Source organism: Chionomys nivalis, chromosome 12 (assembly GCF_950005125.1).
Source record: "Chionomys nivalis chromosome 12, mChiNiv1.1, whole genome shotgun sequence".
NCBI classification, from domain to species: domain Eukaryota; kingdom Metazoa; phylum Chordata; class Mammalia; order Rodentia; family Cricetidae; genus Chionomys; species Chionomys nivalis.
In genome coordinates this window covers 40,390,017-40,594,708 of record NC_080097.1, presented here as the reverse complement: position 1 = coordinate 40,594,708, position 204,692 = coordinate 40,390,017, and the positions used below count along the sequence as shown (strand labels likewise).

The window sequence follows — 204,692 nt, the reverse complement described above, 5'->3', positions numbered from 1 at the left end:
AGTAGGAGGCTGAGACAGAAGGATTCCAAATTCAAGGCCTGAAGGGCTCAAAGTGAGTTTACAATCAACCCAAACAACTTGGTGAGACCCTGTCTCAAAATAAAAAAAGTAAAAAAGGATGAGGCCAGGCTGGGGGTGCAACTCAGATCACTCCCTAGGGTGTGTGAGGGTCAGGTTCAATCCCCAATACTGCAAAATAAAATACAGCCAGTCTCTTACTTGTTCCTAGCTTGTTCCTCTTGGCAATCACAATAAAGCCATCAAACTTGAGTAACAATTATGTATCTAAAATACGAAGATATTGGTTATGAATTTGATTAACCATTTTGAATATTTACTTTCTACCAAAATAAGCTTCACACACAAAAATGCATGAATCCAAAATGGCTGGACTTCAAACTCAGAGATCCAATGCCTCAGAGTTTTGAGTGTTGAGATTTAAGCTGAGTACCACCAGGCCCAGTCAGAATCCATTTCTTTCACTGAAAAACAACTGGAATGTAGCTTTAATTCTGTGAGCCAGTTTTGGAAACAGGATGTCAATAAAAGATTAAAGATAAATTTTAAAAATAAAGCATTGCTTCCTTCCTTGTGAATAAAAGGGGCTGGTGAGAGTATTAAGAGCATTGGTGCCCTTGCCAAGGACCCAGTTTCAAGTCCCAGCACCCATGTTGTGGCTCCCAACCATCTATAACTCCAGTTCTAGGGATCCAGTGTCCTTGGCTGGCCTCTGCAGGCACCAGGCATGCACATGGTACATACATAAACATACATGCAGACAAAACACTCATAGACTTATATATAGTTTATTGTCTGAAATGTCTTCTTTGATTCCCTTCAAACCTTTGAAATATTTCTGTAGTATTGATAGCATTATTAAAATAAAATATAGAAACAATTTAGCGATGCACTGTCTTTCAAGCACCTAAATGTAGCTAAAGATTCTCATTTGACAAGCAAGGAGTACAGTTCATTTCTCATATAATTTGCATTTATCTGTTAGATATATTAAATAATGTTGTTTTTGCCATTCTTTTCTTCCCATTGTATGTTTGCCCCAGTTATATTTATTGAAATGTAATTTTATTTCTGGTTAATCTGAGAAAAAAAATCTAAGTTTATATTTAGTGTGTCTTTATTGTTTGTTTTCATTTGATTTTCCTGGCAATTCTTTGCGGTTTTCTGAGACAAGATCTCATGCTGTAGCCAGAGCTGTCCTGGAATTCACTATGTAGCCCAGTCTGGTCTCAAATTCCTGGCAATCCTCCTGCCTCAGCCTCCCAAGTGCTAGAATTATGCCCAGCTTAACAATTTGCTTTTATTTCGCTTTCTAAAAGTACCAGTTCATAACAATTGGGAGATTTAAAAGAATGAACAGTCCATTTGCAGAGAGTCTGGGAAACAACTGACCTTTGAAGGACTTAAGCTCTCGGATGGTGGATTCAAGCCCATGAGTCACTTCCCTTATTATGTGTGCTGCTGAGATACTTTCAGGTTTCAAACAGAGACCTGCCAGGTTTATCTCCGTCACTAGAGGTTAATGGTGTGCCGGGATAGGGCAAAGTGATGGGAATAAAACAAAACAAAAACCAAGCAAGAAGAACCCTTGCTGCATAGTCATGTATTCTGCGATGGCAGAGGATGCTCAGCCAATGAGACCCCTGCCCATCACCATCGAATGGTGGTCTTCGTCTCGTCAAAGTCATGCCCCTTCTTCGACTTCCCCTCTCCTGCCACCAATTCACACACTTCAGAAGAGAGAATATGATTGATTCTCCTTCAAAAGTGCAATTTCTGCTAGCTGTACCAATTATGTCATCTCCAGGGCTCCAGAGAAAATGAAAAGGCAGAACCCCATCTAAGGGGTGTCAATCTAAGGATTTCAAGATGTGACATCAGAGCATTAAATAATGCTATGATCTTTGTAGCCTGAGGTGCCATGTAACTTCATAACTCAAATGTGCACAGAGTCAGCCAATTGATGAGGGTAGATCCGCAGCTATGCTGAACAGACAGATAGTGTATTCCCATGCCTGCTCTGGCCTTGACACATGGCATAGAATTTTAAAATATGGAAATGAATGACCTCGTTTTAACTTCATTAAAGGCTTTATCCCCAAATGCAATCACATTCTGAGGTACAAAAGAAGTTGGGATGCCAGCGTTATGAATTTGGAGGAAATATAGCTCAGCTCATAACATTTGGGGAAGTAATGTTGGCAGGACTCTAAGCTCTCTAATAAAGAGGGTAAATATTTCTCAAAGCTTATGAGGGAAGAAATTAAACATCCAAACATATCTAGTTGTCACATAGGCGCTAACTCATATCTCAAGGGCACAGAGGGATAAAGCTGACAGGCAGGCTTAAAAAAAGAAAGTCTTTATTATAATGTTTGTATTGGCCTCACGTTGTAACACCCTCATTGCGTGCTCAGCTCTTCTCTGCCAGTGGCAAGGGCCAGGAAGGGTGACCAAAGCAGCAAGTTGCTGGATCACTACAATTCAAGCAGACGAAGTTACTAACTACAGAAAGAAACGGCTCCACTTCCAAGTTGTGTCTTATGAAGAAAAACGGTTGCTGTCGTTTAAGTGCAGCCCTCAAAGTTCATATGCTGGAAACTTTATCCCCCATATTAGTGCTGAGGTGACACTTCGATATTTGTCCTAACATTATGACAGACCACGACAACAGCTGAGTGGGTCGATTGACAGTTTCTATAACCAAGTCATGAGTTACACGTTCATGCAGCCCCTGGGAAGCGCCGGGACTGAAGACATCCCTTTTCTCACCGACTTTTAACAGCAGCCATCCTTGAGTGCACAAAACCTCCCCCAGTTCTCCCCACAGCACCACCAGCACCACCACGAAGAATGGGAGACAGCCGTCTCATTTACCTGTGGTTTTCCTCACCGTTTCCAGTGTGAGGTGGGCCCTGACCCAGACAACTAGAAGTAGGGTTTACGGATGGGTCACACTGAGAGCTTTTCTGGCTTAGAAAAACATCCTTATTGTTTTAGATCCATCCTTTTGTGTTATAGGAAGAAAATGTTCTGTAGTTTCCTCTATGTTACAGTCTTAATAATTTGATCATCTATACATTTCTTTTAATTCCATTATTTCAGTTCACAGAACAGTTGCCAGTTAAAACCGGTATATTCCCCTTTTCTAATGAATATGAGCTTTTAGAATCTCTTCAAGATCCCATTGTTGAACATTGTCATAGGAAGGGTAATATTTCCAACGTATGAAATTTGGGAGACACATTCAAGCTACAGATTTACTTTTTTTTTCTTTTGAGTGGAAATCCTCATAATTAGAAATAGTTTCTTCTTGTGGTTCAGAGGCTTTGTTCATTGACTTGGGTTGTAATTCAGGAGCTTGCTTCTTTGGTCTGTTCCAGGCAAGGTGAATGGAAAGAAAAAAATAATATACTGGGAAGGCACATGGGTAATGTATTTCAATAGTGGAGAAATTAACCACAATGATGTTAGCTGACGGTAACAGAACCTAAAATGTCAATGTATTAAAAGGCCACTTTTGCTTCAAGTGAATGTCTAGAGGAAGGAATGCTAGAAGTAAGTGAAGGTTTTGTTCAGCAAAGCCCTCAGGGACACAGGCACCTTGAACTCACAACTTTGCCATCTCTAGACAGTGCCCAAGGTCCAACATGACAGTAAAATATAATAAATGTAAATTTTACTTATATATTTTATGTATATGGGTATTTTGCCTACAAGTAGTATATCTATGTACCATTTGCACATCTGGTGGCCACAGAAGGCATTAGATCCCAAGGAACTGGAGGTTAGACATTATGATCTGCCGCGTGGGTGCTGGCAATTGAACACAGGTCTTCTGGAAAAGCAACCAGAGCTCCGGGTGCTGGTGGCACACTCCTTTAATCCCAGTACTTGGGAGGCAGAGGCAAGTAGATCTCTGTGAGTTCGAGGCCAGCCTGGTTTACAAGAGCTAATTCCAGAACAGGCTCCCAAACCACAGAGAAATGGTGTGGGAGGTACTTCTGTCTGTGTGTTGCTTCTCTTGATTAGTGAATAAACGGCCTTGGCCTATTGATAGGGCAGAACTTAGGTAGCCAGGGAAGATGGAACTGATGCTGGGAGGAAGAGGGGCGGGGTCAGAGAGAGACACCATGGAGCTGCCAGAGACAGATGCTGGGCCACTACTATGTGGCGAAACACAGATTAATAAAAATGGGTTAAATTAAGATGTAAGAGTTAGCCAATAAGAAGTTAGAGCTAATGGACCAAGCAGTGTTTTAATTAATACAGTTTCTATGTGATTATTTCGGGGCTAAGCTAGCTGGGCAGCCTGGATGAACAAGCAGGTCCTTCTCCTACAGAGAAATTCTGTCTCAAAAAAACCAAAAAAAAAGAAAAAGAAAAAAAGGGAAAAAAAAGCAACCAGAGTTCTTAACTGTCAAGCTATCTCTCTATCCCCTCAAACTCTAGTTTTTAGAGAATGCAAGCCAAGATACTTGGCTCAAGGAGAGTCCCACTAACCCTTAGGATGCTCAGTGATGCCTGCATGGTGACAAGATTGCCCAGTGATTTGTTTTGAGAACCAGGATGGGATACTGGAGCTGAGTTACTCAGCAATCCTACAACAATAAAGGCCTATGCACACTGAGTAGTAAGCAGAACTCACAGTAATATCGTGACCACTAAGGCTTCCCACTGCAGCCAATTGGGATGCAGTGTAAGGAGAAGGTGGTCTAGGTGGTGGCCATGATGCTGGAATAGGACAGGAACAAGCAGAAGGATTGTGGAGTGGGCTGAAGTCTGTTGATGGGGTTGTACACTTTCCAGGAGAAAGTGGCGTCTCAGAGCAACAGCTTGTCACTGTAAAACACACTGTGAAAGCATTTATTTACCAATACTGGCCCCTTTTAATCAGTCTCTGATTTCCTGTAGCCTAAAGCTATACAACAGGCAAACTCTGTCTTGGGAAGTGAAACTCCAACCAAGTCATCATGTGGCTTAGAAAGCTTCCAGGTGCAAATGGATACCAGAGTCAGAGACGTCTCTTGATCAGGTTCAGGCGGCTGTGTAAGCTGCCCAGACACTTGATCTATATAACCCAGAAGCTCTGAGGATGTCAGAGGTAACTGCTGTGGATAAGTGGCTGTGGTAAAGTCTTTGGTAAAATCTTATAGGAGATACACCCCTGAGGCTTAGGAACAAAGCAATTGTTTTACAACACTGACTTTCCTTTTGAATTTATTATTATTATTGCATGTATGTGGGTGTGCATGTGTGTGTGTGTGTGTGTGTGTGTGTGTGCGCGGCGAACTCCCTGACCAGCAAGAAAGGACGATCACCAGACGAGGATTCTTCCCAAATCACGCTTTATTGGAGCCTCTTGGTTGAAGGGAGAGTGGAAGCGAGGGGCCCCGAGCGCCAAACGGCAGCTGCTTATATAGGGGGTAAGGGAACGAGTTGTGCCTGGATTGGCCGATGCGCGCCTGCCGATGCTCCTGGCCACGGGATTGGCCCTAAGCACATCATCGTCACTGCACATACGAGAGGCACGGTTCCACTGCATTGCCTAATATGGAGCTGTCCAGCAAGCGAGGCCGGGGCCAAGCGCCATCTTGTAATGGCAGCCACTCAATCGGCTCCCAGCATGTGTGTACACCAAGGCATGTGTGGTGGTCAGAGGACAACTCTTAGTAATTGGTTCTCTCTTTCCATCTTGGTTCTGCAGATCAAAGTCAGGACTCTGCTTGTGCAGTAGGAGCAATACCTGCAGAGACATCTCACAGGTCCCTCACAAATTACTTATTTGAGTTACAAGCAGCTTCTAGGAACAGGGGTCAAACTCTCCTGACATCCAGCACGAAATTGAAGCCCTGGGTCATATGACCTCAGAATATGAATTCTGCCAACTGCCTGAGTTTGGAAGTGGGGCCTTGCCCCAGCAGAGCTGCCACGTGAGAACTCAATCTAAACTATTGCCTTTATTGGAGCCTTGAAAGGGATCCAGACCCATAAAAATTGTGAGGTCTAAGAAAAAGTGTTGTTTAGTCTGTTTTGAAGTAGTGGTGGTGGTGGTCGTGGCGGTAGTAAGATTTGTACCTAGTGAAATGGTATAATCACTCTAGAAAATGGTTTGATTTTTTTTTTTCCGAGACAGGGTTTCTTGGCTGTCCTAGAACAAGCTCTGTAGATCAAGCTGGCTTCAAACTCACAGAGATCCGCCTGCCTCTGCCTCCCTAGTGCTGGGATTAAAGGCGTGCGCCACCACCACCCAGCTGATTTTTAATAACATGAAGCACAATCTAATAATATGACCTTACAACCCCAAAGAAAGGAAAGCAGTCAAAAAGACTTCTATGGGTGTATTCAGAACAACTTCATTCACAAGTCCTTTTAAAAATCACATTTCAATATAAGAATGGATGACGCCACTTCCACACCCAAGGTGGAACAGAGGAGCCCTGCAAAGTCCAGACACAGAAGCACAGGCTCCCTGTGGTGGTGCAAGGGGATGCAAAATGTTCTCTCAAGAAATGGAGCCGGTTATAGACCTGGGACTTGGGGTGTAATAAATGTGCCACCTGATTCAGGTGACGAATGCCTGTCTTAGGTGTCAAGCTGAAAACCAACAGAGGGGTTGTGTTGTGGTCTGGGGAAAATGCAATCCTTCCTTCCACAGTTCCTGCATGTCTCTGCAAGTGAAACAACCATCTCCATCCTCTGCCAGCAGGACTGTGCTCACAAAAAATCTGCAGATAAGAAGTGGAAGTAGGGGCTTCCCGGCGCAGTGGCTTGCAATGCTGGTGGGTCCTGAGGTGGAGAACTGGACAGAGGTTAAAAGACTCCGGTGGATAGAGTCTTCAGATTGAAAGGAAGGTCTGTGGTCCTCTGGGACTTACCAAAGGCATGGTTTGCACCAGTGTCAGTTTACTTTTTAGAAACTCTCTACAATTCAGACAGTTTATTAAAGATGGTCTTTCCTGCCGGGTGGTGGTGGCGCACGCCTTTACTTCCAGCACTCGGGAGGCAGAGGCAGGCGGATTTCTGTGAGTTCGAGGCCAGCCTGGTCTACAAGAGCTAGTTCCAGGACAGGAACCAAAAGCTACGGAGAAACCCTGTCTCGAAAATCCAAAAAAAAAAAAAAAAGATGGTCTTTCCTGCTTCTTAGAAATGCCATTTAAAAATAAAAAATGAGGGAATGCCAACAAACTGCATGACCTTTATAATTTCCCTCCCAGTGCACAGGGCCTGTGAGAGCAGTTGCATTCACAGAACATTTGCATATTTGTTTTTCATTGGTTTTAAAAAAGAATGTTACTGTAACAAATAGAACTCAGTTTAATGCCTTCCTAAGAGGGAATGGATAAAGAAATTCTGACATTTAATAAAATACAAAGAAAACTGCTTTAAATGGAATGAACTCTTGGAATGCCCCAAGCATGAATAAATCTAAATAACTTGCTAAAGCAAGGAAAAAACACAAAAGGAGTATTTATTATCTATGTGGACCCATTCATATGAAGCTTCAGGACAGACCAACATGGTCATGCCTATGGTGAAAGAAACTGGACCAGTGGATGAGCTGAGCAGTGAGAGCAGGCATTACTTTGAAAGGGCAATGATAGACACGTTCCATCTTTGAGGCGTTGGTCATACAGGCATATGTGTTTGCCCAAACTTTTTAAAGATTTATTTTTATTTTTTAATTTGTGTGTGCACGTGTGTGTGTGTGTACACGTGTGCAGACACCTCAGAGATCAGAGGCATCAGATCCACTTAGAGCTGTAGGTGGTTATAAGCCCCTGATGAGGCTTGCTGGAACTCAAATTCTAGAAAGGCAAATACTCTTACCACTGAACCATCTCTTCTGCTCCCTGTCCAAACCTTCAAAGTATCAGATCTTGCTTCCTGCATCCTCACCAAGCTCTTGCTTGGGACTCCTAGGAATCTCCAGCATGTCTCAGGCTGAGTTTTGACAGAGATGCTGAAGAAGTTCCAGCCAGCTGATCAATGAGGTGCTGCTCATATAAGCTGCTGCAAGCAAGCAGTTGTAGAGACATAAACACAGAATGTCCTGAAGTGCCAGGCCTCGAGGTCAAGGCCAAGATGCCTGGAATCGGCTCAAAGAGAATTAGCATGAAGGGTGAGGGAGGAGGGCACACTGCCTGGCCAGCAGACTCAAACCACCAATGAATTGTGACTCTTTTTTGCCACAATATAGAAAGTTCATGAAACATGTTGAAGCATGTCACTGGCCATGGTCAGTCATATCTGGCTCCAGGATAAACTGTCTCTTATCCCCTTTTTGGTGTACGTAGCATGAATAATAAAAACCCAGAGACAGATTTTGGGGTTCAAACTGAAGATGAGAAAAGCTAAGCAGCCAGCCACTGGCTCTTACCTCTACCTCAGACCGAAATGGCGATTCTGCCTCCACGAATCCTCAGACCAGGACTGAGACCTGTCTCCTCCCATCTTATACTCATCTCTAGTGCTGGGATTAAAGGCATGCACCACCGCCCAGCCTCTATGGCTAACTAGTGTGGATGCTGGGATTAAAGGTGTGTGCCACCACTGCCTGGTCTGCACGGCTGACCAGTGTGACTATTTTACTCTCTGATCTTCAGGCGAGCTTTATTTAAAACACAAATATAATACCACTATAGGTGAGAGTTGTGCTTCTGTGTGGACAAAGATGAGAGACTATTTCAGGTGTCCTTCCTCGCCTCGCCTTCCTCCTTGTTTGAGATAGAGTCCCAGCTCTTTTCTACACTGCACACCCAGGACTAGCTGGCTCTCACGTTCCTGTGGCTTCTCCTGTCTCCGTTTCCTATTTCCCTGTAGGAGCACTTGGGTGACAGATGCTTGTCCTATGCACATGTGGCTTAATATGTGAGTCTGGGGATGCAATTCACCTCATTAATTCATGGCAAGCCCTTCTTTCCACTGAGCTGTCTCACCAGGCTTTTCGCAAACTCCTTTTCTTTTCAGTAAGACACCCATATTCTCCCAGTAGGCCACTGAGACCCATGTATATTTACCATTAAGAATTGTTTTGCCAGGACTAGAGAGATAGCACAGTGGTTAAGGGCACTCATTGCTCGTGTAGAGGACTTGGGTTTCATTCCCAGCACCCATCTGGAAGCTTACAACTGTCTGTAACTCTATTCCATGGGATCCAACTTCCTCTTCTGACTCTTTAGGCACACATATATATGTGCAGACAAGAGCTACACACATGCACACACACACAAACACACACACAAAAAGAAAGAAATTCTTTAAAAAGTGCTTTTTAATATCAGCGCAACCAGACTAGGGATTTAATTGATAAAATGCATACTCTGAGTGTATACTACATGTTAATGACACATATTAATGAAGGAAATTAATATTCTGAAATAATTATTTAATGACTTCAAACTTCAGCCCTCAAATCAGCCTATGTAAAAAAAAATCACTGTTTTTCTTTCTATATACAGACTCTATCGCCCTAACTGGCAACAAGTTAAATTACTTAATATATATCAAAGAGATATATTCAATTTGTGTGATAGCAATATTGAAAGATGAAGCATCTGGTCCCCAAGGATTTGTTGTCCCCTCCTCTGTCATCTAGTTACCATCTTCCTACTTAGTCCCTGTTTACTGACTTGCCCAAGAATCCAATCCACTGCTATCGTGAGTCAGGGAAATTGTGGGGTGCTACCTAAGACCCATGTGACCCCAATTGGTCACAGAACCATTTATGTGTTTTTATGCCACACCGTGGCACACAGGACCCAGATGCATATATACCACAAAACCTTTCTCTTTGAGGTCTATGAAGGGTCTCAGGCTTAGGGATCAATAGAGATACTGAGGCAGACTGTCCTCACAGATTTATTAGATGATTTATTAACTCCATGGACAACCAGAAAACACAGCACGATAGGGACTCTGATGAGAGTTGAAACCCATGTGCAGAGTGAGGGCCCCTTCTTGAAGTCTGGGAGGAAAGGTGACGCTTGCATGAGCTCAGACCGTGTCTGACTCCTGGGCAGCAGAGACGAGGGAATTCTGGGGTAGGAACCTGTAACTCTGAGGAGGGGGCGCGCATTTAGTTAAAGTGTGCCTATGACGTGGGTGGGAGCAGAGAAGCCACCAGTACTCCTCTGACGCGGCTGGCTGGAGTATGACAGCCTGGTCTGTAACTTCCATAGCGGGAAATGTGATTGGCACCTGCCATTCTCCTAGACGCCAGGCACCTGGGGAATCTATTTACAGATGCCTAGCAGGGTGTCTCTCCCTGTAGCAGCAAGGATCCCAGAATTAGCTATGAGGATGAGGATAGAGATGGCTGCAGGTGGGCAAATTAAACGGCATCTTGCGGGACTTAACCTTTCCTTCCAGCGGGCCTGGTGCCCGGGAGTCTGCTGCAGATTCACAGACAAGCTCTTGCTATGATGTGCCAGTAACTGGGAGGCTAGAGAGAAAGGGAGCATTGGCTTCAGGGAAATGTGACACGATTAAGCCCTATCTCAGAATCCAACCGTTTGGGAACCCCTTGAGTCCCGGCTTGAGAACACTGTAGAATCTAAATGGTCTCTCCACCTAGTTCTGTAAGTGGAGTTTTTTTTGTCCTGACTGCCTGGTCCCAAATAAATCACACAGAGGCTTAATTTTATTTACAAATGCTTGGCTGATAGCTCAGACTTATTACTAGCTAACTCTTACACTTACTTAAATTAACCTGTAATACTTACCTATGTTTAGCCACGTGGCTCCGTACCTTTTCTCAGTACAGCGTTCTCCTCTTGCTTCTCTGCATCAGCTGGCAACTCTGGCTCCACCCTTCCTCACCCCTTCATTCTCAGTTTGGCTTTCCCACCTAACCTTACCTTGTTCAGCTAATGGTCAGTCACAGTCACAGCAACAAATCTTCACAGTGCACAAAAGGATTTTCCACAGACAGTTTACAAACAGCTGGTCTTTCTGTCATCTTCCCTTCCCCATGGGACACACTGAGTGGCCCTCTCAGCAGCCTGTAAGTTTCTTGTCACTTCTGTTGACCACTTTCTTTTCCTCTAAAAAGCACAGGATCTTTTTAGAAAACAAATTCTGGGGACTGAGATAGCTCAGTGGGTAAGAACACTGTTCCAGAGGACATGGATTTGATTTCCAGCACCCACAGAGGATCCAATGGCCTCTCTGCCCTTTGCAGGCAATATGCATAAATGGTGTACATACATACATACATACAGGGGAAATGTCCATATACACATAAATAAAAAAATTAAAAAGAAAACAAACTCTAGATGTAAGTGAAAAGTTAAGTAGTAATATATGGATGTGGTTGGAGACCTGCTCCAAGAGATGGGTAATGTTCATAATCAGCGCATCCCCTTTTTATTCTCCCTCCATTCTCTGCAGTCCCGGTGAGCAAATCCAAGTTTATATACTTGCTGGGTAAATGCTCCATCACTGACCTCTACTCCTCAGCCTGATAGGGAATTTTAGGTACTTTAGGGTCCTAAGCATGGTGGCACTGCCTATAGTCCTGGTACTCAGGAGGCAGAGGCAAGAGAATGGCTAGCTGGAGGCCAGCCTGGACTAGACAGTGAGACTGTCTCAAAAACAACAATAACTGCCGGGCGGTGGTGGCGCACGCCTTTAATCCCAGCACTTGGGAGGCAGAGGCAGGCGGATCTCTGTGAGTTCGAGACCAGCCTGGTCTACAAGAGCTAGTGCCAGGACAGGCTCCAAAACCACAGAGAAACCCTGTCTCGAAAAACCAAAAAAAAAAAAAAAAAAAAAAAAAAAAACACAATTAAATTTCAAGGAGTATGTAAATCTTAAAGAAGACTTCTTTTGTTATTTTCTTTTAAAACAGAATGAGGCAAATTAACAGATCTAACTAAAAGACTTGAGATTTGCAGGGCAGGGGTCAGGGGAGTCAAGAAGACAGAGTACCAAACCCACTTTTGCCCTTTACATTATTATATGTACAAGCTGTGATGGTGGGTGGGTATCTGTCTCTGTCCCCTCCCTCCATCCCTTCCTTCTTTCTTCCCTCCTCTCCCTCTCCTCTCCTGTGTGTGTGTGTGTGTGTGTGTGTGTGTGTGTGTGTGTGTGTGTGTATGTATGTATGTATGTATGTCAATCTCCAGGTCCTTGCCCAGCTCACAGACCATATCATAGCACGTAGAGCAGGCATTGCGCTACACACACACACACACACACACACACAGAGAGAGAGAGAGAGAGAGCACTCTTGAAACAAGGACACCAAGAATGCTCCCTTGAATCAAGAATGCTAACTTTATTGTGTTCCAGGGCAGCTTATATAGGGTCTCCTTGACTAAATGGCCATGCCTCAACTCTCAGGGGTTTTCAGCAGCAAGCCCACCAGAAACCACTCCCCTGTCTCGTGCTCAGAGCAGCTACAAGCACAGGAAAACAAGTTGTTTACAGGAAATTCAGGGTCAGGGGGTCCACAGTCCCCAACATGTGTGCATGTGTGTGTGTGTGTGTGCATGTGTGCACGTGCATGTGTTTTGCCGGTGTATCTATTTTGGGTGGGTCACAGGGAAGGAGAGACTGAGGTAAGGAACTAGATAGCTAGCCACCTACTCCTGCAGCAGTCTCATATCTGCATGTCACACAGAAGGGGAAAAGTGTCTAGCTGTCACAAATGTGATACAGTTATTGAAAGTGCATGGCATTATAAAACTACATCTGCAGTCACCAGCTGGCACAGCCTGCGCTAATAACTCTCCCGGATTTATTCTTGTTGATTTATTCATCTAATAAATATTTATCAAATCCCTATTGTGTGAGTACTCGGGATCCAGAAGTAGTGTGTGTGTCTGTGTGTATGTGTGTGTGTGTGTGTGTGTCTATGTTGCCAAGAATCAAACCTAGGTGTGAGCTGCTAGGCAATGGTTAATCACTGAGCCCCCAAGGGAACCTGAATTCATGAAGTCTAGAAGGGCAAACAGGGCAGGCAGGCACTATAATTACTCAAACTCATCATTATAAGCAGTGAAGGAATGGCTAGAGAGGCAGGAAAGGCATAATCTGCGAGTGCTCTGTTCCGGGAGCTCAGCAGAAAAAGTCACTTAGCCGCCAAGCCTGACAACTTGTTCAATCCCTGGGGCCCACATAATGGAAGGAAAGGAACAGCTTCCATAAATCACCCCCCCCCCCGACCTCTGCATGGATGCCCTGGAACACATGAGCCCATGGGCATGCGCGCGCGCACACACACACACACACAGTAAGAGATGGGGACCTCTTCAGGCTTGGAATCAAGGCCATCCAGCAGAGACGAGGACTCCTCTGGACCACAGTGCTAGGCTACACTGATTCCAGGATGGGGGATAGAATCCTTGGCTCTGCGGTGTCAGTCTTGAATACTGGAGAGATATGGATAAAGGAAACTTGAATTGGTGTCAAATGTCCACTCTGGCAGTTTCTATTACCATGTAAGTAGGGAGTCACTACTGCTGCTGGAAGAGGGTCAGTGAGTGACTTGGAAAACCAGTCACACAGCAAAACGTGTACAGCCCTCTAGCTGAATCTACTGAATTCTAATGCATGAAATTCCTCTAGCTGACTCTAGATGAGGACTATTGAATTCTAATGCATGAAATTCCTCTAGCTGAATCTAGATGAGGGCTACAAAATTCTAATGCATGAAAATATTGATGGCTAACCAGCTCTGGAAGATCACCAAACTCCTCCAAGAAGTAGGCAAGGCTCCATTGGGGGATCCGCCCACATTCATAAGGAGATAACCATCTTCCCCTTGGCCCAGGAGAGGATTGATTGATGGGATGTGTGACCTGGGCCACAGATAAGTGACAGAATCTGGGGATAGCAAATAACCCCCGGCCCCACATAGGGCTGTCGGCAGTTTATGCAGTAAGTCTTTTGTCAGAAGTACAGGACCTACAGATAAGTCTTTTCTTGTGCCGACACAGAACGTCTGTGTGTATGTAGTTCAGATACGCTAGTAGATCCTCCGTAGTTTTACCCACGTCAGCCTCTGAAGTTGGAAGGTAACTCAAGTCTTTGACAGAAGAGGGAGCTGATATCACAAAAGCAGATATAAATAGAGGCAAGCAACAAGGGCAGTCTGCTGGCCAAGAAGCAGAAGAAATGGGTCCTCAGAATGTTTCTGTACCAGGACAGAAACTGACCTAATAGGATTGCAATTCTCTTGGGAGAGTGAGGCAGAAGAATAACTAGTTTAATACCAGGACAGGCTTCCAAGTGACTTCGAGGCCAGGTTGTGGCTACACAGTGAGACCATTTCAAAAAAAAAAAAAAGAAAGAAAGAAAGAAAAGACTCTTATTTTACACAACCCATTCATTAGGTTCTATCGAATTAAGCTCATTAACACTGGACGTTTAGAAAAGAAATCTGTTTGGTGGGCATTTGGATCAAACCCGATATCGAGAAAAGAGAAAAGAGATGGCTGTCCTTTGAACCTCTCCTGGCAGCAGACCTACAACACGACCTTCCATCGGCACCTGCTGTTAGGCAGGCCTTGCAAGAAGTAAGAACGGGTTTCAAGGGTTTCAAGGTGTCGTACCTGCAGACTAGATAGAAATCGCCACAGTCCCATTCTTGCTGTAGTCCTGGGTGTGGTCACCATGACAAAACAGCTTCCTTTGATTCTACTACCCTACGGTCACCTCGTTCTGTGTGTGTGTGTATGTGTGTGTGTGGCGGGGGAGTATTCAATTTAGGGAAGCAAGGTTTGACTATAAACTAGGAGAAGTCAACACACTTCACTGGCATGCTCAAGGGACCAAGACGAAAAGATCTCTTATCTACTGCACCTTTAAGGCAAACATGAACTAAGCTTTAGGGCATCTCTTTTTCAAAGAAGTTAAATAAGCTAATATTCACTTTACTTTTTCAATTTTATGATTAGGTCATTGTAAAAAGAAAGTTCATCTATGTGGATAATATTTAATGTGTAGGTTCTCTTTTAATCCTCATGGTTTTATTTCTTTGAGGGTATTTTTGCACCAGAGTCTCACTGTGTAGTCCAGGATGGCCTTGAGCTCACGATGCTCCTGTTTCAGCCTCCCAAGTACTGGAATCACAAGCAGGTATCACCACTGTCATACACTTAAGGATAATCATTACCAGATAGCCTTTTTATCGATGTGATATCTGAGATATTTAAGTGGCAAAAGATGTTGCTTAGGGTCACGAACATAGTTACTGTTCAAGAAGAAATTTAAGCTGTTTGGTAACTAATTCTCAGCCCCCTCACACTGCTGTTTCTGATAGTGAGGATGGTCAACAAGAGGAAGTAAACACAGGATATTGTGGAGAGCTGAATATGAAGGTTGGCTTTGCTTGTTAACCTGATACAACCCAGAACCACTAGTCTACAGTGGGTTGGCCTGAGGGCATGTCTTTGGGAGGCAGCACCATTCCCTAGGACAGGTGTCCTGCACTATAGAGAACTGGAGAAACTGAGATGAGTAAGTAAATGGAAATGCATGTGTGGGTTTCTGCTTGCTCTTGACCGTGGATGTGGCGTGGCCAGTTTTCCCCAGCTCATGATTTCCCAGTGGGAAAGAACAACAACCTGGAACCGTGAGTTAAAATTCATCTTTCTCCCCAGATGATTTTTTTTTTTTTTTTGGTGAGGGGGGGAGGTTGGCCAGGGTATTTTATTTATCACAGCAACAGAAATGAAATGAGAACACAGGATGGTTGGCTTTGAGGTAATTTGCATGTATTTCAGCAAGTCTCAAACAATCCTGGGTTGGCATTCCTCAAATACTTTAGTGTCAGAATCCTTTTATGTTAATCTTCAACATTATGGAGGGCTCCATAAATTTTTTGTAAGTTACAGTTATAAAATTTAGTTTCTTAAAAATTAAAATTAAGAAAAATTAAAATTTGTATTTATTGGTTTTATTCAAAATACATGCTTATTTACACATGAACAAAAGCAGTCCAGTTTTATGATTGATTTAAAAAATAAAACAATTTAGTAAGGAGACTGGCATTACAGTTTAGGAAGTTTCTGGACAGAATGCGGCTGGATTGTCCTATCTGCTTTCACATTCAATGAGTCACAGTTCTACCAGTCATGTCTCTGGAAAATTCCACTGTGTATTCAAGAGAATAAAAAGGAGGCAGGGAAGTAGCGGAGAGTAGTATTTGTTGTGTAAAATGATACCTGCCTTTGATCAGCACTTGAGGCAAGAAGATGAGGAGTTCAACATCATCCTCAGCGACACAGAAAGTTTGAAGTCGAAATAAATCGGAAAAAAAAAAAGAAAGAAAGAAAGTTTGAAGTTAGCCTGGGCTACATGAGATCCTATACCAAAAAAAAAAAAAAAAAAAAAAAATCCAAACATGAAACTATTTTTACTTCATTGATTTCCTGAAAAATCCCAGAAGAGTTCAAGAGACCTCTGCTCACACACTGAGGACCACTGCCCTGGCTTGCAATGGCCATGGCAGAAAACAATGATCTTCATAAGACCGTTGAGTGTATGGGGGACATAAGGAGTCTGTTAGCACTGGAAATGCTGCCTAACCCTGACAATGGAAGAGTGGAAAACGAAGAGCCAATCTCGCTGGTTCTCTTCAGCACAATCTGGAACCCAGGCTACTGGGGACTCAAGTGATGGGAGTCAAGATTTCGGGGTCGACAGTGGTGATGAACTTAAGGGGGAACCTAATGTCAGATCAGTGGGATATAAACTAAGAAGAGGACGAAGGTGAGACATAGGCCCCTTGCAATCTGTCTCCTTGTGGCTCCTCTTCAGGGCTTAGTGTCTTCTTATGTGACCAACCACTGGAATCAACTTACATTTATATGTTACTTAAATGACATTTAATCCAGCTTCCTACCTAGTAAGTCAATCTAGTTGGTTTTGGCGGGGGGGGGGGGGGGCAAGTATTTAGTATGCAAAAATTGAATTAGAAGTCAAAGGGAGGTAAAGAACATTATTGTTTTTCCTTCCAAGAAGAAACATTATTTCTTCTTGATTTTAATGGTTGCCTAATGAAGACATCTATAACAGGAACAAATCAATTTTATAATTCTGTGTTTGCTTTTTATATTACAGATACGTTCAATACACTCAAGATGGCCTAGCTTTAGACTGCTTTCTGTATCACAGATCTGTCATTTAAAATAAATCTTAATAGAATAAAGATGATATTATGTACTAAACTGGCTTTTAATCTGAACAAAGCTTGCTATGTTTTCCCAAATCTTCAAGTCTAAATGATAGTCATAAAAAATATGTGTATTATAGGTATTTTGTCTGAATGTATGTCTGTGTACCTTGTGAGTGCCTGAGGCCTCAGAAACCAGCAGAGGATGTTGGTTTCCCTGGAACTGGAGTTATGGATGCTTGTGGTCTGCCACTTAGGAGCTGGGAATCAAACCTGAGTCCTCTCAAAGAGTAGCCAGTGTTCTTAATGGCTGAGGCATCTCTCCAGCTCTTCTGACAACCCTCCTTTTTGTTTTTTATTTGTTTGTTTGTTTGTTTTTTGAGATAGAGTCTCACTGTATAGCACCAGCTAGCTTCTAGATCAGTGGTTTTCCATCTTACTAATGCTGTGACCCTTTAATACAGTTCCTCATGTCATGGTAACCTCCAACCATAAAATTATTTCACTGCTACTTCATAACTGTAATTTTGCTACTGTCATGAATCATAACAGAAATGAGTTTTCGATGGCCTTAGCTGACTCCTGTGAAGGGTATTTTGGCCACCAAAGGGGTTGTAACGCACACATGGAGAACCACTGATTTAGATCAACCCTGCTTCTACCTCCCAAGTACACAATGAAAGGAATGCTCCTCAGCTCCCTCAAAATCATTCCTAAAATATAGTCTCAGACCAGAAAAGGCAGGAAATGCTAGGAACATTAGAAATGCAAATTCACAAAAGATCCGTGGTGATGCACGCTCCAGAAGCAGCATCAAGGGGACAGCTGTGAGTTTGAGGCTAGCCTGGTCTACACAGGGGGTCCAGGCTTTCCAGGGCTGCACAATGAGACACTGTCTCAGAAAAGCAAAGCAAGCAAACAAACAAAAACCCCAAACAAAAACACATTGCATATCGGTTGTGGGGATTAGTGATTGGGGAGGGTCTTACATGTCCTACTCCTGGCTGCTGAGCTAACAGCAGTTGATAACTTCCAGGGAAGAGTCATTTGGGGGCTGGGGTAGGTGGGTAGCCACTGGTACGCTGCCTATGCCCCAGTGGGTAGCTCCATACCCATGAACATACAGATGGTACCAACTTGAATCGGTGGGTTATTGTAATTCTCTTTCATTTAAAAAGAAGGGGACACTAAGTTGGAGAAGGGACATGCAATGGAGGGGTACATATGTAAAGCTGGTGTAGATATAATCGAGATACATTGTATACATGCATGGAATACTCCAAGGGGGCTGCAGAGATGGCTGCTTTTCCAGAGGACTGGGGTTTGATTGTCAGCACATACGGTAGCTCACAACAGTCTATAACTCTAGTTCCGATAATTAGGTACACAAGTGGTGCCCAGACATATATGTAAGCAAAACACCCATACACGGAGATAAAAAAAATCTAAAAAGAAATGCTCAAATAATTAAAACTATTTTGCTTTATACATACATACATACGTGTATGTACATATGGACACACACACAGTGAGCGAGAGAGAGGGAGGATGAATTAGAAACTTCAGGCATGCTAGAGAGTTTTTGTCCACACAGTCAGGGTTATTGACAAGAGAACTTCAACTGAGAAGTGCCTCCATCATACTGTAGGCAAATCTGTGGGACATTTTCTTGATTAATAATTAATGTATGTGGGGCCTTACACTGGGGATGGTGCCACCTGGGACAGGTGGTCCTGTGGCATATGTACCTACATGCCTACACACAAAAAAAATAAACCAAGTTAAAAAAGAAAAGGAAGTGGTTACCAATGTCTGAGGAAAGCAGAGGCTAGAGAAACATTAAATGGATGTGGACACTCAGTTTTGCAAGAGAAAAGGGTTTCTAGAGATGGCGCGCTCAATACGAGTGCATTTAACAGCACCAAAATAAACACTGAGAAGCTGCAAATGGTCAGTTTGAAGTTTTGTATAGTCTACAATTATTCTTTTAATTTTAACTTAAACATTATCAGTAAATTTTAGTGAATGGGTCTTATTTGGATACTGATCCAAATATACAAATTTTAAAACTTTAAAAAGGGCCAAGCAGTGGTGGCACACACCTTTAACCCCAGCACTCGGGAGGCAGAGGCAGGCAGATCTCTGTGAGTTCGAGGCCAGCCTGGTCTACAAGAGCTAGTTCCAGGCCAGGCTCTAAAGCTACAGAGGAACCCTGTCTCAAAAAACAAAACAACAAAACTAATTGTATATTTAGTGATATTATTATTGTCTGGCTTTTAGTTTTTAAGATTTGTTTTATTATCATCTTAGGTATATATGTGTCTCTCTGTGTGTGGTTGCTCACCCAGGCCGGAGGCAGGTGTTAGATCCTATGGAGTTGGGGTACTGACATCTGAACTTTGATCCTCTGAAAGAGCAGCCAGTGCTCTTAACCACCAAGTCACCTCTCCAGCCCTTGTCTAGGTTTTCGGTGTAATGTAGTATTGTTTTATTTAAAATCTTAGCATTTATGGATAAATACAAGTATAAAAGAGCTTAAAGAGTAGAGTTTGGTTTGATGTACTCAGTGGATGGGGACATAGATAAAACTGATTGAGTTGATAGTCATTGAAGTTGGTGGATTTTCTTTTTCCTCAACCCACCCAATACAGTATATATGTGTGTGTGTGTGTGTGTGTGTGTATTATATACACCTTACTAAATGTATTACAGAGTCTAATATATATATATATGTGTGTGTGTGTGTGTATTATATACACCTTACTAAATGTATTACAGAGTCTACATAATAAAATAAATAGATAAAACTTGACATCATTATGCTGGGCTTACAAGCAGGAATGACAGAGAACCATGTGTGTATGTGTGTGTGTGATTAGATATATAATACTGTTTCTCTATATTTCAGATATGGGTGGTATCTGATCCCTAAAATATTTTTATGCATGTAGATGTTTTACCTGCATGCATGTATGTGTACCACATGCATGCTTGATGCCAGCAGAAGTCAGAAGAGGATGTTTGGCCCCTTGGGACTGGAGTTAAGGACAGCTGTGAGCTGCCAGATGGGTGCTGGGATTCGAACCTGGGTTCTCTGGAAGGGCAGCCAGTGCTCTTAATCACTGAGCCACCTTTCCAGCTCCTGACCTTTATGTTTACTGTTAGATACACAGACAGCAAAGACAGTTCTTGGACGTCTGTGTACTTTCCGCTCACAGGGACATGCCTGCTGGGTGGTAGTTGGTATTTATCTGTAATACGAGATACGCAAACAGCAAAGACACTACATGTACATCAATTTATTCTCAACTCAACGGCTGCTTCTTTTCAACCTTGTCTCGCAGTTCTGTTTCTGTCTGCCAAACACCACGGAAATAAGTGGCTCCATGCACTTTTATTGCTCAGAAGCCAGAATAAAGAGCCGTGTACCCCATGGCACCATCAGTTCCTGTAATGTCCAGAAATAACACTGGGAAACGGGTCATTAATGCACATGTCTGTCTGCCGAGAGATATCCTGTAAGTCACAAGGTGTCAAAAACCTGTGTCTGATGATTGCTCTGCAAACAGGACAGCACTGGAAACACAGAGGCTGAGTGTAAGGTTAAATTTATCCACGAAGGAAACAGACAGGCAATGTTTATGAGCTGGTAGGAAGCTAAAGAGTGCGCCCATCCTCACACTGCTTCAAACCATTGTCCGAGAGTTCTTGCTGAAGAACAAATTAGCTGTTTCCTGCCATTGATCCCTAACCTTCACGCGCACAGTTTGAAGTACAACATGGTGAGGAATCGCGCTTCAGTTTTTCCTAAGTATTTTGTATTTGTACTTTTTTAGATTCAAATATTTTTATGAAAACAAAAAGAATATAGTCAGTTGCGTCACAAAGAAGACTATTTCTTTTCTTTTGGGAACCAAAAGACTGAATTATTCTTAAAATGTATATTTGTTTAAACTTATTCATGTAGATGACTATGTTTAAAAACAAAGACAAAAACAAAAACAAAAAATTGGGCCGAGGACGTAGCTCAGTTAGTTGGTAGAGTGCTTGCCTACCAAACTTGAAGCCCTGGGTTCGATCCCAACACCATATAAACTTGGTATGGTGGCTCTCACCTGTGATTCTAGCACCAAGGAGAGTCAAGGTCATCCTCACATATATGGTTGAGCTTGAGGGCCAAATGGGTCTAAATGAGATTCTCAAAAGGAATAAGTAAATAAAATAAACTCATGAAAATATAACCATAGCCCTACTTAAAATGTTTTCTGCTTGGGGAGATGGCTCAGGTTAATAGCATGTCAACTCTTACAAAAGATCCAGAAGATGGGAGCTCAGTACCCAGCACTCAAGTCAAAGCTCACAACCACTTGTGACTCCAGATCTAGGGAATCCAATGCCTCCAGCTGTCTAAGCCTCTTACAGGCTCCCTTCCTTTCTCCCTCTCTATCTCCCTCCCTCTCTCTCTCTCCCTTTCCCTTCCCTCTCTCTCTCTCTCTCTCTCTCTCTCTCTCTCTCTCTCTCTCTCTCTCTCGGTCTCTCGGTCTCTCTGTCTCTTCATAATAAAAACAATACTTAAAATTAATTTTTTTTCTCCCTCTCAAATATCCATCTTTGGCCTGGCCCTTAGTTTCTGCTAGGAAATCATTCCTGGCCTGTGTCTTACAGCAGTACAATAGAGTTTTGCATCCACTAAATTCAGTATTCACCTTAAACATCACAAACAGATGATGTAAGCATTCCCTTCCGCTTCTTCAGGGGAAAGGCCTGCTACAGGTGAAGCCACACAATGGCAGTACATAAATGAAGGACCACGGTGCTGAGTTCAAGTCCCAAACTGAGTGGCCAGCGAACAGTCACTTAACCACTCGGGCTCTTTATTATGAGTGGAGGCTCTTCTGGCAGGTGATCTTTAGGGCAGTTTCCAATGCTAGTATCTTTCAATTAGCTCATGTGTGTAAGAACTGGTATGACTTGAGATATACAGATATTCCAGAAGCCAATGTCCTTCAGCACAGATTTATTTTTTTCTCTTTTTACTTACTATAAACTTAAAAAAAAAAACCCACTACGAGGCAGCACAAGACATGATCAGGAGTAAGAAACAGGACACGAAAATCATGACAAATTTCTTTTTCATGCGCGAAAAGGGAGAGCGTTCTATAATTTCTTTGTACATGCCTAAACGAATTCGCCTGGTTAAATGTCAACTAAAATCTCCCAAGAACTTTGGGCGGCTGAGCTTGTTTATGCCCATCAAGTTTTTCTTCACTGAACACAGAGAACGGTCTTAGCTGATGCTGACACCATGACACCCAGGGGATAAGTCAGTCTTAGGACTTTGAACTTGCAGTCAGACAACTCCAACACTCTTTTTGATGAGGCAGGATTATGGGCCTCTCCAACAAGGTTATTGTGAAGATGAGCAAAGCAATGTAAACAGACAACAAAACACAATGAAACCACACGCACAAAAAAAAACCTACTACACAGCAGGCAAGCCAACATCTTCCTAAGTAAGCAGTGATGAGAGCCGCTAATACGAAGCCTGAGGCAGAAGGACCAAGAGTTTCAAAGCCACCACCAGCTACTTAACAGTTTGAGGCCAGCCTTGGGCTATATAAGACTCTGTCTTTTTTTTTTTTTCGGTTTTTCGAGACAGGGTTTCTCTGTGGTTTTGGAGCCTGTCCTGGAACTAGCTCTTGTAGACCAGGCTGGTCTCAAACTCACAGAGATCCGCCTGCCTCTGCCTCCCAAGTGCCGGAAAACAGATAAATAAATGGCTGGGGGGTGGTGAAGGAAAGAACTCAGGCTTGAGTAGAGAGCAGCCTAAGTGGGAAAACATGAGGACCAGGCTCGAATCCCAGGCACCACCAGTCAACCATGAAAAGTCAATTTTTAAGCCTAATGGAGATTATTGAATAAAGATTTAAGTGTGAATTAGCTCATTTTTATTGCTTATCTTTTGAAGATAGGAATAATAACATTGTGATTTTGTTTAAAAAGGAAAAAAGCTTAGGTGTGTCAGTATTTATGGGTGAAATGAAGCAGATGTGAACGTAAGTATATATACAATGAGAAAGACCAGAGTATCTATCCATAAAGCTAAGTGGAAGGCTTACGAGAATTATACTTCTGTTTGTTCTCTCATGTCTGTGTGAAGGCTTTTCCAAGGAAAAGAAACAAAGATCTTTAACTTTTAAAAACAAAGAGGTGGTTAGTGGGTAAAGAGTCTCTTCTGTTTCTAGGCTGTCCCTGCTGTGTGTCCCCTGCCTTGTCATGAATTCAGATGACAGAACACGGTACAATCAGAACCCATCACCTGCACGTCTAGCAATGACGGTGTGGATCAGTAATGCTGAACACTGGGTTTCAAAACCATTGCCAAGAGATTAGGAACTTGTCACAGTCTTTCCAGGAACTGCAGACTTCTGTAGAATACTCCCTGGAGAAACGACTTCCTGTTTTTGTATTGATACTTTGAGAGATAACAGGCTGTTAGGTCCTAACCGTCTCAGCTCCTGTTTCCAGTGGAACGTGCTGATAAAAATGACTATCACGGAGCTGGGGACGTTTTTGCTTGTTATTGAGGATCTTTATGTGAACTTGGTCGCTATTCCTCATCTGACCTCTAGCTATCATTTTCCATTCTTGTTTAAATTCTCTTTGTTTGCAATGCTTTCCCCATGAGGATTTGTGATCAACCAAAGCTGGCACGCCCCATCCTTGGCCAAACTCCTTTCACCTAGAGTTGATATGAATAAGACTTCTTTAGTTTAGCAAAGGTCTTCAAAGGTGTGTGTGTGTGTGTGTGTGTGTGTGTGTGTGTGTGTGTGTGTAGAGAGAGAGGGTCTCCTATGTCTAAGAATGTAGCTAAGGATGATTGATCTTCAACTTCTGATCCTCCCGCTTCCTGACAGGACTACAGGTATATATCACCACACCCGGTTTACACAAGTTCTCTACCAAGGGAGCTCCCTCCTCCGCCCTTCCAGGTGAACCGGTGACTTTGTAGATGCAGTTCTGTCTGGGTGTACCTGTCACCATTTAAAAAGAATGTAAAAGGACAATTCTCTGTTCCTCTGCTCTTCCTTTTAACCAGGATTTAGTGCGTGGACACTCTTGTGCTTGCAAGAGTCATCATAACCACCTTTCGTTCCAAGCACTGGAGCAGGATGAACCACACACATGGGATTCCCAGCCTGCCCCGCTGTGAGTTAATTCTAAACTGAGCAGACATAGTATCAAATTCTGTAGTAGGTCAGTCTGCCAACACCAAACATATAACATAATAAATGCTGCTTCCAACTTACAAAAAGAGATGAACTCTCGAAGTCTCAATAGTAGGTAATCTTTCAATTAACCACAGACAGCCAAGCTTATTATTCTTGTTTTAAGACCACGGGAAGAGAGAATTCGTAAACTCCTTCAGGGCAGAGCTGAGTGCTTATGATCTGCATGCATGGGTGCTCACAGCATGTTACTTATTGACCACCAAAAGCCTCGATTTTCTGGGTCACTTAGTAGAAAATATTTTACAATAGTAAGATTTGGCTTTAAAAGGTTAGTATCTGGGCTGGAGAGAGGCTCCGTGGTTTCTAGCTCTTGCCACTCTTGCAGAGGATCCAGGTTCAGTTCTTCACACCCAGGTGGTAGCTCACATCCAGCAATAGCTCCGGCTCCTGGGGATCCAACACTTTCTTCTGCATTTCACAGGCACATGTGGTGCATAGACATACACACGGGCAAACATGCATACAAAATAGTATCTGGTACCCTGGATGCTATAAAATTATTTCTCAGGATGAGTAAGTGAGAAAAGGCTCTCAGTAGCTACATGGACTCTGCACCACTCCATACATTCAGCCTGCTACATGTGTAGGCTTTCAAGCCAGCAGGATCTCTCAGAACGGCATCTCCATGGGGACTTTACACATGAATCAGTCTGAACTTCAATGCACTCTGTGCCATCTTTTTCCCCTCCAAGGTGATTCTAAGAACCACATTCAAGAAATCCCACATAAGAAGGAACTTAAACTTCAAACGTTAAAATTAGTAGCAGATCTCTTCTGTGCCCGCTAAAGGCAGGATGTTGGCTTTGCCTGACATAACAACATACACAGTGCCAAGTCTGAGGTGCATGTGGCTGCTCCAACCCCTAAATAAATTCTAAGACTAAAAGGAAAGGAAAGAAGGCCAAAAAGAAGGTTTAATTGCAACAGCCTCTGAAGTCTACACAATGAAGCCAGTCTCCTGACTCCCCAGCCCTCAAGACAGGGGTATCACGTTGCCCAGATTGGCTTCAAACTTTCTAGGTAGCCGAAAATGACCTTAAACTTCTGACCCTTCTACTCCACCTCCTGAGTGCTGATATTAAGGTGTGACACCACACTCGGTTTATGAGGTGCTGGGGATTGAACCCAGGGCTTCCTGGATGCTAGGCAAGGACTCTATCCACTGCCCCCTCCATCCCATGAAGCCAATTTCTTACAAAGAAACTACGTAGAACCATGCTAACAAACTGATCAAAACTCATTAGGTAAATATTGCACACTTACTTACCATGTGCCAGGTGTTAGTCTCAGAGATGAGGACAAGAAAAAAGTCTCAGGTCTTAGGAAAATTGATATATTTCAGGTGGTATCTTGGTTAGGGTTCACTATTGCTGTGAAGAGACACCATGACCATGGCAACTCTTATAAATGAAAACATTTAATTGAGGGTGGCTCGCTTAGTTTCAGAGGTTCCATGCATTAGCATCATGGTGGGGAGTATGGTGGTGTGCAGGAAGACACGGTGCTGAGCTACATTTTGTAGGCAACAGGAAGTCGACTGACTGTCATACTGAGTGATGCTTGAGAAAAGAGATCTCAAACCCTGCCCCTACAGTGACATACTTCCGACAACAAGACCACACCTCCTAATAGGGCCACTCCCTTTAGGGGCCATTTGCTTTGAAATCACCACAGGTGGTAATAGTACCACAGAGAAAGAGGAAGCATCATGGTTGTGACTAGGAAGGCCTCAGAGAGGCCAGACTTAAAGAAACCAAGAACACTAAGTCAGGCTCATAGAGAGGTAAAATACCTTGGTTTGTGTTGTTGAGTGGCCCATACGGAGAGGGGAAGAAATCAAGAGTTTTATGTCCTTTGCTCTGGTGGGCAGATTACTCCATGTAAGCTGTGGTGAGCCCAAAGTTCTAGAACCTTCTGTGAGAAATAAAGGGACCCAGGATGAAGCTGGTCTCCACTCTCTTCATTAGTCTTGTCCCTGAATTTTGTATTACATATTTCAGAAATTTGGGGGATGAATAAGTGAATACATTCTGCATTGTGAACTGAACCTAGGGTCTTCCTTGCTAAGCACGTATTCTACTGCAGAGCCGTACCCCTAAGCCTGTCCTAGCCATCTTGAGTCAAGGCCAAATTCTGGTGCTCTTTCTTGCACAGCCTCTAACTTGAAGATGTCCTCATGGTCTGGCCCAGTTCAGGAAAAGAAGGAACATTATGCCAGAAGAAGTGTGACCTGTTTTAAAAAGGTGGTCAGAGGCTGGGCATGGTGGCACACGCCTATAATCTCAAAATAAGGGAGGCAGAGGCAGGACGATTGCTGAGAGTTCTGGGCTAGCCTGAGTTATGTATAAAACCCAGTCTCACAATAACAATAGCAGAAGAGTAAAGAAAAGAGTTTATCAGGTGAGGATTATCAACTGAAGTGACATATGAGCCGAGGATGGGGCGAAGCAAGGTAGCAGGATGTGGAGTGTACAGGAGAGGAGCGGCTGTGGTGTTCCTGGCCCACACTCTTCTAGCACAGAGGCCCTGGGGCAGGAATGGTCTTGGTACGTTCAAGAGAAGCGAGGCAGCCCTGTGATGGGGCAAATGGTGGTAGACGGTGCAGGAGAGACTGCAGGAGATGCCAGGTTAAACACTGCCCGATCTCAGATGCTGTAAGGACTTTGGCCTTTGATCAAAGGAGTGACATGACATCGTTTAGAAAGGATCGCTAGTGGGATCCTGCACTAATCTTAGCCAGCGACAATTGGTGGTGGCATTGGCGTGATAGCAGAAGAGTGTAAGTCTTGGACAGCGGTCTGAAGGTAGAGTACACTAGACTTGGTAACAGGGCAGATGTAAGGCCTATGAAAACCACCAATGATGGCACATAATTTTAGCAAGACCAACGGAAAGAAGGAGTTAAGATGAGGAAATCCCAGGAAAGCTGGGAGGGGGTGGGGAACGGGATGAGAATAAATCTGGCTTTAAATAATGCTGAGCCTGATAATGCCTACTAGACAAACAAGAGGAGACTGGAAGAGATGGTAACCTATATTCCATGGGGAGCTAAATGAGAAGATATTCCTGTTCCAGCTACCCGAAGGCACACGTTGCATATATGATTAGACCTTAACTCCAAGGTAATGGGAACACATTTAAACATTGGCCTTAGAGTTTATGACTGTGAACCTAATACTACTGAGGGACAGCTATAGTGTCTTGTATTATTCCTACCATACCAACCCCTCCAAACTAATAAGGCTTATGATAAAGATGGTTTCACAGTGGAATTATTACAGATTTTTCCACTTTTATTCAGTTCTCGCTGGCCTGGAACTCATCGTATAGGCCAGCTAGGCTTGAACTCACAAAGATCTACCTGTCTCTGTCACTTGAGTGCCAGGATTCTTTAAAGGAACTTGTTACTGTGCCTGAGTCAAATTACAGAGTTTTAGAAGCAAACTATCTGTTAAGTGCTATGTTGTCGTTCCCCCTGCTCAAAACAATATTGTTTCTTAACTATACCTGTCTGCTATACACTCAGTAGCAGCCAAGGACGCTTGGTCTCATACACGAAAAAAAAAAAAAAATAGAAGCAAACTATCTCCAAAGACTTACATGTGAATCTTCACAGCAGCTTTTTCATTTGAGGTTGTTCCAAATGGGAACAGCCAAATGACTCTACAGAAAATTCATGACAAAGAGTGGGACGTACCATGACAGAATGCACAGCACCAGAGAAGGTACCACTCCATGTGACTGTGAAAAGCATCGGGCAAAAGGGGGCCAGGCAAAAAGACCACACAGGGCCTCCTGTATGATTCCAGGCTAACGAAACTCAGCAACAGCCTGCCATGTCCTACAGCTATGGAAGCCAGAGTAGCTGCAGCAGAGCTGAAGTACAGTAGAAATGGGAACAAGGGATTCTCTGGAGTGATGACAATCTTCTGATAATAACGTGGAAGTCTGAGATTGCCAAATCTTATCCAACACTTATGGTGCACCTTTACTGTATATGCTATACCAAAACCACACAAAATATGTAAACCCTGGTGAAATTTATATTGAAAGGCTAGGCTAAAAAATAACTTGTCTAAAGGAGGAACAAACTCGGTGTTGAGCTTCCCACCAACCAAAGCAAAGGGGACGGGAATAATGTAGTTATGTAAACTGTTAACCTATCCTAAACTGTTACTCCAGCATGTATCCGAGGGGGAGCAGGCTGTCGGTTCCGCTAAGATTGCAGCTCAGAGTATTAGGGAGGAAACACAAAGTGTCACACACCAACACATTTGCAACAGTTGAAGGGACATCTTTGGCTCAGTGCTGGATCTCTCTCTCTCGGTCTTCCACACAACAGCAGAATACCACACCATCGATCAATGAAGGCCTCCCTTTGAGGAGGAAAGGCATGGATTTAAGAAGGGCGTTTTCTAGCGTACAGCTGGCTGCATCCACGTGAGCTAGGAGACTCGGATTTCACAGGTTCCCTGCCCTCTGGAGGCCTTAGGGTTTGGGGTGGGAGTTGGGGATTTGGTAATTAAGGGTTCAAGTGTGCTGTTCTCTGGAGTTGATTAAAGCTTGAGATCTGGGTTTTAGTTACTGGATTGCACTTTGCTAATTACGGGTGTCTTCTAAAAGCTTGGCATATTTATAACCATGGGGAAACATTCCTCCCTCTGCTTACTGGACTTAATGGATACCTTTCTCCCTGGCATTCTGCAAGTTTTTCTCTGTCTCTTTCAGGCTCTGTAGCAGACACATACTCGGTTCTAAGGTGGGGCTGACACTGTGCTACATTAACTCCCCAGTGCTCAAGGTCCGGATAACTGGGCTTTGCAGAGTCAATACCATTTTGATCACAGAACATGACTCTATATGCCAGTCTTGTGGAGCACGGAGACATCACTTTGAAACATCTGCAGACAGGCAGTATTAGCCCTCCACGGCTATAGCCACAAAACGTTAACAGGTCCCCGCAGAACACTGTGGTTTAGACCACGATTTAGTCGCCGTTTCCCCGTACCTGAAGGGCAGACAAGAGAAACTCTTGCCAGCTTAGCTGATGCACAAGATGGAGTTTGTTTATTCATTTGACAAACACTGAATTTTTTCACAGCAGGGTTATAATTGGCACTCTGGGAAGGGCCTGAGTCTCCTTTTCCATGACCTTGAAGATTGCTGTCCAGGGTCAGCAGGCAGGCTCTGTGAGTAGAGGCGCATGCTGCCAGGCCTGATGACCAGAGTGTGACATCCAGAAACTGCATGGCTGAAGGAGAGAAGTAACTCCTTCAAAACACAAATAACCTAAAAAATCCTTTTAGCTGCCTAAAGATACTTTTAGTGTCAATGACGTCCGTGGCAAACTTTCCCACTGAACAGGATATTACATCTTCATTCAATGTCAAGATCTACTGTGGTGGTTTGAATGTAATTGGCCCCCATAAACTCATTGGGAGTGGCGCTATTAGGAGGTGTGGCCTTGTTGAAGGAAGTGTGTCACACTTGGGGTGAGCTTTGAGATCTTCTATGCTCAACCACACCCAGTGTGGACACAGACTCCTGCTGCTGCCTGCCGTTCAAGATGCAGAACTCTCAGCTTCTTCTCGAGCACCATGTCTGCCTGCGTGCTCCCATGTGCCACTATGGTGATAATGGGCTACATCTCTGAAACTGTGAGTCACCCAGATAAATGCTTTCCTTTATAAAGAGCTGTCATGCTTAAAAAAAAAAAAGCCAGTTAATCCCAGCACTTGGGAGGCAGAGCAAGCGGATCTCTGAGAGTTCGAGGTTATCCTGGTCTACAGAGCGAGTTCTAGCACAGCCAGGGCTACATAGAAAAACCTTGTCTTGAAACCCCTCTCCCCCCAAAATTGCTGTGTTCATGGAGTCTCTTCACAGCAAAAGAAACCCTGAGACACCTACTGTGTACCAAATACTGGGGCCACTGTGGGCAGAAAGCTTTGCTTATGGTCTACTGGAGCATCAGATGGACACAGGACACAGAAGTAGTAAGTTAGAAGCAGCTTCTCTGAGAAATGTATCCGGAGGATAAGGACTTGCCTTTAGTTTCATTTCCACAGTGCAAGGGATGGAGCAGACTGAAAAGAGAGTCTCAGGCTGGGCTGTAGCAGCTCTCATTAGCATCAAGTCCTAAAGATATTAGGGGACAGAAAACAGGAAATGGTGGAAAACTCTAGCAAGGTCAGAACTTCACAACTCAGGAGAATGGATTTTCCTACATGCTGTAAAACAAATACCAGAACATTATAGAAGACAATAGATTTATATTTAAAGAAAATTCAGACCCAGGGTGAATAAATTTGAAGGGTCAGCCTGTAAAAAATGAACTCTGTATATATATGTATGTATATATATGTGTGTGTGTGTGTGTGTGTGTGTGTGTGCGTGTGTGTGCGCGCTGTGCTAAAAAGACTAGGGTAGCCCAGAAAAGAATAATTCATTCAATAGGTAAGAATTATGTGTGACTTTCCTGGAAGCATGAGGCTGGGGGAGGAGCGCCATGATACAGCACCTGCCTACCACACGAGCCTCAGCACCAACAAAACAGAGAAGATCCTGGTGTCTTAGTGTTGGAAATACATTAAACAGTGTATCATACACTAAACACCACAAAGGAAAAACACGTGGTGCTAATGACACTAAAAGACAGAGGAACATTTACTACTGGCCCATCAAGGACGCATACACATGAATAAATCTTGAAGGTCGGAAGAGCAGCATCCTACCTTAAGAGCATGGTTTCATGCACCACTTCTCTAAGATGAAACCATCCATCTTGGATCGAAGTTCCTTAAGAGGCCGGATGGTAACAACAAAGCCAAACATCAGGGATGTGAAACCTTCCAACTTGTAGGGAAGCATCTCTAAACTCAGGAGTAAACAGCTAAATAGCTCCAGGAGTCCCTATTCACTAGGCTCCTCCCTCCCCAAGCAAAAGTAAGCATTTAGGACTACCAAGAGATACACACAGACCAGCCACACCACCTTAAAGGGGCAGAGACCAGTTGTGTGGCCATGAAGAGGCTCTGATCAACTGAGTCACCTGGAAAGGACACGTTCCAATCTGTAAGGTATTGGCAAGCTATGTAGTCTGTTCCAGGTCCCCATCTTTTGTGAGCAGCCACCCAGGCCAGGCAGAATGGGCTTTGGTAACACAGATGTCTTTTCTGCTCCTGTAAATAATCCCTCACCCGTATTCTTATAAGCAACCCCAGTAAAACTTACTGGTTCACCAAGGAGGACTTTGGTGGTAACCTTCTTTTGGTCTACTGTCAGATTCCTATCTGCAATGAGTAGACATCTGTTCCTTCCCAGCTTCCCCAGAAGGGTGCCACACAACAGGAGGGGAACAGATGGGGAAAGGTTTCAGGGAGAATATTTACCAAGGAACCATAAGGTGCCTTGTAGCAGGAGGTGCGGATGTGGCTAGAGTGTGGGTGGGGACTGGACAGCAGTGTCTTTTCGTTTTCACGTGAAGAACTAAACAATGTTTTAATCAGGGCAGGTATGATGTTAGGAATGTTAAATTCACATTTTGAGACTGTTTGCAAAAAAAAAAGAAGGGGGGGTTGTAATAGCACAGGTGTGAAGTGGGTTGGGCGAGCTGCAGGAGATGGGAAACTGGAGATGGAGGATTTGGTGACTACCCAAAGATGAAATTTCTGGCTTGGCCATTTTAAGATTCATTTTATGTCCATGATCGTTTTGCCTACATGTATGTCTGTGTTGCATGTATGTGCAGTGCTCAAGAAGAGGACGCTGGATCCCTTGGACTGGAGTCACAGAACATGTTGATCTACTATGTAGGTGCTGAGGACTGACATCAGGACCTCTACAAGAGCTCAAGCACCCTCAGCTGCTGAACCAGCCCTCCAGGCCCTGGCTTGGCGGCCTTAAACATTATTTCCAGTTTGATGATAGGAGGATGTCATCAAGGCATCTTAAAGTTACATCGTATGTTAAACTTTTAACAGTCTCCTTTGAGGACTAGGAAGGACTGAGACTGGGGAGCAAGACCTGGTAAAAGCAGGGTAGCATTCAGTTTTAGTATTTCTGAACTGTTTTTTTTCCTAGTGGAAACTGCATATACAAGTAAAAGTTTAAGTAATAAAGAAACCTATGAAATTATGTGCGTAATTGAGTGGAGAAAGCCAGGGACTGTCTAGATTTGTCCACTGTTCTGGAGAACCCACTCCTCTCCCTTACAACCATCTGCAACACAAAGTCAACAGGACAAGAACGTGGGCGCTAACATTCCTTCAATGGACACACAGATGGCAACAGAAAACATTTTAATTCTTGGGGTCAGAGTTCAATAAATAGCTCAGAAGTCTGAAGTGGTTCTTACTGATGTTTTCAACATGACAAAAGCCTGAAATGATTAATAGGCAGCAGAGACTGAATCATGCCTTATTCGAATAAGCATTAACTACAAAGACCAAGACAGAAAAACAATGACTTTGGATAATACAGGATGAAGGGCTGTCCTTTTTCTAAACAGACATGCTGAAGTCCTTGTTTAGAAAATAAAGCCTCAAATATGCCAGAGTCAGTGTCCAACACAGAATAACTTACAGACACCTGGGCAACATCCCTGCTCAGTGGAGGAGTCTTTAATATACTGAACTATTAAAGAATCCTAAATTCAGCCAGCCTTAGCTCATAAGCATATTCAAAAGTACAACCCGCACTGTCTCCTTCCAATAATCCATCTGATTTTTGGTTGCACTATTAGACTGTCTGAATTTTAGCTCCACACTCCTACTTCTGGCATTTGAGATGAATATCGCTCAGATCACTGTGTACTCTCCCCCCCCATCCCGTTTACTAAAACCTGGTATGAGAATATAAAGGAGTCAGGAAATGCAACAAAAAAAAATTACATACTTAAAAGAAAGTTTGGCGTTTACTAGTTCATCGTCAGCAATACTGGGTTCAAAAACAGCATGAACTGCCAACAATTGTACCGCGTTAATACAAATCATTTTTAGCCATCAGCTACCTCTTGAGCCAGAGCGTCCCTCGTTCCTCTGTCACAGATGATAAATCAGAGTCCCAACCATTTGTTTTCTGACTTCTGGGCTCTTTGTTACACAGAAGCAACAGAATGTGCCAACTAGGCCCACCCTGGGTTTTCAAAGCCATTTAGAGTTCCTGTAGTCGGAACTCTACCATCCTGACCCAGCCACACACACAACATTTATGTTGAAATTCTAATCTCCAAGGTGGCATGGCACTAAGGGATGGGAGCCTTTGGGTGGTCGTAAGGGTGGAGCCCACAGGAATGGAACCAGTGTCCTTACAGCAGAGGACTCAGAGAGAACACAGGTGTCTATTGTTGATGACAAAGCAGGCCCTCACCAGAAGTACCTTGATTTTGGCCTTCCAGCCTACAGTTGTAAGAATCAAATACCTGTTGGTAAGTCACTAGCCTGTATTTCACACAGCATCCCACCTGCAAAGAGAACTCAAGGTCAGCAGTCCCCTAGGAAACTGTGAACCTAGTCCTATGGGTTTGCTTGTTCAATGTCCTTTCAGATCCTTTACTCTCTAGCTTCTCCAAGGCTCTGCCACAGCACTTGAGATCAAATGGCTCCTCCTAGAATCTCACCCAGTAATTCTGATTCCTGGGAGGGGAGACAGCTGACCACGTATGGATGAGAGCAGCTTTTTCTTCTCTTCTTTCTTCCAAGATCTTGCCAGGCAGTTGAATGTCACAGTAACCCTCACGTTGTTCATGTTGCTTTGAACTCGTTCAGAACAGGCACACACCGCCACTCCTGACTGGGGCACTCTACTCTATTGATGTATTAGTAATGGAAATAAAGGCATAGATAATCCCGCTACCCCAATCCAGCTGAACCAATGGTTGCGGTTGTAAATGTTCAGCACAATCAAGTGTTTTAACTAGCGCTATATGAAGTTCTTACACGGTTCTAATGAAACATTTTGCTGGAGCCCACGATACTGACTGTCAGCAAACTCATACACACTGTGTGAAGTCAGTGAGACACTCTGGATGTTGCCACAGCTTCCTACCCTATTGCTTCACTATCTTAAATGGAAGAACAAACTAGCATACTGCTTTAAATCACAGACCTTAATGCCCGTGAACTACCAAACAACAGCCTGAACAGACTACACAGAGAACGGGGCAAGAGCAGCGATAGGGCATTTGTACAGCACCTACAAGGCCCCAGCTCTGAGTCACAGATTACAGAAATATTTAAATGAGGGTCTTTCAGTAATTATTATAACGAACTGTAGCTGGCCGACTTCTCATTAGTCACAATGGACTATAAAGAGCCACGTATGTGAAACTTTTTTCCTTTGAGGAATTTATCTCCCCACATAAGTACGTGCTGGTGCAATATAGGACGCTCACAGGCCCCTTTTAAAATCCGGAAAATACAGTTCTCATCTAGTGAAAGCTTGCTTCTAAAGGAAAATTCTCCCTCCCTACTATCCACTTGGCTGTGCTCACGCTCTGACGGTTTTATCAAAACAAAACCAAAAAGGCCAGAGTCACAACACATCCTTCTGACCTCAGAGCAGGTTCCAGACCAAAACCTTTATAGACTTCTGAAGTTTCAAAATTTCTGACCTAAAGTCAGGATTGAAAAGTTTTATCTCAGGAATCTGTAGCAAAACCACTCTCAGGTTTTTTTAAAATTCTTATTCGTGTGTATGCTGCATCATGTGCAGGTACCAGTGGGAGTGGGAAGAGGGCATTAGATCCCCAAAACACATGCAGTTGTGAGCCATTCAACATGGGTGCTGGGAACTGAACCTGGGTCCTCTAGAACAGCAGGAAGCACTCCTAACTTCCGAACCTCACCTGGGTCCTACTCAGGTATCTTACATTCCTTGGATTATGAATTACTTCAGGTAAGAAGCAACCTCAGAGATAAAAGTCAGGGGTGGTGCTCACGCCTGTAATCCTAACACCCTGGAAGCAGAGGCAGGAAAATCACCAAGAGTTCAAAACTAGCCTGATTAGATACAATTTTCAGGTCAGCCTAGTTTTCAGAGTGAAACTGCTTCAAAGCCCGAAATAACGACTAATCCCTGCCGTAACTTGTCAGGTACTGTGGTTCGTGTCTATCTTCCTACTATTAGAGGCAAACACAGAGCCCAGAGAGACATTGTCCCAACTACTCAGACCCACATCTTGTGCTTCTCAAAGGGCATGGCCTCGAGAATAACCTTCCATTAGAGGAAAAGGGAGCATCATTCAAGTTTGATAATAAGAGTGACTTTAACAACATCCACAAAGAATCTGTTTTAGTTATTAATGGCTTATTTTATTTAAAAAAAAACTGACTTTTTAACTGTATGTAGAGAACCAGGTTTTATAAAATAGCTTCATTCTCTATGTACGTGGATTACCTTAAAATATGGAGAACCAAATGCTTCTTTGGTTTTTCTCTTGTGGGAATAACAACACACAGCCTCATCACATGGCTTTGCGATATTTATATTCCATTGCACAGATGTGGGCTATACAAATTAGTAACGTAAGTTGTTTCTTAAATTCCAAACATTTCTCTAAAATCTTAGTACAGCAGAGGGCTAGGATATTAAAACATCAGGCTGACATAATCCTCTAAAGTAGTTAAATGCAACACCAAAAATACTGCACATTTTAACTAAAGGAATATGTATTAGAGGGTGGGCTCCAGGCTAACAACTAGGGAGCAGGGCTGGTAGCATCTACAAGTAAAGTCACTGTGGTCATCTTAACATATGCAAATGACTATTTTTTTTAGGTAACCCTTCCTCTTGGAAGTATAGAAGTAACACATGAAAATCCAGATAAATGAAATTATTCTTAGAATGTAAGCTCTATGGAGAAGCAAATCTTACCTAGGACCCCGCACATTCGCTAACTCAAATGTCAAAGACACCACGCTAACAAAAAAAGGTTTGGTTTTGTTTGTTTGTTTTTTAAAGATAATGGTTTTAATTGAATTAAATGAGATGAAAAGACAGTGAAGCCCTGTTTGCTACTTACACGAAAAGAAGATTTTAAAAAATAATCACTGCACAAAATACAAGGGAGGGCTATACTGTGGCATTAAATGTCTCCCCACGCTTTTCTTGACTGCTCAAGAACAAATTGAAGTTTCCACAACAAATTTGTTCTCGAAATGCCGAATGTTGAAACAGTCACTGGCTTCGCGCTTCTGAATACCTGTTTGGGAAGGCAAAGGGTTTTATTGGTCAAGGTTCTGGTCCTTCAGTGCTAACTATTCACAATAATCCTCAGTCACTCTTTAGACACGAAGAAGTATGCCACTCTCTATCCATCCCATAATTTCTGTACTGTATGTAAGTTGTTCTTCCCTGCATCTTTTCATACATCATAGCAGCCAGTAACGGAGCTTTACAAACTGCTTACTGGTGTATGAGCTCGAAGATTTGAGAGATGTTCTAGCTATGTATGGTGCGCTTACACGTCCGTGTGTGCCTGCTGAACTGCACAGCAGGACGTTCAAACATCCTTCTATCAAATTGGCTTTAGAAAATGATAAACCAGGATAGTAACTTGCATGTAAGAATGAAGGGGTGGGTTTCAGATGACTGATCTGCCTGAGGTGAGAACACTGTCATTCCAAGTAAGAGAAATGGCCAGAGAAGCTTGTTACCGGGGGACACCTTCCCTGGGACATCAGACTGCGGTGTCCCTGATGTCTTCGTACCGTCACACAAACTTTAGTTCTGCACTGGTAATGGGCACACGCTGCTACTCTCACGCTCAGGGGAAAAACAAGGTTAAGGGACTGGGCGAAGCCGCACGGTGGCTGTCAGTGCTCTCGAATCCGCACCCACGTTCTTCCTAAGTCACCTGGCTACGGCTGTCCTCAGTATGATCCCAAAGGTGAATGGCCCAGGGAGAATATAAATCCCTGAGAAGCCAAGTGAAAGGCTGAAGAGAGACCTCTGGATACTGAGACCTCCTCTTTCCAGTGCCTGGGCCATGGTGGGAATGCAGGGTCAAATGTGACTTTTCTACATTCAAGTGGAGGGGCGGGCATCTCCAGGTAATGACATTCATGTAGACTAACTATCTGAAGAAGTGGTTCTGGGATTAGGATGATTCTAAGTCATGGAAATACTAACCAAATGAGACACAGTATCCTACGGCAGAACGTCACCCACAATGCTACGTGCCATAGGAACCACCGGATCATCCTTACCTCTAATACTTTCTCGGCGCTGCAGCTTGTAGGTTTCCTTGTCGTGACACAGTCGATAGATGAAGAAGCCCAGGTGCTCCACGTTTTCGATGCGGTCGGTAATCACCATGTGCTCGTGAATAAGGTACGACTGGGGCAAGTAGGTTCCAGCCTACAGCGGGAAAATGGGACACAAAACCTTCAAGACACACACTGAGCGAATGGCAAAGGCAGGCTCAGATGACAGCGTGTCAGGGGACTGCTTTCTGGAGTTGCTTCTTTCCTTCCACTACAGGGTTTATGGATTGCCCTCACACTGTCAGGCTCGTATAGCAAGCACTCTTACCTGTTGAGCCTTCTCCAGTCCAGTTTTCAATGTTTTCCAAATGCCCCCCCCCCCCCGTTTTTTCAGGACAGGGTTACTTTGTGTAGCCCTGGCTGTCTTAGAATTCACTCTGTAGATCAGGCTGGCCTCAAATATACAGAGATAAGCGTGCCTCTGCCTCCTGAGTGCTGAGATTAAAGGTATGCGCCACCACCACCCAGCTGAAAATATTGTTTTTAACTTAAACTTTGAAGCATTAGACAGAAGAGGAAATAATGCACACACGCGTGTCAGCACTTTGTTAGAAACCCTTGGCTACATCCCCGAAGAGTGCGCTCCAGGAAGGCTAACTTTCCCAAGAGGAATTCTGAGACACTGTAGCCACATCATACCTTGATGTTAATGAGCAGCTCCAGCAGGTTTCTGGGCGGCATAACGATGGATGTGTTCAGAGGGATCACGTAGCACTTGTCCAGGTTAAGGTCCAGGTAAGCAGTGAGTTTCTGGAGAAGAGACAAGTATCACTCAGATCAGTGTGCCTGAGAGACACAGCAACTGGGCTCCAGCAAGATGGGCTAGCTGTAGAACTGCATTTCAGTAAATCAAGAACTGAGTGGGATCAACAGGCAAGCCAGAGGCAGCGAGGTATAAGAAGGCCAGGGCTCAGAGGGAAAGGAACCCAAGTCTATTCTTGTCTATCTCATTTGAGACAATGCTTCACTGTGTGGACCAGGCTGGCCTCGAACTTACGATCCTTCTGTCTCAGCCTCCCCAGTGCTGGGATAAAATGCATGCTTTGAGTCACCAACTCCCTCCCTCCTCCCTTTCATCCCCTTCTTAAGTAACAATCCCTAAATAGCAGAATTTAGCAGGTATTAAAAAATGAAAACTGCAAATATCCCAGCGAACCTGTCCTCTTTCCACAACCCCGGGCATCAGCTCACCTTGTTAAAGTCGTGCACGATGTTGGCGGGGTCGCTGTCTGCAAACTCTGGCACAGGCACGCTGATGAATTCCACCTCGTCCTCCTCAAAGATCTTAATATTCTCTTCAACTGTCTGGTAGCGAGCAGCTGGGGCTTCTGCAGAAGGCTCGTTCAAGATGACGTCATCTTTGATGTACTTGAGCCCGCAGTAGTACACATCATCCGGCTATGGGGTTGAGAACACGGCGTTTGAGCAATTCCGCAGGAGACAGGTCTTTAAACGTGAGCCTCACTTTAAGCTGCCACCTCCATCTAAATAGTATTTTGCTTACAAACTCCTACTTTTCAGACGACAAGTCAGACAGTTTAATTACAGAGTTAACACATTCTTTATCAGATTCTGAAGTCGTCTTTTTTTTTTTTTTTTTTTTAAGGCCTTTCAGAGGAAGAAAAGTAGCTGATTTCCTCTGATTTTCTCTTTACTCTTTGTGGTAGATAAAAACAGTAAGAAAGCTTTCTGGTGTCAAGTAAATCTGAAAAAACGTACAGACCTTCTTCTATTTGTAGGCAGTTTCTCAGAAAACACATTCAGAAGCAAGTCACGTTTTTCTTTCTTTTGTAATAGGATCTCAGGTAGCCCAGACTGCCCTGTACCTTGCTGTATAGCCAAGGATAACCTTAAACTTTTGATCCTCTAGCTTCTACTATGACTAGCTTACGTGGAGGTGGTGGGATTGCACCCACTCACATAGATAAATGTATGTTATAAAAATATTTTTAAAGTATACGTATATAAAGTCTGAGTATGTAACAAAACATTTTGATACCAAAAATTCTCTCTTCACAGAGGAATTGCAGATTATCCTTTTTTGTACCTTATGCTTCTATGCTTCATATTAAAACGAAACGCTACATTTAAGGAGATGTAGCCAGGAGTGGTGGTGGTGCAAGCCTATGATCGCAGCACATGCGGTGAAGGCGGAAGGGACAAAAGTTCAATGCCAGACTTGTCTATTTCAAAAATAACAGAAAAAATAAAACCCCTATAAATTCAATCACATTTATCAATATGTCCTTGAATAAGATGATAAGAATTCCTATAACTTTTGGAAGAAGACTTCAAAATTTATTTAAAAATCTCATTGGCAAATGTTTCTCCCTAGTTTTGAAACTTAAAGGTTTGAAGTAGCCATAAAAGTTTTAAAGTAAATTTCTCCCAAGATTCCTTAAGGCCGAGGATTGGGCAGATAATATTATAAACCATCATTAAGTGGAATCAGGGTCTTGACACATTGAGAGTCCTATGAACACTGAGTTACAGACAACTTTCCTAAAACTTACGTCAGCATCATCTCTGCAAAGTTACCCAACTCTTCAATAATCACGCACTGACCCAAACTGGCTATCCAGTGATGGGTTTGTCAATACTGTAGCTTCTATGTTCATCAAGTGGAAATTCACCATACATCTCTTTGATATCAACTATGGTAGGAAAACCAAAGTCTATTTTGAAAAAAAAAAATTCAACAACTTAAACTCATGTGCAGTACCCGGTCATCACTATTCTGCTTTCAATGATTATGTGTCTCATTTTCTGGTAAACACATGAGCAATTAAAGGATCCAGACAGACAGTGCATGCTTAGAGCAAGGTAAAGACCATGTTCTGATTCACATTGGAAAGGGTAAAAAAATCCAGACCAAAAAATAATTCTCCTGGAGCTGGCGAGACTGCATATTGGGTAAAGGTACTTTGCCACCAAACCTAACAATTTGAATTCAATCCCTGGGACACAAACGGTAAAAGAGAACTGACTCCCCAAACCATCTCTAAGCGTGCCCCTCCCCCATACACAAATGTAGCAAAAAGAAGTCTAACTATCTTTTTATGATACCTGAAGTGCAAAATACTTGTACAGGTAGGCGCCTCCAAGGATGACACCAGCAAGCATGAAGGCCAGTCCGAAGCACATGCACCAACACCACGCTCTTCTCTGCCCAACTGGGACCACGTCCTCCGGGTCCTAGACCAGGAAAAAAAACAGCCAATTAATACACAATCACAGAAGGCCTGGCATTATCAATGACGATAAAGACCAAAAGAATTAAGGCTCTGATCAAACTCAACCACGGAATGAGGAAGAGGGGCACCAAGACATGGTGGACACTGGTACCCTGGGGGACTTCTAGGCGGAAGTGGTCTCTGTCTTTCTCTTTCAATTCCATCTAGTAACAATGTCTTGAGCAGTAATAAAAACAAACCACTATTTCTATTTTCCATACAACTTTTAGTGCTATCTTCTAACATTTGAAATTCAGGAAAGGTAACAACACACAATCTTGTCTTATATTATTAGAAAGTATTATAGTATTGTAAAGGTTACATTACACAGCTCAGATAGTTCCTAATTGGCTCATTTATAAAATTGCTACCTTTACAAGTAGTTTATTGATTCCATTCCAGATATGAAACCATTCCTAAAGATCTACAGGAAAAGCAAACGGAACACTAGCAAGAGTGATGGGACACCGAAATTCTCTGCATTAGCAGGACAAAGTTACTTCTCTAGAATTAATTCTGTAATTCCACCCCTACCTTGATCTCACTTTGATAATGGTTTTCATTTTCTTTTTAAGAATTAGCCTTAAAACCCAACATGGACTACCTCATCATAAAATGGTAGACTCAACCTAGGTCTCTCTCACAGCACATCAGCAAGGGAGACAGAAAACTGTATGAGTAATGAGTAAGAACACAGTGCGTCTACCGGCTCAAGGGAGGAGATACGGCTAACATGATGAGCTACTCAGGAATGAAAACTGCAGTTCTATATTTCTGATTATAAGGTAAGAGATCACATCTGGGCAAAGTCCAGTTCCAGGTTCTGCAGCCAACAGAACAGTGGGAGGCTAGATAGACGCACACCTTTGTGTTGTTGGGAGAGGGTCTCCCCATGGAGCCCAAGCTGACCTCAAAGCTGTAGCAATCCTCCTGCCTCTGCCTCTACATTCACAGAGTAGAGAGCTTTATTTGTAAACACAGAACCTTACAGAATAACAAATAATATTCCATGTCAGGTTCAGACCAAAAGCCGTGGAGGGGACTACATTTTAGGCAGTTCTCATCGATGATCCTGCGTGGGTATTTAGATCCACGAGTCTACTAAAGTAACATGGGAGTGACCCTGGGAAAAATTTATATCCTACCAGTGAAAAGTTCTAAGAACTCCAGATAAACAAGGCTTTAGAGACTCGAATAAGAAAGCACATAAAGTCTTCCTGAGCCTGCCCGACAATGTTGCAGGAGACTAAAGTATTCCCAGCATAATTTCTCTCAGGGTGGGGCAAGTGTGGGGGTTGGAATGACAGAGGAAAACGGTCACTCTTGGCATTTGGCACCAGCTGCTCAGGCAGCCAAGTATACGCATACCTAAGCCTATCTGCCAGGCTCCCTCCTACGAGGACATAAATGAAGAGCACAGGACCACGGGTGGATGCCGAGAGGGAGTATGCAGTCTTGCTGGCACACGGACACTGAGCGCTCGGGCTTTCTGGTTTATCATTTTAACTACGCAACCAACAATAATTCTGAAAAGAAATTATACATGTCTAATACGTTTAGACAGCAGTTGTATTAGACACCAGGAAAACAGACTCTGCCAAGAAAAAGATGGGCTGGACCATTATGGAAAATATGCAAAAAGAGCCAAACAGGATGTGTATAACTAGAATCCTAGCACTTGGGGGTCTTGGCCACTGACTGTCATGAGTTGGAGATCAGCCTAGACTACACAGTCAACTCTAGGCCAGCCTGATCCATCATGTAAAAGCCAGTCTCCTGTCTAATCAAGATACAAAATAACATAAATATGAGATCCAATAGGAAAAATTCACAGAGCATGAGACAGGATGAGTTAAGAAGGAGACTTCCAAGGGAGAAATCATGGCATGGAAGGTCACAGGACAAACACACATTGCCAGGCAGATGATGTTCCCGGGAAGGAAATAAAAGGTAAAGAATGAAGACAATCACAAGGACACTGTGATACAATACACACAGGACACTGTGAAACACACAATACACACAGGACACTATGATACACACAATACACACAGGACAATGTGATACACAATACACACAGGACACTGATACACAATACACACAGGACACTGTGATACACAATACACACAGGACACTGCCAGGGACCCTAGGATGAAGAGAAGTAGCTGGGGTAGGCCACAGAGGGCCTAGGGATGGAGCTGGTCCTAAGTTATTTTAAAAAAATCATTCTAGGACAACAGAAGAGACTGATTTGTTCAAGAATGCCACCTTAAAACACTTAAAAAACAAACAAACAAACAAACAAACAGTTACTCAGCACCTGAAACACGGCTTGAGAACAAAGCAGCAACAAGAGTCAGTTTCAGTAGCTACATTACAGACCCAAGTCCATACACCACCGGAACCTCCTAACAGCTCCGCCATCTTCAAAGCCTGATCTGTTTCCTCTGCATTGCTTAGTCACTTGCTTTCCTGCGTTAGAAATTCACGTAGACATCTAATCTTGCTCCTAGGCGAGACAGTTCCTGTGTTTATGCGTGTTCATTTTGCATTCCTGGAACCTCTAAGCCACGCTTGGCACTCAGTTAATAACATGCAGATAACTGATGACTGGATGAAGAAAGAGCTTGGCTGTTTAACTTTTCATGATTCACAGAAGTTGTATCAGCAGCCAGAAAGATAAGGGAGGGGACAACACCATCATCTATGATGCACAGCAAACTGGCTATCCGGTGGAGGCAGCGGCCGCACTTAGCCCAACATCGGTTAAGGCCGGCCACGTGGAGCATACTGGGAGAGATCCCGTAAGAAATGTGATGTTTCATACGGTCAGCCATTTATGAATTAAAACAGGTATGGAAGACATGATGGCCTACCCACATTACAGTCTGTGTTATAGAGCAGGCGGAAAGCACTTTCAAGATTAAAGTTATTAAATTGGGTCTGGTGGCTGAGGCTGGAGATCTGCCACAAACTCAAGGCCAACCTGGGCTACATAATGTGTTCCAGGTCAGCCAGAACTACAGTGTCAAAAAATAAAATTAAAAATACAGGAAAAAACAACAACAATAAAACCTCAGAGAGAAAACCCCGTACCTGTTGGTTCACTAAAATTCACACGATAGCCTTCCTAGTCAGGAGTACAAAGATGCTCATTATTAAAGCTGAGCTACTCAGTGCAGTACCTGACATCCCGGCCAGTACACAGATGACAATACACACAGGGTGATAAAAAAGGAAATTTAAAAAAAAAAAATTAAAAAAATCAAATTACTAAAGATCAATTATAAAACATCACCTGTTAAGCCTATAATCCTGGCACCCGGGAAGCAGAAGCGAAAGGATGGAGAGTTCAAGATACAGCTGTGCAAGACGGCTGGGTGCTTAAGAGTCGCACTGTCCTTGCCAGGGAGACAGCTGGGTGCTGAGGAGCTGTCCTGCTTTTGCAAGGGAGCCCAGGCTCAGTTCCCAGCACCCACATCACATCAGGTGGCTTGCAAGCATCTTGTAACTCTAGCTCCCAGGATCCACCACTTCTTACAAACTGGAGAGCCACATTGGTACATGTGCCTTCACAGGCGCGTGCATGCGCAAAATTAAAAAATATTTGAAAAAATAACAAGTAAATACATGTGCCTTCACAGGCACATGCATGCAACAAAATTAAAAAACATTTGAAAAATAACAAGCAAATTCAAGTATTTTCCCAATTTTAAGAATGCCTAGGTTTCATGAGAACCTGCTTCCAAATACCAATAAGAAAATAAATCACCTGTTAAATACCTATTTATAACATCATTATTCAAACTTGTCCCAAACTAAAGCCAACCCAAATATTCATTAGCCGGTAAGTAAATTTCCATTTATCACATCCACATTAGGAAACTGAACAGCAGAGGTCCTGTATTTTGTGTGCATTTCAACATTTTATAATTTAAAAAAGAGAAGCCCATCCCCACATTCTCGGGAGTGTTCGTCTTTCTCTTAACCCTAGCGCTTAAAACCTGCACTAGAAATCTCTTCAAAACCTCCCAAGTCTGCTTCAAACAAGAAAAAGAAGAAAGCTCACTAACAAGCAAGCTGTTCACGGGGGTACGGCACGCAACTCCACTTGGCCTGATTTAACTGAAGTCACAGATTCCCTCCCTCCACGGCACTGTAACTGGTGCACCTCAACTATGCTGAGAACTCCCGCAGGTCCTACATAATTACCACCTCCTTAGTCCTCCTCAATGTCAGGACTGTAGCCCAGTTTACAGAGGAAGAAAGCAAAGCACAGTCGGGCCTACTCCCATCCTCAGCGACCGAAAGAAATAGCCACGGCTTTCAACTCAGCTACTCAGGAGGCTGAGGGACACAGGCTGCGGTCAGAGGGCAGCCTGGACAACTTAAATTACACACATACACACACACACACACACAAAGACTGGGTCGCAGTGTGGCATAGGGTTTGACTGACCCACGAAGACCCAGGTTCACTCTCCAATACACAGACATGGCTCTCTTAGGTACCACAATATTTTCTGGTTGGAATAAATCATACCAGACAATAAGGCAAGATTACTTAACTATATCTTAAGCGAAATGAAGGCTAAATTGTGTTTTACTTCTATTAGTTATGAATTAGGTCACCTCAATCAGTTCCCTAAGAGGCTTCAATAAAAGGGCTTCTATCAGAAACGTAGTGCTTAATTTTTTTTAAAATTCTGTTTCAAAGTAACAAGCACTTCACATTCTTCGATGCTTCCATTTGAGCCTTATTTACATAATGAATGGAGCACAGAGCTTTAAACAATGTTTTCCAAAGCCCTTCAAATGTAGCATCTTGCGGCAGTGCTGAGAACGACAAGGCCAGGCTAGGATGTGGGTGAGTGGGGAGGATGCTTGTCCAGCACAGTGACTCCCTCGGGCTTGAGCTCCAGCACCACTTGCCTGAAACCAGGGGTGGTGGGTACCAGCGACTACGCCCTGAGGATGCAGAGGCAGCAGCAGAACTTCAAGGTCATCTTTAGCTACAGAGGGAGCTAACACAGTAGACCCTGTCTCAGTAAATAGATAAATAAAATGTTCCAGAGACAGCCTGAGGGTGGGGAGACTGCAGCATAAAAATACAAAGTATAAAAATAAGACAGACTAGAGGAAAGAAAAAATAGAGAAAAGAATGAATATACTTAGTTCAAAAGAGTATGAGCTACTGAACATCATATAGATTACTGGAGTTTTAAATATGCTGGGCTAATATATTGACAGGGTATTTTATAATGCAGCAATCCAAAGGAACCGCTTGGAGAAGATCTGGGGGGTCGGGGTTTCTTCTTTGGAGTTCCTCCTGGTCTTGGGAATTCTTTCCCCACTTTTCCAGAAAAAAATCTACATTTGCTCTGCTTGAAAGAAAATAAAAAGATTTTTGACATTTCTTTGCATGCAAAGCAAAAAGAGAACTAGAAACTGGGTGTGTGGCTCAGCTCTCCGCACCTGCCTGCTCTGTTCAAGGCGTGGGCTCACCCCACCCCTTCACTAATTCCAGGCCAAGCTCAGGCTCGGGCTCTGCACCTGGAGATTACCACAGCCGAGATTTTCCCCTTTACAGGTGGCATCACGACTCATCAAGTCAGCCCCCTCGATCCCGGAAAGTTACACTGTGAGATATTTACTGTATACATTTTAACCTGGCTCATAAAACTCCTATGGAAACTTGATTGTTGTGTCATTACTATCTTCTTCCCAGATTCATTGTAATTGAAAATACTTTCTACAATAAATAGTAGTTTTAAGTACGGAAAAAAAACGAGTTTTGAACTGTTTTTCTTTTTTCCCCTTGGTATTAGGAACTGTACCTAGAGTCATCACTCCAGAGAAGCGCTCTGTGTCTCCAGCTCATTTTTCTTTACTTATAAAATTTTTGATTTTGAGGGACGCTCTCACTGAGCTGTCCAGGCAACCCTTGAGCCTGTTACGGTCACAACCAGGATTACTGGCATGTGCCACCAGGCCTGCAGCGCTCTGGGATTTAGAGGATGGGAGATGCTCTGCTTACCTGCCTCCATGTTAGCTACTCTTCTCAGTAGAGAAGCGTCACAAAGACACACCTCGTGATCTGCCCACCATCAATAACACTACCAAGGGCATCTGAGGAAAGGGAGGCCGAACCTCAGGCTGAGCGCTAACGTCTGTGAAGGGCAACACATGTTTGCCTGCCTTCTCTCTTCTGCATTGCCATCTGTACATGTTTCCCAATTTGTTTTTCCTACAGGACTGTCATTGTCTCCATTACTGACAAAGTCCACACAGGAGTGTTTATTACCTTTGACACATAAACAGGAAGCAGCTTCCCCAGGGCTGGGCATGCGCTGAGAGGAACAGAGAGAGAGAGGGGGGGGGGGGAGCTGCTTTTCGCATTCAAGGGCCATAGTTCACAGTGGCCTCAGGCAAGTTAATTAGTATTGAGCTGAAATTAGGAGACACAGCTCCGTGTTGGTCGGGAGTTATCGAATTGGTCTATATTTAGAACGGGGGAGGGTAGAAGAAAGGAGCACTTTGAGTGGCAGTGCTGACGTCGACAGTACTGCTGCTCACAGAAAGAGAAACAACCATTTAAGCTATTGCGTAACTACCTAGAGAAATATATAAAATCCGAACCAAATTATAAAATGAATTAAGCAAGCAGGTCAGAATTAAGAGAAAAAACTCAGTAAGGTTGTAAAATTACTGCCTTTGGTGCAGGAGCATTTTCAGTCAATTTTGTATCATTAGGGCAAAGCAGGGTATCTGAAGAGAAGTAAAATACTATTGAGTATTAATGTATGAGTAACCTAAAATCTATCCTTTTCTCATGCTTTTGCCATCGCTTAAAAGATGACCATCATTTCTCTAGTATTTATTCTTTCTGCTTTCTGAACTTTACCACGGATAGCTTATGAAGCAAATTTTCGTCGCCTTTCCAGCTCATATGCTTAGTTAGAAAGTAAGGAGTAACAACTGGCAGGTGTTTTGTAAGCAATGTCACATGCAAGTTTTATCTGTTGTTAGTGAGAAAGCCTCTACTGGGGACGATCAGCTGGCAGAGACAGGCTTCTCCCTCCCACCAGAATCTGACTGTTCGGAATGACAGCCATCCTCCTAACACCCTCACGCAGTCACAGATGGTCCACAACTATCTAATCCATCACCATGAAACCCAGAGTCAAGACTGGAAAAAAGGAACCAAGCCTGCCCCCGACTCACATTTTATATGAAGATTGGATTTTAATGAAACACAGTAATTTTATATATTTATATTAAAAGGTAAGCAATTCTATTTGATAGGCAGAACCTTTGGTAATTCTAAGTGTACCCTTTCAAAAAATATAAAATTAATTTTATTCCTACTTATTGTATTACTGCAAGACTGTGACTAAAAACCCAGGGCCTGGTCCTCTACCACTGGCCTACATCACAGATCCACACGAAACAACTTAAATGTGAACATTTACAGACATCCTCCATCCGAGTATGAACACATGAACGCTAACACGATGACTAGCAGCTGGGCACAAGGTACATCTCTACATCTACAGGAACACCAGCCCCCGGGAGCCTGAGAGCAAGAGGACCTTGAGTCTGAAGAGAGCCTGCCACACACGGCAAGGTAAAAATATGTCCTGTGTCCTGTGAGCAGACACACTGCCCTCTCCACGGTGGTCATGTAAGAAATACTTTGACTCAATGGCTCAGCTGTCTGTACTAAGCGCAGACATCACTGGTAACGGTGGAGGTGCTGTGTGTCACCTTGGGACTGTGATCACAGCCCTCAGGAAGATCGCAAATTCAAGAGAATCCTCCACTACACAGCTGGTTTAGAGGTCTGTCTGGGCCTTGACCAGAAACCCAAAAATAGATCAATCAATTCAAAATAAAGTGAAAATTCAGTGCCAAGTATTTGATCTTGGCTCCTTATTCTACCATGCTTCTGGCTCTGGGACCCAGGGATCTCATTTCCCTGTGAAAGCAGGACTGGCAGTTTTGAACACGCTGTCAAATCCATAGGATTTTACTGATCATCAGGTTATACAGGCTAGTTTATGTATGACCACTAAAAGTATACACACACGGGGGAAAACAATAAAGGACAATATTTAGGTTGCCACACTTGAAAACAAATCATAAAAAGCCAAGATATAAATGAAAGGCCAGGAGTGGTGATGAAAACCTGTAGTTATCAGACTCAGGAAGAAGAGGCAGAAGGATCACTACAAGTTCAGGGCCAGTCTTGAGCTACATAGCAAGTTCTAGTCAAGCCGGGGCTACACTTTTAGACACAAAAGAAAACAAGAAAAAAAAAAGTGGAAAGTATTCACTGCAAAGGGCGTATGCCCATCACAGTCAGGGCAGTAAAGGTGTAACACAAAATCCCGTCGGTAGCGAGCCGTCTCAAAATTACTCCTGAGGTCAGCAGTCTTGGCTCTTTGGAGAGGCCATCAGAGAATGAGGGTTCATTTTTCTAGGTCATCTTGTCAGGTCTTAAATTAGTGCCAATAATCCAGACAGTTTCCATTATTATCCATTATTAATTATCATTAGGCCTATTGTTAGTGCAAAGGGAATATTCTAATTAAACTTTCAAAAGCAGAGTTGAAAGTCCTAATATTGATTTTCAGCTAATGTTTATCTTCTGAAAACTCAAAGGGGCGATGATAAAGGCAAAGGGAGCGAGCGAGCGACCTTTCAGCTGCACAGAAGGGAAGCGCTGGAAGCAGAGGGAACATACCAAAGCCTGAGCAAAAGAGCCTGGGGCATCTGCAGAGGGGACACAAGCAGCCCAGAAGGAAACGCATGGAGAAGCAGACACCAGAGCGCCAGCAGACCAGGAGACATGGCCAGTGTTCCCCAGCACTTAGGAACCACAGCTGATGTAGAATTTGATACTAGATGATACCGGATACCAAAGTACCGATGGAATGAGAGGGTCAGGCGGGAATGTGCATGCCTGCAATCCCAGCACTCAAGAAACTAAGACAGAAAGATCGAAGTTGAGTGTAAGGATAAGGCAAGTGTTGACGATCCATCATTCTGGGCCAGCCTAAGCTATAGAAAGAGATAACCTCAAAGAAAAGAAGGAAGGAAGAGAGGCAGAGAGGGAGAGGAAGAAAGATGGGCAAACTCAAATATGCAAGGCTTTACAAGTTTTCTATCAGATTTAAAAAAAAAAAAAAAAAAAAAAAACAAATCCAATGCATAGAAGCAAAGTCAACCCAGAATGACTGACTCTCCAGTGGGCCAGAAGATACAGAAAGCAATTAGACTACTGTCAGAGATGAACTACCAAACACTACATAGAAAATTAAGCCACGTTCTCTCCAGTTTCAAGGAACAATGATCAAATCTTGACAGAGGGAAAAGATTTTAGGACTGAAAAGATGGCCTGATGGTTAGGAGCACTGACTGTTCTTCCAAAGGTCCCAGGTTCGATTCCCAGCACCCACATGGTAGCTCACAACTGTCTGTAACTCATCCATGAGATACACAGACATAAGCAGGCAAAATACCAACACACATAGAAGTTTCTTTTAAAAAAGGAAAAACTTTTTTTACAGGAAAGGAAGTACAATGGAAGCGAACACACTACTCTGGCAGTGTACCAGACAGTGCTTGTCAAGAACAAGAGCACTGGCTACCAACTTAGCAAGAAGTTACTATGTATACCAAGACAACAGATTTCCCATAGAGTGGAAACACACACACACACACACACACACACACACAAACTATATCCACCTTTCATTTGGATACTGCCAGTGAGTGCGTATTAAAACCAGAAAAACTAATAATAAACTTTTGGAAATAACATGAGAGAGCAGAATAAGCAAGTGTTTGTAGTCACTGTTACCCAAATGTGGTCCAGAACCCCCCCTCAGAGAGCCACAGCCCTACCATTAAACTGTGATGTCGTTTTCACTTTCACTTCGCAGTGGGCAGCAGTTTTCCACAAGCGGAACGTGACATCGTAGCCAACAGCACGGACGTGCAGATTCCCGCCATCTCGTGTCAAATCGCTCACCGCCCACTGCACAACTCCGGGGGTCTACTCTTAAACTGTTAAGAGTTGTTTAGAAACGTTGGTGACTTACAAATGGCTCTTTATGCTGACGTAAGGGGACCAAACATTCTGCCTTCTTTCTGATAAGAGTAAATTTTAATCTCTTTATATACAGCCTGTAGAATGCAAAAATTCCTTGGGTTAAGGAATAATTTTTAACTCTTACTCAAGAGGCTCTGAGACTAAAATGTTGGAGAATCCCTGACTCAGAGAAATGTGGGGCTCAGACCACCATGGAGAGCTGGGCAGTGTTGCAGCATGAAGTTACCAGAGTGTGCTCTGCTCGGTGAAGCCACAAAGAGTGGTCTCGTGGCCAAACTGTAATGCGAGACCAGAAGTGGCTAAGAAGGGAACATAATTGCTTCTGATTAATTTAAGGACTCTGACATTACAGGAGTGATTGTCTCTAAGGGGAGAAGGCATAGTGTAAAAGAAAATATTTTTTCCAGTTGGTGGCAAAATTCTTTCCACACCTAGGGTGTTAGTTCAGGTGCATACATTTAAAACAATCTGTCACTCAAGAGCATAAATTCTGCTACGCGTACCTGCACCACAGCCTCTAGAATGCGTTCCTGTAAGCTACTGCAGGCCTATTGACATTTTAAAACTAAATTCTAATGCACCAATTATGTACTAGATTAATACACATTTTTAATCCTAATGGTTTTTATGCTGAAGGAATCTAGACCAACAGAAACGTCAGTACTGTCCTACAAAACTGGCATGAGGTGGGAGATCCAGAACAGCATCACAGAAGTAACATTGCCAAGTAGGACTGGCTGCCAGGGCGGGGGCGTGACTTCTGAGTCCAATACTCACCGTGCTGCTGATGGAAACAGATGCAGAAACCTGAGGTGATGCAGTCGATACAGCACATGAGACATCAAGGCGAAGTTCAGACCTGACCACAGCACTAGAGTTCCCACCGCTGAACTGAACTGATGTCCGAACTGCATCCCTAGCCCCATTTACTGAGGGAGGAATGTCATTTTTTAATTCTTTTTCCTAATCATTAGAAAATGTGGGATTCAGTCTATTTCCCACGCCACACCTGAACACAAGAGCCGGACTTTGCTAGCTTTGCCTTCCACATGAAAAGAGATTATAAAACGGTGCCCATTTCAACCCATTAGCGTTTCTAGCCAAATTATCGTATGAATTTATATGAAAATGCTCATTTGCCTTTAAAAACTATGGTATTACAGGGTATTAGGGAGTAGCTCAGGGGTACAAGTATGGGCTTACTCTACGGGTCCTATAACCAAGAAACAATGGTATTACAGGGTATTATGAGGAGCAGCTCAGGGCTGGAGTGTGGGTTTACTCTGCGGGTCCTGTAACCAAGAGGTGACTACCACCACCAGCAGGAGCAGCAACAGTCGACCTGACATTTAAAAATGAAAACCAAAGACGGTCTAACTTGCTTACTATGCAAAACCTTCAGCTTCATCAGTTCACCTTCCTGGGCGGTAAGAGGCGCTGCGTCTGCCCGCTCTTTAGCGTGCCTAGCCCTGCTCTAGCTAAAACTGGTGGGACTGGGGACTTTCCCATACCACCCAAAAAGTAAGCTCCAAGAAAAACTAAGCAAGGAACAATGACCATCTCTCAATGCCACCTTCCCTAGTCTAACGGGAGCTTTTGGATACTGTGGTGATCTAAGCAATTTAATTAACAATGAGAATTGCCTAGGCATGGCTAGGCATGGTGGTGCATGCCTGTAATCCTAGAACCTAGAGACGGAGGCAGGAAGAAAGACACGGGTTTGGGGCCAGTCTGGTCTACACAGTACATTTCAAGCTAGCCTGCGTTACTGAGCAAGATCCAATCTCAGAAAACATAGGGAGGGAGAAAGTGAGAGAGAGAAAGAGTAAGAAATATAGCTATTTGGGGTTTTTATGGTAATTAATTTTAACCTGGTACAATCGCTCAAGCCTGATGTCAAGGTGCCCAGGAGGCCAAGGCAGCAAGAGAGGAGTGAGTTCCGAGTCAGGCTGGGTTATAGTCCTGATCAGCCTATGTTACAGGGTAAGGTTTATCTCTAAAACCTTTAAATATTGCTATCACATTTAAGAAAAAATTAAGATTTAAGCTTTATACTCACTATGAAAACTTAAATTTCTTAAATCTTAAATTCTAAAAATAATTTGGCACTAAAAGTAAATGATTCGGAGCCAGGTGTAATAGCACGCGCCTTTAATTTCCACATTCGGGGTACAGAGTCAGGTAGACAGCTGTGAGTTTTGAGTTCAGCCTGGTCTACATAATGAGTTCCAAGGGAGCCAAAGCTTCCATAGTGTGGTCTTGTTCCCCCCACACCCCCAAAAAAGAAGTAGAAAAAAGTTTGAATATTTGAGTATTAAAAATCCACCAAAGCCTATTCCCGAAGATACAGAATTCAACTACCTTGTTGAATACCTGTGTAAACAAAAATGTTCATATGAATATTTCAAATTCGCACCGGAATCTCTTAGCACTTTTCAGCCTGAGGCAGGAGGGTAACTATAGGTTCTGGGCCAGCCTGGGTAACAACAGTGAAGTTGTATTTCAAAAGACAAAAACAAAAAACAAAAACAAAACCGAGGTTCTAATACCATGCATACTGTCTCCAATAAACTTGAGATGTAACTTAAAATTGCTAGCATTAATAAACCAGACTATAAATTTATTTCAACATTAACCTCTCTTCAGTCATATTTATAATTAGATCAAAGTTATGAATCCCTTCAGGCACCCTGTGAGCATCCGTGACCGAGACAGTGAGCGCAGAGTCAGGCGACTCCTGCCAGCCCTACAGGGGTCATTCCCGTAACTCAATTCAACCTTTCCTGTTTAGGATTTAGGACTTCTATTCAGTCGACTTTGTCCTAGAACAGGACGACTATTGCAACACTTCACAGCGCTTTTTTTCCTCCTGAACTCAAAGTACAAACTTTAAAAAAAAAAAAAACAGCAATCCTTTCAATGTTCACTCAATGACTGGTAGCACACCATGAGCTTAAGGCTTGTGAGACTACGGATCCACATACAGGAGGACGTGGGAATCACAATGAAGTAATGGCTTTTTTCCTCAGTGCTGTTTCGGTGATTTTTAAAGGCAACACACCAAGTAATGAAATTCATTCTGTTAAATGGAAAGTTTTAAAATGATGTCCTTAGGATGACTTCTGCCACACCACCTTAAGCCTTGACCTTTCTGCTGTCTTGTAAAGGACTATCACTTGAGGCTCCCCGCAGTGCAGTCGGGAGCCTGGGACAGCTTTACGGGGGCAAGTTAACTATTTTCTAAGACATTCAGATAATCATCACCTTGAGACTGAGAGGCGTGAAGTCCCTTATCTTAACAGGTAGTGGCTGTGGCCTGAATCCTTCAGTGGGAAAAGTCCTTAACTCCTCCTTCAGTCGCCAGGCTCTAATTAAAGTGACACATTTAGGGCTGGAGAAATAGCTCAGGGCGGGGGTGTAAAGCCCTTGTCAAGCTCGTCCAAGGCTCTAAGTTCAATTCCCAGGGCCGCACAAGTGGAACTCTTGCCAAACAGTTAAAGAGAGCACATTTACTTTGACCCATTTCTTTCTCCAGGAAGATCTTTACTAGCACGGTGTCATACAAAGCGATCCAAGAGGCTTTAGTCAAAACACGAATTCAGAAAGCATCTCCTTTTTGAGAAAACAATGCAGCTTTTGAAGTCGCTTCAAATATTTGGGTTATGGTTTGATGAAACCGCAATGTCTCAGATTACCGCCCGTACATTCCTCTCTGGGCATTAACACACAGGTCGGGCTTCTGCGGCACACAATCGACACTTGGGAGATGAACGATGAACACGTTAAACATACCTGTATCATAAATGTGTTTGAGATTTTTCTGGTTTAAAAGAAATACTGCTGTTGACATAAAACTCTTAGGTGGTAGAGTTGAATTTCGTGAGTTCTTAGAGGTTTGTGATTATGCCAAGGACAACATCCGGCCTTCTCCAGCAGGAAACCCTTATCCTGGCAGCTAACTTGTCCTTCAACCGTAAAATAACGACAATGTGCAACCTCACCCACTCTCAAAAGCCAGGGTGCCCCCAGCAGAGATGGACAGAGTAACTGATGTCACCTAATATAAAACTCTTCCCTTTAGATCTCCATCACGGAGGCCAAGACCTAAAGAACGGAAGCGTTTTACTGGCTCTAGCCAGGCATGATGGCACACGCTCGTCTCAGTACTAAGAGCACCTTTCAAGCCAGCCTGACCTACGGTGAGTTCTAGGACAGCCAAGCCTACTCTGCAATAAACTTACACAAAATTACGTTCCTAGGTAATGAGAATCACTCTGGCTACAGAGAGCCAAGTTCCCAACCCCTCTACAGATCAACGCCTCTTACTGCTGTCTTGCATTTTATGTCCTTCCTCTACTCCCTCAAGCCACAAAAGTACCAAAACCATTACCACAAACTGAAACCTAAATTATTAAATTGTTCAGTCCTGATTGTGAAAATAGAGAAAAATTAGAAAGCATAAACTAGGGCCCACTCGGCCATTTGTGACAGCTCAGTCTGCTCTTCACCCCGACACCCATGATGTCCATTTTTTTTTTTTTGGCTCTGCAAACAATTTACCTCTTACCATCTATCACAAGCAGCTTGTGAGGCCATCTAATGAAGCAAACGAGTTTTTTTTTTTTTTTTTTTTTTTTTTTTTTTTTTTTGAGGGCTGCTACTGAGCAAAGGCTTCATGATTAGGAACTGCAGCAAGAACTCCTGCTTACTCCCCTGCTCCACATCGAGGCAAGCAAAAGTGAGAACCTGCTTTATTACATAATCCTCCCTTCTATTTAGTTCCTTTTGCTTTAGCCACTGCCTCTCAGGACTCAAGGGAGGAATGAAACAAATTCATCATGGAAAGGAAGACAGGAAACTGTCTTGTGAGGGAGAGGGGGGTACTTGTTTTCTTCTCCCACAATGAAAACAATTGAACTGTAAAAGCAGGGCGGGGAGGGACAGAGGTGCAATCTCAACACTCCAGAAGTGGAGACCAGAGGATCGGGAGTCATCATCAGGTACTTACCAAGTTCAAGACCAGCCTGGGCCATGTGAGACCCTGACTCAAACCAAAACCCCAAACAGCAATTTTAATTATTGCAAAAAATGCAATTATGTAACCTTAGCATCTTCACATAATTATTTTAAAACTCAAAGAGTCCTTGTGGGCCATCTGGTTCTACCCTCTCATCTTACACAAAGGAAAAGTAAAATTTACACCTTAAAAAAAATTCCAACAGTTATTCTGGGACATATTTGGGACTTCTGATATAGGAACAGTATTTTCTTGGTATTTGCACACATACACAAGTTTTCCAAGGTTCAAAGAAAGCGCTGAGCACAAAAATCAAGGACTGTTGTCTGTATCATAATGTATGCAAATCATTTCAAAATGATCTTGTCACACAAATCATGATACTGTGATTCTTGCTCTGCCTGTGCCTCTAAGAGCTTTGTGTCTATGAGAACAGGTCCGGGAAGAAGACAACACTGTCAACAGGAAAATGTGGAAGAAACAGAATGCCAACTGGTTGGGATAGTGTAATCAAAAAACAAACAAAACAGCTGCTGGAATCACAGCTACTGCGAGGACAGCAGCCACACTGGAGCAGTAGAACTTCTTCCAGAAGGTTCTCTGCAGAGAAAGATACAGCAGCAGAAGCTGAGAGCAGCATAAAGTACAGACAGATAAATTACATAAGCCAGTGAGGGGCAAGAGTGATCAGAATCCTTATGGCACCGAGCGGGGGATCCCAGAGGGGCAAGCCTCAAGCACAATTAAAAACAAAACAAAACAAAACAAAACAAAACCTGGTCCATTTTTACTGTGGTCCCTGAGAGTTAAAAGTCTTAAAAACGCTTTTCTTTTGGAGTTCTGAACCCCAACTAGCCTAGCGTGGTCCCCTTGACTGAAGGAAATGCCCCAGGCTAATCACACTAAGGCTAATTTTGTTTCCAGCCCAGGCGGTCAGACAAGGTGGTTGCCACACAGTCCAGCCCAAAGGAGCCCCAGAACATTATGTAATCACTCTGCAGCCCCGAAAGGATATCAGAAGTTCTCTCACAGAGGTCTGTCCTTAAGTAGGCTTTTGCTTTATCCTTCCTACTTTCAGCGTGGATAAATACTGTGCCCCCACCCCACACTGAGAAAAGGCTTCCAGGTTTTAGAATACAGAATGGAGAAAGAATTAGTTATATCTTTTGGATTAATCAATTTGGCTGTGGTTTCTGTGTGGCTGTAAAGGAACATGAACCCTCACTACTTAATTGCAGGATTTTCCTGTGGACACAGAGATCAGAGAAATTAAGGAATAAAAGCAAAGTACAGAACTAGTTACCCTGGAATAAAACGTAAATTGTGGTAGGCATATGAGTACGCCTAAAAGCCTGAAAATAGGACCACTTCTTCATAAAGGACAAGATTTGTCACCAGTCTGGTTCAAACCTGCTCAGCAAAGTGAATTCTGATGTCTGTTGTTCAGAGTTTCAAACCTTCAGACCCGTGGAATAAAGGACAGAGAAATGACATCACTGAGACTTTAGAGTGGGAAGCATTGTATCTTCAAAACTTAAACATGTACCTATACAATAACATTAAGAGTACGTATTTGAAGCTGGGCATGGTTGTGCACACCGGTAATCCCAGCTCTTGGGAGGAAGATGGAGGATCAGAAGTTCAAGCCCAGTTTGAGCCAGATGAGACTCGAGGCTCTACAAACAAGGATACTGCCGGGAGGCTGCTGTCACTGGGTTCTTGACTACAGACCTAGTATAGAGCACATGCGCACCCCCAAGGAGATATAAGGTACCATGGCAATTTTCACCTGTGAATTCTTCTATCCAAGACTGTTTGCACTGGGTTCAGGAAAACAATACTAAACCCAAAACCTTTAATCCTTTAAGGGAACCAGCTCCCTCTTCCTATCTCAGGGGAAGGCAGTCATTTAAAAATCAACCCGATGTTTGCTTTTAGCTGGAACATTTCCAGAAAACAAGTACAAGCCGCCCAGATTACCATTATGTTCTCAAAAATTTTATAGGGCGTTAGTGGCCTGTTTCTTAACAGTAATTTTCATTACATCATAAAAAAGAAAAAAAAACCTTAATGATTGTACCAGAGACACAAATGATTGTTTTTAAGTCAAAACTATAACTTCCCAAGTGATAATAGGTATTGAAAAGTATTTATGAAAAATTAAGCAACAACTACTGTTAGTATCTGTTAAGTATCAAATGTCTGCAGTCTGAAGACTAAGCAGAAGAGAAAAACTTAAGAGACAATTACATTTATATTTAAAAGAACACTGTAAGTCACTTTAAAAGCTAGAATCCAGTGACGGCTTCGCTCACGCTTATTCAGTGTTAACAGAGGATTTGGAAATGAGGGTGCATTTGTAGGGACAGGAGCCCTACCTTTAGGTTGCAGGTTTCACTTATCGGTAGTTCCCACAAAGACGCTGATAACGTTAAAAAATCAACTGTTGGTTACACGGGAACAGTCACAATAGCAATTACTTTTACCTGGAATATCTGTTACACTAATAAAATCAACACCCAGAAACTACTCCCAGTATACGGTTGTCCTCTCTCCCTCCAGACCCCAAGGTGAGGTTCACCTGCCCACACTGAAGGCCGTTTGTAGGCAAGGGGGTTTGTAAAAGAAAAAGCTTTTATAAGATGCTTACAGTAACTGGACTTAGTCCAAGGGCTGTTCAGCCTAGAAACGAAAGTATGAAACAACAGAGGTTTAGGCTTGTTATGATGTCAGCCATTTTAGGCACAGTATTTATACTGGAACAAAGTGCCAAACTCCGTGGTGGCGGTGCCAGTCGCTGTAGATCCCCAGGCGACCAAACCAGGTGCAAAGCGGCGGGCGCTTGCACACCTGCGCAACTGTCCCCACGGGGGTCTCCACGGCCGAGACCCCGCCCGCTGCACACGCACTACGGTACCCCCGAGCGGAGGGCTGCCCGGGCACCCGTCCCCTCCGTGGGGACCCCGCCCGCGACCCCAGCCCAGACCTTGCAATCCACAGCCACGGCATCCGGAGGGATGATGAGCGCCTCCTCACTGCTCTTGGGCTCGTCCTTCTTGGACTCCTTCTGGGCCAGCGCCGAGTTGAACGTCACCTTCACCATGGTGCGGCCTGGGGCGCCCTACGGGCGGCGGCGACGAAGGCTGGGGTCGCGGGTGGCGGGATCCCGGCTGCGAGTGCAGCCTCGTCGGCCGAGCTCAGGACGCGACGCTGCGGCAGAGGAGCGGACTGCGCGAAAGCAGCAGCTCAGAGCAGCCCGGTTCCCGGCCTCGCAGCTGGGGCACGGGCGCGGGGAGGGGCCCGGCGGGGCGTGGTGCTCGGGGGCGGGGCCTGGCGCGGGGCGGGGCCTGGCTCCCTGCCAGACTCTCCCTGGGCTCCCCACCCCCCTCAAGCTCAGCGGGAATCTGGCCAGGTTTTGTGGAGGGCGCGCCTGGCTGAGCTAGAACTTGATGCCCCTCCGGGCTGCCTGGATTTTCCGGTTCTGAATTCCCTTCCAGCTAGTTGACCTCCGGGGGCCCAGTGTTGCAGGTTGATAAGAAAATGAAATGAACTCTGCTGGTCGGCTGCAATAGGGTAAGTTAACCTCTGAAAGCCCCAGAGTGTCTTCAATTGTGAGCCCCAAAGGCTGTGGAATTTTTGTGTGAGAAAATAAACTAAAAACTCCCATTTACTTATTACTTACCAAGCGATTCAGTAGAGCATAGGAATATTTGAAGTGCTGTGTCCCGGTAATCTAACTTATCTCTCACAGACCTCACCCTAAGGCGTAGCCTGACTGACTAAGCTGGTCTTCCTCCAGAGGTCAGTGCCAGCCCTGACCAAGTCCTGCCAACCTGGTCCCAATCTAATGACAAGGAGCCCTCTTGGGCAATTTGTATTCCCCGAAATCCCACACGAGTCAAACAAAATATAGCAACCATGCTCATTTTTCAAAACAAAAGAAAAATTAATTAAATTAAAACGAAATAATATGTGCACCAGGCCAATCTGTGATTTGTGACAGTGTATTGAGGTTAAGTTCTTATTTTACTTCAAAATAAAAAGTCTTCGTTGAAGTGGTTTCTCTTAAGCTGACAGAAGGCACTGGTCCATACTCTTCCTGGGTGTTCAGCTGTTTCAGCAGATGGTCCTTTAGTCAAATGGTTGATCCTCTACCCTTCTGAACACTGTCATCCTTGTTCACCAAGAGATGTGCCTGTCGACCAGAAAGTCCCTACTGTGTCACTCCTAGCCTAGGTAAACTGCGCTGCCAGGGCAGCCTGGATGCCGAGACTGGCGGGGGTGCCGGATCGAGACAAGAGGCTTCTTTTCAGGTAGAAAAATAGCAACCTTTATTTTGCCCCGAGCTAAAGCCTTTTATACCTCTACTGCTTCTGTGGACAAACACCGGCCAGAAAGATCACAAACATCCTTGTCAATTACAGACCACAAGGAAATTCCGCTGTTGGTCAGGGGGAGTGAGGGCGGCTGAATCGCAACAGTAAACCTTGAAGAAAGCAGTTGAGCCGGGGCACTTGGCTCTGTTCAAGGAGGGAACTATGTTTTCAAATCTCCATAGAATTCTGGATCACAAATATCTGAGAAAACTGCTCTTGAGAGGTAAATCGAGGGTGAGGAAGAAATCCAGTCTAGCCCTTGAGTTTTCTTCGATATTTTGAGATTCCAGGCAAAATAAAATAAGCATGGGAAAGAGGTGTGTTTCAGCTCTGACCATCTTCACAGTAGCCGTCTGCATGATTTTTGCTGCAGCTTATTGAAATGCCTTCAAGGGGAGTCACGTGTGCGTAGGGCAACCCTGTGCTGTTCAAAATGCCAGCTGGCTTTTGAAAACTGGAATGTAGCTGGGCGTGATATCAAACATCTTTAGTCCCAGTGCTTTGAAGGCAGACGCAGGTAGGTCTCTGGGAGTTTGAAGCCGGCCTGGTCTACGTTGCAAGTCAAGGCCAGCCAAGGCCGCCAAGAAAGACAAAACAGCAACAGCAAAAATGAAAAATAGAATCTAATACCACAGAGCTACTACTCCTGATTCTCTAATTTCTTAGGTTTCCCAGAACATTAAAATCGAAGATCAGAGAATTCTGAAAGGAAGGCATATAGGACAAAATTACAAGTTACCTGAGACATCTTAACCTCCATTTTTTTTTATTTTTAAAGATGTATTTATTTTGCGCACATGAATGTTTTGCTTCCATGTGTTTATGTGTGTCACGTACGTGTCTGTGCCCGAGGAAGTCAGAAAAGTGAGTGAGATCTCCTAACACTGGAGTGACAAATGGTGGTGAGCCACTACATGGGTGCTGGGAACCAACCTCGGGTCCTCTGGAAGAGTAGCAAGTGCTTTTAACCACTGAGTCATCTCTCCAGCCCCGTATCTTTACTTCTAATTCTAGAACTGAGCAGAACTCCGTTCCATGAAAGAGGAGGTGAGGGGGTGGTTGGTTTTATAAATAGAAAAAAAAAATAAGCTGAAGAAAGCAGTTTCAAAAAATAAAAAACAAACTGTCATTTCAAAGTCACATTCAAGGCAGAGTCAGGGAAGCAGAAGGACAGAAACTCAGCTAATGATTGATATCAAGTCACAAGGGGTCAAATACACTAATGATAATGATAGAAACTACACCTGAATTAGTCAATCCTGAGAAAGGACACATAATTCCCTTTAGAAGTGAGTTTTATTAGACACCAAATAGTACAGTGTATTTTAAAAAACAAAACAGGGCCTTACAGGGAGGAGACTTCCCTTTCAGACCTGAGAGGCCCATCCTGGAGAAGGGAGAGCTGGCATGGGAGGGATGGTAGGGAGGGGCCAGAGAAGCCTCCTCAGAGAGGAGCCTGAGGAGGACTTTGAGAAACCCCAAGAACAAAGGGAACAGCAGACTCTTCTATGTGTGGGGGCTGGTGAGAAGTTTTGCATCATGTGATTGAGCTCAACATTTGGGACAGGACAAGGAGCAAGGAGGACTCAGCACTGGTTAGGATCACAGGATCCTACCTAGGGGGCTCCTGCTAGGTATGAGAGTTTCTTGAATCGGTGGCTTGGCCTGTTCTATTTAGGCTGTGCAATCTTGCCTGGTAAGAGTAATCTCTGTCTTTTAAAGTTTTTTTCCCCTTTTTATTTATTTGTTTTTTTTAAGAAAAAGAGGAAAAAGGAAAAAAAGTTTATTACCATGCCTGTTTGGAATAGGCCAGTGGGAAAAATTGAGACTGTTGTATCCTCAACTTTAATTCCTCAAAGTCAAATAACATCCAGGGTGACATAGAACTTCCCTGTAAACTGACTTCATTTTGGTTTTCAGTACTTTTTGCGAGAGCTTATTCTAAAATAAAATTTTTGTATAACTTTTGAAAAGAAATGCTTACTTGTATGTGGGTTCCAGACACATCCACGTACCACAGTGCATGTGTGGAGGTCAGAGGACAACTTGCAGAAATTTGTTCTCTCCTACCATGTAGGACCTAGGATTGAACATCAGGGCTGGTAGCAAGAGCCTCTACCTCGAGCCATCTCACCAGCCCTCCAAATTTTTGTTAAAGCCTTCTGTTCTGGTTAGTTTTGACTGTTAACTTGACTCAACTTAGGGAGTTATCTAGATTAGGTTTGATTGTAGGGGATGGTCTTACTTATTAATTGATTCAAAAGGACCCAGCCTGTGTGGGTGGCACCATTCCCTGGGCAGTTTCCTGAACTGTAGAGGAACTGCAGAAGGCTTGCTGCTCAGTAAAAACAAGCAGGCAGCATGCACGCATTTGTTTCTCTCTGCGCCTGACTGTGTCACGTGACTAGAAGTTTTGAGCTTCTCCCTTGACTTGATGAATGGTCACCTGGAATCGTAAGCCATGGGAACCCTATCTTCTGTAAGTTGCTTTTGGTCAGGGTATTTATCAACAGACATGAAACTAGAACACATTCATAGTTCTTTCTATGTTAGGATGAAGCGACAGAAAAGTCTCCAAAGCATTTGACAGTAGATGGAACTGGAGAAGAAAGAACGTTCTTCCTGAACAAAACCATTTATTACATCTCTTAGGAAACCGAGGCAAAGGGAGAGTCAGTGTGGTTGACAGAAGCAGAAATCCTCCTCCGCCCCAGGACTTTTATTTTAAAGGGGCTTGTGAATAAAAGGCCATTATTTTGTGTGGTGGTAGTGAGCAACAGGGTAGAGATCAGTTGGCCGACCCTCTGGGAATAATCTCTGGGCTTTGCTTCTCCAGTTTAATCTGGTGTGTCTACAGAGCTGTGTAGTGCATAACAACACAGATAATAAAGAAGCTGGCTTGAGACCAAATATAGCAAAGCCAGTCCCGTGATTTAGAAAGTTGGCTTGTTGACCCTATAAACTGAGGGGTGGAGGAGGAGGAGAGGGGATGACTCAACAGAAAGCTAAAAACATAGACCTAAGTTGCCATTAACTACCGCATGGAAAGGGCTAGTCTCAGAAAGACTTTGTTTTCCTTTTTGGTGGGAATCTGCTTTTAAAGAGATCCCCACTTTCCATTTCACCAGGATCCAAACTTGCTTTTCCTGGCTAACCGGGAAGAAAGGCTAATGTAGGGAAACTAGATTCTAGAATCCTAATGCACTCAGCTGTGTGCGATTCGCTTGGGCTGTTTTGTTTGTTGCTGCTCCTTTTAGATGTTCTTTTCATTTCCTTTCCCTCTGTTCTTTCTCAAGACGGCAATTCCCTCTTCTGAGACACTTTGAAGTTGAGCAAGAAGATTAGAAAGCATCTTTTGCAAACCTAGGGCCCTTTCTGAAACAACCTCACTGAATATGCCCTTTGAAATGTGTTCTTGGCACCTGCCCTCCTGCCCCAAGTGTGGCTTTAGCTAGGCAGCTTGTGGCCCTGTCTCACCTTTCATGGGGAAGTGCCTCTTCTAGGTTACAAGAACTCTTCAACTCGCCTCCACAGAGACGCCAACATTGCTCTTGTCTCTGTAACGCTGGCTGTCCTTTCTGCTTATAAATTTCTTACCTCCTAAAGTTCTATCTATTACTACTCCTTGAATGCTTTTTAAAATTTCTATGATAGCAGTTTTTTGTTATCATTGTTTGGTTGTTTTGTTAAGTTACTTTTGGCTGTCCTGAAGCTCAATACAGCCCAGGCTCACCTCAAACCAACCACGGTTCTTCTGCCTCAGACTTCCAAGTACTGGAATTACAGGCATGAGCCACCATGCCTAATTAGTGTATCTTGTTTATTTTTTTTTTTCTTGAGACAATTTCTCTTTATATAGTCCTGGTTGTCCTGGAACTCTCTATGTAGACTAGCCTGACCTCAAACTCACAGAGATCCATTTACCTCTGCCTCCTGAGTGTTGGTATTAAGGGCATGCATTACACCTGGCATATATCTTTGGTTTCCTTTTTTGTGACAGTCTATGTAGCCCAGACTGGCCTTGAACTTGATTCTCCTGCCTTCACCTTCATGGTGGCATCATATCCATCTTACAGTTGTTTCAACTTAAAAATAGTTCATTGTGGGGGATGAAGAGAGGCTCAACAGTTAAGAGCTCTTGCTGCTCTTACAGAGGACCTGAGTTCAGTTCCCAGCACTGGCATCAGGTGGCTCCCAACTACCTGTAACTCTAGCTCCACGGAATCAGACACCATCTTCTGGCACCTGCACTCTTGTGTAAACATACCCCCACTCCCCACCCCACACACAATTAAAAATCGAATGACTAAAAATAAAATTATATTCTATAATAAGCTCACTAAATGACTTCCCCCCTTAAGATTGTTTAATTAAATTTTGGAATGAAAAGATAGAGTTTTAGCCAGCTCCACAGCTGGAATTAAAGGTGTATGCACTCAGGAAGCAGAAGCAGATGGATCTCTGAGTTTGAGGACAGCCTGGTCTACAGAGTGAGTTACAGGACAGCCTGGGCTACACAGAGAAACACTGTCTCAGAAAGAGCGAGAGGAAGGGAGGGAGGGAGAGAGGCAGGGAGGGAGGGGAGGAGGCAGGGAGGGAGGCAGGGAGGGAGGGAGGGAGAGAAAGGCAGGCAGGAAGGAAGGAAAAGAAAATATAAAAAAACCAAAAAGATAACGGTTTTAGGATCTCCCAAAGACAAAGCTCACCATCCCAATAAACCAATTACAGACATGAAGAAGGACTCATAAAAAGCAGAAGGAGGAAAGCTTATCTGTGTGGCCACACTGCAGCCAGGAGCAGATAAATACATCAAGTGATCTCTGTGTTAATCTTTGGGGTGCTGATATGAACTTTAGTTTTAAATAGAGGAGGAATTGGGGTGAGGGATATGAGGGGCACATAACTGAGCAGGGCTGGTGACCAAGCTGTGGTCGTGAGCATCACTGCCTTGGCTCCAGCTCTGCAAGGTGGTCCAGAGGGGTGCTTGAGAGGGAAGGAGGCGGCTCTCAGGAGACCTTTAATTCTATTATAGGGTGCAACCTCTCCCTCATGGGTAATTGCCTTCATCTTTGGGGGGCACGTCTGTGTCTCTACGGTTCAGTTTGTGAGGTTTTGCTCTTCCTGGAAATGAAGGTAAGCTCAGGACAGTGGCTTACCTCTGTGCCTTAACTCTTAGAGGGTGAGGTGGGGAGGTGGGCGGAGTCAAGTGGGAATGTGAGCCAGAGTGAAAGAAACAGACACAAAACCAAAGCCAAGAAGGCCAGGCGTTTATTTTCACCCTCCCTTTTCCTTTTTCTTCTTTAAAGACATGGCCTAGCATAACCCAGACTAGCCTTAAACTTGCTATCTAGCCAAGGATAAGTTTTGAACTTCCTGATCCTCTTGCCTTGCCGGGAACTGTGAGCTGAAAGTAAACCCTTCTCCCCTAGGTGGCCTTGGTCAGAGTATTTTACCACAGCAGCAGGGAAAGGAAAAAGCTAAAATAATCCCAAACCCTGTTCTGCATTTGTCCTAATAATCAATGAAGATCTCTTTCTATTCATGTGGTTATAGATTTGGGAGTTTTTAAATTTGTTTTGTTTTGTTTGATTATGAAGATTGGATTTCATGTTGAGTACTTTAGTCTTTGGTTGTCAACTCATCACTTCCCCTCATCCAATATGAGGTTTCCCTGTTTAGAATATGTTCATGTTTAGAATATTTTTCCTTGCCATTACAAGAGAAGGAGAGAAAGAATGTGGAGAAAAGAGATAAAAAGAAACAAAACCAAAAGAATAAGGAGACAAAGTCAGATAGTCATGCACAGTTCCCAGCCCTTGGGGTGTAGAGGCCGGAGGATCAGGAGTTGAAAGCCAACCTCAGCTACCAAGCGAGTTTGAAGCCTTGTGAGACTCCGCCTCAAAAAACAATAGCGACAAAATCGTAAAAGTGGGATATCACAAAGGTGGCGGTCCAAGGAACAGAGTCTACTCAAGAGACCCAGGGCTTCCTCTGCTTTATTTAAATGTCCACAGACTTCCTATTTTCACTGGCTGGTTATCTTTGTATGCACAGGAGACTGATTCCTGGACCCTCCCTCCTGCGGGATATATAAGTCCTTAGATGTTCAAATCCCTTAGATTGGCATGCTATTTGCATATAACCTTTGCATATCTTCCAGTACTCAGCTAAGCAGCAAGCTTCAGCTATCCCTAGATTATCCAATGTCTGTCGGTGGAGTATAAATGGCACCACCATATTGTTAAGGAATAGTATAAGAAAAGGTGTGCAGGATCTGTAGAGATGCAGCTTTAAAGAAATATGTCATTGATTGACTTTACAGACAGGGATAGTGTTGAGAGCCGTGCAGCCTAATTTTGGTGCAGTTTATGAGTGCTTGTCCAACGGGTCTCCAAACGAGGCAAACCCCCATGGGGACAGTCTCACTGGGCTAGGATCAGTGGACTTTGGGACAGTGCAGAATACTACTGGAACTGGGTGACCTGCACACCCTCTTCTCTCTCGTAATACTGATGATTCTCTTGGTGGTTTTAGTGCCCTTTTGTCAATCATGAAGGGGACAGATGGGATCACTCCTGGAAACCCCATTTTTTTCTTGAATTATTTTCCCTTAAAATTCTTGGGAGCTGATACTTCTCGGGTTTCCTGTTTGGGGATGCCAGCTGTCACTTCAGACCTGGAAGCTGTTCTGATTCGGTGCTGACTGGATCCGGGTTAGATCACCCCTGTTTCTGTAAATTTGTTTCGAATGAGATTGTTGTTCTTGAAAACATGTGCCTATGTCAATTACTCTTTTGTTTTGTAAAGACAGGATGGACCTGGCTCTATACTTGGCTAAGCAAACAAAATGGTAAGTGTTGTTTTGGTTTAAAGATGTTTTGATGTAAAAACTGGGAGAAAACAGATTTGGCATATTTGTTTTCGCCGGAGGGTAATGTTGGGGGATGGGAAAAACTTGTTTGTTAGTATGGAAAAACATGCTTGTTTTTGATGTATAAAGATGGCTGGCCACTTGGGTGAAACTCAGTTGGTGGTCGGACAATTAATTTTTTTTTTTTTTTTTGGTTTTTCGAGACAGGGTTTCTCTGTGGTTTTTGGAGCCTGTCCTGGAACTAGCTCTTGTAGACCAGGCTGGTCTCGAACTCACAGAGATCCGCCTGCCTCTGCCTCCCGAGTGCTGGCATTAAAGGCGTGCGCCACCACCGCCCGGCTCGACAATTAATTTCTTTGCCCCTTTCCTGGTTGTCTCTTTCCAGGTTGGTCGCCTCTTCCCCGCCTCAGGACCCAAACACAGGGTGAGTCATGAGGGGGGGAGGGGTTGCAAAATACTTAAGGGTGTGGGAAAATGGCTTGGAGCAGCCCCTTCGGGCGAAACCAACAAAGGAACACTTGCTACCAGTGTCTGCTGTGCTATACCAGGTCCCAGACACTAAATTCGAATTCCAACAGGCGATCCTTTTCCCCCTTTTCAATCCCAGCTCTCTGGACAGTTTTACTTACTCATCTCTATAACTGTGAGTCTGGGTCTCAGTATAAAACTTAGGGCACAGGGAATGGCATTTTCCATCATATAGAAAGTTACTAAGAACCAAATCATAAATATCCCAGTGCACACTCGGGGAAACTGAGGCAGGATTGTTATGGGAACTCACGCAGACAGCTGCCGGTGGTGAGGGTGTGGTAACAGATTAGCCAGAATAGCGACCCAGGAACCCCCGGCTAGTTAGCCCATTAGGAGGCCCGCTAGGAGGCCCGGAGATCGAGATGGAGGCCTGTTCTGCCTTAGTGGGTGTAAGGGAAGGTCTGGAGCCCTCTCTGGGGCCAGAAGCAGGGATGCCCCCAAATGGATCGGCTTGACTCTCCTTCAGCTGTATCAAACACAGTTTCGGCTTGCACCTAACATGGGACTTGGGCTCTGCTAATAGCAACTGTCCCAGCTGTCCCAGAGGGACGCTGGGCTTGGAGATGACCTGGTAGTGGAGGCTGAGGGAGAGACAGAGACTGTGCTATAGGGCCACCAGTGACCCAGATACTCACAGTGAGACCCCAAACCCATTGGCGTACGTGGATTATGTGCAGACTGGGTGACTGGCTAATCTCAGACCAAAAGACAGCATGACGCAGGTGATGGGTCTGAGATTCTTTGCAAGTAGGGCCCTTTTAAGTGTGTCCTGCTGAAGACTTATGAATGTGAATGATTTTCTCAGAATTCCAACACCCCTTCCCTGTCTTGTGGTCCTGGACTGCAGTAGGATCTGGAGGGCTGATTATACTGTATGTGGTGGTTTGAATAGGAATGGCCCCTAGAAACTCATGTATTTGAATGCTTGGTCCCTAGGGAGTGGCACTCTTAGGAGGGGTGGCCTGGTTGGAGAAGTGTGTCACTGTGGAGGCAGGCTTTGAGATCTCAAGCTGGGCCTAGAGTGGCACACAGTCTCTCCAGATGCCTGCAAACCATGTAGATCTCTCAGTTCCTCTCCAGCATGGTGTCTGCCTCCATGCTTCTCGCTGTGATAATGGACTAAACCTCTGAACAGTAAACCAGGGCCAGTTAAATGTTTTCCTCTGTAAGAGTTGCCATGGTCTCTTCACAGCAATAGAAACCCTAAGACACTATACAAACCAATTGTCAATGGTATGGCGTTAGACTCTAGAACACATGACGGTTGGTTTCTTTAGAAAGATAGACTATAGTTGAAGTAATGGAAAAGGGTTTGGATAAAGACAGGAAGAAGACAACCTGAGTTGAATGAGAAAGGACTGAGCCAGGAGGAGGGGAGCCTCAGCAGGCAGACGGTGTCTGCTAGTATTTACAGGAAACATGGCTAGCAGGGACCGTTGGTCTGCATGTTGTGTGTTAGGTTTTCATTACTGTAACAAAACCCCTGAGATAATCAGCTCAGAGAGGGAAAAGTTGATTTTGGAGATTTCAGTCCATAGTTAGTTGGCCCTGTTGCATTTTGGGCCTGTGTCAGGCAGCCTAACACACTGGGAATATATGGTCCAGAAAACTGCTGGGAAGCTAAGAATGATAAGAGAGATCAGGTCCCATAATTCTTTCAAGGATATTCAAGGACATATTCCCTATGACTTGAAATCCCCCTCTAGCTCTGTCTCTTAAAGGCTCCCCCACTTCTCAGGTGGCACTTTTAAAAAGAAGAATGTAAGTGATATATGTTGTTTCCTGGCAATATTTTCAATGATCTAACTGCTAATAACTTAAAGTTAATATGTCTTGAGCCATTTTGAGAGTGACTTAATATAGTCTCACCCTGGTTTGATGTGCTACACACAGTCCTCTATATTTTTATATATTTTGTCCGTGTCTTATATTTTGTATATTCCGACAAACGGCACACAAAGTATGTATGTAATTTAAATCTAAATCAAAATAGAAAAATGTTCTAACCAGAAGATTAAATAACAACAGCAGAAAAAATAATGGCTGGCTTGCAAAACAGAAATTTCTGGAAACCGTAAATTTGAAGTCTTGTGTTTTCAGACTTAACTGCCAGAGGATTTTGTTTTGTGTTCAGTGTTCCAGCTAATAGAATCAAAACGCCGGAAAACAACTCAGAGAGGCCTCTCGTACGTCTTTGCTACCTAGTCCAAAACAGGTTACTCTGTAAGGCAATCAAAGGCCGTGAATTTTGAGGGAGGTTTTTTGTTTTTATTTTTTGAGTCACAGGAAAATTACTTTTGACATTATCATTTAACAGAATGTTTCAAAACTCAAAGGAAGAACCAAAACTACTTTGGTTACCTACAGAGCTGTAGACAGTGGCAGGGATACACGGACTAGAAGCTAAGAGATCTTTCCAGCACAGGACATACACAAGACATTGCATCTGGTAATAGTTACTGGGTAATGTCCTGGTTTGAGTGAGATGTCCCCAACAGTTTTGGGCATCTGCGTACTTGATCCCGTTGGTGGTACTGTTTGGGTAGGTTTAGGAGATGTGGCCTTGCTGGAAGAAGGATGTAGCCTGGGGAATTTAAGTTTAAATAATTTAAAGAACCACTCTGGTTCACTCTTTTCTTACATTGGTGGTTGAGAACAAAGTAAGCCCTCAGCTCCCTACTCCTGTTGCCATGCCTTCGCCCTGCTAGTATGGACTCTCAAATACATGCTTTCTTCTATAAGTTGCCTTGTAAATGATACAGGTAAGAAACATACATATAAAGCAGTGTATGTAGTTCTTTTTTTGTTTTTAGTTTTTGTTTTTCGAGACTGGGTTTCTCTGTAGCTTTGGAGCCTTGAACTCACAGAGATCTACCTGCCTCTTCCTTCCGAGTGCTGGGATTAAAGGCGTGTGCCACCCGCCGCCACCACCACCACCCGTCCATGTATATAGTGCTTGAGATAAAAATAGTAAGAGAAGTGGGCAGGAGCTGGGAGGAGTTGTGGGAGGAGACGCATAACCAGAATATATTATATAAAAGAAACCTATTTTCAATTGAAAAGAAAAACAAGCAAGAGCTTTATTCTATTCTTAGTTTTTATAGCTACAGGGTGGTAATATAAGCTATGCACGGACACTCTGGAGGCTGCTTTCTATCTGGGACCATTTACTAGATCAGCATAAATGTCTGTGTCTAAGCTGTCTCTTGTATTCCCAGCCACTAGATGACTAGATGCCAATCCTTAGAATCATTTCCTGGACCATTGGAGTTCTTTTCAAAAAGTTCTTGTCTATGCTTACAATGTTTCTTATCTATTATTTTCCTGTGGCAGATTCAGAGCTTTGTATATTAAAGTCTTTTATGTACTGTATTGTATCGGCTGTGTTTGTGCAGGGCAAACGATGACAATCTAGTTTTATCCGACATATGGAAATCCAGTTCTCCCAGCACCATTTGTTATAGAGGTGGCCTTTTTACCAGCGGATACTTCACAGCTTTTGTGAGAAAAAAAAAATGAGATTGACTAAAGCTATAGGCTCATTTCTGGGACCTCTGTTTTATTCCGTTAGTCTACATGTTGGTTCTTGTGAGAGCACCATGCTGCTTTTCCTATCGCTGTGCTGTTATATATCATGAAATCAAGTATTGTGATGCTGCCAGCACTGTTCTTTTTTGTTTTGCTTGTTTGTTTTCGAGAGAACAAGCCACTGGGCCCAGCTTGAGCTTTTGGGACCCCAAAGCTCACCTCCAGTGACACACTTCTTCCAACAAAGCCAGGCCTCTTAATCTCTCTTGAGTAGTGCTACTCCCTGGAGACCAAACACTCAAATATATGAGCCTATGGGGGCCATTCTTATGCAAGACACCACATCTGTGTTTAGAACTTACTCCTCGATTTCCCAGATTTGAGGAATATCAGCTTTCAAAGTATTCCTTAAGGGTGCTCTGGATTTCACTGGCGTCTGTGGCAGCCTCCTCTTTTCAAATCCGCTTTCATCGGTTCGAGCGTTCGCTCTTGGCTTGCCTAGGAGCTTAACAAGCTCTTTCGTTTTTCTAAAACTAACTCATTTGATAAGTTGTTCTATGTATTATTCGTTTAGTATCCATTTCATTAAATTTTTGGTCTTTATAATATGTTTGTTATTTATTGTTGTATGCTACTTTTGAGGTTGGGTTTTCTCTTTTAAAAACATTTTCATTATGTCTTATTTTAACTTAGGGTGTTTGTGTGTGCAGGCATGCTCCTTGGCCTGCCATGACAACCATTTCGAGATCAGAGACCCACCTACAGGAGTCAGTTCTCTTGACCACCATGTGTGTCCTGGGGATCAAACTTAGGTTGCCACACTTGGTCGCAGGCGCCTTTTCCCCACTGAGTCATATCACTAGCCCCTGCTTGACCTGAGTCTGATGCTCAGAATCCACGTTGTGAAACGAGAACACTGGCAAGTTGTCCTCTGATTTCCACGCGTGTGCTTTGTCTTGCCAGTGCACGTACACACACACACTCACACTGACACACATGTGCATGCATGCGCACACACTTAAAAAAATTAAAAAGAAAAAGAAATAACCTCATTTCCTCACCCATTTAAAATAGATAATGTCACTAGAATATAGCCATTTGGGTTGGCAGTTGTTCCTTTCAGGTCTTTGGATGCATCATGCCTTGCTTTCCAGGATCTCAGCATCTGACAAGAGACCTGATATTTTTCTGCTATGCGTCCTTTGTGGATGAGTGCAGGTTTTTCCTTTACAGCTTTCAGTAGTTTTCTTTGCTATATTGTTTTAGAAATTTAACTACTTAGTTACCTCATGGGGAGGGAGGGCGTACCTGTCACGGGTGTGTGCAGAGGTTGGAAGACAACTGTGTGGGTTCTCCTCTACCTTTGTGTGGTTTCTGGGGATTGAACTCAGGTTGTCGGACTAGCCTACCAAGTGCTCCACCTGGGAAGCCATCTCACTGACCCTTGTTTCTTTGCTTTGCATTTTGCCTACTTGACTACAGTGTGTCATGGGGAGGTTCTTCTCTGGCCATGTAGATTTGAGATTCTAAATGCATCTTGTGTCTGTTTCTTCTGCACTTGATTTTTTTTTTTTGCTATAATTTTATTGAACAGGTTCTCTGCTTTTAGTTTTTATCTCAGATTCTTCTTTAATCACATTTGATTCATTCTTGAGTTTCTTCTCTTGCTTGTATCCAGAGTTGCCTGATTATGTAGTCATACTTACTTGGTTTTTTTGTTTGTTTTCTTTTCCTGATATTTGAACGTGGCACTTCATCTTCCTTGCCTTCCACTTCTGGCCGTCTTTCTCTCACTTGGTTGATTCTCTTGATAATGCTTTCCAGTGTGTCATTCGATTCATTAAGTTTTAAGCTTTTCTTTGGCAACATTTCTAAACTTTTCCTCGAAATATTTCCTCCCCAAGTTCCAGAATTCTCCCCCCCAACCATCCTGGTCGGGTCCATCACACAACAGCACAGACTCTGGCACTAATTTCTATCCTAGTTTTCAATCTGCTGTGATGAACACCATGGCCAAAAGCAACTTGGGGAGCAAGGACTGACTTCATCTTACTACTCTCAGATAGCAATCTGTCACTGAGGAAAGTCAGGGCGAGATGTCAAGGCAGGAACCGAAGCAGAAACCATGGAAGAATACTGTCTCCTGGCTTCCTCTGCATGGCGTCCTCGCCATGTCTGTCTGTTGGCTTGCTCCACACCACACGGCTTGCTCAGCCTGCTTTCTTTTTTTTTTGGTTTTTCGAGACAGGGTTTCTCTGTAGCTTTGGTGCCTGTCCCGGAACTAGCTCTTGTAGACCAGGCTGGCCTCGAACTCACAGAGATCCGCCTGCCTCTGCCTCCCGAGTGCTGGGATTAAAGGCGTGCGCCACCACCGCCCAGCTCTCAGCCTGCTTTCTTATGACACCCAGGACCGCCTGCCCTGGGGCAGCACTGCTCACGGTGAGCAGGGCCCTCTCATATCAATTATCAATCAAGAAAACGTACCACAGGGTGGGTGCATTTCCTCCGCTGAGGTTCCCTCTTTGAAAATGACGTTAGCCTGTGTCAAGTCGACAGAAAACTGGCCAGCACGGTCCTGGCTTACATTTGTCTGTCTGTGCAGCCTCTTTCAGGTTAGCCACCACTTTTTACTAGTAAACTTTAAAATAGTTTTGCTCATTTTTAACATCTGTGACTTTAGTACTTGAAGGGTCCCTTGCCGTTTCAGCTTTCTTGCATTTTTTTCTTTTCCTATTAAAATAACTCTATTATGTAGGATCTCATACCTGAGTGTTATCTTAAATGTGTAATCCGCCATCTCCCAAGCGTTAGGATTACAGACCTGCAGCACCATATTCAGTTTTAGGAGGTGCTGTTTAGGCCTCTGTGCATGCGAGGCCAGCGCTCTGCCAAAATGCATCCCCAGCCCCACATTCTGTTTTCAAACATTTTTAAACCTAAATTAAAGATTTTCCACTACATTTACTTCTCTCTCTCTCTCTCTCTCTCTTTCTCTCTCTCTCTGTGTGTGTGTGTGTGTGTGTGTTCCACAGCCCACGTGGAAGTAAGAGAGAGAGCAGCTTGTGGGGAGTTAGTTCTCTCTTTCCATCAAAGCTCACATCTCCAGTCTTAGCAACAAGATCCTGCTGAGCTTTTTTGCTGGCCCTATATTTGTAGGATACCAAAGTAATGGGTTTCATAATGGCATTTTAATACTTACTTTATTCAACCCCTTCCCCACTGCCCTGTCCTCGCTTGCTCTGCTGTGTGCTCATGCTGGTCCCCTTTTCCTAAGAACTGTTTTTCTGCTTTTATTTCATGTATTCCATCACCTGTCCCTCCTCCTTCCCTTTCTATCTCTTCTTCCCCTCTAATCTTCCCTTTTCTAACTTCATCAGTGTCATATACATATATATATGCCACACATGTATGTGTGCGTACATATGTGTGTATATATGTAGACATATAGATTTTAATTATACGTTCTGCATATGAGAGAGAACATAGACTATATCCTCTCTTTAATGCATATGTGTATGTATATATGCCATATGTATGTGTGTAGACATATGTGTATATACAGAGAGACATATAGAGATTTAATTCTTCATCCTGCATATGAGAAAGAACATAGACTATATGCTCTCTTTAATGGATATGTGTATGTATATATATATGCCACCCACATGTATGTTCTATATGTATACATACACAGATTTAATTCGACATTCTGCATCTGAGAGAGCATGGACCATGTGGTGTCTTTAATGAAATGACACCGACAAGGCAAACTGGGGATTTGTCACTGAAGCTGGAACGGAAGTGTAGAGGCGACCTGTGTCGTGGGATGTGTGCCAGGAAGCAAAGGACGCCTTAAGCAAAAATGTTTGAACTGGGTGCAGTGGTTCTACGCCTGCTGCCTGCAACCCCAGCCCTCAGGAGGCCGAGGCAGGAGGCATGCCATGAGTTCCAGGTTAGCTCATACCACAACGTGAGAATCAGTCTCAAGAAACAAAGTAATTTTCCTGCCCTTCCTGTTAGAGATTGCTTCCTGCTGTGCACTCAGATACTGGGATGCTGTTTCATTTCTAAATACACACACACCCCACCCAGTCCATCCCAACTGCAAAAGGGAGTCCTCCAGCACAAGAGAAACCTGCACGGTTTACCTTGAACACAGCTGTAATAATGAGCTTTCCTCTGCTTTGAATCATTGAATACTGATGAAGCCTCACAGCCGAGCATAAAACAGCCTGCACCGTGACCCAGCAAGTATCCGAAGAACCTGGTTCCATACGCTCTTCGTCCAGCCTCCCTCCGGCTTATTTTAAGAAAGGGAGCGGGGAGAAGAAGGTTTCATTTATTAAACTTCCAAGGAGCTAAGATAAAAATATTTATATAAAAATCCCTCTAAGTTAAAAAAAAAAAAACCTTTAAAGGGTGTTTCAGGCAGATAAAATAAATGCCGAGTCAGGATGTACTTACTGAAGGTGAGAGGAAATTCATGCCTATTAAATGTGCTAAACACACAGTTTCTCCTTAAGATAGTCATGATTTGAATGATCACGCTGCATAAAAAGGCCCGTTAATTTCATGTTTTAAAAAAAAGTGTGTGGCCTAAATGGGCAATCTTCTGATAAACTGTCCTTGCTTTGAGAGGCCACAGGGAAAGGATAACAGGGAGACGTGAAGCCAGCGTGCTAGTCCAGGCCCGAAAGCCCCGGACTTAGGCAGCTCCACCAGGAGGATGGCTGTGAGTTCTAGTCCAGTGTGAGCCGCGCAGTGACAGCCTTGAAGTTTCCCGAGGAAAGCAGCGAAGGACAAAGAACCAGTCAGGGTCAACACCATTGTCCTCCCTCTCCTGAGGTATCAGTCAGGATTATTTTCTTTCAAGGCACAGGAAGATTCCAACTGGGCAGTGTGGTGTACATAGTAAGTTCGAGGCCAGCCTAGGCTTCATTTTATGGGGAGGGGAGATGGCTCAGTGATTAGCATGAGTTGCTCCTCCAGAAGACGTGAGTTCAATTCCCAGCACCCACATTAGGTGGCTCATAACCACCTGTAATTTTAACTCCAGAGGGATCCCATACCTCTGTCACACATCCACACATACATATACATGATCAACAAGTAAACCGTAAATCTTAAAAAATAAAAACAAAACAGAAAAGATTAAAGGAGCAAACACAATTAAGACAGTCCCTGAAATAAAATTGCATAGAAAGCACCCTCCGCTCTCCGTAAAGGAAACAAAAACTGTTGTTAATGAAACAACATACTTTCAGGCTATTTCCCAACACAGTTTAGTCTCAGTTAAAGCCACATCCGATACTAAACGGGAGGCAGTACCCACAGTGACTCTTCACTAAGAGCCGGAAGAAGGTGGTTCTGTTTGAGCCTTTCGGGGTCACTGAGGGCCATGCTGTTGATGGAGCGTGCTGCTGCATCTCCTAGGTTTCCCTCGTACACCTCAACTAGCTTTTCCTCCCTTTTAAAACTTTGTATACTTTGACACCCTGGTGGGATGTCGCTCAATTGGTGCAGGACTTGTCTAGTATGCATGAAGTCCCGCATCCCAGAGCAGGTGTGGTGATGTATGCGTACTTTCAGGACATGGGAGGTGGAGACGTAAGGATCAGAAGCCTCAGACTGTTCTCAGTTACACAGTCATTTCCTTCGGAGAGTGGGATCATTGTATTTTGCAGGGAGATAGATGGTTCTCTGGAAGCAAAATAAAAATCTTGTGTTGTAGCCATTACTAATAAATACTGTGGCTATCTTACTGTGGTGCTAGCATTAGCTTCGTGAGGAACAGGGGAGGTTACAAAATAAAGATGCATATTGCATACAAGGGGAACTTTATTTTTTTAAGGGTCTCCCTGTGAGTCCTGTATGGCCTGGAACTCACGGTGTTGAATGGTCATGAGCTTGTGTTGGTTCTGCCTCTGCCTTTTACATGTTTTATAAAAGTCAGATGCATCACAGCAGGGATGAACAAAATCCCCTTAAAAATTATGTGTGTGTGTGCGTATGTGTATGCATGTGTGCATGTGTGCACGTGGCTGTGAAGTTGGGACAATTTATAGGATTTGGTTCTCTCTCTCCACCTTGTGGTCCTGGGGATTGAACTCAGATCAGGCTCCCCGGTAGGAGCTCTTACTTGCTGCATCATCCCACCAGCCCTGAAAGATCACTTTATAATGCCAAATCGGTAGGTGGTTGCACACAAGTGTGCAAAAATCCTGATTAAAAGGAGATACTGGAGGCCGGGCGGTGGTGGTGCACACCTTTAATCCCAGCACTCAGGAGGCAGAGGCAGGCGGATCTCTGTGAGTTTGAGGCCAGCCTGGTCTATAAGAGCTAGTTCCAGGACAGGCACCAAAAACTACAGAGAAACCCTGTCTCGAAAATAAAAAAAAAAAAAAAAGGAGATACTGGGTAGAGAAATGGACAAGGGGTAAGAAGTGAGAGAGAGGATGTGTCTGTGGCATTAACACCAAGTAGCTTTGCAGGACAGGAAGTTAAATTAATAAATCCCGTGCTGTGGTAGACTGCATCTCAAAGCAAAAATGAAGCCCTTGGCGGGCTAAAGATAAAATTTTCAGGAAATTTTTTTTACAGAGTTCCCGAGTGAGTTCAATATTTTAGAAGCTCCACTCTCTATGATCAAATGGTATTTTCACACAGCTGAGGGGAGAAGCCAAGAAAAGCGCAAAGTCGTAAAGTAAGGCAGAGCGAGCCTTTGAAGACTCAGGGCCAAACTGCAGTTAACCCTGTAGCGACAATCTGAGCAGACTGTTCCTATGGTTCCTCTGTGCTGCGGCTCACCTGAGGGGACTTTTCTCAGCCAGCCGAGGACCACGACAGCAGGCCCAGGGCAGGAGGGAGCTGCGGAAACCCAACAGACACAGAGCCTCAACAGTGGTTACAAGCACACACATCCTGTGCTTTTTATTTTTTTTTAAGCTGCTATTTTAGAAACTAAGCATTACTTGCGGTTGCGTTCTTTTCCAGGTTCAAGAAAAGAAAACAATATGCTCATGAAAAGAGGATCGCTGAGGTGGAGTCAGGGACCTTGCACGTGTGGGCTCTTTTTTTTTTCCTGGTTTTAAAAACAAACAGAAAAAAAAAAAAGTGGTTAAAGAGCAAGGGAAGTCCTTTGTCTGTCTAGTGTCCTGAGCTGGGCCCAGAGGGAGCCAAACAAAAGACCTCACCTCACAGGAAGTCCGAGAGCAGAGAAATGGCTGGGGAATCGCGCTTTGTGGTTTCAGTTCATTGGTATCCTAATAGGTGATTTTGCTCAATCTTAACTTCTATATAACTAGGCTATTTTCATATGCTTAATTTTTAAAAAGCCATTTTAAGCCCGGCAGTGATGGCGCATGCTTTTAACCCCAGGATTAGGGAGGCAGAGGCAGGCAGATCTCTGTGAGTTTGAGGCTAGCCTGGTCTACAAGAGCTAGTTCCAGGACAGGCTCCAAAGCTACAGAGAAACCCTGTCTCAAACAAAAAGGCCGTTTTAATTTGGGAAATGTTCTAGTCTGTTTTATGTGACTGTAACAGAATACATCAAGTCAAGTAATTTATAAAGAGAAGAAATCTGGCAGGCAGGGTGGCACGGGCCTGCCCACCCAGTTCTTGGGCAAGGGGATCGGGAGTTCAGGCCATCCTGGGTTACATGAGACCCTGTCTTAAAAAAAGAAAAAGAAATGAGCTGTAATTGCTTAGGCTTTGGGAGCTGAGGGATTGCATCTGTGCGGGTTTTGGGCTGTGTCATAGTGTGATGGGCACATGTAGGTGAAAGCTAAGTGAATTCCTTTCTAATCTTACAATACTATTCTCTCTATCCTGAGAAGCCTATTTCCATGGCCTTGTCTAGCCTGTTACCTTCCTGCCTCTCAGTACTGTGAACACACGAAGCTGAAGATTAAGTATCCAACACCGGAGCATTGGGGAGACACGTCCCAACCACAGCGCAAAGCCAACGGTTTTCTTTTGGCTTTGAAGTCAGTCTCGCTCCACTGCTGGGTTACTCCACGGAATACTTCGGTTTCGTGGTAGATACCACGGTAACCCCTTTTCTCATCCCGAGCCCTGCTGTCACCACACAGTACGTTGCTAAAGGCTCCTGCTTCCTGACAGCCGAAGAGGGTGAAGAGCAACCAGAACAGAGGGGCACCTGGTAAACTAAATTAGATTCTTGAACTGCATTAAGAAATTCTTAAGATAGCCAGGTACAGTGCCTGCAATCTTAGATCTCGGGATGTTGGGAAAGTCAGCCTGGGCTACATAGTGAGACTGTCTCAAGAACAAAATAAAACATTTACTTCGGGTGGTACTTAACAGGCAGTAAGAGGTCTTGCCTCCTTCGCCAGCAGCACTGTGACTGACAGGTAGTGGTGTCCTTTGGCAGAGCTGGAAGAGAGGGACGTTGGCGACATCATAAGCCAGTGTGGTAGCGTACCATGACAGTTTCCTATGGCTGCTCTGACAGATCATCATGAACGTGGCTGGAAAAACAACAGAAAGATGTTCTTACATAGCTCTGGGGGGTCAAAACTCGCAACACTGTATCTCCTCTGCAATCAAGGTCTGGGTGGAACTTTTTTCCCTACAAATACTTGAGAAGTGAAACAGTTGCTTGCTGCTTTCAGTTTCAGATAGCTGCTGACACACTCTGGTGTGTGGCCGTTTATTTATTTATTGAAGCGAGTGTAGCCAGGCTGGTCTTAAACTCCCGATCCTCCTACCTCTGCTTCTCAAGCGCTGGGATAGCGACGGTGCACCTCCACACCCGGCTGACGTTTCCCTCTATAAAAAGGCAAACGATGGCTCAGAGAATAAAAATGCTCACTGTGCTAGTGTGAGGACCTAAGTTCAGATCCCCAGCTAAGGTGTGGTTAGCTGAGCATTCGTATAATTCTTGCGCTGAAGGAGATGGGGTGCAGGGGTCAGCCAGAATAGCCATAAAGTAAGCACCAGGTTCAGTGAATAACCCTATCAGGGGGATAAGATGGGAAGATGGTCGAGCAGGATACCTGCTCCCTCCGGTGGCCCCCAAAGACACGCACCCCTATGCATACGTGTGTACATACACATGTAACACACACAAGAGCCAGTGATAACAGCAGCAACAAAAACAGTGCTGGATTTTCAGCCTTACTGGAAAGATAATAAGCTGTATGCTTTGATGAAATTAAAAAGAGGAAAGCAGGCTAGAGCGATGGGTCAGCACTAGAGTTCTTGTTGCTCCTGAGGAGGACCTGGGTTCGATTCCCAGCACCCACAAGGTATCTCACAACCATCTGTAACTCCAGTTTCAGGGGACCCTATGCCCTCTTCTGACTTCTGCAGGTACCAGGCATGTGCATGGTGCACAGACATGTGTAGGCAAAGCATTCGTACACATAAAATCAGTAAAAAGAAAAAAAGGAGAAAGCAACAAAATAAAGAATATGTATAAAATATGTAACTGTTCAAAGGGCTAGCTCTAGCTTCTTAGATTTTTAAAATGATGTCTATACTGGCCGGGAGTAGTACATGCACATCACCATGGGTGCCCAAGGAGGCCAGAAGAGAATGTCGAGTCCCCTGGAATCAGAGATAAAGGTGGCTGTGAGCTGCTGCTGTGGATGCTGTAAACCAAACTCGGGTCCTCTGCAAGAGCAGGGGTGCTCTCAGCTGCCGACCGTCCCATCTCTCCAGAGCCAGAACAAACAATTCTTACGCAGGTTTTTGTTTGTTTGTTTGTTGTTGTTGGTTTAAGTAGCGAGCATTGACTGAAATACTTTAGATAATGTGTATTGATTACTTTTCTCGTGGCAATGACAAAAATCGTCCGACACACAGAACCTAAGGAAGGAAGAGTTTAGGTGGCTCAGTCTCAGGACTGGGAGGCAGCTCCTGAACAGACAGACAGGAAGCAGAGAGTAATGAAGGCCAATGCTAAGCTTCCCCCTTTATTCAGCCCAAACCCCCAGCAATGGAATGGTGCCACCATGTTTAGGGTGGGGCGGTCCACCTCACTGAACCCAGCCAAGAGTCTCCCTCACAGACAGACCGAGGTGAGTCTTCTAGGTGATTCTCCATCCTGTCAAGCTGCCATTCAATATCAACTATCGCAATAGATTACTTCATTGAATTTTCATAGGACTTCAGGTGAATTAGGTACGGTTATCATTTCCATGCAACAGATAACCAACTACTTATTAATAATTTCCTGGCGATTGGCAGAGCCCAGCAGACCGATTAGAGAATGCCCTTATATATTATGCTAGGTTACCTCCTGGTTCTGTTTATTTCTTTTTCATTAAAAATAAGTGGCTGGTCAAAATGAAGAATGAAACAAATATTGATTCTCTCTTGCTGGGTGAAACTCGCTCCAGATTTTGTAGTTTAAAACAACAGTTGCTTTTGTTCTTCACACTTAACCAAGGCAAAGCTCAGCAGAGAGGCTTCATCTCTGCTTCCCTCCCCCGCAACACAGCAACCCTGGCAGGTGTAGGCAGGGAAGAAGGCAGTGATGAGTGAGTTGGTCCTGGCCGCCTTCTGGGCTCAGCCAGAGAGGCCTTCCTCACAGTGTGATGGAGGGCTCATTTCCAAGAGGCCGCCTTGGAGAACACATAGTGTCCCCTCTGCCATAAACCCACAATCAGCCAAACTGAAGTGGCAAACGGTTGTTGCCTCTCGATGAGGAGTGTGTGTGCTGGCTTGGCTGTTGCGGATTGAGAATGTATGCTGTGTCACAGACGCCTTCATGCATGCAAGAATTTGACAGGAAGTAGGAAAATGCAATCACAAGGTTAAGGGGGGGAAGGCTATTACTGCCAATGTAGTCAGTGATGGAATGTCTGTGTTCACATATACGAGACCCCCAGGGCCACTCTCCAGCACCTACCCCGACCCCAGAAAGCTAATTTTAAACTTTCAAAAGAATTTAAAATTTAGAACATAGTATTTGGCCTGGCTGAAGGTGCGTAATAAATTAGGTTAAGATTTTGGAACATTATGACCCTTTGAAACAACACAAAAAGTGGAGTTGTTGAATGAGAGGGCAGTAAACACAATGATTTTGTGTGGTTTAATAATTATAGAGAAGCCGGGCGATGGTGGCGCACGCCTTTAATCCCAGCACTCGGGAGGCAGAGGCAGGCGGATCTCTGTGAGTTCGAGACCATCCTGGTCTACAGAGCTAGTTCCAGGACAGGCTCCAAAGCCACAGAGAAACCCTGTCTCGAAAAACCAAAAAAAAAAAAAAAAAAAAAATAATAATAATAAAATAAAATAAAAAATAATTATAGAGATAAGAAAAATGTCAGCCGGGCATGTGCACACCTTTAGTTTCAGCAACGGGGAGGCAGAGGCAGGAGCATCTCTATGTTCCAGGCCAGCAAAGGCTACACAGGATGTCAGAACTATTCCTTATGCACACATGTGCACCCATTGGAAGTTAGCATTGTTTTCTGAGAGAAAGTCTTTCTATGTAGTCTTACCTGGCTTAGTACTTGCTATGTGGCCTAGGGTAGCCTTGAACTTGTGGCAGTCCAAAGCTCCCTAAGTACAGAAATTACAAACATGTACCATCATACCTGGCTTTGTGTGTTCCTTTGATGTACTTGCTTCAGTGTGTAGTATTGTGCTAATTAATAATTTTAACTAATTAATATTACATGATTTAAATATACCACAAGTTCCAATAATCATAAATGCAATCCATTAAAAAGGACTAATAAGACATAGGATTAATCTGCTTTATCACAGTTAAGCTACTATGTAATATTTATAAAGGATGTTGAGAGTTGGCATGTTGGCACACACCGGCAGCCCCAGCACTTCAGAGCTGTAGGGAGGAGTTCGGGAGTCCAAGGTCCCTCCTAGTTGCAAAGAGGGTTCAAGGCCAGTCTGAGTTACACACGACCCTGTCTCAAAAACAAAATAAAACTCACTGAAATAAACACAAAAGTTGAATAATATTTAGTTAAGAATAGTCGTATTTAGATTTATCAGGCTTCAGAGGAGAACCTGTACTATTACTTGAAAAAAAAAAACCGACTAGGCAATCAGCAGACACAAATGTTAAAAAAAAAAATCGAGATTCAAAGCATATATAAATAGATTGCGAACCCCAACGTAAAGTCTATTATAAAATGATCTGCCACCTGACACAAACTCTTGGCGGGTGCCCTTGCGCATTCAGGAGGCAGCTCACTTTTGTACTGTTCCGGTGTTACAAGTTGCCGGTACTGGAAAAAGCATCCGGAGAGAATTCTGTGGTCTGTCGATTTCTAAAGAGAGGGAAACCCACATTTACCTGGACACACGTGCAGAGGTACGGGGACATTCTCTGTGTGAAGACTATCAGCTCGGGCATCAGCACTCCGTCCTTGGCAAAAATTGGCTCAAGGGTGGGATGTTGAGAGAAAAGGATGCAAGGAAGCTTAAATGTCATTAGACCCTGTACCTCCCCCAGGGGTCACTGCAGGTAAATGCGTGGCATGAAGGTGTCCTGTCGGCAGGAGGTGAGGATTGAGAGGGAATGTTCCATCTCACCCCAAGTCAGAATTCAGGTGATCCGGCAGCCAGGCGAGAACAGACGCTGAGCGCGCGTGGAGAAAGGCAGGCCCTATACACCGTGGCAGGAGCGTCAATTAGAGCAGCCGCTCTGGAAATCAGTCTGGAAGTTTCTCCAAAACCTAGAACTAGAACTGACGTGTGCTCCAGGTGTCTCACTCCTGCCAGAAGGACCACAGAGACACTTGGACCTCCACAGACAGCCTGGACTTCCATCCACAGATGAACGGATAAGGACAATGTATTACGTACACATTCGACTGTGAGGAAAAATGAAATCACGAAATGTGCAGATAACTGGTCAGAGCTGAGAAAATACACTGAATATATTTTAATCTGAGTTTCGGACACCTGGAAAGCACATTTTCTCTTGTATGTGGACTCTAGCTTTGAATTTTTTGGTTTTGTATGTTTAACCTTGCGGGTACATTTAGAAGCCAGGAGCTTAGAAACAGGTCACTGGGAGTGGCTGCTTTAAGGGCTAGGAGGTATAGTAAAACAAAAGTAGGAAAAGGGATACTGGGGTGGAAAGATTTCAAGGATGGAGTGAGGTGGATGATGGAGGGGAAATAAGAGGTGGCAGAGGACGGGCAAATGAGGGGTCCGAGAGGGCTTAACCAAAGCCGAGGGTGCATGATAAAGCTATGTGTCAGCGTATCATCTTCCAACCCAAGGAGGGCAGGAGATGTGATTAGAGGGGATATCACAGGTGACATGGAAGCAGAAGGGGAGTCAGAGTTAGAGGTTTAAGTGGGAATGGGAGATTAGGGTAGGGGGTAGGCTAGCCCAAACTAAGGATATATGGAGAAACCTAATTGAAATCTACCAGTTTATAGGATGCTTTAAAAAATTGTGTGTGTGTGTGTGTATGTGTGTGTTTTCTGCATGCACAATGCTCCCTAGAAGACATGGGTAATTAAGTGAAAATCTCAGTGCCAGGCACTGGATTTTTTTAAATATATAAATTTCCAGTCAGGGAGGCCCCAGAGGTCATTGCTCTTGGTTGCCCACCATATCTAGATGGTAAGAGCCTATTGCTGAAGACATCACACACTTTTGATGCAGAACATAGAGAAGCCAATCTTAAACTGACCATGGCACTCCCTTCCTGTTGGCTAGTTATAGTGCCAGAAAGTCCTCTGCAGGGTGCTGGGGGAGAAAAGAAAAGAAAAGACAGCTCTAGACCCTACATGTTGCAATACTAACATTCCTGCCCAGATGTGCCCATGATGCAATATTAGCATGGCAGTTATAGCAGTAGCCAACTGCTTTCTGATTGATTATGAGAACAGTTCCGCAGGAGGGATTTATGCTTGGTACTGTAAACATGGCCAAAATTCATTCTCTCTCTCTCTCTCTCTCTCTCTCTCTCTCTCTCTCTCTCATCTCCAGCCCCTTGCCCAACTTGTAAACTGTACCATAGCGGGTAGTGTGTAGAGCAGGCATTACACTACAGTCCTAAAGCTGGAATTCAGGTCACCAGGCTTGTTGGCAAGTACCTTCACTTACTAAGCAATATCACCAGCCCCAAACTGCCTGCCTTCTAAATACTTGTATTTATGCCCATAGATTCATATTTCTTTGGACTTTAATTGGAGAAGCTTCTTTTTGCAGTGTGTGCTGGTTAACGTAGAGACTCATAAACTGGTCAAAGCACTGGGTCTATGTAACTGTGATGCTCAGCTGCTGATGGGTCATCTGTATCAACCTCTGTTCCAGAGTCAGGAAGCACCTCATGAGAGGAGACAGAAAGGAGGGACAGTGACTGGGTGGCCAGGAGAGATGTGAAATGCTGACTTCATGGCTTTTGACAAATACACTTACAGCAGCTGTTGTTACTTGCACAAGATCAAGCTGGTCAAAATTCCAGCAAGGGGGCTGGAGAGATGGCTCAGTGGTTAAGAGCATTGCCTGCTCTTCCAAAGGTCCTGAGTTCAATTCCCGGCAACCACATGGTGGCTCACAACCATCTGTAATGATGTCTGGTGCCCTCTTCTGGCCTGCAGACATACAGACAGAATATTGTATACATAATAAATAAATTAATTAAAAAAACATTCCAGCAAGGATGGGGAACCCTCTCCCTAGAAGAGGAGGAGGAGGAACTCTCTGTAGTTGTTGGCTGCTGAAGGGGGGAAAGCCAGTCTCCTTTGGGGAAGTGGTAGGTTGCACCTGCCCTAGTAGATGGCCCATCCCCTGTGCATATGGACAGCTAATTAGAATCAGAGTAATTTTTATTCTATTTTTATTAATTGGGAGTTATATTTAGAATGGGGGAAAAGGCATGCAGTTGGGAGGGAGACAGGTTGGGGGGACTGTGAGAAGTTGGAGGGAGCTAGTGGTGGATGGGTATGATCCAAATATACTGTATAATGAATAAATTTAGATAATAAAAGCTATTTCTTAGGAGGATAATATTGAAAAATTGTAACTGGGCTGGTAGCATGTTTTGCAGCTGCTTTGGAATCTACAGCAGGAAAATTGCAAGTTAAAAGCCTGCTTGGGCTAGAAAAGAAAGATGGTGAACTATAGTTCTGGGGGTGTTGAGCTGCATAAGGGAGAGGAACAACGGCTGCTCTTCTGGACATCTCTGCTGTGGTCCTGTCACAGTGGCCCTAGATGAGATCTGGGCATCACAGAGCTGCTCAGTCACAAAGCCACAAAGCCACAGGCTTTGAAGGACCCCATCACCCAATCAATGTAAGACTCAGCACCCCAGGAGACTGTAAACCAAACCGAGCAAGTGAAAGTCACAGCTCACTACCATTAAACTCAGAAAGAGAAGAGGGTACTGCAGTCATAATTACAGGCAGTTTTGAAAGAATTGCATTGAATATAAAAACCAGTTTGTGATCACCCAAATAAAAGGCCCTTTAGTCAATGCAGATAGCAAAGTCAGAGGATAACTAGCCTCTGTGGGAAATGACCCTGAGAGTCAGCTAGAGTCGAGCGTGGTGGCTGCAGGTGGAAAGGGAACACTTTGTTTTTCTGCATAAGTTCTAATGTAGCATAGGTTGACTTCCAACTCACTCTGTAACCATGATTAACCTGGAACTCTTGCTCCACTAGTTCGTACATCCAGAATGCTGGGATCACAGATGTGTGCCCTTGTGCCTGGTGGTGGTTTTGTTTGGAAAGAATACGCATTTACATGCGCATGCGCTAGGTTTCTAACACAGCTCCTAGGGATGGGAGCTTGTAAAGTGAGTTTTGTTGCTCTGATTTAGTTTTGTTTTCTTTAGGCTCAGCTCTAACTGGCAGCCCAGCCCCAACTCGGTCTCAGCCTCCTATAGGACAGGCGCTCAGCTCTCCGTGTAGCTTCGTCTTCCTTTACTTCTCTCTTCTCCGTGAGGGGAGCTTAAAGACAACTTTGTGGAATTCTTGATTTATATAATCGAGGGACTTATTATCATAAAGCACTCCCCAGTTCCGTGGTTTTCCAAGTAAGACATTCTTCTCAAACACGCCGCCATCGCCTTTCTGCGTGACTAAGATCTTTTGTCTGCGGTTGCGCAATCGGTCTTGGCATCAATAAGGCAGTTTGGGATGATTCAGCAACTTTCTCCCACCTCTTGCACAACAGCAGTGGGGAGCGGGCTGAGTCAGTTGGACAAAAAGCAACAGGTCTTAAGCGAACTACTGTAATACTAGCGGCCCTCACACTACATACTTAGGGTACCATACAATTAGTAGATAGCTATAAAGGGAAACTAATTGTCTGTGTGTCAGAGTTCAGGGAAATGGGGAAGCAAAGCTTGCACCATTTTCCACAGCTGTCGTACGTACCATAGCAAAACTGGAGTATCCTACAATTCCTAACTTTCAGGTGTTGCCCTAGACGTCTACAGTGGACCTCTGGCTCCCATGGGCCTAGCTGGTTTTGTTTAATGCTGGTAGGTCACTCACTGTTCTATTGCAAAGAGCTTTCCATGTATTAACCAAGGTCATCCATCTGCAAGATGCTCACTCTAAGTACTGGTCTGATTCGCAGGTGGGAAAACAAGGCCTAGCGATACTCGGAAGATGTGAAGGGAGCGCGTGGTTGTAGAGATGCATGGGGGTGCAGGGGTGCATATGGGTGCAGTTTACAGAGATCCAAGCAGTGTGGCTCTGGTCCCCGCTCTAATTTCTCTGTAGACTGGTGGGGGTTATGGATCAGCATGCTGGAGAGTGGGATGGAAATCAACACATGAACCATACAATTGCTGTTTCAAAAAACCTCGGGGGAAAAATACCAGTCCTGCTTGCAATGATTCGTCACTCTTTCTCTTGCGTTCTTTGCTTCCTTTACCCCCTGTGGACTGATAACTGAAGAGTGGTGGCCCCTGACACAGAGCTGAAGGTCTCTTGTGCCGAACAGTGTGTTCATGTGCAGGAGGAACTTAGAAGGTCCAGAGAGAGGCACACATATAATGAACTTTCAGTTCTTAAAGTAAAATATGGGAAGCACAATTTCTTTCTTCTAACATATTGACAGTTTTCCCGTTCCATCTGTTCTTGGTTTTGCTTTTGTCAAGACTTTAAAAGAAAGACGCTTCTACACTGTGTTAGCTACTGACTGCATTTTTACTAAAAGTCAAAGAGATACTTGCTTATTATAACAAAAGCTAGACGTGGGGGCTAGAGGGATGGCTTGGGGCTTGTTAATGCCTGCTGCTCTTGCTGAAGACCCGAGGGTAGTTCTTAGTACCCATGCTGTGCAGCTCATAACCTCCTGTAACTAACAACACCTCCAGGGCATCCAGCGCTTCTGGCCTCCACAGACATTTACACACACGTGCATACAGGCACACAGACACAAGGACATAAAATAATCTTTAAAATAAACAGAAAAGCCGGGCGGTGGTGGCGCACACCTTTAATCCAGCACTCGGGAGGCAGAGACAGGCAGATCTCTGTGATCTGTGAGTTCGAGTCCACCCTGGGCTACAAGAGCTAGTTCCAGGACAGCTAGGGCTGTTACATAGAGAAACTCTGTCTCAAAACAATAAACAGAAGAATACAAATTTACGTATGTCGATAGCATTTTATTTGGGTCAGAAATTTAAATGTAAATAGGAATCCACAAATGACTGAAGGGAAACATTGGTCAATTCAAGCAAAAATCTCAGGAGTCCAAAAAGGACTCAAGGCATAAAATACTATCTAGCATGACAAAAGAAAATCTCATGCACTAAACCATATAGAAATCTTTATTATAAAAGTGGGCCACAAAAAAGCTAGCAGGACTTAATAGCAGAGGGGAAAAAACATAACAGTCATAAGAAATAGCTCCTTAAAATACTTTGCAAAGGTCTAATTCAAGTCAATAAGAAAGTTGGACTAAATAGACTCTTGGCAAAGGACATGAATACCAAAAAGCACATTCAAATGTTTTTAATTTAATAAAAATACTGGTTTAGAGAGACTGCAGAGTGGTTAAGAGAAATTATTGCACAGCCATTAGGCCCTGAGTTCAGATGCCAGCACCGTGGAGCTATGTGGAGCTGTGTGTTTGTGTGTATGTGTGGAGCTGTAGGTGTGTGTGTGTGTGTGTGCAGCTGTGTGCAGCTGGTGGTGTGCTTTGCAGCACTCTTGAGACTCCTTGTGGTGTGGGAGCAGACAGGAGGCTCTCTGGGGCTGCCGTCTGTCAGTCTACTGAAAATCTTAAAAAAGTACATACTCCAGCTTCAGCGAGAGACTGCCTCACAGAAAGCAAGTCAGGTCTCCAGATTAGGATGTTCCCACCAGTCTTAAACACAAATGGCCTCTCTACGACCAAAAATATCCTAACCAATACATCTAACCCACATTTACCCAAGTGCAATCTCGCCGTGTGTGTGTGTGTGTGTGTGTGTGTGTGCGTGTGTACACATACCCCTTCAGACTGCTTTCCTCATTAAATAGGATATAAATATCTTTCTTAAGTAAGCGCTGCTTGGGTTTGGATTTTGTTTTGCTTTTAATACGGGGCCTCTCTATTCTGCTCAGGCTGGCTTTGAACTCCTGAACCTCAGTGTTCTTCCTGACTCAGCCACTATACCACAGGCATATGCCTCCAAGCCCAGCTAAGCAAACATGTTAGCTCTGGGTAGTATGTTGTAGAAGGGAAACTTCAAAGTCATCTCTTTCCCGTGCAGGTTGCTTGCCGTTTTCCCTGTTACAAAGAGCAGCAGTAGCATAAATATTTGTGTGTCTGTATTAATGTATGTGTAGGACTCATTCCGAGTGGGATTTCTCGGTTAAAAAGTCTGAATAGCAGAGTGTAGTGGTACACGCCGATAGATCTAGCATCTAAGAAGCAGAGGCAGCTCCTTTGGATCGTGAGACTTCAGTCCAGTGCTCCAATGTTGGTCTCTGTCTCTGTCTTCTTTCATCGCCTGATGAAGGTTAATATTCAGGAAGATGCTTATATGTTTTTCTTTGGGTTCACCTTCTTATTTAGCTTCTCTAGAATCACAAATTATAGTCTCAAGGCAATGGGGATGTTCTATCGGGAACTCACCAAGGCCAGCTGGCCTGGGTCTGAAAAACCATGGGACAAAACCGGACTCGCTGAACATAGCGGACAATGAGGACTACTGAGAACTGAAGAACAATGGCAATGGGTTTTTGATCCTATTGCACGTAATGGCTTTGTGGGAGCCTAGGCAGTTTGGATGCTCACCTTACTAGACCTGGATGGAGGTGGGTGGTCCTTGGACCTCCCACAGGGCAGGGAAACCTGCTTGCTCTTTGGGCTGAGGAGGGAGGAAGACTTGATTGGGGGGGCGGGATGGGAGGTGGTGGTGGGGAAGAGGCAGAAATCTTTAATAATTAAATAAATTAATTAATTAAAAAAAAAAGAAGCAGAGGCAGGAGCAGAGAAGGGCGGGCTGGCCTCTAGAATGAATTTCTGGCTAGCCTGTGGTGGAGAATATTCTGGGTAAAGTGCTCACCTTCCTTGTGACTGGGGAGCAACAGAGGGAGACCAAGGAGCTGGTGTCCAAATGTCCCTTTCAAGGTTACTCCTCCAATGACCTAACTTCCTCCCAGAAGTTCCCCTTTTGGCAGACTGGTGGCACACAGACCTAGATGACACTTACCCAGGCCATAGAGATGCCTTTGTCAGTGATTCAGCAGGGGGATTGTACTTAGAGTCCTGGCAATGGGAACCCAGCATTCTACCACTGAGTCACATTCCAGGCCCTAACAATCCTTTTCAAGTTAAAAAAAAAAAACCTCTAGCCAGGCATGGAGGCACATGTCTTTAATCCCAGTACTCAGGAGGCAGAGGCAGGTGGAGCTCTGTGAGTTTGAGGCCAGCCTGGTCTACAGAGTGAGTTCTGGGATAGCCAGAGCTACATGGTGAAACCCTGTCTCTGTATATAGATATATAGATATAGACATGAGAAGTCTTGTCACCTGTTACAAATGGATGAAACTTGAGGACCTTATAATGAAGTAAGGCTGGCATGACAAAGCAAACCATGTATAGTTCCACCGAAGGGCACGGGAATAGCCACATTCATAGAAACAGAAAGGAGAATGGTGACTGCCACACCTTATAAGAGGAGAAAACGGAGAGTCGTTGAGTTTCAGTTGCGTATGATGATGTACACACAGGGTGAACGCATTTGAACTTCTGAATTATGCCCTTGAAGACAGTTATGAGCTGGGTGTGGTAGCTCATGTTTACAGTTTCAGCAAGGGGACTGAGGGTGCTGGGCAGGAAGGTCGCCTGGACTCTGAACCTTCTGTAGCTATGCACTGAGTTCTGAGCTAGCCTGGGACAGAGTTAGACTCTTTCTCACTCCACACACAGCACCCTTTGCCCAAACAACAGAGAACAGCGCTGTGCGGCACTCTCCTTAAATACACGAGGCATCTGTGTTCTAGAACTCACGGCTCCCTGATGCCACATAGAGGGAAAAACAACAACAATAACAACAAAACCTCTAGCAAGGCAGTGTGCCATGTGTCTTTAATCTCAGTACTCAGGAAGCAGAGGCAGGTGAATCTCTGTGAGTTTGAGGCCAGCCTGGTCTACAGACTGAGTTCTGGGATAGCCCTCTTCTTGAGCAGGCTTCTCACGTGTTGAGGAATCTGTTCAGGTCCTTGGCCCACTTTGTTCTCACATTGTGTATTGTGACGTGTGTTCTTCACACGTTCTGTAAACTAGCCCTTTATCAGATGTGGCCTCTGCAAATCTTTTTTCCCCATCTATGTAGCTTTTTGTTCTCATTCTTTTAGCAGTATCTTCTGCAAAAGTAGCGTTTTAAATTTGAACAAAATACAACTTTTTAATTCTTTCTCTTAGTAGCATCAATGAATACTTGGAAAGAAAACATTCAAGAAGATGTCTCATTTTGTCCTTTATGGTGACTCATTCCTCTCATCCCAGAACTTGGAAGGCTGAGGCAAGTAGATTGGCCTGAGTTTGAGGCTATCCTGGTCTACATAGTGAGTCCCAGGCTAGCAAGGATTACAAAATAAGACCTTGTCTCCAAGCAAGCACATAACAAAAGAGAGAGAGAGAGGAAAAAAGAAAAAGGAATATGTGTAACTATGTGTTAGAGAGACAGAGAGAGAGAGAGAGAGTCAGCCTCAGTGGTAGAGTGTTGCTTAGCACGCACAAGGCCCTGGGTTGAATACATGGCATTGGAAAAAAAAAGAACCATGTGCTCTTTCTAGCAGAATAGTCCCACTACCTTGGAACATAGTTTGGCTATGTCTTACAAAGCTAAAAAAAAAATCTTACTATACAATTAAATAATTATAGCTCTTGGTATTTAATCAGAACAGTTAAAACAACATGTCTTCACGAGAATATACGCATGTATGTTGATGGCAGCTTTCTCCTCCATGAACAAAACTTGGCATTAATCAAAACGTCCTTTAGTGGGGGACTAGTAAACACATTGCAGGTCATGGGCACGATGGGATATTATTCAGCACTAAAAGATAGATACCGAGCCATAAAAAAAACTGTAGACACAAATTACTAAGTAAATGAAGCTAACGTGAAAGCTACCTCCTATGCTATTACAGTTATGACATCCTGGGGCAGCGGGGGAGGAGGGAGACAATAAACAATTCAGTGATGTTCGGGGTCTGGGCGGAGGGGCCAATGAAAGCACTCTATGGAAAGTAATAGAGGATTCCTATCACGATTCATTTATCAAAACCCCTACAGTGTATCGTACTGATGTTAAAACATAAAGCAAATCCCGGAGCCTGGGTGATGGTGACTTACTGATGTTGATGTCACTGTCAAACAGGGCTCATGGGGCACTTCTGACTGAGACAGCTCCTGCAGCAGACTCCCAAACTTGCTTTGTTTGCATAACAAATGTGCCTCTGTGGTGCAGGGCTGTGACAGTGGGGGAGGTCTGTGGGGGCATCTGGGAGATCTCAGCTTCCTCTGCTCAGCTTTGCTGTGGACCTAAAGCTGCTGTTTACACAACCTGCTTAAAAGTGGTCCTGATGGCCACTGTGTGCTTTGTGAGCCTCGGAAACTAGGGAAGAGCAAATCAGAACCACATGGAGGGGCTGCGGAGATGGCTCAGCAGTTGGGAGTGCAGGCTGCTCTTACAGAGTCTGGAGGTCAGCGTCCACACCAAGCCACTCACAACTGCCTGTAACTCCAACTCCAGGGGATTCGAGGCTCTCTTCTGGCCTCAGAGGGCACTTGCATGACTCTGTGCATTCATACGTGCACGCGCGTGCACGCGTGTGTACACACACACACATGCACACACACAAGAACATCAAGATTTCATCTCATCTCAGTCAGAATTATTAAAGGAAAAAAGATTCTGGTGAGGATGTGGGCAGCCAGGAAAGGCACACTTACACAATGCTGATCAGTATGTAAATTGGTGCAGCCATTATGAAAATCAGTATGGAGGTTCTTCAAACAATTCAAAAACCTAAATGAAACAGGATTACCGTAAGATCCAGCTGCACCACCCTTGTGGACACGCTCAGAGGTGTCTAAGGTGGAAAACTACAGAGACACCTGCATGTCCGTGCTTTTGGGGGAACACTGTTCGTAAGAGCTACGTTTTGGAAAAAGCCCAAGGACCTGTCAACAGATGAAGGATAAAGAAAATGCAGTGTCTCTCCACAGTGGAGAAGTGGAGGAATGAGATGGTGGTCACAGGAACATGGGCGCCACAGGAGAGCGTCTTGAGGAAAAGAAGCCAGAATGGCAAATGTTCCCTGCGCTCCCTTCTCCCTCGTGGATCGTATGTGTTTATACACGTGACGTGAAAGGCATCTGGACAGCAGGGAGAAAGGAAGAGAAGAGAAAGGAGAGGGTTGGGGATAAGTATGCTCAGAGTACATAGTACACTAGACCGAAAACTGTGACTCTGGACAATGAATCCACGCTAACAAAAAGTGTGACAGTCTTTTCTTTCTCCCCCATAGCCTTTAGTGAATGTGTAAAAATCCCAAAATATAGTCTGTACAAAGAAAAATCATTCAGTCCTGAAAAAGATAATTCTGATCGATACTATGACACGAGTGAGTCTTAAAAACAGCATGAGGCGAAGTGACACAAGTCGAGAGGAAGCAGCAGGTATTGTTTGGTCCCTAGGAAAGGCGGCTCAGACAGAAAGTGGAAAGGATGTTACGGGGCGGGAGGTAGGTGGACTCACTGTGTGGTGGGCAGAGTTTCTCGCTGGAGAAGACAAGTGAGTTCTGGAATAGATGGTAGTGATGGATGCTCAACCATTTGGACCACTTTTTGCTACTGTTTTTGAGATGGGTTTCCCTCTGCGACCTTAGCTGGTCTGGAGCTCCGTGCGTAGACCAGGCTAGCCTCAAATTCACAGAGATCTGCCTGCTTCTGCCTCCCAAGTGCAGAGATCAAAAGTGTGCACACACCCACACAGCCAGTCCTGCCTGGGCAGTTTCAGCATAGCTGAAAGGTGTACTTAGAAAAGCTAAAGTGGACTTTTCTGTGTTGTGTATGCGTGTTTGCATTTTGCTTTTTGTTTTTGTTTATGTATATTTGTATGAGTGTGAGTGCGTGCGGAAGCCAGAGGTCAACATAGTGTGCCTTTTCCCAGTTCTTTATTTATTTGTGTGTTTTTACACACACACACACACACACACACTGCTTGGGTGCATATGTGGTGGTCAAAGGACAATTTCAGGAGCGAGTTTCTCCTCCTACCTTTTGATCTTGGGGACCATGCCCAGGTGGTCAGACTTGGTAGAAAGTGGTCTTACCCTCCTGCCAAGCTATTGAAAAGGCCTCTCCGGCTTGGTTTTGAGGCAGGGTCTCTCACAGTCAAGGCTAGGCTTACCAGCCAGAGTGCCAGGAGTCCCTTCTCTGTTTCCCAGTATCTCCCAATGTCGTGATCAGAGGAGCATGCAGCTGTGCCTGCCTTTTTAACATGGGTGCGAGGGAATTGAACTCGGGCCCTCAGGATCATACAGCAAGTGCTTTGCTAACTGAGCCCCTCATTATCCCAGCTTCTGTGATATGTGCTACCACAATAAAATGATTGCTATCGATAATAATAATAATGATAATCAATAATGCATAAAGAAGCCCTACAAACTATACAAGGAACTCAATTCTAGGAAGTTCAAGGCTAGCCAGCCTTATGTGGAGACAGGTAGAGTGAGTACAGCAGTTACTGTGATGGATGAGGAAAGGAAACCAAAAAAAAGAAAAACCCCAGTGTCCATTTCAGGGAGTTTAAAAGGGGGGCACATGGGTAACACTTGCGAGGGAAGTCAAAAAAGACAAGGTTTTCTTTTTGGGAAGGGGAAATTGGACATATTTTTAGTGTGTAGGGCAGATGGAGAGGGGGGATGACCGTGGGGGAGGGGAGAGCCAAGGCACGTGGGGGAGTGAGGAGAGAGAGGCAGCAGGGAAGAGCAAGTCAGCCTTGGCTGCCTGAGGGACACCTATTGCCCTGGGAACAGAAGGAAGAGAACCAAGGCTGGGTGAGGAAGGGAAGCACCTGACAGGATTCGGAGCTATGGATTGTTCCGCCGTCTATCCCCACCCCAGCTCAGCACCACCAGTGTTCTGCCCGTGCCAGTGTCTCTGAGAGGATTCTCCCCTGAAAACTGAGCCTGCTGTCACAAATGGCCATTTAAAAACATTTCCATTGAAAATGTCCAGGTTTGATCAGACAGGGGTTTACTCAAGACCTCCAAGGTCTGCTCAAGAGGCAGTGTTTTGCTTGCAGTGCCTCTGAATTTGAGAACAAGTCACCTGGGAAACATTTGCATTTTTAAGTTTTCTCTGTGTCCTGAATGTAAGAAATGCACCTGGGAAATGAACGCATTTGAGCTAAAATTACGTTGGAAATAAGAGTGCTATCTGTTTTCTTTCCAAAAGTTCTAGCTCCCCCCCCTTTTCCTCCCCAGATTAAATGGAAACTTTCTTTTCATTCTGCAAGGAAAGCTGATTTCAGACTTAGATAGCTAAATTAAATATATTCACACACATCTGATGGATCAACATTTTGTGAGTAGGAGGAAAATAATTGGAACAGATTTCTTTGTCTGTTCTGAACAGTGAAAATTGTGTTATTGTTTGTCAGTCCGTGATGATAAGATTTGAGACGATGCTAGGATGTACCGTCTCCTTGACTGAGGAATCAAGGCCGTGGCTGAAGGCCAGGCAATACCATGGCTTTACCCTGTGCTTTGAGAAAGAGCCTCCTCCATCCACCCCTGCCCTTTCCTCTTTCCTTTGTTCCCCCTCTTCTCTCCTTTCCTCTTCCCTTCTTCCTCTCCTTCCTGCTCCCTCCTTCCCTCTTATGCTCTTTCTCTCTCTTTCTATTTTTTTTTGTCTCTCTTTGTTTGAGACAAAGTGTTGCTCTATAGCCAGGCTGGCCTAGAACTCACTGTGTAATCCCAGTTTGGCCTGCTGGCTGCATCTGCCTCAGCCTCCCCAATACTGGGATTACATAGATGAACCATTATTCAAGGTTTAGAGACGCCCCCCTCTTAAAAGGAAAATTGTAAATAGGGAAGAAGTGGAAGGCATCATTAATATTCAAAGATGTATTAATAAATTAAAATGTCACAGATCCCATTTCATTTTATCAAATTAGCAAGGCTTGTAAAAGCAGTGCTTAAGGATGAAGTGGAATGAAGGATTTTATGGATTAGCTAGAAAGTGGTTTAAGTTTTTCAAAAAGCAATAAAAAGTTATGTATTAAAGTCTTACCATGGCTTATCTTTTTCATAATTGTGAGAGGATGGCATTTTTAATATAGTTTAATTCTTTGAGAATTTCATAGACTGTATTTTGATTGTATCCATCCCCTCTCCCCCAGCTCCTCCTAGGTCTAACCCCAACTTCCTCCCGCTTCATGTCTTTTTGTTGACTAATTGATTAATCAATTGCTTTCAGTGACCCTGCGTCCAGTTTATACTTCCCATTTACTCCTGAGTGGAGGATCACCCACTGGAGTGATCCTGGAAGAAAACTGACTCTCCCTCCCCAGGATAGGCGTTAGAAGGATGGAAACGAGCTTTTGTGCCAGGACTGAAGAGATAGCTAATAGGTTAAGAACATTTGTGTTCTTGTAGGGGACTAGACCTCGATTCCCAGCACCAACATGGTGGCTAACAACTCTCTGTAACTGCGGCGCATAACGCCCGTCTGCGCTCTCTGTGCCGCCATACCGTTCGCAAGCCGGGCAAGGGGCTGGAGGTTGAAACACACAGACTCACAGACAGAGAGAGACACGGATCATCCTTGAAGCCAGAATGCCCCAAAAATGTCCCCTTTATTGTGATCAGGGACAGCTTATATAGAGATAGCCACGCCCCAGCCAAACGCACCAGAAACCATTTCCCTGCCATCAGGAACGCCTGAGGGTCTCGTTCTCAGAGCAGCTGTAGGCACATATACTATAACTTTTATACCTGTTTAAGAAATTCATGAAGGGGACAGAGAGGTGGCTCAGCAGTTAAGAGTGAACCCTGCTCTTCCAGAGGACCTGAGTTTGGCTCCCAGCACCCACATCAGCTGGTTCACAACTGCCTCTCGCTCCACCCGGAGGGTCCGATGCCTTCCTCTAGCCCCCACAGGCACCCACACACTTGTACCACGCATTCACAAGATACACAGAGGCACACAAGTAAAAATAAATGCTTATGAAGAATTTTTCATGATGTGAAAAAAATGTTCCAAAATGGTAAATGAGTCAGTATTATTTCTATATTAAAATATGTTCTATGTGTGTAAAGACTATCAACTGTCACAATTTAAAGTAAATATCGAGCTGGTAGGGTTTTAGTGATTTTTTCCTATAGTTTTTTTTTTTTTTTTTTAACAATGGGTGACATTATTTTTTTTTTTAAAAAAAAAACAACTGTGGGGCTGGAAGGATGGCTCTGTGGTTATTAAGAGCCCTTGTGTGGCATTTGAGGACTGGAGTCTGCATTGCAGCAGCCTTATAACAAGCTGAGCATGCCCCAAATGACTATATTCCCAGACCCAAGAGGGCAGAGATGGGGGATTCCTGGGGCTTGCTGGTGTCCGGCATAGCTCAGAAAACATGAGGCCCCATAGATTTTCTAAGTAATGCTCATTAGCTATGGGAAAAAATAAACAATATAAGAAAGGGAAAAAAATAGTCATTTTGAAAACACTGCCATCTAGAAATTTACTTTAAATTTTGACCCTGCCTCCGAGGAATCGGGAGAATCGTGGAGGAGGATATTCAGCCTGTGTACTCATACAGTCCCAGAGACATACACAGACAAAACAATCACACACATATATTTTTAAAACTCCAGCTTGAAGATCTCTTCTACTAAAGGAAGAAATGTTCCCTTTGAACACTTTTTGATAACGTTTAAATCCTTGTAGTCCAGGAAACAGGCCCAAACATCCAGCTCCGGGCAGCTCTTCGCTCAGCAGTCTTGGTAGAATGCAGGTGCTGAGAACACAGTGGAAGGGGTAAGGCCAGGGCCACCTCCAAAGTGCCTCTCCCCCGGAGGCTGCAAACAACAGAACTGGAGGCTGAAGTCCAGATCAAAGGTTCCAGGTTGGTTTCTCCCGAGGCTTCTCTTCCAGGCTTGCACACACTGGCCCTTTATTTCTCATCTCCCTTCTGTGTCAGGAGCCAAAAGTCCTTTTTTGCCTCTGTTTAGTGTGAGACGGGACTCTCACTCTGTAGTCCAGTTTGACCTCAAATTTATGATCTCCCGTCTCTGCCTGGCTAGGGCAACACCAGTCACACTGGATTAGTCAACCTTAATGACCCAATTTTAATTTAATTACCTCTGTAGAATACAATACAATCCTGTTCCAAGGCACCAGGAGATTGGGATTTCAACTTTGGAATCTTAGGGTACTATAACTCAGCCCATACTATCGAACAGTTAAATAAGCAACCAAGAGGAGGAAGGGCTTGCTGCAAGGAGCCAGAGAACCAAGCGCGCCCCTGATCTCAGCGGCCCTGGTTGTTTCTAGGGAAGTGGTGTGCTTAATCAGCTCCGACACTTGCTGACCTGCTTCCCTTCTCGGAGTGTGTTCCAGTGTTTCTAAGTTCTTTCTTTAGCAAATGCACAGACATTGAACAAATTTTCATCGTGTTATGAGGAAGTATAACTGACATGCAAATTTTATCTTCAGGGTGTCGGAGAATGAGTTGTTTATTCTCTGAGGCCTGCTATTACAAAGTCATTCACTCTCTTTCAGGGCCAAGAGATCGGGTGTGAATCGGTACCTGCTGAGTTCCCATATGAGGCTGCTCTGATTCCCCAGAAGGGCTTGGCTGCGTCCAAGTCCCTGGGACTGTAAACAAACAAGGTCTGGGGCATAAATTCTGCCCAGGATAATAACATTTCTGAGATGTATTTTTAATAAGATTCAAAATTGAGAATAATCAAAGGATTATTTTTGTTACCTGGATTTATTTATTTAGTGTGTTTATGTGTGTGCCCAAGTACGTGCAGCGGTCAGAAGACAGCTTGCCTTGCGTCAGTCCCAGGGATTGAACTCAGGTCATCAGTCTTGACAGTAAGTGCGTCTACCCGCTGAGCTGTCTTGCTAGTCCCAGAGAATCTCTTTTTCATTTCCTTTTGGTTCTGTGGCTGAATCTAGAGTCCCGTACTCTAACACTGAGCTGTGTGTATCTCACTCCAGGAGAATACTGGTTTATGCTATCATAGAGTCTCACTAAATGCACTGTCTGCTCCCTATAAGCCTCTCATTCTAGTCTCAAATCCTTCATCGCACGTGACAGGCTAGAAACACACTTTCAAAAATAAGACAGGTTCTTGGTGCTGAATAGATCACACCTACAAAATGTTTTTAGACTGCATTCATACACCTTGTTCTTCTTCCATTCAAAGAAGAGAGAGAATTTTGCACAATTGCTTAAGATGCAATAGAAAAGCCTGGTGATCAAGGGCCTGGGCTCTGGAAGCAGCTTCACTAGCTCCTTGGTGTGTTAGCTACTTCTCTATGACTCTAAGGAAGTCCCTGACAAAAGTAAGGGAGGGAGGGAAGGTTGGTTGTTTTGGGCTCCTGTTTAAGACACATTCTATCATGGTAAGGAAATCCTGCTATCAAGAGCTTGAGGTAGCTGGTCACATTGGCTGTATAGTCAAGAAGCTAAGAGAGGTAAGTGCTGGTACTCAGTATGTAGTCTAGGACCACAGCCGGTGGACTGGTACCACACACATCTGGGACAGACCTTCCTTCTTCAATGAGCTCCCTCACAGACTTGCCCAGAGCTTGTTTCCTAGGTGATACTAGATCCTGTCACGTCGACAATGAGTATTCACCATCACAGATGGTGAGAATGAGATGGGTGAGCCCCAGGGACCCCCAGCAGCTGCCGGTGTGTGCAGTGATGGCTGCAGTATCGGGCAGCTGCTGATTTGGACTCCTTGGCACTTTCTGTCTTGACGGTCTTTCTTTCTTGCCCCTTTTCCATGTGTGTTGTCTCCAGACTTGGCTCTCGCTCATTACCAAGGTCTAGTTCGACGTCACCGCCAAGTGTTGACCGCTTATTGCTCTCTGTGGGTGAAACTCTGAGAAGGGAAACATTTGGTCTCTTACTTGTTGGGGATTCTCTTTTCTGTAACTAGCAAATATAAATTGTGTACGTTTGAGAGATGAGTTGTGTTTCTCCATTAGCTTGTAAATATTCCTATCCCTTGGCTTCCTCTAACAGCTAGGGTCTAACGGTTGGGTGAACAGTCCCCGTAGGAGAATTACTCCCATGCTAGAACCAGCTCGGCACTACTGGCTGCTGCTTCTGCTCTTTGTATTTGCTTTGTTCCATCATCAAGGCCCTGTGGCCCTTCCCAATGTACCACCCTCTTACTTCTCTCCTTTGCTAGCCTTCCTTTACTAAAATGCATCAACTTCAAACCTCTAGGGTCTTATAGTTTGGGCTCCTCTGGTTTGGCCCTGATATTTACTTTTCATCTGACATTTCCCTACCCTTACGAATTACTGCTTGGAAAATGGGCCGTTTTATCCACGTATCTTTTAAAAAGTCACGAGGTAGTTAACTGTTCCCGTGTTCTTGTCTACTGCAGATTGTCCTAGCATTGCTTACGATGGTGTTTTTGTCATTCGCTCTTCTCCAGTTACTCCCCTCTACCCATGCACTAGCTTTACTGGTTGTGTTTCTCTATGGTAGACTATATAGAGGCTTTTCAGTCTTCTTGTATCCCAAGGAACTCCCAATATTTCTTCTTTTTCCTACTACCCCATCAACTTATATGCTATACCAGTGAAACTAAAGATGGCTCCCACAGTGTGTAAATGGTGAGTCCTTCTTCTTAGTGACCACAGCGGGCTTCTTGTAATAGTTTCTCATTCCATTTGTACTTATTTTGGTGTCAGTTAGTGTCATCAATTCTCAGCCCTCTGGAACATGCTGCATGCTTAATAGTTGTGTCCTGGAGAAATGAAGGAACAGGCTGGAGAGATGGCGGAGAAGTTAAGAGCGCTAGCTGCTCTTTCAGAAAGCCGGGTTCAGTTTCTGGCACCCACATGGTGGCTGTGGGGGATCTGATGTCCTCTTCCGCCCTGTATGCATGTAGCGCCCATACAAGCACTCAGGCAAAACACTCACACTCATAAGAAATAAAATAGAACCTCGGAAAGAAGAATAACAGAAGGCTCAAGCAAAGCAACTCACTGAAAGCAGTGACACCCTGTTTTTCTTGGTCTTCTGAAAACCTGCTTTTGAACTCATGTTGTAAAGCACACTCACGGGGGCCAAAGGCTGTGATTGACAGTGAACCACTTCCTGGCCATTGACTGAGGATAATAATTACCCTCTCCAGACTAGTTGTAGCACCTATGAAATCTCAGAATGCCATTGCAAAGACTTTATCTTTTTAATTTTTTTTTTTTTTGGTTTTTCGAGACAGGGTTTCTCTGTGGTTTTGGAGCCTGTCCTGGAACTAGCTCTTGTAGACCAGGATGGTCTCGAACTCACAGAGATCCGCCTGCCTCTGCCTCCCAAGTGCTGGGATTAAAGGCGTGCGCCACCACCGCCTGGCTATCTTTTTAATTTTTAAAGTTGTATTTATCTGTGCTGGAAAAATGGCTGAGCAGCTAAGAATGCATATTGCTCTCACAGAGAACCTGGGTTTGGTTCTCAGCACCCCACAGCCTGTGGCTCACCATTGCTTATAACTCTAGTTCCAGGGGAAGCTACTTCCTCTTCCGGCCTCCACAGACATCTACACATACTCGATTCACCTGAACTCACACAGGTCCACATATGCACATAAATATAAATTTTTAAACAGCTTAAAAAACATGACATTTGTTTATTTGTGCATGTGTGGGGATGTGCATGTGTTGATGTCAGAAGGCGGCCTGCAGGGACTGATTCTCTCTTTCCACCTGTGGCATCCAAGAATCAAGTGGGTTATCAAGGCTTCCATCTGCTGACCTATCTCTCTGGTCCACTATGATTTCTTGCTTCTGGATAGATCACAGTTGGAAATGATTTTAAATTACATTCCTAAATACATTGTATTCTGCATCTCTTCTAGAAAGAGACAGAAGTTTATGTAATTCACTGGATGTGCAACGGAAAGTACAAATGATCAAGGGCCTGGGCTCTGGAGGTAGTTCTTCGTGTCTAGGAGCTAGCCAAACAGTATGCAATAAACCCTTAAGATTTTAGCTAGTGCCGGGTGGTGGTGGCGCACGCCTTTAATCCCAGCACTCGGGAGGCAGAGGCAGGCGGATCTCTGGGAGTTCAAGGCCAGCCTGGACTACAAGAGCTAGTTCCAGGACAGGAACCAAAAAGCTACGGAGAAACCTTGCCTCGAAAATCCAAAAAAAAAAAAAAAAAAAGGATTTTAGCTCGTGTTATTACCAAAAAGCATATGAAAGTATACTGCTATTTTATTGTCCATATACCAGGAAAGTCACTGGCACCTAACTGTGGCCACCTGTGTTTGAGTGATGAGCAAAGGGTCAACATTAGATCTGTGTCTGTGGGCAGGAACCAAGTTTTTATCCACGTGGAGAGCCAACACTCTCAATATCTGAAAGATTTTTCATAATTTGATTTCTATTGGAACATTAGAAGATGGTAGCAGCCGCTAGCACCCTCGGAAATGGGAGGCTGCTCCGAGGAGCCTGAGAGACTCACAAAGGCTTCACGGGGAGGTGGCATCAGCAGAGGGAAGATGGGAAGGGAGGCTGAGCCTGCAGTGAGCGAAATAGCTCTGGAACAACCGAGAAAGGGCAGGTGTTCTGGGAAGATGCGGTTTCATGGAACTGGAAAAAAAAATGGTGGCAAGGAGAGGCGTGCATGGAAGAAAGTAGTGGAACTGGAGTTGCAGTGGCAAAAACGGTGTGAGAGCGCCGGCTACGGCAGACAAAGGCACACGTTGTTGCTGAGTAGGACCAGTCCTCAGGCTGCTGGGAGGCTCGGGCCACCATGGGGTTTACCACACCCTGTAGCCTCCCGCTGGGCTGCTGCTGCCACTTACTTGGCCGCTTATTCTACAAATACCATGGCTGTGCCTGGGTACCAGCCGGGCAGCTGAGACGGAGGGCAGGGCGGCTGACCCCGAGGGTATCGTGGTTGACACTGAGCGCAGGATGGTATTCAGCTGCTTGTTGGTATTATTATTATTTTCTGGATTAAGTCTCCTGGAAAGTTTTCCGTGGTTCAAGCTGCCGCCGGAGGCCATGTTGCTGTGTGAGTTTACTGCTGCCGCCAGCAACTGTATTGAAGTCCATGATCTTCGTCACCACAGGAGACTAGGCTGATTGATGCCCATGAGCTCAGCTGCCGCAGGGAAACTATGTGGAAGTCCACAATCTGTGCTACCACCAGCTGCCACGGGCAAGGAACTCACCTGGAAATGAGAGACACGGAAGGTTTCTGTGACAACCCCTCCTCCTGCCCCCCAAAAGCAACAGCCTACACAAGAAGCCATTGAAGAGATTCCTTAAAAGCTGTGATAAAGATGCTGATTGTCGCTGTCACAGTTGATGGCTTCTGGTGGGGATGGATGGAAAATGACTCTGTTTTCTTTAAGGGACTGGCCACTGAGACTTTAAGCCAGGCTCCAATGAGTATATGGGTAACACAGATTGGATTTGGTGGATTCGGGGGCCAGGGGAGGGTGCAAGTCCTGGGAGAAATGGGAAGCAAGTGTGATCAGGGTACATTTTATAAATTTCCCAAATAATTAATAAAAATATTGTATGGGGGGTGTTGAGGTGAAATAGACACAACATAAAGTTACCATTTAACCATGTTTGAGTGTTCCTTGGGCACCGAGAATGTTGTTGTGAAGCCATTACCCCTTTCATCTTCAGAACTAAAACCCTGGACCATCAAATGGCGCTCTGTTCTCTCCCAACAAGCCCAGCAATGAGCCTTCTCTGTGCTTTTGAGGGTTTGGCTGTGTAGGCATTATGGTTTCGTGAGGTGATCTTGGTCTGCCCTAGTGTGTCTGGTTCTCTGAACTTGCCTGTTGCCGGAGTTCACCACGCTGCAGCAAGTGATGGATCTCCCTCTTTAGGAGACCGGGTATTTTGTTCTCACAGTTTCAGCGGGTGCAACACCTTTCTTTACTGGGTATGATGGCACTTGTCTATAGCTCAGCTGAAGCAGGAATATCATCAAGTTTGAGTCTGGCTTGGGTTACATACACACATACACACACAAATAAAAAAAAATCCTTTTTCGTCAATATACACATGGAAATTCCTGTTTTTTTTTTGTTGTTGTTTTGTGGGGTTGTTTGTTTGCTTGCTTGTTTTTTCTGAGACAGAGTCTCACTAAGTAATGTTGGCTGTTCTGGAACTCATAGAGATCCTCCTGCCTCTGCCTCCTGAGTGCTGGGGTTAAAGACATGGGCTACTACCACCTGGCAGAAGTTCTTGTTTTGTTTGTTTGTTTTCTCTTAGTAACTATAGCTGATTAAATCAGGGCTCTGTCTTCATAAAACAAACAACTTCTGTGCCCAAGTTGTTTGATGGCTCAGATAACAACAGAAGAAAACAAAACAAACAAAAACCCCAGCCAAGCCTAGTGCTAAACTCGTGCAATCTCAACACTTGGGATTGCAGAGGCAGGAGGATTACCACAAGCTTGAGGTCAGCCTGGGCTACACTGTGAGGTCCAAGACAGCCAGGGCTACATAGAAAAAACTTGTTTCAAAAAAAAAAAAAATCAGCCGGGCGGTGGTGGCGCACGCCTTTAATCCCAGCACGCGGGAGGCAGAGGCAGGCGGATCTCTGTGAGTTCGAGACCAGCCTGGTCTACAAGAGCTAGTTCCAGGACAGGCTCCAAAACCGCAGAGAAACCCTGTCTCGAAAAACCAAAAAAAAAAAAAAAATCAAACTAAAAATACGTTTTTTCTTTATCAGTGTGTATGTGTATATGTGCATGTGTGCTTGTGTGTAAAATGAGTTTACCATTCTGATTAAGAAGTAAAGAGGACTTAATTGGAATGTGTAACTCTCTTGTCCTCCAGCCTCCTCACCACATCATTGTCTCCAATACATTCCCTGACCCCAAAAAGGAAAGCTATGGCTTCCTTGATAATATTGAGGGGGAGCTGACCAGTGCGCCCTGGCCCTGCCCGGCATCAGCAGCAAGGTGAAATGGAAGGTTCTTCCACCTGTCACCGTGTGACTTGAAGCTTTCCAAGTGTTTATCTCCCAGTAATTGCTGAGATTATTAAATTGCAGCGTGGGCTAAGGAAGCTTCTAGTGTGTGTTTTTGTATTGTAGCTTCATGTCAGACAGCGAGCTGCTAATGAGAAAGCCAGCGGGGATGCAAAGGGCGGAAGAGCATCGAGCAGTCTTGGCAGCCGAAATGCATTGTTAAGACGAAGACCTCGCTCATGAGCCTGGGACATCCACAGAGTAAGGATGGCCCCATCCCCTTCAAGGGAAGGGAACTTTAAATTGGATTTTATTTTATTACCCAAGGTGGAAGAAACAGTTTTGCAGTTAGGATTTATACCCTGCCTAGCGCAGGAATTAGATGATGTGATTGAGAGAATGCTAAAGCATGCCATTTAGGAAATGTGAATAGAATTTCTCCCACTTGTCTTTTGTTGTCCCAGCGCTGACCTTTCCTCTGAAAATATTAACGGAAACCTTCAAAAAAGAACATAAAGTCCCCCGGCTGCGGGAACGAGTTTAGAGTGGCTGCGTGCTAGTGGCTTGTGTTTTCTACCGAGGGCTGGCGAGTTCACCGAGCTCCTGTAATTAGGATTTTCTTGGCTTGTAAATAGAGTAGCCATATGTTCTAGATTTTTTCTGGGGCAGTCCCAATTAAAATATTCCTTCCTGTTGTTAGACCATGTGTGAGACCATGTGTTTTGCGTTTTTTTTTTTTTTCTTAGTGTCGAATGTGGTCAGCTTTCCCAAAATGGTCAGTATTTCCCTGATGTCTGTTTCCATTCAAGGTACAAAGAGCTCACTGTGTAGGGGTGGGGTCAGCATCCTACCCACTGTGTGAGACTCAGACGATTGTCTATGTGTGTCCACGGACCCCACTATGATTTCTTTGGGTGCCTCCACGGGCCTCACTTCTCTCACATCCTTCTCCATCCACTGTGACAACCCTGGACAGCACACTGTTTACCTCTGTGCTCATTATTGTCTGTGTGCTAACCTCCTCTTCTCAGCACACTTTACAACCTAGGAGGCAGCCTGGAATGCTAGCTTCTCAGGAGGCCGAGATAAGAGAATCACAAATTCAGTGTTTGCCTGGGCCATGAGGTGAGTTCAAAGATTACCTGGGCATCTTACAGAGACTCAGTTTGAGATTTAAAAAAGCAAAAAGAGGATTGGGGTTCTAGGTAGTTTTGCCCTTTGCAAGCTGCCTGAATCTGCATGCCACCACATCGGGCAGCCATTTATATTTGTAATCTGTGCAGCGGTATCTTCTGCTTTAGTTGTACGGAGGAGTGCCATGCAGATTCAGGCAGCTTGCAAAGGGCAAAACGAACTAAAACAAAAATTCCCGGATGCTAGTGTTACCTGTGTGAAGCAGAATTTGCTTGCAGCTGTAAAACCAAAGTCAACTTCAGAAACAAATTGGACACACAGATGCAAAAACTAATTTAAAAAATTGCCATTTTCAACAGTTCAGCATTAAAGCTTTTGTGTTTATTAAGCCAGCCCCTAAAGCGTTTTGGTTGGCTGTCTTATGAACACACATTATACATTTAAGACTGGTAAGCAAACCATATTAATAAAAAGACCATTTCTCCCTGATTTATACTGTTGGAATGTCACATAAAATTGAATTTTCCGGAAATATTCTCTGCTGGGACAATTGGGAAGGCCTCTGATTTGCATCAAACTTGCAGCCCTTTAGTTTTGGGGGTTGAGCTTTTCACTTTCTCACATGACACAGCGCACCACCACCCACCCACCAACTTTCCTGAAGTTTTCAACCCGTTTCTTCCTTTTCCCATTCTGCAACGGCTCTCTATGGATGCTAAGTTAAATTGAGTGTTTTCATCCTGGCTTTCCAGGAAGACATAATATGACCCTATTCTAGATAGCCACATATCTCCCCAGCCAAACCCCAGATCTTGCAACTCAGGACAAGACCGGGAGCCTCTGCTTCCTCCTCTCCTGCCCTTGACAGGTCCCGCTGACCATGCTGCAGGGGGTCACTTCCAATCTCTTGAAGAGTTGAAAGCCATGTGCCAGCCTGCTCAAACCCACCATGTGCCCTTCTGTGTCCTGTGTTACATGTCCTTAACTTGGAGACTTCCGCCTAGAGCCTTTATTAGCATCCTGAGTTCACACTGATCTCTTTCCACAGGTTTATAATTTAGTGTTGCCTGAAAGGTTTCTTTGTTCTCTGGTCTTCCCAGTAGGATCATGGTCTTCCTGCTGTGGTCATGATCTTCTGCATCCTCCCCCCTCCCCGTCCTCCTCCCTACCTCCAAGTTTATGCTGGTCACTGGGATCTGCTCTTGAAGGATAAAAGGAGTCCTTAATGGTAGCTACAGGCTCGAATCAGTCCTGATTCCAATCCTCACTGAATTCTCTCTTCTAACCAAATCACTTTTTTATTTTTTCTTTTTGAAACAGGCTCTCACTCTGTAGCCTAGGCAATCTCCTGCCTCTGCTTCCCAAGTCAGTACAAGGCACACACACACACACACACACACACACACAAGATTATTTTTTCTAAGTATGATTAAATGTAATTAATGACATCTTAAGGAATAGTCTATAAAATGAGAACATTCCGCAAAATCATAATTTTTATTTAAGCATGTTTTGAAGGAGCCTTCAAGACATCATTTTATCTCAAAGGAAGCTATTTTAGCAAAGGGACAATTCAGTTGCAGCTCTAGCTTCTGGCAGGCATGCCAAGCTGGTGGAGGCCAATTAACGAGGCCTCGCTGTAACCGTTCGCAATCTTGAAGCCTTTGTTCTTTTCAAGTGTGTCCAACTCATTCCTTCCTCCATACCCACCTCCAACACAATCTTTCCTGCACCATTGACTTAAGTCACAGCCTCTGCCTACACATCACAAGGCCTTCTTTCTCCACCTTGGGCAGAATAATGTGCCTTCCGTGATAAGAAATTAAACTAACAGACTTTGGCTTTTGTGTGTTTACTTCTCTGACCCTAAAATGCTGAATCTTCTACTGGACTTGGGTCAGGAATTTTCATCTTCCCCAAGCCCAGAGAAGAATTTTAAGAAAGGAAAAGCCCTTTTAACAGAAGAAACAAATCAACAACCCTGTCCTCGAATCTTATTGCTTACTGTCTTGGAAGTATTTTTCCAGCTGATATCCTGAGACTTCCGTTACTAATTTAATGCTCACACCTGTGTATGTAACGTTCTCAACTCATTTTTCCCAGCAGGGGAGTGAACAGACATCTTCAGCCTCTCCCTGCGGTCCTTGGTGCAAGGGTCTTGGCCTGAGTTTCTGCTTTATTCCTCCCATATCTTCCTGGGCCCTGCACCCGAGACCCTTCAAGTGGCACACATACTGCCCATCAGCATATAAAATATTTATAATCTCATTGCAATGTTTTTCAGACCTGTGAGTTATTTAAAATGTGTTGCTACCAGACGTGGTGGCAGACGTCTGTAATCCCAGCACTTGGGAGGTGCAGGAGTTTGAGACATGACTGATACATTTCAATTATCTATGGACTTTGAGACCTGTCTGACACAGGAAACCTTATCTCTAAATAAATAAATAAGTAAGGGCTGGTGATAATTGCTCAGGGGGTAAATAGTATTTGCTGCCAAACCTGATGGCCCCAGAGCCTACATGGTGGAAGAGGAGAACCAATTCCTGTAAGTTTTCCTCGGACCTCCACATATGCACATGCATGCATGCATGTAGGGGTATGCACCTAAAAGGAAACACGTTTAAATGAAAATAAATAAGAGTTGGTGAGGTGGCTCAGAGTTAAAAGCATACATTGGTTCCTAGCACCCATGATGGATAGCTCACAACTGCCTATAACTCCAACTCTAGGGGGAGCAGACCGAGTGTGTATGTGTGTGTGTGTGTGTGTGTGTGTGTGTGTGTGTGTGTGTGTGGCTTAATTTCCAAAACTTCTGAGGGATTTGCTAGCTATTTTCCTGTTATTCATTTTAAGTTTGATTTGACTTTAGATAAGGTATACTCTGTGTGATTTCAAGTTTGGTGGGACTTGCTTTTTGGCCCAGTGTGCAGTACGTTTTGATAAATGGCTGTGTGCTACTGAAAACTGTCCATGTAGCACTTGTTACGTGTAGTGTTCTGTGGACTTCAGTTAGACTGATGGTGTCTTTGTTGAGTTTTTTCAACTTATTCTATCAGTTATTGAAAAATGTATTGAATTCTTCAATAACAGGTTTATCGAATTCTCTTTCTTTGTCAAATACCTTGTTGCTCTCTCTTTAGCTTATTAAAGTTTGTAGAGGTTGTCAATCATTTTATGTTCCTCTTAAAAGGCAGACAGAGTACAGAGAAATCACCCTAATCCTGGCAAGACTATCCTTTAGGCTAATTTAAGGTTGGTCGGGTAGGTGTTGGCCTTATTAGTAGGCCGTCTGTGGTCTTTTAAATTGGGCATTACCAGTGCACACAGGTCTTGTGATCACGTCTCCTTAGTAGCATGCTGATACAAAGAGCTCTACGCAGCCCCCCAGCCTCCCAGTCCCCCAGGTAGCTCGCCTCCCTTGACTGACTTGCAGTCGGTGCCTGCGCTGGCTCAGCTCTGGAGTTGGCAAACACTTCAAGGGGGAAGTTCATGCTGTCTTGTGGGTTCACTTTGTGCTGTTCTCTGGGCCTAGTACCACCAAGTCTTTGCCCCTTTGGCAGTTTTGAGCTTCACTCTGTCTCTTCACGGCTCAGTAAAGCTGTGGCTTGCTGTGCTTCCTGCACCAGGAATTGGGTGGGGATGAATCTGGAACCATCATAGTGTGACTGCCTTCTCTCCAGTCTCATTTGTACGGGTCACTTTCTAATGCAGTCCGAGGCTGCTTCTTGTATTTTGACTTCCTGCTAGAATCTTTCAGGGGAGGGAGTTTCCATATAATCTACTCTGTTACAGCTGGCTTCCAATGTCTTTCTTGTGCATACTTAAGTGCAGAATATATTACAAACTTAAAAGACTAGATAAAACCACATGGGAGAGTGAAATAAGGATATTACAAAGGCAAAAAGACTGAATTATGAGCCATAGGATGGTTGTCTTAATCAAGGTCCCCCATAAGTCTTTTTGAACTCATTAGTCTATTTGGAACAAACGCCTTTTTTTTTTTTTTTTGTCTTCATGGCTTTTTATTTTGTCTTGTTTTGTTGGTTTTTGAAACAGGATTCCATTGCTTACTTCAGGTTGGCCTTGAACACACCAGGTAATCCAGTTTGACCTTGAACTCACAGTGATCCTCTCCAAAGGGTTAGGAGGACAAAGGGTTCAGATTAGAAATAGACCTTGACACCAGCTAAATTTTGTTCTTCGACAAGAGGTTTGTACTTGGTTGAGAAAGCCAATGATGCTCTTGTTAATATTTATTTATTTACTCTTTATGTACCTGTGTCTGAGTGTGTGTCTATGTGCCACGTGCATGCAAGAGGCCAAGGAGGTCAGGAGAAAGTATCAGAACCACTGGGACTAGAGTTACAGGTGGTTTGGAGGCACCAGGTGGGTGCTGGGAATCAAACCTGGGTCTTCCGCAAGAGCTGTAGAGTCTTACCTGCTGAGCCATCTCTCCAGTCTGAGAAAGCCAATGTTTCATCTCTCGACTACTGCATAAAAGTCATGTGATCCAGGATAGCAAACCTCTTCCTTTACCCATTTGGTTTTGTTATTTGTCAGTCGAGGCAGATGGCCACCAATGTCCACTTCCCCCAAGTCCTTACAGGAGCAAGCAGGATATAAGTAAACAGAGAAATAGTGTCTGAAGGGCTGCCTTATCTTCCTGACAGTGTGTCTGGTGTAAGCTGAGATTTAGAAACAAGGTTCACCCTGTATCTTTATCTTCCCGGAGTCATATCCGAACTTTAACACTTTTCCAACTCTGGGACAGTTTCTACTCAGGCTCTGTTTTTCTTTCCTTGTCTTAATTAGAGCTGTGGATTGACATAGCCCTGGTTGCTGTTTCTTACTCATCTGGGTCAGATTGTCTTGACGAAACCCTAGAATATAAGACACCATGAGCATTTGAGTGGGGTACTGATTTGGAGAGAGCTAGCTGATCCAATGGGCCTAATCAGAGAAGTACTCAAACTATCAGAGCTCTAAAGAAAATTTGCCCAAAGATGACTATGTTTTAAAATATGGGTGTGGTGGGTATGCCGGCACACCCTTCCAGTAGTGGAAGACAGAGGCAGTAGAGTGAGGAGTTCAAGGCTACCCTTGACTACGTAGTGAGTCTGGGGCTAGCTTGGGCCACATGAGACCCTGTCACAAACAAACAGTGGGCTGACCATGAGTTCCCACAGCCATGTTGGTACATTACATGGTTGGATGGGACAGAGGCTCAGAGGCAGCCTCAGTATCTCAGTGACTCCTTCTCTGTCTGCCCAACCTCTGTCAATTGTCATAGCATCCTTGGCATTTCACTAGCCTCAGCCTGGCTGGTGTCCCTCTGGTCACTCTGTACACACGGCACAGTGAAGCAACACCACATACCTTTATCTGTTGACCTTCCCATCGTCCTGGGAGGTCAGCACCTTCATGTCACCGATGTGGAACCCAAGAGTCACAGAGACAAATCCATCTTCCCATACTCTTACGTGTTAGAATGTTTCAGAGCTTGTGTTCAGAACTCGAGTCTGGCCCCAAACTCAGCGTCTGCCTGGTGTTGTTAGTAAGCAAATGCTAGATGGGTAAATCTCCCCAAAGCACCTGCAGACAGAAGGAACCTTTTGTAAAGTTGATTGTTTTTGTCAAATAAGCATCTCCCCCAGGTTAGTATCATTTCATGCCTTAATTTATGTTTCTCTCAACTATAATGCATCTTTCCCTAATTGTTGAACACCTACTATGTTCTAAAAACACATAGTAATACAAAAGACGTGAAACATATGATTAAAGTATAAATTGGTACAACCCTTAAACAGAGTCATTGAATATTTTTTTCTGCCAGATTTCTGTTCCTCTGCTTGAGGAATGACCCATTCATATGTATTAACTCTGAGGTCTAGGAACATTGACAAATATGTAGGTATATGCGAAGTAAATTATCTCAAGTTGAAATAGGCATTTAACTAATTTAATTAATTTGGTTTTTCAAGACAGAATTTCTCTATGTAATAGCCCTAGCTGTCCTGGAACTCGCTCTGTAGACCAGGCTGGCTTTGAACTCATAGAGATCTGCCTGCCTCTGCCTCCCGAGTGCTGGAATTGAAATAGGTATTTAAAAGGGGGAAAGAGTGGTGTTAGTCAAGGAACAGGGCTGGGGGCTCCATGAAGTTGGGCAGGAAGAGAGAGGGAAAGTGAGATAAGAATGGGCTTAGGTGCTGGGGGTACTGGCTGAAGTCTGCATGGTAGGCCAGGGGTCTGGAAGCTGGTGGAAAAGCTAATATGGCAAAGAGGAATTCCCTCTTCCTTAGAGGCACTTCAGGTCTGTACTTAAGTCTTTAACTGGCAGGACAAAGCAAAAACAATCTCTTTATAACAGTCACTTCAAGCACATAAGAATCGTACTTACAGAGCTTCACTGGGTTAGTATTTGACGGAACAACTGGGTAGCTATCTACGGCCTATTCATGTTGGCATGTGAACCAAAACAGCAAAGCAGGCTTAAAAACAGGCTGCTTACGATTCAACAGTAAGTCTGGTGTGATAGAAATTAGGCAGTAAGGATGTGGACCGGTGTGTAGCAGAGGGGTCCAGAATTAGGCTGGGGTCCTTTGGTTCTGGGTGCCTGTGTAGTTCTCCATCTGTTGAAGGCTTTGTGCTCCATGATTTGACTAGAAACCTGACACCTGCAGAGCTTTCCAGGCCCCATTAAAGAAGAGCGAAACCATCTCTTCCCGAGACCTTCATCAGATCTCTTTCCGTGTCTCCTCATTGGTCTGAGTGTCATCACGAATCCACAACTAGGCTAATCTTTGTCGCTGGTAGACTTAGCGCTGAGGGACTGAGTGGGCAGTAGTGAAAGGAATGGGTAGCCATGATTCCCATGGGTCAGAGTCGCCCCTCCTTCTTGACAAAGACAATGCAGCTGACAGACTGGAATGGCTCGAAGCAAGCACACGGTGGCTCCATATGGCCCATCCACCTTGGGTCATCTCAAGGGATCTTAGCTATTGGTATACTAATGGGTCAAAGCTCACATATATTGGGTTAAACCATTCAGAACCACACCAGAGGGGATCTGTGAGTATATAGTTGTAGCACGAATAATAAAAATCCAGAGACAGATATTGGGGTTCAACCTGAAAATCAGAAAAGCAAAGCAGCCAAGCCTCTAGAGAAGTCTTACCTCTACCAAGTCTGGGTGACTGCAGACTAAGCAGCCCAAGCCTCTCTTTTTCTCTCATTTTTGTTCCCTCTAGTGCTAGGATTAAAGGCATGTGACTCCCTAGTACTGAGATTAAAGGTGTGAGGCCACCACCACCTGGATTTGTTTCTGCATTGATCTTGTGTAACCCAGTGTGGTCTTGAACTTGCAGAGATCCATCTGCCTCTGTCTCCCAAATCCTGGGATTAAAGGTATGTGCTACCACTGCCTGACTTCTAGTGGTTTAGCTTTGTCCTTCTGGTCTTCAGGCATGCTTTATTTATTGAAACATAAATAAAATATCACTATACATAGTGCTTTCTGTGAAAGCATGAGGGCCTGAGTTTGGATCCCAGAACCTATATAAAGCTGAGAGGTTCATGCCCGTAACTCCAGCGCTAGCTGAGGGGCCACAAGGCAGAGATGGAGGGATCCTTGGAGCTTTCTGGTCAGCCAGTGTAGGCAATTCAAGAGTGCCAGGTTCAGTGAAGAGACCCTGACTCATAAAGGAAGACAGTCTCCATCACCTGACCTCCACACACATTTAGACACACTCCATACGTGTATGCCACCACACACACAGATTAATCTTTGCTTATTAAATTAACAAGAACAAAATATTTAGTAAGTACTGGAGTCAAGACTGAGAAAAACTTGCCCATTGTTAATGAGAATATAGATTGATACTATCTTGATTGATAGAAGGCAATTTAAACAATGTCTTAATCATTCAAATAAGTATATCCCACACCAACAATTCTACTTTTGGACTTTATCTAAAAGGGAAGGATGGACAGTCATTTGTAACATCTCTGTTTATTATCTGTAGCTGATGCAACTATGAAAGAGAGCAAGGATGTTTTGTATATGCTGGTATGGAGCCTTTAAGGTGTTTTTTGCATGAAGGAAAACAAGTTCAAAGCAACATTTCTATGTATTCATTCACGTGTGTGTGTTTAAAGATAGTTTAAATATTTATTTGCATATTTACTATTTGCAGAATATTATGGAAATACAAGAAAAGTTTATATTTGTTTTCTACAGGAAAAGACATTTGTAGTCAAAGGGAAGGAATGGTGGTGGAGGCTTTTTTAAAAAATCAAACACTTAGCTGGGCGGTGGTGGTACACGCCTTTAATCCCAGCACTTGGGAGGCAGAGGCAGGCGGATCTCTGTGAGTTCGAGACCAGCCTGGTCTACAAGAGCTAGTTCCAGGACAGGCTCCAAAACCATAGAGAAACCCTGTCCCGAAAAACCAAATAAATAAATAAATAAATAAATAAATAAATAAAAATAAAAATAAAATAAAAAATCAAACACTTTTTGTAGCATCTACATTTTGAACCATATCTCCTGCTCACAGTTAAATATGTTTTAGGGCTGCCAAGATGCCTCAGTGGGTAAATGCATCTGCCACCAAGTCTGATGGCCTGAGTTCAATCCCTGGGAGCAAAATGATGGAAAGCGAGACCTGACCTCCACAGTTATGTGCCATGACCCACGTGCATGTGCGTGCACACACAGACATAATAAAAACATGTAGTGATGAAATTGAATATCTTAATGAAGAAGGCAATAACATGTAGGCTTGAGTGAGCCTTTGAATTCGTAGCCGATCAGGACATCAACTCAGAACCAGACCAGACTCTCTCTCCTCCAGGCCCGCTCTCTCAGAGCCTGGCACTACCCAGTGGTATGCCAGTAAAGCTTTAATGACTGCTTGCCCCTCCCACCATTCAAAGCATCCATTTTTAGCATTTTTCAATATCTGTGGTGTCAATATTCCAACCACTGAACATGGTTTGGGGACAAGATGCCTCGGGTTAGCCCTTGTGATGCAGCAGAGCACAGACATGTATTCATCTAGGAGAAACCACAATCTTTGGAAATACCCCTTAGTGCTAGGTGGACTCCACCCCATCGACCTAATGGGACCGTATGGTCACCTCAGCAGTATAAATTTTATTTATTTTGTCCTCTGCTTTGGAATTTTGCCTTTTAGATGTTAACTTACAGGACAGAAAAAAATGAAGGGCTAGTATCTGCAGTTTAAATGAAAAGGACCTATATGGTACACACCTTAAAACATGTCTGTGTTTGGTTCGTTTCTTCTCAAATTCTGTGTGTGGTTAGTAGTGTGGGTCAGGAACCACAGAAGTTCTCATGACGGTTGGGAAGCGAAATTACCCAATTGTTGATTTCTCTGTTTCCTCTTCTCCTCTTCCTCCTTCTTTGGAGGGCTGTGTAAATGAGAGAAAGGGCTCAGTGATAAAGCACTCGCCTTAACTTGGTATGTGTGAGGCCCTCAGTTCGAGCCCCAGCCCCAGAAAATAAGGAAACAAATTTAAAACACACACACACATACACACACACGCACAAACACACACATACACACACATGATGACAGGGAATCAAATATAAATTAAGCTCTTTCTTTGGCCTCTGCTTTCAACTGTTTAGTTAACCCTAGTGTGATAGAGTCTTGTCTATTTCCTGTATCAATTTTGCTATTACCCACGGCCCCAGAACAACAATGGGAACATTCCACGTGAGAGGAGGTGTTGCTCCTACTCAGAAAATACTTGGGCCACTTTTTTAGGGGAAGCTAATCTTGAAATAAGAATCTATAGACAGTGGACCTTCAGTGATCACTGTTTCAAAGTGAGATGTAACTTAAAAAACAAACCAAAACAAAAAAAATAAGGAACCCCAGACAGCTGTCCGTAGCCGGACACAGCTGTGTCACATGCTGGTCTGAGGAAGTGGTCAAGTAGCAAGCAGCTTTGTATTGCATTTTCACTGCAGGATGGAGCCCTCTGCAGCTGAATGAGCCCATAGGATGTCCACCCTATTTCCAATAAAGACACTTCCATAGGGGCAGATGAGAAAGGCTCAGGCAGCTGGAGCAGGGAAACAGACGTAACTCGGCCCCCACTCTGCTGCCAAACACAGGACAGAACTGATGCTGCCGTCTTCCTGCTTCTGTGTGCACTGCGCACTCTGCCTTTGGGGCCTCGCAGGAGCCTCTTTACTCTTGGTGGGATTCTTGGGGTTGAGTTGCACTTGATTTTTATCTGTATGTCTTTCTAAAATATTTTATAAAGGTGTGTGCATGCCTGTTGTCTCTCTCTCTCTCTCCCTCTGTGTGTGTGTGTGTGTGCGCGCGCGCAGGTGCCAGCAGAGGCCTGAAGAGAATGTAGGATCCCCTGGCGGTTAAGTGACAGGCAATTGTAAGCCACCGTGTGGGTGCTGGGAACCAAACTCACATTCTCTGCAAGAGCAGCAAGTGCTGTTAGCTGCCAAGTCATCTCTCCAGCCCTACATGTGCATTAAAGTAGTAAAAGTGAGACCAACGTGGAAGGGAGGCACATTGCTTTGGTCCCAAGCCTACAGGGCTGCTTGGGCTGTGTTCCACTCCATAAAGGACTCCTAGGTAGAACCTAAGGAGAGAGCACACCGTGGGATTTCTAGCTCTCCCTTCCCCATGTAAAGGTGACCAGGGCAGACTATCGGTTTATTCTCTGCAGAGCCCAAAGAATGGAAATCGGTCTTATTTTTTTTTTCAAGTCCCAGCCCATGGGTTATGCCCCCTCTAACACTTTCTGGTGGCTCTGGGGCTCTCAACACCAGATAGCTGCTTCTTTCACACCTGCTGTCAAGGGACTTTGATAAGGGACTGGGTTCTGTTTTTTTCCTATCATAGTCACTGACCCACCAATCAAAAAAAAGCCTCAACACTGAAATAACTGCATCATTGAGCAAAATGTAAAACTGACTTATGGAAAGAAAATACCAAAGGATGAAGTCATTATAGTTTCATGAACAACGCATTCCTGATAAGTTGCCTTTTTGAAGCAGAGGACATGGAGAAATGGAATATAACCGTAGGGAAAGAGTAAAGGGCAAAGCCGTAAGACAAGACCAAGGACTCATTCGGTGGAGGGAAGTGACTCGCGAGCCCTGTGCAGACTGCCCTAGAAGTTCACATTTTTCTTATTGCACATGTGTGTTCGTGACGTGTTTCGTGTGGGCACACGTCTGGAAGTCAGAGGGCAATCTGTGGAGTTGGTTCCTCCCTTTCATCTAAGCTGGGTTCCAGGGACTGAACACAGGTTGCCCAGCTTGCATGCTGAATACTCCCTCTCTTGTTCCCCAACAGGGCCATCTTGCTGGCCCAGAAAGCCTTTTTTCCCCCCAACAACTATTTCTTCTTTTCTATCTTTTTCATTCTTCACTACATACTATTGGTTCAGCTTGCGGTAGCCAAACCATTGTCTAAAGTAAAAATCATTATTTAACCTGCAGTTGAAGGGAATGAAACGAACCGCATGGAGGACAGGGCAGAAGCCAAAGAACCGGGGAACTCAGCTATGGACTGAAGGTTCTAGCTGTTGCGTGGGCTGGGGGGATAGAGTGTGCGTGGACACACACCTCGGAAAATGTGTTTGTGAGAGTCGTCCCGAAGAGTCTGACACCAGTGAAAGTTGTTAATTGGCCTCATGAGCACTTGCCTTTTGATTGCGGCCACTAAAATGTCAGGTCACCAGCAACACACAAAGCAGTGAGTCACCAATGATGGACCTTCAGGTGCCTCTGAGACAGAGATTAATTTCTCTAGGGGGAGGGAGGAGTTTTCCAGTTTTCTCAAACAGTTATTTTTCCTTACACATTTAAAAAACACAACAAATAAAGACCCCCATAAATGATGCTAGTGATTTATGCATGTGCATGTACATGTGTGTGTGTATGTACACGTGTTTGCATGCATGTGTAGGCCGGAGGTCAGCTTTGAGTGTTATTCCTTGGAAATCATTCACCTTGTTTGTTTACTAAGATTGAAGCTTTGGCCCTACAGATGCCAGGCAAGCTCTCTATCACTGAGAGGTCTCCCCAGCTCATTTTGCTTTTTAAAAACAGAGTCTGAGTCTAGGCTCTGGAGTTAGCTCATTCTGCTGGCTGGCAAGCCCCAGGGATCCTCCCGCTACTGCCTCCCAAAATTCTGGGATTACAGAAGCTTTCCACCCCCGGGGTTCTGGGGTTGAACCTTCCATCCTCCTGCGTGCAAAGCAAATGCTTTACAGACTGAGCTCTTTCCTCAGTGCTGTTTCCTCTAACTTTTCTCCTTCATTTCTGCTCTGCCATAGACTGGGGGATGGAGAGACCCTTTCTGGATGTATGTATGCCCAAATATTTTTCTCTGCTTTATTCCCCTTCTTTCACTGTGTACGTGCTAAATGCTGCCTACTAAGTAGCAGCTGCTGGTGTGTGTGTGTGTGTGTGTGTGTGTGTGTGTGTGTGTGTGTGTGTGAAGGGTGTATATGTCTGTCGGGGGTGGTTCCCCTCTCTTCAGCTATCATCAGCTTCTCTGGCTCCCACTTTTGCAAGGTGACAAGAAGGTCCCCTCCTACTGTGACTAACACCCCATCAAACACTTCATTTCTGTCACCCTGAAGTATCCACTTGGTCCCGGTGCTACACCCCCACTTGAGATGACAACAAGAAAGCTGCCCTGCTGTAGGAGGCTGTGTCTGTGTGGAGCAGTGGGGGTGGAGAATGAGTCACTACCTACTCCCTTTTCTAGAACCTTCCATAGCAGAGTGTCATTAGCAAGTTGGCTCCTGTAGCCTGTCTTAGTCTACAGAGCCCATGACAATTTTACCCCCTAGAAGAGAGTTGGTTTGGGGGCAGTGGTTTGCATTTAGTGGGAACAATAATTTTACACGGTCTCTGGAAAACACAATTTGGTTCTAGCGTGGTGGAAAGTGCTTATTTTCTTTCATGCTGACCCAAGGACGTTCCAAAGTTCAGAAATGTCCCTCACTACCAATGGGTCTGTAGCTACCATAGAAAGTTCTTTGTCAGCACAGAACTAGTATTCAGAGGATCCTCGCCAGCCATGGCAGAAGGAACTGGTTTTTAGTAACTGTTTTTTAACACCCAGAGGAAAGCTGACTCCCCTCCGCCCCCAGGTGAAAGCACTACCACCATGGGTAGCTTCTGGATTTCTGTGTCTCCTCCGCCCTCTCCTCCTGTCGACTGTCAATCCATCTCCCCTGGTTTTAATTCCAGCAACGTACCGCCTTTGAAATGACTCTTCTCTGACAACGGGCATGCCCTGTGCCGCCTTCGGCTGAACCTCCCTTCTAAGGCAAATAAGCAACTTTAATTTGGGCTCCCAAGTGGAAGTAACAGATAGTCATCAAGAACAGAGGGCACTTGCCTGGGCTTGCTCAGAAAGTCCCCGTGTACAATGGGTGCAGCTGTCTCTCCGCTCCCTGACTGGGCTCCCTTGTCACATTATCAGGAAGGTTAATTCTGTCAAACATTAACCCCATCCTGAAGGCTTTGGTGGCTTTAGTAGACAGAAAGAAATGAGGGTAGAAAGCAAAAGGAGAGAGAAAGGCGTAGCATGCCCAAGGTTTGTGTTTACTCTTCAGTAAAACACACACACACACACACACACACACACACACAGAGGAGTTGGGCCTGGGGCGGGTGGGAGGGTCAGAGACTTGGAGACAGCAAACCAGAAGAGCAGAAGAGATGACAGGTAGCATCAAGAGGGAAGAAGGTATTCATGAGGGTGAGGAATTCAGCTGTGGCTAAGATCACCAGCTATTCCTCAACAACTGATCAGCTCTCTCAGAACCATCATTCTTAGTGACACAGGAAAAAAGAAAAAAAAAAAACAGAATTACCAAAAGAAAAAAGTCAGTGGAAATCAGCCTGTATGAGCCAGTAGAGGTGGCTCCCACTTGTCACTCAACCCTTAGGAGGCTGAAGCATGAAGACCGCAATAAGTTCAAGACCAGCTTGGGCTACTGAGTGTGCTCTGGGCCACTCAGATATCTCCAGCTTATGCACTGTGATCCTTCTTTAAAAAAAAAAAAAAGTTTTGTTTTACTTGTTTTTTATGCTTATTTATTTATTTTGTGTGTGGGTGTGTATCTATGTGGGTGTAGTCTTGCCACAGGTAAATATAGAGGTCAGAAGACAACTTGTGGCAGTCATTTCTCACCTTCCAGTTTATGGGTTCCGGGGATTCAATTCAGGGTATCAGTCTTGGCAACAAGCACCTTTACCCACCCAGCAATCTCATCAGCCCCCCACAAACACCCCATTTCCTCTTTTAAGTTTGTGTTTGCATATATATACAGATGTCATAAATAAATTTTCCTGTGTAACTTGGATTGCAGGCTTGTAGGGATTATTTTTACTATAATATTCACTCTGCTTGAGCTTACTTTCTTTAATGACTACCGTAAATGTCCTTTTAAAAGTAGTTGAAGGGATATTGAACAGTGAGGAGAGACCCAGGGTTTGTGGTCAGGCATGTTATCCCAGCGCTTGAAAGGTCGAGGCAGGCGGCATTGGGAATTCAAAGTCCTCTTCAGCTACACAGTGAGTTGGAGACCATGCTGACATCCATGACAACCTGCCTCCAAATGAGGTGGAAGTGAGAGGAAAGGATAGAGAAGAAACGCTGTGGGCGGAAGGTAATGGAATTCTCTGAGTTGCATGGTGACTCAGAAATTGAACTCAGCTATGCACTTCCCAGTGTTAATTGCCTGCCCTCGGCATTCCTTGGCTATTTATGCACTATCCACAGGGTTTTGTTTTGTTTTATTTTGTTCTGTTTTGAGACAAGGTCTTCCGTTGCTCAGGCTAGCCTTCAACTCATAATCCTCCTGCCTCGGTTTTCTGAATATGAGGATTGCAAGTGTGGATTGACACAGCCAGCCTTTTTTAAAAAAAAAAAACAAACAAACTATTTTTCAGTATTTAATTAATTAAATCTTCAGAGCTGTATTTCTTAACTAGTGGTGCAGGGTGAAATCAACAGAGAAACTTCTACAAAATCTCCTAGCCATAGCCTCACCTACAGAGGTCCTGATTTTGAAAGACCAGGTGGTCTTGCTATTGATGTCTAGCAAAACCCGTCTAGCTCTTCGTCCAGGGTACTAGAGAAATTATCAAGATTAATTTTATAAATTTTCCTATTCTTTTTGATTTTTGAGACAGGGTTTCTCTGTAGCTTTTTGGTGCCTGTCCTGGAACTAGCTCTTGTAAACCAGGCTGGCCTCGAATTCAAAGAGATCCGCCTGCCTCTGCCTCCCGAGCTTAAAGGCGTGTGCCACCACTGCCCGGTTTTTATTTCCTATTCTAAAACTCTCCTCCTGTACCTATTGAGCTGTGTAGATGATGATATAATGTTTATGACTTGAAAACAAGCAAATTTACGTATCTGAAGTTGCATTAAATTTTTGTTGTTAAGCTCAGGGTGGTAGCCAGGCTGAAGCAGTGGGATGAGAAGTGGCTCGCCTTCTTGGACTGCCTAGTGATTGGAAGACCAGCCTGGTAACTTAGCAGGACCCAGTGTTAAAGAAAACATAAAGCAGGGCGAAGGATGTAGCTCAGTGACAGAGGTGTCTCACCTAAGATACACGGGGCCTTGCGCTTGGACCTCAGGACACACACACTCGCAATGCTTTTCTGATGAGAATACGCAATGTGGAACTTCAGAGGCGGTTGCTTCAGGGGGCTTACTCTGTACTAAAACTGAACTAACAACTGTGTGCTGGAACTCAGCTCAAAATCCATCCCCACTGGCCGAGGTGACAAAGAGGAGGGAAACCTTACACTGTTGACTGTGACTCACTGTGACCCACTTTGCTTCCTGCTGAAGGGTGTGTTGTTTCTTTATTCCTCTAGTGTCGTCACTGATGGGCAGATTCCCTCCCCAGGTAGGCTCAGCCGTGTGCTTTGGGAGCACACATGCACACACATGCCGCCGCTGCAGAGGTCCCCTTGCGGGAAGCCCTGGAGTCCTGTCAGTATTTCTTGGATCCTGTGTTCTTTGCAGAACGAACAAGATAGTCTTAACTAATGTAAAACAAGTCACAGCAATGAATAATTAGTGACTAGATACTGAGTAAAACCTGGAACACCAGAAAAGGAACGAAAGGCTTCCGACCCTTGGGGGAAGAATGGAAAACAGTGAACACACTTATACAACACCTTTCCCCTAGGAAAAGCTGCGGGGGTGGGGGATGATAGAAGCAAGTTAAAACTCCACATCCCCCACATCCCCCACTTTTTTTTTTTTTTTTTTTTTTTTTTTTAAGACATGGTCTCTCTGTGCAGCTCTTGTTGTCCTGAACTTCCTATATAGACCAGACTGGCCTGGACCTCTCGGAGAAGAGATTGCTTCTGCTTCCTGGGAGTGCCACCACACCCAGCCAGCAATAGGTTGCTTTGTGTGATTGGTTAGTTAGTTTGAGACAGGATACTACTAAGTTGCCCAGGCTGGCTTTGAACTCATGATTCTCCTGAGTCAGCCTGTTTAGGACCGGAATTTCGGGCATGCACCGTCATGTTCCACAGCAATAGGATTCTGAAAACTGGAAGGCAAGACATATAGCCACTAATATCAGACGTGGGAAAACCGAATCCTAAGTCAGCACCAGAGAAATTTAAGAACCCAACCAGAGTCCCCCGAGGCTCAGCTCCAGACAGCTCTGGCAGTGAGGTGGAGCTAGGGGAACCAGGAGTGAGTCAGAAGCTGTTTAGGAAGCAATTAGACTCCCAGATATCTCCCCTTTCTATGGATCCAGTCAGTGGCCTTGTTTCCTGAGAGCCTAGAAGAGGTACGAGGCCTGGTGCTATCCTGGCCTGCTTTGAATCTCCAGAAGAGCTGTGTCTCCCTCAAGATGAAACTGTAAAGGCACGGATGTGAGGTTCTCCAGTCAGAGCACACAGAGGGACCCCCCCCAGTCACAAACCCCAGCTTGTTAGTGTCCATCCTTCTGTAAGAACGGATAATGTAGCTTTCCTGATATGGGCAACCCCTTGCATGAAGTACAGAGACAAATATAAACAGGAAAACAAACAACAAAATGCAACCTAAAAGAGAAGAGCCCGGGGTGGTGGTCAGTGGCCGAGAACTCGCAAGTTGTGTGAGGCTCCATGTTTCATCCCTACAACAACAGAATGAAATATAATAAAAGGAAGCCGTGGGTTTACAGAAACATCAAGTGCCTCCTGACTTGTACTCTTAGTTAAATATACAACAATCAAGTAAGAGCACGATAAAGGAAAAAGAAATGCAAGGGAAAAATAAGAATTCTTAGAAATACAATAATACAAACAAAAACAACCTAAGAAAATGAACAAATCTCTCTGAAATTGGAGCAAAAGAGAGAGAGAGAGAAAAGGACAAATGAGAGAGAAGAAACCACAACTACTGGCCTATATGCTCAAAGAGGTGTTCCAGAAAGAGAACAGAAGGCAGGAAACCCCATAGGTGACCCTCATGGCACATGCTGAACACAAAGTTCTCAAACGAGAGACCGCCAAACGCGGTAGATAATGGATACACACACACCTAGGAAATCTTAGCACATAGAAGATAAAGAGAAGTCGTCCCAAGCATCCAGAGAGCAGCTGTGCCCTGGTTGGCGGTCGGGACGGCTTCAGACCTCTTCAGTATTGACCAGACAGCAATGGTCACTTCCCACTTGCCCCAGTAAGGAGTGGCGGTTAGTCCCCACTGTGAATGTGGTGGGTTTAGAGTCCCACAGACAACTCGTCTTGGGCGTGTCTGTGAGGTGTTTGCAGGGAGAGCTAGCTGAGGAAGACCCACCCTGAGTGTGGGGACACCATCGCAGGCTGGAGTTCCACACTGGATACAAAGGAGAAACTCAAACAGGACACCGGCATCCATCGGCGCTCTGACCATGAAACGCACTGTGACTGGTGGCCTTGCTTTGGCAAATCTCTCAACCTGGGAGCCAAAATAAGCTTTTTTTTTCCTGTAGGTTGATTTTTTTTTTCTTCAGGGTTTTTTGTTTGTTTTGTTTTGTTCTGGGGTTTGGCAGAGTAATCAGGAAGGTAATGGATATGCAAGCGATCAAGTTTTCGGTTCTATTGAAAGGTTTGCGGACACGTACCCTTCTCAGCAATGTCTCACACATGCTCCTGCCTTAGGAATTCCCCCAAGCAAGTGTCAGAACAATGAGCCGGAGAAAGAGGAGAGCCGTGTTTAACCAGGAGGAATGCAGGAGAGTCCCTGGGGGATGGTGAGGTTCCAGGAGGCCAGCTATGTCTCAGAGCAGGCGAGAACATACTGAAGAGTTCAGGAGAGGTTCTCATGTTCCCCAGGAGACTGATGACCTTTCCAGAATGTAGGAGTGTCTTTTTTTGTTTTGTTTTTTGTTTTTTTTTCGAGACAGGGTTTCTCTGTGGTTTTGGAGTCTTGTAGGAGTGTCTTGAGCACAGACATAGGCCAATGGAAAGCAAATTACGGAAAATGTAAGCAAGTTAAATAAGATGGTGAGCTCCAGGGGCTCACAGAGTTACACGGGAGAGGGAGGATAAGGACATCTGTTATAGGGCTCATGTGTTTTAGTCCCAATAGCACAGACTACAGATTCCTACACTGAGGGGATGGGAGCAGGGAGGATGTGGATATGGCCAGTCATCGGGAAAAAGGGTATCAAATCTTAGCCTTTAATGCTGGGGACAAAGCCAGACTGGTAATGGCTAAATTAGAAAACAAAGGAGAAAACCTAAGGATAATTTCCCCAGCATTCATTGTGAGGTCTGGAGATAGATACATCATGAAACGACCCAGCCGAAAGGCTCAAGTGTCAGGGGAAGCCATCCTTGGAAAGGTGCTCTTTATTGCTCCCGTACGTCAGAGGTAAAACTAGTGAGACTTGATGAATCCCGGGACCTGTCGCCAACGAAGCTGAGGCACCTAGGCAAACAGAAGAGAGGAGTTGCAAAATGGGATTAAATGCTTGCACGCTTATGATAACATTTGAACACCTTTATCGGATGCCAGAAGATGTCACAAGCCTACATTCCAGGCCCTATGGGAGTGGGAGGCCCAGAACAAGTGGCCTTGGTGCATCAGGTCTCCTCTCGGACAGGCCTCACTCTGGATCCTTTCCCCGGTCCTGCCCATCCCTTATCCAGAAAGTGTGTCCTACAGCTGCCTTCCCTGAACTGCATTACATTGTCCGGAGCTTCTTCAACCTGCTGCCAGCTGTCTCTTGAGTCTGTACGCCTTCCATCTAATATCCCTTGTTAATTAATTAAAATTCCCTCCTCCGCCTGTTTTCTGTGTCAGCATGGCATTCTCCTTTAGTGAGCACGTCCTTCCATGCTGCCAGTAACACGCAAGTGTTGTGTCATTAGGCCAGAGTTCCATGGCCATCCCACGTGCTACGTCCTCAAGGCTAGTCATAATCCACGGATAGTCATCCTCCAGGCTCGTAGCCACCTTATAATTATGTGGGCTAGAAATGAAATCTTAGACCAGTAGTTTGAAACCTGGCAACACAGGTGAGACATCTAGGGAGAATTTTATTTTTTTTAGGTATTTTTTTTTATTTTTTATTTATTTTTTTTTACTACTTTAGCCGTATTAAGACATTGGTCCAATAAGAAAATCTGTTCTCATCAGATGTAAACTCTTCTTTGCTCCTTCAAAGAGAAGAAAAGGAAAATATGGCATTGGCTTACAAGGCTTTGCAATAAGAGGGGGAAGCTGTCAGACTTATTTTTTTCCCTTTTCTTGTATTCTTAAAGAAAAACAAGGTTTTTTTTTTAGAACTCTTTTAGTTTCCAATTCTTGCTATAAAAAAAATTACCTCAAATTTAGTGGCTTAAGACAACATGAATTGAGCATCTGCAGTTCTGGAGGTCATGTCTAATTCAGGTCTCCCTGGGCTAAAATGAAGGTGTGGGTAGTGTTCCCGCTCTGGAGGTCCCCACACGCCTGGGGTCATAGTGCTGTTTCCGTGGTAACAAGGCCTGAGTCAGCCTTCTCCTCTCCTCTCCTCTCTCCTCTCCTCTCCTCTCCTCTCCTCTCCTCTCCTCTCCTCTCCTCTCCTCTCCCTCTCCCTCTCCCTCTCCTCCCTCTCTCTCTTCCTCTCTCCCTCTCTCTCTCCAGAACCCCTCACAAGATAATCCTCCCATGTTTGTGTTGGCCATCAGGCAGCCATCTATTTTTCTCCTATGACCTAATCTATCCCCAGTTTCGGGGCATAGGGCACAGACACCGTGGAATGCGGTAGACACTCTTAACTTCTTTTAGGTGTGTTCTAGGTGACTATAAAACCCTCCCGCTAGAATTGCAGGTGAAAGTTTCTGGCTTGGGGCAAAGTGACACACCCTGACTTGGACCTGGAGGTCTAATCTGGAGCCCAGATACCTACTCACACACCAGCCTGAAGAACGATATTCACCCGTGGTGCTGAAGACCTTCTCGGACCAGTAACCCCACCCACCTCGTGGCTTGGTGTGATCAGAGGAAGAGAGAGCTGGACCTGTAGCAAGAGCCTTCTCTGGGTCAGCTTCCACCTGCTGTCAGGCTGCGTGGCTGCCCAGAGAGCTGTAAGTCACATCCTCCCTTCGAGGCTTCTTGTGCCTCTCCCATTGAGCAGAAGCTGAAGAGGCAGGGCCCAAGAACCAATATTTTCTAAAAATCTCAGCTTAACTCTGGAGAGAGTTAGGAATTATCATATAACTTCTGTTTTAATGATTATGCTGTAAGGAGAAAACTTTAAACCTTGCTAAAATCAACACCTATTGCTTTTTGAAATACGTATTTTTTGAAAAATGTATATGTGTATATGTGTGTATATGTATATACACATATATGCATATATATACATACACATATCTATAAAATTATCGTTCATGAAGAGAAGATTATAATCAGATTAAAATAATGTCCTTTGTAAGAAACCCTTTGGCTGGAGAAAACATTCAGGTGTGGAACACTTGCCCGTCTGCCACACATGAGGCTGTAGGTTCAGCCCCAGCATCACCAACAAATGTTAATGGATTGACACTAGATTACAAATAATATTTGCTTTAAAGTACATTTCCCGAGGTCACTTGAAGTACCGATTTATAAGAATTCACCTGCTATACTGCTTTTCAGGAACACTTCTGGTGTGTTAAGCAGAGTCGCGCGAATCCTGAAGGACTTTGGGACGTCACGGTGGCAGGCAATCTAATTTGCCTGAGGAGCCTGTCTACCAAATCTTCCTGCCCAGAGGGTCCCCGCTACCAGTTTCGGACAGGTGTGCTAGCTCAAGGAAACTCTGGTTTCTGTAATTGGGCCCAGGCGGTAACAGCTTCAGGCTGAGCCCTGGGCTCACCTCTGGGAGGGAGGCTAATGTCCGAGGACTGTCAGGACTTGTAGATCAGAAGTATCTCAGCCTTAACTTTGATTCTCAGTTCTGATAATTGTTCCCTGCTTGCACATTCCTTTGATCCTTGATCCCTCCTTTTCTTCCTTTCCTTGTCCTTCTCTCTCAACCCTCCTTCCTCTCCTTTCTTTGACAGGGTCCAGATATGCAGCCCAGATAGTCCTCTAACTCATAATCCTCCTGCCAGAATGACAGAATTGCACTTGAGTCTGCTTTGCTTTTTAAAAGTCGGCTTATAGCTCGTCACGCTTAGCACTTCTGCCCTCCATGAAGCTTTCATGTTTAGTCTCTGGTCTTCTGCCTCACAGGATGAGCTCATTCAAGCCCACCAACCAGGGGTGCAGGAGTGGGCCTTGTTCCCCCAAGCTGGTGGATCCCCTGACCAGCTCACAATATATTGCACACTTGGCTTTTTTTTTTTTTTTTTTTTTGGAGAGGGAGAGCAGGGGTTCGAGACAAGGTTTCTCTGTGGCTTTGGAGCCTGTCCTGAAACTAGCTCTTGTAGACCAGGCTGGCCTCAAACTCACAGAAATCCGCCTGCCTCTGCCTCCCGAGTGCTGGGATTAAAGGCGTGTGCCACCAACAACCGGCTCCATTCTGGCTTTTATTGGAGTCCAGTTTCCTAGTAGCCAGGTACCTTGTTGATGTCCATGATGGCCTGTATTACCACCAAAGCCATTCAGATGTCCATAGTCTGTGCTGCCGCCTAAAGACATGTTGATGTCTGTGGTTCATGCTACCGCCGAGGGCCATGTTGGGGTCTGTGGTCCTGCTGCAGCTGGGAACCAAGCTGTTGTCTGTGGCCCGTGTTACCACCAAAAGCTATGTGGATGTCTGTAGTCTGTGATACCTCCTGAAGCTGTTTTGGTATCTGTGGCCAGGGCTGTTGCTGGGGACCATGTTGATGTCCCTGGCCTGTACTGCCCCTGGAGACCGTGATAACAGACCATATTGTTATGGAAGCTTCTGCAGTAGTATCCATGACTACAGACTCATAGTAGAGAAAAAGAGACAGAGAAGGTTTCTGTGACAATCCCACCCTCACCTGGTAAAAAGTAATAACCTAGACAGAAAGCCAGAGAACTCTTAAAATCTGTGATAAGGATGCTGAAGTGTGGTTCTCCACAGTAGATGGCCATTGTAGGAGGTTGGAGTGGGGAAGACTTCACTTCTCTTTAAGGGGCTTTAAGGAGCTGGCCACCAGGAGTTTGACCATGCTCTAGTGACTATATAGATAACATAACACAAATGGACTTGGATTTTTTTTTTTTTTTTTTTTTTTTTTTGGTGTTTTGAGACAGGGTTTCTCTGTAGCTTTTGGAGCCTGTCCTGGAACTCACTTTGTAGACCAGGCTGGCCTTGAACTCACAGAGATCCACCTGGACTTGGCTTTTTTTGTTGATTTTTAAAAAAAAAAAATTTTTTTTGTGGGAAGAGGCCATAAAGGGAAGTGGAAAGAACGGGGGAAAATGGGAAGTAAGGGTGATCAGGGTGCATTATGTGAAATTCCAAAATAATCAATGAAAATATTATATTAAAAAATAACACTAAAACTCAGGGTCATTTTTAATGATTTAATTTATTGTTTTATTTTATATGAGATAGGGTCTGATGTAACCCAGGCTAGATTCAAACCTGTTGAGTAGACAAGGCTGGAATTCTCGTCTGTATATTCCTACTTCTCAAATGCCAGGATTATAAGTGTGCACCACCGTGCCCGGCGTATGTGTGCTGGGGAGGGAAGTTTTTGCAGGGTTTAGCACAGACTTAGTCAAGGACCAACTGGGCTCTATCCCCAGACCTCTTCTTGGCCATGAAAGGCTTAGATTTGTCACAGAGATCCCAGCTATACTAAACTCTTCTTTGTCCTTGTCCCTCCAAAAGTTCAGAATCCCAACGGAGTCTGGTAATGTCAAGCTGTAATCCCAGGTACTCAGAGGCAGGAGGATTACCAGGAGTTTGAGGTCAGTCTCAAAATCAAGGTGAGTCTGGGATATGGAATGAAACCCTAGCTCAAAAGACAAAACTAATTAAATAATTGAGTAATTAAAAAGTCAGAAGATAATAAAAGATACAGTTAAGAAGTAGTGTACTCACCTGACATGCTGGAAGCCTTAAAAATCAGCTCTCAAGACAAAAATAAAATATATTTAAAAAGCCCAGACTTCATTCTGGTTCTTCAAGAGCTGGTGGGTCTTTCCCTGTTTGTGTGCTATCTGGACCAAAGCTGCCCTAACTCCTTTCCTAAGAAGCTGTGTCGGTTGTTTTATATCAACTCCATACAAGCTAGCGTCATGAAGAGAGGAGAGCCTTGGTTGAGAAGATGCCCCTGGAAGATCTGGCTATATGGAATTTTCTTAGTGATTGTAGAGGGACATCCCAGCCCGTGGTGGGTGGTGTCATCCCTCGGCTGGTGGTCCTGGGTTCTATAAGAAAGCAGGCTGAGCAGGCCATGGTGAGCAAGCCAGTAAGCGGCACCCCTCCACGGGCTCTGCATCAGCGCCTGCCTCCAGGTTCCTGCCCTGCTTGAGTTCCAGTCCTGACTTCCTTTCACGCTGAACAGTGGTGTGGAAGTGTGAGCCATACACGCCCTTCCCTCCCCAGCTTTTGATTGCGGTGTCTCGATGCAGCAACAGTCACGCAAAGACAGGCATGGATCTCAGTGTAAAACGGTTACCTTCCATCTAGAAGCTGCACCGTGGTGTTTTCCTATGTTTTGAAGCATTTCCCTTTTATAAAAACAACGTATATACACTTCAAAATACTTTAAGCGTAGGGGGAAAAAAATCAAAATTTCTGTTTATATGATAATTTTATCATATTTCTTCTATGGAGATTTTCCACATGAATAAATGTTTATTTCCTACTTTTAAATAAAGATTATTCCAGAATAGTGTTCCAATGTTAAGACAAAGCTTTTCATCTAGAATTCTTTTTTTGTGTGCGTGAAATAGTAGGGACTGAAACCAGTGACCTGAGCATGCCAAGCAGATACTCTCCCCCTAAGTTACACCCCAGCCTCACAGATATTTGCAAACCTCTAATCTAATTTAGGTCCTTCCATTGTTTTCTCTTTTCTTACTCATCTCTACCATTTGAATACATTTTTCTAATTTCTTATATTAAGCTAACACCGTGGTGAACTTCTTATGCATACAGATTTTCTGAATTTAGGGTTTTGCCATTGTCAGGGATTCCTGAGGGAACTCCCGAGTCAAAGGCTAGGAAGAATTAAGAAGCTCTGGGTATCCACACTCTCCCTCGCTCCTTGGAGGTGTTCGTTTCTCTTAAGCTTCTTCGGATACCAGGAATCACTCGGGAAGGACAGCTGCAAGAAATACACAGAGCAGGAATCCAAGGCATGAAACAGACCAGGGAGGAACCTGAAGGAAGGGTGAGCTGGCTAGACTGCACAGGATGCATTGGAGGAGGCTCCCCAGTGTAGCCTCTCAGAGGCACTTTCCAGAGACTGGGCATTGAAACTGTTCTGCTTTGTTTCCTGCTCCCATAACCAACTCCACTTCATGGCTTTAGCACCTTTTCCCTACAGGATTGATCTCATTGACTCATACCTATTTGAAATCAATTATATTTCATTAGTCACTTGTGCAGAGTGTTTGGCTCCATGCCCACTTCTGTCTCAATTCTCTGTGGAATTAGGAGAACTTAACCCGGACCTCTTGTGTTGAAATATGATAATCTGCTAATAATGATTTAAAATATTTAACCACTAACACCAGAGGCACTAAATGCTGCATCCCAGCTAAAGTGCCAGATACTCAAATGATGACACAGGGACTGGTCCCTCCAGAGCTACTCACGCGCATTAGAAAGGTAAGATATAACAGTGTCATTTACAGTAGCCAAAGACAGAAATAACCAAAATATCCTACAGAGGATGAGTGGACGCACAAATCACAGCAGAGAGAGAACTGGGCGTATTTCAGCAACAGACAGGAACAATGTGCTGCTACGTAGATGCTCTGGGAAAAGAGTATGCTTAGTGATGGAGGCAAAAAAAGATGCAGACGGCCCCATGGCAGGTAAATCCACAGAGCCAGGAATCAGGTTGGTTAGTCTTGGGACCAGAGATGATTGGCCATCCCTGTGATGTACTAAATACTATTGCAGTTTGGGAGAGTTGTGAGCCACTGTGTGTGCTAGGAAGCAAGCCTCGGTCCTCTGGAAGAGCAGCCAGCGTTCTTAACCACTGAGTCATCTCTCCAGCCCCAGAATGGGTCATTTTATGCTCTGTAGGTGTGACCTCGATTTAAAGGAAAAGGCATAGAAAAAGGTTTCTGTACCCCCATTCCCTCTACCTCCAATCCCCCACTTTTCCACTCCCTCATCGCCCCACTCCCCATTCTATTCCATTCACTACCCCCACTAATGACAGGTAGACATTTGCCTTCTTTTTAAAATCCTTGGAAATTTAGAGGTCTAATTTGTGTCTGGTTTCTCTAAGGTTTACGTCTTCTTTCATCGGTAACAGTCAACAAATGTTTCCCAAGGTCCTTCCAGGTTGCAGATGCTGTTCAAGGTGCTGGGGTCATGGGGATGAGAAATCTGCTGGGTAGAGTCTAGGGAAGACCTAGCCTGCCCACTTCTCACACAGTGAGAAATAGAAGAGTTCTTGTGGGTGAACTGGGGGTGAGTGGGGATGGCTGCCTGAGGGCTTGGGTGGATGGAGAGGGAGAGTACTGAAGGAAATGACGGGGAGGGGAGGCGTTCCAGGATCAGGTAGAAACCTGGTGCAGGAGAAACTCCCAGGAATTTAAGGATGACCCCAGCTCAGATTTTTAGCAATGGTGGATGTGTAGCCTGAATTGGCCATCACTGGCCCAGTCACACAACCTTTGACCTACAATCTGTCTATGGAGACTGTGGGAGTGGCCAGCTAATGACTGGTCTAGCCTTAGACCCATACCACAAGAGTGAGCCTACCCCCAATGCTGTGTGCCAGGATCCAGGTGCTAGCATGGCCTGGAGACCTAGATTAGAACCAAACACAACTGGGAAAAGATGACAATGTAATGATGCCTAATGATATTTCCGCTATACTCATAGATGGGTGGCCATGGTTGTTGTCAGAGAGGCATCATCCAGTAACTGATGGAAATAGATAAAGAGATCTGCAGCCAAGCACTGGGCTGAGCTCAGAGAATACTACTGAAGAGATGGAGGAAGGATTGTACAATCCAGGCAGTTCAAGGGCATTACAAGGAAACCCACAAAAACAACTAACCTGAGCTCATAGGAGCTCACAGAATCTGGACGGATAGTCAGTTAGCTTGCATGGGACCAACCTTGGCCCTCTACATATGGGTGACCATTGTTTAGCGTGGTCTACTGTGGAACTGACCGCAGGAGCTGGTGATGTTCCTAATGCTTTGGCTGGCTTTTGGGAGCCCATTCCTCATACTAGATTGCCTTAGCAAGGCTTGACATAAAGGGAGGAGCTCAGTCCTACCGCAACTTGATATGCCATGCCTCCCATGGGTGACCGGGCCCCTTTATGAACAGAAACAGAGGAGGAATGGATTGGTGTGGGGGGCAAAGGGGAAGTGGAGGGAGGGAATGGGAGGAGAGGAGGGACAGGATGTAAAGAAAATAAATAAAAGTATTTGAGTGTAGTAGTTTATACCAGATCTAATTGCTTCTACCTCCTGGGATGAGGTTTCACTAACGTTTGACGACACTCTGATAATTTTTAACCAACCTTCTTTCCTTCCTTCCTTCCTTCCTTTCTTTCTTTTTTTTAATGACGTCTCTTTACATAGCCCTGGCTGTCCTGAAACTCACTCCGTAGACCAGGCTGGCCTTAAACTCACAGGAATCCTCTTGCTTCTGGTTCTCAAGTGCTGGGGTTAAAGGTGTGAACCACCATGCTCTTCTTTGCTTTTTTTTTTTTTTTTTTTAAATACTGGGAATTGATTTTAGAGACTCCTTCTTCTAGGCAAGTTGCTTTGTTGCTGAGTTATGCCCCAGCCAATTCTCAACCTTTTTACATCCTTATATGAAGTGAGAGATCAGTAAAATTCACCCACAAGGAACGATGAAATCCTGCCATTTGGATGGATGCATCAAATTTGTTCACTGAAAGTGAGTCAGGCACCAAAAAACAAAACCACAAAAACTCAGACATGCATGGAATCTAAAAACACTTATCTTGGGGCTGGCATGTAGCTCAGTGACACAGAGATTGTTTGACATGAGATTAATCTCCAACCATGCAAAATAATCAAATCATTAAATAATTAAAATTGAAAGTTTATCACAAAGGAGTTGACCGTGGAATGGTATTCACCAGAGACTGGGGAGAGAAGATGGTAAGGAAAGAAAGATAAGGAAAGCTAAGTCAGCATTTAGGTGAGAGAAGTTCTGGTGAGCACAGCAGGGTGACAATAATTAATATACTGTACCTTTAAAAATAACCAGAAGGTTTCGTTCATGCCACAAAGAAATGACAGCTTGAAGTGATGGATATTCTTAATGTTCTCATTCATTTGGCCATTATGTCATATAGTGCTATTGTGGCTTGTCACCTTGTAACCTCGTACACCATAAAACATGTACAATTGTTGTGTCAAGTAAAATCAAAATAACAATTTAAGACGCCTGAGTTCTCACAGTGTAAAGAATGCAAAGTAAAGAGCCAAAGGGAAGAGGAACGTAGTACCTCGTCTTTTTTCTAAGATTCTACTCCTTACTCTTGTCTATGTCGTACATGGCATGTACCCCAGTGCCTGTGGGGGTCAGGATACTCCAAGCTGCTGAACTCTCTCTCCAGCCTTCCTCGTCCTCCTAAAAGTGAGAAATTTTTCTATATTTATTGCATGCAGTGTTTTTTTATTTATTTATTTATTTATTTATTTATTTATTTATTTATTTATTTATTTATTATGTATACAACATTCTGCGGAGGGCGCCAGATCTCAGAACAGATGGTTGTGAGCCACCATGTGGTCGCTGGGAATTGAACTCAGGACCTCTGGAAGAGCAGCCAGTGCTCTTAACCTCTGAGCCATCTCTCCAGCCCGCATGCAGTGTGTTTTGAAAGCTGCATACACAGTGGAGTGGCTGATATTAATTCACATGCCTTTTTTTGTAGGGAGAAGACAATCTAGTCTTCCACCATTTTCAAACCCCCAACACGTTGTTATTAACCAGAGTCACTAGATTGTAGCTAAATCTCATGAACTCAACCCCCCACCTAAGGAACGTGCTATGCTCTTTAATCAACATCTCTTCAGCCCCTGCTGCCAGCCCCTGACGGCCATCATTTTTCCTGACAGCCATGCTTTTGTCTCTATTTAAAATTATTTTATTGTTTTACTTGTTAAATTAAACACACACACCATTTATTTGGAGCTAGGAGACGAGAACTTGCTCAGAGTTGTTTCTCTTCTTCCGTCACTGAATCCTAGGGATCAAACTCAGGCCTGCAGGCTTGCGGCAGGTGCCACCTCATGAGGGCCTTTCCCTGCCGTGCCAGCTTACTCAGCCCGTCCTCCAGTTTTGGAGACGGGAGCCCACACTGCAGCCCAGACAGGGCGCATCCCTGCGTCACTCCTCCTGACTCAGATTTCCAAATGCTGGGATTTTGAGTGCAAGCTGCCACGCAGCCTCTCTCACTAGTTTAAGGTTTTAAGATTGCATGTATGAGTGAGATCGTGCAGCACTTGTGTCTCCATGCCTCGGTTGTTTCAACGAATAAAATATCCTCCAGCTTCTTTCGGGTTGTCACAGACGGCAGGACTTCATCCTTTTATACTGAATAGTATTCCTTTGTGTGTGTGCATGTACCCATGTGTGCATGTATCTGCGTATCACGTTTTCTGTATCTCTAGCTGTTGATAACCATCTAGGTTGATTTCATGTCTTGCTTATCAAGTAGAACAGGAATAAAATAGGAATTCCGATATCTTTTTTACATGACGATGTTTTTTTTTTTTTTGGCTATACACCCACTAGTAGGATGGCTTGCTCATATATCAGCTCTTTTTTTTTTATTAGGTATATGTGTCTGTGTGGGGATATGTACCTGTGGACATATGGCCTTCAGAGGCCAAGAGGTGCTGGATTGCTCTGGGGTTGAAGTCATTCACTGCTGTGAGCCACCTGACATGGGGGATGAGAACGGAATGCTGATCCTCTGCCCGAGCAGTTCATGTTCTCAACCATGGCAACATCTCTCCAGGCCCCTGCTTCTAGCTGTTTTCCATACAGTGGTGATGGAGAACACGATAGGTATTCCCATCAGCGGTGCACAAGGCTTTTCCTGTCTCCCATCAGTAGCAAAGCCAGTTCCCTTTCCCTTTCATCAGTGGATAACACCAACTCTAATAGTTTTGAGGCTGTCCGAAGACTTCCAATGATCACAGCAACATTGAATGTCCCTGAATACCTGATCCTGAATCCTGAAGCTGAAATGGACATTCAGAGATCTGACATAGAGAGGATGTCTCTAGTCAAAAGCGACCACCCTCTATGATCGGGATTCAGAGGAGGAAAAGGGAGACCGCGAGGGTAAAAATGCCAAGTGCAATTAAAAACTTGCCACTGTCTTCTAACTGGAAAAATGTATGGCGTGATCCTGTTATATATGCTAGCATCAGGGGCTCATGGGTAGGAAGTTAGAGTGGCCTTTGAACAGTACTGAGACTATGAACAGTTAGGGGACACTGGACTGTGAGCTAAATGCTGTTTTCACTGAGATGGTCATGCGCTTTCTTAGGCCAAGGCTGGAATAGCATGTCTTAGTGGGATACGTTGGCATGTTAAGTTCACCAGGGGGTTGGGAGGGTGGACTTGCGATGGTGAATCGTCACTATTGGTGTGACTTGGTTTGGAATCACCTAGGAGACACATGTTGCGTGTTGTGTCCATGATGACGTTTCCAGAGAGGTTTACCTGAACATGGGTGGTACCATCCCATGGCTTAGAGGCCCAGACTGAATACAAGGACAAAGAGACAGTCTTCTCACTATGAGCATCATCTGCCTGAGGACCCATGCTCCTGTGGCTGTGCCTTCCTGCCACAACAGACTGAAGTCGTTCAAAACTCAAGTCAGAGGAAGCCTTCTGCCCTCCTCTAAAGTCAGAACAACGTTGGCTGCTTTTAAGTTGTGTCCTATAACTTCTGACTTCTGGTGAATTCCATTTTACACACTTCTCATTAAAATTATAAATATAAGGTACATGTATAATGAGCGTGCCCCTCTTGCGAGGCTGAGGCATCTATTTGGATGCGATATTTGTGAACATGAAGCATGCTGCTTGCAATTTTGCATGCCTCGTGTTTAAATGGCCTCGCAAAGACCTTTTACCCCTGTACTTGAAACAGTCTTTCTTCCCTGCTATGTACCCAGTCTGTTGTAGCACTATTAAGCACGTTCATCTTTCAATGTGACCTCTGGCTCTGCACCTTCTGCTTAGAACAGTAGGTGTTTGGGATCGTGTCTCTGGGTACCATTCCTACCCCCACGGGTGTTGTAGGAACTGCAGGCCTCTTCCCACAGCCCGGCTCCTGACTGCCTGGCTAGCTTATGCCCTGAAATAACAACACACAAATTGTATTCATTTAAACACTGCCTGGCCCATTAGCTCTAGCTTCCTAATGCCTAATTCTTACATCTTGATTATCCATTTCTATTAATGTATGTAGCATCCCAAGGTGTGCTTACCGGGAAGATTCTAGCCTACATCCATCCTGGGTCGGAGCTTCATCGCATCTGCCCCAGAGAGGAGAGCTATCGAGTCTGAGCTCACTTCCTCTTCCTCCCAGCATTCTGTTCTGTTTACTCCCACTCACCTAAAGGCTGACCTATCAAATGGGCCAAGGCAGTTTCTTTATTAGCCAATGACCTTCCTCCATCACACAGGTACCATAAGCAATAACCTGGCTGTACATGCGGTAACTGCACACCACATAAATATATCCTCAGAAACCCAAACTTAATTTCTCTTCAAATTTAAAGTGCCCAGTGTTCCTATGATGGCACACTTTTCAGGGGAGAGACTGGAAGAGGGACAGCCAAGTGGAAAGGGAGTAGTGGTGTCAACCAGATGTGATTGAAATTATTTATTTTACGATATTTAAAAATATATGTTGGAAAACTATGGGAGTGTCTGCTAGAGTCTTGAAAAGGGTTTTCACAGAGGAGGGGCCCCAAATCTTAGGCTTCAGTGTCTTAAGCTAAGTCTCTTCCATTATGTATGTGTTGATAGATGTTTCTAAGCTAGTCCCAACAGAGGGTACCCATCCACCTATAATGCTAGCTTCCCTCTGAGGTCTGGCCTGCACAACATGCTATCATGTTGTAGACTTGTGCCAACCTGATGGGTAGCACAGAGCAGCCTGGCAAAGGTGGTCATCTCCTCTCTCGAGTTCCCAAGGGCATCCTGGGCTTAAGAGCTTTATCTCATTTTCTCTCAACTCTCGGTTTGTTTTCTTGGCTCTTTTTAGAGGATGAAGTGCGCCTTTCTTATTGATTGCGAGGTACATTTTATATATTGGTAGATTAGCCTTGTTATCTTGATAAGCCTTGCCAGGCTTCCTTTATCTCTTTGGCAGTTGAACTTGATGGGCTCTCAAGAAATGAGAGAAGACAGCTGTGTTCCCTGTCGCTGGGGAGAAGGCACTGGGAGGGACAGTGAAGCCATGCTCTGCCTAGCAGTGAAAGCTTGGGGGATTAGCTGGGGAGCTTACACACACTGACATAGGGAAGCACAAGGTGTGTGTATGTGTGTGTGTGTGTGTGTGTGTGTGTGTGTGGTGGGGATTTCTGGGCATGCTCACTTCAAGGCAAGTGGCATACTTCAAAATGGACAGATGGCAAGCCCAAAGGCATTGCAAGAGAGGATTTAGCATTATAGGAAGCAAAGTTTACTCTCGGCAGCCTGAAAGAATGTGTCACAGTGACTCAGTGACCTTGGTTGATTTCCTCTTAAGTTTTTCCAAATGGTTTTAGCTAAAACAAAAAGAAAAAATAACTTGGAAGACCCATTAACGGTCTTTAAAAGAGGTAGCAGCTTTCTCTGTTATAAACATAAACATTTACCTCTAAAGTGCCTAGCACCTGCCTCACTTGGGGAATAATGGATATTTCATTCATATATATAAATATTATATATGAAATATTTTATTACTTATGAAGAAGTACTGCTTTGGTGGTAGAAAAGAGGTCTTCCCTCCTTCAAGACTAAATAAATTCTTTCATGTTTTCCTAGTGTATTCGTATTTCATACTATTATATCAAATATTTCATATTTTATCTCTGAATCTTTGATCCATGGGGTTGGAAAGCTCTTCGACGGTGGTAGTTTATTTGAAGATTTTAAGACCTGAAGGAAATGGAATTTTTCAAAGAAAAGCTCTTGTTCTTAAGCTTTACCCTTAAAATAAAACAAACTGCTGGTTAGAGAATAAGACATACAGACGAAGACACCATGATGAAACCCATTACTTCGCATGCAAACCTAAAAAGTTCAGTGAAAAACTTAATCTTCTCTTCTAAGCAAACAAATATTTATGGGATACCGACTGTGGGCTGAGCCATGAACTGTCTCTGTGTGGAGAAACAAAGCCACAGAAAAGAACGAGTCCCAAGTAAAGATGAGTCCACTCTTAGAAGGAAAAGATTAAATGGAGTCCTCGGTACAACCCAGAGTAAAAATGCCCGCGTCTCCTAGAAATCTTGATACTTAAAGCCCTACAGAGGGCTGTTCTGCCTTCACAGCGGAGGCCACACACCCTCTGGGGAGGAACTCTCTCCTGGGCACCAGCATCCTTCCTTTGTAGTGCAGGTACTTATTTTCCACGGAAAGATCAAATGTTCTTCCCGGCTGGAAACACCCACCAGGCCCTGGCGTTTCAAAGAGCTGCTCTGCCGGCATCCCAGACGTGTCCAAACCAAACCTTGCCCAGAGAAGTTGCCCTGACTTCCAATGCAACCCGTCTGTTCCTCTAGGGTTAAGAAAATATGCCGAGTGGGGTTGGTAGGGGAAGACACAAAGCAAAGGTTAAGAGGATGAGCAAGTCTGGGTCTAATGGATTCAGCGCTGCTACAGGGGCATTGATATCGTGCTGTACTGAGGAGTTTGGCTAAAAGTAGACTTCGGGGACTCTGCTTATCCCTGTGTGGGTAACTCAGATGTTCATTGACTTGGTCTCAGGACTATTTTCTCTAACTCTGTATCAAAACACCACGTTGTACACCTGAGACATATATAATAAAATGTAAATTCCCCAAAAACCATTTGCAACGATCACGTAATAGTTGTGTGATATTTTGGCTTCAATATTTATCATGAACAAGAGTTCACTCTTTGCTGATGTCAGCGACATGATCCCTGGCTCTTTCTTTGCTATTTAGCGGAGCTCTTGGTGCAGATTCAGGACCATGAACTAACTTGCTCCTGAAGACAAATGGTGTATCTGAGGCAAGATCAAGAACTTAAAGTTATAAGAGAACTGAAAGGTACCTTTGAGATCTGTGGGTTCAGCCCCTTATTTAGAAGATAAGGTAGCAGCCCGGAGGACTTGGAACTTAATGACATGTTACCCATTTTATCTCCTTAGCATACTCCTACTCTTTCTTCACATAGTTACTATTTAGTTTTGGTTATATTTAGTCATTAGAAATTATTTGTATACTATAAATGTGATAACACCCTGTACATTTTTGTAGTATATAATATTTTTGTTGTTGTTGTTGTTGTTTTGAGACAGGGTTTCTACGTGTAATCCTTGCTGACCTAGGACTAGCTCTGTAGACCAGGCTGGCCTCGAACTCACATACTTTTTCACTCATACACACTTCTGAAGTTATCAAAGACTAAGGTCACAGTCACCCCTGGAGAGAAATAAGAGGTCTTTTTTTTTTTCCAACTGCACAGCGGCAGACACCTTCTCCCCAACAGGGGCCTGGAGGAGCTGAATCAGCAGTTCCAACAAAGGGAAAGGAAACAAGTTAATTTAGGGGAGTCACTTGAGAATAAACAGCTAGATTTACAAGGTGTATCTCCGAGAACACTTTGATGCCTGCACTTAGAGAGTGAGGGTATGGAGTAATTGGTGGCTGCATTGGCAGATCAAAGTATTGCAAGCATTGCAGGCTGGGCAATGAAACCCTTCTCACTTTTCCTGCATTCAGTGTGCATATTTTGTAAGCATAATAATAATTTGTCCCTGCTCAGAGCCTTTCATCTGGGGAGGAGCTCAGGGCGCTTTGAAGATGTTAATAAGAAAAAGACCTGTTAATTAAAAGTCGCTTAAGAATAAAAACTCTCCAGGTTGGCGGGGGTGGGGGGTGGAAGAGGGCATCGGGGTGAGGAAGGGCACAGCAAAATGACATCTACGCATGAAAAGGCCCAATGAAACCTGGGACTCTGTGACCCAGAGATTGGCTGCTGCTGTTTGGTGTGATTTCTGTAACATGCTGTTGGAGTTCATGGGCTGATTAAGTGGCTTTCTCTAGAAATCCCAACAGATGCTAACAAGAATAATTCAACATTCTGTGGCAATCTTGACTTGAAGAGCACACATTGACCCAGAAGCTTTCTGTAGAAAACAAAGAGGGGGGCTATGTGGGGCATAGTTGACGAATTTTAACATTACCTGGAAAAGTTGTAGCATGAACCCAGAAAAGCAAGCTTAAGACAATGACTTTACAGCTCTTTCTGAAATTATTATTATTTTTTAAATTTGGGCTGTTGTTTTGTTTTTGAGACAGGCTCTCACTAAATAGCCCAGGCTAGCCTCCAACCTAAGGTTCTTCAGTCTTAGCCTCCTGAGGGCTGGGATGAAACTAGCTTGTGTTCTTTACAGGTGTTTCTCCACAAGAGCCAAGTTCATTTCCCAGAATGCTTCACAACCCCAGTTCCAGAAAATCCAGACACACCTAGCACACAGACATACATGCCAGCAAAAATACCCGTACACATCCAATAAGATTAACAATAAATACTTAACATTAAAATGTGAAACAATAACAAAACCAGGGGCTAGGGAGGTGGCTCAGTGGGTAGAAAGGCTTGCTATGCAAGCGTGAGGACCTAAGTTCAAATCCCTAGAGCCCATGTTAAAAGCCAGATAGGTAGTACGAGTGTGAGAAACCCCAGTGTTCCTACAAGGAAATGGGAGATGGAGGTCCTGTCTCAAATATCACGAAAGGTTAAGACGGATCCAAGAAGTTGTCTTCTGACCTCCAATATGTATGTGCACTGTAACTCTCGCACTCATGCACGTGAGTGTGTGTGCATTTACACACACACAAACACACACGCATGCATGCACGCACGTGCACACACACACAGAGTTCAAATGCCAGAGCTGTGGTGCAGGCCTGTTATTCTGGAGACTTGGGAGCCTGAGGCAGGAACCGCAGAGACCTGTGCAAGACAATCTCAAAATAATAAGAAAATTTAAAAAGATGTAGCTCGCGGATAGTGGGTTTGTCTGGTAGACACGGGGCCTCAGGTTTATTCTGCAGTCCTGCCAATAAATAAATAACCATAAACACTTTTTAAAGAGAGAGAGAAATGAAACTGCTCATTGACTTTAAGTTTGCATTTGTTAAGCTTGCTTCAGTTGGGCAAGTGACCTAATATCCCATATTTCTCAACTTCACCGCTTTCACTCCGAACAAAGTCTCCCTTTTTCCAGAGGAAGTCTTTGGCCAATTCAAGCCAACTCCCTGGGGCATCTCCCGGGGCCCCTTCCCAGGGCCCGGCTTTTCTAAACTTGGTCTACTAATGGGCTGGGACGGTTTCCCTGGCTGACTCTGGAAGCTGTCAGAGCCTCGCTGGTGACTGTGCTAGACTTTCCTGGTTTCTCACGGGGGCATCAGCATTTTTCGACTGTAAATCCCCCTTTCCATCAAGATTCAAGCAGGCAGCTTCTCTGGCCTGGAGTCCCTTCTGTTCTTTCCCTCTGGCTGTTGGGTTCTCAGTTGCCTGAAACCCTCTCCCTCTGGAGACTGTCCCAAATAGCAGGCTACCTGGACCAGTTTCTTCAGTGACCTCATAGCTGGGTACCTGGTCCAACTTCTTCGAAGATCATCCTCTTGCTTTCAACAACCCGGCGGGGTGGGGGATGGGCTCTGCTTTCCACAGTTTGTGTAGGTTGGCTCGCTGCCAGCGTGCTTCAGTTGAAAGAAAACAACACTAAAACAGAAGGGCAAGAGGGGAATGGGGGAAATAATGAGAACCTGTTTTTCTGAGATCTGACCTGGCTTTTTTTTTTCTGGAGGTGATTTGGGACAAGTCCGGGTTACACAAACTTGCCAGCGGCTCAGGAGAGAGGCGAATACCCTCTGGTGGTAAAATTTGATGTCTGCAATGAATCCCCTAAGTCTCCTTTGCAGGCAAGTCTCTTACCTGCGCTTGGAGTCACACACGTCTACCTGTGGACACAGACACCTACACGTAGAGAAGCTGACGCAGTCTTTCCCTTGAGTGGCACAACGAGGTACTGCCTTAGGAGACCCGCTCCTGCATGAAGGCCTCTTTTGTTCGGAGTTCTTGTGTAATACGTTACGCAGCTTCGAATTCTGAGATTTACCACATCACTTCACGATGGGGAGAGATCCTTATCATGACACAGTATCCAGAGCCGTAACCGGTTTCTGTGCCTGTTGTTAAGGATGCTTTGCTTATGGCTGGGTTTGCTGCGGGACCCTTTTTAGTTTTCAAAAGGCTTAGAAAATTTTTTTTTCTTGTTTAATTTTTGGAGTCGATTTATTTATTCACTGTGTGTATTCATGTGTGCATGTATGAGTGCATGCAAGAATGTGTGTGCATGCAAGCAGGCATGCAAAGGTCTGTCCTTCTACAGTGCAGGTACAGGGGTTCAAATTCAGGTGGTCAGATTTGGCAATAAGCACCTATCCCCTCTGAGCCATCTCAGTAGTCCCGATGTGAGGGTTTTTTTTTTTTTCCTTTTGATGCTCCCCCTATGATTCCGCTCTGCCTTGTGCTTTAGCATTCAGAATGTGTCCATAGCCAGGATCGCTAGTCTGCCTGTCAGGATCACTACGCGCTTCTCAAGCTGATCGGCTGCACGGAACATGATCAAAACAGACGCTCAGGCTGGGCGCTGCAGAGGCCTGGATGGAATGTTCCCTGGAAGCCGGTGTTCCTGTGGGTGCTGACCGCCGTGCCTTCCTGAGGCTGCCGTGCCTTTGGCTTTTCCTTTTGGGAATAATGCCAGAAAGGTCACTGTTTCCAGTTCAGAATATTCCTTTTAGTTTCTGCTTTGTGAGAACTCTGCTAAAAGCCTTTTCCCTTGACCGTTTGTCCTCCTCGGCCCGAGACAGCTTCCGAAGAGGGAGAGTTTAATCAAGTCTGGGCCCCTGCTTGACACCTCGAATGATTGGCTGAACTTGCCCTTGTCCTCAAAAAGTGGAACAGCCTTGTCTGTATGGAGCCTGGGGCCGGCACCTTAAATATGCATTTGCTCTTTGCCGAGATGCCCAATGGCTACCTTGGAGGATAACCGGCCTTCCTGGCTTGTCTGAGCCTTCTAGAGGTGTCCACCTTCACATGTTTGGTTGTTAAATGAGGAAGAACTTTAAGCAAAGCCGGTGATTTGCTCACAGTAGCGTGAGCTTAGGACCACGGAAACAGGTCTTCTGGTTCTCTTTGGTTAATTACGCTTCCTTTAAGGCTGTGCCTGCCTGGCGCTATTCCTGGTGTTTCATAGTGAAATCTATGCTACTCAAAAAATAGCAACATTTTAAGGAGTCAACCTCATTTTGAAAGGTATCAACCATGGAAACCTTTACCCGTGAGCTTAAAAATGATGCAGACATTAGCTCGAGACAGGCTGCCCTGCACCTCTCTACATGATAACTCAGTCTTATTGTGCACACACACCATACAAGCTGAAGACAGTACACACGGCTGGGTAGCTGGGAGTGAGGAACTGCAGGGATGAGCAGATATTGCCAGCGCAATTACCAGAGCGTGGGCGGAGGAGGCCAAAGAACAAAGGAGGGCGAGGGCCGTGGGCTGGGACACCTGGGAGCGGCTTAACACTGGAAGTGGGTGAGTGGGGAGGGCAGGAGAGGAATCCAAAGGTAAAAAAAGCCTGGGCTGAGAAGAATAGCCCTCCCAAGGAGAAGAAACAGCTCCTTGCTGGCTCCAGACTACCAGTGTGGAAGCTGCAAGGGCTGCTTTTGTCAAGACTCCATTTCCGGTTGTCTGATCAGTTTAAAGAGGGCATGCGCACATAGCCCGTGTTTCGGCAAGGTTGCTTTTCGCAGGTTGTAGGCTTAGTGCACACAGCCTCCCACACAGGGCACAAATTCCCACCCCTCTGCCAGCTCAGGCCTGATGTTTCCAAAGAGTTGCTCAACTGCCATGCTTGATATTTGGGGTGCAGAGAACTCAGGCATTGTCAAAGCTCTGTGTACTTACTCCACCCTTCCTTCTATTGAGTCCAGGACTGGGTGGGTCCGTCTTGGGAATATGAATGGGGAAGGCCATCCTTCACGCCTATAAATAAATGCTGGCCCAGATAACTTGGAGCACCAGCCCATGGCTATTGTTCTCAGCAAATGTGTGAAGGTATCCACATGAAATGACTGGAGGTGACGACTGACTCCTTGCCAAGAGGCCTGGAGAGTTAAACACAGTCTTTCAGAGGACCTGGGTTCGATCCCTAGGACCCACACGGCCACTCACAACCGTCTATAACTCTAGTTCCAGGAAATCCAGCACCCTTTTCTGACTTTGTGGGTATCAGGCGTGAACATGGTATACATACAAACATGCAGATAAATTGTAAAATCTCCAATGATAAAATAAAATGAAACAAGAAAGAACTTGTCAAGAACAGAATTTCAGTGATCATAGTAACGAATGGATGTAGCAAAGTAACAAAATATCACAGCACCGTTTTACCAAAAATGCCCTTTTCCTTAGAAGAATTGCAAGGTTAGGGTCATAAACCAAAAAGATATGATAGTGGGTAGGGGATTTGTTTGGGGGTGGGGCTGAGGTAGGACAGGGATAACAGAGGTAAGATTATATGAACAGAATGTATTATATACATGTATGAAACAGTTCAAAAATGTTTTTTAAGAGAGAAGGCGGGGCATGGTAGTGCCCACCTTTCATCCCTGCATTCCTGAGGCAAAGGCAGGTAGACCTCAGGGAGTTGAAGGCCAGACAGAGCTGCTCTGGAAGACTCTGTGCAGAGGGGGCGAGAGAGCTCCATTGTTAGAGGTGGGTATGGTGGTTCCTGCCTGTAAGTCTCTTGCATTTAGATTGTGCTAAAATGTCCTCTGGCCCCCATTAGACGCCGCTTTAACCACAGCACCTGCTGCTGACCTTGTCTGGCCTTGATCGCCTGCCCGATCCATCTTTCTCGTCATTTCGTCCAGTTTCTTCCTTCCTCGCTCAACCCTGTTTGTAAACGGCTTCCGTCCACCCTGTGATTGACCTGAATATCCTCCTCAGCCCCTGCCGGCTGCTTCCGTGTTAGCCCACAGGCCTTGCTTCCTTTCTCAAGCTTAGGCATGGATGACTGCCCTGGTTCTGATCCTGCGTCCTAGAACACAAACTTCAGGCTCGAGCTGAGTAGCCGTGACCTCTCTCCTGTCCTGTTTGTTTGACAAAGACATAGTTTGGTAGTTCCCATTCCCACACTTGCAGACTTGAAGGGAAATGCCATCGCATCACAGACCGTGGATTGACTGGACACCCTCCTTTGTGAGAACACTACCTCTCTTCTGTGGTCATGGGTCATTTGTCATATCTTCAGCTGAGACTCCTCCCCCACTCTGTTTGGTGCGGATGTCCTCTTACCTCTCCTTGTCAATCATCACGCTTAAAAAAAAAATTAAAAAAAAAAACTTTGCACTTGGCTTTGCCCTTAGTATTATCAGTTAGATCATTATCGGTGGAACTGAATACTAGGGCTTGGTGCTTGCTATTAGGTTAAAGGTTTCTTTGGAGAGGGCCCAGTTCTTTTAATCAGTTTTTGAAAATAAGAAACTGCTTTCAAAATCTTGGCTTGAAGAGCCTTCCTTTGAATTAAGAATACTTATCTCTGAATGTCTGAAAGGCCCAGGACAATATTGGTGTCTTCCAGTTCTACCAGACAGCTGTCCTTGCCTGGAACTGTGTTCTGTGTCTGGAAAAGAATGCGGAGAGTCACGGCAGACCAACGGCTGCTGTGCTCAAAGACGAGCTGGCATTTAGATCAGGAATGTCTAAAAAAGGCAGGGGAAGAATATTCCACCACCCCTGTCCATTTAAATAGCACAGGCAAAGCCATGGTGTTCTCTGAATGTTCAGTTAGTTCCGGTTTACAGCTCGAAGCACTTTGTGTATAGCGGAGCTGAGTCCTTCCTGCATTCCTTCAGATCAGGGAGCTGACAAGCAGAAATAAGCCAGTTTCCAAATGTGGATGAGAAGCACGGAGGCCTCAAATAACCAATTCAGGCAGCAATGAGATGCATGCGTGATGCCGAGGGTCCAGCCTTCTGCAGGTCTCAGAGACGGGGAAGGAGATGCAGAGTCAGTGAGAAAAACACACAGCCTTCTTTTCTGAGGGATAAAGGCTTCTCTTCTCCCTCTTATTATTCTTTCTGTTGCTTGTTCTACTCTATTCTTTTTTGTTCTGTTCTTTTACCCTGATGTTTCTCTTCTTCCCCTCTTCTGATATCTCCCTTCTCTTCTACTCTATTTTTGCCCTTACAGCTTATAGACCCCAGCAGAATATTTAAAGCAATATAAAAATTACCATGTGGTTTCATTCAATTTTTTAAATGAATGATTACAATGAATACAAGTAAAAAAACAACATGTGCTGGGAGGCAGTGGCACATGCCGTTAATCCCAGCACTTGGGAGGCAGAGGCAGATTGATCTCTGTGAGTTCAAGGCCAGCCTGGGCTATAGAGTGAGTTCCAGAACAGGCTTCAAAGCTACACAGAGAAACCCTGTCTCGAAAAACCAAACCAAACAAACAAAATAATAATAAAAACCCAGAAAGTTTCCAGTTTTTTTATATTCCCATGTTTCCCACTTTCCTTATATTATTAAACATTTTGCATATTAAAGGTAAAAAACAAATTATCTCCAAAAACCCACATATATTTAAACATTTATTTATCTTTGAGACTTCTCGTAGATCAGGAACCTTTCAGCCATAAGCACTTACATAGGCAGGAGTTTTTATAATTTCTAGAAAACCAGGTTACTAGTTTCACTTTTCATACTTTAGACTCCAGTCTAGTTATCTTTCCTAACCATTCAGTTCTTTGTTTTCTAACTTCACGAAGTCAGTTGTTTAAGGTTATAGTTTAACTGTCATCCACACTGAAAACCATGAACGCATTTCCCAGTATCAAAGAGAACTCGAGTTAACTCCTGGGACTTGTTTTCCTTCATGTCATGATAAAAATAAAATGGTGCCATTCCCTGAGTGGCTACAGTGGGACCACAAGACAACCGCAGGCCGCGAAGGCAGCCGGTTCCAGGCAGGGAGCCACGCAGTGGGTGAGAGACAGAGATAGGCACACCATGCAGAGAAAGTAGGTATTTATTTAGTGGGTTATGGAGGGGAAAATGAAAAGAGGGAAGGGGAGAAGGGAGAAGAGGAGAGAGAAGCAAAGAGAGAGAGAGAGAGAGAGAAGAGAGAGAGGAGAGAGAGAGAGAGAGAGAGAGAGAGAGAGAGAGGAGGTGGCAAGGAGAGAAGTGGGGAGAAGGGAGTGAGGCAGAAACTGCCTCTTTGGGAGAGAGCTAGAAAGGAAGGAACTCAGGCTAGAAGTGGAAGGAAGATCTGCTTGCCTTGGCAGATGGGGGAGGGGAGGTGGGCAGGGTGGGCATGGCTTGTTTCTTAAAGGGACAGGACAGACCCAGACCATTACATTAACCTAAACCATAGTCTATATAGCTCCTCAAGAAAGTCATAGGTCCTACCTGTGTGTCTCATCCTTGCTCCTGTTTTTTATCCTCTGCAGCCCTTGCTTTATCAGGAGCAGGGGCAGCACTTTAAAAAGTACATTTTATATAGGTTGCTAATGGATAATCATCGATAATAGTAAAGCTTGTAGTCATGTTAGATTTTTTAGATATATAGAGATATATTTCAGTTGGATAGGCATTCTTCATATCTTTCAAAGACTACAGAATATGGCATTTTAAATGTTTTAATAACTTAGGGCTTTTCATGATGATGAGACACGTCTGCTCCTGGCAGCACCAATCTACTTCAAGAGGAAGATGGGCATCGAAGAGGCTCCTTATGGAGTTTGATAGCCATTTGGGCAAGAAACTGCTCTTGCCTGGACTGTTGCATAAACTGGACGCGAAGAACCCGCAGAGAGAGGACTGCTAAACTTGCCTACAGGTGAGATGGTCTTTCGGGGCTCCTGATTCATGAAAGAGTCTGCGAGACATTCTGCAGGACACAGCAGAAAGTGACTGAACTGTCTTTGAATTTTCCTGCTTCATGGAAATGTCTGCTGGATACTATGGACCTGTAGGCTGAAGATGAATGCCCCAATGGTACAGTGGAACTTTGGGTGACTGTCCAGACAGCGAGATGTCTCTGTCATTTCTAGAGTTTGAAGTTTCTTATTTCTGGTTTGCTTAGGTAATATTTTATCCTTCTGGAGTCTTTGATGGAGTTGAAGAATGGTTAGCTATAGTTATAGTTTTCCTTATTTATGATAAAAGATAAAATAGATATAAATATTGTAACTGTAATTCTTGCTTGATAACTGTTTTGTTATATGTAATATTACTATGTTAAAGTGAAAGCCTTTCATTTTTGTTTAAACAGAAAAAGGGGAAATGATGGAGGTGGGTCTTGTATTTGTTGCTTTCATTGGTTAATTAATAAAGAAACTGCCTAGGCCCATTTGATAGGCCAACCCTTAGGTAGGTGGAGTAGACAAAACAGAATGCTGGGAGAAAGAAGCCGAGTCAGTGAGTCGCCATGATTCTTCTACTCCAGACAAACCCAGGTTAAGATCTTTCCTGGTAAGCCAGCTCGTGGTGCTACACAGAATATTAGAAATGGGTTAGATCAATATGTAAGAGCTAGCCAATAAGAGGCTGGAACTAATGGGCCAGGCAGTGTTTAAAAGAATACAGTTTCCGTGTAATTATTTCAGGTAAAGCCATGCGGGCGGCCGGGTGCCAGGGATGCAGCCCTGCCGCTCCGTTCATACAACAATCTTAACAAGAAATCATCTTCATAATAGTCCACAGGTAAAAACTGCCTAGTAGAATGGGTTATTTCCACAAGATAATCACATTACATTAAAGGCAGTGGGGATCCCCCCACACCCATCCATATCATCCATATCATGCCAAATACCAGGGGAAAATGACAGCAGCAAACATGCAAAGGCACAGCAGTAGCAAGAGATATTCTGGAGTCGAAGCCTTTGGGGCCTTGCTTATCTGGGATTCGCCCATCAGTGCCTTGCATTTCCGTGGGCCAAAGCAGAATTCAAATGCCATTCGCTGCTCTTCTGTGTAACTTCAAGAAGACAGCACTCCACAGAACTAAATATGGTAGCCTCTGCAGCACAGGACTGGCTCCTTTAAATGGAAGGCACAAGATGCTGTGTAATAGACATGTCTTTCCGGAGAATACCTCCTTACCCTTGGCTCGTGGGAGGGGCTGATTTCAGCCCACACTGTCCACATAAGGGCAGTGTCCTGAGCCACCTTTGCCCTGAGCCAACTTTCTTTCTGATGAAGGCCACGAATATGTGAAATCTTGTGCAACAAGTGCCAGATTTCAGACGTGGGTCCTGATCACTGTGACCTCATCCCACTGTGAGCCTGTTTCCTCGTCTGAAAGGAGAATAGTAAACCACCTTGCCAAGAGTGGGTACCTCAGAAAGCAAAGAGTTCATCCCTTAGAACCCGACACATGCAGTATCTTTTGTTCTCATTTATTTACAAATCTACTTGTTTGTTTTGAAACAAGATTTTTTACTCTAAGGTTTCTCTGTAACTTTAGAACCTGTCCTGGAACTCACTCTGTAGACTAGGCTGGCCTCGAACTAACAGACACCTGACTGTCTCTGCCTCCCAAATGCTAGGATTAAAGACTTGTGCCACCACTGCCTAGCCTCAGCCTCACATTCTTCACTTGTCCTTAATATTCATTTTCTTTCCTCTCTAGATGAAGACCCCCTCCCCAGTCACCAGAACCCATTTTCAGGTATCCTCTGTTATCCTGGAGACTTCCGCCCTAGCCCTCCTCACCCCTGGCCACTAGGATAATATTGTATAGACTCAAAGTCAAATGACAGAAGTTATAAAAATAGGATTTTCTCATATAAAAGTAGCACTGGCTATGTACATGATTGCTTAGTAATTATGACTAATGACCTGTCAGCGTAATAATATGGTCTGTACCATTAAATACATAAGCTACCTTATTACTCCTTATTTGGAAATGGCATACGTCAATAATCTCAGCAGTCAGGAGTTCGACAAAGTAAGTCAGAAGTCCAAGGCTAGCCTGAGCTATATAGTGAGACCTTGTCTCAAAATAAACAAATAAACAAACAAATAAACAATGTTCTCCTGAAGACCTGAGGTGGTGATGCTGGTGTCTCCTGCCTGTCCCTGAGCTCTTACCGCCCAGAAGTCATCTTTAAAACCACAGGCATAAAAAGCTATGAGTGCCATATTTACACCCCAGTCACACCTGATTGACAGCCTACCTTGTAAACGTTTTTATTTTCTTGATTAAAATAAAAACAGAACTTGCAGGGATGGCGCAATAGATGAGAACATTGAGTGCTCAAACCACGGATCCCGAGCAACCACATAAAAATCTGGGTGTGAGCACGGCCTAGCTGGCCTAGCTCCAGGTCCATTTGGAGGCTCTGTCTCCAGCAATCGGGATAAAGTATAGGCCTCCTGACAACTTCCTCTGGTCCCTGCAGGCTCTGCATGTATATGAATACACACAGCCACGCGTACACATATGTGCATATACGCCACACACACATGCACACCCTTACACCAAAAGAAAAGGCAAGCATCTATGTAGCAGTTTTAAATGATGTTAAAATAATGCATCAGCAACACTGGCCAGTTTTCTTGTAGGGTGGGGACCATTTGAGATGGGCTTAAATCTTTTGGACTTTGCTTCTCACTGGCTCATCCTCTTCTGTTTGTTCCCACCCTCCTGGAGAACCAGCCTCGGGCTTTGTGTGTGCTAAATACAGTTCTACCTCTGCGCCCCACCCTTGAGCTGCCCTCTTCATAGCTTTAGTTGAACCCCATTATTTAGATTTTTCCCCCTGACCCCTTTCCTGTGCCTACATCCAACCACAGTGTCCTTTCTCAATGCCCTTCACAGAGACTCGTCCTGTGGCCCCGTCACATGACACGTGAGGAGTGGGGTGCTCAGTGCCTATAGGAAGATGTTTTCTCCCCTGCCAAGCCGAATGGGGGTGGTTCTCACTGCCCTGGTGTCTGTTTCCTGCCTTGGGGTGTCATTATGTAACCGGGGTTGTGGAAGCCGCTTTGCAACTTTAGAGAAAAAACCAGAGGATCATGGGAGACTGGCTCCGATCCGGCTGTTGTGCAGCTGCCGAATTTAGTTCATCACCACCTCAGACTTCCCTGTGCGGTTCGCGGGCACTGACACCTTCATTCACTATCTCCTCAACACTCTGGAATACATACGTTTAACATGTCTTTCTGTTCACACCAACGCTGTCAGTCGTAGGGTTTGTTTCCTCAGCGCGAGCCTCCTAACTAAATAGGTTCTTCGGTGTTAAGCACACACCCTTCAAATAGTACCAGGGTAATAACAGTTTACACAGGCAGCACAAAAGTTGTTAGGAATGTCCTTAACAGAGTCCTGCTGCTGCTATGTTTTCACAGTTCAACATTCTTCCTAGGGGTCATCGGAACCTTTGGCCTTGCCGGAACTGTTGTAGTGGGAGGGTGTGGAGCCTTTGGGAGGTGAGACTGCACTTTGGAAGTGGCCCACTGGGGGTAGATATTGTGTGTGTGTGTGTGTGTGTGTGTGTGTGTGTGCAGGTCAGTAGACGACGTCAGGTATTATTCCTCAGCCATTATTCACTCCCCTTTCTTTTTTTGAAATGTCTCCCATTGACTGGATTTGCCAACTAGGCTTGGCCCCATACTTAATCTGTCTCTACCTCCCCGGCACTAGGATTTTAGGTCTGCTACCTATCTATCTAGCTGCTGCTGCTGTTGCTTCTGCTGCTGCTGTTCGCTGTTGTTGTTGTTGTTATTATTATTATTATTCATGGATTTTGCTGAAGGAGCTATCCACCTAGCCCTAGGGGTCGGCTTTCTAATGGTATAGCCTGGCCTCTGTTTCTGGTCTGGCACTCTGTTTCCTGTATACTACAGCGATATTCATCTTGCCCACACACTCCTGCTGCCGTGGCCTGCTACACCACCAGGAGCTCTTCCCATGCCTGCATGAACCAAACTGTCATGAGCCAAAATAAACCTGTCCCTTAAGTTGTTTCTGTCATGTGTTTATGCCATGAAACACTGTTATGGTTTGAATGTGAAATGTCCCTCACAGGCGCCTGTATCTGAACACTTGGTCTCCATCTGGGGGTGCTGGTTCAGTGGGATGTATAAATAACTCTGAGTGCTCAGCTAAAGATGGGTATATACATCAGCCTCCCATATGGAAGGCTCAGAGAACTTTGTACATTTTCAAAGAATAAAAAAATATTATTTAAAAAAGAGTGAGATGAAGCCTCACTGAGAGAAGTATGGCAACAGAGCTGGCCTTTTGAAAGTTATGGCCCTGCTGGGCATGGCGGTACACAGTTTAATCCCAGCACTTGGGTGGCAGAGGCAGACAGATCTCTGTGAGTTCGAGGCCAGCCTGACCTACATAGGGAATTCCAGGGCTATAGCCAGGGCTGCATAGTGAGACTCTATCACAATAAAGCAGAAAGCAAGTTCTAGCCTGGCCCTTGCTATAGTCTAGCTTGTGTCTTCTGCTCTGGCAAGATGGGAACACGTTGAGTCATCAGCTCTGTCTACAATGAGTTTAGAGTGAAGAAATCCACGCAAAGTCTGAGGATAAAAGAAAGCTGAGTCACAGTTGGAACGCTGTCACGTGACTCTGAAAGTCACACCAAAAAATATTTGCTTACTTATGTTTGCATCTTCTCTGTGTGTGTTTGTGTGTGCACACATGTGCATGCACATATCACAGCATGAAAGGAAATCAGAAGGCAACTTGTGGGAGTCAGTTTTTTCCTTCTATGTGGGTCCTAGGTATTAAACTCAGGTCATCAAACTTGGTGCCAGGCATCTTTTTTTTCTTTCATTTTCTCTCTATATATATTTCTTTCTTTCAAGACAAGGTTTTTCTATAGTTTTGGAGCCTGTCCTGAAACTAGCTCTTGTAGACTAGGCTGATCTCAAACTCACAGAGATCCACCTACCTCTCCCAAGTGATAGGATTAAAAGTGTGTACCTCCACCACCCAGCATGGTGCCAGGCATCTTTACCCCAAGCTGTCTCAGTAGCCCAGGAAGTTCACATGGCATACTGTGCCACTTCCTTAAGTTGGAGGCAACTATGGTGGAATAAGTTTCTGCAAACCATAGTAAGCTGGCTTCTCCCTCTAGGGCTTCACTGTGACAAGAATACGAATGACAAGCTTGGAGTCTGGTGTGCCAATATAATCATGTCCCAGGGGGTGAATACCCTATGTGCACAGAAGCCCCGGAGCTGTTTTCCATGAATTTGATTGACAGCTGTCTACATTCTCAAGCTCTTCTGGCCAGCAGGTTAGCAAAGATGATGATCTCCTGTGACCCTTCTGGGTACAACCACCTCCTGACGGCTCCTGGGTCAACACTGTTCTGGGAAGAAAGTACCATTCTGACCCCAAATCCTTTCAGCTCTGAGCTGCTCTGCAGACCATCTAACTGTTCGTGGAGGTGCCTGCTCTTGCTCTTCATCATTTGCAGGGCTTCCTCTAGGGGCCTTTGTCCACTTCTTGCAGATGTGGATGGGGAAGCTGTTTCACTGTCCAGTCCTATCAGTGTCCTTAGGGTGAACACTCCTGGTGACTCATGGCTACTGACCTAATCCAACCAGAAGCTCCCTGAAGCCTGCAAACAAGCGCATGCTCACTCCACACTGGTTGCACAGAAATGCATAACCTTGACTACCTTAGGAAGTTGCATAGTCTGTTTGTTTGTCTGTCTTCTTTGTTTCTAAAGATTTTATTTTACTTGTGTGTGTATGTGTTGTGTGCATATGTGTGTGTATGTGTATATGTATTGCATGTATGTGTGTATGTGTTGTGTGTATGTGTGTGTGTATATGTATGTGTGTGTGTGTATAAGCACGTGCCACATGTGCGCAGATGCCACCAGAGGCCAGAAGAGGGCTTCAGATCTCTAATTTGATGCTGGGAGTGAAACTTGGGTCCTTTGCAAGAGCAGAAAGTACTCAACCCCTGAGCCTCTCTCTAGTTCCAAGGCCTTGACTTTCCAAGGCTGCTTTCTAAGGACAAGAACAAGGTGCCCAAGCCTCTGTCCTCAGAATGTGTGTGAGCTCTTTCTATAAAGATGCTTTCCTTTTTTTTTTCTTTTTGGTGGTTGCTGTTAGCATACAAACAAATGGGTTTCATTACAACTTTTTCTTACACAAACACACAATTATACTTTGTTCTTATTCCTTGCGCAGATACACCATCATCAATCCTCCCACCCCCAGCCCTTATTTTTATTCTTGAGCCCTATAAGGGCTTGTTTATCCAGTGGCAGTTTCCTCTACTGGAGGTACAGCTGACTTCTAAGGATAATTGATTAGAAGAAACTAGGGGAAAAGCTGTTCAAGTTTTGGTTTTCTTCTCGATGATTCTGGAATTAAATGTCTCCCCCATGACCATTTTGACCCCATGTCAATTAATTTTTTTCTCCCTTTACTTGAGGACAATTTTCTTTTTTAATGAACATTTTTTATTTATTCCTTGAGAATCTCATACAGTGTATATGAATTATATTCACCTGAACTCCGTCTAGATTTATCCCAACTTCATATCCTCTTTTCTATGATTTAATAACCCATGGACTTCAATTTGTGTTGTCCATATACTCCTGCATGTAGGGCTGTCCTAATCCTATCCTAACACAACCTATCAGGAGCCACACCCTTGAAGAAAACTGCTTCTTCTTCTCCCAGAAGCCATCAGTTGAAGTGGGGGCTCACAACCCCCCTTCCTATTCCCTGCTAGATTGTTGACTGACTTGATCTTGGAGCACCACTTTCTCATGGTGAGTTTTTAAATCTGGGATTCAGCTATCCATTTATCTAATTAGTCATTCATTCATCCTTCTGTTTCTTCATCCACCTTATTACAAACTTATTTGCAGAAACCCTCCTAGCCTGTGGGTTCTTTACAGTGATCAACAATATAATTCTTACTTTAGAAGCTAAGCCTTGATTGGAAAATTGAAAATGAAGTAGGAAGAGTTCCCACATGGTATAGTAGTAATGGAACTGCCCTTCTCAGCAGTGAGGGAGGCACATGCAAATGACCTTGAGCTTTCCCTTCTTTCTTCGGGGTCGACGTTTTTCATCCTGTTGACTTCTGGCCCACCGATGGCATCAGACTCTTCAGAGAGGGAAATGAAATATGGTGTTCCCTTGGCTATTGGATCAGTTCACTTCACAAGCAAAAGTAATTCCTCAGGGATCTTGGGAGAAATACCAACTTCCAGCTGGTCAGGGTCATTCCTTTCTCTTTAAAAAAGAATTAGCGGGGGCTGGAGAGATGGCTCAGAGGTTAAGAGCATTGCTTGCTCTTCCAAAGGTCCTGAGTTCAATTCCCAGCAACCACATGGTGGCTCACAACCATCTGTAATGGGGTCTGGTGCCCTCCTCTGGCCTGCAGGCATACACACAGACAGAATATTGTATATATAATAAATAAAATAAAATAAATAAATATAAAAAATAAAAAAGAATTAGCTTGGACCATTGGCAAATGTTGGTATCTGAAGTGCCAGGGTCCTTAGCTAATGAATTCAAATCATATATTCTGAATTGTAAATTCCCTTTCCGAGGTATAGACCAATGAAGCACTGCGGTGTTTACAGTTTGGAATGCTCCCATTGCTCATTATTTTGTTATGCCTAATAACATATACCCTAACTCTGAGCCCCCTGAAGCAGTGAACACCCTTGAAATTCTTTCTTTATGTCCTAGACACAGCAGCACACTCGTGTTTCCGACGTTCTAGATATAGCTGCACACTTCTGTTCCCAATGTTCTAGACACAGCAGCACACTTCTGTTCCCAATGTTCTAGACACAGCAGCACACTTCTGTTCCCAGTGTTCTAGACACAGCAGCACACTTCTGTTCCCAGTGTTCTAGACACAGCAGCACACCTGCGTTCCCAGTGTTCTAGACACAGCAGCACACCTGCGTTCCCAGTGTTCTAGACACAGCAGCACACCTGCGTTCCCAGTGTTCTAGACACAGCAGCACACCTGCGTTCCCAGTGTTCTAGACACAGCAGCACACCTGCGTTCCCAGTGTTCTAGACACAGCAGCACACCTGCGTTCCCAGTGTTCTAGACAAAGCAGCACACCTGCGTTCCCAATGTTCTAGACACAGCAGCACACCTGCCTTTCCAATGTTCTAGACACAGCAGCACACTTGTGTTCCCAGTGTTCTAGACATAGAAGCACACCTGTGTTCCCAATGTTCTAGACACAGCAGCACACTTGTGTTCCCAATGTTCTAGACACAGAAGCACACCTGTGTTCCCAATGTTCTAGACACAGCAGCACACTTGTGTTCCCAATGTTCTAGACACAGCAGCACACTTGTGTTCCCAATGTTCTAGACACAGCAGCACACTTGTGTTCCCAATGTTCTAGACACAGCAGCACACTCACGTTTCTAACGTTCTAGATACAGCATCACACTCGTGTTCCCAGTGTTCTAGGCACAGCAGCACACCTGCGTTCCCAATGTTCTAGACACAGCAGCACACTTGTGTTCCCAATGTTGTAGACACAGCAGCACACTCACGTTTCTAACGTTCTAGATACAGCATCACACTCGTGTTCCCAGTGTTCTAGGCACAGCAGCACACCTGCGTTCCCAATGTTCTAGACACAGCAGCACATTTGTGTTTCCAATGTTCTAGATACAGCAGCACACTCGTGTTCCCAGTGTTCCAGACACAGCACCACACTCGTGTTCCCAGTGTTCTAGACACAGCACCGCACTCATGTTTCCAATGTGCTTCACTGCGTCCTCTGAAGATTCCCAGAACCACCTTGACATGGGCCTGCTTTGCTTTCCCCTGGGCAATCTTTTGCCTTTAATTTCACTGTTTCAAAATGCATCTTAAAATAGTACTTTGCTTGTTTTTTTTTTAATTCTTGAATACCCAATTTAACCAATTCTTTGATTCTTTCCCTTTGTAGAACATCCTGATATCACAAACGCTATGAATGCCTTGACCCATTGTAGTCCTGACCCAATATTGGCTCAGATATCCATCTAGTTCTAGTCACAAAGCCTCTTGGGCAGAAAAGCTGATACAATCTGCTCCCAATTGATTCTAAACACTCTACTAAGCATCTTCACCTATGCTTTTTTTTTTAATATTTATTTATTTATTGTGTATACAATATTCTGTCTGTGTGTATGACTGCAGGCCAGAAGAGGGCACCAGACCTCATTACAGATGGTTGTGAGCCACCATGTGGTTGCTGGGAATTGAACTCAGGACCTTTGGAAGAGCAGGCAATGCTCTTAACCTCTGAGCCATCTCTCCAGCCCCCTCACCTATGCTTTTTGACTGAGTTTTCAAAATAACTATACGGTGGGCAGAAGAGTATCTGGCACGAAGTAGATGCCCATAAGACATTTGTTGAATGAATGAAGAACTCAAACCTTTATTTTACATACTAGAAAAATCATACATGAACCAGGTATGTAGCGCACACTTGTGATTCCAGCCCTGAAGTTGAAGCAGGAAGGGCAGTTCATGCCACAGTAAGCTTAAAGTTAGCCTGGGCTATGGGAGATGCTGGGGAGTGTGCCCAGGGATTGGGTATGTAGTGGGAAGGGGGAAGGGAGAAAGGAGAATGCAAAGGAGACAAGGAAGATCACAGATGAAATAAATCTCATCAGTTCCAGGCTCCCTTCTTCCCTGCCCATGCCCCCTCCCTCTGTACCACTTACCCTCAGACAGTAAAAGTTAAATAGCTTGAAGTGAGCCCACGCGTGTCATCAGATGGCAGCCCAGAGCTTCCTAAATCATCACAATCAACACTGACTAATCCCCCCAGATAACCAAAGCCCTTTAATCCTCAGCCGTGAAAGTGATGAGCAAGGCACTAGCTTTCTATCTGCTCTGGATAAGAGAGCCTCCTTCATCTCCGCTGTCTGGGATAGCAATTATCCAAAGGAGTGTGGAGACATGCCCAGGGAAACTCAGAAGGGAAAATTAATTGGAATGACTGTCGGTCGTGTAAGGACTCAAGAAGTACTGACATAATCTTGGACAAGTCACCCTCCGGCTGCCTTGTGAAGGCCAAACTCCTCCCTGGGCTTCGGGATCCCTTGGAAGCCCTTCTCCATGCCTACTTCTTCCCTGCCATCCCCTGGGTCCTTGTCCTCCTCCCCTCTATGGAGCTATTGTTGATAAATGGTCCTTGAACTTGAAAGACTAGGGGCCTCATCTGCTTTTCCTAACAATTGATTTCGCTCGCTATTGCTTGGACGTTAGTATTATCCCCTGTATAGACATCCCTGCCATCTTTGTCCTTCTTTAGACCGGATAAGGATATATATAAGCTAAGGATACTGTTATATGAGACTATGAGCATTCTGAAGTTGGGTTGAATGCATTTTTTGCATTACAAAATGGCTACAAGCCTTTGGGGAACAGGGAGTAGAATGTGGTTGTTTGAAAGAAATGCCCCTCAAAGGAAATAGCATTGTTAGGGAATATGGTCTTGTTGGAGTACTTATGGTCTTGTTGGAGGAAGAGTGTCACTGTTGAGGTAGGCTTTGAGATCTCCTTTATGCTCAAGCCATGCCCAGTGTCTCAGACTACTTCCTGTTGTCTGCTCGTCAAGATGTAAGAACTCAGCTCTATCTCTAGCACCATATCTGCCTGAACGCTGCCTTGCTTCCCAACATGATGGTAATCTTAAACTTCTAAACCTGTGAGCCACCCCAATTAAATGCTTTCCAGAGTTGCCGTGTTCATGGTGTCTCTTCACAGCAATCGAAACCCTAACTAAGAGAACAGTACAAATAAGATAGCTGTTTTACTTAAATCAGTTAATACTTGCTTGCTATGCTTCATTATTAACCCTGTTAAACTTTAACAACGTAATGTGCCAAAGCTCAACTTTTTATAAACTGGATTTTGTTTTGTTTTTGTTTTTAGATAGGGTCTCACGCTGTGGTTTTAGCCAGCCTTGAATCTTTATAAAGTCCTGAAATCGCAACAATTTTCCCGTCTCAGCTCCGACGTGTTGGACTTACAGCCGTAAGTCAGCACCTCCACAACACTTCCCCTTTTGAGGCTTGCCAGATAAGATGGTAGATTAGAATCTGCCTCCGGGTGATCAGGTCAGGGAGAAGACTCCACACACCAAGGAACAGACTCTGCTGACAAAGAGGGAAGGAGTAATCCACGAAGGCAGCACAAGGACAGCTGGGAAACTCAAGACAAAGACACACCACACAATGAAAGAAGCCAGCAGAGGTGCTGTGATCCCCAGGGGTGGCGAGAGGCCCCGTGCAGACCTTAAAGTTTATGCTTTCCCTGGTGAATAGAGGCTAGCCGTCACACAAGCCCATGGATCTCCACAAGTTGTTGTCTTTGGTGAGACAGAGAATCCTCTGTTGAGAGGTCAATTGTCCAGTGGATTCCCATTTTGTTACCCTGTGTGACTAGGAAGTCAGGCACACTTGTAGAACCCGAAAACAGGATACAGTCACAAGTCTAAGAGCCTGAATTCACCTTCTACAGCCCCAGGGGAAGACAGTCCTGGGCTGCAGCTTTGGGGAGTATAAGGCTGCCAGCCAAAAGGCTCCTGCAGAAGGCTGGGCTCAAGTAGTGATTTAACACTCCCCCTCCCTCCAATGGCCAGGTGCAGATCTCGTCAACTAAGAGCCCTGGAATTCTGAGAGGCCTGATCCTGGGGTCAGCAGATGGCTCAGCCTCTGGAGCCACCTGCCTGCCCTTGAGTGCTGCAGAGTCTGAGAGCTCTGAAGGGCATCCCTCCAGCTGAGTCACCTGTACTTAGGCCATCTGGGAAGTGCGAAGTAACCTCCCAGCTAGAACGCTTAGAAAGAATTGTAAGCAATGTTCTTCAAGCTGTTCTACAGAAGAGTAAGGGGAGCCACACTACCAAACTCCTTATAGGCAGCCAATATTACCGTGATACCAAAAAGAGAAAAGAAAGAACACTAGAGACTGATTGTCCTGGTGAATATAAAAATTCTCAACAAAATACTTGTAAATAGAACTTAAAACACAGTAAGAAAATCATACACCGCAAGCAAGAAGGTTTCATCCAAGGATAAACAGTTGGTTCAACATACACAGTCCATAAACACACCGTGCAGATAGCATGGTTTAAGGACAGAAAGCACACGTTCTTCTCAGTAGATGCAGAAAATTACCTTCACAAAGGTCACCACCCCTTCTTGACAAAAGTCCTAAAGAAACTAAGAATAGAATGAATGGGACATGCAAAGGTGGGGGGATCAAATTTAGAGGGGTTAGAGAGATGGCTCAGCAATTAAAAACACTGGCTGCTCTTTAGGGAATTCTCAGGCCCTCTTCTGTCCTCTGTGGGCACAGATGTACACACAGGCAAAACACTCACACATAAAATAAAAATAAATATTTTTAAAAAAGAGGAACTAGAAAGGTTTCTCAGTGTTTAACAGAACTGGCTACTCTTGCAGAGGACCTGAGTGAGTTCAATTCCCAGCACCCACATGGCAGCTCACAACCATCTGTAACTCTAGCTCAAAGGCATTCAATGCCCTCTTCTGGCATCTAAGGGCAGCAGTCACGAACATGGTGTACATACATAGTGTACCCATACACTAAAATAAATCTTAGAAAAGTGTGTGTGTATGAGAAAAAAAAAAGAGAAGAACTGGGAGAGTGAGTAGCTAAGCAGGAGGGCCTGAGTTCAAATCTCCAGCATCATACAAGATCCAGGCGTGGGTGAATGTTCCTGGGGGGGCAGACACTGGGGCAGCGCTGGGGCTGCTGGCTACCAGCATAGCTCCAGGTTAAGGGAGGAAATAGAGTGGTAAGAAGGTGTGCTGATAATCTTAGGTCATCTTGACACACAAAGTAGCTATCTGAAAGGAAGTAACTTTACCTGAGAAAAATACCTCCAAAAGATCAGCTGTGGGGCATTTTCTTAGTTACCTGTTGTGGGTGGTGCCATCCCTGGGCTGGTGGTCCTGGGTTCTGTAAGAAATCAGGCTGAGCAAGCCATAAGGAACATTCTCCATGGCTTCTGCATCAGCTCCTGCCTCCAGGTTCCTGCCCTGCTTGAGTTCCCGTCCTGACATCTTTCAATGATGGGCTACAATGTGGAAGTGTAAGCCCAATAAACCCTTTCCTCCCTCGCAACTGTGTTTCATCACAGCAATAGAAATCCTAACTAAGACAGAGTAGGACACCTAGTGTCCTCTTCTGGCCTCCACATACATGCGTGGGCATGCATATCTACACACACAGTTGTACATAAAACATGGACACACACACATACACACTCACACAAGGAAAGGACCCAGAGAGATGGCTCAGCAGTTAAGAGCACACACTCATTCTTTCGGTGGACTCAAGTTCAGTTCCCAGCATGCATGGCAATTAATTCACAACCTACCTGTAACTCCAGCTTCAGAGGCCTCTGGCCTCTATGGGCACCGGCATGAATGGGAAGACAATCATACCCACACATTCAAAAATTAAAAGGAATTCTTTTAAAAAAAATGTGAAAGAGATGAATGACACCAATGAATGTGAGGGTGTGTGGGAAAGTAACAGTCCACAGAGCTGGTGACATGCAGCCTTGAGCATCCATCTGAAACACTGAAAACGGAGCTATCGTTTGACCAAGCTATGCTGGTAACTCCTGAACGTGAGCCACAAGACCTTTCTATCATTATTACATCTCCACTTGCAATAAATAGGAAATGGAACCAGCATAGACTTTTTCCAGCATAAAATGAGCAGATAAAGAGAATGGATGTATGCACAATGGAATTTTTTCATAAAGAAAAAGAAAATCACAATACTCACAGAAAAATGGTTGGAGTCACATAGATCACTATGTTGTCAAACAAGCCAGACTCAGAGAGACAACTGTTTTCTCTCATATGCAGAATCTGGATCTAAACTGTGTGTGTGTATGTGTGTGTGTGTGTGTTTAGGCTATGAAAATAGTTTCAGGAAGTTCCCCAAAATGACAAGATTCTCTATGCCCCTTCCTCCCAGAGAGAGCAATAAAAGCTGCCAAGAAGCCTCTGAGACCAGCTGAGCTGCCTGAAAGAGGTTTGGAATCAGAGTCATTTGGAAAGGACACTGTTCAACCTGCTGAGCTTCCAGCAGACTGCGCAGTGTGCTCCAGGTTCCCAGCTTTGTGAGCCGTCTCCCATGCTAGGGTGGGCGTTAGTGGAGCATCTGTCTTTGAGCCGTTTCTGCTCCTTGTATGTAACCCCTCACCCCTCACCCATGTACCCTCCTGTAGGTAAACCCCAATAAAACTCATTGGTTCACCAAGTTAGACTTTGGTGGTGTCTGTACTTTGGTCTGCCGCGGCTCCTATGGGGGGTGAGTAGATGACCATGTGTAGTGCCCCCCCAGGAAAGTGTTGTCGCACAGTACCCTGGCTCCTCAGAGACCTTTTAGTCCTCACTATTTCAGAGCTCCTGTGTTCTCCTTGACATCCCTTGGTGTTTAGCTAAAGCATTGCTCTCCTTAGAGAAAGTTTCAGTGACTGCCCTGTGAGCCTGCCTTCACCCTTTCACAGTTATCTACTGTAAACCAGTGGTTCTCAGCCTGAGTCCTGACTTCTTTGGAACTCGCATATCAGATATCCTGCATATCAGATATTTACATTAGGATTCATAACAAGAGCAAACCTACAGCAGTGGAGTAGCAAGGAAATAATTCTATGGTTGGGGGGTCTCCACACATGAGGAACTGTGCGAAAGGGCTGCAGCATTAGGAAGGTTGAGAACCACTGTCATAAACTAAAATTATCTGGTATATATGCTTGTTAAAGCTCGGCCTCCCCATTGGAAATGGGGATCCTCTGGGTCACCTTCCATTGTGTCAGTAAAGTCACTGTCAGCAACCTCAGGAGTACATTACTGAACTGGGGGATTAAATGGACAGAAAGGCTCATGCTCAGATTTGTGTGCAAGATTTCTTTCTGTCTGGGCTCTCTTGTGCACCCACACACACACCTCAAATGCAGACCAGGAGATAATCCAGCCAAATGTCTATCAACAGAGGCTCCAGAATGGTCTGCTTGCCCTAGAGTTTCCGAGGATCCTTCTCTCTGTCTCCACCTTTGACCCTTTCTCATGATGAGTCAGGCCAAAGGCAGCGCCGATGGCCGTTCTGGTTTCACATTTCCTAGGGTCACCTTGAACCTACCTAGGTCTCTGGCAGGACACACCATACAGGAACTGCAAATATATCCGTTAGTATCCAGAATAGATGGGATAGGTCAGGGTTTTATGGTTTTTGGTTTGTTTTGAGCCGTTTTATTGCCTTGATGATGCTGGTCAGGGTCTTCACCAATTCTGGGGATCTAAAGTTTCTGGCCAGCACTCCAGAACACACACAAGCCAAAGAGCTTGGTTTTGCAAACATTTGAATATGAATCCATCAGACTTCCCTCTTGCCAAAATGACATTTGCATTTTATAATTCACCACTTCACATCTGAATCTGGCACCTGCTGTTCTGCGGGTTTGATATAAAGACGCAGAGAAAAGCCCCTGATGCTTCTAAACTCCTGTTGTCCCAACACTCTTTGAAATTGTAAAGGTTTTTGTTTGAGAAGCATATCGGTGGTTTTGCCAGAACCTGAGAAATACCTCTGGGGCGCTTTCCACAGCATGCTGGTATGGGGGAGTGTGCACACGCAGATACTGGAAGGGGATTGCCTGCACAGCCAGCACATGAAGCATTTTGTGCTCGTCTGGTGGAGAGCAGATAAAAAGCCTGGATTGGACAGAATGAAATGTGGCTGTCTGGCAAGGGCTTTCCAGGGAGAAGAAAAGATCTGGCAAAGAGCTAACGTTTGAAGCTTCAGATCTCCTAGGAGAGAGAATTGAGTGCCTGTAATTAGAAATTTTATATCAGGTATTAGATTCACAAAATGGGCAGGGAATGTTCTGGAAGCCCGACTGCCGAGGACAGGGAGTCACTGTGTGCATGTCTGCATTGGGGCTGCCCAAAGGGAATAACTTATTGGGGGAGGGGGGTGAGAACTAGACCTGGCTGAGGCCCAGCAAGACGAAGAGCAACACATTATCCAAGAAGAGGCTGGGGCCGAGTCCCAGAGACTCGGAAAGGACAAAGAGCCTGCTGTTCTGCAGGAACAAGGACCGAGAAGCCTCCTTTAACCTCGTTGCTTTTACTCAAACAGTTAGCAGGAAATTCACCTAATGATACAAATCTAGGCAGACTTGGAACCAGAGAGCATGCCTTTGGATGCATCTGAAAGTAAATGGAAAATTGGGAGTCATAGTGTTTTTATGAGGAAGACTGGGTGGGCCTGGGATGTGGGGTCTTGAGGTGGATACAAATCCACACTTGCTGTCCCTGGGCTTTTGTTTATCTCCATACCTTTGAGGGCAGACTACAGTGACTCATTTGTGCGCAGTGTCATATAGTACTTCCGGACTGTGATAAGCCTTTAGACACAAGGTTAAGGCAGTCTGAGGCAAACTGGGCCAAGTTCACTATATTGCTTAGCTCATCAAGTGTTTCAGGAATTAAATCAAATTCCTATACGTTTACCAAGCTCTCTCACGTGAGAGCTGCTGGGCCACAGCAAAGTGGTCCAGAATGCGAGGAAATTGAAAACAAAGGGTTCCCGGCCAGTCTTCTCTGAATTGTCTCTGCAGAGTGAAAGGCGGGAAGTGCGAGAACTTACCCACAGCTGAAGGAAGCTTTTCTGGGAACCGGCCGGCAGCACGGCCAAAGCAAATATTTTGATCGGGGAGAAAACAAAGGTTGAAATGAATGCAAGAGTGGCCTTCACCTGAAGATGCTAGATGCGTCCCACGGCGACAATGAGATGCTGAGCGTGTCCTAGGTGTGGAACAAACCGTACAAAGGTTAAAAGACACAGATGGCGTACGAGGAGAGCAGTTTGAACATCTTATTCTGTGAAAGACAAGCTCTGTGCCATTTCCTCGGGTGGTGCTGAGTGTTAGACCCAGGACTGCGCACACATGCCAGACAAGCACGCTCCCTCTCAGCTGCTTCCCCAGTACCCTCTTTTCTTGAGGGTCTCCCTAGGTCTTCCAAGCTGGCAGAACTTGCTATAGTGTAGACAGCCTATAGCACTGGGAACCATCCCCCCTCTGCCTCCCAAGTAGGTGGAGTTACAGATGTGAGTTAACCACACCAGGCTAATTCTTCTTTTGTCTTTCTCTTCTTTGCTTTTTTTTCTTTCAATTTCTTTTTTAGTTCCCTCTTCCCTCACCCATTCCTCCCCTCTTTCTGCTTTTCTTCTTCCTCCTTCCCCCATCCTTTTTCTCCCTCTTGTTTTTCTCTTCTTCCCCATCCTTCTCTGTTTTAGGAACAATAGGAAGAAAGAAGCAAGAAGGTTGTTGTATTGAAATCCATGAATCAGAATAGGTGAACCTATCAGAGGGGGATCCAAAGACACCCAGCTGTCTTTAGTTGCCGACAACCAGTAAATTTTCAATGATGCCTGGAATTCCACCGAGATGGTGAGACTTTATTTTTAGATCCGATTCATTCCAGCTGACCTTTCCTCTGAAACCAAACTGCAAATATTTAAAGAGCATGAAAGGTCTATCCTAAACAATTCGTTATCCTCCAAAATTCAAGAATGTAGGGAGTTAAATATCAAACGCCACACTGGCCACAAGGCTAAACGACTTTCATTAGCATAGAATGTGGTACAGTTGGGATTTTTTTTTCTGTATTATGGGCTTCAGGGTTTTAAGTTATATCTTTATTTATTTTGTATACGTGTGTGCATTCCGTGGTGAAAGGATAATTTGGGGGCTCAGTGCTCTCCTTTCAGCCTGTGGGTCCTGGGGATGGAACAGTGGTCATGAGGGCCAGCAGCAGGCGTCTTTAGCCACTGAGCCATCTCGCCTGCCCTGTGTCACGGTTTTGAAATGAGGAGGTAGGTTTCTCCTGAGGAAGGTTTCACAGTGTAGCTCTTTCAGACTGAATCTTCTTAACGTACAGGCGTCTTAGTTAGGTTTGCCTGGGTAACTCGGTTTATGAAAAACAATTTAAATGACACATTTTGAAGCTTTCTCATTGACTTTAAACATTGGTGCTGTTTTTCTAAAGAACCATACGCTGACCCAGTAGTTTCTGGTTTGTTCGTTTGTTTGTTTTTTGAGAGATCTCACAGTATAGCCCAGGCTAGCCTTGAACTTGTGATTTTACTATCTCTGCTCCCTAAGTCTTGCCATTCCAAGCATATGCTGCCACACTTGTCTCCCAGTTGAGAGCTGACAGAGTTTCAGATACCATAAGTGGTAATTAGTAATTGTGAAGCTTGACCTTTTCGGGGGGTCATCCCTGGCATGGTAGTTTGAATGAAAATGGTCCCATAGGCTCATGGGAACCAGCACTATTGGAAGCTGTGGCCTCCTTGTAGGGGGTGTGGTGTTGCTGGAGGAAGCTTTGAGGTCTCAGAAGCTCAAGCCAAGCCTAGTGTGATTCAGTCTCATCCTGTTGCCTACAGATCTAAGATGTAGAACTCTCAGCTCCTCTCCAGCACTATGTCTGCCTGTGTGCTACCATGATTCCTGCCATGATGATAATGCACTAAACCTCTGAACTGTAAGCCAGGCCCAACTAAATGTTTTCCTTTATAAGACTTTCTGTGGCCATGGTGTCTCTTCACAGCAATAAAACCTAAGACATCTGAATAAGCACAAGCTGAATCTTGATGTTAAAGTGGGTTTTATTTTTACCTGTGATTAGAGGCTCTGAGGCCCATGACTTCAGGTAGTGTCTTAATGCTTTTGTTCCTTGGAGAATGGAGCTAATGAATGTAGCGGGCCTGGTTTCCTTCCCTTAGTCCCCAGCTACGGGGAGAGGACTGTCTAATTCTGCTTCTTTACCTCGCCCTTGATCTTGAATAGGGGGCTATAAACTTGATTTGGGAAATGTTTGGGAAAGGAGCTTCCACCACAGAAGCAGATGCTGGACTGCCATGTGCACATTTCCACATCCGCACACAGCACCCTGACTGTGAGACCGTCCATCTTTGGCTGAGGACATTTTACCTGCTTTAAAGTATGGCAAGGACTATGTGAAGGCAAATATGGAAAATAAGCTTTTTTTTATTTTCTAAGGCAAGCCGTAAAGAATCATTATTTGTCTTTAACTTCCCTTTGTGTCTAGTCTTTGTTGATGTGAGCATCCCTATCAATAGTCAATCCGGTATTTATTGGTGCCCACTTGCTCATTCTACCATTGTGCAGTCGTCACATACAGAGGAATTGAAACAAAAAGGCAGAATTTCTGGCATACAGATATGCTAGGGGAGCCACGGAGTGTCTTAGTCCATACGGTGCTCCTATGACAAAATATCCCGCACTGGATAATGTGTCAGGAGCAGAAGTTTGGTTGGATGAGAAAGGTGTTTGTTGCCAACCCAGAAGACCCTAGTTCGGTCCCCAGAACCCATACAGTGCAAGGAGAGAACCAATTCCTGAAAGTCGTTTTTTGTCTCATGGTTCTAGAGGGTGAGAAGTCCGGGACCAAGGAGTTGAGTCTGGTGAAGACCCATGACAAAAAGGCAGAAGGCTTGACTGCCAGAGGGAACAGGGTTGGGGGGTTGGGGGTGGGGGAGACACACACGATATGACTCATTCGCTAGGAACTGACTCCCTCCCTAAATAACAGCAGTAATCCAGTCACAAGGGCTCCCACTCACTTCCTGAAAGGTTGGGTCCTCCACAGCATTGTTGGGATGCTTTGTGTGTCAGGGAGACAGTCTGTGGGTGTGATGTGAGTGGACAGATGGGGGGTCCACACTCAATAGAGACAGGTTATGGAAGCCCTGGTCTTCTGATTCTGCCTCATAGTGTGAGGAGTGAAGCGAGGTCCTGAATTGGGAGGGAAGGGAAAAGTAAGTGTTGGGGACTTGGAGGCAGGCAGCGATATGTAATAATGCCAAGGATGTGCAGAGGATTTAGAACATGGATGTGGTATGATTATGTAGTCTCAGTGAGGGTCACTGGAGATTCAGGGTTTGGAGTAATGAATTTTTAGCATATCCTGGCTTGCCGTTTCCCACTTAGGCTTCCAAAGAGCCACCTCACTGTGTCCTCACAGGGCCTTTTCCTAGTAGCTCTGGCACATCTTACTCTCCTTAGGGCACCAGTCAGATTGGCTCGGGCCCCACCCTAATAACCCTCATTTAATTTAATCACCGCTTTAAAGGCCCTGTCCTCAAACTTTTCGCACTTCTTGCCCACAGTAAGACATTCATAATATAGTGGAGCATGGTGGGGCCCACTCTTAATACCAGCACTTGGGAGCCAAAGGCAGAGGAATAGATCAGCACGGTCTACATAGAGAATTCCAGGGCAGGCAGAACGATGTAGTTAAGATGGTGTCTTAAAAAAAAAATCATAAATGTCTAAATGAGAAAAGTTTCTTAGAGCAAAGCTATGTACCTGGTCTTTTGAGACTTTTCTCTTTAAAAATCCCTGAGGAATTTTATTTTATTTTATTTTTTTAATTTTCTGAACATAGTTTTTCACCTGCATGTATGTTTGTATGAGGGTGTCGGATCTCATGGAACTGGTGATGCAGACAGTTGTGAGCTGCCATATGGGTGCTGGGAATTGAACCCGAGTCCATTTGGAAGAACACTCAGTGCTATTAACCTCAGAGCCATCTCTCCAGCCCCCAGCCCTGCGGAATTTTTCTAGACACCTGATGTGAATAATAACCGAGAGAAGTGGGCAAATAACAGCAAAGAATGTGGGCTTGGACTTCACAGAACATTTAATATTCACTGAACACCCTAACCTAGGACAGAGGAAGAGGATGGGACATTGATGACACACAGAGTTCCGATTTGTCACTGGAGCAAAGAAATACTTATGTAAAGAAGTTCAATAAAGATAGAGGATCTACACATCTCCTCATAAAAATCTGGGGTTAGCTGGGCGGTGGTGGTGCACATCTTTAATCACAGCACTCAGGGAGGCAGAGGCAGGAGGATCTCTGTGAGTCTGAGGCCAGCCTGGTCTACATAGCGAGTTCCAGGACAGCCAGGACTGTTACACAGAGAAAACTTGTCTTGAAAACCCAAAACCAAGCAACCTCCCTCAAAGAAACAGAAAGTACAATGGGATTTTCAGGAATGGGGAGTCGGTCTTTAGTGAGTACAAGATTTACATCTTATAATGAAAAGAGTTGGAGGGGGATGTTATTTAACATCAGTTTGGGGAGGGGGTTCGAGACAGGGTTTCTCCGTGTAACAGTCCTAGTTGTCCTGGAACTCTCGTAGACCAGGCTGACCTCGAACTCACAGAGATCCGCCTGCCTCTGCCTCCTGAAAGGCTGGAAAAGATTCCACTTTTGTGCTGGGCCCTTTGGGGACCTTGAATTACACCCCAGCCCCCAGGATAAGATGAAGGCCACAGAAGAGCCGAAGGCCGACCCTTCCCCCCCCAGCCCACAGGATATTCTGAAGGCCGTGGGACCCCTCTTTAGGCGACGTATTAGCTAATGGAGAAGTCTAATTACACAAAGTTGCTGACTGCAGCCCATTCCCCCACCCGTAGTCATACAGAGAATGTTGACCACTCAACTTCCCTATCAGCTGGGTAATATTTCAAACAGACCCTGCGGTTAGCAAAGGGTCAGTAGATGTCTGGAGGATGTAACGGGGGTGGGGTGGGGGGACTGTTGCCATCCCCTTAGATAATAATAGCCTATTAGGAACTAACAGCTTAGGTAAAGATTAGCTTTACCTAATCTTTAGCCAATTATGATATAGGATATGTAATTTTGTTTTTTGAGACTGTAACCTTGTGACTGTTTTGTGGTTTTTGTCTTTATAAACCCCTTACAATAGTAGACAGGGTCCTTTCTCTCCATCTGCTGTGTCTCTCATCCTCGGTCCAGCAGAAGCAAGCCTGATTCGGACGCGACACAAGTCCTCCTGCAGATGGCGCCAGAGCTGCAGTTCACCTCCAGAACTATAGGGGGCGTTCTAATGGGGGGGGCTCTCTCCGCCTCTCTGACGCTCCCTTCCGCCTTCCGGTCCCGCCCCTCCTGCCGCTAGGTCACACTGCGCATGCGGCGGTTGGTGAGCGACTGGGCGATGGCGGCTTCTTCAAGCGGGGAGAAGGAGAAGGAGCGGCTGGTGGGCGTCTCTGTCATGGCAGGCATCGGCAGTACACGAGAGCGGCTGCTGTCTGCGCTGGACGACCTGGAGGTCTTGTCGAGGTAACCGCGGCCTGGGAACCTGCTCGGGCCGGGACGGCTGTGGGACTGACGAGGGTAGGCGGGCTGGGGAGTCTTCGGAGAGTGTGGTGGACCTGGGGTCTGCTGCCTTCCGGGGTTTGGGGCGGCATTTCCCCACCAAGGGCCCATCTCAGTGTGACAGTGACCTGGAACCCCCAGGACCGTCAAAACTGTAGTAGCCCGTAAGAGAGGACCAGATCCACGGACACTCAACAGGTAGGTAAAGAATGTTCCCTGGGGTGCGAAGGGCAGGGATGCTGTAGTCAAGGGGAGGCTAAATGCCGACACGAAGGAGCCCAGGGTCAAGAGGAAGACGGGTGTGTAAAACTGCTGAGGAGCAGTTTGATAAGGGTTGAACTGCAACCCTCGAATCCACACATGGGACTCCTATTCCAGTGTTAGCAAGGCAAGTCCCCCCCAAAAATGGTCTGTTGGCAAAGTCATCAGAGCGGCCGGTAGATGAACCCCTCATCTGAAAAACAAAACAAAACCCGGAAACATCCAGGACTTGGTGAGATGGCTGGTGTGTGGTAGCGATGGATTAAATTGGCTGTCATTCTCCGCATTGCCGTGCCAGCTTTAAATCCATCAGTTGGAGCCTTGTAAGGGGAAAGCCCCCATCGTCACGGCAGTCGGTGCTATATTACAAGGAAACATTTTTCGTAAACTGCAACCCTTCTAGATTTGCCCTGCAGACCCACAGTCTAGGGCAGGTTGCTTTCTTGTAAACCACAACTGAGTCTTTGTGTGTACAGTCACCATGACTGTCCAGCATGCTGGGAGGACCATGAACCCTGTAACCATTTGAGGCAGAGAGCAGTTAAACCATTTTTTTTAAAATTTATTTTTACAGATTCTTACCGCCTTTTTCACTAAGTCCTCCCAAATACGCAGTTTACAGGCAAGCACCACCATACCCTGATGGTCGTTTTTCTTTTAGGGAACTTATAGAAATGCTGGCAATTTCAAGAAATCAGAAGCTGTTACAGCTGGATGAGGAAAACCAGGTAAACAGTTTGTTTTTTAATCTAAAAAGCAGTGGTGGCTCATGCCTTCAGAGGCAGGGATCTTGGTGAGGCTAGCCTGGCCTACAGAGTGAGTTCCAGGACAGCCACGGCTACATAGTGAGACACTGTCTTGGAAAAAAAAAAAAAAACAAATAAAAATGAAATAAAGAAACTATGCTTTTAAAATATCAGTTTAAAGATAAATATAAACAAACTCTCAAACGATTTTTTTTTTGTTTTTTGAGACAGGGATTATCTGTATTGTCCTTGAACTCAGAGATCCGCTCTGCCCTGCCCCCAAGCACTGGGATTAAAGGCTTGAGCCACCACCTCCATCTTTCTTTCTGTTTTTTTTTTTGTTTTGTTTTGTTTTTTTAGATGGGTTTTTATGTAGCCAAGGCTTGCCTTGAACTTACTGATTCTCCTGCCTGTACCTCAGTGTGGGGATTATAGATGTGATCAACACGCCTGGCTTGCTGAGCTGTTCTCATGTGTTGTAACATGCATTATATCATGAGTTCTTAGAACAGTCTGACATATAATAGGTGTTATTAGGAAATCTTGTTTTTAGAGGAGAAAATAGGTTTGTTGAGGGTGGTGACTTTTTCTGTGTCTTATTGCTAGTAAATGCAGGGCTATAGACTGAACCCCAGACTTTTGTTGCAGATTAAATTTTGTGGCATTTTGCCATATCTGCATATCATCTATTTATTTTATTTATTTATTTGTTTGTTTATCCAGACAAGGTTTCTCTATGTAGCCCCGACTATCCCAGAACTCTGTAGATCAAGCTTGCCTCGAACATAGAGATCCACCTGTCTCTCCCTCCTGAGTGCTGGAATTAAAGGCGTGTATCACCACCTAACTTACTTTACTATTTTTTTAAACCACCTCATTTTCTAGGCTGTCTGCACACTAAGCCATACAGGTGTGAAATTATGCTTTAAATGTATCCCAGTTAGCTTCTAATAGCTAACTTCTAACAGTTTCTCATAGTATAACTTGTATCTCAAAGTTTTTAAAATTTTTGGTACCAACTAAAGTCACTTAAAACCATTAGATTTTGGAAGAGCTTTTTATTCTGTTGTATGGTTAAAGGATACATTTTTAAGTTTTATCTCTGGAAGATGAATAAACCCAAAATTTTGCACAGTACTACTTTTGAAATATTTGTTCTGCATGGAAAAGGAACAGAATAAATGGAAATTAATATTAAGACTGTTTCCCATATTACCACAAATGGGCTATGTATATTGTTAATGCTGATTAAGAATATTTTGAGGTGTTAAAATTGATAACCTAGCCAATTCAAATATGGATTCTTTGTCTCATTGGCTTTGATTATCCTGTTGTCTGATGGAATCAACTATTATTTGACAGGTCTTGGAGCTGCTAATTCAGCGAGATGGGGATTTTCAAGAACTAATGAAATTAGCACTTCATCAGGGAAAAGTCCACCATGAAATGCAGGCTTTAGAGAAAGAAGTAGAGAAGAGAGACAGTGACATTCAGCAGCTGCAGAAACAGCTGAAAGAGGCGGAGCAAATACTGGTGAGTTGACGGCTGAAGAGCAGACAGAAGAGTTTCTCTGTGTAGCTTTGGCTGTCCTGAACTTACTCTGTGGACTAGGTTGGCCTCTAATTCAGAAATCCACCTGACTCCCAAGTGCTAGGTTTAAAGGCATGTGCCGCCACCACCCGGCTTTCAGCTATATATTATATTCAAATATTTTAAATTATAGAAATAGGAAGCATACTTTTATTTTGGCATAATCCGGGTTTGATATTAGTAGTTAAAATCTCTAGTTTATGAAATATTTGGGGTCAATAAACATTTTGTATTATTTTATGAATTCTTGAAAATTTTATTTTTTGCCTTCCATCTTAAGGTAGGCAAGTTTATTGATCAAGGCTCTAGATTAGGTTTTCCTTTGTTCTCTACTATTTAAAACAAATTTTAATTACATTTTTTAAAGTAAAATATTTTTATGTATATGAGTGTTTTGTCCATGTAAGTGCACCAGATGTGTGCAGTGCTGGCAGAGGCTGGAAGAGGCATCAGGCCCCTGGAACTGGACTTACAGATTATTTTGAGCTGAAGTATGGGTATGGTTGCTGGGAACTGAACTTGGCCTTCTGCATTTGGTCTTAACTGATGCGCCATCTCTCTCAGCTCCTTGTCTTTTTCTTTTCTTTTGCTTTGAGACAGGGTTTCCCTATGTAGTTCTAGCTGGACTAGAATTCTCTAGACCAGGCTGGCCTCAAATTCAGAGCTGTCTACTTACCTTTGCCTCCTGGGTGCTAGGATTAAAGGTGTGTACCACCATGCCTAGCTTGGCTACTTCTTTTGAAGAAATAATCTATTTGCTCTGAGAAGTCCAGTAATTTTGCTAACTGCAGTCGTAATTGTCCTACGATCTTATTACAGAGACAACTGAGTTTGACTTTCATATGACCCAATGAACTGCCATTCTTGTTGCTGATGTACAGCTTCCTAGTGTGTCACAATGGGCCCCAGGAAAGGGAGCCTCAGTGGTTTAGGATAACTTGGAACCCCCCAAAGGAAACCCCAAGTAAATGCTTGGGGGTTTTGTTTTGATTTTTAAATAAATTGTCGGAGACCAGCTTTAACAAAGATACCATTTACTAGGGTAGGGACATGGGGATTAGAAAAGTTAGTAAAGAGAAGCAGAACACATAGGATAGTACCGGATGGAGTTCCCTGCCCAAAAAGTAGGAGTAAGAGTAAAAAAAAATAAAATAAAATAAATTAATAAAAAAAAAGCCCGTATTAGCATGATACAAGGAAACAAACATACCAGTTGAAAGTTGCAGGCTACACACTCCCTGGGTGGAATTCATTGTTAATCTCCCTCAGGGAGAGCTGGATCCTTAGATTTTTTGGGGGGGCGGGGTAGAAACAGATGATTTTTCTGTACCTGAAATACAAAGGCTGAATATTAGCCATACCTGTTGACAAGAACTCTGACTACAACTAGGTGGGACCTTTGAGGTAGATACAAACAGTGACCTTGAAGGAATAAAAGTAAATTCCCACTCTCTGACCTTTGGTCCGAGTGGAATGGCAACAACTTTGAGCAAGCTGAAACTCTTTGGCCTTCAGACAAGGTGGAAATAGGCTCACAGCTTCCACAATAAATGCTTTTTAAAAACTGATTCTTTTTCCTTATGAAAGTAATATTTACTTGCCAGAAAAAATTCAGAAAATACAGAAAAGTAGAAAAAAGAAAAATTGCCTTTTGTTTCATAGCTTGAACAATGGCACAATCCACATTTTGCTGTATTTGTTTGGTTTGTTTTTGGAGAAAGGGTTAATCTTTGGGTTCCAAGCATATTTTTACTGTCATCCATCCCCTCACCTTTGTGCTCCATCCTCCTACCCCATCTCACTAAACCCTCCATCTCTAGTGTTCCTTCCTGTCCTTCCTTCCTGTCCTCCATCTCTAGTGTTCCTTCCTGTCCTCCATCTCTAGTGTTCCTTCCTGTCCTTCCTTCCTGTCCTCCATCTCTAGTGTTCCTTCCTGTCCTTCCTTCCTGTCCTCCATCTCTAGTGTTCCTTCCTGTCCTTCCTTCCTGTCCTCCATCTCTAGTGTTCCTTCCTGTCCTTCCTTCCTGTCCTCCATCTCTAGTGTTCCTTCCGGTCCTTCCTTCCTGTCCTCCATCTCTAGTGTTCCTTCCTGTCCTCCATCGCTAGTGTTCCTTCCTGTCCTCCATCGCTAGTACTCCTTCCTGTCCTCCATCTCTAGTGTTCCTTCCTGTCCTCCATCGCTAGTACTCCTTCCTGTCCTCCATCGCTAGTGTTCCTTCCTGTCCTCCATCGCTAGTACTCCTTCCTGTCCTCCATTGCTAGTGTTCCTTCCTGTCCTCCATCGCTAGTACTCCTTCCTGTCCTCCATCGCTAGTGTTCCTTCCTGTCCTCCATCACTAGTATTCCTTCCTGTCCTCCATCGCTAGTACTCCTTCCTGTCCTTCCTTCCTGTCCTCCATCTCTAGTGTTCCTTCCTGTCCTCCATCTCTAGTGTTCCTTTCTGTCCTCCATCTCTAGTGTTCCTTCCTGTCCTCCATCTCTAGTGTTCCTTCCTGTCCTCCATCGCTAGTGTTCCTTCCTGTCCTCCATCGCTAGTGTTCCTTCCTGTCCTCCATCGCTAGTGTTCCTTCCTGTCCTCCATCTCTAGTGTTCCTTCCTGTCCTCCATCGCTAGTGTTCCTTCCTGTCCTTCATCTCTAGTACTCCTTCCTGTCCTCCATCTCTAGTGTTCCTTCCTGTCCTCTATCGCTAGTGTTCCTTCCTGTCCTTCATCTCTAGTACTCCTTCCTGTCCTCCATCGCTAGTGTTCCTTCCTGTCCTTCCTTCCTGTCCTCCATCTCTAGTGTTCCTTCCTGTCCTCCATCTCTAGTGTTCCTTCCTGTCCTCCATCTCTAGTGTTCCTTCCTGTCCTCCATCGCTAGTATTCCTTCCTGTCCTCCATCGCTAGTACTCCTTCCTGTCCTTCCTTCCTGTCCTCCATCTCTAGTGTTCCTTCCTGTCCTCCATCTCTAGTGTTCCTTCCTGTCCTCCATCGCTAGTGTTCCTTCCTTATCCTTTCCTGTCATGTATTCCTAGCAGCTGCGTATTAGTGGGAGACTGAGTCATGAATAAATTTCTTTCATTGAACATAACCATGATGTAAATGATATCAAGTGGTGTTTCAGAAAAGCACAGATAAAATTCAGGGATTTCCAAGTCTTGGAAATTGTTTCTGTGGGTGAGGAACCTTGTGAATGAATCTAAAAACTGCTTGTTATAGTTAAGAATAATTTGTACTTTAAATTTTGTTTAAATTAGGCAACAGCTGTTTACCAAGCAAAGGAGAAGCTCAAGTCAATAGAGAAAGCAAGGAAAGGTTGGTACCGTGGCAGCCTGCTGACTTAAAGCAAGGCTGTGTTGTGTCTCTTGAAGCTGAAACTGATTAAGGTCCAGGGAGATGGTTCAGTGGGTAAAAGCATGTTGTTCATGTGTGATCCCAGAGCCCATCTACAGCTGTACACACGTGTACATTCTCTCGTGTGTACTTGTAATCAAGCTGATAGAAATACTGCCGATGAAGCTGTTGAAAGGATGCCTAGTAGTTTTCATTGTAAACTGTGCTCTTGTGTCGCAGCTGGTATCCCAGAGAGGGTGGCCATACCTTAGAACCCTCCTCTAGTTGTAAGAAGCAGTCACAGAAGGGAACTTGTGCTTTTTCCTCACCAGTATAGTAAAGTCAACGATCTGTAAAATTGCTGAGAAGGAAAGAGAAGTGGGGTTTACATAGGCATTTGAAGGCGAGGCAGAGAGAACACGTGACCACGCTAAACTGAGATGGGAGCACCACCCGCCCTTTGCCCACTTCAAAGCCTTACATCATGAGCTATGGATCTTCAGATACTCAGGGAGATACGGTTCCTTGACTTTAATACTTGTGCATTTGGATTACAGTTACCTGTCTCTGATTTGTTTCCTCCTGCCCATTTGGAATCTGCTTTCTGATTGTTATTGAGAGATGGGTGGACCTCTATAGCAAGAAACAAATCTTTAGGGGAGGTGGCTGAGTCGGTCAGTGAGGTTCATAGTGCCTTTTAAACAGACCTGAAGTTTATAGCATGAAGAGCTCTTCCCGTTCCTTGGACTCTGGTGCATGGTCCATTCAGAACCCTCTCAGCTGTCAGGATGCGCACTGCTGACCTAGCTTGGATGTCACTGGGATGGAGTGCTTTCATTTTCCTGTTCCTCACGGTGGTGGTCAGAAGAGTTCTGCATTTGCTGGCAGCTAGTAATTGAGATTATTGAGCATTATCATTGCAGCTCTCAAATTCATGTTAGCTGATTTTGCTGAATGGTGTCTTGGTTCTTTAGTTAGGAAATGTTTAACACGTTCAAGGTGTGTGCTGGGGTTAGGGAAGAGAGACAGCTGAAATTAGGCTGTTTTCTGATTTAAATTAAGTATGATGTGTGCCTGTGATGTCTGCTCTCCTAAACTTGTATTTACTGGTGGGAACTTTTTCTCCCCCCTCAACTCAGGTGCTATCTCATCGGAAGAGATCATTAAATATGCACATAGGATTAGTGCAAGCAATGCTGTGTGTGCACCACTGACTTGGGTTCCAGGTAACAATGCTTCTTATATAAGAGTAAAATGATTTAAATGTGGAATGTACTTCCCTAAAATAACACTTACTAATACAGGTATTTTTCTTCAGTGTCATAGTAATGCCGTCTGTGACCTCAAGTATGAATCATTGTTAATGTTTCTTACTAAGAAATAGAATTAAGTTGGAAGACTTGAGATTGCTATAATTTACCTACCTCTGCCTGCTGGAGACTGGGATTAATGGATGTGCCACCATGCCCAGCTTGAGAATTTTGAATATAACCAGGCAAGGTGTGGTAGTGCACTACTGTAAAGACAACTGGATTGCAAATTTGAGGCCAGCATGGGCTACATAGTGAGATCCCTGTCTCAGAGAGCTTGAGGTTTTTAGTGTGCACCAAGGAAAGTTAATACTTCAAAGAACATAATTATTTTTTGAAATTTTTTATTGATTTTTATTGAGCTACACATTTTTCTCTGTTCCCCTCCTCTTCAACCCTCTCCCTTGTCTTTTTCTACTTCCCATGTAAATTACATCCATGTATGTCTCTCTTAGGGTCCTCATTGTTTAGGTTCTCTGGGATTGTGATTTGTAGGCTGGTATTCTTTAAACATTCTATGAAAATATGTTTTAAGCTTGTGTTAAAAGCTGTCTTTATTGTTTTAGGAGACCCTCGGAGGCCGTATCCAACTGATTTAGAGATGAGAAGTGGATTGTTGGGTCAGATGAACAATCCTTCTACAAGTGGGGTGAATGGCCATCTCCCAGGGGATGCCCTTGCAGCAGGCAGGCTGCCAGGTACTGCTGACTGGAAGGGTGTGCTCAAGCAGACCAAGGGTTTCAGAGGTGCCAGCGAGGCATTGTCGCACAGCAGACATTTGAATCCAGGCCCAGCCTTATCTGTCTACTTGTCCAGGTTCCTTATGTCCCTGTGCATCTCCTCACCCTCCCCAGGCTCTGGACCTTCCCGTATTACTACTCTGAAGAACACTGTTGCAGTTGAGAGGCATGCTCCCCAAATAGACCAGGCATGTTTTGTAGGTGCCATGTTTTAATGTGGAAGAACCTTCCTAAATGAGAAAGGACATAAATGGGGACTGCTTTCTGAAGCCCAAGTTTAGCTATCACTTCTGTGCTCAAGTTAGAATTTGGGAACTCTGTTTATTGATCCCAGATATTGTCTTTCTCATTGCGATTTTACTACACTGTTATAATCCTCTTGAAAGACAAACCACACCAGTAACTTGAAAAGGAAAACTGAAAGAACTACTAACTAGTAACAGATAATGGATCGATAGCTACCATAGAGAGAACCATGGCACAGGCCCCTGGCTGGGGTGTAGATGGATGTAGTTTGTGTTTAGCATGTGAAACCCTAATCTTGTTAGATCTTTGGTACTACAAAGTAGGTGGGTAGATGAAATTAAGTTACTTGCATAATGGGAGGGTGACTGATTACATATCAATGGATTACCAATAGAACTGATGCCATGTGCTTTTCTCCAGATGTCCTTGCTCCACAGTACCCATGGCAGTCAAATGACATGTCTGTGAACATGCTGCCACCAAACCACAGCAGTGACTTTCTGTTGGAGCCTCCTGGGCACAACAAGGAGAACGAAGATGATGTTGAGGTTATGTCTACAGACTCGTCAAGCAGCAGTAGCGACTCTGATTGAAGGTGTGTGGCTTATGCAGGTTCCAGCGCTGCAGCGTTCTCCAGAGGGAAATGCAAACCACACTCCTAAGGAGCAGCCCTCTGCAAACCAAATGGGGTTTCTGTCGCATCTGCCAGGCAACTGTTTGCAGATTAGTCAGAATTACTGTTGTGTTGGGTTCGTACATAGCAGCTCTAGGAAAGAGACTGAAGGACATGACACATAACCCGCGGGGATTACTTGACAGGACACTGAGCCAGGCATGGCAGCGCATACCAGTAATCCCAGCACCTGGGAGGCTGGGGCATTGCTGTGAGTGCGAGGCCAGTTTTTCCTATATAGTAAGTGCTGAGCCATCTGAGCCAGAACAGCCCTGCAGAACAAGGCCGCAGAGCTCTGAGTGTGCTATTGCAAAGTCAGAGTGCTCACTTGAGGGCAGAGTCGGCTGCGTCGCAGCAACAGAACTATCACTATTTATATGTGGTAAATACTGTAATTTGTGTAAATAAACTTGCTTTTTTGTATTTTTATTTTTTTTTTCAATTGTCTATTATATGTATTTAGGTATACCTTCAGTGTAGGAAGGAAACATTTAAACCCAGTTACATTTTCATTCAGAGGGCAATGATAGACAGATCTGAGTTGGAGGCCAGCCTGGTCTATAAAGTGAGTTCCAGGGTAGCAAAGACTACACAGAGAAATCCCTGTCTTGGAAACAAAACAACAACAACAACAAAAAAGAGTTGCATTTTATAATATTTAATATTTTGGTATATATGAGAACATACAAGATGAGTTGACTATATCTTTTGTTGTTTTGTTTTTTGTTTTTTCCATGTGGGTGTTGGGAATTGAACCTGGGTCCTCTGGAACAACAGTCTGTGCTCGTAGCCACTGAGCCATCTCTCCAGTCCCATACTTTAAACTGTTTTTAACTTCAAACAGTTATCATCTGTGTCTAAGATATTTGTATAATTATCAGTTTTTTAAACAAGTATTTTTTATTACTGCAAATGTAATATACATTATTTTAAAGCATTTAAGAAATAGCATAAACAGGGCAGGTGGTGCGCCAACTTTTAATCCCAGTACTCGGGAGGCAGAGGCAGGCGGATCTCTGTGAGTTTGAGGCCAGCCTGGTCTACGAGAGCTAGTTCCAGGACAGACACCAAAACTACACAGAGAAACCCTGTCTTGAAAAACCAAAACAACAACAAAAAAATACCAGCATAAAGCATACACTTGGCCTTCTACCAGGATTAGTGCCAGTTAAGATTCTAGTTAATAATCCACATGTGCATAAACTGGTCAGTGGTGGCACATGTCTTTAATCCTGGTACTCAGGAGGCAGTGGTAGGCAGATTACTGAGTTCTAGGCCAGCCTGGCCTACAGAGTGGGTCCCAAGACAGCCAGGGCTGTTAAACTGTCTTAATAAAGCAAAAAAAGACACCCCCCCCCAAAACCGTGTAGGAGAGATGACACAGAGGTTAAACAGCACTGACTGCTCTTCCTGAGAACCCTGGTTCCATTCCCAGCACCTACATGGCAGCTCCCAGCTGTCTATAGCTCTAGTTCCAGGGGATCCAGCACTCACATAAACATTTAGACAAAACACCAATGCACATAAAATTTAAAAAAATGTACATGTGCCAGGCTTGGTGACAGGCAGATGTATGTGAGTTTGAGGCCATCCTGGCGTACATTGTGAGTTCAAGGTCAGCAATGTCTCCCTAGCCCCAGAAGTCTTAGGAGTATACATGTATCAAATTTGAACACAAACATTGAGACAATGTAGGTGTAAGTAAGAGAAAATGGGGTTTATAAATAGGTGTAACTTAAAATTTTTTTTCCATAGCAAACATCACAATAATAGTGTTTTAAAAGAGCAAAATTCAGTTGTTAGATACTTTGGGCAAGCATTCAAAACACCTTTGGTTGCCATTTTTTTTTTCTTTAGTCTTTTGTAATTTTTTCTTAGAGCTGAGGACTGAACCCCGCCTAGCAAATTCTCTACCACTGAACTAAACCCATCTCTGGAGCCCTTAGGTTTTTGATCCCTTTATAAATTACTGAAAAATCAGATTTTATTTTTATAAGCTTTTATGAAATGATATTTAACATTAGAAATTTAAAACGAGAAAAGTTTGTTAACCACATAAAAGTCAAATGCATGCTAACAGCAAACAAAAACGAGCAAGAATTCACCAGTGAGAAAGTCGTCATCTTATCCTGGAGCAAATCTCTTCCGTGTCGGACCCGAAAGGAGGAAGCTGGCTCTCTTGCCTTTGCAGTCTGTTTCAGCACTTGCCTGTCATGTACCCCAGTACCCAAACCACCCAGAAATGAACCATGCATCAGGTGGCTTTGGACAGCTGCTCTGCACACTTAAGAGGATGAGGAGGGGTGCAGTTGGAATCTTAGCATCAGGGAGGCTGAGGCAGGAGGATTAGGAGTTCAAGATTATCCTCAGCTTCAGACTGAGTTGGAAGCCAGCCTGAGCTATATGAGGCTCAAAAAATAAGAATGCAAAAATTGGCGATAGTTGGGTATTACAAAAATAATTCTGGATTGTGTAACAACATTCTTCAGCCATCTGTCAGGGCTATGCACAGGAGGTGCGGCTGCGTTCCCCCACCATCTTCTTTGTTTTTGCTCTGATCAGAAGAAATTAATCTGGGCAGTGGTGGTGCAAGCCTTTAATCCCAGCACGTGGGAGGCAGAGGTGGGCGGAGCTCTGATCTCGAGACCAGCTTGGTCTACGGAACAGGTTCCAAGACAGCCAGGGCTACACAGAGAAACCCTGTCTCATAAAAAAAGAAAACAAATTAATCGTGAAACAGGATTGCTATTGAAGGAACGAGAGCCCAAAGCACAGGAATACAGAGCTCAGGCGGCACCTATGCAGCAGAGGAGACTGGAAAACAACCTCACAGGAAGAGCTCACCAGGGACCTGGGCAGCAGCTGGAGCTAGTGGCTGGAGAAACATCAGCCAGAAAACCATGCTCTGCCGGATTAAGGAAAGATGAGACAGCACATGCACTCCAGGGCTTGGCTGGGCTGGATGCTGATCAACATGGGCTGGTTAGAAGCTTCTGCTATTAACATTGGCTGTGCACGGGGTGATCCTTACATCAAGAAGGTGATTTTTCCACACACACACACACACACACACACACACACACCCTGGGCCAGAAGCAGGTTAAAATCCAAACCAGCCGGTAGCTTTCATTGCGGACAGGATGCTGTCCTATGAGACACTGCACAGTTCAGTCTCTCACAGGAAAGCTTTACAATTTGCTGGGGGGTGGGAGGATGGAGGGGAGAGCAACCAACCAACTAGCTTTTGCCCTTGGTGTCCCACAAAGTTCTGGAGGACCTCTGGGAGATCCCCCACACTCAGAGACCCAGTGTGTCGCTCTGTGTGATGCCACCACGCAAGGACACATATAGGATCTCAGGCAGACAGAGGGAAAGGCGGCTGGCTTGACCTTTAGCAGTAGGATCCAAACTTAGTCTGTCTCACATTTAGCACAGATTCCCTGTCGGAAACCGGGGAAGTACAGCCTACCACACGTCATGATGTCACATCATCGTTTAAAAATTCTTCTCAAGTAAGAGGAGAAAGGACGTCAACAAGCGCGATGAATTTTGCAGTGGACAAACTGCTTCCAAACTTGAATAACCGTATCTGAATTTTGACCTCTATTTGAATTAGAACAGCAAGACAAAATCTGTTACACTTGCCTCCATGCAGCCGACAAGGGTAACTTACAGTGGTACATTAGCCACAAGCTGCTGTTCATCTTACTCAGGGACACTTTCCAGGTTCGAGTTACTTTAGGAGAGACTGTAAATAAACTAACGACCGCACGGTTTTGCAAATAAAAATGGGAGTTGTCCTGAAACATGGAATCTTTCATTTACTAAAGTTTTTGTTGTTCTTTTTTTTAATCAAGGAATTTCCTTGGCTCCTTCGAGGTGCTCTCCTCTGTACCCATGCAGGTGGTTCAGGTCCTCTCTAAATGGGTCATAGCCTTGCTCTTTTAAGCAACGGAGAGCCCAGAAAAGCTGGTCTGATGGAGGAAATTCTTCCCAAGGAATCCACTCCCAACCTAGAAGAGAGGGGCGATGAGTGCACACAGAGAGCAAGGAGCTTTCTTTTGGAGAACTAAGCTATTACATACTCAGGGGAACATTAGCTGACTTTACAAGTGGCCCAGCACTAATCAAAGCAACAGTGACCTGGGGCTAACTTGGCTGTGCAAATCAAACCTATTTAGAGCGAAGACTGCAGGAAGAGAAGGGTGATCGGTGAAATCCTGGGCTGGAGACAGGGTTTCATGCATCAAAGCATTTAGTTCTTAGCTGAACTCATGTGAGTTGTTTACTGCTCCCATACATAACTTGGCCAAGGTCACAGAGAATGGTTAGGTCCAAAGTGGGCCCCCAAAATGGCAGTGCCATGGACTATGTGGCAATTACAATCTGGGCTCACCTCAGGCTGGTCTCTGACCAGGTAATCAGAAGGATTGCTGGTGTAATGGTCTGTCCTGTCCCTTTAAGAGACAAGCCCACTCCACACCCCCACACTTCCCACTGAGGCAAGCAGATCTTCCTTCTACTTCCAGCCCGAGTTCCTTCCTTTCCATCTCTCTCCCGAAGGGGCAGCTTCTGTCTCGCTCCTTTCTCTCTACTTCTTCCCTTCCCTCTTTTCCCTTCCCTTCCATTACCCACTAAATAAATATCAAACCTCACTTTGCATGGCATGTGCCTATCCATCTCTGTCTCTCACCTGCTGCCGTGTGGCTCTTTCCCTAGGACCTGCTGCTTTCGTGACCCACTGTGGCCTCGTGGCCCGCTGCCTATTGGTGCTACTCGGGGACCTGCAGCATTTTGGCCCAGGCCACTCAGGGAATGGCACCGTTTTATTTTTACCATAAGAGCTGGTATATAAACAAAAGCCTAAAATCACTATTCCTTAAAAACTGGTTCTCAGCCTTCCTAGTGCTGCGACCCTTTAATTCAACTCCTCATGATGCGGTGACCCCCAGCCATACAATTATTTCACTGCTGCCTCACAACTGTCATTTTGCTACTGTTAGGAATCCTGATGTAAACATCTGTGTTTTCCGATGGTTTTAGGTGACCCTGTGAAGGGCTGTTCGGCCCCAAAGGGGTCAATCCCACAGGCTGAGAACTACTGCTTAGAAACGTGTGAATAAGACTTCTGTCTGGCAGGAAGAGCCACTGCTCCCCATATCTGCCCCTACAGCTCCATACGAGGCACCTGGTTCCACATTAACACACCCCTGTAACACACACTGAAGTCCCCAAGCTAGACAGTTCCTTCTTCCCTGCACTGGCGCCCAGACTCTAAACTTCCAGGCTCCCTCCTATCACAGCCCTGTTCTTTAAAACTGTCAAAGCTTTCCCCACCTTTTGCAGTCTTCTCTGTCCTCCCTCCTAACCCCTGGAGACAGCTATTTCTCCATATAACCCTTTCTTTCTACACATGGCGTGGCCCAGCTCAGTGGTTTCACTGCGTCCTCACAAGAACACAGTGTAAGATCTATAACATAAACCCAGGCAGTCTGTATTTTATCTATGTATTGTCACATCTCTACATTGTCTCTGTCTGCTCGGCTGTAACGGGATAGCCTACACTAAGTAGCTTACACACAAAGTCATTTATCACATACAGTTCTGCAGGTTGGAAGACTAAGATCAAGATGCTGGTAAGACATGATGTCTGGTAATGACCCATTTCCTAATGTAGGACCCAGGGCAGCTTGGTACACACCTGCCACTTGACAAAGGGCCCGGAATCCATAAAGCCCAGGACCTCGGGCTAAAACCTAGGAAATCAGAGCTAAAGGAATCTTCCTTATGTTGCTAACGTTGGGCGTTTTGTCAGAGCACTGCAAAGGCTAAGCTTTGCCCTCATGACATAACCACGTCCCCAACGCCCCATCTTCTGTTTCCATTACCTTGAGGACTACAATGTCAACACAGGTTTTCATTTTTAATTTTCTGTCTTTTTAAAAAAGACTACCTTTCTACATAGCTCTAGCTAGCTTGGAACTTGCTATGTAGACGAGCATTTTACAGAAATCTGTCCTCTGCCTCTGAAGTGCTGGGATTAAAGGCCTGTGTCACTACTCCTCGCTCCAACTCAGGAAGTTTTGGAGGGGCAAAGACAGAAATGTGAGAATCCAATTCTCTTCAGAAAGCAATGATACTTGTAATGATGTGTTTCTTTGAAGAGACACACCTTATTGTATATGATTCTCTTACTTTCATTTTTTTCCGGTTCCATGTTCTTCGGCTCTGACTCATGCACCGTGTCCACCTCCCCTTTCATCAGTATGGTGACATAGTGGTAGTTCTCCTCCTCAACGAAGGAATTCACCACGGAGGCGAAACGCACATTCTTCAGGCGGAGCGCAGCCTCTTCCCAGGTCTCCCTCTGAGCACACTCTTCCCAGGTCTCACTGGAGAAAGAAACACAGCCTGTTCAGTGTACACACAACACGAGATTCTTGGGTGAAATGCTGTAGCATAAAATAGAAGCAACACTCATTAGTTTATGCTTTAAAATGATAAAAGAATACCCTGACTTGACATTCTGCATATTCTATTCTTTTTTTTTTTTTTTTTGGTTTTTTCGAGACAGGGTTCCTCTGTAGCTTTTTGGTTCCTGTCCTGGAACTAGCTCTTGTAGACCAGGCTGGCCTCGAACTCACAGAGATCCGCCTGCCTCTGCCTCCCGAGTGCTGGGATTAAAGGCGTGCGCCACCACCGCCCGGCCTGCATATTCTATATTTAGTGATTTGAAGACCCAAAGAGCTTTGTATTAAACAAAGATCAAAATTTAACTACCAACATTAATATCTCTGACTGGAGCTAGACCTCGGCAGCTAGGGGGTGGTTTAGTGTGTCAGGCAAAAGCCCAGGCTTTTAAGTCAGCTGTATCCAAACTCTTTCTATCTTAAATAGACAAGGGAAACCTTAAATTTCTCATGGGGTTTTTATCTTTCAAAAATGTATTAAATGGCTTCCGAATTTCAGTTTAAGCCTCAAAACTGAGGCCATTCAGCAACACAGAGAGCAAAGTGCTCAGAGTTTGGGGGGTTGCATAGGAAGCCAGAACAGTGGGCTCCCAGGCCACACAGGATGGACAGGTTACCTTCAAGAGGAAAGAAGTTGTGCATTTTTTAATTTAGCCTAGTAGAAATAGTTCTCTTCCTTATGACGGCAAGCTAGTGAGAGACACTGCCAATGAATCCGTCATGCCTCAATCACTGTGCTCAGGAAGCCGAGGCAGGAGGACCAATGTTAAGTCCAGGCCACCCTCCGCTACAGTGAGATTCGGGCCAACATGGGCCAGGATAAGACTCTGTCTCAAAAACAAAACCTATAAACAACAAAACTCCCAAACACAAAATCAAACAGAAAAGAGTCAGTCACAGAAGCTGGAAGATACTGGCGCTTTACTTCCCCTGTCAAAGGCACATTGGGCTGCCCAGCTTCACAAGGCTCGCCCAGTGCACTGCTTCAGAGCGGAACTCACTGGTAAATCTGACTGCACGGGAACACAGAGACTGTGGGAATTCCACAGTGGAAATTTGGAAGGAGACAGCTATCTGGCATAGGTCCCCAGGGTTAAAATAGAGAAGGGCAACCATGAACAATCATCACTTTCATCTTGGAATGGATGTTCCCGTTGGACTAAGCAGATGCTGCAAGAGACTGGTAGGGTCTAGTGGGGTGATGCAGGCCTTTCACCCCAGCACTCGGGAAGAGTCCTGGGCAGAGGCAGGCAGATTTCATTGAGTTCCAGGTCAGCCAGGGCTACATAGAGATACCATGTCTGTCTCTCTGTCTTTGTCTCTCTCTAATCAATTAGATAATACTGACCCACGTATTTATAGATAGGAAGTCTAGGATTTCCTTTTAAATAGTCCAGAAAATCAAGTACATGTTGGCTAGAAGGAGGCATAAGAGGGTTTGAGCATCCACCTTCCAAATGTTTTATATTCCTTTACATTACTAAAATGAGCAACCCTGGATCTTGGGGATATAGTTAACCACACTCTATTTAAAACACACTTAAGAACTCTAGGTCAGGGTTTCTTTGAGTTGTGTAGAAACCGACTTAGCCACTCTTCCCACTTTGTGGGTGTGGGACATCCACCGCGGAAAACACTCCCACAGACAACGCGGCCAGAAATGCAATATATCTAAAGTTCATGGGGCAAAGCGAAGACTCCCAGGTTTTCATAAACATCCATTTTCTCTGTCAGCACCAAGAAATACAGACTACTCCCACCTGCAGCCAGGGGAGGGCGGAGCGAGGACCGAGGGAGCGGAGACCCTGGCACAGCGCCCCCTCCCGGCGGGAGACCGGAAGACCCCGAGGCCGTAGAGAACACACGGAACGCAACTGCGCACTGACGCGCGCCACACGGACGTATTTGTCGAAAGGACTGGTCCTACTCTCACAACTTCCGTTTTCCCGAGGTCGACCCGCTCACCCAAATTCCAAATGGCCCCCAGGAAGCTGGAAACTGCCGGCTCCAAACGACCCTTTCCTCTTCCCCAGAAGGACGCAGCGAGGATGCTTGCAGCTCGTCACCACCACGCCGACCCCAACTCCGGGGCGCCGCCTCGGCTCCGCGTTGGCGCTCATAGCGCTTGGCTGCCCCCGGAAGTGATTTTGACTGGTTCACATCCGCTTTCAAACTGTATGGGAGCCCGCTGGAGTCCCCCTTACTGCTTCTGTGAGTGTTGTCTGTCGCAGACCTCTGGTGTCGCCTGGTGGACAGGTCATGTGGAAACAACCCTTATAAATAACTGATTTAAGAGTACTCAGCCTGGCGGTGGTGGCGCACGCCTTTAATCCCAGCACTCGGGAGGCAGAGGCAGGTGGATCTCTGTGAGTTCGAGACCAGCCTGGTCTACAAGAGCCACTTCCAGGACAGGCTCCAAAGCTACAGAGAAACCTTGTCTCGAAAAACCAAAAATTAAAAAAAGTACTTAGATGATTTGGAGAAGTAAATAAATTCAGCTAGGCAAATTATGTATTTAAGACCAAAATATACTGTACCAGATAAAAAATATGCATCAATTAAAAATGAAATAGGAAAGGAAAAAACTCCTTGGGAAATCAACTGTCGCTAAGCAAATTTGACATTTTACATCTCTGCATGGGTGGGTTTACTTTAAAAGTATTAATTTATTTATACTAAAGTAATATTGCATCATTTTAGGAACTCAGTAGTACAAAAACTACCAACAACACGGTCTCCTTTAGTCCTCCCTCCAGAGACAGATTTATCTCTTCGAAGTGTTAGTTTTGATATTTGCACACATATTTGTAAGTGTATGTGTGTTTTACATACGTAGTAATCCATTAGAAAGTTACAATATCAATGACATATGCTTAGCAAAGTCCTAAGTTTTGCTAACCAACAAATGTGCAAATGAATTGGACAATTTAAAACAATTGAGCCAGGCATAATCACTATTTTAAAAAGTGCTGGGTATCTCCATCGGGGAATTGCACACCAAAACTACTTTGGCATACCCCCTCACCCTGTCAGAATGGCTGTCATCAAGAGATTTTACAGCAAATGTTGGTGAGGTTGTGGAGAGAGGGGAACCCTTATTCACTGTTGGTGGGGTGTAATCTAGTACATTATGGAGAAACGTTTGGCCATTTCTCAAAAAAATTAAATATAGACTTACTATACAACCCAGCTGTTTCCGACCTGGACACTTACCCAGAGAATTTCATACTCTCTTATAGAGAGATTTGTGCCCCCATGTTTATTGCTTCCTTGTGTTATATAATAAGGGAGAGGAACCACCCTAGTTTTCCATCAATAAATGAATAGATAATGAAAGTTTGGTACATATATGACATAGAATTTTATTCAGCGCTAAAGAAGAATGAAATTGAAATTTACAGGAAAAAAATCAAAGGACTTGCAATGTATAATGTTAAGCAAGGTCACACAATCTCAGAAAGAAAAAAAAAAACACTCGATGTTCTTCCTCACATGAGGACCGTAGCCTATAATATATATGTATTCTGTTTGAGTGGAAGTGTATTTCCATCTCCTGGCATCCATGTATCCAAAGAGTCTGGAATGTTTGGTTGGAGGCTCTACCCCAAGCCCCTCCCCCTCGGAGTTGCCTCAGTCCAGACTCCACTCCTGAGAAAGCCCACCAAATGATGACCCCTCCCCAGAGAAGCTTAAGATCACTCCCACAGGGTATTTAAACTGCTCCGCATGCACATGGCTGGTGCAGGACTGTGCAACACTGTCTTCTGCACAGGACGTGGCTGGTACAGAACTGTGCAACACTGTCTTCTGCACAGGACGTGGCTGGTGCAGGACTGTGCAACACTGTCTTCTGCACAGGACGTGGCTGGTGCAGGACTGTGCAACACTGTCTTCTGCACAGGACGTGGCTGTTACACTCATGAACTCATGACAGCTGGGGTTGCCTGCACAAGACCTGCCCAAGATGGGGCCTGTCAGTATTCTACCATGGATGACGGAGAGGCCCCACTCCTTTCTGGGAAGCTGTTGGAAGTTAATGGTTACTGGGGGGAGAGGAAGCCATTTTCTTCAGTGGTGTAGCCACTGCTAAATTGCCTGTGTTCCCATAAATAACTCCTTGCCCGTGCTCACACAAGCAACACATTGTTATGGTTAGTCTTAATTGTTAACTTGATGAGCTCTAGAATGACCTGGGGAGGGGGTGAGCCTCTGAGCATGCCTGTGGGAATTACCCTGATCAGGTTGATTGATAGGAAAACCTATCTACTGTGGGCTGGATGCCACTATTCCCTATGGTGGGATCCTGGAATGTGTAAGACTGGGCAAGTGAACTGAGCACAAGCATCTGCTTTGGATGACCCTTGGGAACACTGTAGTCTGTGAGAGACACAGACCATCACTGCTGTGTCTTAGAGAGGTGTTTCCACCGCAGAACACAAAAAGAAAACACTTCACTAAGTGGCTAAGAATGAATTCTTCGTGCTCAACACAATAAACCAATAAAACTTGTCATCTGTGATGGAGAAAAAAAAATAATAAACTTAACCCAACCAGTATAGAAAACAACCAACATGAAATAGAATTAGCCAAATTTTCTCAGTGATATCCCTAAATATAACTGCTCTTAGCTCTCCAAATAAAGATACAAACTGATTAGATAAAAAGAATAGGATCCAAATCTCTATTTCTAATATACATACTTCACTGGCAGAAATAGTTAATTCAAAAAGCAAATGGATGCTGAAAACAAGCTGGCTTGACAATTCTGCTAACTGATAAAGTGACTTTTAAATTGAAATTATATGAGATATTGGAGAGACTAACTCATCAAGAATACACAGTTGTAAATGTGTATGCCCTAAATTGTAGGGATCCTGATTTCATAAAACAAAAAGCAAAACGAACAAAAGAAGTCACTAATGACTTTAAAGGACAGGCCCTGATACTAATAGCATCAGTAATAACTAGTAATAATAGTTGACATCAATAAGTAGTTGATATCAAAGTCCTACCCTTATCAGTAGACAGGTCGTCCAGACTAAAAATACAAAAGGAAACTTCAGTTAATCCGCACCATAGACCAAAAGAACTTAACAGATACCTACAGAATACTGCATCTAACACCTTCAAAACTGTTACTCTTCCACAGAACTTTCTCTAAAACAGCACAGTTTTGCCCACGAAACAAATGTTAACTAATGCAGAAAAGGCCCTTGAAACAAATTCTTGCATCTTGTCACAGAGTAGGGAAGTAAAACGAGAAATCAATAACAACCAAACAACTGGACGGTTGTGGTGCACACCTTTAATCCCAGCACTCGGGAGGCAGAGGCAGGCGGATCTCTGAGTTCGAGGCCAGCCTGGTCTACAAGAGCTAGTTCCAGAACAGCCTCCAAAGCTACAGAGAAACCTTGTCTCAAAAAACCAAAAAAAAATTTCTGAAAAAACAAAACAAAACAAAAACCAGAAAGTTTGAAATCATTTGGGGATTGAGCAATATATTATTTTTAAAATCCAAATTGTATTTATTTTTATTTATTTTCTTTGTGTGAATGCTTTGCCTGAATGTATGTATGTGCATTACATGTGATCCTGGTGACCATAGAGGACAGAAGAGGACATCAGATCCTCTGGAACTAGAGTTATTGGCAGTGCTGAGCCACTATATAGGTGCTGAACCTGGGTGCTCTGGAACAGCAGCTCATGCTCTTACCTGCTGAGCTGTCTTTCCAGCCCCATACAATATGTTCCTGAATGACCCATGGAATCATTAAGGAATCTAGGGGCTATTGAAAAAAGACCTATGATCAAATGAAATGAAAGAAAAACTTACTGGTATCTCTGAGACACAGCCATGGCAATTCTGAGAGAAAATTTTGTATGTATAAGTGTTTATATCGTGGATAGAAGTCCTTGTGCTTAAGCCTGATGATTTGAGTTTGATCTCTAAATCCCACAAGGTGGCAGAAGAAAACCAACTCCTGAGTGTTTTCCTTTGGCCTCCATATATATGCCAAGTCATTCACACATCTACACATACACACACACACGAGAGAGAGAGAGAGAGAGAGAGAGAGAGAGAGAGAGAGAGAGAGAGAGAGAGAGAGAGAGATTACAGATAAATATCCTAATCAGGCAACTCAAAAAGAATAAGGAAAATTCCAAAGCAACAGATAAACCTATAAACTGCCCAGTCAGTGGTGGTGCATGCCTCTAATCCCAGCACTCAAGAGGCAGAGGCAGAAGGATTTCTGAGTTTGAGGCCAACCTGGTCTACAGAGTGAGTTTTGGGACAGCCAGGTCTACACAGAGAAAACCCTGTCTCAAAAAATCTAAATAAATAAATAAAAATAAAATTTAAAAAGGTGATATAAACTGGGACAGAAATTAATAAAATAGAAACTAAAACAAAACACAATACAAAGAACCAGTGAAACAGCTCCGACACATTCTTAACAAGCAGTGAGACTGGTGCAGTCACGGTCTCCAAACGAGAGTCTCCCAGGACAGGGTGCACTCTGCTCAGGTCTACCAGATCTCTAAGGAATAGCTAGCACTAAGGCCCCTAAAATATTCCACAGGGTAGAAAGGAAAGAGCAATACTACATTACATCTGGTCTTTGGAGTTGGTGTTGCTATGGAGAAACCCTGGCAAGGACAAGGTTAGATGGTCACTCTGTTCTGAGCTTTTGAGGAACCTCTCTACCGATTCCCAAAGAGATCGCACCAGTCTCCATTCTCACTGGCAATGGCTGAGCATTCCCGTTCCTTGTCCTTGCTAGCATTTTGTCATTGAATTTCTTGAAGATAGTGTCTGACCAGGGTGAGACAGACTGTCAAAGCAGTTTTAATTCAAATATTGGGACACGGTTTTCAAGTATTTATTGACCATTCACATTTTTTCTTTCTAGAACTATTCTGGTCCTTAGAACTGTGGTCTGCTTATCTACCCATGATCTTGAATAACAAGTGCCAGAAATAATCTCTGTCAAATCCAGGTCTCTGCTCTCTCTATCCTCCTTAAATCTGGTAAATTCTTATAGTGATTGAGCAAAGGGAAGAGCTAGTGCTTGGTGTTGTGTAATAAAGTAAAATAGTAGCTGTTGACACACGCCCCTTACCATCTGCTCAGAACCATTGCTTTGTGGATTTTATACTGTTTCCACCAGCTGGCCCTCTGTTCTGTCTACACAGCTCTAAGGACATTGTATGCCTTTCCAGGCTTCTCCAGCCCTTCTGAAGTAGGTATGAACATTGGGACTAAAATTTTCTTCCAACTAGAGGATACAAAAGTTAGTAACTCTCCTGGAAGAAATGAAGATGGTGTCTGCATGCATACATGAGTTTGTGTGTGTGTGCTTGCATGCATGTGTACGATGCCCATCTTCTGCCTTCCTAAGGCCAGCTTTGTCTTATTTCTGCTGATGAACTGTGTGCTCCAGGCTAGCTCCACTGTGAACTTCTGGATAGTTCTTCTGTCTCTTGTGTCCCGTTTTGCTGTAGGACTTCTGGGGTCACAAACTATACTCCACATTCAATTACCACATGGGTGCTGGTGATGGAATTTGGGCCACCAGGCTTGTGTAGCTAGTGCTTTGACTGACTAAGCCTTCTCCGCTGGAAAGAGTAAAGATTTTCTAAAGAGACACACATGCCCCCTTTTTTGGCTCTCAAATTATTAGATAACAAACCCCAAAGAAATTGGAACTTCCCTTGGAATCTCATGTCAGAAGGAAAAGAAATAGCCTTAGAGTCAACCAAAGCAGGAACTTGTCTCCTGGAAAGAGGTCACAGAGCTCTGACCATCTTACAGGAGAGACTGAAGCTGAGACAATGACGAGTGAAAACACAATCAGAGCTGCTTTGTGCAATCTTTGCCCTTTGTTTAAACCTAAGCCTCCTGTCTGGACCCTGAAGATGGACTTGGTAGGGCTGTCCTTAGATCTCTTTGTTCCTGTCCTCAGTGTGTCCGCATTGAATACATCTTTCCCCCTGATCTTTACTGTTACTTGGTTTCTTGTACTTCCCTACACACAAGGGATTTTGTGACCTTGGCTGTCCATCCAATGCTCCTTGTTCTAGATTCCCAAATCTCTCTAGGGTAGCTCACCCTTTGTCCTGGATACAGCAGCCCTTGGGAATACACAGCACACAGTTCCTTCTCAAGGAACTAACTCCAAATATCTTGTTTACTTCTTCTCTCATCTCTAGAGGTGAGAAAATGGAAGAGTGAGCCCAAGGTGGAAGGGTGCAAGTATTATGAGACCAGAGTCGGTATAAAGGGTTTAGCAAAGTATATATTCTGTGGACAGAAACACAGAAGGGGTAGGGGGAGGGGGAGAGGGAGAGAGTATGAGTTGCTTCCCCAAAGGACAATGAGATCTGATTAGAAGAGCAAATTTAGTGATTCGTATTATGGTAGGCCATTGGCGTGGAGACAGATTTTAGTAGACAAGAGGTGCCCAACTATCTCCATTGTTAATAGTAAGTCTATGCCTTTGTTCATCCCAAGACTGCTCTTTTAAGGTGTGATGTCGAGGTGCATCAGGAATGAACCGTTGTTTGTTTAAATTCTGGAATTTCTTTGAAGTTGAAAAGGGACGGTGTGTGTGTGTGTGTGTGTGTGTGTGTGTGTGTGTGTGTATCTGGCTGGTTGGCATTGTTGACCTGTTATGGGGTCATAGTATCATCAATGGATCAAGCCATATTTTGGGGAGGAGAAAGGTAATGATTACTGTAGGAGGTTGCAGACTAGACTGTGTGACATTCTTGGAGTCTGAGAAGTCCTCAGTGGGAGACAGCTTATGAAGTTGACGATTGATATCCCTGAGACAGTAACATTTGGAGTTTAATACCCTATAATCACAACCCATAAGACAACCATTGTAACCGAAAGTTAAGCAAGCAGGGGCCAGAGATAAAGAATACACTCTACAAAGCAAAAAGGGCCCTGGGAGCTAAACAGTCCTCTAGACCCATCTTGACAGGATGTCCAGGAGCTGTCCCACCCAGAGCTCTGCACTCAGCTTTGATTTAGGCTCTTGGGGGTTTTAGGTTATTTTGCGATATTTTTTTTTCTTTCTACCTTTCCATTAAGTATTGACTTAGCAGCACAGATGTCATTAAAGGAACTCATGTGCCTCCCGCTCCTGCATTACGGCTGTCTGGGAACCTGCAGTTTTGGAAGGTTACTCCTGCTGAGGAGCTAGAACTGTGCTGCTGTGCCTCTATAGATGCTGGTGTGGCCTTATAGACACTGTATAAGAGAGCTATTTCTGAGAGTCCCATGGGTCAAAGGAGACCTGTGAGAGTAGAATGACCTGAAGTCGCCTGTTCCCTCAACAGGTTGTTTGTCGCTAGCACTCCAAAGTGGGGGGGGGTTTCGGACAATTCTGGAGTTTTGTTTTGTGGCATAAGGGTTTGGAGGTAAGAAGAGCACCTTTTTCAGAAAAAAGCCTAGATTGTGAAAATGCCGGGAGATGCGAAGTCTGGACACCCAGCATGGCTTCCTATCGCTTGTCTGCGAAGGCCAAGTGTAAGTTGGAGCCATGTAGAAAATTGTAGCTTGTCCCTAAGGTTGCTAAATCCAGTCATAAAAAGCGGCCTGTCGATAGGCTGCTGGAGTTAGCAGTAACAGAAGGGGCTGAGGGGCCTCAGGGATTGAATCCTTTTGACCTCGTACCAGGAAAGTATTCAGCTCTACACAGAGGTTGCTCAAAAGTGGGGTAATTGTGAGGGATTTGGTAAGCCAGGTTTTGAAAGACCAGAGATGAAAGGGACAAGTGAGGTCTCACTTAACTACAAAAGTTCTATTTGTCAGAATACCAGCGGTCTCTCCAGTTGCTGAGTGGTTATGTGCGTGCTGTTTGGAGGCAAACGGGAGGACTGGGAGATGCTCAGATAGAAAAATCGTGCTTTGCAAACATTAGCATTGTTACTCTACTGTTGCTGCTCTAGAGGCAGGGACCTGGAAGAACAGAGCTAATAAGTGAGGTGAACTAAAGTCTCAGAGTCCAGCCCATACAGTTTTGGGTGGATTTTTGTTGGGAGTTTGTTGTTGTTGTTTAATTCTCACTGTGTATATTCATTGTACATGGCTTCGTGTTACAGAAAGGCATTTAATACACGTATATATTATATGTGTGAAAGTTCCCTCTGTGATCCACTGCCACTCTTTTTTTTTAAGAATAAAAATTAAGTTTAATTAAATCAAATTTTTTTAATTAAAAATTTCCACCTCCTCCCCGCCTCTCTTTTCCCTCCCCCTCCCGCCACTCCACTCCCCACTCCCCTCCCCCTCCCTCTCCAGTCCAAAGAGCAGTCAGGGTTCCCTGTCCAAGGTCCTCCCTCCTCCATCCAGGTCTAGGAAGGTGAGCATCCAAACAGGCTAGGCTCCCACAAAGCCAGTACATGCAATAGGGTCAAAACTCAGTGCCATTGTCCTTGGCTTCTCAGCAGCCCTCATTGTCCACCATATTCAGTGAGTCCGGGTTTTATCCCATGCATTTTCAGTCCCAGTCCAGCTGGCCTTGGTGATCTCCTAATAGATCAGCCCCACCGTCTCAGTGGGTGGGTGCTCCCCTTGCGGTCTTGACTTCCTTGCTCATGTTCTCCCTCCTTCTGTTCCTCATTTGGACCTTGGGAGCTCAGTCCATTGCTCCAATGTGGGTCTCTGTCTCTATCTCCATCCATCGCCAGATGAAAGTTCTATGGTGATATGCAAGATATTCGTTAGTATGGCTATAGGATTGGGTCATTTCAGGCTCTCTCTCCTCAGCTGCCCAAGGACCTAGTTGGGGACATCTCTCTGAACCCCTTGGAACCCCTCTAGAGTCAAGGCTCTTGCCAACCCTAAAATGGCTCCCTTAATTAAGATATATACTTCCCTGCTTCCATATCCAACCTTCCATTATCCCAACCATCCCATTCCCCCAAGTTCTCCCTATCCTCCCCCCTCTTTTTTTTTTTTTTTTTTTTTTTTGGTTTTGGTTTGGTTTTTTTTCGAGACAGGGTTTCTCTGTCCTGAAACTAGCTCTTGTAGACCAGGCTGGTCTTGAACTCACAGAGATCCGCCTGCCTCTGCCTCCCGAGTGCTGGAATTAAAGGCGTGCACCACCACCGCCCGGCCTGCCACTCTTTCTAGACCCCTCCATTGGTCACTTCTGTTCCTTAGGCAGTTTCACTTCTGTTTTCATATATCACATAGGCATATGGAATTTTATGTATCTATATAAGATCTAAGAACCACATATGAGGAAAAACTCACAATATTTGATTTTTCTGAGTCTGGCTTAATTTGCTTAATGTGATTATCTCTAGTTGTATCCATTTTCCTACAGACAACCTAAGTTTGTTCTTCTTAAGGACTGAAAATACACACACACACACACACACACACACCATGATCACTATCATCTTCATTTACCAGTTCACCAGTTGTTACACTAAGACTCATAACTTAGCTATTGTGAACAGTGCTGAGTAACTGTTGATATGCACATATCTCTGTGATATGAGACACTGGGGTGCTTTTGAAGACTGTGGAACTTTTGAAGTTATTTATGTTTTTAATGTGTTATCTTGAGGGTGAATAATAAAGGAAACATTGTGACTTAACAGTGATACATTTGTATGTCAAGTTGACAAGGGGTCAATTATACTGTATTGTTCTATGTCAACTTGACACAGCTAAAGTCATCCGAGAGGAGGGAACCTCAATTAAGAAAATGCCTCCTTATAAAAATAAAAATTAAAAAAAAAAAAGAAAATGCCTCCATAAGATCAGCTTACAGACAAACCTGTATGGCAGTGGTTCTCAACCTTCCTAATGCTGCAACCATTTAATACTTCGTGTTGTAGTGATCCCCAACCATAAAATTATTTTCATTGATACTTCATAACTGTAATTTTGCTACTGCTATGAATCAAAATGTAAATACCTGATATGCAGGATGTCTGATATATGACCCTATGAGAGGTTGCGACCTACAGGTTGAGAACCACTGCTGTATGTTGACTGAGGTTTTCTGTCCCACCTGGTCCCCACAATCATTAAGTCCCAAAGAAATCACAAAGATGTCTACATTAATGATAAATTGATTGGCCCACTAACCCAGGCTTCTTATTAACTCTTATAACTTATATTAGCCCATTATTCTTGTCTATGTTAGCCACGTGGCTCTGTACCTTATTCAGTGGGGCAGTCACATCTTGCTCCTTCAGTGGCTGTGATAGGACTGCAGAGGGCTTCTTTCTTCCCAGAATACTTCTGGTTGTCCCACCTATACTTCCTGCCTGGCTACTCGCCAATCAGCGTTTATTTAAAATATAATTGACAGAATACAGACCATTCTCTCACACCAGCTGTAGGGCATTTTCTTAATTAGTGTTTGATGAGGGAGGTCCCAGCCCATTGTGGGTAGTGCCTTCCCTGGACTGGGGATCCTGGTTTCTGTAAGAAAGCAGGCTGAGGTCAACAAGACAAAACAACAGCCTACATAATGGGAAAAGATCTTCACTAACCCCACATCAAACAGAGGTCTGATCTCCAAAGTATACAAAGAATAATCCAATCAAAAAATGGAGTACAGACTTAAAAAGAGAACTCTCAACAGAGGAATCTAAAATGGCTGAAAGACAAGGAAATGTTCAACATCCTTAGTCATCAGAGAAATGCAAATCAAAATGTCTCTGAGATTCCATCTTATACCTGTAAGAATGGCCAAGACCAAAACGACTGATGACAACTTATGCTGGAGAGGTTGTGGGGTAAAGGGAATACTCATGCATTGCTGGTGGGAATGCAAGCTAGTACAGCCCCTTTGGATGTCAGTGTGATAATTTCTCAGAAAATTAGGAAACAACCTCTCTCAAGGCCCAGTAATACTACTTTTGGGTATATATCCAAAGGAAGCTCAATTGTGCCACAAGGACAGCTGCTCAACTATGTTCACAGAAGCATTGTTTGTCATAGCCAGAACCTGGAAACAACCTAAATGTCCCTCTACCGAAGAATGGATAAGGAAAATGTGGTACATTTACACAATGGAGTACTACACAGCAGAAAAAAATAACGACATCTTGAATTTTGCAGGCAAATGGATGGAGCTAGAGAATACCATATTGAGTGAGGTAACCCAGACCCAGAAAGACAATTATCACATGTACTCACTCATAAGTGGCTTTTAAACAAGGCAAAGAAAACCAGCCCACAAATCACAATCCCAGAGAATCTAGGCAACAGTGAGAGAAATACATTGATCTAACATGGTAAGTAGAAAAAGACAAGATCTCCTGAGTAAATTGGGATCATGGGGACCTTGGGAGATGGTTGAAGGGGAGGGGAGAGGCAGGGAGGGGGGCAGAGAATACTGTAGAGCTCAATAAAAATCAATTTAAAAAAAAAAGAAAGACTGAAGCCAGGCAGTGTTGGCGCATGACTTTAATGCTAGCACTCGGGAGGCAGAGGCAGGCAGATCTCTGTGAGTTTGAAGCCAACCTGGTCTACAAGAGCTTATTCCAGGACAGGTTCCAAAGCTACGGAGAAATCCTGTCTCAAAAAACAAATGAAAGAAAGAAAGAAAGAAAAAGAAAGAAAGAAAGAAAGAAAGAAAGAAAGAAAGAAAGAAAGAAGGAAAAAAAAGCTGAGTGGGCTGTAGAGATGGCTCAGCCATTAAAGGCTAGGCTCACAGTAAAAATATAAGGAAGCAGGTTGAGCAAGTCATGATGAGCAAGGCAGTAAGCAGAACCCCTCCATGGCCTCTGCATCACCTCCTGCCTCCAAGTTCCCGTCCTTCTTGAGTAACTGTCCTGACTTCTTTGATGATGAACAGTAATGTGGACGTGTAAGGCAAACAAACCCTTTTCTCCCCAACTTGCTTTTTGCTCACAGTGTTTCATCACAGCAATAGAAACCCCAACTAAGACTAGTTGGGTACCAGAAGCGGGGTGTTGCTGTTAACAGACCTGACCATGTTGTCTGGGAGAGGACTGTGGACAAACTTCAGAATTTTGTGCAAGAAATGCCATTGAGTCTTGAGAGCTCAGTGAGCTGTTCTGTAGGAAGTTGGAAGATAAGAATGTTGAAGCAATGCAGAAAATTGAGGGCAGACTTGTGAAGTTTCACTTGGAAGTTTAGAGACTCGATTGGGGCCATTTATTATTTTTAATTAAGTTTCTGTGGTTCCAGTTGACTGAGCCTGAAGAACCAGCTGTAATTAATGATATGCATAAAATATACTGATTTTTATATTCTAATTTTGTATCCGCTCATTTTCTTAAGTGTTTATCACGTGTGTTTTCTGGGTGTCCTAGCTAGGGTTTCTATTGCTGGGAGGAAACACTATGACCAAAAGCAAGTTGAGGATGAAAGGTTTGCTTCCTTGCACTTCCTGTCATAGTCCATCCTTGGAGGAAGTCAGGACGGGAACTCAAACAGGGCAGGAAACTAGAGACAGGAGCTGATGCAGAGGCCATGGAGGGTTTCTTTGCTCCTCGTGGCTTGCTCAACCTGCTTTCTTACAGAACCCAGGACCACCAGCCCAGGGATGGTACCACCCACAATAGATGGGGGCCTCCCCATCAATTGCTAATAAGAAAATGCCCTACAGGCTTACTTACAACCCAGTCTTAAGGGGGCATTTTCTCAATTGGGGTTCCCTCCTCTCAGATGGCTCTTCCTGTGTCAAATTGGCATAATAAAATTAGCCAGCACACTGGTGAAGGCTTTTTTCTTCCATATCATGTATACAATCAAATCTTCAAATAAGGATATTTTAGCATCTGCCTTTCTTTCTTTATATCCATTTTTATCTCAATCTCTATTATGTATACTTGGTTTTTTATGTATAATATTACTTTGGTAGGTTCTTTTCTGGTTTTATTTAGTTGATGATCTAAATGTAGCCTATACATAGATGGGCATCTCTTTGCCTATATTTGGGAAATTTTCTGTGATTATTTTATTTACATCAAAATTTATTTTTAGCCAGGTGGTGGTGGTACACATTTTTAATCCCAGTACTTGGGAGGCAGAGGCAGGAGGATCTCCCAAGTTCTAGGCCAGCTTGACCTATAGGGTGAATTACAGGACAACCAGGGTATACAGAGAAAAACTGTCTTGAAACAAAATAAACCTAATTTGTTATTTTATCTTATGCATATGGGTGTTTTGCCTGCTCCTATGTGCCATATTTATACCTGGTGCCTGTAGAGGCCAGAAGAGGACATCAGATTCCCTGGAATTGAAAATTAATTGCCATGTGGATGCTGGGGATTAAACACAGGTCCTCTGGAGGAGCAGTCAGTGTGCTTAACCATTGAGCCATCTCTCAAGGCCATAAACTTTTTATTTTTTAGTATGTCATTAGCATTAAATTCTTCTATGTTCATGATTGGTAGCGTTAATCTTTTTTATAGAGCTTGAATGTTTTCATATTTTTTTTAAATAATCTTTTTCTCTTTTAGAAATGTATTATTTTGTCCAGGTGTGGTGATACATGCTTTTAATCTCAGCACTGAGGAGGCAAGGCAGTCTCTGTGAATTCGAGGCAGACCTGGTCTACAGAGCAAGTTCTAGGATAGCCAGAACCACATAGAGAGATCTTGCCTCAAATAAATAAATAAGTTATTTTATTTCATGTGTATGAGTGTTTTGCCTGCTGGTGTGTCTGTGCCCATGTCTATGCCTGACGAGGCCAGAGGAGATATAAGCTCCTGAACTCGAGTTACAGACAGTTGTGAGCTGCCATGTGGGTACTGAGAACTGAACCTGGATCCTGTGGAAGAGCAGCTAGAGCTCCTGACCCCCGAGCCATCCCTCCTGCCTCTCTTCCCTTTCTCCTTCCTATTGCCGTTGTTGGAGTGCCCCAGTTCCTCTGCCTTGTATTCAAGGCCTGATATTCTGTCCTTGACTCCCTCCACAGGCGAAGCTTTCCATCCAACTTTTTATTTGAATTATGCTCTTTTTTTCTGTATTTCCACTTTTATATCCCTTATTGACTTGCTTTTTTAGTCTGTAAACTCGTGTTCTCCTGGCATTCTGGAGTTTGTGGTTTATCTAGGTTCTTTGAATGTTCATATAGTCATCTGAATTCTTTGTCTGGGATTTCATTTAATTTTCTGGCTCTGGAAGCCATTCCTATTAGAATAGTGGGGTTTTGGTTTTTTTCTTTGAGAGGTGTGTTACCTTGGTTTTTCATGTTTCTTGTGTATCTGAAGTTAAGCCATTGGTTGAGTTTTTTTAAAAAATCACCTTTATTCTTGCAGTAGATGTGTGAGAAACTGGGCACCAGGTTCAAATCTTAGTACTTCCTGACAATAGAATACTGTGTGCAAAGTCAAACTTATCAGTGGATAGGCCCACTATGAGAATAAAGTATTAAAATATAAATAAATAAAATATTTATAAATAAAATAAAGAAAAATATTTCCTGAATGCCAAGAAGTAAAGGAACATTGTGTTGTGTGAACTAATATATCAGTTACTGTGGGTATACATGGAAAAGGTATAAGGCAGAGTAAGATCAATACCTAGTAATGAATTACAGAGAAAACGCAGAGAAAGATAAATAGAAGAGGGGACAGACAGGACAAGGGCAGGGAGAGCAGATAGTTTTGGTAAAAGCTTGAACTAAAAAAAAAAAAAATTAAAGAAATGCAATTCAGTAACTCAAAACAAGCCTTGCTCTCAGGCTAACACATGCAAACTACAAAAATCAGGTCAATTTATGTTCTCTCTGGAATGCTCACCAAAAGGAAAAGGAACAGAAAGAGAAGGTGAGGGTGGGGTGGGGAGGTGAGAACAGAGCAGGATGAAATGACCCACTAAAGTGACACCGGATATAATTATAAATCGATCGCTGTGAAGGGAGAGGTCTGGGTCGGGATGTGGAATCCCAGCGCAGTCCCGCCTGCTTTCTGTTCCAGGTTTAGCTTTCCAAGGACTTTCTACCTGGAGCCCTAAGATGTCTCTTATGTTCCCATGATACATTCTGAGTTTAGGTCACAGAAGCAGGGCATTTCGGTGGGCAATCCTTCCTGAGTCAGACCCA

At 44.3% G+C, this 204,692-nt stretch overlaps 3 protein-coding genes, 1 long non-coding RNA gene and 1 other non-coding gene across 7 annotated transcripts; 3 read left to right on the top strand and 2 right to left on the bottom strand.

Annotated features, from left to right (window-relative positions):
- Window positions 1-27,855: 27,855 nt before the first annotated feature.
- On the top strand, window positions 27,856-27,988 carry LOC130885395 (small nucleolar RNA SNORA63). The gene has a single exon (XR_009058158.1). It is a non-coding gene; the product is annotated as a small nucleolar RNA SNORA63 (small nucleolar RNA).
- A 4,724-nt stretch (window positions 27,989-32,712) lies between these two features.
- Window positions 32,713-59,348, bottom strand: Itm2b (integral membrane protein 2B). Its single transcript, XM_057786518.1, has 6 exons — window positions 59,048-59,348; window positions 40,761-40,889; window positions 38,886-39,092; window positions 38,334-38,444; window positions 37,638-37,788; window positions 32,713-36,631 (listed from the first exon to the last, which is right to left on the bottom strand). Exons 1-6 carry the CDS (start codon window positions 59,162-59,164, stop codon window positions 36,546-36,548), a joined length of 801 nt encoding a protein of 266 aa, XP_057642501.1. The 5' UTR covers window positions 59,165-59,348; the 3' UTR covers window positions 32,713-36,545.
- A 137-nt stretch (window positions 59,349-59,485) lies between these two features.
- On the top strand, window positions 59,486-167,354 carry LOC130885108 (uncharacterized). Of its 2 annotated transcripts, none has more exons than XR_009058133.1 (4): window positions 59,486-59,634; window positions 67,245-67,287; window positions 67,694-67,732; window positions 167,263-167,354. It is a non-coding gene; the product is annotated as an uncharacterized LOC130885108 (long non-coding RNA). The 2 variants fall into 2 exon arrangements; XR_009058134.1 differs by lacking the exon at window positions 167,263-167,354 and adding an exon at window positions 106,106-106,148.
- A 4,730-nt stretch (window positions 167,355-172,084) lies between these two features.
- On the top strand, window positions 172,085-181,558 carry Med4 (mediator complex subunit 4). The gene is made up of 7 exons (XM_057786192.1): window positions 172,085-172,257; window positions 173,216-173,282; window positions 174,663-174,833; window positions 178,127-178,184; window positions 179,342-179,428; window positions 180,079-180,210; window positions 180,919-181,558. Exons 1-7 carry the CDS (start codon window positions 172,106-172,108, stop codon window positions 181,089-181,091), a joined length of 840 nt encoding a protein of 279 aa, XP_057642175.1. The 5' UTR covers window positions 172,085-172,105; the 3' UTR covers window positions 181,092-181,558.
- Window positions 181,559-181,824: 266 nt separating this feature from the next.
- On the bottom strand, window positions 181,825-189,781 carry Nudt15 (nudix hydrolase 15). Of its 2 annotated transcripts, none has more exons than XM_057785670.1 (3): window positions 189,607-189,781; window positions 187,344-187,563; window positions 181,825-185,184 (listed from the first exon to the last, which is right to left on the bottom strand). In XM_057785670.1, exons 1-3 carry the CDS (start codon window positions 189,759-189,761, stop codon window positions 185,116-185,118), a joined length of 444 nt encoding a protein of 147 aa, XP_057641653.1. In that variant the 5' UTR covers window positions 189,762-189,781; the 3' UTR covers window positions 181,825-185,115. The 2 variants fall into 2 exon arrangements, with proteins under 2 accessions (XP_057641653.1, XP_057641652.1); XM_057785669.1 differs by having other exon boundaries at window positions 187,367-187,563.
- Window positions 189,782-204,692: the final 14,911 nt, after the last annotated feature.

Bases quoted from the DNA above. Each gene is read 5' to 3' on its own strand.
- Med4 (XM_057786192.1), top strand. From the start codon at position 172,106: ATGCGGCGGTTGGTGAGCGACTGGGCGATGGCGGCTTCTTCAAGCGGG. The intron at 173,283-174,662 runs GTAAACAGTTTG...ATTATTTGACAG, and splicing joins AGCTGGATGAGGAAAACCAG to GTCTTGGAGCTGCTAATTCA. The intron at 174,834-178,126 runs GTGAGTTGACGG...TGTTTAAATTAG, and splicing joins AAGAGGCGGAGCAAATACTG to GCAACAGCTGTTTACCAAGC.
- Nudt15 (XM_057785669.1), bottom strand. From the start codon at position 189,761: ATGAGCGCCAACGCGGAGCCGAGGCGGCGCCCCGGAGTTGGGGTCGGC. The intron at 187,564-189,606 runs GTGAGCGGGTCG...TTCTTTCTCCAG, and splicing joins GGGGGCCATTTGGAATTTGG to TGAGACCTGGGAAGAGTGTG. The intron at 185,185-187,366 runs GTAAGAGAATCA...CCTCTCTTCTAG, and splicing joins GGAACCGGAAAAAAATGAAA to GTTGGGAGTGGATTCCTTGG.
- Itm2b (XM_057786518.1), bottom strand. From the start codon at position 59,164: ATGGTGAAGGTGACGTTCAACTCGGCGCTGGCCCAGAAGGAGTCCAAG. The intron at 38,445-38,885 runs GTGAGCTGATGC...TCTCTTCTCCAG, and splicing joins TCGTGCACGACTTTAACAAG to AAACTCACTGCTTACCTGGA. The intron at 37,789-38,333 runs GTATGATGTGGC...TTCCCGCTGTAG, and splicing joins AGCTGCTCATTAACATCAAG to GCTGGAACCTACTTGCCCCA.